The following is a 241,984-nucleotide window of genomic DNA, read 5'->3' as shown; positions in this document are numbered from 1 at the left end:
TTGGTCGTTTAAAGACAAAAAAAATTGGATGGTTCCACCAACCCAATTGGACTCCCGGAGGATATTAGGGACCATGGTAAACATTTCGGCAATTTTTATTAAAAAGTCAAAAAATTCCAAAATTGAAGACATTATATCCACGCTTTTTGAGAAATTTTGGAGGTTTCGGGGCCTAGTGTCAAAAAGTCTTAAAATTCTAGGGGATACATCTCGGGGTCATATAATGCCGTTTAGAACATATATGACGATCATTATTTGTTGTCATAAATGTTCGTGGTAGGTTGGAGTTAATGAAATCGGTGCAAGTTGTAAACCGGTAAATTGGTCGTTTAAAGGCAAATTGGATGGTTCCACCCACCCAATGGGACTCCCGGTCGGTATTAGGGATCATGGTAAACATTTCAGCAATTTTTATTCCCGGGCGAAAAAAAGTCAAAAATTACAAAATTGAAGGCTAATATATCCACGCTTTTTGAGAAATTTTGGAGGATTCGAAGCTTGATGTCGAAAAGTCTTGAAATTCTAGGGGATACATCTCGGGGTCATATAATGTCGTTTGGAGTCATTTATGATCATTATGTATTGTTATAAATGTTCGTGGTATTGCTTGATTTGATGAAATCGGTACAAGTTGTAAACCGGTAAATTGGTCGTTTAAAGGCAAATTGGATACTTCAACCCACCCAATTGGACTCCCGGAGGATATTAGGGACAATGGAAAAAATTTCGGCAATTTTTATTTTTGAGCGAAAAAAAGTCAAAAAATTCCAAAATTGAAGGTTTATATCCACGTTTTTTGAGAAATTTTGGAGGTTTCGGGACACGGTTGTTTGGGGGTAAAAATACCCCCTATATATGTGGACCAATGCCGCCTCGACACGTGTCCGCAAGATCAGCGCTCAATGAGCCAATTAGAGCATGACACGTGTCACTCAATGATAAAAGGGTGAAAATGGGCTCTAAGTCCACAACCCTAGAAACCGTAAAACGGTGGGAAGCCAATCTACTTAGGTTAAATAACCTAAGAGGCACATATCCCAATGCTCTATAAATACTGATCATTACATCAGTTTTAGGGGATCCAATTCTCTCTCCAAGGGCAATGCCCCCACATTTACTATCCCTTCTCTCTACTTTCTCTCTCTAAAATACATTATTTCGGTCACTGACTTGATCGTTGGAGGCGGACCTCCGCCCCCCCCCCCCCGGGGTCCGTTGTTTTGCAGGTGATCGAGCCGTTCGAGTGTTGCATTGCGGATCTGTCTCCCGAGGGACGTACACACCCTCCATTCGGGTATGTACAAAAAACCCCAAAATATTTGGCGCCGTCTGTGGGGAGACACATCTGTAATGGCACAACGGTTGTGGATCACCGACTCAAGAGAGGAGCCTCCTTTGGGAGGCAGCAGGCGTCATGAGGCCGGATGTTAAGTCTAGCAGGCGTCATGAGGCTGAATGTCGATAGTCAGGCGGCCAAAAAGGTCTGTCAGACTAAGTCATGCATATTTGAAGGTTAAAGGGCAATGCCGTTTAATCTTAATTTTATTAGGGGAGAGACGGCTAAATTGGCCAACTCCAATATTTTAATCCGACTCATTTAATGAGCCGGCCGCATGCTCAGGCCACCCAGCCGGATCATACAGCCGGCCCTCATGCTATTTATGATTAATAGTTTGATACTATCAACATCATGGCCGCATGCTATTCATGATTGATAGTTTGATACTATCAACATCATATATATATATATATATATATATATATATATATATATATATATATATATATATATATATATATATATATATATATACATGAATATTAACAATTGTTTTATTATATACATAATATTATACAATTGATTTCAATAGTAAACTATTTTAATTAGTGGGATACATGCATGCGGCAAGTATATTCATGCATTTCCACACTCCCAAGTTTTTGACAGCTAGCAAGTTTGATTTATTAGATTTCATAAGCTACACTTGAGTCATTATGCATTAAAATAGCATAGGCGGCAACGTTCTATTATACACTTTCATGAGCAGCTTGTATATTCATCACATTGAAAGTAAGCTCCATGGTCATACATCATTCAAAGCCGCCTATGAATGTCATGCGGCAAGTTGGCAACTGGGAGACAAACGGCCTCTAGGACCAGCTGTTGAGCTACCTAGACGGCCTAGTTTATTTCTTGTGTTAGCATACACAAGCGGTTCTATAGTCGACTCAAACGGTATTGACTACCGACACCTAGACCGATCGATCAAGCGACACCATTGAGCTACTCCGCTGTTATTATAATGAGGTTGTCTTTAGTTATTCTCATGAGTAACAATAATATACATACGGGAGGTGTTTTACACAAGTACTACAACCGGCCTGGCGGCCTATGTAATCAACAAGCTGGCATTGAGCTACAAGTGCGTACAGCCGGTCATGCAAGCTTGCAACCCCGCATCTACAAGCGGCCGAGCAATTTTCTTATGTTAACATACTCAAGCGGCTGCCTTGCTTGTATTAGGACAGCCGGCACTATATATTAAGCTACTCCATTATTTCATTAAAAGGCTTCTCCCTACTAACATAAGCGGCATTTCTCCATTTGAGGGAATTTGTGAGCTCAATGTTAGCAATGACTCAGTGACACGATTGTCAAACGGCTGCTTTGTTCTGCATTAAAACCGGTTATGACATTGGCTTATTAAGCCCGGGTGATGATCTGCTTCTTGCCTCAACCAAGCCCGACTGAGGGGCATCTTTGTTCCTCAATCAAAGCCGGCTGTATGGACAGCTTTCCTCGTCAATAAAGCCGGATGTAGGGGCTGTCTATGTTCATACTTTTACTCAAAAATTTGAGGGTGAGCAAAGGTAGTGAGTCGGCTCTCAATACCGGTTGTATCATCATTGAAGAACCTCAATTGCTTGAAGTTTCCTTGAGACGGCAAAGCTGCATTTGAGGGCGCAAAACGGCAATAATGACGTCTATATTTTGTGCAATATAGTGAGTGAGGTGGCAACCATATATAAGGATAAGAAGTGGCAAGCACCAGCTCTACATTCTAGCGGCTCTAACTTGGTCAAATTACCATGGAACCTCAGCCTTCTTACCTTGTGTAAGATGAGCTAGCGGCTGCTGGGCATTATCATGCCGTCTATGTACCTCGAAACCAACTTGATTATTAGAGCTTAGTTGCTTGGCCTTCCATGGCCGTCTGTCAATATGAAGTTTCAAAAATGTGGGCTTACATACACCCAAACGGTTGAATATCAAGCTCCCCTCACTCGGGAAATGATGATGTTGAAAGCAACAATGAAGACGGATCTTGTTCCGGCTACCATCATTTTGTAAAATGCACAGCCATAGTCAGCTCCACACAGTTGCAATGCAGGCGGCATGGAGCATCATTGCTCGGAAAATAAGCCGGCTGCGGGGCTGCTTGGTTCATACTTAAGCCCGCCTGCAGAGGTGCCTTGTGCCTCAATTAAACCCGGCTGTGGGGGTTGCTTTGAACAACCTCAAATCCGGCTGTGTGTGAGCAGCTTGTCCCACCAATTTACCCTGGCTGTAGTGACAGCTTTGCTCGTCACAAAAGCCGACTGTAGGTGCAGCTCTCCTCGCCAATTTATCCCACTTGCCAAGGCTCAATTGGTCGTCAAATATGCCCGGCTGTGGGATGCTTGGTTCATTTCAAATGCTCGTCACAAAAGCCGGCTGAAAGGGCATCCTTGCTCGTCAATTAAGTGCGGCTGTATCACCCCTTAGCTAGATTTTGTGCGTGAAGCAAGTTGGACTACCATGCAAATTGCAAATCATTATTATGATTTAAAAAAAAAAAAAAAAAAAAAAAAGCATGCAGCACTAACATTTTGTATGTACATACATTTTGGTGGAAAAAGAAAGCATGCGGCACTACTACTTAAGTATATATTATACATGTGAGTAGAATATTACTTTAGTATATATATACAAGGGTCAGAAGGTATTGAAGCCCAGCTCTATACAAGCGACTCTAATGTCGAGTCGAATAAGTTAGCATATGGCATGCAGAAAGTACTCAATGTTGTCAAAGCTAACAAGAGAGATCGATTTTGAGCTTGGTCAAGCGGCAACCAAGCCAGCAGTGGGGCTGCTGCCTGCCGCAATTAAGTGCGGTTCCTCAATTAAGCGGCAACTAAGCCAAACAAAGTCAGACATCATCGAAGCCGACTGTCGTTAAATGGCATTAATGTCCGGCTGCAGTGGCATTATTGCTCATCAATTAAGCTGTTCTGCTTTGTTCATTAACCAAGGCCGGATGTATTGGCTGCTAGGGGCTGTTAAAGTCTGCCCGACTGTACTGGCTGCTTGGATCAAGCGGCTGACACTACCTATTACGCGAGGTATATAAGCGGCTGTGCCATTAGATTGTAATCAACCTAGCCCGGCTATGGCATTGGCTCGTTAAGCCTGACCAATCAATTATGTCCGGCTGCGTGGCAGCTTTGTTCATCATAAAAAGAGAAAGAGTCGGCTGACATTACATATTACTCTTATTTATACGGCTGTGGTTATTAATGTGCAAGCTTGGTCAAGTGACTGTTGCTATACATATGACGACATGCCGTCTAAGTAGTGAGCAAGCAATCTCTAATTGTTCTAGCAGCGAACTTCAACTCCATATCTCATTGGTTGAGCTCACTCAGTCGGTAATCATGGAGCCGCTCGACCTCCAATTTGATGCAAAGAAGCTCACCTTGAGAGAGCAGCCGCACCTACCGAATGTAGAGGCTGCTTTGCTCATCTATCCATCTCGGCTGTGGGCTGCTTCTTGTCCCAATTAAGCCCGGCTGCACTCAAACGGCTCTAAAGCCAATTTGGATGCGTTCTCTTATGTGAGCAGGGGCTGTTTTGTTCATCATTATTATGCAAAATAACCGCCTGTGTAATCAGTGATCAAAATCATTCTTCAAGCTCAGTTGCTTGACATCTCAAAGCCGACCAACCTTCGAGAACTTGTGTTCAAACATGTATAAGCTAGCACAGGCGGCAAATTAAGTTCAAGGCAAGCGGCATGAAATGACAAATGCCGCATGGTACTACATCAAGGAGCTTGTGATATCTCCGGCTCCGATTCTTAAAGCTTTTAAAGCAAATCAAAGCCGCGCCAAGCATTGAATGTTTGAGGTAACAGTATAATAAATTACTGATTTATTCTTTTATAATAATAATAATTATAATGAGTTTTCATTATTATTATTATTATTATTATTATTATTATTATTATTGTTATTATTATTGTTATTATTATTATTATTATTATTATTATTATTATTATTATTATTATTATTATTATTATTATTATTATTATTATTGTTGTTGTTATTGAATATTGATTTATTAATTCAATAAACTAAGTTTGAAACTTAGTAGCAAATTCAACGTCCAAGTGACGTGAGGCCAATGGCCGGATAATAAACTAAGTTTGAAACTTAGTAGCAAATTCAACGTCCAAGTGACGTGAGGCCAATGGCCGGATAATAAACTAAGTTTGAAACTTAGTAGCTAAACTAACGTCCAAGTGACGTGAGGCCAATGGCCGGATAATAAACTAAGTTTGAAACTTAGTAGCGAATTCAACGTCCGAGTGACATGCGGCCAATGGCCAGATAACTAAACTAGGCACAAAACCGCTTAGTGGCTATACAGCCGGTCTCAACCTAGACCAGAGGCCAATGGCCGGATGGTTGCTTTTTTCATAAAATCGTCTGTCCCAACATGTACAATGGCGTCCGGCGACACCCCTCCGGGTGCAATCGTCGTAGAAAGCACTCTATCGTTTGCTTTACGTACGCATGCAGGCGGCAAATATTGAACGACCTCATTGGTCAACTCATAGCCTCCTGACCTGGGTAATCTAAAGAACGACCAAGTCTTCGGGAACCGGATGTCCAAAAGACATCAGCGACCAAGTTCTAACCTAGATTACCTTCCGAAATTATACAAGTCCTCCCAATGGGGTAGAAGGACATTGAGAGTATAATTGGATTACAAACACCCCAGGCGGCATTTGCTTCCTTCCCTATGAAGAGTCAGGCGGCCATTTGCCTCCTGCCCCCAGGCGGCCATTTGCCTCTTGCCCCCAGGCAGCCATTCGCCTCCTGCCTTATGGGATGTCAAACGTCTCAAAAATATTCTAAGTCTTCCAAAGGTCATATGACCACCATAGTGGGGCTAAAAGAAATAAAAGTCGTCATCTGTCTAGTTCAGGCGGCAATCATTATTATGATTGATTAACTTAGAAAATATCATACCATTTAAGGTATCAGATTTTCCAAGTTAATCAAATCCCTCTTTTATTGAACTAGACATATGCCGCCCATAGAGCTTTTGAACAAGCGGAAAATAAAGCCTTGATTTCGAAAGGAGTAATTCCTCTTGAAAGAGAAATTACCCCTTCCGAGGGGCTAATGTTTGGGGGTAAAAATACCCCCTATATATGTGGACCAATGCCGCCTCGACACGTGTCCGCAAGATCAGCGCTCAATGAGCCAATTAGAGCATGACACGTGTCACTCAATGATAGAAGGGTGAAAATGGGCTCTAAGTCCACAATCCTAGAAACCGTAAAACGGTGGGAAGCCAATCTACTTAGGTTAAATAACCTAAGAGGCACATATCCCAATGCTCTATAAATACTGATCATTACATCAGTTTTAGGGGATCCAATTCTCTCTCCAAGGGCAATGCCCCCACATTTACTCTCCCTTCTCTCTACTTTCTCTCTCTAAAATACATTATTTCGGTCATTGACTTGATCGTTGGAGGCGGACCTCCGGCCCCCCCGGGGTCCGTTGTTTTGCAGGTGATCGGGCCGTTCGAGTGTTGCATTGCGGATCTGTCTCCCGAGGGACGTACACACCCTCCATTCGGGTATGTACAAAAAACCCCAAAACAAAAACAATTAGTAAAATATAATAAATTGATTGATTTGGGCATAGTTTTCTTAAACAAAAGTAAAAACCTTCAATTGTAGGAATAAGTTCTTTTTTAGAAAGTAAATCTTTCTAAAATGTTGTTACTAGTAGTAGATTTAGAAGATGTATGTGAAAACCTAATTTTAAAAGTAGGTAGATTTATTTTTTTATTTCAAATGAGGAGCAAGTCCAAGTACAAAGAAAATAAATATAAAATGCTAAAATAAAAGACTACAATGAAGCGTGGGAATGCCACACCCCTAGCATCCTCTTCTAAATACGACTAATTAAGCTCTATCGGAATAATATTAATGATATTTAGTTGAGAGTCTTAAATGACACTGCGCGGTTGGCTAATCAATCCGCTGCTAGATTCCCTTCTCTAAATACATGCACTATCTTCGTAGACCATCTTGAGTCTTCTAATAATTGCTTGCAATATCGAATGTCAATAACAATTGCTTGCAATATCGGATGTAATTTTTTTTTTTTAATTGCAGTTGTTTAGGAAAAAAATGATAGTAGGTGTTATATTTGGCAATTTATTCATAGAAGAGGTGGATACAAAATCCTTTCGTATGTGTGTTATTCTTGTTATTTTTGTTGTGCCATTCCTAATAGTTGTTATCCTTGTCAAGGGGGTGTTTAGTTCGCATAATTCAGGTACAAGGTATGGGTTTAGAATGGTTTAAACTCATACCTGCTTATGTTTGTTTAATAATTTTAAATGTTTCAAACTCATACCTCAAATCTCCAAGGTATGGGGTTTAAAAATTTAGGGGCCGAGGGAGGTGGGTTTAATTTGACTCATTCCCATACTTTTAGTTTAGGTATCAAATAAAAGAAAAAAAATGCATTTCATACTCATTCCAAACATATGGTATTGATAATCAAGTTCCAATCCGAGTGCATAATTAGATAATAATTAATTAATTTTTAATTGAATTGTGACTTTAACGTGAAATAGAAGTAAGGCTTCATGTTTGGTTTGATGGAAGATATTTATTTCCAAAGAAAATCAATCTTATTTTCAAGCAATGTAAGAAAATACTCATGTAAAACCACAAGGTAAGGTAAGGGTATCTCATGCATGAATAAATAGAATGAACAATATTTGCAAAAAAGGAATCATAGTTGCAAAGCCATTATTATTATGCATGGTGGTATGTAAACATGTATATAGTACAAGATATTCCCAACTCGCTAGCATCAGATGCGGTAGAAGGGATGAAACAACCAAGCACGAAACACTCGACATCACACTCAATCAGGTAACAAACAACCCAATCGACAACAAACAAGTCCAATTCAAACATTGTAACAACATTAACAATCATAGTTGATCGTCAGAATTGATCAACATATGTATATATACGAAAAGAAAATAATTAAAATGTAGGTTGGATCGATGGTGCTATCACCGTGCATCGCGAAGCCAGAAGATGCACAACGATAGTTTAAAGTAAACGTACACTTCTATGCGCAATGAAAGCCACCAGTGTTAGTAGTAACACACTGATACGGTGTGTTAGAACAACATTCACGAACTCCGGGCGTACACGGATGGAATTGGTGCGACTCACAATCGACGCACACGCCTTCAACGCATCCATGTTCTTCACAGCATGGATTTGTATCACTGCATGCTGCGCCATGGCATGCGTCCACATAAACCATTTGCAACATCACTTTGAAAAAAAAAAAAAAAAAGGTTAGATACAAATTAATTATTACCTCCCGTTAAATGTCATGTGCAACTTTGGGGGATTATTTGTGAGATATAAAATATTTCAAAGTTGCATATAACATTTAACGGAGGTAGAAACTAGTTGCAACATCACTTTGAAAAAAAAAAGGTTAGATACAAATTAATTATTAGCATATACTTAATTTGAACAAACTATATTTATAACATACATGTAACATGATTAAATTAGACATACAAGTATTAATTAATAATACCTGTTGCTAGGAAGAAAATAGCTGCTAATTTGATCTGCTTGTTGTTGGCCTTCTCCATTTTTTTTTTTGGTTAGAAATTTAAAATGAACAAATTTTGTTTGTGTTTAAGTTTGTTATAGGAAAATATGTGTTTATTGGTGTATTGTTACATTATTTTTGGTTCTATTTATACTGGACTTTTCATCAATCGATAACTATTGTTTTTAGTTATTTTATTAGTACAAGTCACTCTTATTACACATACGAAGTAATATGTTACATCTACGAAGTAATATATTTACATCGACTTCTCTATCTGATTGCCGTCGATTGCTGCTAGATAAACTATTTTGTATGTGTATATGTTTTGCTAATATGTTGTCATATGTTCATTTTAATAAATTATTAAAGAGATACATAACTTATTTAAAAATCCAAAATAGTGTTATTTTATGCCGTCCAAATAGGTTACACTTATCATTACTGTAAGGTGTTGTTATGAGTTTATTTAATTAAATCCATCCAAATATGCTTTTGACATTTTATAAGCATAGGTCATATTGAGAAGTACAATTATTATAGATCGGGTACAATCGTATCAAGGGCCACTTATAATCGCAATTTTTAATTTAGGGCTCGTTTGGCATTGTTGTGGTTTTCTGTTTTTTTGGTTTTTTGTTTTTCAAAATCATATGATACATGTCATAAAATGAATCAAAAATTATTCAAACTTATTAAAAACATGATAATTTTGAAAACTGACAACAGAAAAGTGAAAACACCTTTTTCTTGTTTCTTGTTTTTGGCTTTTTGTTTTAAAAAAACAGTAAACTGAAAACCAAAAACAATGTCAAACAAGCCCTTAATTACTCACTTTTTCATCAAATAAAGTTCTCATTTATCTTCAATTTAACACAAGTTTTAAGATTAGTGAATAGGAAAATAAGATATAGGTTACATTTGGTTGATTATAAAAATCAAGAGACAACAATGGTTAGGCAGCTTGATTTTATTAATAATTAATCTCTTACCCCTAAAAAATGATTTTTTGTTGATGTTGTTGTTGTTGTTGTGATTATATATTTATTGCAGTTATATACTTGTAGTTAATCAAGATTTTCAAAGGTGGTTTCAATCATTAACTAGGCATCCCAAGGTTCTATTAAGGCATTTCCAATCAATAACTAGGCATCCACCAAGCTATGTTAGTCACTGGTGCATGGGTTGGTTATATCGATTAAATAAACCCATCATTAGCATTGTACTAGGTTAGTTCCCGTGCCATGCACGGTAATATTAATATCCATTATTAAAGTATCATTATAATTACTTTATTATAAACAAAAAAATATCTAAAAACATTGTTGACAAAATTTGATCAAAATAAAGGATTTCGAAAGATTTGTTAGACATAAAATGATGTATATAATGATCAATAATGTGTTATAAAAATCAAAATTTGTGAAATAATATTTAAATATTGAAATATATGAGAAGCAAATTTTGTTGGTTTGTGTAGGACAAATTTTTATTATTAGTTAATAGGAAGATTTGTAAAATAAATTATTTTTGAGAATTTATAATTTTTATTATTAGTTAATAGGAAGATTTGTAAAATAAATTATTTTGGAGAATTTATATTTTCTATAAGAAGCCTTGGAAGAAGGAAAAAGATTGAGAATGAGGAAGAAAATATTAATAATAACAATTTACTATAGTTAAATTTTACAAAATAGTGGTTTGTTACTTAAATAGTTTCGCATATGTTTAATTTGGAGCTATTTTCATATTAACATATTAATATATTAGTATTTTAATAGATTTGAATATTAAAATTTAAATGTAGTAGAAATAAAAAATAAAATAAAATTATGGTGTCTAATCAATGACTATAGAGACAAATATTTTTAGGAAAAAAAAATACGAGTATTTTCCTTTTTTTTTTTAGAATGTATTGCAAATTATGTTATGAATATTTATTTATAGCTATAAATATTTGTCCTAAAGATATGTCAATTTTTTTTTTTTTTAAGTTATTATATTGTACTCTCTCCGTTTTTAAATACTTGCTCCATTTCTATTTTTTACACTATTCATTTGCCCTACTTTGACTAATGTTTGTGATTTATACATAAGAAAAAATATAGTCTTGTGGGTACTTGTTGGAATCATCTCAATGAATAGATTATTAATTTTCAATTGTTAGAATTTATAATTATTGGTAATTAAAGATATAAGTGATCAAATATTAACATCGGCATGCGTGTCCAAGAGAAATGAAGCAAGTATTTAAAAATAGAGGGAGTATAAGATAAGGGAATTATTTTTGTATAAGATTTTGTTTTTTTAATAGAATTTTATAAAAAAAAAACTCACTAAGGACACACCAGGAGATAACATGTGTCATTGTTGGTGTGTCTTTTAGTATATAAGTTATTGATTGATTGATGATTGATGATGATTGATTTTGGTTAGTTGTTTACAAGTTACAACTTCATAGTAAAGCTTTAATTTGTGAAAGTATCCAGAATGAATGAGGCCTTATATTAATTAAGGAATCTTATGAATGGTTCATGGTTGGCGAGTATATGATCCAAACTCGATTTATTTTGCTTTTTCTATACACCAATAATCAACTATATTTCACTATTGTCAAAAAAAAAAAAAAAAAAAAAAAAAACTATATTTCACTACCTTTTTAATACGGAGTATACTTTAGTTACCTTCCTATTGTGCAAAGGTAAATGACATTTTTATTTGGAGTAATTTATTTCAATGCATGACAAATTACATACAAAAATATAACGTAAAATAAAAACCATTATTATTTATAAATATATACGAAGTAACGACCAGTGATGATACAATAGCAGTCTTTTAGAATATATCTAGAAGACCATTATCATTAAGATTTAAAAACAACCCTTAAACAAAAGTGCTGAAATTACAAAGTTGTAAAATTACAATGCAAATAGAACTATCTCTTCCTTATACATCATTAGCTAGTAACAACTAACCAAGGAAGAAGATACTTTATTTTAAACCATGAAGAACGTAATCAAGTACATACTTAATAAACCAATACCAAGTTTAATCTACCAAAAAAACTATGGCATAGGTTTATTTTTTGATGCAATTTGGCTTAATTAAAGCCCACCCCTTAAAAAACCCGGGTTAAAAACAAGACAAGGTACATCATTGACGATCTTGCGAGCACCAAGGGCAACGTTACTGACGAGTCTGCCGGTATTAACATTAGCCCAACGGAGCAACCGCGAATGGGAAGGCTAGCAACGGCCCTAATTTTAGAGATATCATTTACGCTGTTTATGATACTACCTACGGCAATATTGACCTTAGAGCATTCTCACTAGTGAGCAAAAAAAATTCTCCTCATTCTCTCTCTACCCACTTTCTCTCTCTTCCCAACTAAATTTGCTCATGAGCATTTTTAGTGAGCAAAATCTATCCCACTAGTGAGCAAAAAAAAATGCTCATCAATCTCTCTCCTAGTTTTTCACATACCCCACCAATATCTCTCTCTCTCTTACACATCACCCTATTAATATTTATTATGTTTTGGTTAAATTAATATTTATGGGTACTAATTACAATTATACTTTTATTTAATTTAATACAATTATTAAATTTTCATTCAAAATATTGAAATTTAATCGCTAATTAATTATAAATGTAATACAACATAAAATTTAATTAGCATACGAATACATTTAATACTACAAACCAATAACGAACCTAGATTTTAAACGTACGATTAATACTCTATTAAATTGTAATCTTACGACAAATTTATTTTTTTTACTCATTAATAGAGCCATATTTTTGCCAAATGTGTTCCACTAAATCCGCTTTTAATTGAACATGAGTGTCTCTGTCACGTAGTGACATTCTTCTGTGGACGTACGTGTCGAAATCAACATTTGGCGGTCGGCCAACATTGAATTCAAAAGGCTCGTTATTGTTAACTGTAGCACTTGTAGTGGGTCTTGTAATTTGCGGGCGATCTTGTTCATAGTACCTTCTTAAAACTTCGGCCCGAGCATAGTTGTGTCGTTCATCTTCGACAATCATGTTGTGCATAATGATACAAGCTTTCATTATGTCACACAATATGTCTTCGTTAAACGCAAGGGAGGGTTGTCGTAGAACGGCAAACCGAGCCTGTAAAACCCCAAAAGCCCGTTCAACGTCCTTCCGAGCTGCAGCTTGTTTATCAGCAAATAATTTTTCCTTTTGAAGTTGTGGAAGTGTTATACCTTGAATAAAAGTAGCCCATTTTGGGTAAATGCCATCTGCTAAGTAATAGCCCAAGTTGTACTCATGGTCGTTCACGGTGAAATGAATTGGAGGTGCCCGACCATGAAGAACATCATCAAAGACCGGAGATCGGTAAAGGACATTAAGATCATTACAAGATCCCGGGATCCCAAAGAATGCGTGCCAAATCCATAAATCTTGATCTGCAACGACCTCTAGAATGAGGGTTGCATTTTTATTATGGCCTGCGTATTGCGCTTTCCAAGCCATAGGACAATTCTTCCACTCCCAATGCATGCAGTCAATGCTACCTATCATACCGGGAAAACCTCGCATTTCATTTTGATGCAAGATTCTCCTTAAATCTTCGTCGGTGGGACTTCTGAGATATTCAGCTTCAAAATGTGTAATAACCCCTTGACAAAAATGTTGCAAAGCCAATCTGGAGGTAGTTTCGCCAATGCGCAGATACTCATCCACCGCATCTGGACAGGTACCATACGCCAACATTCTAATCGCAGCGGTGCATTTCTGCAACGGTGATAACCCAAGCCTTCCAGCTGCATTCCTACGTTGCTGGAAGAATTGATCCCCCTCGACCACCTTGTTCATAATCCTACAAAACAAAGGTCGTTGCATTCGAAATCTACGCCGGAATTGTTTGTCGCAATAAACTGGATTACTTGCAAAGTAATCATTAAATAATTGAACATGCCCCTTTTCCCTATCTCTTCTATCTGTATCCCCTCTACGCTCTGGAACACATTCAACATTGGATACGGGTTGGGGTTGTGTTTGGTTGTTATACAACAAAGTTGGTAGATGGGTTGTGACAAACTCGTCAACTAAATGATCAAATTCAACGTATTGATCAGAATCAGACGAGCTGGAGGTTGAGCTAATGGAAAACATTGTGTTTGCTGGTTCCTTGGGTGTTTGGATATTTTTGAGGAGTTGGATTATATTTGCGTAAGATGGTATCACTATCATTTATAAGCATGAAAACTCAATGACAAGTCCAAAAGATTCATGACAATTCCATGACTGATGAAACATGATTGACAATTCAATGAGTGATGAAACATGATTGACAATTCAATGACACTTAAGATAGTAAGACAGAAAAGAATCTTGACTATTCAAAATACATTTATACAACTGACATGAAATACATATGACTACTCAATGTCTAATAAGACAAGGGACATGAATACAACTCATAAAAATTGAACAAAATAAAGATATACTAATTAAAGATAAAATAATTAAACAAATCTAAATTCGGAATACAACTACTTAAAAATAAACTAATTGAAATTGAACAACATAAAGATAAGCTAATAAAAGATAAACTAATTAAACAAATCTAACCAAATAATACAACTAATTAAAAATAAACTACTTAAGGAAATACAGTCAATTTCTATCGTAGACTAGTTGAAGTAACTCGTCCTTGTGGGCCTCTTCAGCTGGAGTGAGCGGTGTTGTCCTTGCTAAAAGTGATTGAAGCATATCAAAATTCATCTTCTTCTCTGCTAAATCAACTTGTTTTTGCTTCCTCTTTTCCTTTTCTCTATCAAGTTCCAACCGTTGTTGTTGTAAATTCGCCTCCCTTTCTCTAACCTCAGTACACGCTTTTATCTGCTCACTAATGCTCAATATTGCACTTTCGGAAGCAACTGCTTTGCCCTTACGCTTAGCCTTCGTTTTTTTTACACCGTCTGGTCGTGGTAATCCTCCGGACATAAATCCATCAGTACGGATTTCATTCTCACTCTCCGCCCTAGACCTTTTCCCACTTCCACTGCTATCTTCCTCATCATCGGCACCGCAACCCTTTCTTTCCTCCTTTGACAGACCCCATCTTAGTTTAGTCCTCCACTTCGGATCTTTATTAACCATTTCCACTCCATGTGGAAATGCAAAATTATGTTGTGGATTAGAGGAGATATAAAACAACTTGGAAGCGTGTTTAATTCGATCGGCTTCGTTGTAACCACTTCCGCTTTCAGGGAGTTTGCCCGCCTCCTCATAGCAATTAGTCCACTGTAGCAAATCAGCTGCCATTCTTCTCCAATGTGTCTCCAAACTCTTCAAAGGTCTTGGCGGGAGAATATGCGGTTTCTCAGCTTGTAGTTTACAGTAAGCTGCATGAACTTTTCGCCATAGTTCGGATGCCTTTTGGCTCGTACCACGAAGCGCATCATCACTTAGTTCTAGGTAGAACCCAATTAGAGCTTCATCCTCAGCAACCGACCAAATGCGACTCGCTTTGGCAAGTGGTTGATTGGTCGGAATCCTTGGAGGTGGTGGAGGGTACTGTGGTGTCTCCGGAACAGCTTCTTCTTGGCTGAGATCGTACTCAGAGTTGCTCCCTTCGGTAACGGGAGGAGTTTGTTGCTCAAAAAAAGTGTTTTCATTGTTGGGAATCTGAGGAGGTGTTGGTTGATGAACGGAATTTTGAGAAGAAGGGTTGCCTAATCTTCCTAGGAATAATTGAAAATTTGGACTACTAATGAAATCATCACCTAAATCAGAAAAATGTTGAGCAAGTTGATTGTAATTAGGGTTGTTTGGATCCATTATATTGTATAATAAACAACAATATATACTTAAGAGGCACACCTAAATTAAAATGGAATAACGTTAATAACGTTTTAAATAATTTCTAGTGCTACAAAAAGTAATTAAATAAATTTTTTTTTTTGTTGAGAAAAAAAGTAGTTATACTAAAAAATAAACAGTAATATTAGAAAATGAAAATTGAATCTAACTAAACTTGGGAGTGAAAATAATAAAGAGTTTTTTGGATTTTTTAAACAAAAAAAAATATTGCTACTTAAAATATCATTAATAACGTTTTGAAAAAAATTAAAGTACTAAAAACTGTAATTAAAAATAATAAACCAAAAAAAAAAAATAACCTTTCTCAACTTTATATTAGAAATTATAACATAAATATCACTAGAAATGTGATTAAGTGCAATATTGGGTGTTTTTGTGATTTTTGAAATTATACCAAAATATGTCAAAATGGATCTCTATTTGTAGAGAAAAAAAAAATATAACCGTTGGTGAATTTTTTTTTTTTTTAATAATTATAAAACGGCCAAATTACCGTTTTGATTTAATTACCGTTGCTAAACGGTTGAATTTTTTGATTGGAGGAACAGGCTGACAGGGACGCGTGTCAGCTTCCTATTGGCTGGACTGACGCGCCCTGTCAGCCGATAAATGTTATTTTTTTTTTGCTTTGCTGCCTTCAAAACGACGCGTTTTGGGGGATAGTTGTTCAGACCAAACCCCAAAACTCGTCGTTTTGAGGGTGTGAAAAGTAAAAAAAAAAGGACGTTTAATGCTTGCTGTGGGCCCCACGCTATCACTGTTCACTATCAGTTTTGCTCATAGGATGAGCAAATTTCAATATGCTCATGAGCATATTTTGATTTGCTCATTGGTGGGGAAGCAAATAATGCAATTTTGCTCATGAATTTTGCTCATGAGCAAAATTCTCCTCACTAATGGGAATGCTCTTACAAAAGCCGTTACGGTCGGTTTTGGTAGTAGCAATTGTTTTGTCGTTGATGGTGATGTCAATATTGAGATTGGCCAAGGGCGCGCAGTTGTTGCAGGGATCGAGTAAAGTGCGCGAACAATGAAGAGTTCCATTTAGTGCTAGCGCCTTCACGTGTATTCCGTTGATGATTAGGGTGGCATTGGCTTTTGGTAAGGTAGTTGTGCCTATGAATACTAGGGCTAATGCAAGGAAAAGAAAGGCTTGTGTTTTTGTGTTTGCCATTGTAAGAATTTTGAAATTTTGAGTTTTTTTTTGTAAAAAAAAAAATTATTTTAGGAAATATAGTTTAAGTAATTTGTATTTTGTTGAAGTGTGGAGAAATTGAGGGGTGAAGGGAGGTTTTTATAGGGTGTGAATTATGCAAATGTGAAAGGGTTAGTTGAAGAGTGTAATAATAATAAGGATACTCGTAATAATTGCAAATGTGTGCAATTTTTTTTTAGGTGTTTAATTTGTGCAAGTTTGGTACTTGTTAGATTTGTTTGCCTTAGCTTCCACATACATCACTCGTTTTGAATTATGATAATGCACTATAATATAAGTTATAAGGAAGTGATGCACTTATTCAAAGTGATGCACTTATTTAGAAACGAATAGAATAAAAATTATAGTTGTGGCTTCAATTTTTGACTTTGATTGAGTTGTATTCGGCTCATTTAGGTTTCTACTATACTCTATGTGGACCTCCCAATTCAACTTGTTCTTACAAAATGTTCCAATAGTTTTGATTGAAAATGTAGCAGCAGTAATAGTAGTGAGCTAGTGATGTAGTCTTTGTTTTTAAGCTATTGACAACTATATATCTACTCTAGTTATTTCTGATTAATTAATTGGTAGGCTTTTAGTAATAATATTCGCAACATGTAGCTCAATCTATTGATATTTAACAAATCAAAAGGCGAGAGTGAGGAATAGTCCAAGTGGTTAGATCCAGGAGATAAAGGAATCGATTGATATTCGATTCTCACCACCGTCCTTGTGGTTCATTAAACAGCCAAAAAAAAAAAAAAAAAAAAAAAACTATTTGCAATTTTTCTATGCATGGGTACAAATTACAGGCACACCACTTAAACGAGGTAATTGTATGTGACATGTGTATACGCTTTAATACTTGACAAGTATATGTGGATAGGGGTTTTACAGCATTCCGCATAGACACGTCAATGGCATATCCATTATGAGTTCAGTAGATTTAGCTAATCCTGTACTAAGCTAGATCCGAAAAATATAGAGTATGTAGGTCATTTTTGGAAAAAAATATAGAAAGATAAGGGTCGGGATAAATTCTAGTCGTCGACGTATCAACCTTGCGTCGCCTTATTAATTAAGGCAATTTTTGGCATAAACAATAATCTAGATTAACTTGGCACATTTTTCTTGTTTGGGATTAAATTTGTTCATTAGATCAAATCAATGCAAATTGGATTAATAGGAGGAACTAAGACTTCCAACTTGCTATAGTAGATTAGTAGTAGCTTGTTATTTTTGTTGTATTTCTTCCAAGATCCAAATAGAGCTAGCGAATATGTGATAAAGTTTATTATTTGAGAGTTTATAACATACAATGAAATACTTGGAACGAACATCAATCATTATTTTATTGATCTGAGCATCATATAAATGTCAAATACTTCATTCTCTACAATTCAGATTACGTTTCTCCTAATGAGTATCATCACAATTTTGGCTTAATTGTAGTCGATTAATTAGTGTCATACGTAATCTGTTGTGTATAATTAGGGCATTTATTTGTTTATGAAAATGATCAAATAGTAGTACGGCAATCTTTTTTAATGTTCTGATTGTATATTAAATTAGTGTACGTACATTTGTCCTTTAAATCATCAAAGCCGATTTTCGTGTACGCAATATGTATGAAGTACATGCATGCTTAAGAAAACATGGTTCATGCTTGGATATTAGAAGCACTGATACATTAAATAAATTTTACTTCATCAAGAAAATATAAGGATGACCCTAAATTGGGTAATACTAAAGGGAGAACAATTGTTGGAAAAAAAATGCATGTTGATTCCGAATATATTAATAAAGAATTGAAGATGAAAGGGAGAATTAGACCCTGTTCTATTCACCTTAAAAAAATAATATTAAGTAAAAATAATTTCAGTTCAGTAAAAATAAGTTCAGTTCAGTAAAAATAAGTTCAGTTCAGCAAAATTAATTTCAGTTCAGTAAAAATAATTTCAGTTCAGTAACAATAAGTTCAGTTCAGTAAAATTCAGTTTTCTTAAAGAAGAATTATAATAGAAAATCAGTAAAAATAATTTCAGTTCAGCAAAAATAATTTAAGTTCAGTAAAAATAATTTAAGTTCAGCAAAAATAATTTCAGTTCAGTAAAAATAATTTCAGTTCAACAAAATTAAGGTGAAGAGAACAGGGTCTTACTTAATTGAAGATCTCAATAATACAAATGTGGCGCAGCACGCAGAACAAAATCTATTGCACGCCACCACCAGTACAAGTTTCCTGGTGATACACGCCCCCCAATGTTAACACAACTCAGCCTTGTTCTCATGTGTCCTCACCAAGAGAACAATAGCTCTCTAGGTATGTAGCTCGGTAATAACTTCTTTCTAATTAATTGCATTACAATTGTCATAACTCAAACAACAATTAGTTGCACTAGCTTTTAAATAAAAAGGTGGTACAATTGTTAGAGGACCATCTCTAATAAAAGCTTAAACTAAGGGTTCGAGGAAGCCCAAGATAGCCGGTAGAAGTGTGATGCATCATGAGCCCCACCATGACCATATACAACGCTTAATATTCCACATTAAAAAGAGGGGTGGATGATGACATTTGAACTTGTGACAACCTTAATGTTTCATTGGCTTTTAATACCATGTTAAACTGACCAACACTTGTATATAAAATAGGTCTCTTAGGTTCCAACTTTTTCTAATTAAAGTTGCTTTTCATATTGAAACAAGAGAGACTTGCTTAGGTTCTAACTTTTTTATTGAGCTCGCTTTCCATGTTAAAAGAAAATAGACCTGTTATATATAAAACAGATCTCTTAGCTTCTAATTTTAAATTATTTTTTTATTGAAACAAATTAGTTTTACTTTTTTTTTTTTTTTTTTTTTTTTGAAAAGCAACAAATTAGTTTTACTTATATTTGTACATAATTTATTTGTTTTTGAAGGACTCTCATTTAAGTTATAAAAAAATTATGAAGTAGTAGAATTTATATACCATAATGAATTTCTTAAATTTAAAGGCTAATTAATAACACAAATTTTTATATACAGCCTATTGTACCGTGCCGCAGGGATTACTTGAGTTTCTCGGTCAGGGTTATTACCCGAGTTTCCCGGTCAGGGTTACTTGAATTTTCCGGAGTTACTTGAGTTTCTCGGTCAGGGTTACTTGAGTTTTCGGGATTACTTGAATTTCTCGGTCATGGTTTACTCGAGTTTTTTGGCCAAGGGTTACTCAAGTTGGCGGGGTTACTCGAGTTTCTCGATGAGGGAATACTCGAGTCACAATTATTTGTGTGCGGCCTCATCGAGAAACTCGAGTAACCTCTGAGTGAGTAACCCTTAACCGAGTGAAACCCTGTCTGAATCCCTTAAGTAACCCCTGACCGTGTAATTCAAGTAACCCCTGACTGAAAAAGTCAAGTAACCCCTAACCAAAAAATTGAAATTTCTGGGGTTATTCGTTCCCAAACTCGAGTCACCTAAGGAAGTCAAAACTCAATCTTGGTACTTTATGGACATCTTTATCTGTGTCTTATGGTTTCAAAGCTCTTTATAACCTCAAGAGTTCTCCAACACATTCAGTTCATTTTTTAAAAAAATGTCAAAAATTGATCCGAAATAATGTATTATAGCCTTCAATTTTGGACAATTTTCCACTTATTTTGACCCGGAAACAAAAATTGTCAAGATGCTTACCATGGACCCCCTAATACACCCCGTGAGTCTATTTGGGTGGGTGAAACTATCCAATATGCCTTTAAATGGTCAATTTACTCGTTCGCAACTTGCACAATTTCGTAAACACAAGCCTACCACAGACATGTATTACAACATATAATGGTCATATATAGTTTCAAACGCCACTATATGACCCCAAGACGTATCCCCTAGGGCCTCAAGACTTTTCTCCAACGAATCCGTAACCTCCGAAATTCCTAAAAAAGGGTGGTGCCTAACAATTTTGAAATTTTTTGACCTTTTTCGCCCGGAAAGGAAAATTGCCGAAACGTTTACCATGGTCCCTAACACCCTCCGGAAGTCTAGTTGGGTGGGTGGAACCATCCAATTTGTCTTAAAACAGTTAATTTACCCGTTCACAACTTTCACCGATTTCGTGAGCTCAAGCCTACCACAGACATTTATGACATTATATAATGGTCATATATGGTTCCAAACGTCATTATATGACCCTAAGATAGATATATCCCCTAGGGCCTCAAGACTTTTCGCCAGCGGGCCTCGTAACCTCCGAAATTCCTAAAAAACGTGGATAATAGCCTTCAATTTTGGAATTTTTTGACCTTTTTTCGCCCGGAAAGAAAAATTGCCGAGATGTTTACTATGGTCCCTAACCCTCTTCGGAAGTCCAGTTGGGTGGGTGGAACCATCCAATTTTTCTTAAAACGGTCAATTTACCCGTTCACAACTTTCACCGATTTCGTGAGCTCAAGCATACCACGGAATTTATGACATTTTATAATGGTCATATAAGGTTCCAAATGGCATTATATGACCCTAAGATATATCCCATAGGGCCTCAAAACTTTTCTCCACCGGCCTTGAAACCTCCGAAATTCCTAAAAAAGCGTGGATAATAGCCTTCAATTTTGAAATTTTTTGACCTTTTTTCGCCTGGAAAGAAAAATTGTCAAGATGTTTACCATGGTCCCTAACACCCTCCGGGAGTCCAGTTGGATGGGTGGAACCATCCAATTTGCCTTTAAATGGTCAAATTACCCGCTCACAACTTTCACCGATTTCGTAAACTCAAGCCTACCACGGACATTTATGATATTATATAATGGTCATATATGGTTCCAAACTGCATTATATATCACCTAAAATGTATCCTCTATGGTCTCAAAACTTTTTGCCATCGTGCCTCGTAACCTCAAAAATGGAAGATGTAAAGAAACTTAAGAAAAGAACAATTGAAGACGTGAAAGCCGTTTTCTTTTTTTTTGGTGTTTAGAGAGCCACAAGAGCGGGGGTGAGAATCAATCTCTTGAAATAGGGAGAGAAGCTTTAACCACTCGAGCTAATGAGCTATCCCTCAGGGGTTATTGCAATTGGAGATGTGTTCTTTGCGGATGTGGAAAAGGCAGCCAGGAGGTCCGATTGCCCAGCTCTTTGTCCAATCCTTTTAAGGGAAGGACTTTGTTGCCCTTCATTTCCGGAGGCATGGCTGTTTAAAGTTTTGGTATGTTTTTATTGAGATATTATGGGATATTATTTTGATATGGTAGAATATTATCTTGTATATTTTAGTTAACTTCCTATTTTCTTAGGATTACCAATTATTTTAAGGTTAGAAGTTGTAACTCTATATATTTTTAATGAGGATCAATGAGAAAGCAAGCCACACAATTATATATATATATATATATATATATATATATATATATATATATATATATATATATATATATATATATATATATATATATATATATATATATATATTTTTCCTCTGATTTAGCAGTTCTGTACCTTTTACTTATTAACTTTATTTTAATCATATTCAGAAGGCAGAGGTTATTATACATAAATTTATAATCAGAGTATGCTTAGATGATAAGTGGTTACGTATTGTACTGTGTTAATACTAAATCTTGTTGGATATGTATTAGTGTATCTGTTACCTCCTCCTTTCATTGCCAATCGTCCCTAAAAAAAGTAAAACACTTAAATCTTATCAACTTGAAGTTTTGAAATTTAAGTAGCAAACACTTTTCTGGTCCCAGAATAAAATTAATACCACAAAAATTAAATAAAATCATATTATGAAATTCGAATAAAAAAAAAAAAAAAGTTAAAAAGGATATATTATTGTATAATATTCCATATTAGTTAAGCATTACTCTGTAATAAAAAAAAACTTTGAAAAGAATGCAATTACTATGTGATGCAGACATATTCAAAAACTGTAAATCAAAATTCTTCAACTTGTGTTTGTCTTCGGGTCGTGTAAAATGGTGGATGAGTTTGTCTCCGGCTCGTTTGTAAAGTAGGTCAATAGTAGCGTTAGGAGCCAAATCAATTCTCATTGCAGGCCCATCCTTTTCAAAGGTTAAACCACGACTTTTTCACACGTGCAATCCTTTAAGTATTCTCTTGTCTTGTTGATTTTCTCAATTACTTCCTGTATCATCTGTAGTAACAACAACAATAGTATCAATATAAAGCCTTAATCCCAATAACCAAGCCGCAAATTACTAATATCTATATATTCTACTCGTAGTAAACAAATTTGTTATCTGATTTTTATAATAACTGAGGAAAATTGGCGTAGAATCAGGGTTCAATGACAATGATTCGAATTTGTAGTTAATTGTATGCGCGACACCGTTAGAGGATAAAGCTACCATCTCCTGATGACCATCCATGCCTAAGGATTGCTTTGAATAATACCGAGGACGAAATTAAATAATAAAAACTGTAACTTCAACTGACATGTAAATTATTTGTATATATATTTTTTGAATAGCTATAAATTATTTATATCCATATTCTTGGTGAAAATAAATATATATAGACTACAAATGATTAATATATGTAAACTTTCCTTATCCTACACAATGTCAAATAATTCCATTAATTAATCTTATGCCAACTCATCATGAAATCTTATCAAACCTTCCTATAAACTTATCATATCTCAACAAATAAATTACTACCTTTGTTAACTATTTTTTTTTCAATTAATGTTTTTGTGAGTTAAGTATAAGAATGGGGACTAAGTTTTTAGTTTTTTCACCTTTTGGGACCTTAGTTTTTTTATTTCACCTTTTGGGACCTCTAGTTAATAATCCGGCAAACTAACCTAAGTTTAACTCGCCGGAGCAAAAACTTAATCCCTTCATTGAATTTCTGTACCTTTTATTAAATTTCTTGTAAAAAAACTTAGTCCCTTCACTTAATACTTAGTTTTTTCTCGGTGCTCGGATTTTATTTTTTCACTATAAGGTTTTGTTTCAAGGTTTAAAGTGATTTATGTTCTTGATAACTTCATGTTTTTTTTTTTCTTTTGATTTGATTGGTTTTATTTTCTGGATGTGTTGATTATTTATGCAATTTTTTTTTTGTATGTTTTTATGCTCTTCAATTTATTATATGATACAAAGATTTGATTTGTATGTGTTCAACTTAGAAAATTGAATTTTTTTTACGGTGTATTTTATTTGCGTATATAAAAAGAGTTTATTAGAGCTTGCTTTGTGTAGTTTAAGTTTCCTTAAAATTAATAAAAAATAAAAAGTTTATTTTTTGTTCCAGATTTAAAATTAACAAATTGGCATAGGTATGATTAACTTTATAATCAGTGTTATTTCATATTCTTATGAACATTATTAAATATTGAAATTGAATAATGACAATAATGAAAGTGGAAGCATTAATAAAAATATAAACTTAGTCCCTCACGTTTTATGAATTAAGGAAGTAAAAGTAGTAATAATTAAATTACAATGCTAGGATTACACTTTCTCGTATTTTCCACCTGTATGTGGGTTTGGGGTGTGGAAATGCTAATTTACCCTTTGTGATTTTATCGGATATGAAATCAGTTCATCATATAAGAGATTTCCCATATGGATGTGGCTCAAATGTCCCTAAAATAATCACTAAAATTGCTGGAGAATTAATTGAGTAATTGGAGGAGTGTTGTTAGGTGTGAAAATACAAATTTACCTTTTACTTTTTAGGGGACTAAGTTTTTTAATAGGGGACTATGTTTTTTAACTAAGGGACTATGTTTTTTTAACTCACCTTAGTTACTTTTTGGCCGGAAAGTGGACTCTAGGTCCCAAACGGTGAAAAAAAAAAACTTAGGTCCAAAAGGTGAAAAAATTAAAAACTTAGACCCCAATGTTATACTTAACTCATGTTTTTGTTTATTTATGTTAATCTTATGAAGAAGACAATTGCTCTAAGGAAACCTGATCAACGGGCCCGGCCATTATTATTAACATGAAAACTAAAATTGTATAAAATTTTGAAACATATACATTTGAAGCAGAAATCATGGATTTAAAGTTTTGAAACATAAAAACATCATAATAGTAACATAAATCACTATTTCGAAATGAAAACAGTACTGTAGAACATGACCACTTAAACCTTCAAATTTAAACAATAATCTTTAATTTGAAATTCAAGCACTAAATCAATAGATTAAAGCACTCAAACTTTAGAAAACATTATATAATTTAAAATCCAAGCACAAAACAAACGAATTTAAACATTAGAATTCCATTAACACTTCAATGTAAGCTCAAAATTGAAAAAAGATATCATTTTCAGCAAAAAAAATCGTCGAATTGAAATTTAATACACGAAAATATCATTTCAGACCAAAATCCAAATCCGAAATCATATAATTCCAAAATCTCCCAAAAATGCAATTATAAATCGAAAATAAACAATAAAACCATAAATCAAAACTAAAATTGTATAAAATGTAAAATAAAGCGAGAAAAACATACCTTGGTAGTTGAGGTGATAGGAAGGAATCCACAATTGAGAGCGGCGAGCAAGAAGAAGGGTGATAAATTGAAGATTTAGAATTTGGAAAAATTTTTAGGGTTCATAATTTGGGGGAAATAGGGAATTTTTATTTTTCAAGGTTCATAAGATTGTAAAATAATTTGACGTTAGGAAGTTTTAGAACAGAAAATTATGGATAAAAAAAGCTTCCTTAAAGTTACCCAATTTCAGCCTTTTTTAAATTAGACCCAACCTTTTAAAAACCCATTATTTAATAGTTCAAAACTCGCCCTATTTAAATCTTGGATGGGTAAAAACCCTTTATAAAAGGGCTGACCAAGGCTTTAAATGGGCCCCTAACCCATTAAACAGGTGGAGCCTCCTATTATTCAAAGTTTTAAACGAAAGAATAGAAGTTGTATTTTCTGAATTTGTGATGTAATTTTTTTTTTTTTTTTTTTTTTGAAGGTGATGTAATTAATTATTTTTATATTACATTGTCGATATCCTACATTTTTATTGGTAAACTTTTCTTAGATTATGGGTAACTTTTACAAGATTATAAGTAAACCTTTGCAATAGTATTGTCTTATAGGTAACTTATGTGATTTTAATTTTTAAGAGTAACTTTTATGACATTATATAATGGTCATATATAGTTCCAAACATACATATGATCGTTAGATAACCCCTCGAGCCTCAATACTTTTCGCCATCGGGCCCCGTAACCTCCGAAATTCCTAAAAAAGCGTGGATAATAGCCTTTAATTTTGGAATTTTTTTGACATTTTTTTCCTCCGGAAAGAAAAATTGCTGAGATGTTTACCATGGTCCCTAACACCCTCCGGGAGTCCAGTTGGGTGGGTGGAACCATCCAATTTGCCTTAAAACGGTCAATTTACCCGTTCACAACTTTCATCGATTTTGTGAGCTCAAATCACCACGGACATTTATGATATTATATAATGGTCATATATGGTTCCAAACGGCATTATATATCACCTAAGATGTATCCTCTATGGTCTCAAAACTTTTTGTCATCGTGCCTCGTAACCTCAAAAATGGAAGATGTAAAGAAACCTAAGAAAAGAACAGTTGAAGACGGGAAAGCCTTTTTTTTTTTTTTTTTTTTTTTTGGTGTTTAGAGAGCCACAAGAGCGGGGGTGAGAATCGATCTCTTGAAATAGGGAGAGAAGCTTTAACCACTCGAGCTAATGAGCTATCCCTCAGGGGTTATTGCAATTGGAGATGTGTTCTTTGCGGATGTGGAAAAGGCAGCCAGGAGGTCCGATTGCCCAGCTCTTTGTCCAATCCTTTTAAGGGAAGGACTTTGTTGCCCTTCATTTCCGGAGGCATGGCTGTTTAAAGTTTTGGTATGTTTTTATTGAGATATTATGGGATATTATTTTGATATGGTAGAATATTATCTTGTATATTTTAGTTAACTTCCTATTTTCTTAGGATTACCAATTATTTTAAGGTTAGAAGTTGTAACTCTATATATTTTTAATGAGGATCAATGAAAAAGCAAGCCACACAATTATAATTTTTTTTTTTTTTCCTCTGATTTAGCAGTTTTGTACCTTTTAATTATTAACTTTATTTTAATCATATTCAGAAGGCAGAGGTTATTATACATAAATTTATAATCAGAGTATGCTTAGATGATAAGCGGTTACGTATTGTACTGTGTTAATACTAAATCTTGTTGGATATGTATTAGTGAACCTGTTACCTCCTCCTTTCATTGCCAATCATCCCTAAAAAAAGTAAAACACTTAATCTTATCAACTTGAAGTTTTGAAATTTAAGTAGCAAACACTTTTCTGGTCCCAGAATAAAATTAATACCACAAAAATTAAATAAAATCATATTATGAAATTCGAATAAAAAAAAAAAAAAGTTAAAAAGGATATATTATTGTATAATATTCCATATTAGTTAAGCATTACTCTGTAATAAAAAAAACTTCGAAAAGAATGCAATTACTATGTGATGCAGACATATTCAAAAACTGTAAATCAAAATTCTTCAACTTGTGTTTGTCTTCGGGTCGTGTAAAATGGTGGATGAGTTTGTCTCCGGCTCGTTTGTAAAGTAGGTCAATAGTAGCGTTAGGAGCCAAATCAATTCTCATTGCAGGCCCATCCTTTTCAAAGGTTGTATAAACCACGACTTTTTCACACGTGCAATCCTTTAAGTATTCTCTTGTCTTGTTGATTTTCTCAATTACTTCCTGTGTCATCTGTAGTAACAACAACAATAGTATCAATATAAAGCCTTAATCCCAATAACCAAGCCGCAAATTACTAATATCTATATATTCTACTCGTAGTAAACAAATTTGTTACCTGATTTTTATAATAACTGAGGAAAATTGGCGTAGAATCGGGGTTCAATGACAATGATTCGAATTTGTAGTTAATTGTATGCGCGACACCGTTAGAGGATAAAGCTACCATCTCCTGATGACCATCCATGCCTAAGGATTGCTTTGAATAATACCGAAGACGAAATTAAATAATAAAAACTGTAACTTCAACTGGCGTGTAAATTATTTATATATATTTTTTTTTGAATAGCTGTAAATTATTTATATCCATATTCTTGGTGAAAATAAATATATATAGACTACAAATGATTAATATATGTAAACTTTCCTAATCCTACACAATGTCAAATAATTCCATTAATTAATCTTATGCCAACTCATCATGAAATCTTATCAAACCTTCCTATAAACTTATCATATCTCAACAAATTAATTACTACCTTCGTTAACTATTATTCTGTGCAACAAATCTAATATATATAAATAAAGTAGGCATTTTTGGAGAGCATTGAGAGCGTCACATAAGAAAAGGTATATTTTCGACCAATTAAAAATTAGATTTCTATTTTATTTTAGAATTAAAAAAATCACTCGCCACCTAAACAAAAGTAACGAATGAAATTTTAAATTTTTGTCACGTAAGTAAAAACAACGAATAGTAATTTATTAGGATTTTAATTATTTAAGAACACTAAATTTTATCATTTTTATTTGTTACAAAACTAAAAATTATCTTTAGATATTAGGATTTATATTATTTATAAAACTAAAAATTATTAGAAAAGGTATATTTTCGACCAATCAAAAATTAGATTTCTATTTTATTTTAGAATTAAAAAAATCAGTAGGTAAAAACGATGAATATAGTAGTAATTTATTAGGATTTTAATTATTTAATAACACCAAATTTTATCATTTTTATTTGTTACCAAACTAAAAATTATCTTTAAATATTAGAATTTATATTATTTATAAAACTAAAAATTATATTTTGATATTTAAAAAATATAAATTATCATTTGATGTTAATGATTTTATGTAAATATCTTATATAATATTTTCATACAAAATTTTAAAACTTATAATGCAAGAAAAAAAATTAACAGATCACCAAAAAAAATATTTATATACAAAATGTATATAAAAATTCGTGCTATCGCACGCCACATAAGCAAAAGTAATATTTCGACCAAGGAAAAATTAGATTTATATATTAATTTAGAATTTTAAATTTCAGTCGTCATTTAAGAAAAAATTAACAAATGAAATTTGAGAATTGAAAACAAAAAATAGTAATTTAAGATTTAAATTATGAAAAAAAACAAAAATTATCTTTTATATTATCTTTTATATTAGGATTTATATTATTTTAACAAATAATTAGAAATTAAAAAATTATTTTGATTTAAAACTATCCGATGAATGAGAAAATATTTATTTCAATTTATAAATTCAAGTTCTATGTACGTAAAATTTGAATAAGAATAATTTAAAACTTAAAAAAATATTTTACCTTAAATTAATGTTAAAATAATAGAATAGAAAATAAAAACAAAAAAATATTAAGAAATTACAAAAAAATATACAAAATGAAATATTTAAAAACCGTGCATCGCACAGGCTTACATCTAGTGGGTATTATTTAGTGGGTATTATTTGTGACATATAAAATATTCTTTTGTTTATAATTAATTAAGAAAGGTAGTATAAACTATAATGTCAAACTTTAAAAACCAAGCAAGTGTGGTCGTGTGGGTGTCTGAGTTTGGGTTGACACGTGTGAGTTATTTGTTTTTATTTTCTTTCTCTCTCAAAATTAAACTCATACTCGTACTCCGTACTTTTCTTTCCTTATTTTCCCACTATTAAAAACTCTTTCTCCTGATTTATTTTTCTCTCTCCTCTCCATTGCTGATATCACCTTGATTTCCAACTTTAAATTTGTTATTTCAATTTTTTGTGTATTTTCTAAAACCAAATTTGATATTTATTACGGAGTACTTTGTTCATCTATTTTTTTTTCAATTAATGTTTTTGTTTATTTATGTTAATCTTATGAAGAAGACAATTACTCTTAGGAAACCTGATCAACGGGCCGGGCCATTATTATTAACATGAAAACTAAAATTGTATAAAATTTTGAAACATATAAATTTGAAGCAGAAATCATGGATTTAAAGTTTTGAAACATAAAAACATCATAATAGTAACATAAATCACTATTTCGAAATGAAAACAGTACTGTAGAACATGACCACTTAAACCTTCAAATTTAAACAATAATCTTTAATTTGAAATCCAAGCACTAAATCAATATGATAGAGTATAAAACATATTCCTGGGCCTCAACCATCAGCTTAAGCTTTTGGTTGAGTTGGTCCACTAACATGGTATCAGAGCCAGCGTGACATAAAGGTCACAGGTTCGAATCTCATCCACCCCCCACTTTCAGGTGGAATATTAAGCGCTGGGTATGAGGAGGGCCCATGCTGCATCCACACTTCTAGCCCAAACGGGCTCTCGTGTGAGGGGGCGTGATAGAGTATAAAACATATTCCTGGGCCTCAACCATCAGCTTAAGCTTTTGGTTGAGTTGGTCCACTAACACAATAGATTAAAGCACTCAAACTTCAGAAAACATTATATAATTTAAAATCCAAGCACAAAACAAACGAATTTAAACATTAGAATTCCATTAACACTTCAATATAAGCTCAAAATTGAAAAAAGATATCATTTTCAGCAAAAAAATCGGTCACGGAAATTTTTTTAATGTTCTGATTGTATATTAAATTAGTGTACGTACATTCGTCCTTCAAATCATCAAAGCCGATTTTCGTGTACGCAATATATATGAAGTACATGCATGCTTAAGAAAACATGGTTCATGCTTGGATATTAGAAGCACTGATACATTAAATAAATTTTACTTTATCAAGAAAATATAAGGATGACCCTAAATTGGGTAATACTAAAGGGAGAACAATTGTTGGAAAAAAAATGCATGTTGATTCCGAATATATTAATAAAGAATTGAAGATGAAAGGGAAAATTATTTGATTGAAGATTTCAATAATACAGCTATGCCTCATAACATAATCTATTGCACGCCACCACCGGTACAAGTTTTCCGATAATACACGGCCCCCAATGTTAACACAACTCAGCTTTGTTCTCGTGAACGATAGCTCTCTAGGTAGTTCGGTAATAACTTCTTTCGATTTGCGTTACAATTGTTAGAGGACTGTCTCAAGTAAAAGCTTAAACTAAAGGTTGAAGGTAGCCCAAATTATATAGCCTTCAGAAGTGTGGATGCAATATGGGCCCCACCATGACCATATACTAACGCTTAATATTCCACATTAAAAGAAGGGGTAGATGATGAGATTTGAACTTATGACAACCTTTATGTCACATTGGCTTTTAATACCATGTTAAACTGACCAATAATAGCGGATCTACGAAAGCACAAAGGGTAGCACATGCTACTCCTAAAAAAATGAAGAAAAAAATAAAAAAGAAGAAGTTTAAAGAGACCTGTTATTTAAAAAAAAAAAAAAACAGGTCTCTTTGAGGCTGCTATAACAAGTGTCAACACACTCGGTGCTTTGAGTTTTTTTTTTTCTCCCTTTGAAGTTATGTACTCAATTCTAAACACTTTAAGGCAATGCAAGTTGATTTTCTTAAATGTCATCAAGGTTAAGAGAGCACCGCAAGTGCTTAAAAATGATTGCTGAAGGTCAACAGCTGTCTGAAATAAAGCTCATGGCCTCATGTGGGATTGAAGGGATCTTTATGTCTCAAATTTGATTTACTATATACAATTCACTCATTGGTTGTGCAATACATTCAATTGATCAAGAAAATCTACGACACTAGTTCAAATTGAAAATTGGCGTAGAGTCGGGGTTCAATGACAATGATTCGAATTTGTGGTTAATGGTATGCGCGGCACCAACCATGCCTAATGATTGCTTTACAAACAAATATAATACCGAGGACGAAATCAAATAATAAAAACAGAAACTTCAATTGGCGTGTAAATTATTTATATCCATATTCTTGGTGAAAATAAATATACATAGACTACTAACATAATGTAAACTTTCCTAATCCTACACAATGTTAAATAATTCCATAAATTTATCTTATGCCAATTCATCATGATATCTTATCAAATCTTCCCGTAAACTTATCATATCTCAACAAATTAATTAATACGAGGTACAAGTGTACAACCCTAAAGTCAAACTTTACAATAAACTCACTGAACTCAACCCATATTAAGCAAGTGTGGGTGTTCGAGTTTAGGCTGACACATGTCAGCTTATTTGTTTACTCGATGTTATGCATTTTCTCTCTCCTTTCTTTCTCTCTCATCCCCTCTCAAAATTAAATTCATACGAAATACTTCCTCTATTTTTATTTAGTTACAACACACCACTTTGGCACCCATGTTAAGGAAGATATTAGACTAGGTAAACGGATAGATTAATTTACAAAATTTTAACACCTATAAGAAGAAAGGGATAAGTTGCTACGGTTTAAATTTCATAGCTTAATTCATTCGTTTACCTAGTTTAATCACCTCATCGATAAACGTGATAAAAGTTGTATTGCATGTATAAAAAAAACAGAGGAAGTACTTTTCTTTCCTTATTTTCCCACTTTTGATTTTTTTTATCTATGTTGGAAAAAAGTACATGTTGATTCCATGAAAGTAAATAGACAAATCAAGAACTTCCCCAGAACAAATTCGATCGCCACACTCGAATCAAAAACCTGTTCTCCTTCTGTTGTGTCGTGGTTTGAAACCCACTGACTTAAAAGCGAAATACGACACCATTTGTACAAGTATTCTAGTGACGCACGCCCCCCCAAGTTTTACACAACGACCTCCCTAATTCGTGTACCCAAATTCGAAGGTTGGAATTGCTCAAGAACTGTTCAGATCTCAAAAGGGTAGGCTTGTGTTTATGTGTTTAGGGTTCAATAAATTTTTTTTCATAAATAAGAAGACAATACTCATATTTATATGTATCCTAAAAATAGGAGACAAATAAACAAACCCACTCAAGCAAATTAGGTGGGCCCGGTCGGGCAACGGCCCACCCGATCGTCCGCGAGTATTCCTCAGATAGTTTAATCCCCCACGAGTGCGGATCATCAGGCCTTGTAATTATCCGATTGCATTACCATTTCCAACAGTATAAGCTTAAAAATAGAATTTGAGTACGTTCCCTTATCATACCTTAATTTTATGATGTGTATTTTTAAAGCCGAGCTTATCAAAACTTAATTATTTTTATAAATGATTGAAAATAAGTGAACAAAACCTTAAAATACTAGTTTTAATTGCTCAACTACTATTATTTTATGTTAATATTTAGTTTATGATCTTTTAAATAATTTATTTTACCATAAGATCTAAACAAAGAAATAATCTATTTTCATCTTTATTTTTGGAGGTATTTTATTTGAAAAATATAAACCAAGCAAGCAATTTATTTACGTTGGTCAAAGGAAGAATATTAAATTAGAAGAAAAGAAAAAAAAAAGGTTCAAAATTGATATTGTTATGGTAGAAGATAGAATTAAGGGTCTGTTCATATTTACTGAACTGAGCTGAACTGAAATGAACTGAATTGATTGGAGCTGAACTGAACTGAACAGAACTGAGCTGAACTGAACTGAACTAATTGGAGCTGAGCTGAACTGGACTGAACTGAACTGAAAAATTAAAATGCATAAAACTGAATTGAACTGAACTGAACTGAACTGATTAGAGCTGAAATGAACTGAACTGAACTGAAAATAAGTAAATATAAATAGGCCCTAAGAAATGTCAATGAATAGAATCAATAAATGTCAATAAATAGTTGGATGTTGATACAATATCATTGATTAAGCCAATCCTAACAAAACTGTACTTACTATATACTTGTATATACTTGTATACATGTTCAATCATTCATCAATCATCACATATTCACTAGCTAATTCTTTAATTTTATAATGAATGTCTTGCAAGAAAATGGTATATTAAACCTTACTTACGAATCTTCATTGCTTTTGATGCATAGCTTCTATCTCTTGATGCATATATTCTTGATGATCATCATTAAGAAATAAAGAACTGATACCTGACAATTTCAACGACTACTACCTCCGTTACAGGTTATGTATGTGCAATGATTAGACATTTTCCCTCTTTGCTTTAGTATATACTAGCTTAAATCCCGTGCAATGCACAGTTGTTAAATACTTTTTAAAATAATATTATAAAAATTATATACATAGTATGACTCATGCATTAAATGGTGTATACCGACAAGAGAAAATATATAAATTACAAGTAACATTTATAAGGTATGGTTTAATATTTTAAGAAGGTACTTTTGGAGAGAAAATTTTTAATACAGTATTGACAAGTGGTTTTTTTTTTTTTTTTTCATTCGCTTTTAGTATTATGTGATTGATTTCATGTAATTTGTTAATTTATAAATAAATATGATATAATTTATAAATAACTAATTTCGTATTATATGAAACTTTAATGAATTATTTGTGAGATATAAAAAATTCGAAAGTTGCATATAATACGAACCGGAGGTAGTATATATGGAGTACTTTATAAAAATCAACTTCACGTATTTGAAATATAATTTGTTATTAGATTTTTTCATATTTTGTGGTGTAATAATTAAGGCCCAAGTCCATATATATATGAAGAAAATATATGGACTTGGGCCTTAATTATTACACCACAAAATTTGGGCCACAGCCCAACAATATATGTATTGTCAGCATTATATCTCTAACAAAGGTTCCTCCAATAACATGGAGATCCTTATATTTCAATACTAGCTTAGACGTAGCAGCATTATGAATTTATAATGTTGTATGTTGGAAATGGAAAACATTAAAAAAAGACCACTCAACCCAATTTTTTAGCAAACCAGAATGATCAATGACCAACAACCACCAATTTGACTAATAATACAGCTGTGCCTCAAACAGAATCCATTGCACGTGACCACCGGTACAAGTTTTCCGATGAAATCTATAAATATTACTAAAATAACAACCGCTGATATCATGTTCTTTTCAAATGTTACACATGTTGTGGTAGATTATTTTCCCACCTAAATCAATTGTTGACAACATATTCTTATCTTTACTTTTACCTTATTTATTTTTTAAGCACCCTAATTTTTACCTTAAATTATTACTTGTATATTATAATGTTTTTAAAGATAATTATTATATTATATTATACTTCTTCCCTTTTTTTTTTTTTTAATTGGTCTTGTATGAACCCGGTCTACAGTTGTAGACCCAAAATTTGACACTTTCAAATAATATAATCACATTATGGATGATATAATCACTTTTTTAGACGATATAATTATCTTTTTGTGAGCCACATTTTGAATTATATAATCTCATATTAAACCATTTAATGAGAATATATAATTATCTTTAGGATGATAAAATTTAAAAATTATCTTTTGAATGATGTAATTTACTATTTGATACTTTTTATAATGATAAAATCACTTTTTGAGTGGTACATTTACATAACAGTTTCAGATGATATAATCACTTTTGTAGTAATATAATCACATTTCGTATGATATAATCACATTCGTATGGTATACTAAAAGGTTGAGTCTACAATAAGTTATTGTAGACCGGGTCTATTCTAGTCTTTACCTTTTTCTAGTTGACACCGTTTGATTTTTACACTATTCACATACTTCACTTTGACTCGCTTTTGTGATTTATAGATACGATAAAATATAATCATGTTGGATCTTGTTTGAATCGTTATATGTATATTTTATTATTATCCACTTTTTATAATTGTACAATGTTGATAATTAAAGTTATTAAGCGTTAAAAAATGCATTGACAAGCGTGATAATAAAAATGTGTCAACTAAAAAAACAGAGAAAGTATTATATTATATACATTATTATGAATCTATGAGTAACTATTTGGTTTCCAAATATAATTACTCTCGGTTAAGGAGTACTCGTATTGTATAATTACTCCCAATTAAAGATCAATCTTCTTCAAAATTATTAAAATCTAAATAGCATTGCAATTATTAGTTATGTTCTTAATTATAATTCTCATATGACGTACATATATAAAATATACTCCGTATACACATGAAAACAATATTTGCTTGTTATTGGCATGGAACCAGCATTAGTTGGCAATTATTTAAGAAATATTCTTAATTACTCGTATTAAAATACGAAATACTAATGTATGAATCATAGTCAACGTAACTACACATACATGCGCTCAATCAATTTAATTATATTGATAACAATATATATTGATAATAAAAATCAATAACTATATACTAAAGGCGAATAAAAAATGACACATGGCAAAATCTGGTTAAATAATTTCCCTCCACTTTTTTTTTTTTCCTTTTTTTGTCAAATTATCTTAGGCAATTTTAATACACTATAATATTTTCTTTCCTACTTAAACGCAATCTTTCTGTCGAAAATTCAATAAAACATTTTTATAACAACTTATAGAAAATTTAAACAAAATAATATTATTTAAAAAGATATGCATAATTTTTAATATAATTAGTAGAATATCGAATTTTTTCATACTTATTATAAAAAAAATCATATAAAAGTTGTTGAAATAAAAATATTTATAAATTTTGGTAAATCCGTGCATTGCACGGGACCATAAGCTAGTATATATATAAGTGAAAATAGAAACTTCTATAAATAGAGACACACATATTGAGAAATCCATAAACAATTTTGTACAAAATACATTATTATTACAAAAATATTGTCGAACAATGGAGAGGAAGGCTAACAATAAACAATTCAAATTAGTAGCATATTTATTCCTTGCAACAGGTAAATAAGCCTCATTTTTTAGTTTTACGAGTAAGTAATTCTTTTCTGATAGAGTATAAAACATATTCCTGGGCTTCAACCATCAGCTTAAGCTTTTGGTTGATTTGGTGCTTTAACATTTTCAATCTTCGTATTGTTTTTAGATATGATTATTATTTATTTTACGCAAATTATACTAACACTTTAATTTTCAAGTGTTGTTGCACGTCTTTATTGTGAACGCATGTGTGAATGTGGAAGAAACATGCGATCCTAATGCTACTGAATCTGAATGTTGCACTGGACTTGAATGCCGAGAAGTTTCACCAAATACTTTCCAATGCGAATCCGAAGGAGGAGGTTGTGAGAGTAATACCGGAAGTACATGTGATCCTAATGTTGTTGATGATTGTTGTTCTCCAATGGAATGTAAAACTGTTGATCAAGATACTCACGAGTGTCATTTACCTTGATGCAATTGTCGCCACAGACATACATTCATCGTGCATCATCGATATTATGTCATGGCTGTACCTGGCTTGATGAGATCCTTGCATTGACTCAATTGAAGTTATTTTGTTTCATTCCTAAGTGCGGGATCGATGTTATTACTTTTATGTTTGATGAATTTGTTTTTCAATAATTTCGTGTTTATCTCTTTGATGGCTTTAAAACGTCAATGTAGGATACCCTGGATAGTATTTTCATCATATCATTAAAATTGGGGATTTTATGGTCAATTTACTTATGTGACATAGTTCATACGCCCACGTTGTTGATGACTCGGCTGAACACCAAACCTGAAGAATAAATCAAATTCAACTACATTTACATGCGCTCATGTAGTTATGTTAATTATGTTGGGACTCCCTCCTTAATTATGGGTTCCCAAAATTATTAATTAAATACCAAAAATAAAAGGAAGACATCACGTAACTCACGAGTGCTCCTAGTGTTCCTGATTATTGTTGTCCTCCACTCGAATTTATTACTCCTTCCGTCCTTTAATTAAATTCCTAATTCTAGTATTTAGCTCTCGCATGATAGAGAGAAGTAGGAATCTAATTAAGGGACGGAGGGAGTACTGTTAATCACGAGTGTTACACACCTTGATGTGTTGCTGCACAAGTCACGGCCCAGGGGCAACGTTACTGATGAGTTTGCCTGGTGTTAACGTTGGCCCGATCCGAGTTGACCCGACCCACTCTTACCGACCCAAACCCGACCCATTTACCTACCCGATCGAATTGACAGCTCTGCCCGATACCTCCAAAACTTCTCAAAAACGTGGATATTAGCCTTCAATTTTGGAATTTTTTGATTTTTTTTCACCCGGAAATAAAAATTGCTGAAATGTTTACCATGGTTCCTTATACCTTATGAAAGTCCAATTGGCTAGGTGGAACCATCCAATTTGCCTTTAAATGACCAATTTACCGGTTTACAACTTGCACCAATTTCATTAACTCAAATTTATCACAAACATTTATGACAACATATAATAATCATCTATGGATCCAAACGACATTATATGACCCCGAGATGTAACCCCTAAAATCTAAATACTTTTCGGCACCGGGCCCTAAAACTTTCGAAATTTCGCAAAAAAGCGTGGTTATTAGCCTTCAATTTTTGAATTTTTTTACTTTTTTTTCGTCCGGATATAAAAATTTCCGAAATGTTTACCATGGTCCCAAATACTCTCTAGGAGCCAAATTGGGTGGGTGGAACCATCCAATTTGACTTTAAACGGCTAATTTACCAATTTACAACTTGCACCGATTTCATTAATTCAAGCCTACCACGAATAATTATGACTACATATAATGATCATATATGGTTCCAAATAGTATTATATGACCTCCGAGATGTATCTCCTAAAATCTCAAGTCTTTTCGACACCTGACCCCGAAACCTACAAAATTTCTCAAAATCATGGATATTAGCCTTCAATTTTGGATTTTTTTTTACTTTTTTCGCACGGAAATAAAATTTGCCGAAATGTTTACAATGATCCCTAATACCCCCTGGAAGTCCAATTGGATGGGTGGAACTATCCAATTTGCCTTTAAACGACCAATTTACCGGTTTACAACTTGCACTGATTTCATTAACTCAAGCATACCACAAACATTTATGACAACAAATAATGATCATATATGGTTCTAAACGACATTATATGAACCCGAGATGTATTTCCTAGAATTTCAAGACTTTTAGACACCGGACCTCGAATACTCCAAATTTCTCAAAAAAAATGTGGATATACACCTTCAATTTTTGAATTTTTTTTATTTTTTTCGCCCGGAAATAAAAATTGTCGTAATGTTTACCATGGGCCATAATACCCTCCCAGAGTCCAATTGGGTAGATGGAAACATCCAATTTGCCTTTAAATGACCAATTTACTGATTTACAACTAGCATCGATTTCATTAATTTAAACCTACCACGAACATTTATAACAACATATAATCATCATATAAGGTTCCAAACGGCATTATATAACCCCGAGATGCATCCCCTAAAATCTAAAGGCTTTTCGACAACGGGCCCCGAAACCTCCAAAATTTCTCAAAAATAGTGGTTATTAGCCTTCAATTTTGGAAATTTTTACTTTTTTCGTCCGAAAATAAAAATTGAAAAAATATTTACCATAGTCCCTAATATACTCCGAGAGTCCCATTGGGTGGGTGAAACCATTCAATTTGTCTTTAGACGACAAATTTACTGATTTACAACTTACACCGATTTCATTAACTCAAGCCTACCACGAACATTTATGACAACATATAATGATCATATATGGTTCCAAACGACATTATATGGCCCCGAGATGTATCTCCTAAAATCTCAAGAATTTTCAATACCGGGACTCGAAACCTCCAAAATTTCTCAAAAACCGAGGATATTAGCCTTAAATTTTTGAATTTTTTGACTTTTTTTTGCCATTAAATAAAAATTGCCGAAATGTTTACCATAGTCCCTAATACCCTTTGGTAGTCCAATTGGGTGGGTGGAACCACCAATTTGCCTCTAAAAGGCCAATTTTACTGATTTACAACTTGTACTGGTTTCATTAACACAAGCCTACCACGAACATTTATGACAACAAATAACGATCATAAATGGTTCCAAACGACATTATATGACCCCGAGATGTATCCCCTAAAATCTCAAAGATTTTCGATACCGGGCCTCAAAACCTCCAAAATTTCTCAAAAATCGTGGATTTTAGCCTTTAATTTTGGAATTTTCAGACTTTTTTTCTCCCGGAAATAATAATTGCCGAAATGTTTACCATGGTCCCTAATACCCTTCTGGAGTCCAATTGGGTGGGTGGAACCATCCAATTTACCCTTAAACGGCCTATTTACCGGTTTATGACTTGCACCGTTATCATTAACTCAAGCCTACCACGAATATTTATGACAAAAAATAATGATCATATATGATTCCAAACAGCATTAAATGACCCCGAGATGTATCCCCTAAAATTTCACGACTTTTCGACATCAGGCCTCGAATCTCCCAAAATTTCTCAAAAGTGTGGATATTACCCTTCAATTTTGAAATTTTTTACTTTTTTTCGCCCGGAAATAAAAATTGCCGAAATGTTTACCATGGTCCCTAATACCGTCCGGGAGTCCCATTGGGTGGGTGGAAGTGGAACCATCCAATTTGCCTTTAAACGGTCAATTTACCGGTTTACAATATACACCTATTTCATTAGTTCAAGCCTACCACGTTCATTTATGAAAGAAAATAATGATCACATATGGTTCCAAACAGCATTATATGACCCCGAGATGTATCCCCTAAAATTTCAAGACTTTTCGACACTGGGCTCCGAAACCTCCAAAATTTCTTAAGTGGATATTTGTCTTTAATTTTGGAATTTTTTGACTTTTTTTTACCCGGTAATAAAATTGCTGAAATTTTTACCATGGTCCTTAATACCCCTGGGAGTCCAATTGGGTTGGTGGAACCATCCAATTTGTCTTTGAACGGTCAACTTAATTACCGGTTTACAACTTGCACGGAGTTCATTAACTCAAGCCTACTACGAACATGTATGACAACATATAATGATCATATACGGTTCCAAACGGCATTATATGACCCCAAGATGTATCCCTTAAAATATTAATACTTTTTTACACCAGGCCCCAAAACCTCCAAAATTTCTCAAAAAGCGTGGATATTAGTCTTCAATTTTGGAATTTTTTGACTTATTTTCGCCCGGAAATAAAAATTTCCGAAATGTTTACCATGGTCCCTAATATCCTTCGGGAGTCCAATTGGGTGTGTGGAACCATTCAATGTGCTTTTAAACGGCCAATTTACCGGTTTACAACTTGCACCGATTTACCGGTTTACAATGGCCAATTTAATTAACTTGCACCGAACCCGACTTGAACTGAAATTCACCCAAACTCGTTTTAACTCGTCAAAACCCGAATTTAACCCGACTTGTTACTAACCTGACCTGAATTCAACCCGACCCGTTCCTAACCCGACCCGAATTTAACCCAACCTGTTACAAACCCGACCCAAAATCAACTCGACATGTTATGGACCTGACCAATGTAACACACCAAATCTCCCTCTATGAAAATACTAGTATAATGCGTATAATTATACCATAGAGATAGACTTGGGCGTATTACCGCCGCGTGATTACGCAAGGCTACTCAAAATACTTAACTCAACAACAAAACTTGCAGCGGAAACTCAACTTTCTTTTATTAATACTTATAAAAATAGTAACATTGTTATGAGTGCTCAAAAATAAAGACAAGACCAACATTCCTAAACTAGGTGAAGCAAATCCTAGGACTCTCATATGTTCATTCATGACTCCACCTGAAAATAGTCAACACTGCTTACCATTACGGTAAATAGGGCGAACCAAAACAAATAAGAAATACGGATTAGCAAATTATGCTAAGTACGATAAGTGCAAGATAGCGTAAACTCAATTTATTTGCAAACATGCTTTTAAAACCAATTCCAATAATTAATCCAATAAATTCAAAACTCATTATTCCAAAACCGATTCCAATCATTCAATATTCAAAATAATAGTTAATAAAACCAATTCCTTTATTAAGAGCCAATTCCTTTTAATCCAATTCCTCACCCAAGTGTGCACACCCCCCAAGCTAGTCTCCTTATATAACAAGGCTATTGTTGAGGAAAGACCCGGTCATACAAAGTCCAAGGCCTTATCAATAAAACCAAATCCGCATAGTGGGATTACGAACATGCTTATAAAGCATTAATAATAATAATTCAATGGTTCAATAAATCCTTTTAATATCCAATAGTTCCCGATATTATTTAAACACGATAAGTAATCCAAACCATTTAAAACATGATTTAAAAATCAATCATTCAAATACTTTTATTAAAATAAATACCTTCAAACATAATTTATTTCAAAATCAATTTAATCAATCACCAATCAAATCATGTAAAACATGTTACTCAAACCAATTACTTTCAAAGGTATCTAACCACCTAAACGTACCTTGATCCTTGCTAGAAAAACCACACAAAAAGAACCTCAAGAACCTTGATTGAACAATCCCTACAAATAAATATAACCTTAATCAATATAAGAGGTTAACAAATAATCACAAATAATTAAATTAAAACTTCCCAACTATATGTACATGAACCTTTCAACATAAACATTATTAAAAATCTGATTTTATATAATTAAAACTACTCATAATAATTATTTATAAATCCCCCATAATAATAATAATTGAATAAGAGAAGAGAATAAGAAAAGATAAGAAATAAAGGAAAAGAGAAGAATTGGATTTGCGTTGGAAAGAATAGACAGAACTTGCAAAGGCCATAACTCCATCAATATAACTCCGAATTGGGTAATTCTTGAGCCTAACCTCAGGGATTTTTCGAGAGGAACAATTTTCTGTGAAACGCCAATACCCCAAAACTGATCAAAAGTGCCCGAAAATTGACTTCAAAGATGAACGAGATGATTTGTGTAAAAAGAGGAGAAGAAAAGTAGAGAATTGGTGTGAATAAGTGGGAAGAATTAAGGGTCTATTTATAGTGTTGAGGGTGTAGAAAGGATAGATATTAAGGTGTGATATGATTACTAGAAAATGTGATAAGTTTTTGGGGTTGTTAAGGTACTTGAATCAAATTAAGTCTAGATTAATAGTTGGGTTAAAAGATAAGAAAATTTAAATAGATATACATATGGTTGGGAGAAGAAAGGTAGGAACAAAATGAGATAATGAATAAGAGAATTAGAGGTTAATTTAAATATAATAATTAACAAACTAAAGTGATAACAATCACTCTTCAAAACATGATCAAATCACGTTTCACCATTTTTTTTAATATAAAAACGAAAATAATAATAAAATAATTGAATAAATAAATATTTTAGATAATATAAAATTAGTTAAATACATAATGTATATTAGATATTTCTCTTGAAATAATTAGTATAATAAAATATGGACCGACCTTAAAAAAGATACTTAAACTTATATTATTAATTTAGAAATCCGAAAATAATTAATTATTCAAAGATTAAATACTTATATTTGGTGCCAAAATTCAAATATTATTTTGGCTCCAAATAATGAATTTACTAAAATACCCTTTTTATAAAATAATTCTTAATTAATTAATTAGAAAATACGTATGAAAATACGGGGTATTACACCCAAATTCAACCCGACTTGTTATTGACCCGGCCCGAATTATACCATATCTATTACTTACCCAACCCAAAAATTCAACCCGATACTAACCTGACTCGAAATCAACATGACCTGTTATTAACCCGACCTAAATTCAACCTAAATTGTACCTGATCCGATTTCAAATCACCGTAAATGCAATTTAGACCACCTTATTATTGTTGATCAAAGCATTTTGTCTTGGGAGACCAAGTCTGTCCAGGCCAGCAAAAGAAAGGAGCATCATCCTCAAATTTAAGAGTTAAATATAATATATATTTGCTGTATGGTCAAAGGAAATAATTATTTTCCTAAATTATAGACTATAGTTCCCTAGTATATTGCCATATATATTATAGTCAAAGGAAATAATTAGCTTGATAAAAATGATAATTTTCTATTTATAGTTAGTTGAACCCGAATATGACCTGACTTGGAAATGACCCGGCCTAATTGTAATTAACCTGCAAATTATTGACTTGAACATAACCCGACTTGAATCTGAGTATGACCCGACTTGTAAATGACCCAACCTGATTATAACCCGCAAATTATTGACTTGAACCAAACCCGACATGAACCCGAGAATGACCCGACTTGAAAATGACGACCTGATTATAATCCTCAAATTATTGACTTGAACCGAGCCCGACTCAAACCCGAGAATGACCCGACCTTATTCTAACCTGCAAATTATTGACTTGAACCGAACCCGACTCGAACCCAAGAATTACCCTAACCCGTTTTAACGCGTGAAAACCCGAATTACACCCGACCTATTGTTCACACAATCACACCTGAATGTAACCAGACCTGTTATTAACCCGACTTAAACTCGACCCAACCCCAAAAGAAGTATGACCCCACATGACCCGACTCAAGCATGATCCAACCCAAACCCGACCCAAGTAGATTATGGAATTAATCTGAATTGACCCGACCCACTCTTACCCGACCTATTTACCCGAATTGACAGCTAGCTCTACTGTCAACTATATATCGATCTACTCCTTTTATCTCCAACTGATTAATTACCTTGTAGGCCTTTAGTAATAATATTCTCTACATGTAGCTCAATCATATTGATATTTAACAAATCAAAAGACCCTTATTTGCAAATTTTCTATTGGTACAAATTGCAGGCACACCACTTAACCGATGTGATTGTACGTGACACGTGTGACAGGTGTATGCTTGACACATATATGTGGATAGGGGTTGTATTTATAGATTCATTATGGGTTTAGTGGATTTAGCTGAATCCATACATACTAGATTCGAATTGAAAATTATTGTGTAGGTTTTTTTTAATTAAAAAATAGAAAAATAAGGGATAGATAGAATCTTGGTTGCATAGAAAACCTTAATTAATCTTAGGGATAAGAAAACATGTACAAAAATTAGAAAAGTATAATAGTATTACAAAGCAAACTCCCTCTTCCTTATACATTAATTAATTAGTAACTAATTAACTAGTTAATTTAGTTACTATCTTATTAAGAAATTGAAGAGATACATAATTTATTGAAAGCAAGAAGAAATTATATTCCAAGTACTTGAAACATGTACCAAGTTTAATCCACCAAAAATTTTACATTATTATTATTATTAATTTTGGTAGAAGCTTTAGGTACAATATAGATAATTTGATTAATATGTTATATCAAATTAGATTAATTAACAAGACTCAAAGCGGGCACAAGAAGGGTAGCAACTCCATTAAGGATGCTGCCAACCTGCAAGAGAGGGATGCCTTGGAGGTGGCCGGTAGACACGGCAGCCCAAATGGGACAACCGGCGATAGGAAGCTCAATGAAGACCCTAAGATTAGAGACATCAACTAGGTTATTTATGATGTTTCCCACATTAATAGTGATCTTAAAGGAGCCATCAGTGCTAGTATTGGCTGAACCAATTACATTGCCATTGAGTTTAACCGCGATCTTGATGTTGGACAAGGGCGCGCATATGGGGCAGGTTGAGGTCACGGTGGGTGAGCAACGGCAAGTTCCTACTATAGCAAGCACGTTCACGGTTAGGCCGTTGATTACTAGGGCGGCATTGGTTTCGGGTAAGGTGGTGGACATGATTAGTAGGGCTAGTGCAAGAGAAACAAAGGCTGATTTTGTTGTGTTTGCCATTGTAATGTTAGTTGTAGGAATTTAGAGTTTGTATTTGGAGTTAGTGTGAGAAGAATGATAGAAATGAAGGAAACTATTTATAGGATAAATATGTGATTGCAATATGCATGCATATGCATATACTTTGTACTCCGTATAAAGTTTGAATAGTACGAGTATGATAATAATAATATAATAATAGTTGAATGATAAATCCGGAAAATGAGGATTTAAGGGATGGGTGTTTTTGTGTTCTTCCCTTAAAATTGTGCAAGTGTACTATGTACGTGTTGTGCAACTTTTGAAATTGATTCGGTGATCTTCTACTACGTATACACCATACATGAGTTGCATGGGGTTTAATTTAATTTTCTTTAAACAAAATGATGAGCAATTAACTTAGTCTGGATCAAGAAATTGGGGAATAAAGCTAAGATATGGATATCTTCTACGTGTTCAGTTGTTCTGATCCGGTGTCTTCCATGCATACGCTCTATTATTGCACTAGCCCTACTAACAAAGTCTAACATAACAAATTCTCAAAGGTATAGGACTTTGGGAATACAAAATGTAATAATAATTATAAAAAAAAAAAAAATGTACGTGATCACAATTCACAACGTCACAATATAAACAATTATTTACGCACATTCATAACAAACTCTCGATATGGATTGCAAGATTTGCAACCTTATCAAATTGCACACTTACACTCTAATTAATAAAGGGAAGAACACAAAATATAGCCATCCCTCAATTCCCCTTTTCCCTCATTAATCATAATGTTTAATATTAAAACATTATTATTATTTGGTAAAGCTAACTAACGAAACATCCCGGAGGCATTGGATGAGATAATATAAAGTAAAAGTATTAACTTGAAATAAACATTAATTACACTGGTCGACGTGTGATTTTACCATGCATTCCCAAATTAATATCATTTTAAAAAACTATTTTAAAGGGTTATCTAACATCCCGTATACTCTTTAGCAAGATGATTATTATTTTCTATTTTTAATTTTCAAACATTATTATGCATAAAATTATTATACAAATTGCATATATATTCCTATAAATAGCTCTCTTAACTACTACCATTTTCCTCACACTTCAACTAAATACAAAAAACTCAACCATACAACAATAAATACATCCTTGCTACATACAATGACAAACACAACAAAATCAACCTTTGTTTCTCTTGCACTAACCCTACTACTCATGTCCACCACCTTACCCGAAACCAATGCCCTAATAATCAACGGCCTAACCGTGAACGTGCTAGCCATAGTCGGAACATGTCGGTGCTCACCCACCGTGACAACTGCTTGTAGAACCTGCGCACCCTTGTCCAACATTAGGGTAGGAGTTAGGCTCAATGGCAACATACTTGCTTCAGTCAAAACTGCCTCGGATGGCTCATTTAGGATCGAAATTCTTAACGTTGGTAACATCTTAAATAGTGTACTTGATATCTCTAGGTTGAGGGTCTTTGTTAACCTTCCCATCCTCGGTTGTCCCATTTATGCCGCGGTTAGTACAGGCAGCCTCGAGGGCATCCCTTTGCTTCAGTTGGGCAGCATCCTTAGCGGAGTTGGAACCCTTCTTGTGCCCGCATTGAGCCTTGTTAATTGATACAATTTGTTGTAACATAATCAATAATTTAACTATTATACCTTAGCTTCTACCAAAACTATACAAAGTTTAAGTATAATGATATTTTGGTAAATGAAACTTGGTAATAGTTTTATGTAATTGATTTTGTTTATGCTTTTGAAAATGTATGTATCTCCTCCCTTAATTGGTAACTAATTAAATTAGTTACTAGTGTTATATGAGGAAAAAGGAGTTTGTTTTGTATTATCTTTACTTTCCTTAATTTCTTTGTACGTGTTTTTAACTTGTAAGATCAATTATTGATTTTCCATGCAAAAAAGATTCTACTACGTATATAAAGAAGGATGTTTATCTGTTTTCAATTGAAGTCCCCTAAACTGTCCATTTGATAGCCGAGTTATGATCAAAATTATAAGCTACAAGCCTACAACCATTACTTTGTACAAAATAGGTGCTCTGCATTTCATAAAGATTTACGGAGTAAAACCCTATTCGTATTTTATTATGGCCTTATTTAATGTTTGGCTATTGGTTAGTTTGACAAGCTGCTTGTACTGGTTTTTTTAGTGAGTAGATGTTTGTTATGATTTGGCTATTGGAGGGCTTTAAAAACCATTTACCAAACAAAATGTTTGAATGTTAGATCAACCAAATGCAAAAGCCAAAAGCGGATAAAGAATTATTTACCAAATAAGGCATATATCAAATCAGATCATATCAAACGGGCAGAGTTATCCAAACCATGCTCACCCGTGATTCTATTTTTTAAATGTTTATCTATCGCTACAAATTTACCAAGGTATAGTTTTACTAGCACACTACATGTAATAATCATTGCATTCTCACCAAAATAAACAACATATTCAAAATCTAGAACGTGGATAACCTTTAGAGGAGACGAGTATAAGCAAAAAAGAAAAAAAGTCCATTCAGAAAAAAAAAAAAAAAAAAACAAACAAACAAACAAACTTTTGACAAAAGATTCTTATGTAAATTGCGTGGATTTCATTGATATTTGATAGAAAGAATGAAGATGGGAAAGGTAAACTTTATTACAAAATCATCAAATCAAAGTTTAAAAAAATAAGAAAAAAAAAAACATAAGATTTCAGTGATGAGTGATTTGCCCAAACAGGGAAAATTGATCCTCGGCCTGCTCACTTTTCAACCTCACAATATCAGTTCCCTAGTATTAAATCTACCTGTGCTTACGATGCCGCCTACCATCTTCCTCATCTACACTCATCCACTCCTCTCGGCGTGGGGGTGATGGCTCATACCTTGAAGGCTTCCTCTTAAAATGCCGCTCATCGTCGCTTGACTCATAATCCATAGCTGCTGCTGCCGCCACACTCTTCTTCCCTGCATCATGATGGTGCCCATTTGCTGTAGATGATGACGCCACTACCTTATGATGGTGGGCATCATGGTCCTTGCTAACGGGCTTAGACTTGGGCTCAGCAGAAACCTTTTGCTTCTTGGAAACCTCCTCATCCGGGAAGCTAATCCTCGAGAACACACTCGCCTTATGTTTCTTGTCTAATGACTGTTGAACCACATCTACAGAAGATGGTGGCTTAGAGGACGGCTTGGAATGACGTTCAGATTTATGGTCATGCTCACGGTGCTCACGGTGTCGTTCATGGTTGTAATCTCGCTCATGGTGTTCAGATTTTCTTTTCAGGGTCGGACGAGGGACTTCCACATCACGTTTAGTTCTGTCAGGTGAAGCCCGTTCAGACCTGTGACTGTGGGAAGTCCGTCGCTGGTGGCTTTCATGGTCACGATCCCGGTCTTGTTCCCGATCACGATCGACAGAAGCCCTTTCCCTTGCCCTCGCTCTCTCCCTCTCCCTCTCCCTCTCCCTCTCCCTCTCCCTCTCCCGGTCCCGGAGACTATCATAGCGGTCTTCACTTGGGGACCTGCTGGCTGGAGGAGGCCTCTGCATCTTTGACAATATAAAACATGTTAATAAGATGCATTTTATGTTTAACCAACACCCCAAATATATAACAACTAACATAGGTAAATAATTTTAATATCAGCTATTATACATTTCAACTTTTTATTTCAGATTTAGACAACACCCATCATCGTATATTTCATAATCAGTCAACCAAAACAAGTTTTTCTTAATAAAACAGCAAACACATTATAGACCTGGTAATTAGAAACAAATTAGGCAAATACAAATTTTTGTCCAACATTCAGAGTAGTCAGGCATATAAACTTTGTAATCCCCAGGAAAATAGTTTACTCGGGTTACTGATTCTTCAAAACAAGCTCACAAGAATTTCGTATTTTTAGAGTAACTAAAATTCCCTGGCATATTTTTAAATTTACTGAAAGACTAAATACAGTAAATAAAAATGTATTCAATCTGAAAAGAATATTATTCAGAAGCATTCCCAAAATTTAAAAAAAAAAAAAAAAAGTCAACCACTTAAAACTAATCATTCAAATTTTTTTCCTTGCAAGCAACAAGGGAGCAATAAAAACAAACAGAAAAAATGAACCAGAAGAGTGGGAATTTACTAAGGTGGGCCTGTGGCTACAGCCCATTTATACAACCACAAATTGAAAAATGTCATCCAGCTCATAAAAGATCGGGACAATCGAGAATAGCCCAACCAAGCTCCCCAACATAAAGACCAGAATAATCCAATATAGGAATAATAGACCACAGGGTTAGAAGAAACCTCAGTTGCCTATACTCGCATTTTTTTCAACTTCAATTTATCAAGCTATAGAAAAAGTTTGCTAGCCAAATTGCAGCCTCCTGATACACTAAAGGCCAAAACCAAAAAGAACAAAGATTGACAACAAAATAACATACAGGTTTTGACTTCATAGGTGGGGGGTTGGCGCTGCTGCTTACTTCTCTGCTATAATCACGATCTCTGGGAAGTTCCCTACTGCAATGAATATTCATATCAGACCAACACACTCAATCAACTCTTCATACATACAAGTACCAAGACTCCAAGAGTTCTCCACACGCAAAAATAGGCTACATAATACGAACTAATACTACACCCTGAAACACGCCTTAAATTTATAAATTGAAATAGCTAACTATTTCCTTATTTGGTTTAAAAACAATTAAATCAAAATAACTTAGACCCGTCCTCACCTCTCAACCCGTCTCTCCATTTCTCGCTTTCTTCTTACTTCAGCCTTCCGAGCCTCAAATTCTTCCCGACTCATCAAAGGTGGCCTGACATTCATGCCCATTCCAAATTCTGCTGCAAGATCCCTGTATATTGAAACACAGCTCAATTTTTTGGTCTTTCACATAATGAAGAGTAATAAAATTTTAAGTGCCAGCTCAACACAAGCAGTTTATTCATGTGCATAAAAGAGACAACACCGTAAGTATAAACTCTATTGCACAAGAACCAATAAAAATCAGCTTCCATATTAATATTACCCCATTTGTCTCTAAAGTGGCTCATGCCTACATCAGAGTAAGATAAATGGGTGTATGCAACCTCACGTCCTCACCCAACAAGGGGAGTTGTTACCATGTATACCCTGAATCTGTAACATGAAAAGTTGAAAACCATCTGCTTTGGAGTACTTTACAATAATAACCAAAAAAATATCCAGAGTTTACTGAGCCATATCAGCTGTTTTTAATAATTGATAGAAGGATGGAATAAAGTCCTCAAATAAAATTAAATAGGCATCATAAATAATGACACATTTTTTCATTCTTATATTCACTGTTCACTTGGCAGACTGCTTTCTTTCTCATTTCTCACTGATCATACATGACAAATTTTGTTTTAATTTTTGGGTTAACAAGTGACCTGTTTTTGTGGAAAAACATTGTTTTTAGTTATATGAAGTTTATTAAATTTTGTGTCAGGAAAATCTATGTTCAGAAATAGAACTTGAGATGAAAATCTAAGTCAGATGCAAAGCAGATGAACAGTGAATTTTGAAGCTCTATCGGAAGATGAGCATGAGAAGCAACAGAATGTACATACAGAGTATATACATACATAGTGAGCTCAAATGAAGAAAGTGTCAAAATTATAACACACACCCACCAAACAGCATCAATGCCATAGTATACATACATACATACACCCAACAAAAAACAAAAACAAAAAACACATTTGTTGGCATGAATACTGCTATTAGCAGAGTCCAATATCAGCAAACGGATAACAGAGCCAAAGACAAGGTAAGGAAATGGTGTGAGAACAAAATATCAACATTCTGCAATTTATACCTTTGAGGAGGAGGAAGCATCGGGGGCATTCCAGGCATCATGAACCCTTGTGCTCCAAAATGGTCTGGAGGCATCATGTTCCCAAAAGGATCTGGAGGGAAAACATTCCCAAAGGGCATATCCATAGGCCCTGGACCATAACCCATATTGTAAGGCATGTTACCACCATGTCCACCAAAGGGGCCCATGAATCCATCCATTGCAGGCTGCATGCCTGGCCAACAGGGATTGAAGCCATTAGGGCCCATGTATCCATCCATCCCAGGAGGCATGCCCATCCATTGCATGTCTGGAGCTGCAAATTATCAAGTTCAAGCCCAGTATCAGAAATCATTACCACAAATACATACATAAAGATAAACAATGACTCAAGAGAAACATCCAGAGTTGTAGCATTAAGAAAGACATGAAAACTAAAATGAAAAGGGTGTACCATTTCCAGGCATAGGCATCTTCTTCTTCTTCTTCTTTTTCTTTACTGGAAGACATGGAAAAGGCAACTGATTAGGATAACAGCCAGCTGCATTTATATACAAAATGTGTGTTATCTACATTTTAATGTGAAAAAATTCTGGAGAAGTGCAACAGGAGCATTTTCACCATAATCACTAGGGCAAAATAAATATAAGCCTCTGTAACACACTGCAAGCCCCCGCCCCTAGCTCCTCACAAATTAAAGAAAAATAAACGACAGCTTCGGACAGAAAAAAAAAAAAGTTGCACAAACCTAGAACATATTACAGAGAGCTAAAAAGCTTTTGTAAAACAAAATATAGTAACAGAGAACAATTTAGACAAAACCAACCAGCTGTGCAATTTACCTGCTTCACCAACAGCCACCTTTTGTTGAACTTCTTCCTCAACAGGTAAAGCACTACCCTGTGACGCAGGTTCCTTCACACTAGCCGACTCATGAGTAGCTTCAGACACGTCTGGAACTTTTGTAATCTTGTCTCTTTCAGAGATATGCTGCTGTGGTTGCGACTGTGAAGTATGGCTAGGCTTAATACCTTCTAAACTCTCTTTCATATTTGAAGTTCCTTCAGTACGTGGAGGAAGCATTTGCTCCCCTTTTGAGGCAGCAGATTGAGTAGGTGATGGAATCCTAGGCTGCGGGCAGCGAGCAGACTCCATATCTGAGGAAATAAGGTAATGAGATCTTTGAAAAAAGACAGGAAAGAATTTGTTCAGCTGAGAAAAACTCAATTTAACTACCTTGAACATGGAGAGCACTCCCTCCATTGTCTGCACTACTATTACCAGACTCTAGTATACGGTTAATGGTATCCCGGAGTGTCTTATTTGGCAGAAGATCATCTGCAAGTATATCTCTTGCCCCACAGACACATATAGACTTTGAGATAATAAAGTCCCTTATACCTGGCCATGATTCAAGGAAAATAAATAAATAAACAATTTTAGAACCTAGAAAAACCAGTATACATCAACTGATCACAAATGGCACCAACACTCAAATCTTTAAGGCTAATTTTATTTGAAAATGTGTCAATGAAAAAACTGCAATATAAGTTAATGCTGTTTATAAAAAGGGTCCACAATTTGCATAGTAAATATTTGCACAGTAAATGTAAATGTTGAGAGCAAATAAACAGGCCATTACATAATACACCATGCTCCAGCACAATGAGACCCAAAGATTATATAAATTACTAGGAGATGCAAAACCAATAACCATCAACTTATTTTCATGTTCCAAAAATATACCATACAGGAGATGCAAAACCAATAACCATCAACTTTTTTCATGTTCCAAAAATATACCATACAATAAACCAAGCACATAAGTACATCAAATTCTATATGACCCCCACTCAAAGATCATTATGCTACTTATATCCTATAATTAAAGAATAAGATTATATCAATAAACAAATTAAAAATAAATAAAAACAAAAACTTGCAATCTGAAGCCAAGGGAGAGCTATTCTTTGAAAATATTTACATTCATCAAACCAACACAAAACTCTAACAATCGTCAAAAACGGCACGCGTCATTATTATGATAATATGAAGGCACTTTACAGTATACAATCACCCTACATTTATCACAGAAACTATTGAAACAACATTTGCTGGTTAACACGGCATCCTTCATCACTTCCTTGCACAACGGGCAATGGAGCTCTGGTGGAAGATCTCCAACAGAACGAGTAGAAGGTAGACCTTCAATTTCTCTCTCGAATGCAGCCCTGTTAAGAGTAAAAGTGCTGTCAGCTCAAGAATTCTGCACAAGATAAGAGCTGCAAAGACAAAATGATAATAAGGACTTGTTTGGTTGACAAACAAATTCATGGGAATTTAGAATTCCTAGGAAATGAATATATGCTCACTTGTTTGGTTGCCAATAATGTAGGAATTGGAACTTCGTAGGAAGTTCTACTTCCCACAAAATGGAGGAATTCACTTACCTAGTCCCCCCTAGGTAAGTGGAACTTCCCATGGGAAGTAGAAATTCCTACATCCAACCAAACAAGTTTTGGGAATTCCTAGGAATTACAATTTCATAGGAATTGAGATTTCATGGGAAATTCTACTTCCTACATCAAACCAAACAAGCCCTAATAGTAATTTAAGTGAGCTTACTCATTTGGTTTCAAGACAGCAGATGTGCCACTTGGCAATGCATAGGAGCCATCCGGTGTAGCTACAAGCATTGACTTGGGAATGCCAGTAGGAGGTTTCACTTTCCTGATGTCAAAATTAGGGTCACCATTTGTAGGGCAGTGCTGAATAAAGTGACCTGATATACAGATTTATTTACAAACAATCAGCATCCACGACAATGTTTAAAATTGAACCACCAACATTAAAGAAAGAGTAAACAACAACTTACCAGGAACCTTACACCTGTGACAGATATAGCCTTGTGGAGGTGTTTTCCTCTCCATACCACCTCGGCCTAATCAAGAGCATGTAATATTAGAACTAAATCATTTACATCACTAAGACTCATCGCCAATAGCAAACAAATTTGTCAAGGCATCAACAATATACTATATACACTAAGCAGGTAAGGATTTATTGCTTTAGACATACCAAAACCTCGACCACCCCCCCTCCCACCTCTTCCAAATCCTCTCCCAGAGCCAAAACCATCACCAGGTTGACTGCATATTCACACATTACTTCACATCAGTACTGGGAAAAAAAGATATCCGGTCACAACTAAAACCCTTTCTTAAATTTTGTAAAAAAAATAAATAAATAAAGAAAAGTCTCACCGCTGCCAGTCAAAACTAGAATTTTCAATTAAAGCCTTAAGCTTGCTGTCCTCGTCAGCTTTACTAGCAGGAACTGAATCCTGCATCGGATTGCCTGATTGTCCTGGTGTCATCTCAGGGATTGTTGCATATAGATCATTTCCAAACTCATCATCCAGTTCTGAAGCTTCAAACTGAAACATATGATCTAACATGTTCGTCATGTATGAATTTTGTAACAACTATAAATATAAACTAAGAAATGCTGGATATATACATCTCCAAACCCTGAAGAATCAGCAGCAAAGTAGTTATTTTTTGCATGTTGCTCATCCTCAACCTTATCCTCCACCTTCGGCCTACAGAACAAAAGCAGATTTCCATCTCAACAGGCGAACAATTGGCCACCTTAAACTCAATTTCTTTTCAATGAAAATTTCAGCACATATATATAACAAAATATAACAGGTAAATATGATGAGCCCTATGGCACTGATACAATATTCATCAGGAAAAGTAGTTATCAACAAAAAATGATTCAAGGTTAAAAAAATAGGAGATTGGATCAATACTCGTCCGGTTGTGTAACAATGGGCATGCGAGGACGTCCTGGTACTCGGCGTATTAGAACAGAAGTGTTTTTTGGAATCAACATCGCTTCATCTAGATACTCTGAAATCGCAGAACAGAGAGACAATCCATGAAAAGCTGCAAAAAGACATAAAACAATACAGCCAAGAACCATTGCCCAACTTTGACCTGACAAAACTTGGCAGCTGTTATTAGTGGGAAGTCAAAAGGCCATCTCAGTTATGTAGCAACGAAACCAAATCCCCAAAATCAAACAGCCTAGACAAAAGTGTGAAATTGCATGGCAAATTGAGCTTGAACCAGAATGTGGTTATAACCTAAACTCAACTATACAAAGAAAACCTAACTATCAGCTATTTGCTTCTTGTTAACAAAGTTAGACATGTCAAGAAATGAACACTTCTTAAGCTTGTAAACAAAAGAAGCAACTAATTAAGCAATTGGGGTACTACAGTCTGATGTGGTTTGGGTATTAAAGACCACCATCCTGCATCAGGAATTGGATCATATGTCCCATTCAACGTCAGCATCTTAGGTATATCGTTATCACCCCTTCACATTTCACCACCTCATCATCCTAATCCTAATTTAACTTGCGGAAATATAGTTCATGCAAGTTGGACTTGAAAAGTACTCGACTACTTGTGACATCATATGAGACTAGCAAAATGAGATAGAAGATCTCATTACGGACTCTAAGTCCAACAAGGACCGGTGTAATTGCGTAAAATCAGAGGCTCACATCAAGACTTCAATTTTAGCACTTAAAAAAATTGCACAAACCTCTGATTTCACACAATCCAGATAAACCTAAAAGCCGGTTTCGAATCCCCAAGAAATAACAGCTTACACAACTACAGGTTCAAAATTGAGCAAGAATGCAATTCAAAAACTTCAAACTAAAATCGTCGAAAGCAATTCAATTCAACTTATAAGCTACACCAGAAAATCAACCAACCTTCATTGGTTTGAGCGTTGGTAACGACGAGGTCAAAATCAGTACCCCTTCCCAAATGCTTTGATTCAAAAATTCTTTCTTTTAAATTGGCAACCGATATGAAATGACCGTCGATTGAAATTGAGTCGTAATCTTTAGCACTTTTAAACTTATAATAAACTGCCATAATTAATTTTTTTTTTCACTTTTCTTTCCTTCAAAAAGAAATCAATCAATCGAACAAAAATTATATCGCACAAAAATGCAATCAAAAACCCTAACTACGGATATTATGAGGCCTTCAAATTCAAAAATAAAGGCCTCTAATTGAACTTCAAACTCAAAATTAACAAAGTACAAAGTAAAAATTTTATCTCTTTGCCGCCTTCAATTCCTCTCCTAGTATACTTCTTCGCTGCGAAGTCCTTTGAAAGCCGCTGCCGCCACTACAATAGCTCAATTCTTGAATTCTGAATTAATAGAAGCAAAATCCAGCTTCAAAGAAGATCAATTAGATGATATTGAATCCAATCAATCATAGATTGAACCGATACGATACGATCTCACAGATCGAAGCCAGAAATCCAGAATTCCTTCATGAAAAAGGAGAAATCATCAACACCGAAGACACCGACTCTTCACAAACCCCGAAAACCGTAACATCTCCGCCGCAAGAACCTCCGATAACAGATTAAACAGCAGGAAAACACGATAAATTGCTGCAAAGAGCCCAGAAATCGAAGAACTTTCTATTAAGCAACGAACTAGAGAAATCTTCAGCGAAAATCCACGAAATACTGCGATTTGGAGAGCAACACAGGAGAATCGGATTGAAGAACAAGTTGATTGGAGGAGTATCAGTGATAAAATTGGATGAAGAAGATTGAAATTTGAGAGAAGGATAGGAATTAGGGTTAGGGTTTGGGTTTACAGAATTGGGGAAAACGAGAGAGAAGTTTGGGGTAAATGAGGAAGAAAATAAAGTGTACGTTTACGAGTTTACGCCCAAACTTGGGATAATGTGGTTATGTGTCGCCATTTATAGTATCAAGTGATGTGAAAGTGAAGTGCATCTTCTTTCTTTCTTTCCCACTTGTTTATCAACTTACCATGTCCAAACCTAATTGAATAAAGGTATGTTCTATTCAATTTAATTTTAGTTCAGTTCAGCTCCTATCAGTTCAATTCAGTTCAGTATAGTTCCTAAATTCTTTCTCTTATTAAATATTCAGTTCAGTTCAGTAAAATAGAACAGGACATAACTCTTTCCTCCATTCTAAATGTCTTCTCAGTTTGAGTATTTGCTAATTCGGGTCGAATTGACTTATGAGAAGTTTTAGATTGGTAGGATAGTTCTTAATTTACTCTAAACAAAATGTTCAAGCCTAATTCATTTTACAAAGTAGAAGTTTTTGTAACCCTGTTATTCAATTTTGAATTTGCTTATCTTTGAACGTCTTTTTGACATTTTGCAATTTATTTTTTCTCGTGATTTTGAACGCTAAAATTGGTTGTTATATTACTATATAGTTGCTCTTAATTGTCGACTAGTATTTGTTGAAGTTGTTATCTAGTTTAGATATTCGACACAAACTAAAATCTTGAGATTTTGGATAGTCAATTATATATAGGAAAGAGAAGGTGTTATGAAACTAAAGACCTGTTCACATTTACTGAACCGAGCTGAACTGAACTGAACTGATTAGAACTGAACTAGATAGAGCTTAAATGAATATTTTATGAGATAAGGAAATTAGGAGCTGAACTGAACAAAACTAAACCAATTGGAGCTGAGATGAATTGAACTGAAAATAAGCTGAAGTGAATAGGCCTTAAATCTTGTCGCTTTTGTCAAAAAATTAAAAAAATTGATGTTGGTTTTACAAGTTTTGTCAAATGTATTTTAGAAGTTACAATACATTATTCACCACAAATATTCGGAAATTAGTGGAGACAATACGCTAAAAGCTACTTTAAAAGTTATTGCTAAAAATGCTCTTAAATTAAGTGTACAAACCTTGACTTTAGTATTACAAAAATCATATTATCCACAATTATCAATTTTATTTCTAAAAATAGTTAATTACTATGTTTTTTTTTTGGGAGTGTGATGAAAACACAACTCTCTTGGTGGGATTATAATTATGAAGTAATCCAACGGTGATATTCTAAGAAGATAATTACTCCATGTTAAGCATTTGTATAATATTTGATGCACTTAGTTAATACTGATGAATAGTGTAACAATGTTTGTTATCTCACAACCAAGAAGAGAATGTGGGTTTCAAACCCCACTTAAGGCACTTTGGAGTGAGAATTCCTTTACCTTATCCCCCCACTTTCAAAGGACCTAACTCGCTAACTCAGATGGGATTGACATATAAGAGGTTCCGACCTGTAAGTTCCTTCTCCTTATCTTATAAAGAAGTGTAATAACAATCTGAGCTTGAGTTAAGGTTAGCTCAGTTTGTTTTGCACTGGCTTAAACTCACATTCAAGCTTATTGGGCTTTATATTTTCAAGCTTATCCTAGCTGGTTATCCACAAACTTGAGGTTAGCCCAATTTAAGAAAATATGATAGATATCTAATAGAGGTATGATATGAGCAACCAATTTCGTAAAATATTACTACTTTGCTACTACATTCTTCATTTTCCTAAAAGTTCACCATCACACAATGCCATTCACAGATAATCATAACTAAAATATGAATTATGAGTACTTCTAATTTCTCTATCAATTATGTGTGCAACTATTCTTATCTATTAAGCATAATAACAAGTGGGTGTTCTCACAATATTCAAATGTTACATTTAGCTCAACTAAAGCCGTTATATCTTCAACTAATACCACTCCCAGTCCATGCAAATGATGTAATAATCATCCAAAATTATTTTGTCCACATAACAAAAATATGATTTTTGAGATGTTATTTCATTCACTATAATTTTGATTGAAATAATTGATAGCAACCTTATCTAATACAGTACAAAGGGGACATGGGCACATGGTATTAATTTTTTCATACTCTCTCTCTCCGTCCTTTATTGCTATTTTAATTCTCAAAATGATAGTCACATTTGTTTTTTTTTTTTTTAAGTACCATTAAATTAATTTTTTTATCAAAATTTCTCCAATTTGCAATAATATTTGTGCAAATTTAACTTTCTTATGTAAATTTTGTTTTTTCATGTACTTTGATTACTTTATCTCTCTACTTTTTTACATACCTAATGTAAATTTATCTGTTCAATGTACTTTTACTACTCCCTCCGTTTTTAAATACTTGCTCCACTTTTTTTTTTTCTGACCGTTTTTAAATACTTGCTCCATTTCTTTATTTGAAAATCTTTTACAATATTTTATTAATTTCTCTCACCGAGTGGACCCAACCATATTAATTCCATATTCTGTCTCCTTCAATTCTCTTAACTACTTTTGATTTTTTATAATTTTTTATTCTTCCACCAACCCCACTACCTCCATATTTTATTACTTTATCCAATTTCTCTTAAAACTCCGCGCATGGAAAAATGGAGCAAGTATTTAAAAACGGAGGGAGTACTTCTTATTTATGTATATTAATTCCCGTGAACATTGCCCATAAGAGACTATCAATAAGGGACAGAGGTATAATTTATCTTTTCAATGTAATTTTATGTCATGAATTCCTACTCAGGTATAATTTTTTACCAATTTTTTTTTAGCTAATTTGATTGAATTAGTTATTGGGTATTGAGTTTTTTTAATTTTTGGTTTATTTGGTTGTATAATTTGTGATGAGTTTGTTTTATATTGTTGCTAGAATTGATAAAGTTTGCATCCAAAAACAACCTATAAAGCGTTGCAAAAACACGGAAATTCTAGTAGTGAATGTAGAAGCTTTTGCTATTTAGAATTTTTAAATTCTTTCATCTACCCCACTACTTCTATATTTTATTACATTCTTTAATTTCTTCTAAAACTCTGCGTTCGTATAGAGAAATAAAGCAAGTATTTAAAAACTGGAGGGAGTATCTTTTATGTTTTTTTACATCATCCTACTTTATTTTACATCCAACTCATTATTTAATAAATTACATATGCACATTATACATTTATACAGTATGAGTAAAGGAGAATTCTTTGTTGGTGATAAAACTATAGTAATTAGCTGGGTAAGCATTATTGAAAAATAGAAAAGATTCCATTTTAATTTTATTCCTTTCCCTAGTGTAACATTAATGTCAATGTCAGCCCAATGCTCACTTTCCAACTTGGCTACTTGCAAATTTGCTACATAAGCCGCCAAATAACGACCAATAAATTAAGCTCATACAGTCCTACCATATGTATTTATACACTTATACAAAATACAATTATACTATGTACGGAGTACTTCTTATTTTAAATTTACGGACATATTTCAAAATCAATCTAGTGGTTAGAGTTCCTCCTTCCATCCCTGTAAAAGGGTTCCATTCTCATTTCAAGTAAGTGAAATTCCTAATTTTTCCCTTATTGACAATGCAACAATTTGACATAAGGGTAATAATAATATGTGTAGGCTTGTAGCCCTTACTTAGGGCTAAAAATAAATATTTAATACATTTCTTAATTTGATTTCTTTATATATTTTATAAGAGTATTAATTTAGAAATGCATAAAAAAATTAAAAATTGAACTGAACTTATTACTGAAAATAATCTGAAGAGTACAGACTTATGTATAGTATTTTTCTTGACGTAAAATGAGAGTAAAAAATATCACGACCATTGTAAGTAATTTGAAAATTTGTAATTATCGTATTTTCAAAATATAACTAATTTGAAATGGAAAAAATAAAGTATTTTTGTATTTTTTTTAAAAATTTAACCAGGCATACCATAACCACTCCCTCCCAAACAAAATATAATTTGAAGATATGCCAAAATACAGAACATTTTCTGTTCTGAAAGTCCAAAGATAGAGAGAGATACACTACCATAAAAGCCTATTGATCAAATACTTTTTTTTACATAAAAATGGGAGAAACTAGAAATGGGTCGTTGTTAATCTCGGATTTCGTGCTGTCATTTATGTGGGTATGTTCTGGTGTTCTTGTGAAAATCTTTGTCTTCCATTTTCTGGGATTTCAACATAATTTTATTGGAGAAATTGTGAAGCTGTGTTTCTCTGTCCTCAATTTGTTCTTCTTCGCTTATTTGGCTAAATTTGCGAGAGGTGCTTCTTATAATCCTCTTAATATTCTGGCTGGCGCTATTTCTGGGGGTTTTAGTCGATTTTTATTCATCATTGGTGCAAGAATTCCTGCTCAGGTATAATTTTTTTTTTTAAACCAAATTTTCAGCTAATTTAATTAAATTAGTTAATGAGTATTGAGATTTTTTAATTTTTGGTTTATTTGGTTGTGTAATTTGTGATGGGTTTGTTTTATATTGTTGGTAGAATTGTAAAGTTTTGTGCTTTAATTTGATCTTACTTTGACTTTGATTGAGTTTAATTTGAGGTCTTTTTTTATTAAATCAGTGATTATGTGACATTAAGATTGTAGTTTATCTTCATTTGTTGTGCAGTATATTGATTTGATGTTTTTGTCAATGGTTGATGAATATGTCCTAGATTGAGATTTGTGAGATGAGAAAGATTTGATTTTATTAGAATTAGGACCTTAAAAACACTTAGTTGAGTACTTAATTGATGTTGTTATTTGTGTGCACGTTCTTTTCGGTATGATGTCGTTCTGCATTTGCGCTTGTATTCGAAGCAAGATCATTGTGCTTGTATATGAAGCATTGTTGTTATATGAAGGGATCTTTATTTGTCGGGACTAAATAGGAAAGTGCTTGATTGCATGAAGCGCGAAATTAGCATAGTAATAAGGACACTCCGAAAACCTTTGGCTTTGAAAATTGTCCTTTTGCCTTCATAACTCATCCTCAAATTGACTAATAATTAAGTGAATACTTATTATGGAAAAGTATTTTACTTTTTCTTGTAGAGTTTAATGTTGAGAGGGTTTGCTTTCACTTCATATTTAATTTCGCTTTATATCATGATTGTGCATCACAGATTCACAGTTTATGTACTTTTTATTGATTGTGAAAGTAGGGAAAATTGGATGCACTTTTATGTTAAGGTTCTAATGGCATTACAAAGGGATTAGACCGTGTTTTGTGAACAAGTGGGAAATTGGATGCATTTTCATGTTAAGGTTCTAACGGAGTTTATGAAGGGGTTAGACCATGTATATCTGACCCCCTGCCCCCCAAATTTCCTGGATTTAGGTGCGAGCCTTTTTAGGATCATTGGGAATTTGGGACAATGTTGATGCAGATGATGTTTTGATCTTATAACTGTGTTGTTTCATCATACAAGTAAGACATTTAGCAAACCTTGTTTAGAACCTGGATTGATTTTATAGTCCTTCAAATTTCAATGTTTAGAGAACTTGATTTTCGAATTTAATGAGGTACATGTACTGTTTAATTGCTGGTCGTTATAATGGTTGTTATGTGGTTTGGAAATGCTCCATTGTTACTACTCGAGTTGAAATCAAAATTTACTGTTATTTGAAGTTTTGAACTGTATGCCTTATAAGTTACTCCGGTAGATAAGGTGTATGGCAATTTCCTTTTCTCAAATTGTGTTTTTTTTTTTTTTTTTTTTTTCCTTCGTGATTGCCTTACTTGGGTAGGATAGTTGGTCTTTTTCATATTTTATAGTTTATCATATTAATCTACTCCTCTCCGTTTCAGGTGCTTGGAGCCATTTATGGGGTTAAGCTCTTAACTCATATGTTTCCTGAAATTGGCAACGGACCAAAACTGAATGTCAACATCCATCAAGGCGCATTGACTGAGGGAGTCCTAACCTTTATGATTGTTTTCATCTCTTTATCATTAGCAAGAAGCATTCCTGGGAGTTTTGTGAGGAAAACCTGGATTTCTAGCCTTTCGAAACTTACACTCCACGTTCTTGGTTCAGACTTAACTGGTGGATGCATGAACCCGGCATCTGTATGTATCTTTACCATATATATGGTCTCTGTCTTGTATGCTATATAAACTCAGTTTCTGAACTCTTTTTTAACTGTCAATTTTGCTGCTTGCCTATGTAGGTGATGGGATGGGCTTATGCTCGTGGTGACTACATAACTAAGGAGCACATTTTTGTTTATTGGCTTGCTCCAATTGAGGCAACCTTACTGGCAGTATGGATCTTCAAGGTGTTGTTTCCAAAAGCAATTGAAGAGTCCGACACAAAGCCAAAATCAGATTGAATTTTGAACAATCTCGACATTTTTTTTTGGCTGTATGGATCTTCAAGGTGTTGTTTCCGAAAACAATAGAAGAGCCGGACACAAAGCCTAAATCAGAATGATTTTTGAATCTCGACATGTTTTTTTCCTTCATTCCCTTGTGTGTGTATTTTATTCCTTGCACTGGTACATAATTAGATATGAAGATAGAAAATTATGGAAATTGTTAAATACATACAGAGTAGCATGAATGGGAACATTTCCCTTTTGTATCACTTCCACTAAAACTAGCTGTAAATTTATCTGAGTTTATTAATGCAAGAAAGTACCTTGCAATTGCATCCTCATCAATTTCCATCTACAGATTCTGGTGTGTATTTCAAACTCAATGACGGTACAAATTAACCCTCTCAAATCCAACTAAGGAGCTTTCGCTGCTTATCAGAAGCCTGTCATCCTCTGCTGATATATTGCTCATATATTGTATTGATTTATTTTTAGTAGCAGGAATGCCTCAATTTCTCTAATGTGGAACACCTGAGAATCTGTTAGCCATAGTTTATGGCTCAATATCTCAACCATTTAGTCGTTGGCTGGCTTTTGGTTGCAAGACTAGCAAATTTGCTATGCAAGAGGTCATACTTGTATATTTTGATACAGTCTGTTGATCTAGTGACTGCTGATCAGTCATATTGTTGAAAGGTGACTTTTATCCGATACTTAGGCACGTTTAAGTAGAAGGGTGAGTTAGAGTAGATGCACCCAAAACGTAATTAAATTCATGTGACTTTGCAGATCACTCTATCTTATTTTGTACCATGTTATTATTCAAAAATTCAAATTATGGTAAAATTCTTCATATATGAAAGCCCGCAACTGCCTAGTTTTTTTTATGACTTCAGAAATTATCAAACATGGAATCAGGGATATTGCTGAAATGTCAAAATCTGCAATTTATAAGTTTACATACTGTTACAGATTCTCTGTTCTCTGGCAATAGCAATTTAATTCATCCTTGAGTATTAATTACTAGAAGGAACACAATACAGTAGTACATAGGAAGACTAATATACAAGCTGTGGCTCAAATTCTGCAAAATCAACCGAACCAGATTCAATAGGTGGCATCAGATATGCAGCCAAGATTTCTGAAACCAGTGCTGCAACTAATGGGATCCTCTTCAAATTCTTCACAAAGCCGATGTCATCAGTCTCCCCAATAGCGATGATCTTCTGATTAATCTCCACCATTCGATCAAGCTTCCTCTTGAACTCTGGGTTCTCCACATCCAGCACGGCTGGGAATATTCTGGCAGTTGTGCGGTTGGTCTGCAAAAAACCAAAGCATCAGAAATTCAATCTCTAATTTTCACAAGCATGATAGAATCACTTAATATGGATATATCCTCTGGTCTACAGGGTATAAGAAGTTCGCAGGTATACGCCTAAGTGGCTTAGATGATTGAATTATAGAAGAAAAGTGTGAAAGGAAGTAGTTAAGCAAGAAGGTAACAAAGTAACAAGCTTCATTTTTGTACTTTAAATAAGCAAACTACATTGAAGTTTGCTTTTCAATTAAACACTACATTGAAGTTTGCTTTAACTTTTAACATTTTCTTTGGACCAAAAAAAAAAGGTGGAACATTTTTTGTAAATCATCAATTTTGACACTTGAAGACATACCAAACACCAAGATTCAAATGTGAGGAAGATAGAATGTACATGAGAACAAAAGCAATCTACAATTTCATCGTCTCACCTCAATAATGACATGCATGTCGAATTCTTTGGTGTTGAGCCCAATGCCTTCATAGAATGCTGTCCTTTGGCAATCGTTGAGGTACATGGTCACATAAACCTGTGACAAACATAGATATAGAAGTTTAAAATAAATGGTATCATTACACACTTTCAGTACTTGTAGTTCAATCTCCCCTATAATTGAGTGCTTGCTTTCAGATCCCACAGCATAAAAGTAGATATAGCAAAGGGATAACTTGTGAATGTGATGATTACCGAAAGGCAGAAGAAACGGGACCAGAGTTTGGCCTTCCAGTCATTGAGGAACTGGGGCTGCGCCTTCATGAGAGCAGAGAAGAAATCTCCGTGCCTGTTCTCATCTTGGCACCAGTTCTCAAAGTACTTGAAGATGGGGTAACACTGGTACTCAGGATTTTCCTTAAGGTGCCTGTAAATGGTAATGTACCTCCAGTAACCAATCTTCTCTGATAGGTATGTCGCGTAAAAGATGAACTTTGGCTTGAAGAATGTGTACTTCCTAGCTTTGGTCAGGAAACCCAAGTCCAAGGCCAGATTGAAATCTGACAAACCCTTGTTCAAAAACCTGCACAAGTTAATAAACAGTTCAGGTGAAAAACTTTTGGTACCTAATTAACATTCAGAGGCTGAAATCACATTGCAATAACATCCACAAGGACCATCCGCAATGCATTGGAACCTCGTGAATATGATCAAAGTTTTGTACAAATAGAACGCATTGGAGAAGTTTTAAGGTAAAAAGTCGCGAAAACATACCCAGCATGCCTGGCTTCATCTCTAGACATAAGAGAGAAAATCTCTGCCACCACTGGATTTGTTTTCTGCAAAATTTAAAGACATCAAATATCAATATGTCACATTGTTACAACAATATCTTACAATAGAATAACTAATTTATATTAGTGCAATAATTCAATTTATATACACGGATTAGCAAAAAGTAAACACTGAGGGTCCATAGCTCAGTGGTAGAGCATTTGACTGCAGATCAAGAGGTCACCGGTTCGAACCCGGTTGGGCCCTTTCTTAATTTTTTGTTTACTTATTGATTTTCCTCTGAAAAAGTTTCCTATTTGCACTTTTTGGAGCTAAATACAAATCACAAGTCCCAAAATTACCAGACTTGAGCTTCAAAAAACCACCAAACAAACACCTAACTTCAATTTCCTAAAAATAATTATAAACTGAATACAATTAGTTTACAACTATAAATTTCTAATTTTTATGTTTTTGTTTTTGGTGACATTGAGCCACAATGGCTGTTACTCCTGTTAGTAATATAGATGACCACAAACAAAATTCTCTACAATTATAAATAAAGAATCATCATACTAGTAAGTGATATAGACAAAATTCGATCTAACATCATATACTATCCCACGACACGACTTTAAATTGCTTACAACTTTACAAGTAAACTTTAGTAAACACACTTAATTGGTCACTATAGTCAACATGCAAAGTGATGTAGACTAAATATAACACAACTTAAAATTGCTCACAAGTAAACTAATAACCCACATAATCAGTCACTACAATTAGCATTTGAAGTGATATAGACGGAATTTGACTCAGGTTATATAACACGACTTTTAAATAATTCACAAGTAAGCTAATAACCCAAATAGTGTTAGTCACTATAGTTAGCATATGAAGTGATATAGACGAAATTTGATTCAACGTCACGGATACCAACCCACCACAACAAAACATAAAATTGCTTACAATTAAACAAACAACCAACTTAATCCATCAAAAAAACATAAAAATAAGTACTACCTCCGTGGAAAAAGTCTAATAGTTGCAAATAATATGTAACGGAAGGTATTAAGTTTAAAAAAAAAAATACCTTGAGCCTCCTACCAAGCTCCTTGTAAAGAAGAAACCCAGAAAATTCAGCAGTACAAGACCTTTCCAGAAACTCGACAAAAATCTGTCTCAAAGGCCCATCAAGCTTATCAGCAGCTTCCTTAAACTCACTGTTTCTAACAAAGTGAGTTTGATTATAATCAGTCTTAAATTCCTGCAAAAGTGCTTCAAACTCAGATTCATTCAGGTTCTTGTTAATCTGGGTGTTAAAAAGCTGCTCCATTTCATCAAAATCAGTGGTGTAAAATCTGGGTGTTAAAAGGGTTTCTTGAATTTCCTTCTTATTCCCCTTTTTTGATGTTTTTGGGGGCATTGATGTTGTGGACATTGATACTCTGAAGCTTTTTGCTCCGGGTCGGGTTATCGGGCTTGGGCTTAGTTTCGGGCTGAACTTTGAAATGGGTTTTAGGAGTGCCATTTCTGCTGCCATTGTTGAGGATTGTGCTAGAGAAGGAGGATAAAATATTGGTGGGAGTTTTGGGATTGTTATAAAAGTGTTTTATTTATTTTTATAATTTTTATTTTTTCATTTTTTTTTTGGGGAAATTTTGAGGGTAATGAATCTGATCCAATGAAATCTAGAGGTTGAAGTGGGTGTTTGCCACGTGTCATGTGGTGATGGGTTGGCTTGATTTCTTTGATGGGTTAAGGACTTAGGGGTTGTGGGTGTTCCAACTTGGCTTTGATATATATGTGGCTCTTCTTGCTCTATTTGATTTGTGTAATTGTGTGAGATTTTTGGAGGTTTTATGGTTTGTAATGTATTGTCCTCTATAATTGAATTTGGTTGATAATTTCATACATGGATAACAAAAATGTGACTCTTTGATTGATTCTCTCCCTCAAAAAAAAAAATGTGACACTTTGATTTACGATCACTATTTATATTTTTCTATAAATCTCTACTTTTAATTATATATGCTCTTATTGCATGGAGCCACGGTGAATAAAGGTAAATACTAAATAGGGTATGTACATATTATATACTGGGTGTACATGTACCTGAGTATGAGATACAAGTGTTACCATGTACTTCTCATTAATCTTCATTATCGCCTTCTCAATACTCTTCATGTATTAGTTTTGTTGTACGCTATACACACATTAAAAGTTAAGCATGGTGCAATCATTTTTTTGGCTCAATGCTCGCAAAGGTACAAGAAGATGAACAAAGATAAAAACCAGAATTTATAACACAACCGGTTGTACATAGAAAATTGTCACTTACCCAATAACCTTTTAAAAACAAATTATAATGTGCTGATAAATATACAGACAATGAATTGAAGGACTATTAGCTATTTAAAAGATTAAACAACCCAACTCAAGTAATACTGTATAAGGGTCAAAACTATTTGTCAATAATTTACAGTTGTGCGAAGACAGCAGTGTAATAGAATGGTACATTTTTTAAGCAACTCTATGAAAATAATGCATTACTGTCAATTGTCAGCTCTTCAAACCCTACAAAACTATAAACCCCAACGAAAAAAAGAGAGAAAAAAAAGCTAAGAAGAAGTTACAATATGTAATCTCAAGTACATAGAATGTTTGGAAATTCTTGTAGGCAAAATAAGGGGGAAATTCTGTGTCATTTCCTTGGAGCTCGACTTTTGCTCCACCACAGCACCACCGAGTCTCAATGTTTTTATGTGCAATATTATTCTGAACTTCACAAGAATCAGACCTTTCATGGCCGAAACATCAACACTTTAGCTGACATCAGTCTTCCGCTATACAGATGGGCGATGATCACGTCTGTTATACAGAGTTGCAAACATAAAACATTGGTTAGACAAGCAAGATATTATGTAAAGTGAAGCAACTAGCTCAGCAAGGGTCAGATATTTTAAAAAGAGTTGTGAATGGAATACATCAAACAGTATCCGATCCAATTAAGTGAAGTCTACTTGCCTAATTAGTTAGCAAATTAAAAAGAGTTGAAATGTCTAATAATTTGAATGACCAAACAATAGTTAGACTCAACAAGTAAAGACACTACCGATATTCACTCTTTGTTCGCTGTCAAATTATTAGATAATTAGCCAGAATTGGGAAATCTAGAGGCCCGAAATAACAAAAAAAGCAGAACAATGTACAGTATGAAATTATGAACAACATAGTAAAGTAAGGTAATCACAAAGCACCTGGGTTCTTGTGTGCTAGGCTGTGCAGCACCATAAGAGCTACTTCTTTGGTAGATCCTTTCACCAAACTCATCTTCAGCGAGGGAGTTATGCAAAAATTTTCTCGGTTCATCATCAACCAAAAAAGGGTCTGCAATCATACCTTCTCCACTATTCTTGCTTTTAACATTGTCTTCCATATAATCATAACTTAAATTGCGCAAAATTTTAGGAAGTGAATAATCTTCTTCATCATGATGCTTATCACCTGCTTCAATGTCTATTTTCTCCTTTGAGCTGAAATCCGTTTTAAAAGATGGGTGAACATGAATCCGTTTGTCCGGTACCTGGTCTTCTTCAGACACAGTTGCCCGGAAATCATTCAATGAAGGGGCTAGTCGAGTGAAGAAGATTTCTCTAAAGTTCTGGAGAATCCCCTTATTATAAGGATTCTCCTTTTTATCATACCGGTAGCGAAAATTTTCATAAGTTGTCTGCACGTGTACAAAGAGGTATATAATAAGACTTGATCCAATAATGAATCAGCCAACATTTCAGTTAAAGATTCATGACAAAAATCAATAATGGCACTAATCCTGTCAATATGAACATGTTTCAAGCATACAGGCTATTCCCAGCATAATGAGGTACATTATACAACTAAATTCTTCATTTCACATACAGATTCTACTTGATACGACTCTTGAGTAAGACTATTATAAACCTCAGTTTACCTTTCTTATCTCTTCTCCCATTTTATTTTATCCATTTCTATATTTTGTTTGGGATTAAGGCTTTGATTGATTGATTGATTGATTGATTTATATTTTCTCTTTATTGTACATTGGAATCTAAAGTGTTAAATTGAGCATCTTACTTTCACAATCATTGAGGTTTTGGAAGCTATAAGAATAAATCAGGTTACAAACACTTAAACTGGAAATTACCTGGTTGGTGCTCATAAGGTAGAAATGGAACACAGTTAAGCCTCCAACAAACCAGATAGCTATGAAGCAGTATACAATCAAGACAACTGAGAGGATATCGTGTGCCATAGCCTTCAAAAGACCCTTTGGTTCGTTCACTAGGCTAACCCAAGAAAATATGTGAACATATAAGCACAGGATTGTTGCCGTAAGTATGAACATGTAGAAGAAACGATAGTTCCGCTGCAAAACCAAGAAAGATGTTATAGCTACATACACATGTGTAAAAACGATAATGAACAGATGCACATTTGTTAGCCATTTTAATTGTGTCAGGCACATCTTTTAATATCACTCTAGCTCCATCTCTTTGCTACAACAATTTGCTAAAAGAAGCCTTTTTGTAAAGCTATGAAACTCATGCTTTAGATTCTGAGGTGCATTAGCTAGGGCAAAATATTACAAACAGTTTACCTGTATGAATCATGAACTTTCAAATACGTTTGCATGGGCAACAACTCTAAGGGCCACGAGTAAAAGACCAACGCCCCATAATTTCCCTTATCATAAAGTCAGTTTATTTCCATAGCCATTAAACCAGGCCAGTGTCTTATCCCCATAAAAAATTAGAAGGCACTTCATTCAGGCTAATGCCATCAAGGCATCAACCTTCCTGGGTCAGACTGCTATGACATTGCAGTTAAAAAAAAGTCAAATATAACCTTAAAGATGGGGGTTTGCAGAAGCATGGGGTTAGAAAACCCTTATAATTCACATAATTATAAATAGATGGATGTTTTACAAATCAGATGCCCAGGGAAAAAACTAATCACTAAAAAACATGCATGGCTACATGCATATGGATCAAAAGCATATCTAGCTAATTATCATATGGATGGTTTTCAAAGGCGAAATGGAAGATGCTCATTGATTCATAATCACACAAATCACAACCCTCCGTTATCCAACTCAAGAATCAATTTGCATTAAAAATATTCCATGCCTAGTGACTAACCCTATTTATTGTTTCTCTTTTCTGAGAAGGTTAGATTAAGGGAAGCATAACATCAAATCAAAATATTAAAACCAATAAACACATCACACAAAATATAATATAAGCTTAAAAATTCTCAATCTTGTGACAACAGGTTACTTACAAGTCCGATGCACTGACCAACCCAGGGGCAGTGATGGTCAAACCGCTGTACACAGTTGTTGCAAATGGAGCAATGGGAAGCACGCGGAGGGCGATAAAGCAAGCATGTTTCACAAAACTTCACCTTAACAGTGTAGCCATTCACTAATACATTTTTCACTCTAGGTATTCTTAAATGAGGGTGCCTTCCATTGACCCACTCCATTGAAGGGTTTGTTATATCAGATTCTTCAGGTTCAGGGGGCCTCGAATTTCTTGGGACTATTCCAGGATCTCTCCCAGATGTCATGTATAGAAACATTAAGTCCTGCAAGAGAGTGCATTGACGATCAGATTATACAATTATAATCAACAAGACAGCATGAGTAAAAACTAAGTGGTGTTCTTAGATTATCTGAGTGTTTTGCTTGCATAAATCATTTCTACTTTTAGCAATACTGTATGAGTTTTAAAAACTTTTGGGTTGGGCCGGTTGGCAAGGAGAATTTGTTTCCCTTAACTATTTCTCTTGATCTTGAGAGATAGGTGTTCGTTCAGTGGGACTCAAGGAGTCAGGAAGCCTAGAGGAATGATATATCATCCTCCTGTTCTTCATCAGTTCACAACTGCACCTTCGTCCTTAACAACCTTATCCTAGGAGGCTAGGAGAACTTGTGTGCTTATATTCTTTACATAAAATTTGAAGCTTTTCACCAGAAAAACATATACATAGAAGCAGTGTGAATTGTGGTGTGGATAAGCACTAAACAAAACTTACCAAAAAGGTTAGGAATAGTCCAACTGCTGCTACAGGATACCATTTACTGTTGTCTTTCGCCTTCACAAACACCTTTATACAAAAAGTCAACGCTGGCCCGGCAATTAAGAGGTTCGACAAAAACATTGATCCCACATCAGGTCCAAATATCAATCTTCCTCCACAGAGAAATTTCTATGAACACAAAAAAAGAATATCAATCAGCAGGTATGCTTCCAATTCTACTCATAAGAGGCTTTGAGACAAATAAGTTCATACTTCAGCTTTTGCACTAGATAGCATTTGGAATAGCATTGGATCTTTCAAAAATAAGAATGGGAATTTTATCAAGAATTACTTAATCTTTCAGAAAGTAAAACCAAAGTTATCTTTTAAAGATCAATTCAAAATCGATCATGACTTAATCTAATTTCTAAGGGGTACTAATAGCCTTATACACAACACCCCCCACCAAGTGAATCCATTCTTAAGCAGGGTTTGGGAGGTCTATATGTATGCGCTTCTACCCCTTGAACTGGTACAATGCCAGTTTATATAGGACTTGATAGGGATATGATTTTGGCACACCCTTAATTGATTTTAGCACACCCTTAATTGATTTTGGCACACCCCTATGTGAGAGCACAATTTTCTATGCTCTTCTCACAGAGGGGTATGCCAAATCAATTAAGGGTGTGCCAAAATCAATTTCCGACTTGATAGTAGCAAACCTTATATGAAATCTTAGCTAAACCCAAACCTGAGAGCATATAGGTCAACTGCTGTTCTCTCCCCCCATCTGATCTTCTCTTCCTATAAACATTCACAAGTCTGATCTTATCTGAATTTAAGCTTCCACTTTGACCTTGATTCGACCTCCGATACCTATCAAAGGGCCCCTAATATCTAGCAGTTAACTACCAAAGAAAGACTGCTTCATTCAATCCAAGACAACTTTTTGCACAAAGCTGAGATTTTTAAATCCCATTTGGGTGCACTGCTGGTTACTCTTTGCATCAATAACCATAAACCCTACTCGGAAAAACCCTGATAAATTCATTATTGAAACACAAGACTAAACCCTGATCATACAATATGAATAAAAAGCTGAGCCTGATCATAATTCCCTCAAAAAAAATTCACAGGTAAATATCTAGTAATATGACAATTCAACCATGATTTCATTTAATTAAACATATGAAACCCAGTATTAATATCATAAAATCATTCAGCTTATGATAATCAATTGAACATAAATAAACCAAGCAAAAACAGATAAAATCATCATATCATCATATTGATACAAATTCAATATTAGATCAAATAAACAATTCAATCATTAAAACCCAGAACTTTTAAGTTAAAATGAGAAGTAACCAATTCAATATTAGATCAAATAAACAAAGTACAACAATACAAATTTAATAGAGAAGAAACGAAATTTACATTATTGCCCCTCCAAACTTCAAATAGCCTCTTGGGTTTGTTGGTGGCCATCATCAATTGAAAGCTTCAAAAGACCCCCAAAAAACCCAGAAATCCCAAGAAATTCTCAAAAAAATTCTACCTTTTCTTACATCTGCAACAATCTTTAATCACCCTCATAATTATATCAAATAAAATCCACCAAAAAGGAAACAAAAATTACTCAATTCTCTTGAAAAATCACTATTCAATGAAATTTCAAAAAATAGAAAGAAATTAATACAAATCAATAAATTCCCTCAAAATTTCCCAGCAAAATTATCCCAACAAAAAGATTAGATCTTTCGAATTTCTGAGCTTCTGAGTCTTCTCTCTCTTTCTTTTACTTGTGAAACAGCAAAATAGTTTCTCTTTTCAGAATGTTGAAAAAAATGAAAAATTCCCAAATTCTCTGACTTTATTTATTTTATTTCTTTATTTTATTATTTCCTTGTTTATATTCTCTCTCTATAATGGTATCTGGCACGTAGCCGTAGTCCACGCTGGAAAATGGCGGAACTTTCAATTTTCTCGCGGTTTTTCGGGTAGATTATGGATTTTTTTATCAATATAAAATTAATTGATTATGATATTTAAGACTATAATATCAACATTGCTTGTCAAAAAAAAAAACAATAATATCAACGTTAAATACATTTTTATGCAATTATAAATTATAAAATTATATATAATTAAATTTTGAGAATTCATGTTAGTTGGTTTTTGGTTGGTCCGACCAATATACGTGCTGCCGTATACCAATATTAGAATTTGTCTTCACGCGGTTTGGTTGCCTTTCAATTCATCGTTGATTTTGCTACCATCACCAATTCACCATGCATCCACTACAACGCTAAATAAATAAATTTACAAATATGATAAACTCGATAAGAATTATTCGTGTTTGAGCTAAATAAATAAAATCTAGTTAAAGTTTCACTCGGTAAGAATTTGACTTGTTTAAATTTAAAAGTAAATATGTTATTTTGTAGATTTGCCAAAGAACCAAGTTTATAGGTTTTATAATACTTCATCAGTAAATAATATCCCTTTATTACAATTACTGATATTTAACAAAGGAAGTAGATTATTATCTGATAATGATTTTTTAAAGGATATTATACATTTGATTTTCATTTATCTAAACTTTATCGAGTTTATAATTTTTTAAAAATATACTCCTCAACGTTTTCGTCTCAATTAATAATTACATTATTTGACTTTTGCACAAGTTTTTGGAAAGATGTAATGACTTAGTATGACTTGCTTAATTAAAATGAATATAAAACACAAGGTAGTGGAGTTTGGTTGATTGAAGTAAGGAAAAAATACAAGACAATGAGATTTTGTTGATTAATAGTGCATAAAGAAAATACAAGTGAAATAATACAAAGTAAGATTTTGGTTTAGGACAAGTTTTTTTTGGTTAAATTTGACTATATTTGGAGACGAAATCATAGACCTTTTTTCCTTAGTGAATTGAAGAGCTTTCAGTGAAAGACTTTCACATTAATTTCAATTAGTAGGGCGAATGACATTGCTAGGAACTGCCGCATGAACATGTTTAATTATTTGTAATTTAAGTTGTATGTCCTTTTGCTATTGTCAAAAAAAAAAAATAAAAAAAATAAAAAAAATAAAAAAAAAAATTCAATGTGTGGGAAAATACTAAACTCATCATAACTTATTTTTCCCGAACTTATTTATCTTTATCTAAATTTAGCCTATATAAAATATTTGCACACATACCATATTAGTATGATCATATTACAAAAATTGAACTCATCAACTACAATAGTTACATACTTACATTCAAAACTTTGGTTATATCTTATATTCTTATACTCGTATGAGATGATAATTATAATATCATTACTTTAGTTTCATCTTCTAGTATGCACATACTGACATACACTTATAATAATAGAAAGTTATTACACCTCCATGACCCCATAATGATAAACACATTTTTTTTTTCATGGCAAAAAAGCTTAACTAAAATTTCTAAGTTTATGAAAATATACAAATTGGGTAAAATTATCTCGGAGGGAAGGAAAAAAGAGGGAAATTTGAAAATAAACCGAAAAGAAAAAAGAAAGAAACTCGTAAATGTAAAACTGCTGAAATTTTACAAAATGATACACCTCATTTCACTGTAAATTTTTACATAAATACACATTTGGTGCCACAGAATTTTACACTCTTTCTCCTTATAGGTACATGATAGATACTTCAGTCTTTTCCTTCGTTGTCTAAATCACGAAAAATCCCCTCATGATCGATTATGTACATCAATATACAACGATTCATGAGCCTGATTCCATTAGAGGTCCATGTATGAGAATAAATCTCACTTGATTTAACCATGAGGTTGTGATTACCTGCTTCAACCTGTAACTAACAAGCGGATACATATCAACTAATTAGCTAATACAGCAGAACACTCAAATTAAAACCATATATAAATCAGTAAAAATATAAAGCAGCAAGTCAGCAACATACATTCCACCAACTCGCCTCCACCAAGTCACCAACTCGCCTAAATTGCACAACGTATACTAAGAGCATGATTGTACAATTATCAGTAATTAGAATAATACTGGTATGATGGAAGATCTTGTAATGATCAATGCATCAAATCTATGGAAGTTGTAGGTAAGAAGTTTCTGCATCTATATATTGTCTCAGAAATGGCTCAAAATTTTGCATATCCGAGTAATACTTCATGGGGCAGTTGTTTAAGAAGTGTTCTGCAAATCTCTGAGAAATGCAACCAAAAAAAAAAAAATATCGACTGGAGAAGATAGGTGTGATGAAAATCTCTTATGGTGGTATCTTAAGGTACAAGGTGGTATTTTGGACGGCTGTGATGGTTGGGAGGTGCAAATTTAGTACCTAATGAGAGTCATCTATCAATTTTCTCGGTCTTTGATGCATTATACAGTTATGCTGCAGACATATAGTAAAATCAGAACCCAGATGCATTAATACTTAATAGTTGATATCAATTAGTTATGTTCTCCATCCTAAGATTCCTAACTGAGAAGCAAGCTAGTTGAGCCTTAATTTTACATTAGAATATTATGGCTATAAATAAAAACCCCTATGCCACATAATGGCTGTAAACCTAAAAAAAAAAAAAAAAAAAAAAGAGCGTGAAAATTTAAGAATTTGAGAGATTTCAAGAACTAGCATTGACACATCAGTAAATTTTTGGAAAAACTCGTTCAGTAATCAGGAAGATAAGTCCCAACTTTCCATTGGAAGAGAAAAATACAGCTACAATAGATATAAACTGTCAATGGTGTTTACCTTGCTAATATTCCTCTTGCATACTATAAGTTTGTATAAAGTTAGAGTTGAGATTACCTTCACAATCAGGGTATGCACATGGCAGCCTTAACTAACATCAACATTCTCAGATTTCTTTGCCATGTCAGCAGCATCTCGAGATGTGGCTTGATATCCTTGAGGTGCAGAAGCTTGTCCTGGGGCCAATAGAAACTGATCAGTTGAAGTGTCTTGGTTACCTACTTTCTTTTTCAACTTTTCATCACTATCTTCATGATTAAAGTTCTGAAAATTACTTTGAAGCACCCAACGTCCACTTTGCGTTAGCCTTTGTGTCATATCCTGATCTGAAATTTTCCCGAATCCAGTATAGCTTTCATTGTCACTTGGAGTCATAGGTAAAACTACGTCTTCTACGATCACCAACTCTCTGAAATTGATAGCTGAAGGTGGCGTTTTGGTGAATAGGACTTGTTTAATATTCTTGACCACACCAAAATTATGGGGGTTTTTTCCCTTGTCATACCGATACCGGAAGTTCTCATAAGTTGTCTGCCTTGGAAAACAAAATATATCAGATTGTAGTGAAAATGTTATGAGACATTGAGACCTAAAATGTTGAGACCCAGGCACATGCTTAAGTTCTGGTACATGTCTATGCAAATTGAAACCAACAAACTCAACTACAACAATTGGACACGAGTATGTCTTCAAGAGCTCCAAGCATCAACCATTTTATGAAATCTTTGAATGTTTTTGTACTACTATGTCTTTTAATTGTCACACATTTAACACAGAGATTTGAGATGAAATGAAAGAGTCTAAAATTCTAAATAACAGTCTTCAGCCAATGAGTATGAAATAAAGGGGTGTGCGCAAGTAGTTATACCCCCATGTGCTAAAGCCTCAAGGCTTTGTAGCATGAACATTGTACAATTCATACTTTCTCATAGCAGAAAATGTAAACTTATTATAATTTTGGTGTAAAGATCATCACCTGGTTAGTTGACATCAAGTAGAAGTGAAAGAGGGTAAGTCCACCAACAAACCAGACAGCTACAAAACAATAAACGACTAGAATGACTGAAACAACATCACGAGACATTGAATGCACGAGGCTTTTCCTTCTTCGAAGAAGATTGATCAATGAAAATGTAAAGACGTATATACATAAGAATGTTGATGAAGATATGAAGAAGATGAAGAAACGGTAATTACGCTGCAGAAAAATTGAGATTTCCAGTTAGTAACACTTGTAGCAGGATAAGAGTTTGAAAATAAAAAAGAGGAGAAAATTATAATACTGATGGTAGAGCAAGAAACGACATAGGAAAACCTTACAAAGGCAGATCAGGCATATACATGCATCAATTTTTAACAAAGAAAAAAAAGAAAAAAAGAAATTCAGATTTCCATATTCAAGTGATTAATCATTCGAAACCTGAATCTGAAACTGAAAGAAACAAATCATATCATCAACATTCTTTGACATAGTACAAGTTTGGCACTGGTTGTACCTAGAGGCTACTGCAGCAGATTTTTTTATTCAGTTCATTAGTAAGATTATGTAACCCACTGGGGCAAAAAAGTGGTGGTTGGTCTATGTCTGTATGTTACATACTGCTATTAATATAATTTCTTTAACAGATTGTTGAAGACTGTTTCCGTCATATATATAGGCTAAAACAGGGGCTCTACTTGGTCCTGGAAAAACAAGACAATGCAAAAGAGCTCATGCAGTCTTATATTGTAAATGATCGAAGTTATTTACAGGCAACACTTAGTTAAGAATAAATTCATTTTAAGTCCGTGAAAGATACTTATCAAGTCTTAGTAGTGAGATGTCCTATCATTCAGGGAAGGATTTTGATGACAGTGTTTCCAATGGTTACAGGAAGTTCAATCGTAAAAAACTTCATAAAGACAACTGCAAATGCAATAGAGCATTCAAATGAACAAATTTACCATTCTGATTGCAGTAAGATCTGGCTTCATACGAATAAGTAGTATCATTTCTCAAAATTTATATGCTGAAAATTGAAATAACATATTCTTGATAAAACCTTTTTTTGATGCAGAGACTTCAGAAAATACCATATCAAAGCGTCACAAATATTTGTATGATCAAGAATAATAGAAATTAACTTACTAGTCCAATACACTGACCCACCCATGGACAATGATGATCAAATCTCTGCACACAATTGTTGCATATTGAGCAATGAGAAGCACGGGGTGGGCGGTAAAGCCTACAAGTATCACAAAACTTGACTTTAACTGTGTAGCCATTAATCGTCACATCCTTAGTGCGAGGAATCCTAAGAATACCAGACTTGCCAGTTGCTACCAATTCCCTTGATGAAGAACCTGAACCTTCATCTTCAATTGGTCTATGGTTTCTTGGTATTATTCCTGGATCTCGAACAGATGTCATGTAGAGGAACAACAAATCCTACAAAGTTCATAAACTGCATAAGACTAACAAATATATCAATACTGCTCAAAATAACATAAATCAATCAAAGAAAAACGTACCATAAAAGTGAGAATGACACCTGTGGTGAGCACCCCATATCCATATAGTGGATCATGTTCTTTGATCCTAACGAGCATCCTTATACAGAAAGTAATAGCTGGAAATCCTATCAAAAATGATGATAAATACAAGGATCCCGCATCAGGACCTAGTACCAATCTCCCACCACAAAGAAATTTCTGCCATGCAACAAGTGGAAGTAAATCAATTTTATTCCTTACATAGCTTAGGCATTTCATTCAACTAGAGCTACATGACATCATGTATAAACATTGATCCACTTTGCATTGTCTAGCAACGATCGAAAAGGATTCAAACCCCAGTAAATTATTGGTCAAATAAAATGACTTTAGATCAAAATATTCTTTATTTGATCTTCCAATTATTGCACATACAGCAACACTGTGCCTATAGTAGCAGATTGTCAATATAAATCAGGAAATATAATATAAATCAGAAAAAATATTATCAATCGAACAAAAAGACCATGGAAGCATGCTCAAGTTAAGTTGCTTTGATTCTTTACTATGTCTTATGTAATTTTGTTGTACATTTAACAATCCAACGTATTAATAATTCCTTAACCTTTCAAGTTTCACCTCAATCCCTCAGATTACTCATAACAGGCATATTGTTAATGAGTAAAAAATATACAAAGTACATAAGAAAGTGTTGAAAACATTATGCTATATAACACTCACAAACGTATATAATAGCCTGTAATTTCTGGCATGCAACAAGGAAACATTTTGAGGCTGCCTAATCAGCAGGAACTTTCACTACAACAGGGGGGTGTTCATCAAAGCTACTCCTCGCATAGTTTTGGCAATCTTAATGTAAAAAAGTAAATACAACCAAAATTCTCAACTTTATCTAAAAAGGCTTGGAGGATAAACAGAGTTTTCATTCAAGTTAAAGATACACAACATCACATGTAAACATTGATTCACTTTGGCCAGCATGATTGTAAAGGAATCAAACTATTATCCCCGATCAGTAAACTTTTATCAAATAAAATGAAATTAGATAAAAAATCCTTGATTTGATCTTCCAAATCTTGTATTCACATGAAACAGCTCCACACCCATAGTAGCATATTGCCAATAAAAATCAGGAAAAATGACATCAATTGAGCAAACAGACCGTGGACACATGCTTAGCCTAAGTTACTTCGATTCTTTATTCTAATTTCATGTAATGTTGTCTTAAACTTAACAATCCAACATATTAATTAATTCCTTGCTCATCACTAAAGAAATATTGGTGGAGAAAAGAAACGTAAGAAAACTGAGATTTAAAACACTATGCTATACAATCCTCACAAATGAACCTAATATAAGAGTTTCAACAAGAACTAGCTAACAAGTCCACCTAAAATGTTTTCATATGCATTTGTTATGTGAAAGGTACACGGAGATTTCAGTGAAGTTGTAAACACATAATCTCCATGTCTAGAATTTCGAGTCCTAGCATGTCATACACTTATACCCATGTCAAGCTAATATAGTGCTCAACTAATTACCATCAATCAGCAATTTAGCATCAATGCAAATTCAAAATCAGGAAACTTTTCATGTTTTGTCAACTATCAAAATAGGCAATGATCACAATTCATATCAAATGGCTAACACCAAAATGTACTAAATAATAACATGAAAACCCCACATTTCCAAATTCAAAAATACAATGAATAACAACATTTAAAACATAAAAGATCATAGCAAAACAGAGTAACACATACATTGTTCCCAGGCCAAACTTTATAGAGCCTCTCAGGTTTCGACGAGCGCGTCGAATGCATAGATTGAGACCCATAATTCCAAGAAGAACCCCCATCAGGAGTCATGCTATTACGCCTACTAAGGATCTGTATTTGGTCATCCATGGCTATAATCTAACACCCATCATCAAAATCATACTTATTTGATAGAATTTTTTTCACAGGGGAATTTTATCAAACAGTTGGTGGGCAATGCAGAAGAAGGGAAGATTAAGATGTATGATCTTATTATTACCAGCTTCCCCTGCTAATCATACAATACAATCAATTAATCTTGCCCCAGATTTTACACAATCCTATGAATTTTTTTCCCCTTATTTCTTCATCTCTATCTTTCAGACAGCAAATCTTCCAAAATCCAAGGAATTGTGGGGGGTGATGTAATGGTTTGTTTAGCCTCAAATTTAGGAGGTTGGCATAGTATTAGTATGTCAACATGACCAATAATTCTCATGCGGCAATTTATTTCATTTTTCTCGTGCTATAGGATTTTCATGTTATTTAATTAAAATCTAGGTCCGGTTTTCTTCACCTTAAAATAATTCGGAGTAATATAGTACTTCGTAGAAAAATAATTTCAATCTAGTAAAAGAAATACTATCTCCGCTTTATATTATTTGCAACGATTAGATATTTTACGCTCGCACTTTAGGTCAAATTGTGGCAAATAATATGAAACGGATGTAGTATTAGTTTATTAAAAGGGAAATTGTTCCGTGTATCCCTAAGGTTTTGAAAAATGCATTGTGTACTCTTGAAAACTTTCAAATACATGTACCCTTGAGGTTTGTATAAAATTGCACCACATATCGTCTTACAAATGCACATATCATTGACTTATCAAATTAAAATTATGCCCACACACACTGACTCATTTTTAGTACTTTATATGTAGTATATGGAGTAAAAGTGTAAAACCGCCTAAAAACATAAATTACATCAAAATTTGAACTCCATCAATCATTCTAAATCCTAAACTTTAGGGTGTTAGAATTTGATTTATCAATTAAGTTTGCTTGATAATTAAATACTTTAGCATTACACTGTAACAATTTAATAGAATTTGATGCTTATAGCCTATATGGGTCTCAATTTCACAAAATTATCATTTGTTATATGAGTCTAGGGGTATTGGTGCAAGTTCTTACAAAACTCTGGGTTACACGGTGCATTTGAAAGTTTTCAGGGGTACACGGTGCATTTTGTAAAATCTTAAGGGTACACGGAACAATTTCCCTTATTAAACTAGTTGGGTCGCTGCGTGCTACGCACGCATCAACCAACTGTAATAATTATTATAAAATTTTCAACCTATAAATTAAATATTTAAATTGTATAAATTAAAAAATGTAATGTAAAAATCTAATATGCATTAAAAATTAATTATTAATAATATTATGGATCATTTTTACCAAAACTAATACTCCATAGAAATATAATCATATTATTCAACAACCAAGCTGTAAAAAAAGAAGAAAAAAAAAATTACCGTTGACATAAACAACCCTACAAATAATTAAGTTAGATTGCATTAAAAAAAAAACAAAAAAAACATGTTAAATTGAAAGTGTATGTGATGTATTGTGAATAATAACGTTAATAATTAATTAGTAAAAATCATTGCTTGGATGCAAAGGCTTACAATAATATTTGGTACAAAGAGTGAGCCTACGTACGTAATATAAATATCATATTTATTTCTCATAATCATCCTCAAAAAATAATAAATATACTTTAATTATATTTTGGGTCACCTATGTTCATTCAAATACTTAAGCTGACTACAATCTATATCCCTGCATTTTTAAAAGTTTAAGAAAATTTAGATTGTACTCTCTAAAATATTTATCTTATTCTCTATCCTCATTAATGATAAATGCCTTTTTTTTAAAACTCTTTATAATAGTGTGCGGATATTGATACCTCTAAAAATATTTGTTTATAGTTTGTCCCTCGTTATTAATGATGCAATAACTTTAGTTTAGACAAAAGCCAAACCAAAAGTGCTTTTTGAATATGGCTAATTGTATATGGCATGTGTTAGCTGCCCTAACTTAGTATAATATAAAATTATTTTAAAAGTTACGACGACATATATCTTCTTCTATTCTTTATCATACACATTCATTTGACCTTTTAGTGATAAATGCATTTGAATATTGGAAAAATAGTCATGAGTAATCTTATTTGATTCACTCCTAAATTGACATTTTTTTTTAAAATTATTTTTACTAATATGTAATTAGGAAATTTTGACAATTACCACCTTCTGTTTAGTCCATTTTAGCAATTATCACCTTGTAAAAGAAAAAAAAAAAAGGGAAACCGTACAAATTCAAAAAAAAAAAAGAAAAAAAAGGGAAATAAAAAATAAATAAATAAATAAAAAGGGATAAAAACAAACTTTGCCAACACCACAACCCATGAGAACGATTGAACTGTAGAAAATTCTGTACAAATTTTTTTTAAAAAAAAAAGAAAAAAAAAAGGGAAATAAAAATAAATAAATAAATAAAAAGGGATAAAAACAAACTTTGCCAACACCACAACCCATGAAAACGGTTGAACTGTAGAAAATTCTGTACAAATTTTAAAAAAAAAGAAAAAAAAAAGGGAAATAAAAAAAAATAAATAAATAAAAGGGACATGGATGGAATTTATAGGAAACAATATATTGTGCAACTGCCCTTTTGATGCAAACCATGTTTTCTCTTTTTAGAAGGTTATAGAAATATGTTCATTAACATTAGTCATTGTAAGGAGCGAATATACTAGATTATCAATAAAAAAAAGTTTTAATCCGTAAAAATAATTTTAGTTTTGTAAAAATAATTTCAATTCAATAAATTAAAAATAATTTATATTATGCAAAAATAAGATAAAGTGAACATGACTTAATAATAAATTATTGTATAAATGTCGATATAGATAAGGGGTGGTAGGTTGGGGAAGTAGCCACGACTCACGAGCCCTCTTGCTATATGTTCATTATATTTCTATAATTTGTTCATTCGGTTGTACAAACCAGATATCAACCCTTAATTACATTCATTTAACCCCATATATCCCTAATTACACCCATACATATAACCCCAATTATATTTCTCATACATTAGGGTCTTCACAAGGGGGGTTAAATTAACGACTTATAGTATTAAGGTGTGCAATATAGAATTTATTGGGCTAAATGGGCGCAATTACGGATAATTAGGTCAACATACAGCATTAAGTGTATATGGAATTTAATTAGGTATTTCAGGTGTAATAAGCCAATTAGGGCTTATTCTGATTTACAAACTGAGAGCTAAACTGAACTGAATAGAGTTCAATTGAACTGAACTAAAATTAAGCTGAAGAGAACAGGTCCTAAGTTCAGATAAGTTCGGTTCATGTTTAATAAGTTCTGATAAGGGTTACCCAAATACAAATTACAGCTAAAGTAAGTTTTAATAAGGTTTAGATAAGTTCAATGGGTAATGTTATACATAGCCCATTAGCCCTTAGGCTATGTATAAGCATTAAAAATACTCTTGGAAAATGTATAAAATTAGGAATTCAGACAAAAACACGCATAAATTAGTGTAATTAGTGTGAATTTGTCATGATTTTCCAAATATAAACATTTTTAGAGTATTTTTAATGCTTATATGTAGTCCTAAGGGCTATATATATCATTTTCCAAGTTCAATTAGTTAAAATAAGTGAAAATCAAATTAATAGAACACACTCAAACCAAAGCGCCAAACATTAATTATTCAAGATTACATCACAAATTGTTGCATCTTCAATATAAATACACCCTAAGCAAGCAATCAAATGACGTTTTTTCTACTAGTGAATTGAATTGTACTACGATGTATCATCAATGTTGGATATGTCGCAACAACATGAAAAGTAATTGATGCAACCTCCATTATCAAATCTACTGCCTTCAGCTAAGCAAGAAGCTTTACAAATATTAATATTGCATGGTGTAACAATAATTGGATACTCAGAACATACTGGTCGACCACCACCACTACCACACATAGTACCTGATATCAATAATATTCACCAATGAAAATGAAAAATTAAATTAGTGATATGCTTGTAATTAAGCAAGAATTTTACAAAAATTACATAAAATTTGCTCTAATATTAAGAATACACTTCAATTAATCGTCGATATATAACTTACCATATGGTAGCAAGAACACTAATAATATGATGAACAAAGTATGAAATTTCTTAGCCATAGATTATAATGAAAAAGAAAACAAACAATTTTGTGTGCAATTTAGATTTACATGTATTCTATTTATATACATTGGCAAATGCACAAAAACCCTGCTACTTTCCAATTATAATAGGAAAAATTGCTCCCATAAATCCCAACTTTGCCTCGTCCGCCCAAATTAATCCTTACTTTTGATTATTATCTATTGCACCCAACTTTAGGGGGTATTAATTTCTATTGCACCCAATTTACCTGAAACCGGTTAATCAGGTTAACATTTGTGAATTAATTTTTTTTGCACACGTGTCAATATGTAATTGGTTGGAAAAAAAAATTAAAAAAAAATTAAAAAAAAATGAAAACAGTAAAAAAATTAATTTCCTAAAACTAATACAGCACTTGCCCCACCTCCACCACCGCACCACCACCACCAGCCGCCAATTTCAACCACCAGCCGCCGCAAACAGCAGCGCCACCACCATCCCAACTCCATCTCGCATCTCCCCTGCTTCCATTCCCACATCCAGACCCACGCAACTCCCTTACCACCTCCCATCAACCACCACGCAGCCCCCTGCTCCAGTCCAACAAAATCAACCACCAGCTCCACCTACAACCTTCACCCCGCAACACCAACAACACCATCAGCCACGCACCAGTCACACACTCCCACCACCAAACCACTCGCAACCACTGCCACCATCTACTCCACAAAAACCGACCCGAAACCACCATCAATCTCCACCACAGCCACGCCATTAACCCCTGCTCTCTTCCACCACCGCAACAACAACAAAACGACCACACCCACCACAACCGAAAACCACCACAGCCCCCTCACCAAATCGACCACCACAATGGCGAAAATGGCCAACCACCACCGCACACCGCACGACTGTTTCCCCACCATAAAACAACCCCCTTCCCCAAAATCTACCACCTAAATTGGCCACAAATGGCTGAAATCAGTCGATAATGGGCCTGAATGGTTGATTTCAACCCTTTATCGGCCGATTTCGGCCGTTGGTGGCTGATTTTGTTGCCGTTTTTGTAGTATTTCGAATGTTAGGGTTAAGGGTTAGGATTTGGGGGATTTTGAGTGGTTTGCAAGGTGATCGAAGAGGAAAGGGGAGGTGGTTTGCAAGGTTGTTGCTGGTGGTCGTGGTTGCAACGGGAAGTTGGTGGAGTTGCAGGGAAAGGGAAGCAGGGAGGTTGGTGGAGTACGTGTGTGAAGTGCGTAAGGGGAAGGGGAAGCGGGGAGGTGGGCTGGGAGGCGGCGATACGGAGGTGGGAAGGGAAGGTAGTGCTGCCGCCGGCTGATTGCGGGTGGCCGTGGGGGAAGGGATGTGGGGAGGAAGCAGAGAGGGAAGGGGGAGAAGGGAGGAGAGAGAAGGTGTTTTTTTTTTTTTTTTTAATTTTAATTTTAATTTTTTTTAAGCGAATCATATGCTGACACGTGAATAGGTAACTGCTACATCAGGTTGGGTGACCTGTTGGGTGCAATAGAAATTAATACCCCCTAAAGTTGGGTGTAATAGATAATAATCAAAAGTAGGGATTAATTTGGGCGGACGCGGCAAAGTTGGGATTTATGGGAGCAATTTTTCCATTATAATATGATACTACATAATTACTAATTAGGACAAGGCTACTACATTTTTTTTTTGAAGATTGAAATCATATGCAATTCCCTTCTTTGATCCTTATATATATATATAATCATGATTATGATCTTCCGAATCAATAATTATTTCACATTGCAAATTCACAATCATTATGTACTGTTAATCTAGAGATATGAGATATGAGAATGAGGGATAACTCAAATGGTTAAAGCTTCTCTCTCGGTTCTAGGAGATACTGGGATCGATTTTCACCCGTACCTTTATGACTTCTTATAGTACAGTCTATAAATAGTTAATTTTTTTTATAAATAGTCTATAATTTAATTTTTTTTGTTCAATTACATTGATTACATTGCATAACGTTGTTATATTATAACGAGGTCACAACAACATGAATCACTACCTGACATAGAACATCTGAAATAAAAATCTAAATTAGTGATGCTCTTGTTTATGAGCAAGGATTTTAAATTTTTACATATATCTAATAATAAAAATCGTCCATTTTTCCAAAAAAAAAAAAAATAATAATAAAAATCATCCGATAACTTACCATATGGGAGCAAGAATAATGATATTATGAAGAACAAAGCAAAAAATCCCTTAGCCATTGATGATTCTGATGATGAAAACAAGTAATTACAGATGAATTTCTTGAATGTAAAGAATTTTGTGCGCAATTTTGATAATTTGTATTCTAGTTTATATATATATATATAGGTAAACTCACAATTTCACAAAGACTTGATTCCAAATCAGTTAGTACTAGTTGTATTTGGCTACAATTCATGATTTGCTGCATAATGCTTAGAAATCTTACATGATTCCCTATCTTGTTCCTTCTATTCATGATTTCTAAGCATCATGCATTGATGCTTAGAAATCATACATGATTCCCTATCTTGTTCCTTCAATTTCCTTATATACGGAGTACCTTTTTAAAAGTATGACCAAACTTAATTTTATGAATAGTACGTATTGAGACAAATATGACCTTTAAAATTTTTGTTTACACATTTAGCTTCAGTTATATTTGTTATACTTTTATAAATAGTGATGAGATTACGCCCCTTAAAATTAGACCTGTAGATGATAGAAAGCATCTAGTTTGATTGCGACTTGATTGACATTTATGACATAATCATGTTTGATTTCATTTTTTTTTTTAAGAAAAGGTTTGATTTCATATTATATCATATAGTGGTTTATGAGATATTCAATTGATAGGATGAGTAAGGGTATTGATGCAATAATATCACATAGATACCACATCCTCCCTTGGCTTATATAATAGAGATATATAAACTAGAATATAAATTCTGAAAATTGCACACAAAATTCTTTACATTCAAGAAATTTTGTAATTATTTATTTTTATCATCAAAATCATCCATGGCTAAGGGATTTTTTACTTTGTTCTTCATAATGTCATTGCTCTTGCTCCCATATGGTAATTATTATTATTATTATTATTATTATTATTATTATTATTATTATTATTATTATTATTATTATTATTATTATTATTATTATTATTATTATTATTATTATTATTATTATTATTACTATTATTATTATTATTATTATTATTATTATTCATTAGAGATATGTAAATTTTTAAAATCCTTGCTCATATACAAGTGCATCACTGATTTAGATGTTCATTTGAAATGTTAAAAATCAGGTAGCGTTCATGCAGGTGATCCAAAAGTATGTGCCGAGTATCCATTTCCTCTAACATCTTGCTCGTATGAATCATGTTTGGATGCTTGCTTAGTTAAGTCCGGTTACTCCGGTAGATATGGAGACAATTGTGATTGCATCAATAGTGATTCATGTTGTTGTGACCTCCTTAGAATATAAAATGTAATGCAAATGTAATTGATGTACTTCTTAAATAATTAATAAGTTTTGTTTCTATATTGTAATTCTTGGTTTTCTTAGGGGCATTGGAATTGAAGCTTATATTATCATTACAAAACAATTAAGGAAAATTTAACAACAACAAACCAACATTTGCTCCATTCTCCCAAAATGGACCAACCTTTAAATCTTCCCAAAATAGACACAAGTTTGCATTTTTTCTCCCATATTAGACCAAGTTGACTTATGACCTAAATAACCGGTCACTTCTTTTTTTTCATTTATTTATCTTTTTAATTTAAAATATTAACAAAACAAAATAAATAAATAAATAAATTAATTAAAAAAAAAAAACAAACCAAAAACTCCGACCACCGCCAGCCCTCCACCCCCACCACTGCTAGCCCTCCTCCCCCCACCCACTGCGAGCTGAGCATGACGTCTTTCGTGGAACTTTCTTTTTCTAGCCACCCATGACTCATCCTTGTCATCAAGATCAGAATTATAAAACTCAGGTTTGATGGAGTAATCTATTTCATCGTCATCGGAAACTTAGATTCCGGCAACAATTAATCATAGTTAAATAATTTCCACACCCATTTTATCATCAACATCAATTGCTAAATATCCCTACCACAATCAATTAAGCATAGTTGTGATTCTTGTGAAAGTTCCACACGATATCACCCTCATAAATTTCTCATAAATAAATTGAGCAAAAAAAATTCAATTTTTAAAGTATAGTTTGAGTTTGTCGATGGGTATTATGGGTCGATTGTTCCACATGATAATTGATAAGAAGAAGAAGAAGGCGAGGCGGTGATGCGGTGGCGTGCCATTGATGATTTTCTGGGTAGAATGAGATCCGATTAGAGGAGATCGGATCAGAGAAATTAAAGGGGATCGATTTTTATCTTGGTGTCGGATTTGATCTTGGTTGATTGGTTTTTGTGTGTTGAGGTGCTGCTTGCAGTTAAGCGTCGGCCGCCGGTTGGCCGGGGAGAGGTGGCTAGTGGGGAGTAGGGCTGGCAGTGGTGGGGAAAGGGACTAAGGGAGGATGTTTTTATTTTTTAATTATTTGATTTTAAAAATTAAAATAATTATTTTTTATCAATTATCAAAATATTTTTAAAGAAAAATTAACCAATAAGGACTTGACACATGGATTGCAACCTGGTATAACAAGTCAAGTGACCTGCTTGGTCTAATTTGGGAGAAAAAATACAAACTTGTGTCTATTTTTGGAAGATTTAAAGGTTGGTCCATTTTGGGAGAATGGAGCAAAAGTTGGTTTATTGTTGTTAAATTTTCCAACAATTAAAGAATTGAGGGTGTGGAGTATCCTTATGTTACTTGCTTGTGGATCGTACCCCATAATCAGAACAGTTTAATACTTCCTTTGTCTCAAATAATTATTGACACGCTTTGAATTTTTTTGCACTATTTATATATGAAGTATTAATTTTGCTTTGATTATAATTATTTTTAGGAAATTTTGTCTAGAACTACCCTAAAGATAGGGTCATTTGTGAACAACTACCCGTTTTTTTTTTTTTTATTTGTTAAGAGCTACCCAAAAGTTAAGAAAAGTTTGGGTAACACTACTCATTAACGTTTTCCGTCCAAAAAAACATTAATGGGGTCCACTTTATCACTTTTCCCACTTAATTAACTCCCCTAATTACTTTTTCTCTCTTCCCTAATTAACTTCCCCTAAACCCTAGAAATTAAAACCCCCAAATTTAGACATCCTATCAATTACAATGGTCAAGTAGACATCCTAGCAGTTGCAATGACCAATTAGTAATTAAAATGCAATTGAATTCAATCTCAAAGTCAAAATAACCGAAACCTAGAACTCAATTGAACCCCTAAACCCTAGAAATCAAAAACCCCCCAAATTTATTTGAACCCATAAACCCTAATCCGAATCCCTAATTTACACCCTAATTATGTTAATTGCGTTCAATTAAAACTTGTATACAAATACAATAAACAATGAATTAAAAGGAAAGTGTGAAACATTACTTGAATAATTGAGAATTTGTATTCAATTGATTGAGTATAATCTTTTGGATTTTTGAGTGAGAATGGAGGGGAAGTTAATTAGGGAGGAGAGAGAAGGTAATTAGGGGAGTTAATTAAGTGGGAAAAGTGAAAAAAGTGGGCTCAATAACGTCTTAATTGGACGGAAAACGTTAGCGGGTAGTGCTACTCAAACGTTTTGTAACTTGTGGGTAGTTCCAAAAAAAAAAACAAAAAAAAAAATAGTTGTTCACAAATGATCCTATATTTAGGGTAATTCTAGACAAAATTTCCTTATTTTTAAAATAACTTATTTAAAGCAAATTTTATCTAAAACATGTTAAATACTTCATCCGTTCTAGTATTATTGCAACAACTGGACTTTTACATTATTTCATCACGCTTATACATAAAGTAAAATATAGTCATGTAGGGTCTTATCAACTTTTTATAATTTTGAAATTATAGAAAAGCTCTAATAACCACTTGAGTTATCCCTCACTCTCATCTCCCTTATATATTTAAATATAATTCATTTCTTTTTAATTTTATAAATATTTTTCCCTTTTATAATCGGATAACATTACTCCGTATATTTGTATATTTTTAAACTAGACATAATGAATAGATGTTTTTTTGAAGTCATAGGTCAACATCACATGAAAACTTCTAAGGTTTCACATATGAACCATTCCGTGCATGTGCCTATACTACTATCTCCGTCCCTAAATTACATTTCTACTTCTCTATTATGGCCTTGTTTGGCAATTGGTTGCTGGTTGTCGGCTGGTTTGACTGGCTGGTTGTATTGGCTTTTTTGTTGGCTGTTTGACTTTTTATTAGTCTAAAAACATATTTGGTAAAATTGGTTGTTGGATGTTATTAGTAACTTAGGTAGCCAAAAGCCAAAAACTTCTCCAAGTAGCTTGTTCATTTTGGCATAAAAGCCAGCTGAAAAGCTGGCTGAAAAAGCCATTTACCAAACACAAATTTTGGATGTTTGACCAAATGAAAAATCCAAAAGTCAAAAGCCAATGAAAAACCATTTACCAAACCAACCCTATGTGAGGAATAAATACTAGCTACTCCCTCCGTCCCCAAAACTTCAACCCTTTAGGGTTGATTTCGCGGTTATTAAGAAACTTAAATAAAAAGAAATAAAAACATATTAGAAAGATAAATTTACACGGGATTTGTAAAAAAGTAGAGAGATAAAGTATTAAAAATACATGAAAAAACAAAATTTTATATGGGGGAAACTAATTTTGCACAAATAGTTTGTGGGTATTTTAATGCAATTGGATCAATTATTTTCGGACTTAAATTAGACCAAAATGGTCGAAGTATTCGGAACGGAGGGAGTAGTAATAGGAATGTAATTTAAGGATTGAGGGAGCTTAGTACAAAACATGTAAATAAACATTTTAAAGGCCATATAATTGCTGCAATCTTAATTATTATTATAATTTTCAATCAAGTAGCAATCTAATTAGATGCTTTCAATCATCTATAATTGCTGCAATCTTAATTAATAGTATGCTAAATCTGAGGATAAAATTAAACATTAATTAACTCATAATTTACAACATTCACCTTCACCGTTTCACTAATTTTCTTGTGTGGCTTGCTACATCGTGTGATCGGGTTACTTAATCAGGGTAAACTTATTCAATGATTACTCATTTACTTGGTCGGCTAGGGCCGGGGCTACTTAATCATGAATTACTCGGTCGATCGGGGATATTTTGGTCAGGGGTTACTTGATCAATCAGAGGTTACTCTCACATAGAAAACGTGCTAACCAGCGGAGTATCCCTAGGATAAGTAGCCCTTGACAGATTGAGTAAACCCAGAATAAGTAACTATTGACCGACTTAGTAACCTCTAAATAAGTAACTCCGGCCATACGGTGTGGTCAACCACACATAAAAAACACCATCACCGTTTTGCTTCATATATATTTTAAAATTTTCATTTGCTATTTAAATCGATCAACCTTTTGTACAATAAATGCTCTTTGAAGCTGTGATTATTAGCTCAGTAGTTAACATGATATCTCATGTCCAAACCCACAAAAAAAAAATAATAGGTTTGTCAGGCTTTTTTCGAATTAGATTTGAATTTTTAACTAAAAAAACGATTTTAGACTTGCCCCAACCCGCCTATTTTCACAGCGGGTCGATGTTGATCACCTCTTGTTTCATCCCATGTGATATTATTTTATCCCCGCCATCTTTACAAAAGCTTATCCAAAAGCCACGCTCCCACTCTACTGCGCTAAGCAGAGAGATGGCTCTCCTTTCACCTCTCCTTTCTCTCTCCTCTGCTCCTCCTTTCACCTCCATTGCTATTTCTTCTTCCTTCCGTGAGTATTTTCTTCATTACTTTATTCATTTTCAATTTCTGGGTTTGAATTTAATGCATATATTATACAACTCATTCATCATCATGTTTGCTGAATTCTGAGTTTTGTTTATCTGTTTGTGTTTTACTTGGTTTAATTGTTTTACTGCTTTAACACCCATTTTCTGTATTCTGCTTTGCCCTGTTAGTTGGGGTTATCTTGCTTTTGTATTTTATTGGGGAATTTCGTCGAGCAGTTGGAGTGCTTCTTTAATTGATGTAATTTTGGGTCAAATTTTAAGCTAAGCTTATGCTTTAAATAATCTGTTTAATCATTTATTCAATTCAATCTTGTTAATGTTGCATCGATGAGATTTGCACCAATTTGACTTTGTACTCTTGTTCTGGGTTCAATTGGGTTTCCCAAATTTACTGTCTTTTTCCCCAGTATAATCTAATAGATTGAATTTTAATTTATGTAACCTTAAAGTTTTATGGGATTAGGATGAAAATTTTCGTTTGTGGGACCTTTTATAATCCTGAATTTGCTTACAATTTGCTATTATTCATAAGAATTAGGACATACTACACCCCACTTGGTTCCCTAGTACTCTTGTAAGGCTGTTTGCAGCAATGTTCTTGAGTAAGCTCGAAACGAGTTATGTACAGGTTGTCTTTCTGCATCTTTCTTTTTGGTGTTTGGTAATGTTCCTTGTAGATGCCAATTATGCCATATTGGTAATCGCCTCGATAAGATATCAGAGTAGTGGTTCTTAGCAAGGTTTTGAGGTGTCTTGTATAGATAATCAAATGCAGATTGTTGAAGAAAATGAATCTTAGAAAATCATTGTATGGAGTATTAATGTACATGTACTGTTGGAATGATATTCGAATTAGAAATCGAACATGAATGTTGTTGCCTGGCCTGTTTACTTTGCTATACGTCCTAATGGATGACTGACTTTTTTTGGTGGACTTTCAGCAATCAGGCTGCAAAATGTGTGTGTTGCATTGCATCCAACCTTTGGACACAGCTTACAGGCTCATGGACCCGTAATTGCTCAAAAGAGAGGCATTGTCGTTGCAATGGTCTCAGCTGCAGAGGAGCCTGTTGGAGAAGGTGGAGATCAGTCACCAGATGAGGAAGATAAGAAATCAGTTGAGAATCTTCCACTGGAGTCAAAGTTGCAAATGAAGCTTGAACAGAAGTTAAAGATGAAATTGGCAAAGAAGATTAGACTCCGGAGGAATCGTCTAATGCGAAAAAGAAAGATGAGGAAGAAGGGCCGATGGCCACCTTCAAAGATGAAGAAGCTCAAGAATGTGTAAGAGAAGCAGCAGCCAGGTTACTAACTGTTTGGCTTAAGAAAAAAAAAATGTTTAATACTCCTTTTGTAGCATGTTTTGTATTTTGTTCTAGCAGAGAAATCTTGTCCTGTAGATGCCGAAGTTGATGAGAAACATAGATATGCACAACTTTTTCCAATTCAGCAGAATGTATATGTTTGAACAATTTGTACTTGTTTTTCTGTTTGCAACAATCTATCAAGGGCAATGTAGATCATTTTTCCTAGAATTGGCTTTAATTTTACCCCTTAATTCTCCCAATGTTGGCCCTTTCACGCGCATGAATTGGTTTAGGGGTGTAATACCCTGTTAGTTAGGATTTGGTTTTCAATTTAGTTTAGTTCAGTCAATTTGCTTTCTATGTTTTTATTTCATTTTAGCTCAATTCAAATTCATTCATTCCAAGTAAAAAAGAACCAAAATATTTCTTAAAAAATGATAATAATAAAGGCTCATAGAACTATAAGAGGGCCTTTCTTAATTTCCAATATATATTGGGGTGGGTTAGATGAAGTTCAGTTAATTTAAAGTTTAGTGTGTATTTTTTTTTCAAATTCAGGTTTAAAGCCTGGGGTGGAAGGGAGAGCCGGAGAGCATAGTCCCAGTAGTTAGTCAAAATTATCTAGAGGTGGAAAGGGTATAGTTAGGCAAAGCTAGCATGCTTTCAATGTTACAAAGACGTGCGACTCGTGCCTTCTTCTTTACAGGCAAAACTCGTAGCAACTCTGTGATACGGAGTCATACTACATTATTTTCAGCATTGTATCAATTATTGCTTCAAGATTTGAAAACCAAAGAAAATTGATGCTATGGTGAGTTAGAAAGAGACCTAAAATTAAAAATTGATTATTTACACTAATTTAACAGTTAAGATTACAGAAGCCGGGGGAAACAGTTTTCTCTACATATTGCCTTTCTACATGATCTATTAGTAGCTACCAAGTGCCAACAGATCGGTGAGAAATCAGCAGTGCTTCATCACTATCGATCTTCATTTTGAGGGGAGAACAGTTAACTGACTGAGCTAATAATCACAGCTTCAGAGAGCATATTCTTATTAGACCAATGCATCACCTTTAGCCTTGATATTAAATTTACAAAGCGGACAGGTAGCATTTATCCGCAGCCATCTGCTGATGCATCCATAATGGAAATTGTGGTTGCATGGAAGGGTGCATAATTCTGCTCCTTCCACGTACCGTGATAAGCATATACAGCATTCCTGCAAAAGACACAAACAAGTCAGATCACAGGGACACATTGTATAGTATTTACAGTACTGTGAACTTGATTTCAATTTATATATTTCCATCATTATCCCAAAAAAACTAATGGACTGCAGGCCTTTGCCAAACACTAAAGATATCCTTCATGCATATCAGCATGCTTAAACTTACCGGCTAGAATTTTTTTCAATGAGAAAAAAGAGGGAAATGTTTTCCAAGCATAAAAAATACAGTATGGTCTTATAAAATATAAAAGGCGGTGCCACTCACAGAATTTTCAAATTGCAAGGCTAGTTCGTCAGCAGCATTCATATTTCCCAAATCCACAGAGGCAGACATCTTTAATGCATAAGACTGATGGAACCTATACTTTGGAAGTAGTCTGATCTCATCTTCAGATGCTCCTTCTCTAATCGTCATGGCATAAGCAATTGCCACAATTGGGATACAACAAAAAAGAGCAAGGCAAATTATACAGGCCATTCCTATGCAAAATATCATAAAGAACACATCGAGTGCCAGGAATACTACAGCTAACCTGCAATTCAACAAAAAAAAATTCAACATCATGTTCCTTGAGCATAAGAATACAACCCTGAGTAGCATATATATATACTGACAATATGTAGAAACTAAGAGGATGACATCTGAAAACTATAGCACCAGTACCACAACGTAAATACTCCATGTCATTATTGCAAAACTTGAAAATAAGAAAACCCAAATGTATTTAATAAAACCAAAAACTTAATGATATCAAATGCAGAGGCAAAAGAAAGATCAAAAGAAAACAATCTAAACTAATGGAATATGAGAATGGTCACAAATTGTCCAAGAATGGTAACAGAACCTATCTTAACCAGACTCTTCATTTTACCCCAAGTACATCCTTGATACTCCAACATTGGTACAGAAACTTCGGCATTCATGACGACAAACAGATGAGCCAAACACTTGGACACATTTGTGTCAGTTATAGATTTATGGGTATCCGAGTCTGAATAAAAGTTTAGAACTTTTGCCTCCTACTGAGTATTAAGATAAGCATCATAATTCATAACTGATTATTTCATTAGCACCAAAAGAAGAAGAAAAAAAAATATCCAAAGACTTGCACATAGTTCTTTCTAGGTGGGGGTGGGTGGGGACAGGGTTGGAATCTTGTTCAGTAATCATATGTAAAGAGCAGGAAATAGCATGGTGAATACACAAATGAACCAAGGGACAAATCTATATACGAGGAAGGATGAGGATAAATCAACAACGGTGTACGTGTGTAACACTGTGACGAGAAAAGAACTAACAAAGTAACAAGTCTTGAGTCCCACCGTGTTTGGTTTGGCATGGTAAGGTTACAACCAATCCTCATTCCTCTTGTTTCAGGTTACTAAGGTAGAAATCCAACCTATGCTACATTCTACTTATTCATAACTCCAAATCTACCACGTGTTTGCCAATGCAAAAGCTACAGATTGTCCTCCTTTTCTTGCCCAAAATTACTACTACATCCTCCGCACTCACCACCAGCACAACTTAAGATCCTCCTTAACCCTGTCCCAAACAAGTAGGCGCACTCGTCCTCGTACAAAGTGAAACCTGTCTGAAATGGCTTCTATTCAGAAAGCACCATGATAATTTGCAAGCTGACATGGGTTCAGAAAGTGAAATTAGTGGTTCATTCAGCAACGCCCAAAAAATCAGCCCACTTCAATTCAGAGGATTTAACTCAGAGCAGGCCTTCATCTTTTTTACCTTAAAGGTACCTTAGGGGCAAATCATTTAACTTATCAAAACTACAACAGTCTAGCTTCATAACAAGAGTTAAAGATTGAGCCAGTCAAATGATTAAGCTAGCCTGAACTGACTTGGCTAGGTCCTCCAATTCTAAGATCCAACCAAAGCCATGGAGGGATCTATTTGTCCACTTGCCTCCACTCCGTAACCACAATTTCAATATACATTAGCCAAAATTACAACTATCTTCGCTATCAAGGGTGACTAACCCACAACACCAACATAAACATCCTCCAGAGCATGCGATATAATCACCGTAACCACGAAGCCACAACCATAATCATCTCTCCTCGTGCCCACAACTATCATGGCTGTCAAGGGAGGCTGACCCACAGCACCAATATACACAACTCTGTTTAGGGCTTCAGGTACCAAGAAAAAATATCATTGTTTTGATCCCCCCCCCCCCCCACCCCACCCCCCAAAAAAAAAAAAAAAAAAAAAAAAACCAAGTGTATATATATACCCTTTATAACCACCTAGTAACATACAGATCCTCTAAAGCATACAATAACCATAGCTTCATCATCCTCTCCACCTCAGCACCAAAAGAGAACAATAATCATTTTCAGAAAGTCATTAGTTTCATGCTTTCATCTGCATATCTCCATAAAAGAAATCTTAACATGCCAGTAACATTGGTAGAGAGATTTCCATGAGGCATTGGAAAATGGAAAGGATATCAAGCAGACAATCATATATTCCCCCCCCCCCCCCCTCCCCCCCGAAATGAAAAAAAGAAACTTTAAAATCATGAATACAACGAATTGAGGAGCTCTGACATGATGACATTTGATGGTCAAATCAAACCACTCAATCTCTAAGCCAACTCCTCATAGAGAAGATAATTTTTATGAGCTATCCACACCATCAATTCATTTAAAATAAATATAGTAACAAGAATCACGTAGGAACAACTAAAAAGAAAGCCAGCAATACTTCCACCCAGACTCCTTGTGCACCTACATTATTTGGAAGAGAAAAAAAGGGGGGGGGGGGGGGGGGGGGGGGGGAGAGAAGAATACTTAATGGTAGGTCTTGAATTAAAAGGCAGAATAAGATGTACTAAGCCTGGAACCTGCAAATAAGATCTACCGCTGAAGATCTACTCATATATGATTTCTCTCATACTATTAACAGATTGATTCAACTTGGCAGCAACCCCTCCCCCTTCCCCTAATAATCTTCTGCATAAAAAAAAAGGAGGAAATGTCCATACCCCAACAGCCCAAACAGCCCCAAAGATAAAACAAAGCAACAACCTTCATCATCTATCCATAAGTTTCATTGAAAGAATTGCATACAACAGTTTCACAAAGCCATAAGACAGATTAAGATTCAGCGCTCTTCTCAATTTTTTGAAAATATAATGGATTCATATTACCACCACACAGCTACACAGATGAGCTACAGCTATTCTCCCCAGGATCATGAAAAAGGAAAAAGATGTAGCAAATTAGCAATCAACCGATAAAAAGGATTCAAAGTCTTTTCATAAATCTACTCATCGTGACTTATATTGAATTGAGACCGACCACCAATGAGCTAGGAAGGAAGGAGACCAGTAGAACTGGGTTAGGAAAGGGCCCAACAAACTTATCAATTGCTCTCTAAAGCACTTAATAAAGAATTAACTACACGGTATTAGCAGTAGATCAAAGTCACCTTCCCCTGTTCCCAATTGAAATCTGGGTCAACATGAAAGGAGCTGGAGGACAAATTTCACACATTAACCAATGACCATCATTGATACTTAAAACCTCCTCCACAACCCCCCTGAACAGTATTGCTGATACACGTACAAACACCCAATTATTTTGGCCCATTTGCATCAGCATGACTCTAAAATGTTAATCACCAACGGCTCCCAAGGCTTCCTTCTTCTACTCACCAGAAAACAGAACACCGCTGTCCAATATGGATCCAATCTTAGACATGGTTTTAAGGCTGTACAAGATGTACATAGAGCCATACCACAAAGTTGAACAAATTGTCCCTAAAAATCTAAAATGAAGATGAATCTTTTTTCTTACTGTGCTAATCTACAGGAAATAGGAACCTCCCTCTGGCACCAACCTAGATTCTGACTTGTAAGGGACATAACCCTAACAATCCACTCAAATGCAGCAAGACCAGAACAACATAACAACCAAAATCTAATAGACCTTCATCGAACGAAACTAATAACATGTGAACTGTTGTAAATTTGCTAAACAACATACAACTACAGCAGTGTAGGTTTTAAAAGATGAGACCACAAGAAGATACAAATGAAGAACTTTTTTAAAAGCCCCCAAAGCATAGCCTACTACTCGCTAGAAGCAAGGTTAGAATCACTTGGGAGAAGAATATCTAATCTTGAGCTTAGTAATTGGCTATAGTCTATCAACCCAGTTTTTAGTCTGTTCATACTTGTCACTTTGTCAGCTCTCTTAACTAGAATTCATGATCAAATTTCTTCCCATTACTTCATCCAGTAATTTTTTTATCCTAAATAGTTAACACAGGACTGTTTCATACTTTCCTATGAAACAATAGCATTTTTAAAAATGGAACAAGAAAACCTAGAACGAAGAGATAAATAGAAACAAAAAGAGAGATGTACTTACCAATAAAGACGGGGAGAATCCTGCAAAAGGGATTGGCCTCCGGACACGATCCAGTAAAATCCAAAAACCCACCAAAAGGATGATGCTACTGTGTTCAGTGATTCCAATCTCTTCATAATACTGAAAATCAGATCAATTGAGATTTAGCAGTGATACCCTCAATGAACCAGATAATAAGGACCACAAAGATTGCAGTGCCCTTCCACAACCATTAACTCAAACCTAACCTTTGCATGTTGCCATAAAAAAATTCCTACTTATATACATATAGATTATAGATAATCCCAAACCATAAATTATGACAGAAGACAACTTTAAAGTATAGTGAATAGTCTACCTGAGTATTGATTATGATTTACTGATTTTGGGCTATATTGGCAAACTACAACCATATACCATCAACCAAAGACATCAGTTTCAATCATTATCACAATACCCCCAAATTGCAATGTAAAACATGTCAAAAAAAATTTGTTTCCTATATTCTGGCTATCCATTAATCAAAGATATCAGTCATATCACTATCATCATATTCATCAAGTCAGTAAACTAACAAAATTAAATGACAATTCCAAAATGTCAATTTCTTTTTTTTTGTTTCAATTTTTTTTTCTCCAGTGTTTAAATCCAACCGATCACAGGCTCAACCCACTATCCAAAACCAATCACAAAAATGCTAATCTTTTTCTTTCACCTACAGCAAATATCAAACATTTCAGGATTTCACCCAATTACAAGCAAAACCCACCAATCAAAATCACCTCTAACATGAAAATTACAACAAAAAAAATATAATTATACCCAATTCTTTCAATTGAACCCAAAAGAAATCATATTTACGACTAATAACAAGAAATGCAAAGTTGATGTACCAAAGCATAGAAGTATACCTATTGTGAGACTGCAAATGGCCTTCCGGCGCCGAAACACCGCCAAAACCACCATGATTACGGCGGCGAAACTCGTAATAAACAAACCCCACATGCAATAAACATTGTAGAGCATAGCCACCAATCCAAACCCTTAAAGGGCTAGAAGGTTTCTCTGCAATTGTGCAAAGTAACACAAAAGCAGACACCAAAACAAACCCCAAATTCCAAATTACATCAAGAACAACAAAGGGTTTACAGTAAGGTTGATCAGATGATGACCCATCATCGGAATCATCATCAATTCGAAGCTCAGAGTAGCCGCCATTGATGCAAGGATGGTTTAATGGAAGAAAATGAGAGAAAGTGGAAGTGAGATAATTTCTTAAATAATTTGTGGGTGTGTGATTTAGGAGGGTTGATGATTGTTCCTCCATTTTTTGAGAAAAGGGTTTTGAAATTTTTGAGAAAATTAACTAAAAAAGTGAAAATGTTTGGTGAATTTGAGCTTTATTTATTGGTTTATGGTATTGAAGCTTTGTTTTTTTGGGTAGAAAGGAAGAAGTTGAAGGTCGCAATTAGTGGGAGATTTTCTAATATGGTGTTCTTCCTTTTCTGTGGTATGGTGAGTTGGTTTTTCCACATTCATGTAATAACAATTTAAAGTATAGATGGTCATAATCGGACACAATGATGTAAACGAGATTCTATCGAGATATTATAACATCCAATTTGATTATCTCCTAGAATTAAGACTTGTGTAAATGAGATTTTATGTACGATTATCTTAACACAATTATTCATAATTAGAGATAATATGTAAACAAAATTTTGTAATGATATACCAAAAAGTTTTCTATACAAAAGTCTTAACTTAAAATACTACGTATACAGTATAATCCTAATACTACTTGTTTTGGTGGGTTGGATTATGGACATTTATATATTGATTAATTAAAGTCAAAGTTTATTATATAATCCAAAAGGATTATCCTATATAGTGGGTGACTTAATGTGGTTTGTGAGTATGTGACTATGACCAACTAATCGTGGTTTAAGTTGTTTGGGAGGGTGTCCGTTGATTTGGGAGGAGTAATAAAATTTGATGTTAACACTTTAATTACGGTTTGAAATGAGAGTGAGTAAAAGACGAAAACTCCCAATAAGACCAAGTAATAACAAGAGAGTGTTATATACACCGGGTGCACAGTGCACCTAAAGGTATTTGTTTGCTCCTGGGATGATAAAATGAGCAATAATCATCGAAATGAGCAAATAATGCCCTTGGGTGCACCCGGGTGTATATAACAATTCTTGTGTAACTTGTGACCTAATCAAGTTCAAGTTGATTAAGATTCGCTTCCAAAAAGCATGATATGAGACAATGAGACATTAACGATAAATGTAGAATGCACGAGTAGAGAACTTAAAATTCTTGAATTATGTAAGAATAGTTTTATTCATATTTTTAGAACCCTTAGTTTTTTTCTTTCAATTTTTATTTTTAAGTTTTAAATTTTGTTATTAATAGTAACCCGTTTATGTAGCTCTAATTGTTTTTTATGTGTGATTAGTTCTATACTAGGGATAGAGGATCTATGAATATTTGTATCACGACTCATTTCACTAACATAAATAATACTTCTATATTATGAGAAAAGTACGACCGGTTAATTTTCCTCGAAAAAAAAAAGAAAAAGTACAACCTTTTAATTATAATATTTGATAAGACATTAGACTGATCAAGTAACATTTACCTTTTTTATACACCATCTTTCTTATCTTACCAACAATAGTACCACATCAAGGAGACAACGAACATCCAATTCAATTTACCGTATTGTAAGACACCCAATTAAGAGTAAAAACTTGACTCTCTCAGTCTCTCGTGGTCGATGCTCCTATTTGTGCAACAATATATTGTGGCCTCTTTTTCATTATCTTTCTTTTACTTAAAAAAGATAGATAATGAAAAAGAGGCCATAATCTATTTATGCATTATATATCAACCTCCTCAACAAAGAACATAGGTACATACTTCTGCAAATTAAAACAACATAGAAAATCTATTAATTAAGAATAGAAAACTCAAGGACAAATATATGCATTAGTGAACATTCGAATAAAACTTGGAAGTATTTAATATTCACTAAAGAAAATGCTAAGCAATTATACTTTAATTTAATTTACTATGTACGTAATGGACATAGTTAAAGCAACACAAGTAAAAACAAAGTGCAACGCATTCATGAGAAAATAAAGATTTGAATGTTACGTTACTAGTTCCAAGTTACACAATACATGACATGTAATATAAAATGGAAGAAGCTAAGTAATCGAGAGTGTTAGTTTTGATGAAAAAATTACCTGATGCTCTCTTCATTCTGCTTCTTTTTTTTTTTTTTTTTTTGAACACTATTGTAATTTGTGAAGATTAGTAGAGATTCATTGACTGGAGCTAATTAAAATCTAACTTATTCAGAAAAGAAGAGGTTATAAAGAGGGTTTAATTTTCACTATATTAGTATATGTTACCTACTTATCATGTGATTGACCACCATACTATCCAGTCAAAGGGCCATTTTTCAGAAGAAGGGTAGATCAAGTGAGAGTTAAGAGGAATGGTTGATAAAATTTTTAACACAAATTAATATTTAGGTATGCAATCCATATATATACCACCACTTTTCATTTTTTTTACTCACTTTATTTTATAATGTTTGTTAGACAAATTTCAAGAATTAAAATGATTTTTATTTATTAAAAACTTAATTTATATATTCACTGTCTCTCGGTATTAATGTTTTCATTTGTTGAAACTTAATTTTGCTGATTAATAATTTTTTTTTTACTGGACATAATTTTTATAATTGATAAAGAAAGGATACCTCATAAAGGGAAATGAAAGCAATCACTTTTTATTGATTAAAATGACATCTATATGATATACATCAGGCTCATAAGCCAACCTTGAATCTATACAACCAATGAACTATAAAGATAAATTTGCATGAAACAAGCTGGTCTTAATCGTGTGGGCTTCGTTAAGAGTTGAATCAAACTCCTGTACACGGCCCAAGACACACGCTTGTTACAGAATACAAAGAGTACAAAAGCCCATAATCTGTATTTGGATGTGTCTGGTGTCTATGTAAACTGTATACTGTATAAGCTCTTCATATAGAAGATTTTAGGCCAGAATCTGCTTCCTTCATTAACAGATGACTTGGTTGTTCTTGTATCACATCAAATGAAGTGAAAGAAATCGGCTGGAGCATGATATTTGTGTCTTTGCCAGTTAATGTGAAGTGAGAAGAAGATGGAATCACCTGTTAATAACAAAAAATCTTTCAGTCCCAGATAATCTGACAAACGCTTTCTATGATGGTGTACATTTTTAAAAAAAGTTGTCACATTTCCTATAACAGTAATGATTTATGATCAATATTCTAATGTCCTTAATTAGATTTATTATGGGAGTTCAGAAGTCAAGGAAACGTGAGTACGTGACAGTTAATTCTCTAAGGAGGGAGTAAAAACAGAAATTTGTTACTTAGCATATGCATATTACAATATACACGATCATGCAGGATTTCTAAAGGGATGTACAGATATATGTTGGTGGTATAAAAGAGTAAAACCACACAAAACTGACTACATTGGTAGAGGTAAGAGCAGTCTGAAGTCAACAAGAAATCGTCAGGAATGAGTTGCAGAATGAAGTCATGTGTTTCGAATATTACCTTATTAGGACTTTGAAATGAATTCTCATCCATTACATTGGTAGAGGTAAGAACAGTCTTCTTTGACCCGACTAGCTGTACAGAGTTTTCAGCCCCAATTGAGAGCTTGAGGTTCACATAATTATTTCCGAAATTCACAATCTGCACCAATAATCAAACCCCTTTTTAAAAAGACTGAAAACTAATTATGTATACCAAAATGCATTTTCCAACCACAAGTCATACGCGAACCATGCGAAAGGTATTTGAATAATCTGATAGAAAATGTTGAGGTATCGTTCTTTTCACCGTTGGAAATAAGTACAGACAAGAGACAATGAGTTTTGATAAGTTCAGATTGAGGATAATATACTCAGATAAGGACTACCTAAGTTCAATCTACCACTAAAATAAGATTAGGACCAATAAGTTCGGATTAGTCAAAAGATAAGGACTATATAAGTTTAGTTCAGGGTTTTCAGATAAAAAGAAGCCGAAGCCTGAGCAGGTAAAGCATTTCTTACAGCAACCTCAATGAAATAAAAGGACTAATTGGTCACATATCTCTATTCATCCCACCAGACAATTGTTATTTTACGAAGTTGCCACAAACTCAATACTTTACTCCACACAAATCTAACTTTTTGAGAAAATTGCACTAATGCTGGATGTATCAAACTCATTAAAAAAGGTATCAAGTAGATAACTGAACCAACAGAGACATTTACAGGACATTATAGGTTTGCATTAGCAGAATTTGAACTTCAGAAAATAAAGCAGTGGTGCTAACATGTTATTAAGCTCATGTGAGATCAAATATGCCAAGAGGAGCATGCTAGGGAAGTGTTCCTCAGTCATTATCACGGAATCTCTACTTATAGTTTAAGGTGCCATACCTTAATAGTTATATATAAAGGTGCCATACCTTAATAGTTATATAGTTCTTGTTGTCTGTTGTGTTCTTCCAACTGATTGCGGAGGCAACAACTGCAGCTTTGGAACTGGCTTGAAGTGCTGAATTGAGAAGAGTTGCCCCGCTGGATTTTGTGAAATATTGTTGCATCCAGTAGCTAGGTGTACCATAGACGCGTGAAGAATCATAAACAATAGCATCTGGATTCCATCGTCTATCATGGGTATTTACAAAAAGTGGAGCATAACTTGCCATTTCAACAGCATCACTGCGCTCAAAAATACAATGCAATTTTTCAACAACATAAGATTGTGTGGATATCGACACAAAGAAGTAAAACAAACTCGACCCAGAGCTTTTAAAGCAACCTCTGTATATGTTCAAAATTTCTGCAGATATCTTTGTCAGAATTTCAGCAATTTATATGGCTAAAAGAAAAAACATAGTTCACATAGAGGCTAAATGTATTGCTGACCTATTTTTCTCTATTCCAATAAGGAATGCGGCTTCACCCAAGGCAGCAAGAAGGCTTCCAGTGCCAGCATCTTTTCCAGTCACAGCATATTCACTCACAAATGCCTGTCAAACAGAGGGTATATACTATACAGTGAGTACAATATATGTTACAGATGAAATTACAAAATAATCCTCTTCATGTACCTTTGGCCCATTACGCCGTGTCTTGTCAAACTTATTACTCTTAGAAAACATATCAGCTGCAGAAGTGTATATCTGGAATATTTTTTTAAAAAAAGAAAAACACAAGGCTTTCTTCAGTCGGTTGCTATAAATTTCAAAACTGTACATCAACACCAGAGACGTATACAAAAGAGAATGTTGAGAAGTTTTTACATGAAAATCATATAGATCAGCTGGATGACTCAATGGAGTTGATGACGCATCACAATTAGAGATAACTTGAATATCTGGATAGGCTTTTCTTAGGGCGTCATAAAACTTGAGGTAATTTCCTGGTCAGAAATGATAGAGAGATGAGTCTCTAGGCAAAGCCATTGGTATAATGTAAGAATAATAGTCATTGACCCTTTTTGGCATAGCATTGATCTTAGAAGAAAAACTTTATATTCGACTGATGAACACTTGCTACATAGTAGAATGTAAATTTTGCCCTTTAATTCTCATCTATTGTGAATTTCAATAAGAAAAACAGATATGTCAAAGGCAGGAAGCATATAATCACAAACTTGCCAACAAAAACGGGTGTACAATTTATAAAGCAGTGGATTTGAGCATAAATAGCAGTTATTGTAGAGCACAATAATTTATGGAAAAAAAATGTACCTTGATAATATGGTTTCCCACAATCTTCATTACCAATAGCAATATATTTCAGTTCAAAAGGTTCTGGGTGCCCCATCGCAGCTCTAAGGGAACCCCATTGAGAAGAATTATCACCTCTGGCAAACTCTATACTGTCAAGCATTTCCTAGATTCATAGAAAAGTGTCGAATAAGATCAACTGTTTACTACATTAAATCAGGCTCTGGAAGGAGAAGGAATTTGACTGGATTATCAGAAATTATGTATGAATGAAACTTGTATCTCAATTCGATTAAGTAGCAATGCATAGCAAAAAGTGTTTATTTCAAGTGGAAGAAAGCAGAGGAAGTAACATACTTGCACAAAAGGAGTTACCATTGATGTTTCAACTGACTCTTGGTGACTGATTCCTATGATAGTCAAATAGCAAGTACAAATCCATCAAATAGGGAGCTTTAGACAGTAAAAAAGAGAATCAGTCAAACAAAACAAACGTTCATACTTCATACCATTATTAATTACCCACACTGGAGATGCCCCGAGATCTTCGGACAACTGTCAAAACTCCAAACACAATATTTAACTACAGTTCCCTGCATTCTTGACGATAGTTAATTAAAGAAAAAGAAGAGAAAAAAGTTTATGATTCCTACTTGGAGGAATTCATAGTAGCCAAGCCCATCATCAGTCCAATACATCCAAACATCTCCAAAATGTCCCGGTCTGTCCTCCCATGGACCAACAGTTTCTTTCCAGCGAAAAGCATTTCTTAGCCATTCACCTTCAACAAAACAACCACCTGGTAGAACATAACACAAGAATGAATAAACAAATATGTGACAAGCTCATGAAGATTGAAGAAGTATCTTTTTGGAAAATAAAGGATATGCCAACATCATATACATCTATGAAGCAACAACAGGACTGTACTAAACTTTACCTGGGAATCTAAAAAATTTTGGTTCCAAATCAACAAGCTTTTCAAAGAGGTCCTTGCGGAATCCATGTCCCTATGTAAATAGATTAGATTTCATAAGGTACAACAGAAAAATTTCAAGAATTGATGGTAATTTGTTTGTAAGCACATTATTATCCAAAATATTTCCTCCTTCAATGAATGAATTACAAATATTTACAAGTGAAATAATTCGGTTGTCATGGAAGATCAGATGAATACTTGGCTATAATTTTAATTGGAGGTATTTCCTGAACTTATATATGATATCTATTTTAGAGACATTAGAATATATTAGAGACATAGGGAAACATACATATTGTCATATATGTTATGTAGATATATTATTGCGTTTACAAATATTATTCGATTGAACATCTATTGTATTCTAAAATTCTACCTTATAGGTATCTGTTGGCATTGCTGACACTTGATCAATCCACAATACACCCTTTTTGGTGGTTGTTAATTGAAGCCTTGAATTTGGATCAGAACTTTTCGCTTCCAGCATAACCTCCATCCTTGTCCAATTAGCAACTTTAGCTGCATCAGCACTGCCATAGAAAGAAACTAGAGTCAGAATGCATGTAGAAGCAGCCTTTTACTTGTAGTTTACATACGATCCTGCATACTAACACAGAGTAAGTACAACTCTTACATCACATTGCTGGTAGCCAACACTAGGCCTCCATTTGAGCTAGTCAATGAGACATCTATATTAATTGAGTCTGTTGATCGAACATAGAAGACTACTTTGTAACTCTTCCCTTGTTCAATGTTCTGCCAAATCAATCATGGAAAAATGATTAAATAGATTAAAGCACGGGTGAAGCAGCACTTAAGGATGAATTAATTCCAACTTCTTACCATCCCCCAAAATCCAGGGTTATAGACTCCTACACCGCCACTAGGACAAGATTTAGCACCATCATTGCCACATAAAACATCCATCCGGAGAGCAACTTTGTTACGCTCAAAGCATGATGAAAGGTCTGTAGATAAGACGATGTTTGATTCATCTCCAACAATTGACCAAGGCTTGATGTTTGAAGGGGTGTGATGACCTCCGGCTTCAAAACCTAGAAACACACAATTACCAGATTATATCCATAAGCATGAACTTATTTTCATTAATTAATAATTGGGAGAAATCAATGTATGCTAGAGCGCAACAAACGAAAGTGATAGTGTCTAATATGATGTATAATTCATCAATCCTGCCAAGTCTCCAGTTTTTAACCCACATTGCAATCATATAAATATGCAAACTGATAAAAGCAAAATGGCATGCCAACAACAATGGCTAATAAAGAAAATAACTCGCTCAAGCTTCTCAATCCAAGAGGAAAAATGACCCAATTTTGAGTTAATGAGGACAAAGGACATACCTCTGTTGTCTACTAGTTCTGCCCAAAGTCCACCAGATCCAGCATGATTGATTTCCTGTATAAAACAGCATTTTGCAAATTCTTTATCCATAGAGAAGCAAATCACATTTTACATTAAACATAAACATGAACTACATTATATTAACACGCGAAATTAGACAAACTGCAAGACAATCAACTGCAAATAAAGCCCAATTTTGCACTCTTAAACTAAGTAAACTCCATTTTATGTAAAGAAGCTCAGGATGAAAATCAGAAGTTCTAAGAAAATGACCTCAAAGAAAATCCCAAACAACTTATCCGGAATCGCTCGACCAGCAGCATTAGCATCTACTGTAAGTGTTGCTGTTTCAGTCTGTTTGATCTTTCCAACACCATATGAACTATACAAAGTACATGCCCCTATTAGCAATATCAACAGACAATATCCACCCATTTTGATGCCTCAACACATTAATCTTCTGCCAATTTTCCAAAATCTGTCACCAAATTAAGTTAGACAAATCTATAATTAAATCACCCCTCAAAATTGGCCAAAATAGCATTAAATGCAAAATGAGTAATTAGTTATCAAAATGTACAAAAGACCTTTTTTTTAGGTGGATATAAATTACGTTGCATATACTCAAAGATAAACTCCAAAAGCATGAAACTAATTGTGATCATTCACTCTATTAATCTCAGTTATTCCAAATAAAACCTTTAATTTTTAAATTTAAAATAAAAAAAAATAAAACCCCATGTAAAAAATAGCTCATAAACACAATTACGCACCTTAATTTCCTTAATTAGCAACAAAAAAAATTAGCAACAAATTAACAAACCCAGAAATTATATGGTGAAAGAACAAAAAGTCAAAAGATACAACTAATGCATGCAATACAACTAATATGCAACTAACCCTCCAAATAATGCAAATTAAATCAGACAAAAGAATCTTATAATTTAAACTAATCTAAAAACCATGAACTACATTAAACAAACAAATCACATGCTCCGCCATTAAATTACTTTATCATAAAAATTCAATCTTTCCTCAATAATCTCATTAATTCCCAATAAAGCTACAATCTTTGAAAACATTAAAAACAAATCATATGCAAATTAATCAATAATAACTATAACATACATTGTTCACCAGGAAAATGGACAGACTTCAAAGTAAAGTTCTTAATAATTAGAAAGAAAAAAGATGGTTATAATTATGACAAAAATAGGAAGATTAGCTTATGATTTATATAGAAAGAGGAGAGAGAAAAAGAGGGAAAAATTGCAAGTGACCCCAAAACAAAGATAGGGGCCACTTGAAAGAGTGTTGAGTTACGCCGGAAAATTATGAACAGAGACGGGTTGAAGATAAGTTTATCTTTACTTTTAAGGATGAATCCGACATTATAGTCATCATATGTGACATTATTATCCAAATAATATAATGTTTTGGATAAGGCAGTTAATTTGTTTATTGAAATGGTAGAAAAGTAGTAATTATACGGATTTCCTAGAATAATTATGGAGAATTGGAGAAATTTTTGTTTTTGTAGGACCATTATTTACTTGTTTTAGAGCTATGTACATGATTCGATGACTGATGTTATACGAAGTATATAATTAGTAAGAGTATTAGTCGTTTCGTTCCACTAAGATACTTCATACGGCGTACTAAATAGTCAATCTGTTGATTAAAAACACATGTACAAATGAGATGTTATACTCTGGCTAAACGAATCGAGATTCACGATAAGCGTAGGATTTCAAGGATTTGTGCTTACTCAACTCAATTTTACTTATTCTTATTTTAAGTTTGATAAGTTACGAAATAAGATTTAATAAATTTAAATAGTAGGATAATATGAGCGCAATTAAGTACTCTATAACATGGAATAATGGTTTATAAATTTAGACAATACAATATGTTTGAATAAATTTGAATACTATGTAAGATAAGTTCTAGGCTAATATTCAAATAAGTGAAATTCCAAAGAAGAGAACACTACTTAAAAGCTGATTAATTTGGATATATTTACCTTTAAAAAGTACTCTTATAATTATCACTTTATATAATTTTGACAAGCTCCTATAATTATATTATTAACGGAATTTTAATGAAATTTTGTACTTCGAACTTCAATGATTTGCACTTGTTTATCCCACCAATCCTTTTTATACAATTTATTGTGCTCACGTCTCTCAACCACAAATTGACTCTGACAAAAACTTCAAAACAGAAAATAAAAAAAGTGAAGTAATTCAATAATAATAGAGTAACAACAACAACAATAAATAATAGAGTAACAACAATAACAATAATAACAACAATAACCATTATTAAAAATTATTTGCCCGTATTTTTGCCTAGATCAAAATGCTGATAAGGCGTTGCAACTACCCCAGACTTCCAAATAACCACCCCTTTTAAGCATGCTACAAAGTCCAGACAACATTTATATATTTATCACAAAAATAAATAACATAGTTTTTTTTTTTTTTTTTTTTTTTTGATAGAACATAAAATTATTCAATAAATGGCAAAAGAATAAAAAAGACAAAAAGTAGCTGGACAATTTAGTCTTCCCATTATGGAATTATGAGCAATATTCAGTGGACCTGTTTTCCTGAACATATGTATAGTTTTCCTGAAGATTACTACAAGTAGAAATAAAGACAAGAGTAATTGCTTAACTTTCCAGCAAAATCCAACTACAAATAAAATACCATACAAGTTGAATGACTACTCTAGATATTCGTGCGTAATTGGTTAATTACATTCTTTTGATTTTGTTTTCTTACTCCGTACTTTGTAACTTGTAAGGGTAGATTCACCATTTATGCTTGCGTTCACTCAAGAACATACAAAAGTTCCGAAACCAGATATAGATTTAAACACAGTTAAGCTCTGCTATAGATAGCTTGGCTTCTGTACATGATTTAACATCACTATTTGCATATAAAATTTGACTGCAAAATAACAATCGAATAGACAGTATCTGAAGTGCAAAACAATACCGTAGACACAAGAGAGGATTTTTTATAGCATTGAAAGAATGTCTGAATTTAATATACAGTTAAATCATAGCATCAAAATTGCCTTGGGGCTCTGTTGTCTTTTAAAGACCTGTTTACCACTGTTATAAAACAGAAATGCCGGAGACTGAGTCTACGAATCAGACAACAGGGAAATTTTGTTTGCCAGAAGTTGCAGCCGCTTGCAGAACTGAAGCAATGCCTCCCCCTTCCAAAAACAGCCTACTGCAAAGAGTTATAAATTAACAGCATTTTAACTCCATACGATAAAACTAATGAGAAAAGAAAAGATTTTTTTTTTTTTTTTTTTTTTTTAAGGTAGAGTGACATTTACTCTATAATGTACCAATAGGCTGAAATAAGGCGCAAAATTTCAACATTGGAGTTTGTTTCTTTACAGCACCTTCCAAAGACAACGTACCTTACAAACGGTCTTGGCACATTACTCCAAACAGGTAGACAACTACTCTCCACAAGCCAAAGTCACGGACAACATACAACCTTCCAAATATATCATATATCAGACAATAATTTCAAAAGAAAATTAAGCGATGTCACCTTTCCCTAATCCCACAATTATTCAAAAGACCATAAGCATTGTTTAACTGTAAAGGCATACCTCAACTAAGGAAGAATATGAGAACGGAATAAAAGAGGATAGGTGCAGCAGAAACCACTGCTCCAGCACTGAAAAGTAAAGATGGACTAAAATAAGCTACATTTCAAGACTAGTTGAATAAGAGGGCTGAAGAAGAAAAATATTTACCACAGATAGCAACGGTCCCTGTTTGAACTTGTCATGGAAAGAAAACGCTATAGCCTTGGGATTGTCCCCAGGTCCTCTGATGAATCCACTGGATGCACCAGAAAAAAGGATAGAAATCATTTTAGCTAGTATGTTTTCCATCATTAACATTAATTTATTTTGGATATGAAAGATTAAAAGACCAACACACAGAGCACAGACTGAAAATAAGAGTATCGGATATTAATAATAATCAAAGTAACTCACACTAGAGATGCCGCGATCAGAGGAGTCCTCCTAATATCATATATGGCAATAAGACCACGGTACAACTCATCTCCTTCTTTGAAAGATATGGCTAATCGTTCTCCTGAAGCATCCCAAGCTATTTTCTCGATCTGCTGACTGCAATAAATGATAAGAAAAAACCAGAAAGGTGATTTAAGAAGCTTCTTGTTCACTGTCAATACACTTACAGACAAATTGAGGTATAATTAGCATTAAGCTTTCCAATTTATGAAAACAATGCCTACAAATTTGGAATTTTATAAAGGTGTAAGGTGTATCAGGAAATACCAAGTCATAGCATTTGAAACCTCTTTCAATCATGTTTACAGAATTACAGGTTCATATTTCCAGCCTATCCCCACCCAATCCAACCACCAGACTGAACACTTACAGAGACAAGTTTGTAACTTCGTAATTTATACAACTAAATCATTAAGTAGCACCGAAGAGAATATCAATTTGAGTAACATTCACTTTTAAATCGTGTAGTCTATAAAAGAGATCTTGGGTTGCAATTGAAAGCAAGATAAGACAGCAAACATAGATAGTACCTGTTCGTTAGAGTAGATATCTCTGGGAGATCAACTGGGAGTAGGTGTGCAACTGTAGAAATGATTTAAGAATAAAATTAAAGGTACAAAATAGGTCACACTGATAGAAATTGTATACATTAGAAGCTTAGGAAGGGCATGGGGCATAGGCAGCTTTAAGTACCAAGAGACGGAGGTTTTGATGCAAAGTGAACAGATCCCAAAGTAGAAGAATTTGAAAAGGAAAGCAAAATCATACGCCCGTCAGGATCCCATGTTGCCCCCTACAAAAGAAACACGAACGAGGTAGCATCAATTTCAAGAAAATTCTTCGCTATTTCATAAAAACTTAAATAAAACAAGTGCAAAACTCAACAATAACCTGTATTTCACAATTATAACAGTGGCTTTCATAGCTGAACACGGGAAGTGATACTAAAAAGAGAAAAATGTAACTGCATTCAACAAGTCTAGACATTGACGCTAATGTATCTAGAGAAAAATATTGACAAATGCCAGATGTAAAGATGACAAGCAATTCTAAATTCCAAAGTACAAATAAGAGTAGAAAGATACAATTCCAAAGCACAAATAAGGCGAGCAATTAAATTCACTTCAGCCACTAGACCACAAGGGTGATTTTAGGGACAAGTAATGAATCTAAAATCATTTAGCATTTAACAAAAATGAGGCCACCATTCATCTTTCACAAGCATTATTAGATTACATCTGTTCAACATGTTAACAACAAAATTGAATTTTTCACATTATTACTTGCAACTTGCACCTCAGTGAATATTTTAAATATAGTAAATTCAAATCAGCAAGCTAAGGAGTTATAAAATCGATTTAACACAACCAAAGAAGCTTATAACAGTAGACTGTAAGTTCAAATCAAAGAAATCAGTTATGAGCAAGTGACCAAGGTATTCCCTCACCGTAACAAAACCACGACTTGAAGACCATGGTTGTGATGTCCAAGTCCCAGTCTCCCATAGATAAAATGTTCCATCACTGCAAATGAATAAATTTTCAATACATAATCTGATGGGATATCATAAATAATGAACTTAAGATGGTTTAAGTCCAAGAACTTACAACATAGCTGCAAAAAAGTAATCTCCAGTAGGCGACCATCTCAAGATTGATATGCCTCCCCATCCTCGTCGAAAAGGAGTCCCATCACCTAAATTAGCAGGAGCAATGGCCACTATAACATCAAAATGGACTTCGAAAAGAAAACATAATGGTATTATCACATGCCTTAAGTTGTTATGAATATGTTAACCTCTTCTTAATGGAAGTCATACTATGGAAGTCATACTATAGCATTTCAGCAGGCTGTTGCCAGCATAATTGGTAATATAGGTTAGCTTCACAAAAGAGTTGATTTAGAGATTAAAGTTTGAGTTACCTACCAAGGAGAAGGCAAAGAACCTTTGTTTGGTCATTGGTTTAAAAAATTAAAAGTTCACTTTCACAACTTCAGATATCAATGATGGACCCTGAATTCCTGATTATTTTTATTACGACTTCTGCTTTAGATCCACTATTCTGGCTTCAGCCTACAACCCTTAAAAAAGTAAGCAACTTACAATTCTTCATTTCCTCCCTATCAAAGTACTTCTAAGAACCACAATAACCTTTTTTCATATCTTTCTCAATCCATTAAAACCTTTTATCCTTCATTAAAAAAATAACGGACATAAAAGTTCAACCAAGATTTCAAAGCCAGCACCTTCAAATATGTCTACGTGAATCAACCATGGAGTATGATCATAACACCGAGAAGAAAAACTTGAGTAAAACAATTAAAAGGCCACATCTAGCTCAATTATATAGTAAGTAATTCATCACAAGCCTTGTTATTATCAACAATACATATAGTAGAACTACATAACAAATTTTAAAATGAAGTAAAGCAGCTCATCTGTTTTCCAGGTAATTAATTTTCAAATTGTTTCTAAGATCAACCAAATTTATAGCCACCAAAGTGAAGATTAAAAATTAATGATGCCATAATTATTCCCATACCTTGAGAAACATCCCAAATTGTAAAGGCTGAGCTCTCAAAAGATCCTGTTGCTAAGTATGTGTAAATTAGTCAAGAAAAGCTCATACACCATGCCAAAAGAAGATCAATAAAACACAATCAGTCAATTATAGGACGTCAACCAATATATAGGGTACCCCAATTAAAAAAATGCTGTTAAATCACTAATCATATCAGTCAATCAATATCCTGAAGAAAACAGTAACTTTGTACAAAAGACAAGTACAATACACCTGCTACTCCCAAATGAATTTTTATTTAGATAGTTGAAAACCCTAGCCATAACCTACCAATGCAAAGAAACAAATGCATAGGTATTTTACCTTATCCTTCCAAACCCCAAACAACACAGCTACAGATAACATTATAATTTAGGCTAACTCAAGGCTGGAGTAAGAACTGCCAGGATTTTGATGTCTAGAAGTGACAATAATATACATGCAAAGAAAGATTGAGAGAATGAATTCAAAAATCAATCTAAGTGTTTCAAAGTCAAGTAAATGATGATTCACTAGAGACTAAGAATCTATAGCTTTCTGGCCTGAAAAAGGGAAATATTATACAACTTTTGTCAAACTTGACTTTAACAAAGCATTGTCACCATCAGAGTATAGATCATTTCAATATGCAAAGTACCTGATATAGCGAGAAAGGCATTTCTCATCCAGGTGTATATAGCGAGAGATTGTGAATGTTATCAGTGCTTATGCTCCCCAAGTGGGTTTAGATGCAGAAGAGAAACGACAATTTTGGGAGGACCTAGACGAGGTGGTGCAGGGTGTCCACCACTCAGAGAAGTTATATATTGGAGGGGATCTAAATGGGCACGTTGGGGCGAGCCGAGATGGCTATGAGAGTGTCCATGGAGGCTTTGGGTATGGGCAGAGGGACGCCGGTGGTGAAGCTATTATGGATTTTGCCCAATCATATGATTTAATTTTGGCTAATACTTGGTTTAAGAAGAGGGATTCACACTTGATAACTTTTCGGAATGGAGCAAATGCAACTCAAATAGACTTCCTGCTCACAAGGAGCATAGATAGACAAAGTTGCATAAACTGTAAGGTTATCCCAGGGGAGAGTGTGGTCACCCAACACCGGCTATTGGTAATGACTATTCGTCTGAAAGAGAAGACGAAGAAAAAAGTTAGACAAGAAGAACCAAGGATAAGATGGTGGACCCTAAGGGATGCAAAAGCTAAGGTTTTTACAGAAAAGGTAATTGAAGAAGCGGATTGGGATGGAGAGGTGGATCCGGACATGACCTGGTTACGAATGAAGAACTGTTTCCTAAGAGTGGCCAAAGAGGTCTTAGGGGAAGTAAGGGGAAGAACTTCGGTACAGAGAGATACTTCGTGGTGGAATGAAGAGGTGAAAGCAGTAATTAAGCAAAAAAGGGAATGCTATCAAGCCTTAGGAAAATGTAGGAGTGATGAAACCTTTGCAGCGTATAAGGAGGCTAAGAGTAAGGCAAAGGCAGCTGTTCGCCAAGCAAAAGAAAAGGCATATCAGGAGGTTTATGAAAAGCTTGATTCCAAGGAGGGAGAAAGGATCATTTATAAGATGGCAAAGAGAAGACAAGAGGCAAGGAAGGATATTGGCATGGTGAAGTGTGTCAAAGATAAGAACCAAATGGTCCTAGTGCAAGAGGAGGGCATCAAGGACAGGTGGAAGGGGTACTTCGATGAATTATTTAATGGAAGTAATGGAGTTGTGATAGGAGATACCTCTATGAGTGATGAAGAAATCAACATGGAGTATGTGCGAAGGATTAGGAGAGTAGAGGTGGAGATTGCACTGAGGAAGATGAAACCTAAGAAGGCGGTTGGCCCTGATGGGGTACCGATAGAGGTGTGGAGGTGTTTGGGTAAGATTGGTATTGATTGGTTAACAAACCTTTTCAACAAGATATGGACGGCTACAAGGATCCCACAAGATTGGAGGAAGAGCACCTTGGTCCCGGTTTATAAAAACAAAGGAGACGCTCAAGATTGTTCTAACTATCGAGGAATTAAGCTTATGAGCCATACTATGAAGTTGTGGGAAAGGGTGATTGAACAAAGGTTGAGGGCATGCACAAGCATTTCAGATAACCAATTTGGTTTTATGCCTGGGAGATCTACTATGGAGGCAATCCATTTGATAAGACAAATGATGGAGTTTTATAGGGTAAAGAAGAAAGATCTTCATATGGTCTTTATTGATTTAGAGAAGGCATATGACAAGGTGCCAAGAGAGATACTTTGGTGGGCAATGTTGAAGAAAGGTATCCCACGAAGGTATGTAGACCTAGTTAAGGATATGTATCGGGATGTGTCAACAAATGTGAGGACATGCGGAGGGTTGACAAAAGATTTCCCTATTACAATCGGATTGCATCAAGGGTCTGCATTAAGCCCTTTTCTTTTTGCAACGGTTCTAGACGAATTAACTAGACCAATTCAAGATGAGGTTCCATGGTGTATGCTGTTCGCAGATGATATCGTTTTGGTGGATGAGACTAAGGATGGGGTTAATGTCAAGTTGGAGCAATGGAGGCAAAGGTTGGAATCTAGAGGGTTTAAGCTAAGTCGGAGTAAGACTGAATATTTGGTATGTCGTTTTGGCACTCAGAGGGGGACAAGCAATGAAGTGGTGAGTTTGGATGGAAAGGATTTGACCATGAGTGAATGTTTTAAGTACCTAGGGTCGATCATCCAGAAGAATGGTGACATTGATCAAGACGTGACCCACAGGATTAAGTCAGGGTGGCTTAAATGGAGAGCGGCCACGGGAGTGCTATGCGACCGCAGCATTCCCTTAAAGTTGAAGGGAAAATTCTACAGGACTGCCATAAGACCAGTGTTGCTCTATGGTACAGAATGTTGGGCTTCTAAGAAAGAGCATATTAAAAAGATGGAGGTTACGGAAATGCGCATGTTAAGGTGGATGTGTGGAAACACTTTAAGAGATAGAATCAGAAATGAGGTTATTCGCAAGAAAGTAGGTGTGGCGGGCATTGTAGATAAATTAAGGGAAAATCGTCTGCGTTGGTTTGGACATGTAAGACGGAGACCCGAGGGTGCACCGGTGCGAAGAGTGGAAGAGTGGGACCATGGAGGGATTAAACGAGGAAGAGGGAGACCAAAGATGACTTGGTTGGAAGGAGTGAGGAAGGATATGAAGTGCATGGATTTACGTGAGGATGAAGTTTTGGATCGTAAGGGATGGAGGAGAAAGATTTATGTTGATGACTACACGGAATAATCAAATTTGGTTCATGTTAGCCGACCCCACTTTTGGGATTAAGGCTTTGATTGATTGATTGATTGATTGATTGTGTATATAGCGAGAGCTACCAATGAAATAGACTCTGTTATTAACAGTGAGAAAAGACAATGAAGTGGTTAAACATTGCACCGAAGATTTATCCTAGAAGACTAACACAACGTTGTCTGGCACGGTTCACATTTTGCAGCTAATCCAAACTAAACAGCCATGAAAATATACTTTTTAATGTGATCCATCATTGGTAAGGCACACGACAGGTGAATAATAGTAGAATTTCCATCTTTCAACAAACCAGTTTTTATTATCAGCAATGAATCATTGAATACACACACGCCATTTTAAGAAGTGTAAAATAGAATTAAACGGCATAAATAAGGATATCTTCCATCGGGACTCCAAGACAGTGCACTTATGTGCTCATCACTCTTAAGAAAATCCACCAACGTCCATCTTGTGCCAGAGCCCTTGGAAATGGAACCAACAAAAGGGGTAGCCCCAGATCGTACAGATGCTGGATTGCCAGGATATGAAGCAGCCCATAAGCAAATTCCACCCCTGTTATAATATCAAAAGTTCAAACCAATGGCTGGTCTTAGGAAAATTTAATTATGTACAAAATAGCATAAAATAGAAGGGTATATTGTGGTGCTCACTTGCATGCTACAGAAAGTGTCCTCCCACTGTTTGGCCTCCATTCAACAAGTTTGACTTCTCTCTGAAAATCGCCGTGCAAAATGCTCGGATCCTTTCCCTCTGCTCAGATTAGTAGTCATTTCATTAAAAACAAGTTTCAATTAAAATAATCAAGAGAAACAACACACAATTTGGGCATATTTACAGACAGGCTCCTTTCAATTTAACTATAAATACTTTATTTTTATACAACCACTCTCCTCGATACCTACATACAAGACATTCGAATTGCTGTATGCATCACTGTCCACAGTTTGCTCATTAAATGATTAAGTCATGGAAAATAGAGTATTACCACTTCCTTACTCAAGCTTACCTAATGCACAATATCAACAAAGAGAGATAATTGGGAATAAGGAGAGCTAAAAAAACAAGAGATATACCAGTATCTTCATAATCACGAATTGTGACCTGATTCGACCCTGATATAAATGCCAATAAATGCTTGTGTTGGTGCCATGATACTCCTTGTAAATTTACTTCTGGCAACAAATGCACCTGCAAAACATAGAAAGTAAGAAGCACTTAAAGTGCAGGCATAAATATTCTACTCATCTTAATTACAATTTTACTAGTCTTCATTCAATTTCATAGCTGAAAAGACTTATGCCAGGCTCAGTTTATATTGAATAACTCTTTGTTCCCCACATCAGAACAAAAGCAAGGAGTACAGCTGTTTATCCTCCAATAAGTTTTGTAGATGTCAAACTCCTTGCTGAGATTGATGACAATGTACTAGAGTATCATCACAATTCACAAAAAATATGTTTGTTATCCAGAATGCCCGTTACAATACACCTTTGGAGATTTAAAATCAATAGGTAAAAGCAGAAGGTAAAAACTGGTATAGTCTTTAACATTGCTTTGCTATAAGTACACAAGAATAACACCTCAACTCTCTAATAATATTTGCTATTTTAAAAGGGGGAAAAAGAACAGTGAAGAACTGAAGAAGATTGATCAGTGCAATCATAGGAGCAAAACACAAGAGTAGCATTTAATAATATCACAGCATCATATTTCACATATTGCATGGTGTTTCTGTGAAGCCACTAGTCTAATCTATTAAATTGATTTAGGCAAGCCATTGAAACCACCACAGACAGTTGTTTCAAAGCACAAAAAGAAGGCTAGTGTTTGTCCCCATTATATCCCTCCCACATAATCCTTAAAGACCACTAAATTTTAATTGAACTAAATAGCAACTTTTCAAACATTAAAGAGATAGCCAATGTACAAACATCTAATCATTTAATTTAGGATACATCGTGAATGGGTTAACCATAAAAATTTTGAAACGGACCCTTTTTTAACTGACTAATTTGCATAATACTCCATATAATCTAAGTCTTCAAAGGAAGGCGCTAGTTCACCAAACAAGCACCAAAATCAATTGGCACCACCGTCAACCAGTGCTAATGTAAGGGTTTGCAAACTGGATAATTACAACTAATTCCTAAAATCCAAATCAACACAATAAACCTATGCCGATCTCATTCTTCACCCTAATACAATAATATGAACACCAAATGTAAGCAAACCCACCCCCCTCATAGAAATACTCCGTATAAGGCTTGCACGGTTGCACCCCATCAATCAATTCATATGTAAAGGCTTGCATACTTGTTATGAGGCAAACACACTTAATTCCTAAATTCCAAATTTCTATTATATAACAATAAACCAATGTCATTCCCATTCTTCCCACTAATAAACATTCAATGTAAAATTATCGACAACCAGCAATCCAATAAACTCCATTAAAAGCATCAAACTTACATCATTAGGGTGAAAAATCCGCTTTACAGCACTAATCAAAGCTGGCAAACCCTTCTCCGGAATTCCCCCTTGTTGATCACCACCATCATCACGAGTCGGCAAAATTAGATTTTCCGGTTGAAATTGCACAGGACTAAATACAAAACCCTACAATCCAAATTCAAAACAAAAAAAAAAAAATCAAATTTTTAATCAAATCAATAGAAAAGAAACCCTATAATAACAATCAACTAGAAACTTATAATAAAATTAGGAATTCAGAGAAAATGCAACAAACAATTAACATACAAGAGCTTTTCCATAGCATTCCTTAGCTCGATCATCGGATAAATTATCAGCAGTAACTGGAAAATTAACATAGTTTAGTTGAGATTAAATTCAGCAGAAATTGAAAATGGTGAAGGAAATTGAGGAGAGAGAAATACTGAGGTCTCGGTTGATTTCGCAGACGGTGACGGTGCCTGGTTGCGGAAACGACGGCATCTTCGGCGTTTTCCGGCGAGTGTGTGGTTTGCTGCGACAGAAATTAAAAGACTCACTTCACTGAGCTATGTGGCCTAGTGTAGGGTTTTAGGACACTAATGAATTAACGAATGAATGGGTTGCTGGTTGCTGCCTTTCCCGCCAGGGTTCTCGGCTTCTCACCTTTTTTTTAATTACAAAGTACTCGGTAATTTTAAATTAATGTCATCCTGACTCCTGAGGGCGTTTATATCGGAGTGGAACGAGTAAATACATATCGTTTTGCAATGTGTTTGAATGAGAAAAAAAATCTTAACTTAATATTTGTACTTAATCTCCTTTATGATGCATCTAACATTTTGAATGAGAAAATTGCAAGTTTTTTTTTTTTTACTAATTTAGCCGAAATTGCTCAATTTGAGTAAAGACGTGTTCACCAAAATTAATTTTTATGTGTCCCATGTAATAAAATTCGTTTTTTTTTCCCCCAAAGAATACACTTGCATAAATTGATCGACATATTTTTAAAAACTACTACTACTTATGTTTTAATATAAGCATTCAATCAGGCTTTTGAATTATTCACATATATCATTTTGACCCAACATATGATGAAACTAGTCTATGGGCACTTGTTAGTTGTTACAATTGCCTCAATGTATATTTTTCAACTTTATATAACTTATAGGTGGTTATACATTAAAATTTTGCGTTGACATAAATATCAGTAAAAAAACAAGGCACTAAAATTAAAAGAGAGGAAGTATAGAATATTCGTTTAATATATTGATTAAAAACTAAAAGCTATTCTAAAAACAGCTTTCAAACACGCCCTAAAATTTACCCAAATAGACGGCCAAGAGATTTTAACATATGACTTATCGAGTTATCGTATACATGTCTACAAGGACTACAACCTTATGAGAGTATATTCATAGGGGCTAATTTGCCGTGTTGTCGATACACAATTACACACGAACTCCTAGCCCATATTGCAATAAGCCCAACAAATTGCCCAGGAGCAATACACTAGCCTAGTACAGAACTACAGACCACTGAGTATAAATACCAAATCCATCCCCAAATCATTCATTGTTTTTTGCCGAAATTCAAAACCCTAGAAACCGCAGCTTCACTGCTCAGTAAGAGAGAGAAAGTGGCAGCCATGGGAGAAGAGCTTGAAGAGAGAGAAATAGGTCCAATTTTCAGAGATATTCGTCGATATTACTGTGAATTTTGTGGTATTTGCAGATCTAAAAAGTCGCTCATCAATTCTCACATTCTCTCTCATCATCAGGTAATTGAATTTCCACACCCAAACGAATTCAATTTTTTCGTTAAATTTTTCCGATTTTTCCTGATTTTTGACGCAGTATTTGTGTTAATTACAGGAGGAATTGGAGAAAAAGAGAGAAGTTGAAGGTGAAGATAAGAACGAGGGGCAAAATTGTAATAACACATGTGAAGAATGTGGTGCTAGTTTCAAGAAACCTGCTCACTTGAAGCAACACATGCTTAGTCATTCACTTGAGGTACAATCTTTTTCTGAATTTTATTGATATGAATTAGATTTGAATTGTAATTTGTGTAATTAACAGTAGATTTTAAATGTAAATTAGTGTTGGTTGCTGATTTCAATAGAAATATGTTGGTTTACAGAATTATTGTTATGATTAGGGTTGTATAATTGATTTATGATGGAATTTGTAATGTTTTGAGCCAGAGTTGGATCAATTGTAAGGGTTATCTTGTTCGATTTGATAATTTATCGAGATAACACGAGCAAGGTTATGTTTTTGGATGATTTGTGTGGAATTCATAGCTGGTTGATGTTAATATTGCAGATAATGAATTTATGTGGAAGTGTGTGAAGCATTGGATCCCAAAGAATGAACTCCAAAATGCAAAGAGGCTTTGTAATCTTGTAAATCTTGACTGGACTAGTATCAGGACGGGGGACCGCCTGAGAAGCTCCGTCAAGTCTAGCCTCTGGACACGCACTATTATAAGGTTTGACGATTGGGCTGATTTTTAGTAGTATGAATTAGAATATGCTGGTTGTGCGTTAGCTTTTTTTCCTGAACGCGGTGCTTGGTATATTTGCAGAGGAGCTTTGTTTGTCCGATAAATGACTGTAATGCTAGTTATAGAAGGAAAGATCACTTAAATCGTCACATTCTTCAGCATCAAGGGAAGCTGTTTAAATGCCCTGTAGAAAATTGTTGTAAGGAGTTTTCTGTTCAAGGGAATGTTAGTAGGCATTTGAAGGAATTTCATGAAGATAAGCCTGAACCTGACACCGGGAAGGGAGAAATTAAACATGTTTGTGAGGAAAATGGGTGTGGGAAGGAGTTCAAATATGCGTCTCAGTTGCGGAAACATGCTGAATCCCATGGCAAGTTTCTGCTTTGCCTCTGTTATTTTGAAATGTTTGTTGTATTAGTTGTGAAACTGACTGAGGATATTACTTGTTCAGTTTTGGAATCTTCAGAAACTTTTTGTGCTGATCCGAGCTGTATGAAACCCTTTGCCAACGTCGATTGCCTCAAAGCTCATATCAGATCGTGTCACCAGTATGTTAACTGTGAGGTTTGTGGTTCCAAGCACCTAAGGAAAAATTATAAACGGCACCTATCAACTCATGGAGAGCATTTGCCCACCATACTCAAGTGCACCTTTGAGGGGTGTGATCACTCATTTACCACAGTATGATTTAGTAACTTATTACTCTTTCGTATATTGCTCTTTGAACAGTGTAGGTATTAGGGAATGAAATTAATAATAATGGTTTTTGACTTCAACAGAAATCAAATATGCAGCAGCATGTAAAGGCAGTACATTTGAAACTCAGACCCTTCATTTGTAGCTTCACTGGTTGCGGCATGAGATTTGCCTTCAAGCACGTGAGAGATAACCATGAGAAATCTACTCGCCATGTTTATGTGCATGTATACATCTTCTCTCTTAGGTTTCTACTTATGCTAACAGTCATTTACACTTGTATTAACCGCTAAACTGTTGTTTTTTCTAGGGAGATCTTGAGGAGTTCGATGAACAATTTAGATCCAGGCCTCGTGGTGGACGGAAAAGAAAGCTTCCTAATATTGAGATGCTCATGCGTAAGAGAATTAGTGCGCCTAATCAATGTGACGGTGTTCTAGATGATAGCTCGGAGTTCCTGTCATGGTTGCTTTCTGATGATGATAGTTCAGAGAGTTAATTATTACAGGGCAGAATCAGTAGCTTAAGTTTTTTGTAAATTATGGGAGACTAGACTATATGTGGTGGATTAAAGTAAAAGGGGAGTATATATAATAGTTAGGGAGATTCTGGAAGTTGTATAATGGGCTGCTTATCTAGTTTTTGAATATTTGATACTTGGTTTAATTCGCTAATTATACTACAGAGTATTTTGTGTTTAGTATATACTTTGTATTAGCTACTTGTTTGAATTATCACTCTTGGTGAATGTTTCACGAACTTCATCAGTTCATCAATCTTGGTGAATGTTTTGCATCAAACTTCATTATGGTTCATAAAAATTACTTGTAAAAAGTTTCTCATCCTTCCCTCTCCTATAATCTCTTGCACAACATTATAGTTGTTCAAATTTTCAATAAGCATCTATTTAAAGATTTATATACTTTTTTTTTTAAAATTAATTCATTTCCAAGAATTACTTTTTAAAATAGAACTAGTGAGTAGCCCCGGGCAATCGATAAATTTTTTTAAAGGTTGAAGCTGCAGCCACTATCATGATATTGTTAAATCTATGCTTGACTCGAGTAAGAAACAGTGTGCCTAATCCTACTCGTGGACTTGTCTTGGGCTGGGTGTGGCAAAAATTAATTGTGATGAATACATAGGAAATAAGACAGGTCTTGGTGTGGTGATCAAAAACCATGATGGTGTTCTTATAGCTGTTGCTGTGAGAAGAGAGCCTGCGGGTTGGTCTGTCAAGGCTGAGGCTGCAGCTTGCAGATTCGGTATTCGATTAGCGCAGAGATTGGGTTTCACTATGGTGCACGTTGAGACTGGTGCAAGGAATGTGGTTGCAGGGGTGACAAAGAAGAATGATGATTTCTCTCCTACTTGTTTAATCTATGACGATATTGTTGCTCTCTCTAAGAATTTTATGTCGTTTATTATTTCTCATGTAAAACAGGCAGGTAATACCTTAGGCTCACTTAGTGGCAAGGTGGGACTCTAGGGGTTGTGATGAATTTATTCGTCTGGATTTGTTATTTAATAATATTCCGGCCGGTTTTTTCAAATTTTTTTTTTTATGGAAGAATATATCATTAAACCACAAGTTCATGTTTAAGATCATTGGGAGTAGAATTGATGGCTGATGACTTGACATATATTTCATCCAAATTTTTTAAGAACTAGATTTGGAATGAGGAGTTATACTATGATTAATTCTCGTTGGTTTTTTCTCAATTTATAATATTTATAACTTTTTAATTATTGATAAAATATACTCGTACGAACTACGAGGTAAAATGACGAAGCATTATACAAAATATCAGATGCAAATAATTCATATACTTGTATTTGCTACTCCGTATGATAGAGCACTCTTACATGAAGTCAATTACGTAGTATTATTATTATTATTATTATTATTATTATTATTATTAATTTTTTTTTTTTTTTTTTTTTTTTTTTTTTTTGAAACCAAGTCAAATTTAAATTTTTGTTTGAAAACAATTTAACCAAACAAAAGTTGCGAGATAAAATTTCAGATGAAGTCAAATTTATTTTTTTATACAAAAACTTTTGTATACACCCGGTTTACACTAATTTTACTGTACATCGAGCAGTATAAGAGTAACTTTTACCTAATTTTAGGGTAATTTTTTGCCTTTTTTTGGGTAACTTTTAACATAATACAATTTTTATATAAATAGACAATAAGAAAAGTTTTATAATGGTAATTTAATTACATTTAATCACAAATAATTGATTTTTAGTCATTTAAAATGTGATTCTTTACTAATAATTTTTAGGGAAATTCTCAATGGTAGCCTCATGTTTTTGCTTTTTCTCAATGGTAGCCAACTTTTTTTTTGGTTCTCAATGGTAGCCCTCAACTTTTTAAAAGTTGCAACCGTAACCTTATTAACTTAAAAAGGTTAAGTAACTGTTAAATGTAACTAGAGTTAGAGCATTTAACCATGTTTTCTTAAAATAAAAAACAAAAATTAAAAAAAAAATCATTTAACTATGTTCAATTTTTTTCTCTCTCCTTCACTTCATGGCTGTCACGATCTTTCCCCCAAATACCCACCATCCCAGCCACTCTCTCCCCCTCCTTCTCACTGTATCTCCTTTGAGGAGATGGTCATGGCAGCCACATGCCACACCCACACAATTCTCTTCCTCCAAACCCCTTTCTACCATTGGAAACTCACCAACAGACCCATTTCCATCCCTTCAACTTCGAGATCTGCAACCCCATTTCTAAGGTTAGCTATACACCGCCGCTACCTCGCCACAAAATCTCCGGCAACTTCAAGATCAATAAACCCGTTTCTCGCTCTCTCCTTCCCTTCATGGCTGCCAGCCTGCCACCCTTCATTTCCCCAAACTATGAGCCTCGACGGCCCGACCCCCTTCCCCCTTCACCCACCACAAGTCGCGCACTCATTAATTTGGAAATCTTAATACTAATTTCGAAATTGAAAAAGGATTGTAAATTCAAATTAAGACGTTCAATTTCTCGAATCTGAGGCTCTCTCCCTAGTTTTTGATCAAGTTTGGGAGAAATGGGAGAGACAGTTCAGGTTTTGGGGAAAGGGGTGGAACCGTGGAAGGGATGGGTGGGGTCTCGGGGTGGTGGTTGTTGTGGTGTTGGGACAGAATTTTCGGTGAGGGTTGGACGGCCGCTAGCGGGCTAGGTTTGGCCAGGCACCAGCATACGGTAAGGGAGGGGGAGATGGTGGTGTGAGGAGGCCGGGGTGGTTTTTTTATTATATATTTTTTTTAAAAAGTTAACCTTCGTTTTTTTTTATATAATAAAAATAAAGTTAACCTTGGTTTATATTTATAATAAAAATAAATATAAAAAAAATATTTATAATAAAGTTAGTTTTAACAGAAATTTAACGGAAAACCATGATTAAGGTTACGGTTGCAGCTTTTAAATAGTTGGAGGCTACCATTGAGAATCCAAAAAAATGTTGGCTACCATTGAGAAAAAGCAAAAACATGAGGCTACCATTGAGAATTTCCCTAATTTTTATTTGTATTGGATTACTTTTATGCATATTAGGGTAACTTTTATTTATTTTAGGGGTAACTTTTAATCAATCTAGTCTATCTTTATAGTGGATGTACAATAATTATTGTACACCTGATTTTTTTTTAAAGTTTGTGTTTTCTATAAACTTGTACTTCTGTGCCCTCGATAAAAAAGTACTACTTGAACCTTTTTTTTTTTTTTTTTTTTTTTTTTAACAAAAGTACTACTTGAACATAAGAAGTGTATTTGTGTATGAATAATATCAAAACAAATCATATAATTAAACCAAATGCAAAAATAGTAAACCGTGTCTTTTTTTTTATTGCTCTTAAATCTTAGTTTCAATATATCATTATCCTATTATCCTATTCTATTTTATAATAATAATAACAAAAAAAATCATAATGCATGGATTATCTTTTTTTTAAAAAAATTATGGAAAGTTTGGTTACAAAATCTACTGTAGCTAGAACTAGGAGTTAATTTCCTCAATTACCTTTATAAAATCAAATGTAAAAATCAAATGTAACTCTTATTTCCTCATATTATTCATTAGCTCTAAGCTCTCTTTTTCTTCCTCTAAAGTGTGAGCATTTTATTTTATTTCTTTTCCACGCATAATCTTTACTGTCAAATTCATAATGACTTGCGAAGATAAGAGAATGAAGTGGTTAAATACCAACAGACGCCATTGTAGGGTAGGACAAGCCGTTTTCGAGCTCGATGCAAAATATGTACCATTACAACCTCTTGGAAAGGGGAGTTACGGTTTGGTATGCTCTGCGATTAATCTGAATACCGTTGAAAAAGTTGCAATAAAGAAGATAAGTGATGTATTTGCTGATCAAGTTGTGGCGCTTAGAACATTGAGAGAACTCGTAATATTGCGCAATGTCCGTCATGACTACGTGATCGGATTGCGGGATGTTATGATCACTTCCCCTAAGAACACATTTAAAGATATTTACTTGGTTTACGAAATTATGGATAGTGATCTTGATCGAATACTCAGAACTCCTCAACCGCTTTCTTCTGATCACATCAAGTTTATCATGTTTCAGGTATGTTTTATGTTTCAAGATTTAATTAATTTTAACATTTAAAATTAGGTTATTTTGATTTTTACCACTTGGTACTACCTTCATAAAAAAAAGTTTTATTTTACCACAACATAAAAATAAAAAATAAAATTTGGCTTTTACCACCAATCACCTCCAACTAACGGATTACGTTCATAAATCCGTTAGTGGGGCCTACTAAAGAAGGGCATCGTATCGTGCCGAGCCGCGTGCCGTGCCAAGTTTTGGAATACCCTGGCCCACGACACGGCACGACCTACATGTCTGGCGGTCTGTGCCGTGCCGGGCTGCGTGCCAACCCTTTTTATTTTATTTTTTTTAAAAAAAATGTATGTATATTAAAAAAAAAAAATCGATATATATATATATATATTTTTTTTTTGAACCACTTAAGTTTATTTTTTGAAGGTGGTAAAAATAAAAAATTCCTTAAAATTATTCATAGAACTAAATTTATTTACGTATATACTAATTTGTGTTTTTGTGTATGTAGTTGCTGGAAGGGCTAAGGTATCTCCATTCTACGAACATAGTTCATCGCGATTTAAAGCCAGCAAACATTTTAATAAATGCAAATTCCGATCTGAAAATATGTGACTTTGGGCTATCAAGAACGTGCAAAGGTGAAGGTGAATCGTCCATGACAGATTATGTAGTAACACGGTGGTATAGAGCACCCGAGTTACTAGTATGCAACGACAACTATGACGCGGCAATTGACATGTGGTCTGTAGGATGCATCTTTGCGGAGATACTAGGGCGCAAACCTCTCTTCCCGGGTAAAAATCCCCTCGACCAAATTAAACTTATCATCAATTTTCTTGGAAGTCCTAGTGAATCTGATCTCGCCTTCATAAAAAGTCCAAATGCTGTTAAATACATCAAAGGATTGCCTTATTCATATGGGCTTCGCTTGGAGCTCATGTATCCTAGGGCTGATCCTTTGGCCTTAGACTTGCTGCGAAGGATGCTTGTTTTGAATCCAACAAAGAGGATTACAGTCACGGAAGCGCTTCGACACCCTTACATGGCAGGCATGCATGATCCAACTCAATATCCTACTGCTATGAGGCCTCTTGACATTGATATTAAGGCGAATGTAGGGGAGTCATGTCTAAGAGAGTTGATGTGGAGAGAAATGATGTTTTATCATAATGTTTGATGTCTAGAAACTTTAAGTTGTACTGAAAACAATTGATGGTGAAATAACTTGGGCATACTTTGCTTATTGTTAATGAATTCAAATGTGTCAAATATTTTAAAAAATTAATGACAAATCGTCCCAAATTCATTCTTAAATTTATTTGAATTTATTGTATTTATACAATGTCATCTTTCATATAAATTGCATATACACATAGTATACTTGATGGCATAAATGACTAGAAAATAATGAAGTGTAAGATGACGAGCAAAATCATGGTATTGTGTAGTTTTGCTAAGCATATTTCAGATTGTGCTGATTTTTAATAAAGAATCATCCAATACTTGTTGATACTAGGAACAATGTACGAGTATATCGCAAAATGGATGATTCTTGTACGGAAGGAAGATAGTATAGGAAGTTGAACAATATGACTCCAGAAGTCGAGATCCATGTTAAAATAATGGCAGCAATACATTCCCCTTTGTCATAGTGTAAAATCTGAAAAGAAAGACAGCAAATTATGGCTTGTAATACTGATCTTCCCATCTATATCAAAATTTTCAAGGGGAAGGATTTCCCTCCTGTAAGAATTGCTCTTCAGAGTTCATGTTTGAACTTGTAGCTGTGTAACATATCTCAAATATAGATGCCATTAACAGGCATTTACAGAAAGGAATTGTAGAAAAACAAGAATATACAGTTTTATAGGCTAGCACAACTATCTACATGTCACTACGAGTTCATCCCTTAACTGCTTTGGACATATTTGAGAGATTGAAGTCATTTTTCACGAAATTCTTTCCGGGACATGCCAAGATTTCGAGTAAACCTCTCCCTGTTAACCGATTCTAAATCTCGAGTAACACCTTCCATAAGAATATCAAAGCAGCGAAAAAGGCGTTGCTGTTGATCCACAGGCTGTTTACAGGACATCAAGAATAAGTGATCTTCTATGCCACAGAATGAAGGGTCACCAGAGGGGAGGGGGGGGGGGTCAATTCTAAGAAAGCAAGATTTAATTTACCTGTGATGCCACTATTTCAGTTTTGAATTTTGTGTACATCTGCAAAAAACACAAACGCATAATCATATAAGCATTGACAATAGACAGATCTGACACATAATATCTAAAATATGAATAGAAAAGAAATGAGATGAATTCATTACTTCTTCACTTATGAGAATCAAACTCAGCATTGCTCTGCTAATACCCCATTGGGAGGTATTGTCTTCGAATAAAACTATCTCAAACATAGTCTTGAGTATCTGATCAATGAAAACACGTTACTTGTGAAATTCATAAAATTTCTTAAGTAGTTCGTTACATGTTGATAAGAAAAACAAAGGGCACCGGAACTTGGCTCAAGAAAGATTAAATAAGGCAAATGAGATGTAGAACTAAAATGGAATACTTTATAAGAAATACGTAAACAAAAAATTAAACTTACATCTAGAAAGATATCAGCACAATCTGAAATATGCTTAGCAAAATTAAGTAGAGCTGGTGAAGCAGACGATTCTCCCATCATAATATGATCAAAATAGAAGGTTGCCAAACTATTAATTGCAGAAGCACACTGCAATTCAAATGTTAATTACAACTGAATCAGCCATTTGTCAACAAATTGCAAGCTCATGTTAATTTCGTGCCAATGTGCCACACTATCTAAGTATCTTAATTTCGTGCCAATGTGCCACGCTATATAAACAAAAAACACTAGGTGAAAAAAGGAATTCGGGAGCATGACAACCAACACAAACCTGCGAAACAATGTTTGATTCTATATTCTTTATGCCAGAATGGAGGGATGTGACAATGTTCTTGAAAGTAGTTCCATCAAGGTTACAAGAAAATTTTATAAGCTTGCTGAAAAAAATATCTATAAAACTGAAGTAAGCCCTGGAGACCTGCCAATAACATTAATATGGAAATTAATAAGAAAATTATCAGAAGCAAAATGAACCATCAAATTAAATGGAGAAGCATAGTGACCAATAGCATGACTGTTAAGTAAAACAAGGACAACAAATTAAAAACATATTGATAAGCATGAATGATAAAAAAAAACAAGGACAACAAACTAAAAACATATTGATAAGCAGGGTCACCAGATATCTAATACAGTACTAAATTTCCTTAGCCTATTCAAAATTATACAGAGGGAAAGAGGGGACGACAAAACAAACTGAGAGACTGCGGCTTTGGTACAGGACAGCAAAACATCTACACAAACCTTTCTGTATGCTAATAAATCAACAACAGGGATTGAGAGTATCATCTTGAAAGCGATATCAAGAGCATCATCAAGGGCCTTGTCACCATATAGCTCAAACACACCAAAATTGACATAGTTGCCGTCAATTGCTGTCATTAAAAGACATCAGCGCAAAATATGTTAAGACAAGCTAAGAATAATTGCAAGCCAGGATTGGAAAGGCAAATGGAGAGCTTGTCAAAAAATAAAAATTAAAAATTTAAAAAAAAAAAAAAAAAAAATTCCTCCGCATACATGTAAAAAAAAATTGTGTCAAACAAAAGCAGACTTTTTCATAAGCAGAAATCACATTTCCATTGAAGTTAGATAGAAAACATTCCAAAATTATACACAATTTAGAACCATAGCTAGCAGATCTAAGATTGCTCTAGTTGCTAAATGGCAACAAATTCAGAGTGCATTTGCTATTACAACCACTCAAACAGCAATGCAGTATCCAAGATTAAAATTGAATCTTTGGAAGGCACGGAAAGACGAATTTTGACAGGGAAAATACTAAACTACCCAAGCATTATTGAGCGGACAAGGCAACAAGCAATGAGACCAAAGGAAGTACCACATTCAGGGTTCAGGCATGGGAAGAAGATGACAAAACAGAATTTGCATAGAAATCAGGCTTAGATGTCAAAAAATCCAGTAACCATTTTAACAGAAATAGCTTGCACCATATTACAACGATTCATTTTCTGTTATACTTTATATATTTAGGAGACGAATAATATTCCCTCTGTCCCAAGATATAGTTTTCGTTTTCCTTTTCAGGCAAACCAAAATGTTCTTCCCATTTCTGTTCTTTCCTTTTTAAGATTTTACTTAAAATGACTTTAAATTCCCATTCAAACTACCCTTACTTTTCCCTAATTTTTTTCCCCCTATTAAATGCTTTTGGATTTTTCTACTATATTCATTATTGCTATTGTACTTTTCTTGAATTTTGTCTTTGATGTACTTTTACAAGCTTCTCCTACTATTCCTTAATTCCCGTGAAATATGGGAAACGGGAACTATATTATGGAATAGAGGGAGTAGTACTTTTCAGGATTGGGTATCATCTCAAGAATGAGATTGATTTCTTATTCGGTCAGGTGATGTATTTAGCTTTTCTTTGGGGACCCCACATTAAGCCTTGCCTAAGCATGTCTCTATCTGATGTAATGTAATTCTAGATTGCAGGGTTTTTTTAAGCTTTTCTTGATTTGAGTAGAATTTTGACCACCTTTTGTCTCCTCATTTTATAAGTTACTAGAAACTATCTTTAAAAAAACAAAAAACAGATACACCACTGTCGGGGAGGGGGGGGGGGGTAAACTGGTAATTGTAACCTTTCTATTTTTACGCATGCTAATGTATAAACTATAAAGTAAACATATTACTGTTGATATTTTGGAAGTATGTGTTTAGCCGCATTTAATAAGCTTCCACATGACCAAAATTGTTCTCTAGTAAAAAATCACCAAAAGTAGTTAAACAAGACTCTGGGTATAGAGTAACATCAAAAATGTGCAACCAAAAAAACAAAGGAAGTAGAAGGATGGGACTGGGATGATGGGATAAGACTATGGGAAAGCTCAATTTTGAAAGTACATACCACTTGTTAATATGGAAAGAGAAACCCAAATTCCTTTGTATTTGGTCCTATAGACATCTTTTGGACCAGAAAGAGCAAGAATTCTAGACCCATAAGCAACAAGCAACTTGCTAACTTCCCAGAAAAGCAGTATGCCATTAGGAGAGGATTGGGCAAACGTTAAGCGCTGGGATTTATTTAGAACTAGCTCTGCATAGAATTTCAGCAATGGAGTTGTCACCTGCAACAGACTTTGTGATTAATCATCATAATCTCCATTACTCATTAAGGATGATCCCTCAAAAAGAAATAATTAAAATCAATGCAGATACAAGATACTTTGATTTTCTTTAATAACGCCGAAATTGCCTGGATATCTTGACTTTCATTAATAAGCTACTCCCACTAGATTAAGTAATCCTATGATCAATACTTTTTATTAGAATGATGGCTCAGATTTGATCCACTCTTAAAACATGCCGACTGGAAAGGCAATCATATGATTCCTAAAAAAAAAAAAATCGCTTGTACAATACATATCACAATCAAACTCAAACATGCAGATAATCAGGTAAAACCTACAGCATGTCATGTTATTGTCAAGACACTATTATGTAAAACCATCTCAAGGGAAAAGGCAGCTTACCTCTGGACAATCGATCCAAGTAGCAATAGCTTTCAAAAGAAGAGGCATATGTGCTGGATATAACCAATCAAAAAGAAACCCATATGCCTTGCGACTGAAGTAATTAATGAAATATAAGAGGTTAAAAATTTTTCTCCATAGTATTAAAGATTTTATAGATAGAGCAAAGAGATGTGGCTTAGTTCCCGCACATCACCTGTGTATGGCCATTGCAATTCCTCTTATATCCCGCATCAGCCCAGCTATAGCACATTTTACAGTCTCATCCCGAAATAACGGATCAGGAATGGACTCAAGGTTGACAAAAACCTATCACCACCAACAACGATAAAACATATAAAAAAGAAAGAGGTCTAATGGTTGCAACTTCCATTATAACACCAATAAAAGTACACTACTAACAGAGAGAGGTCCTTTCAATGCAGCAACGATTGAATTTTAAAACTCACTGTCATCTTAATATAGTAACAGTTAACACACATACCTGTTGTAAAGGATCAATTGCTTGCTTAAACTTGACAATGTTATCTTCCATGAACATCAATGAACCAACAGTGAAATAAAAAGTGGTTCTTCTACGAGCACTGTAATCTTTTAAGAAAAGAAAATGCTCTCTCTGATATCAGCAACACAACATGAGCCAAGCAGACACTTTAATTAGTACCAGCTCTAAATATGGGAGGAGGACAGAGGGGGGGAGGGGGAGGGTTCAGATAATATATAAGGAAGAGGACTTAAGAAGACCACTTACATTGTGATTTTCTGTTATATAATGAATAGACTCCAGCTTTAAAAGAAGTTTTCCCGTCATTAACCTGAATAGATTTGATATTTTATTATACATAAGAAAGAATTTTGTTTTTAAAAAAAAAAAAGATTTTTAAGTCTAAAAGAATTCCAGTAGCAATAGAACAAACCCAGATGTCATCTCCGAGAACAGAGCTAATGTTTGATCCAAAACCTCCTCACTCTGCAAAGAGAAGAAAGGTCCCCAAAAGAACTTAATTCTGACATAAATTTTAACAATTGGGTAATAAGCATTCCCCTTTATTCTCTTTCCCCATTTCTTATATGATTATCTTAGCCACGAACCTTTAAGGTGTTCCCCTAAGTTTTTATTTAGAATATACTTCATCTAATTGTTACCTCTGAACAAAACTTCAGATTATTGGCGATTTTCCGGACCATGACATCCAAAATCAACACATGATCATGTAGTCTAAGAAGTTCAGACAACCGAACATACAGCTGCTGCAAGAAAAAAAGAAAAAGAAGTCAAGAACACTGAAATTAACCTTAGTATCATTATATGATGATAAGATTATGAATTTAATCAACAGCATGCACTTGCCTTCGCAGCATGCAATGATTGGCCTCCTACGTAACTCTTCCTAAAGTTTTCAAAGAAACTAAGGACTGCAAGTTCAAGCCTCTGCCTGCTGAGTTCACCATATCTCTAACACATACAAGCAAAACAAGAAAAGCATTAAAGCAAAAATAGAAGAGGACAAAAGGCATCATACAATCAATCTGCAGATCAATTCTACCACATAAAGACAAAATACTCGCACGTATATTGAAGCGAGGAAATTCATATTTCTAAATGTCTGCTATTGCGTATAAAATTCCAGGCCAAAAGTAGATATAAAACTGGCAATTGACAAGAAGCAACTTCAAATGGTGAAGGCCGAAGGGCCAGAAGGATAGCCTACGAAGAAATGACACACCATAATATTGTACCAGCATTCTTAGATTTTTGTCAAGGTTTGGTACTGCAATAAAGAAAATTCCTCTATTTTTACAAAGAGACATCAAAACACCCCATAAAGAGTTAAGGCGCGGTACCTGGACATATGATCCAGTGTCCATGAAATTTATCAACTGCAAAACACGTGCTGAAAGGTCTGCATCAATCACTTCATTTGAAGTACAACTGCAAGAGAGATTGCTTACTAAATTAGAGGCTTTTGCATGCAATATATAATTAAAAAATAATAATAATAATAATAATAAAAATAAAAAAAAATAAAAAAAAAAAAAAAAAAAGAGGTAAGAATTAAAAAATCTATACCCGGTATATTGCTTTACACTCAGTATGGCACCCACTATATGCACCATCCATGCAAGCTTGGTCTCCGTTAATACAACAGTGCTACTAGTCACATACTCCTGTAGTTTCGTGCCATCCTGAGTCATGCAACCAAATCATACATTAAGATTTATGCGTAAGTTTAATAATTAAACGTTGACAACAAGAAGGATATAATATACCATATATTCTTGTAAGAGAGGGTCCATAGCATTTATCAAATAGGTAATGCAGCTCTCACACTACAATAAATAAGAAAAAAGACAAAAATTGAGAATCAGAATCAGCTCAGCAACTACTCCACACCCCCAACAAACCAAAAAATAATTAAAAAAATAAATAAATAAAAGAAAGAAAAAGAAAAAAAAAAAAAAAAAAAAAAAAAGAGGAATAGAAGAGTAGGAAGCACACAGCAGTAATCTCTGCATAATTGTCAAAGGTCAAGTTTCCATAACAAGACAATTTTTCTAGCAATACAATGCAAAACAATCTTCAGGACCAACAGGTCAAACCTGAAATCTGAAAAGATATGGAAAGAATTTGAGCTGATCCTGCATTAGCTCAACCTTATCAAGAGGATCTTCTAAAAGATCGTCTGAGAACCCAGCCTGTCCTAACAATCAGTCAGATAACTAAGTTAAGAAAGAGGCAAAGACAAATATATGTAGCTAAAAGAAAAGCTGGGCAAGCAATTATATCTTAACCTGTACTGAATCAAAACGTGAAGATACAAATCCTTCCAAAATCTTGGGCACAAACTCATCTAAGCGGTAGTTTGTAGACTTGTCCTTCAAATATGGTAAAGATGTCACCATTTTGGACCACAGCTCTAGAAGATAATAAATACTGCTGCTTGTCCACTGAAATGGAGAAACTCAACATTTTCATACAAATTGAAACATTTACTGCTATACAAAATTTTTAAAATTTTAGCTTTATCAGGTAAACTTCCAGAGGTTGCTAAGACTGCAATAACCTTCCAAGACTGCAGAGACTTCAATGTGAAATCTGATATTAGGCCTATCCATGAGTTGTAGAACTCCACGCTCACGACCTCTGATAACTGTCACAAAATTTTAGGCAGCATCACTTTTAGCATTTAACCTATCCGTGTAGTACTAAGCCATGAATTGAGCATACCATTTGACATTTAAATGTTAAACCTCTCTGTGTACCTGAAAATTCACTTTAAAACGCCCAAGGAAACGGCAAAGCTCATGGTAATTATCATGATGATTAAGACCTGTTCCCAAAGTAGAGTTAGAAATAGATAACTACTGCTGTAAATTGATATCCTGCTTTTCTTCACACACACACACACACACACAAAAAAAAAAAAAAAAAAAAAAAAAATTGATACCCTGCTTTATTACAAAGATATCCGTAATAGGATTATTTCTAAGTATAAACAATTCTAAAGCATATGAAACAAATTTTTGCTTAACAAGAAATAATTTTGTTTAATAAATTCTGTAATGACTTTTTTAAAAGCCTAGATTCCTGAAATTTCTAGATTCCTAATATAGGTACTGTAAGTTAATTTCATCATATTTCGACTTCAAGACTAAATATAGCAGTCCCGAGAAATTGAGGTATCATGAACTAATGGATACAGGATTTCATATCAGTAACATAATTAACATTGTATCACATGACCTTGTATCTCCCAATGTCCCAAAATGGGAAGATTACAGTGCCAACTTGCCTTTATACATTATTTCTACAGCTATATATCACTTACTACGATTTAATAATAACCCTGTTTCAAAGAAAGGCAACAATAGACTTCACCATTGAGTTATTCGAATGGTAGATAAAATATTTTTTCATAATATAAGGATAATCTTGTCAGCTTATTGTAACTAAAGACTTACACAAAATAAGTGATTAGAAAATCTTTCTGACTATCAAATTAGCGCTCAGCTTAATAATTTACAAAAACAACAAAGTTAAATGTGCAAATTGAAATTACGATAAATGAAGGTTAAAACAAGATACGTTCAAATCAAAATAAGCCTACATCTACAGGCAAGGAGATCACGAGTCTATTCATTACACTTTCCTAGAGAGATTACGAAGAAGAACATGAATTAATTCTAACAGACTTATTTTTCCTATTTCACTTTACATAAACACCTTTTAAACATTGCTATTTACTGGAACTAAACCCATTTACAAGCATGCAAGTTAATGCTCATTATTATATTTAACCTCTTTATCAAGCATACAAGTTAATGCTCAAGCGAAAGACTTGGAGCAATTGATCAACAAACTAACCTTTCCCTGTTTCAATAATATCCTTTGAGCCCATCATCAATGAAGTCAAAAACTGCTTACGTGTGGTACCGCTCGTAAACAAGGATCTTTTAACTAAAGTCAATCGCCCCAGACACTCCAAAGCCTTAACAGAAAACATTGAGCAATCAGTGTTGAGGACAAAAGAATTTTACACACACATTGAAGCGCAAAATAAATTCTTACTTTCAAAAAGCTCATCAAACATACTGCAATCAAACATTGACAACCATTACATCTATGTATTGTAAGGACAAAAATAGTAAAAATTATACATCAGATAGTGATAACATCTTTCAAGAATTATGTTCCATTTCAAGGGTGAAAGTTAAAGGCGTTGTACATATAAGTTCGGAGGCAATTAATTTATATTTCTGGTAAGAATAGGTTAAAGAATGAATCAACGACCCATTATAGTAAGATAAGTTTCTTTGTTTTTTTACTACTAACCAACTTTCTATCTTCTCTGCCCATTCCCCACCAGCCAGGTGAATTTCAACAAGGGGCGACAACATTGATATAGGGTAACCTCCAGTACGAACTGTCCACAAACATCAATTCAATCTGAACTTTTGTATCATTTCAATGTCATGTCCACCAAAAATAGCATAAATCTAACAAGTTTCCCCCTCTTTGCACCTTCAACTATCCTTTTGAGCCAATCCTTAAACTGCCTTCAAGACTCTGACTGTGACATGACACCAAAGACTAAATCAACAAGCAAAAATTTTCAACCCTCGTCAGGAAAATTCACATTTACACCCTTTAACTTCCTCTCCACTAATTTTTCATATATGAGAAAATTTTGTGTGCTTTATGATGGAGAAGGTGACAAAGGTAAAAAGAACATTGTTATACTGATATGCAAATAAGAATAAGGACAGGGCAATTTGTGGTTCATAAGATATGCTAAATCCTAATGGGAAACAAAGTTCAAATCAAAGTGCACGATAATGCCTATACCATCAACACTATTTCAGCAAATCCCATGCAAACTACTTTCTTTGGGCTACTCTTTAAAGTATAGGAGTGGAACTGAAATGAGGTTTACAATAACGAACCTCTTAGCTTCTACAAGTGAGAAATAGTACGGGAATGGAAGGAACACATCTCTCTTGGAACATGGCTTGGGGTGGGTCAATTGAGATAGTTATTTTGAGGTCCCTTAGGGTGAAAGGTAAGAATCAAATCGTAAAATGCATTTCCAATCACGATTTGTCCCTTAAAAATCCCTTGACCTACCCCCAACTATAAGCCTTTGATCATCTGCATTCCTCTTCTTGATGCCTAGCATTTATTTTGCCCTTTGCCGATGGAAAATAAAATTCCTATAGCTTGTGACTACCCTAACACGAATCTAGTTTGGCAGCTGCTAAAACCCCCTTCCCAGCCTTATACCTAAGAACATCAGAGAGTGGATCATAACTAATCTAAAGTTCTAAACTACTATTCAAAGATTGGCAGCTTTCCATTAAATACTTTCTTTCCCTTTGTCGTCCTAGATATTTGAAAGCTGAATAAGCAACCATGATCTTCTGCATATTGCCATCCAAACAGCCTATATATTTATAGTTCCCCCATCCCCACACACACTTGATGGGCCATCCCATATTGAGGACTAGTACCACAGGCATTGCATGTACATGTCTTTTGTCAACTGGTCATTGGTTGAAGGGCTTCCCAAAAAAGAATTAAACCCCTTACCGAACCTTTGCAGATCTTATGGGAATCAAGAAAGGACTTTAAATTGCGAGTGATAAAGGCTGTGAAAACGTTTATCATCATATCTGCTAGCAAAGTCACCATAGACATGCTCAACCAGAATAATCTTGAACATAACTTTTACTTACATTTGAATGAATGCAAGGAGAGAAATCATATTTCCAAAGAGCAAAATCCTTTCACTACAGCGAGATAGAAGAACCACCTAGCTCTAGTTATTTGGATCGTATATTAATTAATGCCATCTTATCTACTTTTTTCACCAAAAGAAAAGAGTGATGGTAGTTAAAGACACCATGAAGGTCAAAAGCAGAGAGATGAAAGAGGCTAGTCTACAATGATAAGATATAATAATTCCCATTAAATAAATTAACCAGGCATTTTTTAGACAGGAGATAAATAATATGTATGTATACAAGTATTATATATTTCACTACCTTTATACTACGTATTTACTTTTAAGCCCCTAAATAGTATCAATAAGTAGTTATACTTGCATCTTGTCAAAAAAAAAAAAAGTAGTAATACTTGCATTCTTATTGTTTTGCTAGATATTAGAATGTTAGGTTCTATATGTTTTATTTGGTTAGCATTTCACTTCTGAAATTGTTATGATACTCCTAGATTTACTATTAGACTTTTAATGATTTTACAGCACATCATATGAGATTACAACGAAAGATATTTAAGAGCCCCAAAGAGCAACATTTGACGGAGGGAGAACAGAGTAACAACTGACAAAGAACCACAATTGACTAACCAACTGAGCAGTTCTACCTCATGTTCTCATTTTACAGTAATAATTTTTAAGTCTGAGTTGGTGATTATTTTGATTACTTAATTTGAATACTTAGCTCTTGTAGTTTAAGGTGTGATGTTATGCAATGGTGTTTTAGAGTTTGATAAAATCGCCATCGCAGTCCCTTTGTAGAGGATAAAGGGTAACAGGAATCCACAAACATTTCACTTAGCATTTCACTTAATTATCTACTGTCAGATCCTGTATTCAGGCTTTTTGACCAAATCATTTCCACATAGTCAATCTACACATTGTCTACCAATTATACATATTCCAACTCAGGCTAGCCCATTTTTTATCCCTTCAGAACAAACTCAGAGAAGAAAATGACACAAGTTAGAGAACTCACTAATTTTGAAAGAGGAGGACTGGTGACTGCATAATAGTCAAAATATATTTGTACTGTTGAGGGTTCCTCAAGGACTGATCTCCAGGAAACCGGAGCCTGTCACCCCATTAAAAAATAGTTACTGAGGAGAAAAGACTTGTAATAGAAAATTTCAGTCAGATTAAAATATAAAAACCATTTTCCACAATATACCTCAATTATAGAACTTTCATCTGAGCTTTCATCAATTGATGATCCCATAAAATCAAAAGATAGACATTGTAGAGAAAGTGAAAGAGCCAGCTCCTGCAATTTCTGTTGAGCTACATACCCAAAAACTCTTAAGACGGAAGAAAAATAGCTACTCTATAAAAGAAAATGGCTACAGAATGCCTAAATAATTACCATCACTTTTAAGTCCATGCAATGATGTAAGGGAGATTCCGTAAATTTGCCGAAGCGCCTTATCTTTGAACTTGCTTACCACCCTCCGATGTAGCAGCAAAGGTAACCCTGGAGTTGGCTGTAGTTAAAATGAGTTTGACACACCAATTAGTAGATAGAAATTGATGCAGCTTCAGTAGAAATCAATAATAATCAATCCAAATGATAACATCAAAAAAAACAAAACCTATGAAGGAAAACATTCAAGATTTAACTCTCCCTAAATTTATTCCAGCAATAAATAACAAGCCAATTTGATATCGTATCTGATAAAACTTACCCGATTCATCTCACTCACAAGCTGATTCAATACCTTCAAACCCATAGCATAATGAGCGGCTTCTTGCTGCAAAATTAAGCACAGGCTCAAATAAAAATATCAAGACCAAAAACAGCAATTGCAGCAGAAAAGGGCACCAATGATTGACAGTTCAAAATAATCAGATACCTTAAAAGAAACATATACTTACATTGATTCACATAAACATTAATTTCCAACGTTTACAATTTCCTAGAAAATATGCAAAGGGATATATTCACTAACCTGATTCAAAAAGTTCAGAGAATCACTAATGAGCTCCTGGAATTTATCATCAACAAACCAACCAAGTTTTGAAACTCGACAAACAAGTTGAATCAACGAAGTCGCTACAAAATGCTCCAAGTTGGCACTTCTAGAAGCCAGATAGTTTACAACATGGTTGCCTTCAGATTAAAGTCACACAGGACAAATTAGAAAAAACAAGAGGGCAAAGTTCCAAGTATACACATTGTCAAAATACAATAGTCTGGATCATCACAGAGGATTCAGATACCTAATTTTACTTTTCACTATTTACAATTTTACTAAAGGATTCAAATACCAAATTTTACTTTTTAGTTTTCACTATTTACAATAGTATAAATCATCATAAAGGATTCAGATACTTTATACATAGATATGAAGCAGGAGCAAAGGCAATTAAACTTGTGGACACGAAGTACATCAAAAATCACTTAAAAGGTACAGAATTTGAGGGGGGAATTACGAATTTGAAGCTGTAGCTGCAAAGGAAGCATATTTTGAGTGACGTGCTTCAGCAAGCTTGAGCTAGCAAATAAAACTGCATATGGATTTCTTGCATTCTCAAGTATGTATTCCAACTGTGGGATGCAACTGGTATCCTGGGAGAAGCATTTCAAGGTGTTCTCAGCATACGCTCGCTCAGCAGAGTCTAGTGAGTTGTAAAGCATCTCGCACAAGGCTTCCAATTGTTCCAAGTTATCCATGTAGATGATGTAGCAAAATTCCCCCAAATGAAAATATGCAAGCAAAGAGCAAGTGTATTTTCAAATGCTTTCTCTTCTTTGCTGAATATGGCCAAATGGCATCTGCAAAGTTTTCACGAAATCCAAAAGAAGAGTCTAGATGTACATTATAAAATGAAGTCTTAATTATGATAATGCTACGATGCACATCAATAATATCAAAAGATGAGCTTGAATGTTAAAAGTAAAATCATAAAGCTTGATCATTTACAAAAAATGCATACATAAGGAATTGCTTCTGCTTGTTTTACAGATATAGATACATGGAAATGGCAGAGTATTAGTCAATGACAAATTTTGAAGTTACAGGATGTGTTGAAAATTAATTACAACTCAAAGTTAAAATGCCATTCTACTGCTCTGAAAACGAAATCACAACCAATTTATGGTCGATAGAAGGGCAGCAGGCCAGCAGCAGACCTGAAAGCAAATATTTAATAAAATTCAATTAAACATCATTCCAATTTTAATGTTCAAGGACTTTAAAGATGTACAAGAAGAAAAAAGAAAAAGAATAATAAAATTATTCCAAAAAAGAGAACAACCAACAATAGCCAGTAGCAACATAACTGTATTATACAAATAAATAAAAAAATATTAAACCCGACATCAATACAAATATAGTATGAGATACAACAACATAACTGTGGCAATTAAAATTGAAAACTAAAAAAGCGCTTGAAACAGATCCCTCAATGTATGCCAAAAGAATCAAGTATTTGGCCACTAGAAGGAAATAGGGTACTGAGAAATCCCTCTGAACTAATTACACAGAAAGAAAAAACAAGGAAAAAAAAAAAAAAACTAAGCATAGTTGTATCATAGATAGAATAAATTTCAATTTCACTGCATATCATCCACTAAATATCAGCAGTAGAATTGGGGAGCAAATCAAATCTTTATCATGGGCTGTGTCGACTAAAAGCCACATTATTCAAAGAATACGAGTCCCTTACTCCTGTGTAGAAATGTAGATACTTTAAACATGACTCGTTTTAAATATATAAAAACATGATCACCCACATGAATGCTAACAGCTTAAATATGCCCAACAATATGAGCAATATGAGGGCAATCCAAATTACACACACCGACCTCAAGCAGGCCACTAATCAATCAATCAAAGCCTTAATCCCATAAGTTCCACTAATCAATCAAGCAGGCCACTAATATTAAATAAAAATTGGTGAGTTCCAAAAAAATTCAAGGAACTACCGAATGTAATTAATCAATTACATTTTACAGGCTCGTCAATTTAAATCTTTTATTTCATTGACAGTAACCAATAGCCGAATAATCTATCACTGCCAAGGGATAGAAATATATCACAAGGTTGACGACTTAATCGATTTCAAGAAGTGAAATTAGATAGATGAGCAAAAATACTAGTCTCTCACTCATCAGTCGATTGAAGCAAGATCAACTAAGGCTCTAAATCAAACTGCCATATCTCTAAAATTCTGACAAATCAAGCCAACATTTCAATTTTAACAAATTAATCAAAATTATCTTTTGTCAATCTTTGCCATTAAAATCTCGATTACAGTCCTCAAAATAGTTCCATCTAATGACATCAAAAAGAACAACGAATTTAATTAATATTAGCATTGATTTCAATGAAACCGAATTCATGTCAAAATCCATATACTCAAACCATTCAAAGCTTTATAAACAATCCAGTATCATGTGAAAATAAAAAAACAAACGTAGACAAATTCAACAACAACAACAAATTACTAGCAAAATTCAAATAAAAAAATTCAAGATTCAAAGAAATTGAAACAAATTGAGCAACCATAATCGTGTTGGATTCCAGAAACCCCAGTAACAAAGAAAAGGGTTTAATCAAATGAGAAATTTTCAATCAATCATCATTCATTTCATACTTCATTGTTTTCACTTCAAGTTAATTCACATTGTAATTAAAAAAAAATTAAAAATACATGCATAAATCCATTTTCCAGATTGTTTAATCATCGGATTTTTATCATTTTTGATAAAGAATTAAAGGAAGAAATCATCTTACAAATGAAGGGAACCAATCAAATTGAATGAGCAACGCTTGAGATTATTCAGAATTACAGAGTTAAGGAGAAAGAAAGGAAGAAGAAAATGAAGAAACCTAGAAGAGTAGAGTAATTGTTGGAGTTTATATAGAGAAGATTGGGTGACAAAATCGACAGCGACACAATCGGCGATGTTGTAAATCTCATAGAGAAGTTGAAAGAACATGTGACCCCACCAATAACGCTAAAGATTGCATTGGATCGTGTCGGATTCGTATTTTTTTATTTTATTTTTTTTTTTTGGGAAAGTTAGCAGGAATTTCATTTCAAATTAACCTACGTCAAGTCTAATAGACCTTGCGGGAAAAAGTTAAGACATAAGTTCCGCACAATTACACGTGTCCCATCTCGCCACAAGATGGGCAAGCGTATAGCGTATTTCCTACTCTACACGTGAGAAATCTTAAAAGCATGAAATTTTTTTGCAAGATTACAAACATCATCAAATCAAGGCTGATCTTGGTTACTGTCGAATTTGTACTTACTTATTAAAAACACGAAATACTATGTATGTACTATAAAGTTGGATAATTATGTCATATGTGATACAACTTACAAGTATATTGCAGAATTCTAAAAGCACATAAAATTCAATAAGAAATAAACGCTAATCAGGAAAACACTACGAGTATTAAAGTTCGATAAAGTTGGTATAATCAAAATTATATGATGATTTTTTAAATTTAATTCAAGTGGTCGAGCTTTTTTTTTTTTTTTTTTTTTTGAATAGTAGTTGAGCTATATTTAAGTAAAGTAATTATAAACCATTTCGAATTAGTTTTCCTTACAATCCCTTACACGTGTCTCTTTGTTTATTGAGGGTGAATTTTTCCTAATAAGTTTCTTTAAAATTAATTAAGATAAAAAAAAAATTTAGATAGATTTGTAGTATTACTCCGTATTAAATATATTTTATAGAAAAAAAAATTATTTGGATAATTTTGTAGTAGTATGTATAATACATTAGCATAAAAATGTACAGTAGTTTTATAATGCTAATGTACGGAGTATTTTACATTTTTATCACCATATTTTGTGACAAAGTAACAATTAAAATTCATTTTCTTAAGATAGATATGATTAGGTACAAATTTACAAAATAATTAATTATTTGTTTAATAGTTAACATGGAAGAATTGGACTTCTTTTCATTTTGCTGATTAATGGTTGAAGTAATGAGAGTGGATAACATTTTTTTAAAAAGAAAAGTACGCTAAATTTGACCGCCTTTTATACCAAGGGAATGGAATAAAAAATCCAAAATGTATCATTCCCATCCTTGGGTAGGTTTTCCATCATTAGTGGAACGATTCAAAGCCAAAATATTGTTTGAACGATGTACAGGAAAGATATAACCCCCACCTCCCCTTGTAAAATTTCAATTTAGGGTTTGGTGTACACTATTTTTGTGTTCTCACTGTCCCTTATGCATCTCTTGCGTTTTGACATCATATGGGTGAGGAATGACAATGCCTACATTATACACATTGTAAGGCGATAAAAGATAAACATATTTACTTTAAACGATAGATGAGTTAATACACCATTTCAGAATTCCTGAAACAGCACAATTTCCGGGCAGAAGAAGCCAATAATAATAGTGATGGTCATCACATACAACTTCAGCAGATGCTGAAATTTAACTTGACAAAAGATTGCGGCCACTAAGAAAAATAATACAGAAGGTTGGAATTTGCTGACTGTGAAGGATGCATACTTTACACACTATTCATGGAGACTGTCCAATCAGCGATCAATCCACAATCATTGCAAAAATAGGTCAGATAGGTGCTTTGAGCAATAATTTCATTCGCAGATCCCAAGATCTACGCTTCCAATGAAGTTTCATGATCAATATGCTACCCAGGACCTACAATAGAAAGATACGAGATTAAAAATGAAACTACGTTACTGTAAAAGAGCAATCTCTACCAGAGAAAACCAAAAACAAGGCGCAGTAGAAGCCCAAAACAAAGAAAGAGAAACTTCACTATTCGGTGTACTTCATATTAGAGTCTCTAAAATGAGTAAGATTAATTGAGCTTACCGAACATGATTCTATAGATATTTGATCAGTGCCAATACAACAAGGATGAGAGCCACGATCAAGACAACCAATAGACACAAGCAGGCGCAACCTCCCTTGGTGCGTTTATTAAATATGGCCAATCTCCTTTGAATGCGCTGCTCCAAATGTCACGAAATACAAATTAAAACCCAAAAGATAAAAATCACCATCCACTAATCAATATGCAAAAGAATGATCTTGAAGTGGAGAGATTTAGAAAGCCCCAAAGACAAAGAAGGTCTCACATTTTCTTGCTGAGCACCAACAGGTCAAAAAAAATTCATTAAGAAGAAAACCAATTATAAAGAATGTCCCAAGGGTCACAAATAGAGGATCTAGAATACTGGGGGGCACATAAAAAGGTTAAGAATTTGAAACTGATGTTCATCCAACAAAACTTTTACTTGTGCATGCAGTTGGTAACTAGTCACTGGACATCATAATATATAACATGGTTGCCATCAGTTAACATCTTGCTCTGTTCTCAGATCATCAACAAATAGCAGCCCAGTAATATCACAAGCTACCTTAGGACATAATTTTATAAGCAATGATTGAATTGATTTGGCACCCAATACATCACTCCAATAAAGGAGGAATAAAAATTGTTTAGCAGTACAAAAAATCAGCTTCAATTAAGATGTTAGACCCTCTTTCAAAAAAAAAAAGATGTTAGACCCGTAACATAAAAGATTTTCAGTCTAAATGGCTAGTTAATATCAAAAAGATATGCCTGCAAAAGGAACAATACAAGTATGATATTTGTGGTTGCCATAACAATCATATCAGTACACTCACTCACACATGAGTTGCCACTCTTAAGGTAGGACTTGGGAGATTTTATCAATATTTGTAACATGTTACATAGGAGTAAAAAAAAGCTATGAAAAAGTTTGTTTAAAACTACAAGGGACAAAGGCCCAGACATCTAGATTTGCAGGCAGGTTAATACATTTAAGGATATAATTTGACAGTAGCTCCAAAACAAAATAATTTGAACTTCTCTTAAGTATGTCATTTACGCGACACTGCTGTTCTCATTTTGAATATAATACATTTAATATCCAAAAGTTCTTTTAGATCTAACTTAACTTCTTTTTTTTTTTTTTTTTTTTTGACAAGTAGATCTAACTTAACTTGGAAGCAAAACAGAGTCCACAATAACACTTAAAAAAAAGCTTTTAACAGGCAAATGTTGTGAATACAGATCATAGCAAACATTATATCATCATAAGTGAAACAAACTCACTTATTTTTTAAAATCTACATTGCAATTACTGTTTTAAGATGTTCAGACAAATCACTTCTTAATTATAAGCAACAAAAAGGTAAGAAAATTATAAGCAGCTTACTTTACCGAAAGCAAACATAAATAAACAAGTATGCAAGTACAAAGACAAAATTACCTGCAAGCGAGAATTTGTAGACTCCACATGATCATCCAAAGTATCCTACAAATAAAAAATTTAGGTTCAGAAGTTTGAATAATAGTTATTACCCCAATGATTCGGTAAAGGTAAAGTATTGTTATTATTATATGTAGCAGATTATGCCTACAGAGAAAGTACAATGGAGAACTTATGCCACAAAAACTGAACCATACTAAAACATTACCAGGAGTCTAGTGTGAAGGGTAAGCTCTTCATTGACTGCTAGTGCTATATGTTTTGTGCTTACTACAGTCTCCTCCAATTTTTCAAGGCCTTCATCTTGCTCTGCTTAGGGATCAAGAGGGAATGAGGTGTTGTTGCATAAACAATCTAGCTAAGATAAGGAGTGTACAACAAATATATATATATATATATAAAAATGCAAACTTCTTTTTCCATACCTCGCATAATCTGACGTTGGAAGCCTACAATTCCATGGTTGTCCATGTTAGATGCTCTCTTCATTACATCATCTGACTTCACATCCGGACCTAGTAAACGGTCCCTGTAAGCAGCACTGTATGAATTGAGAGTATTTGCCATCTGACTGACTTTAGATTTCAAATTAGACAACAAGTCATTGCGCTTATTCATCTCTTTTGCTGTTCTGCATAAATGTGAGAGCATAAGCAAGATATTATCAGTGTACTTTTTTTTATAATCAACATGACACAGTAGGGGGGAGGAGATCAAGGAGGGTAAAAGGTAAAACAGAGCAGAAATTATCATATAGAGGTTCTGACTTTGTCATTAACAACAGAAAGATGAAAAACTACCAACATACAAATATATCATTCCTATTCTTTTTAAGTTTAAACGAGAGTTCTAGGCACAATAATACTACATGGTATATATCAGACAAGTAAAAAGATCAACAAAAAAAAAGTACTATGCAATACACTACCAAAAAATAGGATAATAAGTAAGGACACTGACAAACAGGAATTGTAAATACATTTAAACCCATAAGTGATTAAGTGATAATGATTTAACAAAGATAGTGCTTAAATGTAATGATAAATAGATAGTGCTTAATATATTAACATATTGATAAAATCAAGTCAACATCAGCTTCCATGATTTTTCAGCTGTCATGCCTATGATTTTGACAATCATCATTAGTTTCTTTTCGTTTCATATAACCAGGTATTCAGGTGCAACTAAATTCAACAATCCAGGAAACCTGTGAATTCTTTAGGGAACCATATGTACCAAAAAAAAGTATACCAAGAGCTTTCCAATGTGTCCCGTGCACAACACTCTGCATGAAAAATCTTATTTCATTTGTAAACACACCTAAGAAAATTTTCAAGCCTATGCACAAATTTAACTGTCCACTATTATTCCACAACGAAACAAATGAAAAATATCCTTACAGTAGGACAAATATAACATAAGCCAGACTAGAACACACTATACATACTTATACAAAAGCATAACAATGGATCTACATCAAGTCACAAAAGCTTCACATATTCACGTCCAAGACATGCGAAGTAACTTTACACTTCAGAATAAATAAACTTCACCAGCTGCTTTGATACGGAGAACATACAAAATCCAGGCTATAACTAAATTCTACAAGTGTCACTAATATATTATGCTTATGATTAAAAAAGGTAAAAGATAATCATGACACCAAAGAACAGGTCAAAAGGGATATTGATATGAAATGGATGGAAAAGCAATTCATCTTCAAGACAACACATTGAGCCTAATCATATTATAGGAAATCAATGACAATGAGCCGCTGAAAGAATTTAATTTAAAAACAATTACGGTAAACATGGAGACAAAGTGTGGCAACTTTATAAATTCTGGTCGGGGAAGCATGTTGCAGCTTAGCAGTGTACGACATATCCAACAATAATCATTAAAGCAGTTGTCAACTTTATATACTTACATAGGCTGCATGCTTGGGAGCTTTGCTAAAAGTGACTCCAGATTCTCTAGTTTAGTGTTCAATATGGTAATCTTACGGCGAGTACCAGAAAAATGACGCTGTGTCTGTGTTCCAGTTGGCGGTAGAGTGCTTGCCTCAGAGACCATACTGTTTATTTCATCCGCAAGCTTTGATGCTTCGTTATATTCTCGCATCCATGACTCGGAAAGTGATGCCATTTCAGCTAACAGCAATAAACTAACTCCTAAGAAAGATGAACAAAACCAAACCCTGAACAAACAAAAGGACATATGAACAAAAATCAAATTTCAAAATGATCACAACAAGACAGTAACAACTAAAACATCGGTATTCAAGATTCGAGCTTCGAACTTTCAAACTGCAATTATTACAGCTCAATCATCAAATTAAAAAATCAAAACCCAGAAGACCAAAAATACAATTGATCAAGGAGAAATTTCAAAAATTTCAAATAACTAAACCCTGCCTGCTACAAGAAATCAGCAACAATTGATCAACCAATTCTTCTTAAACCCTAAATTTTGACCACCCCCAATCTCTAAACAAAAAAGGGGTTTCTCATAACATTCCAAATAAAGGAAAAATAGCAACAATTTCATCAATTTGTTCAACAATTGGTACAAAATTCACATAAAATCTCACAAATTTCAGCAGTGAAAGTCAAAAAATTAGCAACCCTAGAATATTATTAAAAATCAAACGCAATACGAATAATCTTACACGAATTTTCCCAATCAAAATAAAATTACGCAAGAGAAATCATGAAACTGAAGCAAAAACCCAATTACATTACCTGAAATTAAAGATTGAATAAGTGCTGGAAAAGATTGGGATCAAAAGAACAGAAAGTAGGAGAGAGAAAACGAGGGCGTGTGAGAAAAGGTATAGTGGTGGAATTTACGAAATTTCGTAAGGAGGAGAAGCAGTTTGTTGTTGGTTCTAAATTGTCCTCATCTCAATTTAATGCATCATTTTTATTCCTAACACAGTTATGTTCTTGTATAATTAATTCAGGGTCGTACATAGGGATGGCAATATTAAGTGGATATCCACTAACCCGCTCCACCCGCAATAAATAAATGGACGAAAACCCGAACTAAATGGATGAGAAGCGGGTGATGGATGAAGCGGATGATGGATCGGATCGGATGTGGATGATACTTTTTTCACCCGTTAACAATCCACCCACCCGTTTAACATAATTACATTTTTAATCTAGGATTTTTAATTATAAAATATGAAATGTGATGAAAATTACTTATTTTTTTTGTTGCAAATTAATTTTTCAAACAATATATGATTATTGTTTCATTTTTTATTAATAAAAATAAAAAAAAATTTATTGTACAAATAATCAAAAATTAGAGTTTATGTGAGTTTTTTCCCACTTTAATACTCATCCATTAGTTATCCGCTCCACCCGTTTCATCCACAGATGATGGACGGACGGATATGGATGATGGGTGAAGCGGATGACGGATGGATATGGATGGAGCGATTAGAGTAATGGATGGATGCGGATGAAGCTCCACCCGATCCAAATCCGATCCATTGCCATCTCTAGTCGTACATGGATTTTGAATTTAAATTTGATTAGGTTTTGGATTAGGACTACATAGTTAAAGTTTAAGATTAATTAATTAATTTTGAATATTTAAAAATAGCTTTTTTTTATTTTAAATTTTTTAAAAAAGTTAGGTAAATTATTGTGTAGATTGGGCTCACGGTGAGTCTGTCCCCAAAAATTGAAAAAACAACCTTAGTACATCCACGGTGTCTGTTAATCCTAAACCTGACACCTCGACATCGACATTAATAAAACCACTGACAATCCATCAAAACTTTTAGTTATCGACACAACAGCGATGAAGGGCATAGCAACGCCTTCGAGCAATGCTAAAATTCAATTATCAGATATAGGCGATTGCAGGCTATACAATTGGTGGTGTGTGAAATGGTTGCGGCTTCGCCTGCTTAGCAGTTAGATGGTTGTCATGTGGTGCGAGTTGCAGTGTAGAGGAAACCACTAATTCTGCATAAAATTGATTTTGACCTTTTTTAACTCGATTATGAAAAATGACCGCCATTATGACATACTTTCAAGATTTAACATGTGTTAACTCAATTATGCATGGACGAATAAATTATTTTTATTCTAATTTATTTAAATCAAATTACTCTTTCAAATTAAGCTATTTTAAAATTGGATTAATTGATTGAGCTTATAATATTCAAACTCAGTTATTCACAAAATTATCATGTTGAGAGTGTCTATCATATACTCGAGTGTGTCACTATATCACATACATGATGTTACTAACTTAATCATTTACCCTTTTGATTCTTTTTTAGAAAAAAAAAATATTTTCTAACAAACACAAGTACACATATGAATATATGATACAGTCAAGTGTATAATGAAACTTACAAGTAAATAATGTAGAATCAAAATTGTCTATAACTTAGTGAGTAAGGACTAAAGAGGTATGTAACATGTGAAAATTCTAAGGTGACCTTTGATCACCTTAAGCTATCCTAGGTGGCACAATATACACCACAATAAATAAAATGTGGGTCATCTATTTCCTTTTACCAAATTCATTTAAATAATTTTAGAAAATATTTTTAAATCTTTTTAAAAATAAATATTAATTATTTTTTAATATCATAAAATTAAAAAAAATAGAAATAATTTTCTAGAAAAAAAATCAATGAAATCCTATCCCACTACCGATGCCGACAACCACCAACTAGCTTTCTCCACCCACCGCCGGCGACCTATTCTCTTCCCCAAGTGCCAAGTCGGGCCACACCTTCCCCTGCTGGTGTCGACCCATTCCATTACTCCCCTCCTTTTCGCTTCCCGCCATCTCCGGCGATCCATTATCAACAATCTCTGCCATCTTTAAAAGCATAACCCGCTCCACCTTCTCCCAGCGTCGACAAAGATCGTCTTTCCCCTTACCCTGACATCATCAGCAACCCATCCTAAACCCTAAAGACCCACCTGTCCCAGTAGAGGGGACCATATATTTTTTTGTGGTCATGAAACTGCCACCTCAATAGACCCACCTTTTAACCAAGGTAACCAAAGTTTATTCGATCACCACCCTAGAACTCCCCATGTAACATGCCAATGTCTATTTGACCTTGTGACATCCCAAAGGAATACAACTTAAGGCCAATTTCATGCCAATTAAGTTGCTTGAATTTATAGAATTGTACATAGTTTGGCTCCCTCCATAACCCCAACAAAAACCCTTTTAAAGTTGTAGACATTGTAGCAGCAGTTACCAATTCTTTTCCCTCAAAAACCACCATATTATCACCTTAAACAAACGCCAGAAAATGATTCTCACCTCCACAGCAATTCTCCAGAAAACCCCTTTATTCTTCCCTCATTCTTCAATTCTCTCTCCTCCCCCTAAATTCAACCCAATTTCACCAAACCCACTTCAAAAATTCAACTCAAATTTCAGTAATAAGGAGTTGGGTTTTACTGGGTTGGGTTTTAAATTTATGGGGCAACGTTATTCCCGAATTTCCGCGGTTTCCGGTGGGGGGTCCGGCGGCTCTACTGGTGGCAATGGCGGAGGAGGGTTTGGTGGGTCCGGTGATGATGGCGTTGGTGGTGATGGTGGGGATCAGTCTAAATGGAGTTTGCTTTCTTGGTAAAGTTTCAAGCTTTATCTTTAATTTCTTTTTTGAATGTTTTTAAAGTATTGGATTTTAAGTGGATAATTGTGCTTAATTGTGTTATTATGGTTAGACACTGATGATATAATTGGTTTAATTGTGAAATATTGTGTATGAAGAGAGGTGAGTGTAAGTCGAAATCGAAGTGAATGAAGAAAGTAGCATGTTTATGTACAGGGAATAAGGGATGTGATTGGAAAATTATTTGAGCTTAGTAGAATATGACAATGAAAAATGTTGCATTGTGACAATTCAGAGTAATGAAGTGAAAAAGAAAGTTATTGCATTGTGATGGTTCTGATATGTAGGAGATGGGTATGAGCTCGATTGAAGTGTTAGAAAGATATTGTTATGTTTGTGGTTGAGGAGTATTAAGACAATAGAACTCCTTCTCTTAGAGAATTATGTCTGCTTTATAGATCATTGACAATGATTAATGGCTGCTATATGAATTTATGATTATCCAAAAAGAACAAGGAAGAAGGAAATGATGTTTTATGATGATAATAATATGAGGGAGGTGGGTAAGATTGTGATTGGTGATTGAACTGGATGAAAGACTTAATATGAGTTACATCAAGACTTAATTATTTTAGAGTTTATCATCTCAGGGAAATGAGCTGGTAATTCTTCTTAGCTGACTGTATAGCCTTTTCGTTTAGTTGTGTTGTGGCTACTGCCTATAAGATTCATTGGTTTTGAGAATCTTGACTTTGTCGATTTGGAAGTGAGGACTAAAGAAGGGAATTGGAAGGTTCAAAACTTAATGCTGTTGGGCTGCGTAAATATAATGCAGTACTCTGTATGAGCCATCTACTTTTATTAGCAGGTGTTGCATCCCCTGATTTCCTCTCGGGTAACTTGTCTATATGAGGTATTTGGTTTGTGGTGCTATCTTTACACAGCAGACTTACTCTTAGTTGCATCAGCGAGTTCTACACGAATTTTTTTGTCTTGTTGGCAGCAATGGAAATATAAGGTGCTTGGTCAATAAAGTTTGATGACGTTGTTACAATTATATGGCTTTGTATATGATGTACCAAATAAGATTGTTTCATTAGATTTTTACTTGATATGTTAAGTCTATCTGTGTTAAATCTTTTAAAGAAGAAATTATTCATAAAAACGCTGGTATGCCATTTAATGGTTATGAACTTGGTAGTCCAAGACTCACGTACCCTTTGTTTGTTAAATTGATGCTGAGTGTTTTCATTGTTAAATTGTAGTCAAGTATAAACCTAGAAGCTTCAACCACGAGAAATTTGCATCAGTCTTTACTTGAGGTTTTTGTAAAGGCTGTACACAGGCTTTTGCATAATTATGTATGCCTTTAGCAGCTAAAGTTTGTGTTAACTAGGAAATTGCTGAATTAGTGTTTGACAATTTGTTTTTGAACAATATTCACATATGCTAATTCATTGAGTTACACTGTTACAGGTACATGGATCTTCTAGTGAAGTCTCCTGTCTTGACGAAAGCTGTTACTTCTGCATTGTTAAACTTTGTTGGAGACTTGATTTGTCAGGTATGACTTATCGCTTCTCTGTTACCATTTTCACAGGGAAGGTTGAACCATTTTGTTCTTTTCATCCAGTTCACTGTGTATTTTTTCACAATCGTTGCCTATTTTTGATTTGGAGTTGTTGGTTTGGTGGACTAGTCTCATAAAAGACTCGTGTTAAATTGCTTCTCTTCTCTAAACAAGATTATTAATTATCTTGGTAAACCTACTATGAGAATTTTTAGTATGACTTAGAGATTCTTTAAGTGCATCTTCCATATGCCTCAATTTGTGGTTCTGCAGCCCTAATTGTTGGTAAGCTGTCAAATTGTGCTACACTTAAAAAATGGTGTTCGGTTTTAATGGCTTGCTTTAGTATGTGAGACGTAATTGTTTCAGTTAAACTGACAGAGGCATCTTGCGCATACAGCTTGCTATAGATAAAGTCCCGACGCCGGATTACAAAAGGACCTCCATGTTCACCTTTTTAGGGCTGGTTTTGGTGGGTCCAACACTGCATTATTGGTATTGGCTTCTGCATTTAAACATCCTGTATATATGATTTTACAGTTCTTTTGTGGCTTGCACTTATTAGTGCAGCATACACTTAATGTTTTCAGTCAATTCAGTGCAAATCCATTTACTTTACTTTTGACAATGTTGATTTTTTCATATGCTGTTTATGGTGTATATGACCTTCTAAATGTTGCAATTTCATGTAATTAGGTACTTATACCTTAGTAAGTTGGTCACTTTACCTGGAGCTTCTGGTGCTTTCCTGCGTCTTATACTCGATCAGGTTATTTCTATACTTTGTCTTTTGTATTTTAACTTTTCTCTATTTGTTTTGGTCTATCCTGTCGGAAAATTGTCATGGCCTTTTAATGTTCCTTTTCTACTTTGCAAATGTTACTCAAGGATGAATAATATGTTTTGCAGTTCATCTTTGCACCTATCTTTATCGGAACTTTTCTCTCTACATTGATCACGTTGGAAGGAAGGCCTTCAGAAGTTGTTCCTAAGCTTAAGCAGGTTTGTGTAGTTATTTTTTATTCGTTTTTCTTTGTCCTCTGTCCTTCCATTGCTTGAATAATCATTGATAGGGCCTGGGGTTATTATTACTTTGCAACCTTCAGAAATACAGTCATATTAATAGAAGTTAAATTCTTTCAGGAATGGGTTTCATCCGTGATTGCTAATTGGAAATTGTGGATACCATTCCAGTTTCTGAACTTCCGTTTTGTTCCCCAACAATTTCAGGTATGTAAATATGATATTGTGGAAGTTCATTTATCTTATTTGTGCATAGTTTGCCTTGATCTTTTTTCACCTTTGAGGATGCTAAGAAGTTACCATCCTATCCTACCCAATGCTCAGTTTGCCTGAGGGTCTTGCTGGGCATCGAACGTAGATTTGACCAAGTGAATCTTATCCTCTTTGGGAGTTGATGCTATTTATTAATGAAAAAAAGAAACGAGGGAATTGAATTAATTTTGATGTGTTATCTAAGAGCTTATTTTTGCAGTTTACATATCTTTTTGGTTTGCCTGGAATTAGCAGGAAGTTCCTCTTGTTTGTTTAAATGTGCAGATGAATGAATGACCAATCATTTATCTACATATGCTCTTATTCAACAAAATAAATAAGTTTTAAGCCAATTGTCTCTGTTTTACACTGGTGGCATTTTGTATAGGAAAATTTGTTAGAAAGGACCCATATAAGTAGACCTTTTGTGAGAAAGGACCTTTTTGTTTAAAATAAAAAAGGGCAAATTGGGACCTTAAATGTTGTCTTTCTTTTTGTTCCTCACCTCCCCAACCACCATGTCCATCGTCATGGCATCATCCCACCATTAGTCCGACACCGTCCGACCTCCACCACCACACAAAAACCCAAACCCACCATATCCCTTACCTATTCCTTTTATCTTGCTTTTACTCCCTCTTCCTCCCTGAACCCATCACCAGCCACCTGGTCACACTACCGAATACAAATTGTCACTTCCGTAACATAACACATGACCCTCGCACATCTTCAAGCACCACCCACAAACACCCCTCCCATTTTCCCCTCTCTCTTTATTAACTCTTTCTTTTCTCATTTGTGGCCACGTTATGCAAACCTACCACCTATTGGCGACCCACCACTACCAAGCCGCCACTCACACAACTCTCTCATTTCATACCCTCCTTATTATCCCCATTTGGATGTAATTTTACGCTTTCTTCATAGTATACTTGTAATCGGTTTTATTTGGCTAGTGGTGAGTTTAATGGCAGAGGGTAAGAAGTTGATTGGAAGAGATGATGATGAAGAGAGGGGAAAGATTTGGAGGGATGGTGGCGGGGTGGTAGTAGGATGGTGGGCATAATGATTGAAGAGGAGAGACGCAAAGAATGGAGGTAAAATATCACACGATGGTCAATGCCGGAAATAAAAGTCAAAAGTTGGAATCCGGCAAAAGGTCATTTTTTCACAAGATCTCTATTTAAGGTCCTGATTGGCCACTTGTTTTTATAAAAGGACCTTTCGCACAAAAGGTCTCATTAGAAAGGTCTTTTTTAACAAATTTTCCTTTTGTATACTAGCAATTTTACCCTCAATTAGTGTGTGATGTTTGATCCTCCAGAGTCACCTGATACTCCATATCTGGGGAAGTGCTAAGCACTAGTATCTTCAGTCCATATTGGACACAAACAACAAATAAAGGAATAGATACTTGTAAATACAGAGAGGTAATGAGAAGAGACAGAGAGCAAGAGAAGGTGGGATCGTGTGTGGAGAATAAGCTGTAATGTTCACAGGGGTTGGGACTTCCGGAATCTGGATAGAGGGTGGGGACAGCAAGGAGAGAGAAAAAAGGGAGGTAATTATAGTACCACTTGAACAATATCTAGTACCATTTGAACTTTTTAATACTATATGAGTATCATTTGAAAGGGAAATGGTAGTATGGTACCAATTGAAGTTACAATGGCACTTTTAGTGCGTACTCTATTAACGGTAAAAAGTACAATTTTGCCCCAACTGGATGGAATAAGCTATGACCCCTCAGTGTGTCACTGGCAAATTGTAGTTGGTTTAGGGAGAAACTGGCTATGGACATGACTACATGAGCATCACTGTGTTCTAGTGCTTTTAGCTCTTCTTGAAGACCTTAAAATCATTCAAGTAATACGTGCAATGGGCATACTTTGTCAAGTATCAGCAGAAAGTGGGGTGGGTGGAGAGATGAGAGGATATAGAACTTATTAGGTATTAGCAAACCATTCAATATACTTTGTATTTTAAACTTCCCATCAAAATCAGGCATCAAATAAGGTCCCATATGGAGTAATGTTGTGCTCAACTGATTCTTTAATACACATGGTTGATTGGGGAGGTGACTATTACCCCGACGTTGGTCGTGGAGAGGGAATTAACTGTCATATTTTATTTTTATTAAGTCCTTTAAACTCATGATAGTCACTAACTAATTTTGAGTTATCGGGCATAAACTTATTTAGACATCGCGCCAGGTTCAAGCTATGCTCTGTTGTCCTTGTCTCATCATGAGCTTGATATGCTTTGTTGTCCTTGTCTCATCATGATCTTAATTTCTTTAATTTGTGGGTCTGATTTTCAGGTTCTCGCTTCCAATTTTGTTGCTGTAATATGGAACGTGATCCTATCATATAAAGCTCACAAAGAGGTGGTCACAAAATAAGTACGCATCTGAATCTTTCTAATCTTTGATTATTGTAGCATCATACTTTCTACTGTGATTTTTTTTTTTCTTTCATTAACTAAGTACAGCATGCATTCAGTTTCAGAAAATCTGCTCTCGGGTTAGGTGATAATGCACTCTAAATTATGAATATGAAACTTCACTTGCCTGGGGCACTGGAATCTACACGGTGCTATTACAAAGCTGGTCTAGATCACTGACAAAAAATCTCAAAAATGTGGTGCTTTATGATCCTTTAATCTAAACTGGACAATAGAACATGCATCACATGAGTGGGCATCGTGCTGTTAAGGAAGCTGTTTTCAATTTGCCCTTGTAGTTCCCCTCGTCTCTCTGAGCTGTTGTGGAACACAGAAAGTCCGAGTGTCTTGCCATGCATACTATTCTCATGGTGCCGAAATTTTCTTCATGGATCTTGATTAAACAGAAGCGTGTTGTATCTTTCAACTTTGTTGGTTCGCCCTTCATTGTATATCTAATTAGTTGGTTTAAATAGCCTATGAGGATTCTCTTAATCTCATTTCCTAGTATTCACATGCCTTCTATAACACGCAAATATTGTTACATGGTGATACACCATTACACCTGGGGGTCCTAGGTGTTCCGAAAAGAAGGTACACAGGGCTTTTTTCGACTGTGTGTGCACGTCATGCACCCCCCAACGCAGGCACACACTAGATGATGTCTAATAGATGCTCTGCTTCATTGGTGGAACTATTCTTGGGTCCTTGTAGAGTTGTAGGTAAGCACAACGGTAACCCAATAGATTTAATTGCTTGAGCATAAAAAACTTCTCGTTAAGCTCATGTAGGCAGTCAAAGTGAAGGCGTCGTTTTTACCCAAACGCTATTAGCAAGCTAATCTACTGCCAATTATCTTTAAAGATAAAGTAATTAGTAGGCATATGATGAATTTATGTAGAATACAGACATCATATTTGACTTAAATACTCTCTAAAATACAATTGCTCTAAATTTCTTTAATTGTTATGGGGACTATGAAATCGGGCAAGGATTTGATTGCGAAACGAAGTACATGCCCAAAGAATAGCTTGTAGGAGAGACTTTAGACGTGATTTGTACTTGAAATTGAAATGAAATCATCAAATTATGTCACATCTATAGCTAAAAAGGATTGAAATGAAATAGACATTAACGATGTGATTATATCACGCTAATTAAGCGTTGTAGACTATGAAGAAATGTTTAACCAAATTTAAATAGGAGTCTATGTAATCAAATTATTGTGATGTGAATTTATTATGGATTCTAATAATAGAGAGATAATATGATAGTGTAGACAAAATTCGATCACATGTCTCAGATACAATTCGTAGGACCTCAACAAAGTTGATTAACATTAAACTTATTGCGAATTTGCGATCATCAATCAATATTATGTATTCAAATATTATTGTTACATGTCTTTTCACATTGATCTAGTTTATCTAGATGTCCATTGATAGCTTAACTTTGTTTTATTTATCGGCTTATCTTTTCCACGTCTAAAATATGAATTTAGTTAGGCTAATATTTGTGTAATTAATGATGTCAACGATGATAAGTCAGCAAGATGTAGACCATTGGGCCTTTGTGGGCCTAAAAGACACGTGTAACGAATTAAGCATAGTTAACTTGGCCCTTCTTATAAATAAGTGGGCCCAAAGTCTACATTTCTAACTTTCTACATGGCCCATTAATTTACTAGTCAATTTTAGGGAGTCCCCTAGAAAAGAATTAAATTAAAATTGAATTTCCTGTTTGCTTAAAGTTGAACAAGTTTTTTATAAAATTGAAAACAAAAATTAAAAAAAATGCAAATATTAAATTGAGTTTTCACTTCACTATCATACGTAGACTTGTTGAAATTGTTCAACGAAATTTTTAGTCTCAATAATTATGATAAAAAGCGACATTCTTTGTACATTTATAAAATTTTACTGAAGGGGTCAAGACCTAAATTGTTGGACTACTAATTGTCTATTTGTCTTATTTAATGATATATATGATGAATACAACATCATTTTTTTTTCTAGAGATTAGGCAAAATAATATAAGTTTTCTACATGATTAATCTTTTATTTCGATAATGAGATTTGCATTGTCTATAGATCACTTTTCAAAGTGCTTAGCCTTGCCAACGACGGAGCGGGTGGTCAATGTAATTAAGCCGATTTTCTAATTATTATCTCTGATCTAGACATTTAACAAGTACACAACGTCATATTTTGCTTGAAAGAATTTGATTTTTAGTGGTTCGGCTTTTCAAACACTAATCTAACTATAAAACTCGTTATATTTATAAATATATACAAAATTTAAATATTATACTCTCAAATTTGAACTAGTTAAACAAAATTTATCTTCTTGGAATGAATGGTATATAATTATCAAAATTTGAATAGTTAATAAGCCTTTGATGGATTAAATGATACAAGAGTTATTGTAATTTAATTTGGATAAAAGTAATTTAAGTTCATAATTTAGTGTTGCAATAAATCTAAACAGTAAATTGCTAGCACTACTTTTTGGTTAGTAGTTTAGTACCACAGTATCTTAATTAGTTCTAAAAAAAGAATGACTTTCTACCCACTAAAGTAGATTAATTCATTAATTTTAAGTCACCTCATCTATAGTTTGTGTACAATAATCCTTGTTTGACGGGGAATTAAATATAAATCATAGAAAAGTAAAGATATGGATCCAACCAAATGTCGGCCTGTTTGTCATACTGTATTAGCTTCAAGATTTTTAATTACCAATAATAATGTAATCTTCTATCAAGCTAAGGTATGTGTATACTAATATGTTTATGCAAAATAATTCATACAAATTTTAATGAGTAACAATTAGTTTGCACAAGTTCAAACATCCTAATATATTGTGACAAAATGAACTCAGATAGTTCAAATCTAACACATTCCTGACAGATTTTATTGATTGATACAATCTAATACGTTCAGAGTATAACTGTTAAAGATTAAGGTATTAAATATAGTCATGTAGATTCTTGTTAAAATCGTTGTGATGTATGGTTTCTAAAAATCCATTACACTCTCCCCTTTTTTTTACAAAAAATAAAAATAAAAAATAGAGTATACAATGGTGTGACTTTTGTATGGTTTACTACAAAGTTTGACTGGTTTATTTTCACTAATTTTACATTAAAAAAATGACAACATGTAATATATTATTGGATTAATCAAGAGATATAATTAATAATATAGAGTATCAATTTTATTTTTTTTATTTATTTAAAATTATTATTAAACAGTCAAAATTTTGCAATGACAAATGTGCTAACACTTGCATTTGAAAAAGAAAAACAAAGAGATTAATTATACATTTATACATATAGATAATCAGAGATATTACAGTATTTGTCAAAGTTTTGCGTTGATAAATATATTGGTCAAATTAAGCCATTTATTTCGAACTGAAAGAGTAAAATCACATAAGTAAAATTAATCACAGTACGGAGTAATAAATGATTTATGAAATTAAGAATACGAAATTAATTAATATCCTTTCTCAAAATCATCACTTTACACACTCATCAACTTCCTCTTCGGGGAAGGGACCGAATTTTCCTTTTAATTTTTTTTAAAAAAAAAAAAAAAAAACAACTAGAAGAAGTGATGCAATGAAAGCGTAAGCATGACGTAATCAAAATGTGGGACCCAAAGAAAGACAAATCCACCGCAAAATAGTCAGAATTTTTTTTATTTAAAAAAAAAAAAGACAAAAAGGGAATGCACACAACACAAAAAAAAAAAAAAAGAGAAGATGTCAACATCTGATTGTTTAAGAGCAGCCCCGTCTTCCAAGTCCAAGTCCCCCTCCTACTTGATTACGACTACTGTAAGTCAGACTGGCCCCACTTTTATCTTATCTTTGACCCCACTTTTTTTTAAAAAAAAAAAAAAATCGAAAAAAATAAAAATTTAACAACCATTTTTGCATGGATCTAAGAGGCATATTCAAGGGAGTATAGGACTATATTTGCTATTGCATAACATGGACCATTTATACTAATAATAGTTGGCTGAAGTGTTAAGCAGCTTGATGCTATTTAGGGCCTGTTCCGATTGACTGAACTGAACTGAACTGAACTGAACTGAACTGAGCTGAGTTGAACTGAACTGAACTGAACTTATTAATTAGTGATTTCTAACTACGGATTAGTGATCTTTGATTATTTATTGATTATTTATTACTATACATATGTGTATATACAAATGTACATATTATTATTAATAATAATAATATTATTATTATTATTATTATTATTATTATTATTATTATTAATTTTGATTATTATTATTATTAATATTGATTATTATTATTATTATTTATTGATTATTATTATTAGTATTATTATTTCAATTATTATTGTTTTTATTATTATTATTATTATTTATTGATGATTATTATTATTATTATTTATTACTTATTGATGATGATGATTATTATTATTATTATTATTATTATTATTATTATTATTATTATTATTATTATTATTATTATTATTATTATTATTATTATTGTTGTTGTTGTTGTTATTGTTATTATTATTATTATTATTATTATTATTATTATTATTATTATTATTATTATTATTGTTGTTGTTGTTGTCGTCGTCGTCGTCGTCGTAATAAGAGCTTAAAAGAATGAAATTTGGCTTTATATCATTAGCAATATCATTAGACGTAAATTAAGAGCTGAACTGAACTGAACTGAATTTCAACGGAAGAGAACAGGCCCTTAAGGAGTTTTCGAGTTCGAGCCTCACCAAATGCAGAAAAACTCTTGTTGAGAGATTCATCTATCATAAGCCAGGTATGCAATCCGAGTCGGATCCGAATGTAGTCGGAGCTAAGCTCTGGTAAATCGGATGGGGTAAACTCAAAAAAATAAAACAAGGAACATCTATGTTATTACACGTATACCGTATACATGAATAAGTAAAATTTTACTCCGTAAAATAGTGTTATTGAATGATCAAAAGGTTCAAGAACTAGATTAAGATTGCTCCAAAGGAGCAAAAATAGAGTTATTACAAACAGTTGGAGTTAATGACACATCCCAGTGGTGCTGAAAATACAAGGCAAGTTCTTAAGAACACCCACGTTTATTCACTATCACTACTGTTGTTATAATGTAATTCGTCATTTCCTTTGTTTTTTAGTTGTAAGCTTGTACAGTGAATGATATATAATTTCTATGCTATGAAGTTGGAGACGTATGAACAAGATCACAACTCACTCCACAATACTAACTCACAAATTAAATCTCATCACACTATACAAAAGATGAATTAATAATTAATGGATCAAAAAAGGTACCCTTCATAATTAAACCAAATTCTTTATAAAAAAAAGTAAAATAATCCAAAAATAGAGTTGGGCTTTATCTGACCCGATCGATCAGCTGATGACATCTTCGTCCTCAAAAGCAACGACAAATACATACATTTTCTCTGACAACAAAAATAAAAATAAAAATTTCTCTCTCAAAACTAAAAGTAGAGTATTTTGGTCAACAACTTCTCCCACTACATCTCTTTCTGATGACTGATAAGAGAATCTATTTTGAACTTCTTTACGCGCAAACAATAATAAATCAAGGCTTATCTATCCCCACTTTGCTTTTTTCATTTATTATTATTATGGCCCCCTCTTTATTTTTATTTTTTTAATTTACCTTATCAATTCTTCATGTTATAACAAAATTGTGGCAGTAGTACTTCTCTTTCACATTTATTATTACTTGTATTATTTTTGATATTTTTTTGCTAGACTAGATAGAATTATTACTATGAAAATGATGGGGTTTATTAATAAATGTGTACTATCGTTGTTTTTATTAATTTTGACTTATAATTTAGATTCCTTTTGTATCGAAACACAAAGCATAAGTTTTTATGATGGGTGTTGAGAAGTCACTTGAATTATGCTTTAACTAAGTGTACTGTTAATTAGGTAATTACATTGTATAAGCAGCTTTTACGAAACTCTCTCTAGATTTAGTAAAATTTACCAAGGACACTCATGGCTATAGTCTTGGTAAAATTAAACGCTACGAGAGGCTAGGATATCATGCGAGTGTCAAAATGATGAAGATGAAATTGATAATTGTTAACTTAATTATTATTAGCGCTCATATTCAAAAAAAGGACATAATAATACTATAATATCATTACTTAAATAAAAAGTTACTAATGAAAACTCAAACAACTACAGTGTGCATGCACATACTCGCTACATACAATCTCTAACGATAAATATACATTTATGTCAATCTAAAAATCTCAAAACAATCAAAATTATTAGATTAAAACTAGACATTATATCGATCGATTTAAAATCTTAAATAGGTAAATCTTATCCGAAGTAGTGGACAAGTCCGCCAATATAATTGTTGGCGCACATCACGGTATAGTATAGATTGTTCCTTATCAAATAAATTCACTTTATGCACACTACAATTGCTTAATAGGCCACCACCACGGACTCATGGAACAGCCTTTAGCTAGCTTAGCTAGCTAGTACGAGTACATATTATTAGCAATTACTCAGTTAGCCAATTAGCATGATATTGCTATTATTCGTGTATACTGTGTTTATATATCGACGTACAATTGAATTGATTTCAACTTTTTGGTTCAATCATCTGGCACTACTACTGTCAGATTAATAATTTGATGAACTTTTTTCATATGCTCCGTATTTAATATGGCATGCAATCGTGTTTCACTGTTACAATACCAACACCTTTTTTTAATTAGACTTTGCCGGCCTTTGTATGTATAATTTCATGCAACGCTACTTCGAATTAAATGATTTCGGATGCATATATACAGGATTGGATACTCCATAGTCCACACTACACACCTCTAGTAGGTGTGAACTAATGAAGAATATTTACACACAAATCTATTACGTAGTGTATATGTTATCTTTGTTTCATACTATTTGCAAATAATATTTTTCAGTTATATTTTATGTCAAGTGATTGTAAATAATATAAAATAGAGGTAATTGCTGTTACTTACAATACATGAATTATGTTGTATCATGATTTATAGTCATGATTTTTACCTAAATATAAAATCATATGAACATCTTAATAGTAAATACATGAAATGATACATTGAAGATAATAATGCTCATTTGTACAAGGTGCCTATGGTTGGTTTACATAAATATTGGTACATGTATGCATTATTAGGCCACGTTTAACCTTTTTGTTACTCGTATACAAGGTTTTACAAAATTTTACAACTACTAGAAAAAAATATGGAAACTTGACAAATTCACAAGAAATTTGTGTATGTATAAATCTCAAAGTAATTTGATTTCTAGTAACTCAGAAATTTGTGTATGTATAAATCTCAAAGCAATGAACTCTCACTCACACTCTAATTGTACGTGAACAAAGAATGTTACGCACCAAAAAAAAATTAATTTGATTTCGGATCTCACTCAGGCTCTTGATACCATGACAAATTATGATCGTATTATACAGATCTGTGTAATTCTCATTAATCACAATGGCCACATACAATATTTATATATTAGGTATACTTGGAGGACAAGACCAAATAACCTAAAATAGCTCACAATATTCTCTAGGATATATCTTCACAATATTCACAATTATCTTGTTTCTTAAAATATAGGAAAATTTGTCAATTACTACCGCAAGTTAATACTACTTTGTAAATTACTACCGCAAATTAAAAAAGTTGTGAATTACTACCGCAAAAAATTTTAAGATCAGATGTTGCGATTACTACCAAACCCCCATTAATGGGTTAAAGGGATATAATGACGTCATAGTTGGGTTTGGTAGTAATCGCAACATCTTAAAATTTTTTGCGGTAGTAATTTACAAAGTGATATTAACTTGCGGTAGTAATTGGCAAATTATCCTAAAATATATCCCAATAAAACTACATATAGAAAACAACTTTTGTTCGGTTGTGCAAGTGTCAAATGTGAGTATTGTAAGTCCCACGTTGCATTGAAAAAAGAACCAAGAATTTTCACTATATCAATCAAACGAGCTACTCTTTCTATTGACAATTTGATTTTACGATGAAAGCTCGCTTTGAACTCTGATGATAGTGATGACACCTGATCCCATATGATTAACTTTGCAAAATTTTAAAATTATACACTCCTAAATTATCCTACTAAAGACACTGTAATTTGTACTCGTAAACTGTAATTAAAATCGTTACTCTTACTCTAAAAATGTGTTGAACTTGGTTGTTAAGGTAGCATCAACGGTACTATGACATGACTTGGTCCACGAATACAGTTGCAAAAAAGATAGTATGATTAGACACGTGTCAAGTGTTCACTGTTCAGGAGAATCAACAAACAGAACAGCGCGTATGTACAGGAGTGGACCCCATCTTATGATCTCAAGGCAAGCACATTGGTACGCAACTGTCACATATACAACATCTCAACGTGGCATTCGCACACTTTTGTTGACTTCTTAAACAACTTCATTCTATACTCGACTCTTTTGCTTCAATCTCCAACTAGATACTTGCATTTTCCTTAATTATTGTACTAATAATTTCTAAAAGAATATTGAAATTAGAATTTAGTAAATAAGGTAATCATATACTTCCTAGGTACTACTTCATATTTAGGCCCGAATCTAATTTACTGAATTAAGCTAAATTGAAACTAATTGGAGTTGAATTTGATTGAATTGAACTGAGCTGAGTTGAACTGAATTGTTTATCAGTAGAAAATTAGAAACTAAACTGAACTGATTGGAATTGAACCGAACTAAACTGAACTGGAATTAAGCTGAAAACAACTGACTCTTAATCAAATAAAACTTTGATTGTTCCTTGTATTACTTGTATATCTAATTTGATAATTACTCATATCCTATCTCATTGCTCTCTTACGCATGAACGGTAGATTTTATTAATGTATAGTACTCATAGTTTTCAAGATCATTTTAGTTTAATTCTAATTGATTTAGATATATATATTTGGCACATATCCTAAAGTTGTATAAATCTCTTTTAACGAATTAACATACTGAATTACTAATGTTTGTTTTGAATTACCACTAAGGCTTATTTGATGTTAACTTTTGCAATTAAAATATCAAAAAATGTAATTTTTTTTAAAAAAAAAATTATTTAATCAAGAGGATATTGAATTATCAATCAAAGATATACTAATTATTAATTTCATGTGATCAAACAATATATATATATAAATATATATATATATATATATATATATATATATATATATATATATATATATATATATATATATATATATATATATATATATATATATATATATATATATATACACACACTTATATTATAATTTAATAATTGAACATTATTAATAATGAATCCACCTCAAAACTTCTCTCTAGTATAATTGTCTAATTGAGTTTATTCCTTTAATTTTTTTGGCTTAATATTCAACAATAATGATACTAAAGTAGGACTACTTAACCAAATTTCAAAGTGGGTAGACTTATCGGTTTCAAATTTTTGCAAATTGCAAGGCTAATTACTCATAAAGTACGACAATTAGAAGCTATATTTTGACCTTAATTAAAAATTATTTTCAATTATATATATTGCTTTAATATTTGTGGTTTAAGTATCTTATCACAAATAGTTGATGATCGATGTTCTAGACTAACTACGACTATGATTAGCGAAGCACTCTCGTCAGCAATAAAGTAGGAAAATTATTACAAAGTTAAATTTTAAAATAATGTAACAATAAAATAAATTTGGAAAAATAAACTAAAATTTGGCATTATTGTTTGCCTCCAAAAAACTGACACTTTGAAAATAAGCTAAAGGCTCGACGATCCACCCCTATTAATAAGACAGCAATGGGGTTGATAATTGGGGTTTGACTTAGTGAAGTGCTTGTCAACCTTATTTTTATGAAAGTTTGGTATCAATCAAACCATTGATCATTCTAAGGATGTAGGCCTTTATTATTTCTTACTCTAAATTTTAGTGTATTTTTATTCTACTCCGTAATTTTAAATTGAGAAATTCTAAAATAATAAGATCTTACATAATTATATTGACTCTTACAGAATAAATTAATCGATCTTGCTAACGAGCGCCCCGGGGCGTTAGATAAGGAATAATTATATTAGTTGAAATGGTATTAAGTTAGGAATGCATGACAAAATCACGCGTCGTTCGGTGTAATTAATGTTAATTTTACTTTAATATTCCCACTTTTAATTCCCTTATCTAACGCCCCGGGGGCACTCATTAGCTTTTCCCTAAATTAATAGCCGAATTTTGTCAAATTAGCCTAAATACTGACTATGGGGGCATGGGGCAAAAATAATATTCCATCCGTTCCTTAATACAATGCCTCTTTTGAACATTTATTCCTCACATAATAAAGAGAAAGAGACATTATATTAAGTGACGGAGGGAGTACTCTGTAAGGACGTAAGGTACTTTGTTTTTTAAGGAAAATGCTAGTATATATATTCCTTAGAGCTACATATAATCATTAAATTTACACTTGAAAATCATAAAAAATTAAGAAATCATAAAAATATAATCACTAATTACACTGATTAACGCGTGTTTTTAATCATGATTTCTAATTTTATACAATTTTCAAGAATGTATTTGATGCTTATATATATCCTTTTAGGGCTACATATAGCATTACCCGTCTTTTACTTATTCTTTTTTAAATCAAGAAATGGAGTCTAGTTTTATGTCCGGTTTAATTCATTTGACTTTCTTTGAATTTAATTAAATTATTTTGAATAATGAGAATATTCAACATTGATAAAATACAATTTTTACTGCCTAAAGCTTTTTGTTTATGGTGATTGAAATCGGTTTAATTAAGGTGTTTTTTTTTTTTATTTATTTATTATTATTATTATTATTATTATTATTATTATTGTTACATATCAGATTATATTTTTTCAGTGAATAATAAATTCACAAGACTAAAATATTACTCGTACTCCATTTTTTTTTAGAAATTAAAGCTGAATATTAATTTTATGTTCCTATTGAATATTAAGGAGTATTAAAACAAAACTGAAAATAATAATTAAGCCTAAGGTTGATAGAATCAAGCCTTTAATATTGAATTTGGGTCAAGTCAGTCTCAACTCATCTCATCAATACAAACTATTCTTATCACAACATTATAATAAATTAAAGCATTAAACACTTTCCTTCTGCTCAAGGCAGGCAGGCAATGGAGTTGGTGATGTTAAAAAAGTCTAGTATGGGAATTTCTAATTAAAATCACCTTTCTTGAACTAACCAAATTAAATCAGTAGCTAGGCATTGGAAGTTCGAATTTTCTCACAAGACTTTCATCTTTGAATTGTTATATCACCTCCGTTATATATTTTTTACAACTTTAAAATATTTTATACGTAGTATCTCAGGAGTCACGAATAATACCCAAAGTTGCAAAAAAATATGAAACCAAGGTAGTATTTCAATATAAAACAATAATATAATTCTCAAGCAAAATTGTTGCCATACATATAAGCCACAAGGGTATAACATGCAGAAGAGAGGTATGATTCATAAATGATCCAACCTTTTTCTTCTAACACGCCATTCTATGTTTGAATTGGTACAATTATTTTGTACCATTATTGTACCATCCCCTTAAAAAAAAAAAAAAAAAAAAAAAAAAACCAAACACTACTAATTAAGCTAGCTACTTGATGTATGAAATTAAAGCAAATAAAGTCAAGATCAATGAACAACGACAGTCTAATTCTTGCAAAATTATTCTTTATCAGATAATTATAACTGACCATCCATTTTTATTGACTTGCACTAAAATACTACAAGTAGTATATGGAAATTTGGAAATAGGAATAATCAATTGGATGTAGTAGCCTAATCTTAGTAATCTATATCTTGTAAAATAGCTAAGCAATATTGGAATTGTGTACGTTAAGCTATTCAAGTATTCAACTAGTCAATAAACAATTCCCTTCAAAAAAAAAAAAAAAAGAAAAGAAAAAGACTAGTCAATAAACAAAATATGTCAAATTAATCAAAGCAAATTTTGCTTATCTCATATTCTCTTAATTTCATCTCATTATCTACATAAATATCGCATGTGCTTTATACGTGTCAACTTATAAATGACTCTGCACATAAATGAAGTACACAATAATGTATATGTGCTTGTCAACAAGCTTGCAAAAGCTCCATTTACATGTGTGAAGTAATTCTAAATATTGAGTACCTTTTTTTTTTTTTTGAAGAATTAAAATATTAATGTTTTAATTTGTTTAGTTTGTTTTATACGCAATATATATTATTTCTTTATACTCAAAATAAATTAAAAATATATGGATTAGTCGAATACTCGAGCTAGTGTAAATTCTTAAATATGTACTCCGTATATTATTGTATAAATTAAAAATATATGAATTAGCCGAATATTCAAGCTAGTTTAAATTCTTAAACATGTATATTATTGTTAGCTCATGAAATACTTACCATGTTTCGATATGTGCAATTCGATCTCATGCGTATTCTTGATAAATGGAATAGAGTTTTAATTTAATTTAGTTAAGAAAAAAAAAAAATCCTAGGGTTAATCATAATAAAATACTTATTGCATACTTACTTTGTATATAATAGAACATGTCAAAGGTTAAGGAAATCTAGATCGAGACTCAAGTCAACTGACCCTGTCAATACCTAACATTATCAGATTATATTCATATTTATTATGGAGTATTTATCAATTTATATTAAATTCTCTTTTTTGACTTGAATTAAGACTTTGAAGCATTTTTTTTTTCTTTTCAATAAATATTTTGTATACTTGGTGTGAGAGGAGAATATCTTGTAGTTGATCACGAGCTACCCACCAGGCCACCACGGTGCTGACCAAGCCACGTCATCCTATGCTTTCATGTTATGAGTTAATTACAATCAACTAATTAATTTATAATAGTCAAGTCAACTCTTTGTAGGATTAATACTAATTTTGGTATACGGTTCACATAAATTGAATTTTTAATATGGGTATGCCTCATTACAATAGAATAAAACTATTACTATGATTTACGAATAATATGTAATTAAAAATTTGGATTATGGTGTTACAAATATGGTATCACAAACTTAGGGTCTGTTATGATACAATTATTTTTAATTCAGTTCTGTTATGTGCAGCTCTATTAAGCTCAGCTCAGCTCAACTTTAATAAGTTCAGTTCAGTTCAGTAAATTAGAACAAATCTTTACAATAAAAATAACAACGTTATTTTCAGTTTTAACATATTAAAGTTTTTGTTCTATTGTTTGGTAACGTTTTGTGTGACTTTGTGAATCTTATGATTGCATGATTACATGCTTGAATGATAAAGTCATGATTTACATGATGGTAATAGGGAAATCTAAAAAAATAAATAAAAATCTTAGGATGATTAATGTTGTGCAAGGACAATCTAGCTGTCTTTAAATGGGAAGCTTCACCTAGCTAATAATGAACAACATCAAAGATTTTCCAATTAAAGTTTCGCTAAATTAACCAATACGATTTTTGCCTTTTAGAATCTTTCTTCTTAACAATTATGTCTTTTGAAAATAAGAATACAATAAACCTCGATTGTCTTATGTTATTTCACACCCAAATACCAAGTACTCCTAATTGATTATTAATTCTTTAAGGACAAAAACAGGAGAAAATTGACATGCATTATAAATAAATAAAAAAAAAAAAAAATAAGGTTAAAAAAATCCAAGATGTTGGATTATTAGGAGTGTAGAAAGATAAAGAGTGAAAAGGAATAAATAAAGAAGATGCCAAATGAAAAGAAGTTCATGAATGTCATTTTTTTTCTGATTTTTGGCGCCAAAAAATACAGTACCATTTACCTATTAAATCACTACATATGGCATTATTGGCATATATTATCCATTGATTTAACCCTAGGCAATCTTAGCTTAAAACTTTAATTTGACAAAAAAAAAATATATTTATTTTGCACTATCTTATCATAAAAAAAGTATCATAATTAGCTTATTTAGCTCGAATGCACACCTTGATTGGTGTTACGTGTGTGCCAATCATTATGCAAGGGGAAAAAGAAACATAGAGTAACAATTTTGGAAAATAAAATGGGTCTGTTCTCATTGACTGAACTCAGCTGAACTGAACTGAATTTCAATGTAAGAGAACAGACCCTGAATTTTGATTAACTCTTTTTGCTACCTTAGATGATTTCATCTAATTTTTTTTATAACTACCATAGAAAATAAATATTCAATGAGAAAATTAACATGTATATTTATTATTTACTTAATACAATATATTATGTTAGCTGCCGGATCTTAATTGATAATCTGTCCTACCTTAAAAAACCTTGTATAACTTTCGATAAAATATATTCAATTCGAAAGCATGGTAAATTTAATTAGACTGATAATAACTACTTAAGACTATGACTTACATGAGTAATGACGTAATTGATGCCTTGATCGATACCCTATCATTATTACCACAACAGTAGAATTAGCGGGTCTGATAGGTTAAAATAATAATTCGCCTTTTTAGTTACCATAAATAGGTAAAAGAAACGCATCTCAAGTTAAGATTTGTTTTCCCCTTCAGTAATGAACATTCAAATGTGATACTGTAAAGTTTAATCGTACATTCAATACACATTTCGTTTTCATTAGATAGATTGATACATCCCATCCTACTCGCTTGATTTTAGTGGTCAATTTGAGTAGCAATCAAATTGTTGGACTTGTCCGTTAAACTCGCATTATACCAACTATTAAGGCTTAGTTCAATTTCAAATCATATTGATTGGTCAGTTCAATATTTGTCCGTAACTCGTTAAAATATCTCATTAAAACCATTTGAATTTCAAATATAATATTATAGAATTATTATTGGTATAAATAACTAGCTCTAAACCTCTATATGAATCAACTATGCCATATGTATACTGAATATAGGCATGCAGATACCTTAAAATTTATAAAAAAAAAAAAAATAACAGTAGCAAGTATCAATATAATAAGTTAATAACTACTTGAATTAAAAGATTTGAGAAGATCCATAGATTAAAACTACATTACACTTTAGCTTCATAAACTAAAAAAACACCATTAACTCCAAAAATATTAACAAAACCCCACCATTCTTCTCTAAAATACCCCTCTAAAAAACTCCCATTAAAAGGGTGCATTTTTAAAAAAAGAGATCCCAAAAAAAAAAAAAAAAAAAAAAAAAAAAACTTCATAAAACTGAAATACCTAACTACATCATTTTTTTTTTTTTCTCTTTTCTTTTCATCAATTAATCAATCAATCCATGCTTGAGATTCCAAAGTTGGGAACCCAGAAAACCCATCAAAATCAAACCCAGGCCCACCAGCTTGGCCCACCACAGCAGGCGGCCCAAACTCCATACTTGTTGGGCCTCCAACCTGTTGCTGATGATCCAACAAAAACGCTGACGTATCAAGCGTAGGCAAAAGACAACCGGTTTGTAACCGGTTAACCACCCCAACCGGTCTCTGAGGTTCCGGTTTAAGCACAGCTGAACCGGTAGAAAACCGGACACCTGTCACTTGCTGAACCATTTGTCGGAAATTCTCCGGATCAGCTGTAATAAACGTCGTCGGAGAACGTTTCGATGCACGCGACTTCCGTTTCGTAATCTTCCCAGTCGGAGCCGCAGCGTTTCGAAACGTGCTCCGTTTCGAAACGGTTTCAGGCTCGGACCCTCCTCCCGAGCTCGAAGCGCTTTGTGTTTGTGTTTGTGTCTGTGTTTGTTGATGAGAAGACGGCGTTTCGGACTTGAGAAGGTCCGCGAACGAAACGTCATCAGCACCACCATTGTCGAAGTAAGTGTTGTTATTAATATTATTATTATTACAGATAGATTTGTGGAATGCTTTGGTGAGAACCTCAGCGTCCCTCGCAAACGCCTCGGAGATCCAAGCGCTGTCGAAAGACGTTCGAAACGCCCACGACTCGTCCCTTGAGGCCGCGATCATACTATCCGAAGCAGCCATAATCCGCGAATAATGGATGGATGGATATGGATGAAGACTTAAGTTGGCTTATTTTAGAGAGATTAAAAAAAGAGTCAAATAGTGAAGTGAGAGAAAGAAGAGAGAGAAAGTGAGATAGTTTTTGTTTGAAAGAAGAAATGAAGAGGGGAGAGAGAAGTTACGGAAGAGGGGAATAAATAGGACGGTGATTGAGGGTGTGGGGCTCATGTAACCGCGTTCCTCGGGACACGTAGTCTGCTTTCGTGGTCCGTACAACTAATTAGATCGATCTTTATAATTTTAATTTAACCTTTGGTTATTTTTTATTTTTAATTTTTTGCTTTGGAAGTGGTAATTAAGTGTAGTAATTAATTAGGGTGGTGTATGTTTATTGCTAATTTAGGGTAACTTGATGTATTGTATGACGAGGGGTGTACGTATGCATGTGTATATTCATGCATCATCAATTTTTTTTTTAAGGAGATGGATTTACAATAACTTATGTTGCGAGTGAGACATTATAACAGTGTTTAATGTTTCGTATTATATTTTATTAGTGTTATGTTAATCAAGGTACAACGAATGATATGGAGTAATGTTGTATCCGACTTTATAAATGAAGAATTGTGTAATCTATTGGAGTATTTTAAATGGAATTCTCAATTCTACACTACGGTGTAATGATTTGCAAAGATTGTAATCCGTATTTAAAAATGACGATTTTTTTTCTTTGATGTTAATTTAATGAGGAATTAAATCCGAAAAACAAAATTAAATAAACGCACACAATGCTTTTTTAAAGTTTATATTGCAAATTATAGTGATGTACGTAATATATAAATTATGATGTATATATATTTGTAAATTTGTTAGTCGTTCAATTTAAAACAAAGATTTTTCAAATGGGTTGCTAATAATATATATATAACTTTTCTCGTATAATATAAATGGTCTAAAATACTCGTAACATTATTACTATTATTATTGATGAACTTTTACCTTTAAAATATTGAAATGATGTTTATTTGATCAAGTACCATTTTGATAGTTGTATATATGAACGCATTGGATAATATTCTATTGTTTTTGAGGCGATCAATTGACTATTATTATTATTATTATTATTATTATTATTATTATTATTACTAGTACTTCAATGTTGATCATTAATAGTAATGATAATTCAAATAGCAAAAAGATAATACTCAAAATAGCTAGCTACCAATCCTACCATCACCCAAAATAGAAAGAAATTAAGCAAGGTTTGAGGGCAACAGATTAAAAGATACAGCAATTTGACGGTCACGCCGCGTCGTTGCTCGTGTAACGCGTTAATTCTGACTCAACGAGTCTTACTTAGTTTGCTAAATTGCTATGTTATTGATTTATTTATAATATATGGTTAGATTTGGCTAATACTCGTATTTATATGACATACTATATAGTTTTGTTGTATAAAACCCTTACTATTTAAGTAAACACCAAAGTCAGCACCTACCATGCCATTAAACCAGCAACAAAATTAAAGCTCACCCATTTATTGTTTATGCATCTCTTACGTACATTTGTTCATTTATTCATATTCCGATCCTAATGATGAGATCTTGCAAGTATATTCCTTCTATTTTGCAATTATGATTTCATATTCTTGTAAGTTTAAAATAGTCGTTTTACTTGATTAGAATCAACTTCGTAGATGTATACATAAGTGATAGATGTAGAGATTAGGCGTGTGTCACTACTATATAATTAAGAATGATTAATGAATGAGTGTACACATAATAATCTAAATTTAATACTTTGTGTTATAATCAGTTGAATGTCCTTTTATTATTTACCATGTGATTAAAGTATATACAACAACACATATAACTTTTTGTCACCGTTTTAATAGAGTATACTTGTATGATCGAGCTAGCTGAGTAGTTGTCAAGAATCAAGATTGACACGTCAATGAGAATTGTTTTCTTTTTTTTTTTTTTTTTTTTTTTTTTGACAATGGAATGAGAATTGTTTTCAATACTAGCTTTATCGATGTATTACTATGTATTACATATGTTGATATGTGTGTGGGGTTATATTTATATTGACAATATATTTTCTAGCTCATTTGTAGATGGATTCCTTCATTCATTAAGTTATATTGTAAGTGTTTTTTTTTTTTTTTTTTTTTTTTTTTTTTTTTTTTTTTTTTTTCTAAATTTTATATATCGGGATCTTATCACCAAGTCTTTTGGATGGGAGCTAAACTCATATATACGATTGTGAAGCATAATTTGTAAAGAGATGTTGTCCAATAATTTCAAATTTAGACATCACTCAAGCAAATATCAATTGGTGATGAAGTTTCATTTGAGAAGTGTACTTGTCAAATTAGTGGAATCCATCCAATAAAAAGGTTGAACGAGTGATTTATATGGCTTTATGGGTTGTTTTCAATGAAATATTGTTTTTTTCATCAAATTGTTTCTAAGATGCCTTTGTTAAGTCGACATCAATATAAAGAGCTAATTTGTTTATTTTATCCCATTTTTTTTCTTCCTTCCCATAGTTGGTTGGTTGGTGCTCTTTTGCTTCCCTTTAGTAGGTCATAATTTTTACTATTGAGATGTTTATATATAGATTATTATTAATTTCACCAAAAAAAAAAGATTATTATTAATTAGTCAAATATAATTAAGGATGTTTCAAATTTCAAATTAACTTATTGATGTTGATTACTTTTGTTCTTTATTGCGATATAACATAAATTAATTGTCTTTCTATGATATAAAAAAATACCCCGAATGAAGTATTGCCATGCTTTATTTTTTATTAAATGTAAAACTAAATCTTTCTCTTTTTGCTTATTTGTTTGTTTCTTGTTGTGTCAATGAGTCACAAGAATTACAAATTATAATTAAGAGAGTGAGAATATGAACATTTAACCTATATTACACGTTCTTAATTTTTATTACTAAGTCGAGACCTAATTGTAGTTTTAGTAATCTCTCTAACACTACTCATGTTATGTGTTGAGAGTAATATGTTGTACCTCATTGTCATTTAATGCTTTAATCCAAGTAAAGGATAATTAAAGAAACCAAAAAAAATGTATAAAAAGTAACAAATTGATTCTCAGTTTTTTTTTTTTTTTTTTTTTTTTTTTTTTTTTTTTTTTTTTGACAAAGGAGCCAACAACAAAAGACAAAAAAAAAATAAAAAATAAAAAAAACCTAAAAGGAAAAACAAAGTAAATCTCTGCAACGAGTTGCAGTCGCTAGAGAATGAGCCTCCGTAACCGAAGACCTGCAAACCTTACGAATAAGACAAGTAGCAAACGATGGTAAAATATCACGAATTTCCTGCAGAATCCAAACAACCGATATGTCCTCTTTCCTCCGGTGCATAATTAACTCTGGAATCACTAGATAATCAGTAAGAACCAAAATCTGCGAAAACCCCCGCAATCGAGCCTGCTAGAGACCAAACAGACATGCTTGCAATTCAGCATGGAGAGCAGAAGTAGCCATACAAGCTCTAGTCCCTCCCCCGACACATTGAGGGGAAGTCTTGGAATGAAAACACCAACCTGTACCAGCATAATGATTCTCCTTCTCCCAAGCACCATCAAAAATCATATAAATGTCACAATCGACATTCAAATCACCACAAAGAGCATAGACAGAGACAGTAGAAGGGCTCGGGAAACCAGGAGGCTTATCGATCTCGAATGTAGAAACCTGACGAGCATCTCTACTTCGCGTACACCAAACAGAAGCCAATTCCAAAGTATGACTCGGGGAATAAACCGCAGAACGGAATCTCATATTATTCCTGGTTAGCCAAATAGCCCAATAGACCCCCATAAAATAATCCAGACCAGACCAATTCTTGGACAAACTATAGCCAGAGATAACACCTTGAAACCAATTATCAAAAGGTAAAGGAGTAGAAAAGGAGAGGGAAAAGTACCCCAAGAGATCCTGTTCCACAATTGACGAGCAAACGAACAATCACGAAACAAATGCTCCACTGATTCAACATAATCATGACAATAAACACAAACAGAATCAACCGGAACACCCTTAAGAGCAAGAACAAACACAGTAGGAAGGGCATTATGCTGGATTTTCCAAACAAACATCTTCCATTTTGGAAGAATAGGTAAGCCCCACAAGGATTTCCACCAGCTGTGAGGGATTGAACCAGTATCAGAAGCAAAGTGTTGCGATAGAATGTAAGAGTAAGCCGACTTGGTAGAAAAGGAGCCATCCCGAGTATATTTCCAGTAAATAAAATCATCAATCCTCGTTGTTGGCCTTTCTAACCCAAAAATAGAATCAGCAACAGCCGAAGGAAATAGATATCTAACCAAGGAAGGGTTCCACAGAGACGAATTGGGAAGAAAAAGCTCTGAAACGTAAACAGGACGAGTCTCTTCTGGAATCGACTCCTTAAATTTCACATTAACACTAGGAAGCCAACAGTCATTTAAAATATTAATACAATTCCCTGAACCAACTTTCCAGGCAGCACCCTTGGATAACAATAAACTACCTTCTAACAAAACACGACTACCCCAAGAAGGCCGAGGAACAGAAATGACAGGACTGTGAGTAAAAAGGCCTGGATACTTAGCCGAAAGAACTCGAGAAGCTAGGAGTTGGGGACTTTGCCTCAGAAGCCAAGATTGCCTAGCAAGCAAAGCCACGTTGAAGGATCTAAGGTGACGGACACCCAAACCCCCCAGCCCCTTAGGTAGATGAACATTCGCCGCAGAAGCCATGGCCATTCCTTTGGAATTCTCTCCCGACTTCCACCAGAAGCGCAAAAGAAGAGAATCCACTCTGTCACATATAGTAGAAGGCACCTTAAACACCGAAAGCACATGATTAAAGGAGGCTATCAGAACAGAATTTATGATAACCAACTTTCTCAGTTGATCACTACATCCTTGGACTCTCACCTTCTCTAATGATAATTGAATAAAGTGTATCATTCGATTTATCTACAATTGATCAAAAAGTGTATTTTAGAGTGCTTAGTAAGATTAACTTGTATTTGAAGCTATAAAAAGAAAGGAGATAATTAATGTTATCTCAACCAAAAAATATCCATGCAACTAAATTGTTTTATACGTTTTCTGGATCATGGGATGGGCCATGGCCTAGGCTAGCCACCCTCATGATCCGTCTTTGCATCTCAACCAAAAGCTTAAGTTGATGGTTAAGGTTAAGGATTATGTTTTATACTCTATCAACCAGTAATTATTCCTTTATTAATGTTGTATAACTAACATTTCATCACTTGTTTTGCGATGAAAACTTGAAATACTCTTTAGCTAATTATATGTTTCACTATCAAGCTGATTATATGTGATGTTTTTGTGCTGTGAATTGACTTGGTAATCATCTGGATTAGTCTTAACTATTAAACCTTTTTATTCTTTCTTGTGACTTCATAATTCTGCATATTATGTGTTATGTCCTGTGTTAAAATGTTCATTTATTAATTACAAGTCATTTAACTTAATTAAATTACGAGTCATGGGGTGGGTTGATCCATTTTGATTAACTAATTAGTCTTATATTCCGTAATTCATTTTCGCGTGTATGAGATGACTTCAGAATATTATTTTGCAATAATTGAGCTATGGCTTTAGCCTTTAGGCTTGTTTCCATTTTTGCATTTGACAGAAGTCCTACTAGGCTACTACCTCTCCCATTGCATGTCTCTTTAGCTCATGCTATATAACATGCTATGTAATCATAGTGTTAACAACTTGTGCTTTTGTTATGCCTGAGAATGACTACATGATGTTTTAATGATGCTTTTTAAATTGCATAAAAATTTAGAAAATTCTGATTATTAACATCAAACTTTTTAAAAAGTTTAATACAAATGAAATCATGGTGATTATTAACATCATTGGTAACCTTGTTGTATTAGTTACCAGTACCAAATGTAATAATTATTTTTAAATGAAAACATTAACCATAATTAGTTTTTAATTTTTAAATAATTATTTAAAAAAAAAAAAAAATCAACCCGCCCACCAGTCCACTACCCCATTGGTCCACCATCATCTCCTCCACCAGCGCAATCCTCGTCCCCGTGACGGCTCCACCCCTCCTTCCCCGGAAAATCCCAATTAAATCACTTATCGATTTCAAATCGTCTGTAATTCCTTAATCAAACCCTAATTCATCCTGGTATTCGTTGCCGCTGTCTTGCTGCCTACTGTGATGCTATCAGTGCAGTAAAATGGTAATGAAATTCTTCAAAAAGGTAATCATAGTGTTGCTTCTGCTTCTGATTGCCCTTTATAACTTGTGCTTCTGATTGCCCTTTATAACTATTTGATTAGCATTCGATGCTCTAACATTTCTGGGTTGTGTTATGATTTTAAGCCGTGATTTCATGTTTTCTAGTTTTATCTGAGAAGAGCTCTTCGTTGCCTTTTGACAATGAGCAATAGTAGTTGTTAAGAAAGAAAATATTGTGGATATGTTTGAAATCGACAATGAGCAATAGTCAAGTCGTTTAGTTTATGAAGAAGATCTTAATGTTATGTTCTTTTCTTAGTTGTGTGTTGTGAATTGAACAAGGATTTGTCTCCTCGATGGATATGGTGATAATTGTTGAAAGTAATATGCTCAAGGACCATGGGCCAGCAGATTGGGAAATTGTCAAGGCTATACCTAATGTGTTATTACAGTGTTCTTTCCTTTTGTTAATACAATGTTGAAGGAATGTGTATAGGATGGACTAGCAGCAATATCCTTTTCTGTATGTCATTCTAAGTCCTCCCCGTTCTGTTGAAAGAGTTTAGATATTTTCGTATTAAGATTTTGGTGAAGCTAAGAGTTTGAGGAGTCGCTTTGAATGCAACTTATTTGATGCTTCTCGACATAAAGCTTCAACTTCTAAGCAACCATATTGCTTTGGTTTGATTAATGTAACTCTTAAATATTAGATATTGCATTTTCTGGCTTATTTTGAACTTTTGTTTTAGAATCATTGAGCAGGTTTCCCTTATTGTCTTACAAACACTCGCAATCCAACCCAATAAACATCATATATATACAATGTGTTTCTTTTTTATATATATTTTCCTTATAAATTCATTGCCATCTCTTCTTTGTGGGACTTAAAATGTATCTGCTAATTGGATTACTTGCAAACTCTAGTGACTAATTTAGTCTCACTTGAATTGGGATGTGAAGCCGCATTCTCAGCTGCAGTTTTGGGTGACAAAGCTCTCAAGGAGGAGGCCCATGGCATGAAACAGGGATGCTTGTGGAGGCTGTACTTTATTCTCATGTAAGCTATTCAAGTTACATGAAGCCTCCCTTTTTTTTTCTTCATTTTATACTGGTATTACTGCCTTGTCTGACCAGTTCATATTTATCAGGCCCATGGACGACCAACTCTTAAAAACTTGGTTGAGTCTTGGAATAAAATGCTGCAGAAAGAGATTGAGCATACTCGAACAACCAAGACTGATGCAACTTCTTCTTTCCTGGCCTCTGTGGAGGACCCCAAGCTTCCTAGTTTAGGGGACACTAATAAAAAAACCTCCTATTAAAATTCTTCCTCCAGGGATGAGTTCTCTCTCGTTTTCAATTTCCGCCCCAAAGAAGTCATTGCCTGTCACAAAAGGTTCGCAATAGGAGCATGGTAAACAGTTGTTATAAGGAGCACCTCCCACCACAACTCCGATTAATATTGTTACACCACCACCAAAAGATTCTGGATAATCGAGTGTAACACCTCTAGGAGAGTCCAGTCAACCCAGAGCTCCGTCCACAACAGAACCCAGCCAACCTGGACCTACACCTCCAGCAGAGTCCAGCCAACCTTGAGCTGCTCCATTAGACTCTACCCAAGGTGGAGAGGAATCCGGCAAAGTTGGAGCTTCTTCAGAAGAAGTTTCTCATCAACCAAAACCTGAAGGAGCACCTGCTTCAGAAGATTTGAGTGAACTAGGATCTTCAAATCAAGCTGATTCTAGCCACTTGGCAGTTTCTATTGAATTCAGTGGAATTTAGTCAGTCAGGAGCTCTACCACCAGTTGACTCAAATCAACCTGAAGCTTCACCACCTACAGTTGACTCAACTCAATCCGCCTTGGACCTCAAGGCTTCCGAGCAACAACTACTTGACAGTATAGGTCCAGAGGTCACCAAACCAAGAAACTCAAGGTCTGCATTCGCAGATCTGGAACAATTGTTGTTTATGTAACCTGTAAGTGAAGAGATGTGTATAATTTTTTTCTCTCCAGTTTTTGACCTTTTTTCCTCCCATTTAAAATTTAACATTTTGGTATATACTGTATGATATCAGCTTGCCTCAAATATATTTCTTGCCCTTTTCGAGTCCCTTATATATATAAAAAAAAAAGGTAAGATACATGGGAGGTCCCCCATCCTAATCACAGTAATGGGGGGATGAAGAATTGAACCCCCAATCACTTAGGGCCTAAGATGGAGGGACTTACCATCCTTCCATCTCCTAGATCCTCCCTCTTATAGTCTTATTGGGATAGTATGTTGCGCCTTTTTTTTTTTTTTTCCAATTTCACAATTGATTTCTAGTACAAAGTATTAATATTCTTCGTATCATCATATTCAGTAGGTATAGGTTCAGGGGGCTATTGGAAGGAAGCCGAATACTTCATTTGTAGATTTTTTTAATCAGACTTGCCCTAGTGAAATGTTATGTGTGTTTTTCATTTTTTGGTTTTGTTTTGGCTTCTTATAGAATTTCTTACTATGCAGTTTGTATCGTAGATTAACCAGTCGAATGTTACCTTCATAATATAAACCTTAGGCGAGTTTGGACTATTCTTTCCACAAGTATACATCTATGGTATAATTTTTAGTGGTGTTGGCTGCTTGATCTGATTTTATTTGTCATATACTTAGCAGAATCACAGCTAAAAAAATGACTCAACAAGACTTACCCGGTCACTGCTGTTTTTCAAAAAAATGTTGTTAATTCTTAAGCACTTCCATATGACTGGATTTTGAGTACAATTAGAGCATTACAATTTTCTTTCTAGTTGCCCTCATGAATGAAAGCCTATAACTGGATATCTAAGCCAAAATTCAGGCTTGGAAGTACTTTCTATTGTTAGTGTCTTTTGATGATATGTGTTTTCCTGCGATTTTCTTCACAAAAAGAGTGTATCATCAAGCATCTCACAACTATATAACTCAAAATTTAGTCCCGGAAAGAAGCTCATTGGTTCTGTTATGATGCAGGTTCCTCGACCCTTGTTGATCTCTAGAGCCCTCCATTCAAATACATTGAGCACATCATAAGTAAAGTTGGAGAAATAATTCCACTACTGCAACTTCTTCACAAAACATTCTGTCCCAATCTCATCAAAAATCGTCTAGAAGATCCTCTAACAATTCAGCTTGATCATTATATTCCAGGTTCTTATCTTGTTTCTTATAATTGCAACGGATGAGAACGAGTGAAGTAATCAGTTTCCTAACAAAAGTTGGAATAAGTTTCTTGGTAGGTCTTTTAGTTCTTTAAAAAAAAAAAACAAAGAAAAAAAAGAGATAAGGTCAAGAACCCCTTGACAAAATCTTGAAGTAACATAAAGATAACTGACTCAACTTTTCTGTTGCTGAGTGAAAATTGGGCCCCACGTGACATACTTTGACTTCTTGAGATTGACTAGACATATTATAAATATCCAAATGTCTTACTCTTGATAGACTATAAATATCCAAATGTCTTACTCCAAATTTTCTTAATCTTTACTGTTTTCATTTTCGTTCTCCCATATTTTTAAACTTTTCGTGCTGAAACTTCTGAGTTCTTACCTTCTCCCACTTGCTCTACATTCCCTCTCTGTCATTTTCAATCAATTTACATGGCATTAGAATTTATCTCTGGTTTTATGGTGTATGGAATATTTCAAGCGTTAATCCCTAGCTCGAACCCCACTGTGATCATACACTAAAGAACGGTGGCGTCCAAAGAGAAAGAAGATAGAGCAAAAGTGTCGCCAACAAGTTTTTAGGAACTTGTAAACCGTTCACGAGGTGAAGGTTACACCCCTTACCGATCCAAGAAATCGTCAACTCCAATAGGTCTTGAACCAAATAGGGTTCGGGGATGAAGGTACAAATCCAACCTAAAAGAGATTGAACCTGCCCTTATAATAGGCCTCTACATTATTATGATGGTATTCATGTGCACTTTCTGACTAACATGCAATCAATAGATTAACCCTAAATCTGTTTATCTATGTTAGTTGAATATTAAATGCACAAATAAATCTATTATTGGCGATCTCTTGAATTATAATCATATTAACCCTAAACAAGATTATTAATTATCTTATTAAGCGTGATTACAAGTACCAAATTCCCTTTAAACATGCATAAAAGGTGTGATCAAGCAATAACAATAAATATCAAGCAACATAATAATAATTAAATTACATATAAGTTATTCGTCAATTAACAAATAACATGAAATAATTCGTAAATTAACAAATTACGTAAAACAATTCGTAAATTAACAAATCACGTTAAATTATATAATTCGACACAACAATAATCATAATCATAATCATAATTATCATAATCATGTTTATGTTAAAGCATAATAATAGCAAGATCCTAGGCATGATACTAACAAGATTAATAACAAACCCTAGCATGTCACTAAGCAATAAAGATCAAATATATAGCCCTAACATGATACTAACATGAATATTAGGAAAGAAAATAGGAAGCATCATAACAATCATAATTGATTTAGGGAACTTATTCTTTATTCTAAACATGATACTAGGAATCATTCTTTTAATCGTAATTGATATTAGAAATTACCCTAAACATGATACTAGGAATCAAAATAATAACTTAAACATGATTTCTATATCAAAATATCAATTAAACAATTAAAGAACTTACTTGAATGTCTCGTACCTCTTTCTAATAACAAAATACACACGTTAGTAACTTAAAGAAAAATAATAAACAAAAATTAAATTAAATAATTGAAAGAGAGATTTGGGACCAAACCCTCAGAAATTAAACCTTTCACGTCTAGGGCGAAGGCAACTTTGAATATGGCTAGGTGTATCTAAGTCTTGCGAATGCGGAATTTTGTATTTGAGAAAAGGCTAGTTTAGAAAAGAGAGAGAGAGAGAGTAATCAAGAGAATCTTAATGAGAGTTGGTGAATCAAAACGAAGTTTTTAGGAACCTATTTATAGAGAAAATCAGCCAAAAAGATAAAAAAAATCCAAAACAGAGTTCTGACGCGAAAAACCAGGTTAGCGCCACACGCTAACGTTAGTTATTATTGCGTTTTCTTGTGATGCAGAACAAGAGCTCAAGAATCTTGAACTAAGTTACGTAAATGCCCATTCTTTGTTTAACAAAGTAGATGGATGGGACATTGTGTCCAGCGAGCGACACCGAGACTGGTTAGCAGAGATTAAGAGGGTATGTTACAAAATAGAGGATTTCATCGAATATCTCAAGATTGAGATCTTTGAGAAGAAGGGGGAAGCTGGATTAATCGGTTTTTACTGGAAAAAAAATGGAATACATCTTCTGAAATTCGTAGATTGAAAAAGATGTTGGATTCTGTGACAAGTGCCTCAAATCAGTTTACACGAGGAGTTAGTGATAATGGAAATGTTGTTGTGCAGAGAGAACCAATTATTCTACCTGGTAATGACTGCTTCAGTAGAGACAAAGAACCTATCATTTCACAACTTCTTCATCCTGGCAGAGGCACTGCGATTGTCATATGTGGTATTTTTGGGGTTGGAAAAACCACTCTGGCTAGTGTCATTAAGAATGATGCGAGGGTCCAAAATTAGACTACAAACTCTGTGTCTCTGTATCGGGAGATTTTCATTTGTGGAAGGCTTTGGGTTCATCTATCGTAGACCTGCAGTTTGAGAAATCCCATGAAGGCAACTCAAGGCTTTCCCCATACACTGACCAGCAATATGTGAGATTATTTCGAGAACTGTGCAAAGATCGAAAGATTTTAATAGTACTGGATGACCTATGCCAGTTCAGGAATCAAGAATGGGACGAATTTTATACACAAGCAAATTGAAAGGAAAAGCAATAAAAATCTTACCAAGAATCGGACAAACGTTTTTTTGTTTGAGACGATGAAGCCAAGATTCGGAGGTTGAAGGAGACGCTAGAGACGAGGAGCAGAAGAATACAAGGTTATTTGTTTTATGTTTGGAGTCTGTTTTATAGTCTGCCAACTGCCAAGTTAAACTCAATATTAAGTTCCTTTTCTAAAGTATATCCTTTTCTCACAATTTTATCCTTTTCAAACATTTAACTTGTATTATCTTTCTTGTAAAAAAAAAAAAAAAAAAAAAAAAAAAAAAAAAAAAACTTGTATTATCTTTATTTTAAAAAAACAAAGAGTAATACAATTTGATTTAGGAAAAATTGAAACTAATAATCTCACTTTTAGGAAGTAGGAACAACTTGTTGATTTCCTTTCACAAAATTACTTAAATTAGCCTGATTTTTATTCTCTTGCCCTTTGGATTTATTCTGTCGTACCGTAGGAGTTTTATTCCGTGTCTTCTTGTAGGATCTTTGAACAAGCATCCAAGTACCAAAGGCATCTTGTGCCTAGGCCCTCTAGGATTAGAAGAATCTTCATCGTCCTCATATATATGGAGCATCAAACAAACATGAACCTTGGTTGTGCCTAGGCCCTCTAGGAACCTCCTCTGCACTTAGCATTTATTTCAGTGTCAGCAATTTCATGAACTCAAATTGTCTTTCGAATTTTTTATTTGACCTTTGGAGAAGGCCATAATCTTCATTAGAAAGCCCTAATTTTTCTCTTTCTAACATTTAGTATAATAAAAGTGAACATTTTCTAATTGAACATATTTTATAATAATTTTGTAATTTTTCAATAATCAAATGTTCATTATCATGTAGTATGATGTTAATTCTTATAAAATAAATGTTTATTTTCATGACGTATAATGATGTTCATTTTTATAAAAATAAATGTTCACTCATGATGGAGTACACGTGAAAGTTACTATAATTTCAACTTTACCATTGTTGTACACATAATTTCAACTTGATCATTTACTATAATTTCAACTTTACCATTGTACACATGAACACACGAGTAGGTGGTACAAAGTTTAATTCCAAATAATTGTACCAAGCTTAGGAGTTTCATCTTTCGCAATAATGAAAGCAAATAAACTACCTGAAATTTATTTCAAATACACAGAAATTCAATGTTAAATCAATTGCATACGGTAACATTTACCGTGTAACAATTTATATTAAAGTAATTAAAAAAATATATGCATATACCCTATAGCTTCCTGACAAAAAAAAAATATATATACTTTGTATATTGTAAAACCTATTTTAATAGAATTTTAGCACTAAGCATGCACTAACTTACTACAACATCAGTCTCAAATATCACTTGTGAAACTTACTGTATTAACCACATTCAAGTAATTATATGTTCATTTTTATAACAAAGGATGTTCAATGAACATTAGTATTAATAATATTAGGTATTAGCATTTTGTTCATTATTAAAAAAACATATTGTTGCTCTATTTAACCGGGATTAAATTATATAGCTCAATTGCATGATATCCATTCAAGAGAATTGAACAAATCAAGGTATGTGTTGATGAATAAGCAATAACATAAATGTTCATTTTTTTCTAGTAAATGTTCAATTTTTTTCTACTGTTCATTTGCTGGGGAGCGACCTCAACCAGGTCTGGTTGAGCGCGACCTCAGCCAACAATTTGCGTAGTTAATGCCATATTTGGTCCACTATAGTTATTGGACCTTGTCCAATTCTTTTGGTCATAAGAAGAAGCTTGTAAATAATAAAGTGAAGATAGAATAACTTGGGGACATCATCAAAACAATTATATATATATGACCTTTTCACGAGAAAACTCTTAATATATCAGGTACAATTTAAGATTATTTCATAGTTCAATACTCACCTACAACCTAAGTATATATAATATATTCAACACAACCCACCACTCGTCCACTACATTTACTTTATTTTTTTTTTAATTTTTTTTTGGTAAATACAAGGTAAAATAAATCAATAAGAGCCCCTTTTCTCATGGAGCTCTTAATGCGTTAGATACAATAATATAAGATAATTGAGAATTTAACGATGTACAACATCTAACATGTGAGGATAGTAAACTTCGTTCATTTGCTACCAAATCAACTGTTTGATTTGCTATTTGGTAGATTTACATGGTCAATAGAGTTAAGACCAAAACAAATGACTGTAACAATGTGGTCAATTTGCCATGATATATGCCAAGCTCCTTAATTGAACAAGTCTAAAGATTGTTATTTGTTACTTTAAATTCTTGTAAAATCCTTTTTTTGCTTGATTTTAGTACTACCCTTCTCTATTATTTTTTGTCTGTTTGTTGTTGTCGTCAGTGGCGTATCCAGGAATTCCGAACTGTGGGTTCGGAATCTTAAAAAACAAAAGATGCTAATATATTAATTAAATATTTTATATATGTTCAAATTTTTTATTACAAATGGATGGATTAAACAGTTACAAAATAATAAATAAAAAAAAACCCTACAAAAGCATTCTTCGAGTTTTATACTTTGAAAGCGTGCTAAAACATTACTACTTCTATAAATGATAAATCTATAATTATATTGCAAAAAATCAATATTACACGGAATAACAAAAATCCCAAGTCCCCAATAAACACAAATTTGACAATGTAAAATTTTTCTAATTATCAATTAAAAGACCAAGTAAAAATTTTAAATTCTAAGTTTCTAAATTCAATTTGTACGTCAACAATATATAAAAACTAATTAAACAAATCAATAATTAATCTAATTATCACTAATTTACAAACAAATAAAGATTTAAGAATTAAGAGGAGTAGAGGAATAAGAGGACTGTTGAAACTAATACGTACTAAAGGATAAAAACAATAATAATATTAGATAAGTATGAAGCAAGTAAAATAAAGAACTCAATAATATTTCTTCATGCTTAATTCACCAAATACAAGAGCCATATAGGTAGGCTAACAAACAACAAATAATAAGCTAAAAAACTGAAAGTATAATGCCATGATTAAACCCACTAAATAAACTCATTAACTTCTAAATTCATTTGACTCTCTAACTTAACAAAATGACCAACATACTACTCCTAAAATTATTGACCCAACTATGAACTAACTCATGAAGAACAACGGAAGAAATCGAAAGGGAAAAAAAAAATGAGGGTGGCTCTCGAACCCATGATCAAGAGGAGCCTCACTACTCTATTAGTCACTCCCTTACCAATGTGCCAGAGTTACATATTTGTTTATTTACTTCACAAAAATTTGTTTTAACCTTATTTTTTTTTCTTTTTTTTAAAAAAAAAAAAAAAACCAAAACTTATAATTTTTTTTCAAAAAATCTAGGGGTTCAATGAACCCCTTTGAACCCCCCTGGATCCGCCCATGGTTGTCGTTTTAATGATTCACAAGAGTATTACAAATTACATATAAGAGAGCGATAATTTGATCATGTGATCTACCGTATATGTCCTTAATTTCTGCTACTAAGTCAAGTCCTCTTGTAGTTTTAGTAATCTCTCTAACACAACTCATGTAGTCATGTTGTGTGTAGAATTTTGAAAATAATAGTGTATGTTGCCATCCCCTTATTTGATACTCCGTATTAGGGAACAGCTAAAACTTGATTTTTTTTTTTTGACGAAACTAAAACTTGAAATCAAATTGCATTCATGTAGTTTGTCACTTTGTCTATACTTTGTCTAATATAATCATTTTGTTTAAAGAAAGTAATGGAATTAGGGGTGTTCATAAATCGGTCCGGACCGAAAAAATGGACCGGACCACCCCGGACCGAACCCGGACCGGACCAAACCGAATTAATCGGTCCGGTCTTCGGGTCTTGAAATTCATTTTTCCGGTCTTCGGTCCGGTCCGGTCCAAAACCCTATAAAATCGGTTTTGGATCGGACCAATTTTTTTATAAAAAATATGTGTGAAACCTTAAATAACGTTTAAAATTATCCTTAATAAGCTTAGAATACTTTAATTTTATAAGTTTTTTTGCACTAAACATACAAAAAAAGACGCAAAAATGACGTTACAATATCGTTTTTCCAATATTTTTTTGTGTTTTCCTTGACTTTATTAAAAATTAATATTCTTTTTAAAAAAATTCTTAAATCGGTCCAAAATGGTCCGGTTCGGGTTTTGGACCGATTCTTTCGGTCCGGTCCGGGTTCGGTCCTAACTTAATCGGCCCGGTCTTCGGTTCTTAAAATTCTAATTTTCGGTCTTTGGTCTTATCCGGGTTGGTCAGGTCCGGTCCGGTCTTGGACCGATGAACAGCCCTATATGGAATTGTCTTATACACCCAAAAATTACGTTGGTACCTTCATCAAATTAATTGCTAAACAAGGTCATTACTCATTAGTAATCAGACTAATCACCACGAAAGAGAAACAAAGTAAAATAGGCAATGAAATGAAACATCAAAAATTCAAAAGGAGTGTCTGATTTCTTACACACACAAATCTAATATTCGATGATCATATAATTCACCTGCATCTTCAAACAACTCTCCCAAAAACTTCATCATCTTCAACCTTTTGCTGCAGATCCATCTTCATTCTCCAATTCTTCCTGATCTCCTTTCTACTGCAATCTCCACCATTTCTTCTCTTTCTCTCTCCTCAAGGTCAGTATTTTTTTTTTAATATTTTATTGAATTTTTTGCGACGTGTATTATATGGATCAATTGATAGATTTTATGAAGCAGTTTTATGCTATTATTCATAATTCATTTGTTCAACATGATGATTAGATGTTTGATGCATTAGTTTCGGATTTTTTTTTTGGTAATTTTGTGAGAAATGTAGGTTAATTTTGCCGAAATGGATTGAATTTGAGGGTTAGGGTTTTCAATTTTTGCATTGTTAGTGCGCATTGATAGAATCTTAAGTATTTACACCATTTGCAGCTGAATTTTGATGGTAATGTGCAGCATTAGCTAGATCTAACCTCTGATTTGAGGGGGAGAGAAAGAGGGAGCGGGAGAAATGCTGAGGTTACGGGCGTTTCGGCCGACGAATGAGAAGATTGTTAAAATACAAGTTCATCCCACTCATCCATGGCTTGTTACTTCTGATGCCTCAGATCATGTCTCAGTTTGGAATTGGGAACATCGTCAGGTCTATACTCGTTTTTACTTTATATGGCGTGAATCGAAATTATGAAATGAGCTATGATTATAAATTTGGTTGGGTTTGATTTTAGGTTATTTATGAGCTAAAAGCTGGTGGAGTTGATGAAAGGCGGCTTGTTGGTGCCAAATTGGAGAAGCTTGCTGAGGGCGAGTCAGGTAATGTCAAACTTTCTCATGTTTATAAGTTTGCCGTATATAATTGAGTTGGAGTGTTGGACCATTAATTTTTATAGTCTTTGTACTGAGTTAGCATGAAATGTTATCACGGTGAATAATCATGGGATGAACTTAGGGAACTTTTTTGTGAACTTGAAACTTGATGATTTTCATGTGTATTGAAATTACACCATAACACTCTCGATGTTTACTTCACTGATGTAATAAAATGTTGGACTATTATGCAATAGCGAGCATTGAATTACACCCAAACACTGTTGATGTTCCCTCCACTGTAGGATTGAAATGTTAGACTATTATGCAATTGCTAGCATTGAACCTTTGTAATGAAGCTTGTTAGTTTGTATAAGCTGTCCTCTCACTTAATGGGGCTCATACTTTTTTGTAATTGTAGTTTGAACGTGCAGTAAAGTATAAATTGCCTTTTTGCCATCAACCATATAATATGCAAACCTTTTTCTTATCTTATTCTCAATGCAATATTGATTTTAACATGCCAAAGCTGCCTCAACTTGCAAGGGATTATAATAGTTTGATATAGTTTGATGTTAAACTGGGGTATCCATTTTTTGGTGAAAATTGAATAATATCTTTCTAGGATTCATCCTTTCAACAAAATGTGAAGATGGTAATGACAACTTCTCCACCCATGCTATTAGATTGTACTCGCCTCCATGTTCAATGGATAGTTTTTTCAGTGAAACTAATTATTTTATAAAGCATTAGTGATAATTTTTCCTTCAGTTTTCTTCTATTTTATAAATACTACAACAAACATATCTGGTTGTTAGTTTTGGTTATCCATCTAGTTATTTTTGTAGTACGAAGAGAATAGGGCCCTAGTTTGGTATATTTTAATCCTCTTACACCGAATTTTCAAAAGAAATTTTCACATATTCCCTTCTTCCCTTCATTTACCAATTCTATCAGTTTATCGAGGTCTTTATATTGCAATTATTTAACAAATAGTACTAAGAAGATTTGAATTTGAACATGACATTTCCTCTCAAAATATTGCTCCAAGTCTTTTACTACCCATGGCAAGTATAACTTCTGATATTTATACCTTCTCACTACCCTCCGAAATTATACTATACCAGCTCTTATTGTGGGTGCGGTGCAGAATTCGCAAATATGAATCCACTTGCCTAGCTACACATACTAGATCAATATATTTGGGAAATCAAATCATATCTAAGAGCTTCCTTCTGAATACTTGATAACCACTAAGAAATGATAAGCTTTTGTCGGAGCATCAGAATTCCAAAGGGCAATGGGAAGGAACTTGTATGACTTGTATGAACTGGTTCTTTCATAATTTAATAGTGTAATAAGAGCCTTTTGTCATGCATTGTCAGTTCTTCACTTGTTCCAGTGTTAGAGGTATCAAATTCCATACCAGGCAACTCCCTCTGTACTAATATACATATATTGTTGCAGGTAATTTAATGTGTGTTGTATTCCTTGTGTTTAGCTCTGTTTTATGATTGTTGTGCTTTAAGGGCAGGTGATCTAGCCTTGGGGATTTAGGCACTGTATGGGGCTGTGGGAGATTTGGCCTCATCTGGAGATACTTTACTCTTATGCAACCGTAACGTGAGAATTGAGTAATTCAGCTAGCAGGAATTGAGTAATTTAGCTAGAATAATAATTGATAGCTTTTCTTGAGAATTTGCTTGACTTAGTAATCATGTTAGTTTACGATCAAGCTTGGGATTAGACACAAAAATACATGCTCATACTTAGGTTGATCCACTCTATTTACGGAGTGTTAGAATGAAATTGTTTGGAAGATAGTATCATAAGAAATGTTGTAGATTTAACTACTGAAGGAAGTATAAAATTTAAGTCCAGGACTTGTGCTCATCAGTCCTAGCTTTGTATATGTGTGTGTGTTAGCCAGGTCATATTGAAATTTGACTTTGTCAACCCTTAATGCTGGCCAAGGTGACTCAATTTAGTTGGAGCTTATATTTGATCTCCTACAGTCACATCTGTAGGAGGTATGGCTGCGTATGTCTGGTGTAGTTTGTGGTGGTAGTGGTAGTTCAACTTATGTCGTAATATACCGCGTGTCATTTTCTTGTCTTTTCCCCCTCACAAAGATTACAGAATCGTTATTTAGTTGTTTATAAATTATCAACAAGTTAGAAATTGAATTTTACCGTTTAATGTACAGCATATTTTAGTTATAAGCAATCTTGATTGTTCTTGCGCTTATCGTGCTCAGAACTTTTGAGTGGTGTTGCTGACTTTTTTTTACTGTTGTTGACAACTTCATGCTATTAGAGTCTAGAGGAAAGCCTACCGAAGCTATACGTGGAGGAAGGTGAGGAGCACTTGCTTTCCTTGTGATTGTTGAATTATATTTTTTGCCGTTCTGCTACTAAATTTGTTTTTTTTGTTATTTTTTTTGTTTTGTTTTGTGTGTGTGTGTGTTATTTCAGTGTTAAGCAAGTCAACTTTTATGATGATGATGTACGTTTTTGGCAACTTTGGCGCAATCGAGCAGCAGCTGCTGAGGCTCCATCGGCAGTCAGTAATGTCACCTCTACTTTAAGTCCTCTCCCTCCAGCAACTAAAGGAAGACATTTTCTGGTCATCTGCTGTGAGAATAAAGCTATATTTTTGGACTTGGTAACAATGCGTGGTCGTGATGTTCCCAAGCAAGAACTTGATAACAGATCCCTAATGTGGTAATGCTACTAAAATCTCTTAATTGTATACACGTTTTTGTATATACCCGTGTTTTGAAGCCTTGAAGGCATGAGGGGAAACTAGTAGTAAATCCTGGAGGTGTGCCTTTTGGTAAAATAAGGGTTATAACTGCATAAATAAAAGTATTTATATAAAAGAGTTTTTGATACTGGATTTGATATTATATATACAGAAGTCACTGTATTAATTAGTATTGATATCAATGCACCATGATGGTACCTGCTGTATGAAAAACAGTAGGGTTTATGTCTCTTTTTATCTGAAATATTTAGAGGCAGTGATTTAACTAATTACTCTGGTGCATCTCTTTTGCCTCTAGCACTGCAATGCATTAGGAAGCCTGGACTGTATCTTTGAGATGTCTTGTCCTTGAGCCCTAAATAAGTTGGAAAATTGGACTCTGCTCTTTGCATCTTGCTTAATTGCATTTGCGTAATTGTGCTTAATGTGTTGCTTGACAAGTTATACTACCTCCGTTTCTTTTTAGTTGACACGTATTCCTTTTTAGGAAGTTTTTTTTAGTTGACACATTTCCTTTTGGGGTAAATTTTTTACCTTGCATTTACAAGCTACCCCACTTGCTTTTTCATTCTCTTTCACTCTCTCTCCTCTCCTTAATATATGTGCCTAAATCAAACGCGTCAACTAAATAGAAACTGAGGGAGTATATGATTTGTATTGGTCATTGCTTTCCTTTCTTTACCTGCCAGGAGAATACAATAAAAAGAGTTTAAGGGTTTTGTCGTTTAATACTCCAATATGAGATTGCATACTCGTGTGGCTGTTGCATATGCAATTGCTTAATTGTGTTTATTTGGGATTGCAGTATGGAGTTCCTATATAGATCCACTGCAGGTGAAGGTCCACTAGTTGCTTTTGGTGGATCAGATGGTGTAATAAGAGTTCTTTCAATGATAACATGGAAGGTCAGACTGTCAGAAACTTTTTTGGTTCCTGTTGACTTGTGATATATTGTTTCTCAGAGTTGTTTCTGATGCTTCGTTACAGCTTGCTCGAAGGTACACTGGAGGCCACAAAGGAGCTATAAATTGTCTGATGACATTCATGGCATCTTCAGGCGAGGTAAACCTTTCATAATTAACACTGATGTCTGGTGAATTTGTCAAGCTATTTTTATTTATTTATTTTTAAGTGTTATCTGGTAATCTTTTCTGCTGTTTGATTGAATTAATCAGCATGAATCCGGTTGGTTTATATCATGGGAGGATCCAATATTCTTAATCAATTTCTTTTTAGCATTTGTTATTTTCCCTCTGGCTGGAGTTTTGCTTATATTGCTATATTGGTGGACTTTTGTACACTTTATTTTTGCCGTGGTCTGGAGCATCATTTTCTACAAATAATTTTTTTTGGATACTTGACACATCTTCCATGTGAAACATCTGCATACTCTAGCTATGGTTTCTCATTCAATCATGAGCTACAAAGTAGTCTGTAAAATCTTTAGTCCCTTTTCCCCATAACAATTCTACCCTCAAGTTTAGCACAATAGTTTTGAATTGTGGATGGAGAGAAATAGTGAGAGAAGATTTAGTTGAAAGACATGTGGAAACTTTTATGCTGATTATTTTAAATTGCCTTGCTGTTGGGGGGATAGGTAGGGACAAGTTGGCTATGACTCAGATGTTTTTGAACACAGTAGTTTACTAGTTTAGGACACTATGTTTGGAAAATGGGGAAACTTTTTGGACTCCTGTGACATGATATGGATAATCTCTTCATATAGGTGGACCTTGTGTGGCTGGGGGTTTCCTTGCCTATATAGTTGATTGATTGATTTCATTAATATTCTCTGTAATTGTAGGCATTGTTGGTCTCTGGTGGAAGTGACGGATTACTGATACTTTGGAGTGCTGATCACGGCCATGATTCACGAGAGCTCGTACCCAAACTTAGCCTAAAGGTAGTGATCCTGTTATTTTTCTTATGAGTTTATTCAATATGGTAATTTTACGATGATGTATGCATCTGATTGGCTACTTTCTTGTGGAGTTATTTTTGAAACCTTGCAAATGCCTATATTTTTTTAATCTTTTTGTGAACGTTCTAATTTTTTTGGGTTTCATATTACATCGAAGGCACATGATGGCGGGGTTGTGGCTGTAGAATTATCAAGAGTGTCTGGTGGCGCACCACAGCTTATTACGATTGGTGCTGATAAAACACTGACTATATGGGATACAATCTCATTTAAGGTAAGTTGTGAATGCTGCAGGCTTGTCTTCTTGGTAGCTTTATGCATTCTGCTGTATAAATGTCTGGTTTTGGGTGGTCTGTGAGCAGCAAAGCTCAGTTGCTTTTACCCAGTTTTCTTATTCAGTATAGGATCGGCAATTGTTGATTAGTGATCTCATGATAGTTGATCTGGTGTTATAGTTTACAATTTTAATGGACACATCCGCTTGCATAGACGGGAGAAAGCCTTTTATTAATGAATGATGTTCCTAGATTTTCATTCTTACATGATCATTTTTCTTTTTCAGGAGATGCGGCGGATAAAGCCAGTTCCTAGGATGTCTTGCCACAGTGTGGCATCTTGGTGCCATCCACGTGCTCCCAACCTTGATATATTGACCTGTGTGAAGGATTCACATATTTGGTATTACATTTGCACCACTATCAAGATTTTCACTGACATCCAGCACTATGTTATGTTTGAAAACGCTCTAGTTACTAGTTAGCGGCTTGCAATTTTTTTTTTCCATGATTAGAAGACTAGGACTCTATAATTACACGGGATTTTTTTGGCCTTTTGACAGGGCTATTGAGCATCCAACTTATTCAGTGCTGACAAGGCCATTATGTGAACTTTCCTCCCTTGTACCTCCACAAGCTCTTGCACCAAGCAAAAAGCTCCGGGTATGTATCTTGCAAATGTTTATGGTTTAGTAAAGTAAGCCTGATGTCAAAATTGTGGAAGGCTTTGATGATTCTGCTGAACCAGACCTTTTTATTGTATTTTGTTTGTTTGTTTGTTTGTTTGTGTGTGTGTGTGTGTTTTTCGGTAGGAAAAGGTGGTTTTGGGTGTGGGCGACTGGGCGGAGGTTCTCGCGGCGGCTAGGTGGAGGTTCTGTCGTGGTAGTGTTTCAGGTGGCTAGGAAGTGGTTTCAGTGGCTGGGTGGTGGTTTTGGGTGGCCAGTTGGTGTTTCTGAGGGTGGTCAAGGTAGTTGGATGAAGTAGAGTTTGAGGGACTGAGTGATTCCCTGTGGGGGGTATTTGGATGGGGAATGAGAGTAGAGGACTAGAGGTAAGTGGGGTAATGGAAGGGGTATATGGAATGATTGAATTTGTCTAACAATCATCATAAAAGGCATTGATGGTAGTTTGATTGCCTTTCCCTTTGTTGAATACCCCAACCAAACGCCCCTAAGATTTGTTAATTGTATTAGTTGTAGGAGATGTTTTGGGGTGTCTTTAGTGAGTTATGTCAAAGAAGTGGTAAGCTGTGAAGCCCTTAAAAATTATAGAGCCGGCTACTAATGGAAGCCAACTGTAGACTGGCATAAGAGACTGGTTGTGTTGCTAATCTAGTGGAAGTAATTCAGGTGCTAGTAATGGTTATTGGTTTTGATTAGTTAAGAGTTTAAAAGCAAAACCAAATTATGGAAATCGAAGTTCCAAGGGGAGTGGGGGAATCTTTGAAAGCCTGATAGAGCATTTTGGGATGCACTCAAATCATCGAAGAGGGAAAAAGATCAAATTAAAGCTAACCATATGCTAATTGGAGATAAAGAGAATTATTTTTTGCTCTTGTAAAACTCCGAACCAAATGGCTCATTGTGGGTTTTGTTTTCAGCCTGAAATGCTCAGGTCGTGGATTTTTTTGACAAGGTTCAAGGATGGAGATCGTATGGTTATATTGCTGTAGTGTGTCAGTGGTTAGTAGCAGGTGCTGTACTGTCTGTGTATTAGTGCAGTTCCTAAACGATTCCTAATTAAATCTTGGTATGCAGGGTATGGTATTGTTAGAAGTGATAACAACCCTCTTACATGATTTTCTACATGTTGCAGTTATGTATTTTACTTCAGAGACACTTTTAATCACACTGCTTCTGAGACAGATGAAGCTTCGTTATGTTGTATCTTCTCTGAACTTTAAGTGGCATCTGTTGTACTGGTCTATTGTTCATATGATTTGTTTGAAATATATTATATATTGTGTAAGGTGACTGAAAGATCCTAGATTAAATTTTTTAATAATTACTTGCTACTGCAGGTTTATTGTATGGTTGCACATCCATTACAGCCTCATCTGGTTGCTACTGGAACTAATATTGGTGTAATTATTAGCGAGTTTGATTTTCGAGCTCTTCCGCCTGTGGTTGCTCTACCCTCACCACCGGGAAGCCGAGAGCATTCTGCTGTATATATAGTTGAAAGGGAACTTAAACTATTGACCTTTCAGTTGTCTAACGCAGCAAACACATCTTTGGGTAGCAATGGTTCATTGACCGAATCAGCTAGGTCTAAGGTGGATCCAGAGGCATCGCAGGTCAAACAGATCAAAAAGCACATTAGTACTCCTGTTCCACACGATTCGTATTCTGTTCTTTCTCTTAGCAGTTCAGGAAAGTAAGTGTCCATGCACGCATCTCGTTTGCAGCTAGTTTATTTCCATGCATGTAGTATATATCGCTTATATTGTTCAACTCCAAAAACATACTTTGGTCGGGCTTTTGAACAATCTCATCGGACATTCGAAGTCAAAAGAAGCTGTCCATTGTTTTAGTTGACGTTTGTAAAGATGTTTGAAGTAAAATGTTTGGTTATCTACTTTCTATATATGTATTTCAAAATTAGAATTTGATGTTGGTTTACATGATAAAGTTTTGGAGGGTATTGATTTGGTAATAAGTTAGCTAGTCTATTAGGTCTTGATCTTTTGTATCATATTACTGACCCAGGTCATTTCTGATAAAATATATTGGTATTTATTTGGTATTTTACATGTACAGATCCTGTTTATTATATTTGCTAGCACGTGACTAAATATTCCTTTAAATTTTTGGTGACTCCTAAGCTATCAAATTGCTACAGAGGGATCTCTTTATCATCTTAAATGTTCCATCTTTATTTGTTGTCAACAAGATATTAATATTCTGTACCTTATCAAACTTATGGCTTTATGCAGGTATCTAGCTGTGGTGTGGCCTGATATCCCTTACTTTTCAATATACAAGGTCAGCGACTGGTCCATTGTTGATTCAGGGAGTGCTAGACTCTTGGCGTGGGATAATTGTCGTGATAGATTTGCGATATTAGAATCTGCTGTTGTTCCACGAGTTCCTGTAGTTCCAAAGGGGGGTTCTTCTAGAAAAGCCAAGGAAGCTGCTGCAGCGGCAGCAGCTGCAGCAGCTGCTGCTAGTGCAGCTTCTGCCTCTGTCCAAGTTCGTATTGTGCTGGATGATGGAACATCTAACATATTGATGAGATCAATTGGTGGAAGAAGTGAACCGGTATGTTTTGCGTAAGCAATCTTTTAATCAAAGCTCTTATGCTGTACCACTTAAATGCTAAAATGTATTTTTCCTAAGGAAGCTGTGGTATGATTGCCTATTAGAATTTTATCCCCTACCCTTGCCGTATTTATTCACCAAGGTTAAATAAAAAATGTTACATATATATGGAAGGGGCAGAGCTTGTAAACCTAATGGGATTTGAACTCTTGGTCTTGCTCTGGGATGCGTGTATGTGTTAGTGAATCAGATTAGAGTTTTCATTTGTAACTGTTGGATCACACACCCTGGTTTCAGCAGTGATATCAATGGTCCTTTTGAAAGTGGAAATTTGGTACTGGTTTTGCAAAAAATATGTAGCAAAAGGCACCGTGCTGAGCTTGGTGTTTATGGAGTTCTGTCACCTCTTTCATCATCTTCTCCTTTTTCTTTACTAAAAGCTTCTGATATTGAATATTTACCATGTTCAGACTTCAGAACTTTTTTTGTGATTCTAAGGTAACCTGCTCTCATCGATGCAGTTACTTGTTGAATTATAATATTGAATTGAAGTGGAGAAGTTGCCCACCTGTTTGGGATGTGAATATTTTCATGCACAGAAGCAGTTTATGAATGGGACAATCGATGTGTATGTTTTGAGTGGGGATCTTATTCTGCGTGGGTGTAATTGCTGGTGGGAGACTTATTCAATTGAGGTTTGTTCCTCCTTTGGAGAAGAGTAATATACTGATGTATAAATAGGGGATCATGTTATGTGGACTCTTCTTTGAGCCTTGGGAGAGTGACGTCCATGTGTTTCTTATTGGACTTCTTGAATCTTTGCTGGCTAATGTCCAAAGTTTAGATTATAAAGCATAGATCAGGGGATTTTGGGAGCAGTGGTGGGGTACTGAGTTTTGGAGGTGTGAATGTCAGGGAAGCTGTTGGATGCTCCTTGATTTATGAATCATACTTTTTTTTATTTTTTATTTTTTTTATTTTTGTAATTTGATTTCATGGTGGAATGAAGAGGTGAAAGCAGTAATTAAGCAAAAAAGGGAATGCTATCAAGCCTTAGGAAAATGTAGGAGTGATGAAACCTTTGCAGCGTATAAGGAGGCTAAGAGTAAGGCAAAGGCAGCTGTTCGCCAAGCAAAAGAAAAGGCATATCAGGAGGTTTATGAAAAGCTTGATTCCAAGGAGGGAGAAAGGATCATTTATAAGATGGCAAAGAGAAGACAAGAGGCAAGGAAGGATATTGGCATGGTGAAGTGTGTCAAAGATAAGAACCAAATGGTCCTAGTGCAAGAGGAGGGCATCAAGGACAGGTGGAAGGGGTACTTCGATGAATTATTTAATGGAAGTAATGGAGTTGTGATAGGAGATACCTCTATGAGTGATGAAGAAATCAACATGGAGTATGTGCGAAGGATTAGGAGAGTAGAGGTGGAGATTGCACTGAGGAAGATGAAACCTAAGAAGGCGGTTGGCCCTGATGGGGTACCGATAGAGGTGTGGAGGTGTTTGGGTAAGATTGGTATTGATTGGTTAACAAACCTTTTCAACAAGATATGGACGGCTACAAGGATCCCACAAGATTGGAGGAAGAGCACCTTGGTCCCGGTTTATAAAAACAAAGGAGACGCTCAAGATTGTTCTAACTATCGAGGAATTAAGCTTATGAGCCATACTATGAAGTTGTGGGAAAGGGTGATTGAACAAAGGTTGAGGGCATGCACAAGCATTTCAGATAACCAATTTGGTTTTATGCCTGGGAGATCTACTATGGAGGCAATCCATTTGATAAGACAAATGATGGAGTTTTATAGGGTAAAGAAGAAAGATCTTCATATGGTCTTTATTGATTTAGAGAAGGCATATGACAAGGTGCCAAGAGAGATACTTTGGTGGGCAATGTTGAAGAAAGGTATCCCACGAAGGTATGTAGACCTAGTTAAGGATATGTATCGGGATGTGTCAACAAATGTGAGGACATGCGGAGGGTTGACAAAAGATTTCCCTATTACAATCGGATTGCATCAAGGGTCTGCATTAAGCCCTTTTCTTTTTGCAACGGTTCTAGATGAATTAACTAGACCAATTCAAGATGAGGTTCCATGGTGTATGCTGTTCGCAGATGATATCGTTTTGGTGGATGAGACTAAGGATGGGGCTAATGTCAAGTTGGAGCAATGGAGGCAAAGGTTGGAATCTAGAGGGTTTAAGCTAAGTCGGAGTAAGACTGAATATTTGGTATGTCGTTTTGGCACTCAGAGGGGGACAAGCAATGAAGTGGTGAGTTTGGATGGAAAGGATTTGACCATGAGTGAATGTTTTAAGTACCTAGGGTCGATCATCCAGAAGAATGGTGACATTGATCAAGACGTGACCCACAGGATTAAGTCAGGGTGGCTTAAATGGAGAGCGGCCACGGGAGTGTTATGCGACCGCAGCATTCCCTTAAAGTTGAAGGGAAAATTCTACAGGACTGCCATAAGACCAGTGTTGCTCTATGGTACAGAATGTTGGGCTTCTAAGAAAGAGCATATTAAAAAGATGGAGGTTACGGAAATGCGCATGTTAAGGTGGATGTGTGGAAACACTTTAAGAGATAGAATCAGAAATGAGGTTATTCGCAAGAAAGTAGGTGTGGCGGGCATTGTAGATAAATTAAGGGAAAATCGTCTGCGTTGGTTTGGACATGTAAGACGGAGACCCGAGGGTGCACCGGTGCGAAGAGTGGAAGAGTGGGACCATGGAGGGATTAAACGAGGAAGAGGGAGACCAAAGATGACTTGGTTGGAAGGAGTGAGGAAGGATATGAAGTGCATGGATTTACGTGAGGATGAAGTTTTGGATCGTAAGGGATGGAGGAGAAAGATTTATGTTGATGACTACACGGAATAATCAAATTTGGTTCATGTTAGCCGACCCCACTTTTGGGATTAAGGCTTTGATTGATTGAATTTGATTTCATGGAACCTGTTGGATGCTCCTTGATTTATGGAGGAATAGAGGATTCATAAAACAAGCCTTTTCACATTTGCTTGTTATGACATGGTTATAACTAATATCTTCTATCTGATTGTGGTTGTGATTTACATTTTTTTTTCTTCCCGTTTATGGGCTTTGGTGATGCATTCTTCAACTCACTAGTTTGTATGTTTTGTAACTTGATATTAGATTTATTTAGCTTATTCCACTTAGCATGATGTAATTTCAGTTTCTTTTTCTACTAGGTAATAGGTTTGCATGGAGGTTCACTCCTTGGTATTGCATATCGAATTTCCCGCCGTGTTAGTGCTGTTGCCACTACTGCAATTTCAACAATACAGTCAATGCCTTTGTCGGGCTTTGGTTCTGGTGCTTCCTCATTTAACACATTTGATGAGGGTGTCGGTTCTGGTCCTTCATCTACTCAAAATTTTCAACTTTATAGGTGAGCCCCATTCTGGTTTTGTTTGGCTCAGTGAATCCAGTCTTGTTCAAATTCATGAACTATGTGCTAAATTTTGGAGTATGGATATTTATATCCTGTTTTATATTAAATGTTAATTGCTATACTTAAAATTCTATTGATTTTATCTTATTGCATAGCAAGAGTTGGTACTACAACGTATAATGTTTCTTGTTACAATCTCTAAAACCTAGTGTGTTTCTTGTTTAGCATTAGTCCTTGTAAACCAAAATAAATAGATAAAGTGGCCTATAGCTTCTTTTCTATTTCTCCCTATACTAGGCCTTGCATGCTTCTCTTGTTTATCATTGGATTTTTCTCTTCTATGTCCATAAAAGTTCATTTCGGAGGCATCTTCTTTGTTTGGGATCTGATCCTTGACATACGTCAAGAGAAGCTCTGGATTGAATACGCAGCCCCCCCCCCCCCCCCCCCCCCCCCCCTTTTTTTTTTTTTTGGTGTGTGTGTGTGTTAGGCCTGGCTATTGGCAGGGTAACCCAATGGGTATAGCGTATGGGTCAAGATTAGAGGACCCTTATTGTACAGGGTCAATATAGAGTAAAAATGCTTGCCCAATTTGATTGAAAAAGAAAACAGATAGCGTAAAAAAAATATTAATGTATTTTCGTATTCACATATACTTAATTTTTGGCTTTCTCCTCTACTCTTTTCCCTTGATTGTTAATTGGCCCATCTATTATCAACTTGTTATTGACCTGCGACCTGCATTGACCCAATAAAATGTCTCTTTTGACCCGACCCGTTATCAAATTTACGTGAAATTACCCAATAAAATGCTTTATCTCTTTTGACCCAATAAGATTTCACGACTCATAAGTTTTTACCCTTACCCGCACGTTCAGTGTCCTTTCCTCTATTATTTTTCCTTTTTGTTTCTTATTTCTTACAATGTTAGCTTGCATTATCTTTTCATTGTTTATCTAATCAAGTTCTGCTGCAGCTGGGAAACCTTTCAACCTGTAGGCAGTCTTCTCCCTCAGCCAGAGTGGACAGCTTGGGACCAAACTGTTGAATATTGTGCTTTTGCCTATCAGAAATATATTGTCATATCCTCCTTGCGTCCTCAGTATCGATATTTGGGAGATGTTGCAATTCCTTATGCAACTAGTGCTGTTTGGCATCGCAGACAGCTATTTGTTGCTACTCCAACTACCATCGAGTAAGTTACTTAAGCTCCAGCTCTGCTGTTCTACACCTTTCATTATGTTCAATGTCTTAAAATCATTTTTTCGTTATTATCTCTGGCTTGCATTTGAGAATATTTTTTTTATAAAAACATCATTGAAATACTTAGATGAGTGCCTTTTAAAGGTTAACTATTTTAACATGGCCACATTATATCGCTACATATTTTCGGATATTAGTGTTGTTGAATAATCAATTCCTCCTTTTTTTTCATTTTGCTGTTGTTTTGATAGAATAGCTAACCATGTCGTTGCATATTATGAACTATTTCACATTTTAAGCTTACCATTGACTTGGCCATTCACATTAAGACCTAATTTGGGTGAATTATCAAAGCTTGGTGCTTCTAACTGATGCTATTTTTATCCCACCCCATAATTAAGGCCTAGAATTTTATTTTTTTTCTTTTCCTCTAAAAAAACAGAAGTATTTGATTGCATGTTGAAAAAACTTATTAAAAGGACAGTCGTTGGAATCTGAATGTTCGGCACAATTGGGAGACAAGTTATTAGCTGTGCTATAATGCTTTGAAGTGATTTGTATTTAACTAATTACAAGAAAAAGTCCCCAATGAATTCTTGTCCACTCCATTGAATCATTTAGAGCCCCTAATTGAAAACCATATGTTCTAGTATAAGTGAACTCCTTTAACTCGCTATCATGAAGTGGCCTTTGTATCATCGCCTTAAAACCAGCAACGAGGGGGTTGTACCATTTTCCCACAAGTGCAATTTTTTTTTTACAGCACTTTCCCAAAGCCTAGACCTATTGCTTACGAGATGAGCTTTCCTCATATCAGCTGACCCTCACCACAAAATATTTATCATCATTCTCTCTGTTCTACTTGCTTTAGTATCCGGAACTATGAATAGGGAGGGATAGAGTAATACTAGACAAACATTTAGTTATCTTTCTTTCAAGAGATAAGTAGCCTTTTAAATTAGGAAGATAAAATGATCTTTTGTTTTATTTGTTATTAATTTTTAATTTTTTATATTTGGATTGTGGTGCAGATTTTAGGCTTGAATTCTTATGAATTTTGTTATATCTTTATTAATTATGTACATGGTGCAGGTTTTATGAATTTTGAATCTCTCTTACATTCGGTTTCATCTTTGATAACTTTTCTAGGGTGGTTTTTGTGGATGCTGGAATTGCTGCAATCGATCTAGAGACAAAGAGGATGAATGAAGAACTGAGACTGAAAGAGGTACAAGCTAGAGCTGTTGCTGAGCATGGTGAATTAGCTCTGATTTCAGTTGATGGTCCTAAAGCTGATACAAACGAAAGAATATCTTTGAGACCGCCAATGCTACAGGTATTGTTGACTTGTTTTTTGTTTTTGTTTTCGTGTTTTTTTTTTTTTTTTTTTTTTTTTTTTTTTGGTAACTATCAAACTATTTATGCTCTTTCCCTTATGGTAGAGGGAGTATAATCTTTTAGATTGAACTATAGCTCTTTGCAATGGAGTTGACTGATTGACTTGTTTAGCTTTCTTTCAGAATGGACTTGAATAATATTGGTTCATTAGATTCTCTTCTTTATTATTATGAACTAGCACATGGTTGTTGCATTTCTAATCAAAGGTCTAGTGTAAAACAGCCTTATCTTGTTTCTGGGTTGCAACATAAATAAAAATATTTAAATTGGTATTACAAATATTCACTTATTTATTATTGCTACAATATCTTGAATTCCTTAGTTCCTTTTGTTATAAATATATCTCATAAAAACTTTTTTTAATTTTTAAAAAATATATTATCGTCCTTTTTCTTGCTTACCTATCATTAGATTAGATTAATAAGTCTTATATGTTTTGACCAGGACAAATATCTGGTTATTCAATTATCTGTGCTATGTGAAGTAGAGCTTTTAAAGAGCTGTAATTTCATCACTAGCTTGTCACAAACTCAGTACTGGCTAGTCAAACAGCTTATTTCTATTTAGACTATCTAGTAGACCTCCAATTGCTCTGAAATCTTGTGTCAGAACTGATTAAGAGCTGGATGTGACGAAAATGGACCAGGTAATAAAATAAGCATATGTGTCATATAGTGTCATTGATTGAGCTATGCAATTTTTAACTACTGTTTTCAGTTCAACTGTTCTTCTAGTCAGATTATCTTGTAGGTTTGTTGTACATATTACAGAGTATTGGCAGCTATATTGTGGGTTTATGCTGCCCTTTTTGAAAGAGTATATGTTACAAGATCGTTTATCATTAATTGATTTCTTTTACAAAGATCTGAGCATGTTGTAGTGACTCTGCTGTCACTTGTATGATTATCAAATGAATGATGGATGGAGTTATTATTGGCAGGTTGTGAGATTAGCTTCATTTCAGCAAGCTCCTTCTGTGCCACCTTACTTAACATTGCCAAAACAGTCCAAAGTTGACGGGGATGATTCTGGTATGCCCGAAGATAGAAGAGCAAATGATATTGCTGTTGGTGGTGGTGGTGTTGCTGTTGCAGTAACCCGCTTCCCTGCGGAGCAAAAACGACCAATTGGCCCACTTGTGGTTGTGGGAGTTAGAGATGGAGTACTCTGGCTGATTGATAGGTAACCCATCTCTAGTTCTTAAATGTAGCAGAGCTGTGAAATTATGCTTGGTTTCAAGAAGCTAAACCAGTTACCAGTGGGTCCTTTCTACTTCTGTCCTATGGAAGTTTAAGGTTATATGAAGTTGATGCTTTGTCAGAAAAGGAAAACCCGAAATCAATCCTCACTTTTTTGAAACCATTTTCCATCTTTAGATGCTTTTGTACTTCTGTTTTGTGTTTCTCCTGTATATTTGAGTATTTAATATTCATGCACTGCTGAATTCACCTCCAGGTATATGCGGGCCCATGCTTTATCTCTTACCCATCCTGGTATTCGTTGCCGCTGTCTTGCTGCCTATGGGGATGCTGTCAGTGCAGTAAAATGGTAATTATCCTTCAAATTTCCCATGTTTGCTGGATGCATGTGCTTATTGAGGTGGTACATTAATTACTTTTGCATCTACAGGGCTACTAGACTTGGCAGAGAGCATCATGATGACTTAGCTGAATTTATGCTCGGAATGGGTTATGCTGCTGAAGCTCTTCATTTGCCTGGAATATCGAAGAGGTAAACTCATGTTACATGCTATGTACAAGTTGGTCATTCAACTCTATCATAGTGTTGCTTGTGCTTCTGATTGCTCTTTATAACTTGTGCTTTTGTAATACCTGACAATGACTATATGATGTTTAAATGATGCCTTTTTCAATGCATAAAAAATACGCGCTACAACTTGACTAGCAGTCGATGCTCCAACTTGATTGTGTAATGATCTCTATGATTTTAAGGTGTGATTTCATCTTTTCTTTCGCAGGTTGGAGTTTGATCTGGCCATGCAGGGAAATGATTTGAAAAGAGCTCTTCAGTGCCTTTTGACAATGAGCAATAGCAGGGATATAGGACAAGAAACTTCAGGGTTGGATTTGACAAACCTGTTAAATGTAGCTGCTAAGAAAGAAAATATTGTAGATGCAGTGCAAGGGATAGCAAAATTTGCAAAGCAGTTTTTGGATCTTATTGATGCAGCAGATGCAACAGCACAATCTGAAATTGCCCGTGAAGCTCTTAAGCGATTAGCTGCAGCTGGTTCTGTGAAGGGATCTTTGCAGAGTCATGAATTAAGGGGTCTGGCCTTGCGACTTGCAAACCATGGGGAGTTAACTCGCTTAAGTGTATGTTCTTTTTGTTCTCTTCCACTCTGGTGTACTAAGATACTGTTGTTGAAGATTGATAAGTTTATTTTTTATTTTCACTCATAAAAATTATTTAGACATCTGCATGATCAAACTTAATTTTCACCTCTTTATGATGATCTGGATGTAGTGGGATATCTTTTAGAAGTTTTCATTTATAAATATGATAATCACCTATCATTCCAATGTGACTAATCTTGTTAAATGTGCATGTGGTGCTGTCAAATCTATTAAAGCTGTAGATATAAATGGCTCTTACATAATCTGTTGCATCAAGCAACTTCTTGAGTATATTTACTCTTCATGACTAAACATTAACATAGATACGGTGTGTCCCTGAAAAATCCATTTTAAACTTGGTAATATTTTGCCATCCTGCTGTTAAGACCAGGACATTGGACTCTGGCTGCATACATCATTTGTAGATTTTCCAATGAGATTTATATCAACTGCAATCCCTTTCAGCATCAAATACTTCTTTTTGCTCTTCCTTGTGATTACATGGCTGCATTACCTATCTCTTATTTGTGCTACTCAAAATGTATTTGATGATTGAATGCAGACTCTGGTGAATAATTTAGTGTCACTTGGATTGGGACGTGAAGCCGCATTTGCGGCTGCAGTTTTGGGTGACAATGCTCTCATGGAGAAGGCGTGGCATGAAACAGGGATGCTTGCAGAGGCTGTACTTCATTCTCATGTATGCTATTTCAAGTTACATGAAGCCTCTTCTTATTTATTTATTTATTTATTTATTTATTTATATATGTTGGTATTACTGCCTTGTCTGACTAGTTCATATTTATCAGGCCCATGGACGACCAACTCTTAAGAACTTGGTTGAGTCATGGAATAAAATGTTGCAGAAGGAGATTGAGCATACTCGAACAACCAAGACTGATGCAACTTCTGCATTCCTGGCTTCTCTGGAGGACCCCAAGCTTCCTAGTTTAGGGGACACTAATAAAAAACCTCCTATTGAAATTCTTCCTCCAGGGATGAGCTCTCTCTCGCTTTCAATTTCCGCTCCAAAGAAATCATTGCCCGCCACAAAGGGTTCTCAACAGGAGCCTGGTAAACAGTTGTTATTAGGAGCACCTCCTACCGCAGCTCCGATTAATGGTGTTATACCACCACCAAAAGATTCTGGAGATTCGAGTGTGACACCTCCAGCAGAGTCCAGTCAACCCGGAGCTCCATCCACAGTAGAATCCAGCGAACCTGGAGCTACTCCTCCAGCAGAATCTAGCGAATCTGGAGCTACTCCTCCAGCAGAACCCAGCGAATCTGGAGCTACTCCTCCAGCAGAGTCCAGCCAACCTGGAGCTGCTCCACTAGAGTCTACCCAAGCTGGAGAGGAATCCGGCGAAGTTGGAGCTTCTTCGGCAGAAGTTTCTCATCAACCAAAACCTGAAGGAGCACCTTCTTCAGAAAATTTGAGTGAACTAGGATCTTCAAATCAAGCTGATTCTAGCCAGTTGGCAGTTTCTAATTCAGTGGAATTTAGTCAGCCAGGAGCTCTACCACCAGCTGACTCAAATCAGACTGAAGCTTCACCACCTACAGTTGACTCAACTCAATCTGCCTTGGACCTCAAGGCTTCTGAGCAACAACTACTTGACAGTATAGGTCCAGAGGTCGCCAAACCAAGCAACTCAAGGTCTGCATTTGCAGATCTAGAACAACTGCTTATGTAACCTGTAAGTGAAGAGAGATGTATAATTTTTTCTTTCCTTTTTATTCTTTGTAACTTTTTTCCTCCATTTTTCTGATTCTACATTTTGGTATATTATGTATGATATAGGCTTGCCTCGAATATTTTTCTTGCCATCTTATTGGGATTCCCAAGTTCCGTTACATTTTTTTTGGCAATTTCCCAACTGATTTCTAGTATTAATATTCTTTGTATCATCATATTCCGTAGATATAAGTTCAGCTAGGGTTTTTTTTTTGAAGCCATATACTTCATCTGTAGATTTTCCAATCAGAATTATTTGAGTGAAATTTAATGTGACGGGATTTGGCATTGTTCTATTTTGGCTTTGTATTTATCTTTCTAGTTTTTATTGGTTTAACTAGTCAAATGTTACCTTTCATAGAATAAATCTTTGGCGATTTTGGACTTCCCTCTCCACAAGCATAGATCCATGGTAGGTTTCAGTTGTGTTTTGGCTGCTTGATCTAGTTTTGTTTATCATATACCTCAGAATCATAGCTTAAAAAACAAATCCAACATCCATTGAATGTAAATTTCAATTAATCCATGAAAGGTAAAAATTCGATTAGTTATACAACGATACACTCTGCATTATAGTTGTACAGTGGATCACTCATTGATTAAAAACTCTGTATCTTTCTGATTAGCGAGAGGATATGTCTACGTAGTCTATCCATATGCTTCCAACATGCTCTATCTGGTGCCAATCTACACCATCAGGTTTTGAGCAGCTGTACTTGAGCAAGGGACAATCTTCAATCAACAACTCTTCCACTGAAGCAGGCAAGCGTCCCTCTGGCAGGGACCGGAGCAAGGGGCAATTACTTATCTCCAAATGTCGGAGCAAATGCATGTCTGAAAGGCTGCAAATTGTAACCAATTTCGGGCAATCCTTCAATTCCAGTTTAAGAAGGGATGGAAAATCGCTTTTATGTACATCTTTCCATTCTTTCAACGAAAGCAATGAGATTAATGCCAAGTTTTTCAATTTTGGGAATGCAACTTTATCATCAATTCCATCATTGTGCTCAATTACTCTGCAGAACTGATTATCAATGACTCTTGTTCCGGTTAATTCATCTATGGTGAGAAATTTTAGCGAGGGTAGGCGCCCTAGAGGAGGTAAAACCCGGCAATTTTCACACTTTAAGAGGGTAATGCTCATGATGTTGGAAAAAGAAGGATCACTAAACCAACTTGGGAATTTTGAACCTCCATAACAGAGTACCTTGAAGTATTTGAGGTCTGTGTGTGGCCGCAGGCACTCAATAACCTCGTCGTAAACTCTGCTGGCTTTCTGTCCAATTGAGCTCCATTGAAGCTCCAGGCTCCTCAGATGCACCTTGTTGATCAGGTCTGCTTCCCTGGCTTCCATCGAGCTTGCAACATTCTGAAGCTTTGTAAGGCGGAGCTCGTTTAAACCATCAAGGTTCTTGAGCTCAGCTATTCCGCAACCTAACTCACAGCCAATAACAAATGGCGACAATGTACAAAGGCGAGTAAGTGCACCAAGGCCAGGGGGCATACAGTGCAAGTAGGTATGGACACCAAGATCAAGATGTTGAAGATTTTCTAATCTAGTTGTATCTTTAGGCAATGTAATTAGGCCGCGACAATTTTTGATTTTTAGAGTTTGCAGTTCCTTAAGGTGGCCTACGGTTCCAGGCAAGTTTTTAACGAGGGTCTCAGAGAGATCAAGATAGCGCAAGCCCCTTACATGGCCTATCGAACTTGGCAGCTCTGTAATTTTAGTACAGCTCAAATTCAGAATCTGCAGGTGCTTCAATGAGGTGAAAAAATCATAAGGTACATGGTTTATGCGAGACCGATGACCCTTAAGGAACCAAAGTGTCCTCATATTTATAAATTTTTCCAACATTGGAATAACATTGGATGGAAAACGCCACATTGTTACATGCTCAAATGCTGAATTTTCGCAACTGAGTGAATCAAGGGGGTCATCAAGATCGATTTTGAGATGGGTCTTTTCCGAATTTGTGACATGTTTAGATATCAAATCAGTTACCTTGTACCACAGCTTTCCAGTTGTTTCATCATACCTTGAAGGATAGAGATATCCCTCGCTTTGGTATGCTTTGAATGAGGAAACAATGGAAGCGAGAGATGCATCTGCAAAAAGACCTGTTGCCTGACCAAGCTGGATTAATGTATCCCTCTCGATTTCATGATCCTCGGGGAAGAGGCTCAAATAATGCAAGAACGGAGAATCAAACAACGGAGGTAAAGTTGTTTGGTTTAATGATGAAATTTGGTCAAGTACAGAGGGCTCCTTAGGCAAGCAGTCTATAAAGAACAGATCTGTGGCGCGTTGGCGATAAAATGTCACTGAATCACCAACAGTTAGACCGTTTTCCTGTGCAAATTGGAGCCAACCTTTGCCAAATTTGTATGTGTAATCAGACTGATCTTCAGAGAACTCCAAATAAAATCCCCAATTTTTTTTACTTTGAATGTCATTGAACAACACATGGCCAGACTTATCTTGCTCGGCGAGGAAGATACTGCCATACTCTTCTGCTAATGAACAAACACCTATAGTATCCTGTTTCTGAAGCTCCTTACAGAACAAAAGTTCAAGTTGTGCAGGTTTCTTGATGCTTTCTTGTTGACTGCTACTCGCACTATCCCTGCTAGACAGGGCCGTTATTCGGGGTCTTCTATGTGCAGTGGAGTCCATCTGGATCGAAGTTGATATATCGATGATTGGACAGTTGTTCTGGTGCTTCTTTTGTGTAGAGTTGAAAAATGAAAGGCTAACTTGAGATGAGAAAAAAATTCTCCTGTTAGTCCTATGTATTCTGTCAAATATAATGGTAATTTGTTACATATTTTTTTTTCCTTTCAAATAATCCATATAGATTAGTCAGGTAATGTCTAATGTATTGAGGCCTTGAGGGTGATATTTAGTTGCATATACTTAGGAATTATGGCCTTGAACATAACTGCCTAGACTTGTCAACACTAAGGTTCTTAATCATACATAAATACAGAAAAAGGTACGTGATCAAGGAAGTATTCAATACATGACTTAAATACTTAATAATCAGATATCATTATCATCCCTAACTAAAAAATTTTCTAATGTCACTGAAAAAATATATACATAGTACATCTTGAAAGCGATGATAGCTATTAATAAGTAAGATTCCAGGAAGAACAAGCTAGGCAACTTCATATGTTCTGGTTCATCGTTGTAGTCAAACTATTCCTCAAGGTGGCAGCCATGAAGTCATTGAAAAAGCCAAGCTAAATATCATTGTGAATATAAATTCGAAAAGTTCTTTAGATGGACCTCTTTTTATTTTTAATTATGGGTAATGTTATACATTGCCCTTAGGCTATATATAAGCATTAATAACACTCTTGGAAATTGTATAAATTTAGGAATTCATGACAAAAACACACGTAAATTAGTGTAATTAGTGTGAATTTGTCATGATTTTTTAAATTTAAACCGTTTTCTAGAGTATTTTTAATGCATATAATTTATATGTAGCCCGAAGGGCTATGTATAACATTTTCCTTTAATTATTTATTTATTTATAGATAGAAATGACCGTTAAAATATATTGGGAAAAGGACCTTTAAGGCGACTTTGGATATGAAAAGTAGATTATGATTATTTATTTAGATTAGAGATTTATTCAAATCGATTCGATATGTATTTGTTAAAATTTGATTTATATATAATACAGTGATGTATATACAACTTCAAATAAAAATGGATTATCATTAGTTTAAAAAAAGAGTTACTTCATACTCCGTGCTAACTACTGACTTAGTTTTGATGATGTAAAGTTAACAATGGCCTTAAATTTTCATTTTTCTTCTTTTTTTTATTTGTCTCAATGTCCATTGAACTTCTGTAAACTAAATAATAAACCTTTTACAACCATAGCAAATGATTTCTAATTGATATCTGAAGCATTCACCTCCATTCTTTGTCTTATTAAGCTGCACATCACAGCTAGATAGCTAGCTAGATATCGGTATGGCCTTAGAGTTGGTTGGCGGCGTATTTGCAACTATCGTTGTCCAAGAGTTAATTGACACCATCAAGTCTTTTGCTCATGATCAATATCGCCATGTAATATCAGACCTGGAGATCAAGCTGAAAAATCTAGAGATGAGCTACACAAAAGTTCAGTTAGCGCGAGATCACATAGATGGGTGGGAGTTGGTGAACAGCCATAGTCACCAGGCTTGGATTGGTGATGCAATGACAAATTGTTATGACTTTGAAGACTTGACAGTAGATTTTGCGCTTAAGACTAGGGAGAGGGAAGGTTCCTTGTCGTTCTTGCAAAATTGGTGTATGTCTCGAGAGATGGTGAACCTGCAGTATAACCTGGATACATTGTCAATAGAAGCGGAAAACTTGGTTCGTGTCAAGACTAATAGGCCCTCTAAGACTCTAGCTAAGAAGCTGGAGCTTGCAGACAATGATGTGGACTTCAAAAGAATGCGCGACAAGGAAGAGATTGTTAAATTGTTGCTGGATGCAACTAATAATAGAAGCTTCAGCAGTAGCAACGATAGCAATCAACGCAACAACATCATTTTGTCGATAAAGGGCATATTTGGGATAGGAAAAACGTACCTTGCTCATGTTATCAAGAGCGATTTAAGCATTCAGCAAGGTTTTGACCACAGATTTTGGGTTTCTGTATCAGGGGTTTTTGATTTGGAAAAGGTCCTGAGTTCGGTGATAGTCCAAGCTTCCCCAGAAATCGAAAAGATCATTCAAAAGCAGGGGCAGTCGCAGCAGCAGAGAGTGTTCGGAGACATGTGTAAGCGAGCAAAGGTGTTAATCATTTTAGACGACTTGTACAATTTTCCAAATCCACAAGAATGGGAGTTCTTCGAATCTTTCCTCTTCAATTCCACCTTAATGTTCAGTGTCATCATCACTACTCGTAATCCTGAAGTAACGCGGTTAGTTACTTCTCTGAGTACTATTCCTGCGATTGCCTAAGATAAAATGACAAATTATTTATGAGAGAATGGCTTGAATTGTATTGATGATCTTGGCTATTATTTATAGCCTACAAAAGATAACCTACACAATATAAACTCTATCATATAAACTTCCATAAATCTATCTTAGAATATCACTAAGATATATTATTTTCCTAAATATAATATTATGAGATCTATATGGAAAATATATCAGAATAATATATTTTCCTATATTCCTAACACCCTCCCGCAATCGTAACGGCAGTAACACGAACGTTACGATTGGAAAGTCGCACTTTGTTGAAGTCGATTGAGTTGCACTACTATGTTGATGTCGCCTTCAATTTTTTTTATTTAAAAAAAAAACGAACTTTTGCTACCACGGCCCTTTGCTGGTGTCCATGGTCTTCATTCACGACCCTTTGCTGGTGTCCGTGGTCTTTTGTCACGACCCTTTGCTGGTGTCTGTGGTCTTCTTTGCCACGACCCTTTGCTGGTGTCCGTAATCTTCTTTGCCACGGCCCTTTGCTGGTGTCCGTGATCTTCTTTGCCAGGCCCTTCGCTGGTGTCCGTGATCTTCTTTGCCAGGCCCTTCGCTGGTGTCCGTGGTCTTTTGCATTTTTTTTTTAAATAATAAATAATACGCCAAACGTGGCTTTTCTTCATCTCCATGGAGATGCAATAATGGAGGAAGCACACTCAAACACTACAACCTAACCAAATCACATATGATCATTCATATTGATCATATACACCAATAATAACCCACGTATCACATGGTTATTCCAAAAAAAAAAAGATTAAATAAAAAAAAATAGAAATTTCAAAGAGCAATACTATTGCATAGCGGAAGCAAATTTATGAATCCCACCGGTGGGTTTAATATTCTAACCCACCGGCAGGGGGAGTATTTGTGTGAACGGTCCCAAGATTTAACCTGCTCTTGATATCATGACAAATTATTTATGAGAGAATGGCTTGAATTGTATTGATGATCTTGGCTATTATTTATAGCCTACAAAAGATAACCTACACAATATAAACTCTATCATATAAACTTCCATAAATCTATCTTAGAATATCACTAAGATATATTATTTTCCTAAATATAATATTATGAGATCTATATGGAAAATATATCAGAATAATATATTTTCCTATATTCCTAACATAAAAGTATTAGAGTAAATTAATAGAATAATAAGATATTGCTTGCTTATATTAATGAAGATAAAGAAGCCTTATATAAGGCCATTACAACTGACTAAAGCTAAAAGAAAGCAAAGAAAGTGGGAATGTTAAACTACCCACGTTACGATACTTACTCCTAAGTCTTAGGAAAATAAACTGGAAATCCTAAGCATATGACTACCCACTAACTTATTCATGCTTAAAAATAGAAAAGTCAAACAACAACTTTGAAGCATAATTTCCACTAATTTAGCCAACATACCCCCTTGATTCAAAGTTGCATACTCCCATCTGCAACCTGAAGTACTCTTGTTTCCTTGATGCAAGTGACTTAGTGAGGATGTCAGCCACTTGATGATTTGTAGGACAAAACCTTACTGCAATATCTCCCTTTGCTACTAAGTCACGAATGAAATGGTGCCGAATGTCGATGTGCTTTGTACGACTGTGAAAAACAGCATTTTTGGTCAGATTAATAGCTGACATGTTGTCACTGTATAATTCTGTAGGACCTTGTTGCTCTTGAAGGAAGTCAGCCAATAACCTCCTAAGCCAAATTGCTTGACAAGCTGCTGAAGTGATGGCTGCATACTCTGCCTCCGATGAAGATAAAGCCACTGTACTTTGTTTTTTTGATGACCAAGAGATAACACCGGACCCAAGAGTGAATACGTATTCGGAAGTGCTCTTTCTATCGTCAACCGAACCTGCCCAATCACTATCACAATATCCAACTAACTTCATATCATCAACTTTCTTGTACCAAATTCCATAGTCGGACGTACCTGCTATGTAATGTAGTATCCTCTTCACAGCTCCAAGGTGATGCTTTGATGGCTTATGCATAAATCTGGAAACTAGACCAACTGAATGTGCTATATCAGGCCTAGTGTGAGATAAGTAGTTCAGACCACCAACCATGCTTCTATACAGCTTTTCATTTGCTGTACTTGTATCATCATTTGCAGACAACTTCTCATTAATATTCATAGGAGTACAAGCTGAAGTGCATTCCGTCATCTGGAATTTTTTAAGAAGGTCTGCTGCAAACTTTTTTTGGGACAGAAAAATACCATCGACACCTTGTTTCACCTCTAACCCAAGGAAGTAATGCAATAACCCCATGTCTGACATTTCAAACTTCTTCATCATGCTACTCTTGAACTCAGCAACAATTGATTCACAAGACCCCATGTATATCATATCATCAACGTACAGACAAACAACCAGAAAATCAGCCTTGCCTTGCTTCTTCAAATAGAGTGTAGGCTCATTTTCACTTCTTTCAAAACCATTCTCTAAAAAATAAGAATTAATTTTCTTATATCACGCACGTGGGGCTTGTTTAAGACCATACAATGCCTTGCGTAACCTATAAACTTTGTTCTCCTCATTTTGAACAACAAAGCCTTCAGGTTGAGCAACAAAAACTTCCTCCTTCAACTCTCCATTTAGGAAAGCTGATTTTACATCAAATTGAAAAACAGGCCAACCAAGTTGAGCAGCTAAGGCAAGAAATGTTCGTACCGTTTCAAAACGAGCCACGGGAGAGAATGTCTCATCGTAGTCAACACCTTGTTCTTGTGCATACCCCTTAGCCACCAATCGTGCCTTGTGCTTTTGTACATTTCCATCAGCATCATACTTGGTACGGAACACCCACTTCAACCCGATTGCCTTTTTTCCTTCTGGAAGTTCAACTAACTCCCATGTTTTGTTCTTGTGAATGCACCTCATTTCTTCTGCCATTGCATCTGTCCATACTTGTTCCCGGGCTGCATCATCATAGTATATAGGATCCGATACGGAGAGAGCAAAGTCACAAGTTTCATAGATCTCTTTGAGTGCACGGAATCGCTGCCGAGATTCTGGTGTGCTTGCAGGTGATGAGGTAATGGAACCACCACAGTGTGGGCTGTCATGTGGAGTAGTGGAGTAGTGTGGTGAGCTGCTACCATGTTGTGGTGAGGGAGTTTCAGTATCAGGGACTGCAGTAGGGACGTCATTAGAGACACCACCGTCATCAATGAAAGGAACTATGTTTCCTGTGTGATCAGAATTCCAATACCAACTAGCAGACTCATTAAACAACACATCTCTACTTATGATAATCTTGCCACTTACTGGATTATACAACCTATAAGCTTTGGATTTCAAACTATAACCAAGAAAAATACATTTTGTGGATTTATCTTCAAGTTTATGACGAGAAGACTTTACCAAAGCAAAGGCTATACAACCAAAAACTCGTAAGTGGCTTACCTTAGGCTTCACACCATGCCATGCTTCATATGGAGTATTGTTCATTACAGCCTTTGTGGGAGAAATGTTGCGAAGATACACAGCGGTTGCGACTGCTTCTGCCCAGAACTGATTTGGAAGTCCTCGAGCCTTTAACATGCTTCTAGCCATTTCTACCACTGTTCGGTTCTTCCGCTCAGCTACTCCATTTTGCTCAGGAGTATACGGAGCTGTAAGCTGCTTGGAGATTCCGAGTTCCTCACAAAAGGAATCAAAGTCATTTGAACAAAATTCCCCTCCATTATCTGTACGCAACTTCTTTATAGAGCATCCTGATTGTTTCTCAGCAAAGGCTTTGAACTTTTTGAACATATCAAGAGCTTCAGACTTGAGAGTTAGAAAATAAATCCAACTCATTCTAGTATAATTATCAGTGAACAACAAGAAATAGCGACTTCCATTCAAAGACTCTGTTTTCATTGGTCCACACAAGTCAGCATGCACCAACTCAAGACATTCAGATGCTCTCCAAGACTTTCTAACAGGAAAAGGCTTCTTACTATGCTTGCCCAGAGCACAACCTTCACAAAACTCAAGTGTATCTATGTGTGGCAACCCTACTTAAATTCTTGATATCAACAGAGGACTATCAACAGAGGACTGCCAATCTATCATCCTACACAATTCTTCCAAACGCGAACATTATTCTTGGGACACAATATCACTTAAGGTAGCCGAGAATCTCTGCAAAGGCATACCGTTGGTTGCCAACACCATCAGACTTCATATCTCCTCTGTGTCCGAAGACAGATGGTCGTCTATTCAGCAAAGTGATTTATGGGATATCCCCAAACTTAGGGAACAAATCTTCCCATCAATTGAGCTGAATTATACAAATCTGTGTCGAAGTCTAAGGAATTGTTTCTGTTATCTCTCTCTGTTCCCTATAGATTTCCACTTTCAGAAGGAAGATTTGGTTCGATACTGGATGTTAGAAGGTTTCATTGAGCAAGAGATTCCTAGGAACTCTTATGATCATGCAAGATTAGAAGAGATTGGAAACGATTGGTTTCATGAGCTGCTATCACGGTCTACAATCATCTACGACCGTGAGCTAGAGGTTTACAAAATGCATGAATTTGTCCATCGATATGCTCAAGAAGTCAGTTCTTACATATACGTTCAGCTTAACAAAAAAGCTGATGCGTATTGGTCCTCTTTGAGCCAGAACAGGCACTCTTCGATGCTGTATGTTTGCTTTCGTAGAGCACGACATGTATCTTTTAATTTAAAAAAGATTGCACCTTCAATATTGAAGGAAATGGAAAAATCTTGCAAGGGTCTCCGAACACTAGCCTCATTATATGAGGGAACAAAACTCGCTAAACTAAGTTATGGTCTGTTCTGTAAATTACAAACTCTAAGAGTACTCAGTTTGAGTAACACTGACATCAAAGAGCTACCTGGATCGATTGGGAATTTGAAACTTCTACGCCTCCTGGATGTGTCGTCGACAGAAATTGATAAGCTTCCTGTGTCTATCACCAAGCTCAATAGACTAGAAGTCCTCAAATTGACTGGTTGTTACATACTCGAATTGCCTAAAGATACAACAAGGTTGGCCAACCTGTTGCATCTCGAGGCAGATATAAAAACTTTGTGGCGTATGCCTCCTAACATTGGAAGGCTATCTAATCTCCAAACGCTTCCTGCGTTTGTTGTGGGTGATGAAGATGGGTGTCGAATAACAGAATTAAAGGGTACGAGACAACTTCGAGGTTCACTTTGCCTTACAAATCTAGAAAGGGTTGAAGGTGAAGATGAAGCTAAGGAAGCTAAGATGAACGAAAAGAAATTCGTTAAAAGGTTGGAACTCGAATGGAATAACTATCGAAATGATCAACTCCAAGACAATGAAGTCCTAGCCGGACTTGAACCACATGAAGATTTGGAAGAATTGCAAATAATTGGATATGGAGGTCCTGTCTTTCCAAATTGGATCAGCTCGATAAGTAAGCTGACGGCCATCCACCTCCAACGGTGTTATGAATGTAACATATTACCTCCACTACACAATCTTCCGTGCCTTAAAACCCTTCATGTCCAGGAACTGCACCGCGTAACATACATGAGCTTTCATTCTTCTAACAAGGCAGTACAGGAAGAAGTGTGTTTCCCATCATTAGAATCGCTAATAGTTGAAGACATGGCAAGGCTTGAACAATGGGATCCTGCAATGAAAATGCCTCGCCTTTGCAATCTCAAGATCGTGGATTGTCGCAAGTTGAGAGAACTACCTCCACTAGATGAGTTTACTTCCTTAACTAATCTGGTGATAACGAATGACACTGCTTTGCAGTCATTGCCTGACGAGAAAATGCCCTCGTCTCTGAAACAGTTGATCATCGAAGGAAATGCAGAGCTAGCAAGTAGATGTTATCGAATCGTTGGTGGTGACTGGAAGAAGATCCAATATGTTCCCAAGGTATTCATTGATGGAAGAATGTATGACACCGAAAATATTTAATTTAATGGAGATTTACTCCATATATTGAATATCAATGAACCACAATTATTCTAATCATCTTTATGGCAGTTCATATTTAAAGTATCTTGTGTGTCATGAGAAATTTGTACTTCCTCCAACTAGAATTGGATGATAAAATTTTGATATGCACCTTTCAGAAGAATCCAATGTACTGTAATTATTAAATACTTGTACATAGTATATACATATATATATACACAACATAATTCAATACTTATTTCTTAATTATACCTTAAAGAAATAATGTAATTGGATCCAAAAAAAAAAAAGTATCAAATTTAACATTTCTTTATTCTCTTATATATATCACAAGCAAATAGATTAATAAAACCCAAACTTGATATATTAAGATCTAAGTTTGTCTAGATCCTTTCAGTTTAGAGCTGAATAATACGAGCCTGGCTCGCTAGCTTGATCCCGGCAGATGTTTTTAGGTGCAGCCCGAACCATGATTACGTTGATTTTGGGGTAGATCCAATTTTGAATTTTGCATCCCAAAAGCAATCACTATGCAAGCACCATTCTCGGCTTCTTATTCTTTTCATGGAGTGCATTGCTTGTATTCTTATATTGTTTGTTTTTAAAAAGGAATATGACTGAATTGTTGCAAGCACAAATGACGTTTTCTTTCTGTCATTGATCAAGAACTTGGAGTAAGACACCTTATAATTTTATATATATATTTTTTTTGAATAGTAAAATAATTCATTAATATAAAGTCATACGATATCTACAAAAGAGATTCGTCTTTAATAAATGCATTAAGATATTGAAATTTCTATATGACATTATTGACATATGATCATTGAATAGGTCATGCTTTCATTGCATTATTATAAATTTATAGATGACATATTGAAATGTTTACAAAGCCTAAACATTTTTTATACTTGCACGTCTATTATTAGTACTTAAATATTCTTCCATTTATTTTTTAATTTATAGATCACATTTGACTTTTGTGTAAAATTAAAAAAAGCATGCGGATGTAGTTTATGCATAGAAGGCAGGCACGCACCTGACAGGGACCTGGTCATTTCTGTGTGGTCAACTGGCACAAGTCCAATAGGCTCCTTGCACGCCAATATATCATAGATCACATATATAAATAAGGGGATGCCCAGTTTCTCAGAGAAATTAAACAAAATTTATTTCTCACATGTCATTTACGTAATTAAACCAACAACTTTATTCAATTGTGGAACCCATAATAATGAAAAAGTTGTTGATTTATTCACGAAAATGCCCTCATGAGAAACAATTTTGTTTCTCAATATGAGAAACAGGGAATTTCCCTATAAATACGGTCGCTTTACCATCATAAGACCACTATGATGTAGGAAATTTAACTTTAGTGTTGGTTCTTCTTGTAGAAAGTTTAACTCTAATCTCATAATAAAGCACTTTGATACCATTGGTATGATATACTTTACTTTGTTGATTGAGTGATCGGCTTGGATGCGAAGCTTTCTTAGTTATGCATCGCAGAATGGATTGATACCAAGTGCCGAGCTTCAAAGCTGTTTGTTGAATACAGAAAGGAAAATAATTATGAGGATGAACAACAACAACATCATGGAGAAAAATATAATAGGGTTTTAAAATACTTGCAACAGTTTGACTTTGCACTTTTCATTTTTAAATTACTCTTGTTGAATTATATATCAAAAGCAAATGTTGTATTGTATATGTTGGAAAAGTTTCAATGTACAAAAATAATATTTTATTTTAAAATATGTTTAATAAAAAAAAATTCAAATTATTTACTTTTTTTTATGCATATAATTTTAGAAAACACACACATATATATATATACTAGGTTAAAATTCCTTGTAATGTACGATTGTTAAATATTTTTGACAATAATAATACAAAATATTAATTATATAAAAAAATATAGAAATATATCATTTGCGTATATATGGAATATGATTTTCAAATTGGAAAGAAATACATAAGGTATAAATAGTTAGTAAAAGATTTTGTAAAAAAAAGCGAAAAAAGTGAGAAAATTTTTCACAAGGTAATGACAAGTGTTATGGAAGGATTTGCTTTTAAGTGTATTGCTTTTAGTATAGGTTAATAGATTAGCGAGTGAATCAATCAAATTGTTGTAAATATTTTAACACAAATAAAATTTACTAGCATGTTTAGTTTCTAAAGTTACCTTTGGCAGCTGAGGATACATTAGCTAGGCTCCATTTGGTGATTTGGATGAAGATAAGAATATTTCCACTTTAAATTAGTTTTCTTATAAATAAATTTTTTTCTTGGGAAAGAAATAAACAAGGCTTTCACTGCTGTTTCTCTTTTTAGCAACTAATACAGAGTTGAAACACAATGCAAGCTAATCATTGAATGGTTGTAAGAGTATACTTCCATTCTCAGATCCCCAGTAATAAACAGTGAAATAAAATTCAATTTTTTTTAGTAGATTTGTATTTAAAGATTGAAAGTTATTTACAATTTTTAAGTTCAACAAATTTCATGTATTTTTCAGATGGCAAGATAGAGAGATAATTTTACTTTGTTTGTTCCATGACAATAAGCAACATATAAATGTTTAAAATCAAGTTAATTAAGAAGCAAAATTATGCATTTATTATCTAAATCAATTTGAAATTGAAGTTCTTTTAGAATCTACCATTTATATAATTAATGAATAATTATTTTGAGAGTATCATTGAGGAAATATAGAAAAGTATAAAATTTAATTTACTTAATTTTGAAAGTGACATAGTTGAAGTTTTGAAGTTTGAAAACGAAGTTTTTTTTAATGGTTCAATTCAATAATTTTGAAATGACAAAGACTAAATGAATTTACAGAAATGGTTGTCTTACGATATAATTATGAGTTTAAAAAAAATCGCAAGTAGATTAGAAATTACTAAAATTATCTTGTAAAAAAGATCGTCTACACCTGAAAAAAAAAAAAAGAAAAAAGAAAAAGTGGAAGATATTCTTACATCCTCTTCCTCTACCAAATGGAGCCATTGTTGTCACATAGCTTGAATTGCAACATTACCGGCTTTTGTGATCTCTTCATGATCAATCCACACATTATTCACTTGCATAAGCTTCGTGCGATCCTTATTATTGGGTTTACCATACCTCTTTTTGAAGGAAGGACAATTTTCTACAACCAACATGTTCAATGAGGATGGAAACTCTACTTGTGACCAAGAAGAGAGCTTAGTACATTGACTTATTTCCAATTGCTTCAGTGAATGAAAAGATTCGAGTGATGGAAGCGCGGTCAGTTTAGGACAATTCTCTATTATAAGCTGGTTAAGGAGCGGAAAATCTCCTTCCTTAACTCCACTCCATGTTTCGAAGTATGACAAGCCAACAATAGTGAGCTTCCTTAATTCAGGGAATGCAATTGCAAGGTTTCCTCGGAATTCAGAACCCATCTTTTTAATCCTCTTGATGTCGATTAAATGAATAGTTTGGAGCAAAGGTAGCTCACCAAGTGATGGAAGAAGCTTAGGGTGCTCGCATTTGATGAGGGTTATGCTAATAATCATATGGAGGACTTTGGAATCGCCGATCCAATTAGGAAATGTCAAGCCACCATAGCCTGATATTTCTAGATCCTCGATGCTTGAGGGTGGGCAAAGGTTATCAAGAACTTCATATTCTAGCTCTTGGTTTTTTTTCCTGCTCAATCTAGGCGCGCTCCATCTTAGCTTCAACCTCTTAAGGTGCTTCTTGTGACTTAAAGCGGCTTCCTTGGCCTCACTACTATTTGAAACCCTCTCCAGTTGTGAGATGCATAAGCTACCCTCGAGGTTATTCATATAACCTAGCTCATTGATTCTACGGCCATATTCCTTGTCAACGAGGAATGCTGATAAAGTTTCAAGGGCGGTAAGCTTTCCTATCCCTTTCGGCAATAATGATAGCTGGCTTAGAATGTTGAGATCCAAATGAAGAAGGGAGGTCAACTTTATGATCCCTTCTGGTAGCCTAACCAAGCGAACACAACCCCGGAGTTTCAAGGTTTCCAAGTTCGAAAGAAGGCAAATTGTCTCAGGTAATAGTTCAATCAGTGTATATGAAAGATCAAGGTACCGCAATTCCTTTGCTTCTCCTATGGAACTTGGCAGGTCTATTATAGGAAATCCACTCAAGTTCAAGACTTGCAAATGCTTCAATTTCGAGAATATACCTGGTGGAATTTTGTAGATCATGCTAGTGGATTTATAGGTTTGTTGGAACTCCTGAATTGCTGGCTGAAGTAGCAAAAGTGCTCTCAAATTCTCAAGTTTTTCTATCTGGTTGAACATGGATTGATTAGGTTCATTACACCATAAAGATAGATTCTCGACTTTTTTAGGGACGTCGTTTTTCTGAAGTTCTGATGTACTCAATCTAAGATACAGCGGCGTGTCAATTGTTGTCGAACTCTTCATATGTACAACATTAACTTTGTATTTGCTTTCCCCTGTTGACGAAAAGCATGTTCGCGAGCATTCAATGCATCCCTCTTCCACCAAAGCATCAAAATAGGCATCTCCTATTTGCTTCTTGTAATCATCATTATTATTGTTTAGGAAACCTCTTGCCATCCATAATTGAACAAGTGTTTCCTTATCGAACTCGTATGTTTCAGGGAATAGAGTGCAAACTAACCACATGCCTTCTTCTCTTTTCATTTGATTACTCTTTGCCTCTTCTGTGAAACCCAACTTCTTTATTAATATGGCTTCGAGCTTTTCCCTCACGTTTTTTCGTGCTTTAGGCTTAGGATCAAGTATTTCTTTCTCAATGGGGCTTTTATACTCTATCACTGTAACAAAGATGTTAATGTTGTGTACTTTTTAGAAAATTGTCAAATTTATTTGAAGATAGAAGGTACATTTTCTCATCGATCGTTTGTTTAGAGAATTTTTATGCAATTATGTCAATGTTGTGCATCTTAATAAAATAGTAAAAATGACATATATAAAAAACGTAACTATTAAGACATATTACCTTCTACATCTGAACGTTTAGACTTTTTCAGCATCTGCAATTAAAGATACAATATATGTTAAATGTAATATGTAATACGTTTTATTCATTGTTTAATTTTGTTTGTTACACATTGATTAATTTTCTTTTACATAAAGATTTCAAATGTAACAAACAATAAGAACCGAGGGAGTACATGAAATAAAGGAATTAAAATTAAAGTAATAGTTAAAAACATGCCTCGAGATGGTGATTAACGTCTAGTAACAATTTTGAGTCTTCTTTACCCGATTGGCTTGTTAAATATTCACAATTCCCTGTATTTCACAATTCAAAATATCATTAGTTTCAATACAAATAACATAGGAAGTGTTTGGAATGATTATAAGGAAACAATGTTAAGTAACACACTTTGAAAACCTCCAAGCTCGTTAAGTGCCACATGAATTGCCCATTCGATATCTTCTTGTAAGCCGTATGGTTGATGAACACTGGGAGTTGTACTTACGGAATGTCCTGCTGCCGAGGGAGGCCATTGTTGGCCTTTCGAAAATGATCGAGGGCTAACATGTTTTACATAGCTTGAAGATGGATCCTTTTTTTGGGGCATAAGCTGCATGCAATTAATTATTTAACAGTTATTGTAGCAAACTAGCTAGTTTATCATGTGTGATTTTAATTTTAATCAACTTATTGTCAAATTATCAACACAACTAATAATGACATCATCCTCCTTTGTTACCAAATTTTTCCTAGCTCCCCCTCTTCAATCTTTGCATTACAACCACCATTATTTATTAATACTTTTTGTGTTTATATACATTTTTATTTATTTATTTATTTATTTTTAATCTTCTTATCTTTATTTTATACCATTATGGTAAAAAAAATTCTCACTTTGATCTCTTTAGTCCCACCACTACGTGGTCTACTTTATACAAGGGTTTAGAAAAAAAAAAGAACAAAAAAAAAAAAAAAAAAAAAAAACCTATCTGCCTCTTTGATCTCCAATCACTTTTTTCCTCTCTCTAGGATTCTTCAAAAGTGTTTTTTAGGCTAGTAATTGACAAGTTGCTTCGGAAATTTGGCTATTTAAAACCTATTCTCTTTATTTTCTTCATGCTGTTTGCTATTAATTTCAATAAAAGTACATTCTTTGAGTATATTAGTGCCTTCTCCATAGTAGGCTTTATTCAGATTCAGTTTTATGAGTTTATTAGTATATGAACATAAATTTATACGAGATCGAAAAATAAGTTATTAATCCTTTCATTTCAATAAGATCATCTAGACAAATATCGCTTCACAGTAGTACAACTACAACAATTTAATAGACCCATCGCCGAGGAAGACTATAAATAGGGTTTGAAGGATGTATAATTAGCAACTAACAAACATAGCTTTGCTAAACGACCGTTATATATTATTCAATTGTCGTGTATTTGTTAGATTTATAATTTTTTATTTAATGAATCATTTTTTTTTATATAATTTTAAAAAACAACCATATATTTTAATTTTAAAAAACAACCATATATTTTGTTTAAGTGAAACTAGTTTAAATTAGTACATTATTAGCATCATACATAAGTACTTGTCCCAACCAATACAACTGCCAGTCACCAACAATGGCTCGGCCCAATGGTCCCATCAGGCTGGTCCGAAAAAAGTGCGGATTTTGGGCAACCCTAAAATTATATCTTCGGTTTAAAACCTAAATCCGACCCATAAAACCCACTTTGACTCGGTTAAATTTTGTAGATTTAGGCACAAGATTTTTTACTAAAGCCCAGTCTAGTCTAGCCAGACCCGGAGTTTGGTCATCTCCAATATAACAAAGATTTGTCACCCACAGTACTAAGGAGGCACAAAATTAAAGGCGGTGTCAAAACCATCAATAGTGTGGCTAATGACATGGTGTGGTCACTTTATGTATAAGGTAGTTAAATGAGTAATAGGAGTTCCTATGATGAACAAATAATGATAATAAGAAAATAGGGTTACTTTATCTATACATAAGATGAGTTATTTACTTTATCTATACATAAGATGAGTTATACTTTTTATTAATTGAAAGACGTAAAACAAAAATATAAGAATTAGTACGCACACCTTAAGGGAGATATTAGACTAGACAAACAAACAAATTAATTGAATATTTTTTAACACAAGTAAGAAGAAAGTGATGAATAAAAACGCTTTAAATTTTATAGTTTTCTTCGTCTGATTACTTAGTTTAATCACTTTCTCAAATTAGCAACTTTTTGGTGCAACGGGCCACACCGTGTGGCAGGGGTTATCCGAATTATTTTGTTAGGGCTTACCCGAGTTATTCAGTTAGGGGTTACTCGAGGTACTCGTTCTGGGGTTACTTGTGGGGTTCAGACAGGGTTACTCGAGGGGTTCACTCGGTCAAGGGTTACTTGAGGGGTTACTCGAGTTACTTGGTCAAGGGTTACTCGAGTTTCTCGGTTAGGGGTTACCCGGTCATGGGTAACTCGAGTTAGTAGGTCAGGTGTCGAGTTACTCGGTTAGGGTTACTCGAGTTACTCATCGGTCAGGGGTTATTTAAGGAGTTCGGTTAAGGGTTACTCGGTTAAGGGTTACTTGAGGGTTCAGTTAGGGGTTACTTGAGGGGTTACTTGAGAGGTTCAGTCATGGATTACTCGAGTGCATGGTTACTCGGTCAGGGGTTACTTTAGGAGTTACTTGGTCAAGAGTAACTCAAGTAACCCCTGACCGAATAATTTGAGTAACCTCGGCAACTCGAGTAACCCCTGACCGAGAAACTCGAGTAATCCCGGCAACTCGAGTAACCCCGGCAACTCGAGTAACCCCTGACCGAGTAACTCGAGTAATCCTTGCCGCATGATACAGCAGGCCGCATACAAAAAATTGTGTTCTTAAATAGCGTGCCTAAAAGGTATGTTGCAACTTGCAAGTATAAAAATAGAGGAATTGAAGTATGTATTTAATAAATTAATACTCTTTCCATTCTTGAATAATTGAACAGTTAAACTTGACACTCATGTCAATGCACTAGTTTGAGCTTAGATATATGATTTAATATTAATAAAAAAAAAAGAGTTGATATTATGAAACTGTTTATTTATTTAACAATATATTTCATGGTAAAATTTGTAAAAATTAGAATAACAGGGGCAGTAAAAAAAAAAAAAAAAAAAAAAAAAAAAAAAAAAAAAAAACAAAAAAAACATGTATAAGTAAGTGTTCATAATTAGTTAATTAGACATTCTGTCAAAAAAAAAAAAAAAAGTTAATTAGACATGAATTTTTTAATTGAATATGAATTCTATGTGGATTATCTCAAATCAACTAAAGAGATTATTGAATTATACTTGATTAAAAGGAGGTAACAATGAAAATAAACCAAAGTAACCATATCCTGTTATTGTTCATTATGTTTGATAGCTTTGTTGTTACCTTGGGGATAGGTTCGATGCATTGAAAAACTGGATCTCTCTCTGCAAGATAATTCCTTGTCGATGATGGAAGGCACCCTAAAATTGAGAAAAACTTCATGTTTCGATCGAACGAATAAGAAATTTAAGTCTTTGCTGTTTTATTGTATAGATTTAGCTGAGTTATTGGATAGAAGATAGCCGTTGATTGAATGAACAAAGATGTATTCGTTGAAGTTCAGACTTTATATGTTTAATTCAAAAATGGTTCAGATTTTATATTATATACCATGTACATATAATATAGCAATCTAATAATAAAAATGCTGGCGACACGGACAAGGAGCTAGTGTAATAATTTACTCAGAACTTCACCCTTGACCCGTAAGAAAGGGGAAGGATCATGGAAATAGTTATGTTGATGATTTTAAATTAAAAGTCACGTCCCCTAAAAAAAAAAAAAAAAAAAAATTAAAAGTCACGTATCTTGAACAAGTCAAGAACATATCGATATTACCACTTATTCAAACATTCCAATTCAATGACAAATATAATTTTTGATTTGATTCGACTAAAGAACGAACTTAGAAATTGGAAGTAGAACACCGGTTTAAGACCCAAAACTAAGGGTGTCGACAAAAGATGAACTCAGAAATTCGAAGTAGAACACCGGTTTAAGACCCAAAACTAGGGGTGTCGACTAAAGAACTCAGAAACTAGGGGTGATCTGAATAATCGGTTTTCGCCTTGGATTTAGGCCTAATCAAATTTGACCCAAAATAAAATATGTCTTTCAATTTTTCAATTCAATTTGATCCAAATTTCTCACAAAATCCCATTCAAATTATTCAATTAATTGGTACAGTCTAAAATTTAAATTGATATACATTACAAATTTTTAGGGCCTAATAATATTAAAAATAAAAATGTAAGAGTCTACATTTATTGAACTGAACTGATTGAAGCTAAAATGAACTGCACTGAACTGAATAGAGCTGAAATGAATATTTTATGAGAGAAGGAAATTAGGAGCTAAACCGAACTGAATGGAGCTGAACTGAAATTAAGTTGAAGTGAACATGCATTGTAATAATCATGTCAGCTTCACTTATGACAACTTAATATTCTAACTACTCTGTAGTAGCTAGAACTGAACTAAACTTATTTTTTCTAAACTGAACTTATCTGAATTTATTATACTTGAAATAAGTGAAAATAAGGAAATAAAACAGGCCCTAACTCCCTATGCCACCACCATTGCATTAGCATGCCGTTCAATCACCTTCCTATCACCATCTCACTTAACAAGTTAACATCATACTGAAAATTTTAAATGAATGAAGTGATAGATGAAAGGAATGGATCGGAGTATCATACATGACGATTTTATCTTCTGTTTTTAAGTAGATGCGTCATATTCATAACTACAAGACATTTGCCATTGCACTATTTAACCATTAATATCGGTAATTATGATATCACAAAGTGGGTACTTATAATTTTGTTTTTGCAACAATAACTTAAAAAACATACTGCAATTTTAATTTTGTTGATCATTTGTTGCAAAATAATTGGTTAAAAAACCCCTTACAAAAATCATGAGTACTTTCGGGTACCTTATGACCCGACCTGGGAAAAGTAGGTACTCAATGTTATTGGGTCAGAATGTCATATCATTGGCTGACTGATTCACAAGTCCCAACCCAAAACTTCGGGTACCCATTTTTCTAGGATTCTGAGAAACCGGGTACCCGGTTTTTATATTATGAACACCCCTTTCAGCCATTATTGATTTATTGCTCTAAGCTAGTTGTCAATCATCTAAGCACGTTTGTGCTAGGGTGTACTCCGTATTAATTAGTGCCTCAATCATTCGTATTGTAATAATTAAGATTCTTAATTGTGTTATTGTTAAAGTAGAGTTATCGATCATTAGTTGTTAACAATGAACTAAATATACGGGATTACGGGGTATCTTCATATGATTAACGAAGAAGTGGTGTAGCATTCTAGCTGCTAGTTAGAATATTAAGTTGACATGAATTAAATTTACGTGCTTCATTCTCCAGATACGCAACAGCCATTAGCCATAGGCCTATAGGTAACAATAGTTGCAACCCTCTTCTCAGGCATTACATGATATTTATTCCGATCAACAAATTAAATTCATACAACCACATTTTAGTAGACTTTGACGTGTTCTGTGACAAATTAAATATTTAAAATAATGTTTCACCTTCAATCTAATGTAGACTTTGAATGGTAAACTTAATTATTAACTTTAATTTTATATTGTAAGTATTATAAAACCCCCAGTTGATCGATACATTAATAAGTGACCGCTTGATCAACATGTAATTTATTTTTTATTTATTTTTTATTTTTTTATTTTTTTTTTTGGTAAGAATTGAAGAAGGGGGACCCATTTGAAATTTGATTCCAAGGTGAGGAATAGTTGATAATAATAAAAAAAAAAATAAAAATGAAAAATGAAAAAAAGAAAAAAAAAAAAACCTTGATGGGATTGTGAGACTTTGTGACATCCTATTCCTGTAAGTACATCGATTCTTTGTGGTCGATCTATTTTAGTTAAGGCGCCAAACGCCAAGGATTACCCAACATGGTAATTAATATTTGTAAATTTTAATTGAAAAAAAAAACTCAATAATAACGTCGGTAAATTAGATTATCTTTCATATAGTCCCTTGTTGAACTAGATCCTTTCCAAATAGCATATGTGTAAGTATCCCACATTAATAAAAGTTGAGAGAGCTAAACACCTTATAAAGTTAAGAGTCTACTCCTCTTATTGCTACTTTTATGATTCGCATCCTACTGTTGAAGGGATAAAGGGGTCAGTTTATAAGTTTGGCTAATTGACACAGGTTACATATATACATTAAAGAAAAAACCTTTTATTTTGTTTTTTGCACTATTCACTTTTTGGTATTAATTAACACAATCTCAATTTATATAGTTTCCAAATATCAACTTGTTACAATTCATTTTTGTTGATGAGTAAAATATTATTAGTCATAATTTTGTGTCTACAAATATATCAGTTAAATTGGGACAGGACACTTAAAAAGGAACAACGAGAATATAAAGTACTCGGTAATATAGGCGTTTTGATAAGGTATGTAACTTATTAAAAATGTTGTACGAAGTATCTTTTAGGCTATATAAACACAAAATACCAAAGGCTAGATACCAATCATACAATTATTCCCTCTATCATCCATATTCCTCGCCTCATAACATTCTTTTTAGTAACGCATCTTTACTTGGCTAATACCTTTTCTACTCTTTCATTCCTCAAAATTGATCATAATTTTCCTTTTCTTGCTCATTATATTCAAGAACATTCATCTTTGCTGGCCATAAAAAAACGAAATCTTGTAGTGCAACTCAGTTTTGACTGCATTATTAATCACTCTTTGTGCATCATCCTGTTTACCACTAAAATCTTTCGACATGGTTATCCCTGTAGATCCATTCATTGCTTCATCAACCGCAGTTTTACTAACGAGATTACTATCTTTTGTCATCAGCGAGATAGCCGAATTCGTAAACGTAAATCACAACCTCCAATTGTTAGAAATCCGGGCGCAGAGAATCCAAGAAAAGCTCAATCGACTTGAGCCTTCAGTGATTGAAAGATGGAAGCCACTAGTCAGAGAGCTGACGACAATGTATTACGATGTGGATGACATAATCGATAGTGTAAAGGTAGCAGAAATAAGTCGTCGTCGTCGCAGCTTCATAAGGCGGATTTTTCATCCTCGAGGCCGCATTTTAAGGCAGCCAAATGATGAAGTCTCGACAGATAATATAACAAGAAAAGCGCGATTGCATATGTTGTCGAAATTGAGGAGGTGGGGATTGCCTCATAACATAAGCAATATGTTACAGAAATTCAGAGACTTCGAGGAGGAAATTAATCAGACACTGGAATTTTCAAACAATCATCATCAGCACCAACACAATAATAACCAAGTTTTGCCCCCGGAAAATGCAGTGCCACTTACAACAGGAAGGCAAATAGACAGAACAAACATTGTAGATAAGCTCTTGCAAGGGGGTGTTGGAGTCTCGATAGTCGGGATGGTGGGACTTGGTAAAACAGCCCTAGCCCGGTCCATAGTGGATGATCAAAGTGTTAAGAACCACTTCGAAATCATTTGTTGGGGTTCGGCGGTTGTTGGTCTAGAAAATATCACATTCTTCTCCTTGCAGAATCGAGAACTCAATGTCAAGGGCGGTATCCCTATAAGTAGAGCCTTATTGGTATTGGATGAGGTAGTTGGGGAAGTTTCGCCTACCAACCTGATGGGTTTTGAGGGTTATGTGTCAAAAATCTTTAAACGCAAAGTCTCCAATGTCAAAATTCTCATTACAACTCGTGATCCAAGGGTCGCATATAGTACTCTAACCACACCACATTATCTAAAGAGAATGTCAGATGACGATTGTAAGGAGTTGATTCGAATGAGAGTGTACAGATCCAATAATGTACTACAGTCTCCTGGTGACCGCGACTTCTTTAACCAGAATGTGGCCAACATTGCTAGAAAAAGCATGGGTTTGCCATTATTAGCAAACGTCATTGCAATTACATTACTCGCTCAATGTTGTAGGCCAGAAAATAATCCCAGATATGTCATCTCCTTGTTTGCAACACATGACCTTCGAGATCGAGAGTCAACCACATACACACAAAAAATACTGAGTGCACTGAAATTAGGAGATCCCAGCCGTCCATCTTATTTGAATAAGTTGCTTGCATATTTCACTTTGTTTCCTTGCGACCACAGGTTTAGCAAGAGTACTTTACTCCAGCTATGGATGGCAGAAGGATTCATTCAGCCGGAGAGATGGACTGACTGGGAACAAGCCCAGCGGTGTTTCGATGAGATGTTACCATCATCAATGTTTGAACCAGTTGCAAGTCCCGGCGAATGTCAGAATGGTCCGAAAACCTACCAAATGCTCGAAATCCATGGTATGTTTGCGCAGTCTATTGCATCTAATATGTGTCATCAGATAAATACAAGTGATTGTCATTCCTTTCGCCCCACCATTGATACTCGCCACTTGTCACTGTACTGCCAAAATGATGACCAAAATATAAGCCATGAATCTTTTGATGAAATTACTAAGTGTCTTCGCTTAAGGACATTTCTTTTGCTAGCTGGTAACACTAGGATTAGTTATGTTCCTAGCAGTGTATTTAAAACGCTTTTACTGCTACGAGTATTGGACTTGAGCCATTCTTATATAACAATAGTTCCGCATTCTATAGAAAACCTTAAACACCTTCGATACCTTGATTTTTCTTATACCCCTATCATAATGTTGCCAGAATCAACCTGTAAACTTATTGGAATAAGAGTGATCAAGCTTATAAATTGTCCTCATCTGACACACCTGCCGAAAAAGATTGGGAACCTAATCAACCTCATTATCCTTGATTTAGCCGAGACAAGCTTGTCTTTTGCTGTGGCGAACATAGGGAAGCTAACAAAACTTCAGATCTTGCATAAGTTTACTGTGATGAAAGAAAAGGGGTATCAGATCTCGGAGCTCAAACATCTAAATGCACTTCGATCACTCAAAATTACGGACCTTGAAAAAGTGATGAATGCTGAAGAGGCCGCGAGTGCCTCATTGTCTGAAAAGTCCAGCCTTACAAGTTTAGAACTACAGTGGACAGAGAGCTCCATGCCAGGATCATCAATTTCCGAGGCAATCTTAAACGAGCTTCGTCCTACAATAAAGTTGGAGGAATTACGAGTGACAAATTACAGCGGTGAAAACTATCCGGGGTGGTTACATTGTTCAGCAGCTTATCACATTAATCTTCAATATATTCACTTGAATCATTGGCCACTTTGCACAGAACTCCCACCATTCTGGAGGCTTCCGGTTCTAAGGACCCTCCGCCTTGACTCAATACATAAATTAAAATTTGTAGACCGTCAATTTTTTGGGGATGATCAGAATGAGCAGAGGTTTGCTAAACTGGAATTTTTAGAATTTCGTAACATGACAGAACTTGCCTCGTGGAACGGATTGATAGAAGGAGATATGCCGAATCTTCTAGACTTGAAGTTCATCAACTGCCCAAGATTGGCTGTCATGCCTACCTTACAACCTCTAACTTCGCTAAAGTTTTTAGACATTTCATATTGTGACCGGCTACTAGATGATCCTGAACTTCCGTTGTCTGTTGAATCATTTCACTTCCCAAGAGTGGCACCTTACCCTCTTAATTATGACCGTTAGTGAAATAGTCTCTTTTGTATTTATAGAGATTTAACCCAAACATTTTTTTTATCTATAGTGGAATTTTATGTAAAATTATCAGCTGGAATCTTCTGGAAAAGATAATGTTATGATATATACTCTCTCCGTTTTTAAATACTTGCTCCATTTCTCTATGCGCGGAATTTTTAAGAGAAATTGGATAAAGTATTAAAATATGGAGATAGTAGGGTTGGTGGAAGGTATATTGGAGGAGAGAGAATGTAAAAGTAATAAAATTGGGTCTACTAGTTGAGAGAAATAAATTAAATATTATAAAAGTTTTCCAAATAAGAAAATGGAGCAAGTATTTAAAAACTGAGGGAGTATATAGCACACATATAGATTTGTTTATTTACTTGAGACACAAGAGTATTTCGACAAGATTTGTAAATTAAACTGCCCAAGTTATGTTACACTTACACACAAGAGCATTTTAAATTTGCATAAAAAAAGAGCATTTCAAATTTGGTGGAATATGATGGAACGTGGAGCATTTCAACTTATGTTTCACTAGACCTCATTTGATTCAAATCGGCCAAAGCCCGAGTAAAACCAAATCGACTCTATAATACAAGAGACCCATATGATATTTGTACATTCTTATTCATTTGTACACATGAGACCTTTTACAAGCACACATAGAAGGTATACATTATTTACATATATTACATATATACATATCAACATATAATGATTAAATTTCTTTGCTTATATATGTATAATACAGCTAATCTATATATTTACATATAGGTATATAAAGAATGATATAAACCTTTAGCAAAATTAGACTCTGCTGATCAATTCATGATCAATCCATATATTTTGCACATGTTCAATCTTGTGAAGTTTCGCGCCCTTGCGTCTTCTAAACCACTCTGTGATTTTAGTGCAATCCTCGATAATCAATGTCTCCAGTGATTTCGACAAATTTTTCTCAAGGAATAAACTGCTGAGATTTTCACAGTTGATTATTTCCAAATGCTTGAGAGTGGCGAGTTTAAGAGGTGAAGATGGAACACCAACCAACTTAGGACATCGCTCTATGGTGAGCTTGCAAAGACGCGGGTAGTCTCCATTCTCTGCTTTTCCCCAGCTTTCTAGCTTAGAGAAGCCAACAATTGCAAGTCTCTCTAGTTTTGGAAATGCAATGGAAGTATCGAATCCTCTAAACTTAGTCCCAATCTCTTTTACGCTATTCATTTCCACCAGGCTTAAAAACTTCAAAGATGGAAGTTTTCCCAGTGAAGGAAGTATCTCGGAATCATCACATTTGTAGAGTGTAACAGTAGTGAGCACCATGAATGAAGGATCACCGATCCAACTAGGAAAGCTCGTGCCTCCATAGCACGATATTTGTAGCTTTTCCAAGTTAGAGTGAGGTCGAAGTCCTTGAAGAATTTCATCTTGATCTAGTGACTTAGTCCGATGTTTATGCAAGTCACTCCACCTTAACTCTAACTCCTTTACATACTTCTTTTTAGACAATGCGGCTTTCACAACATCAAATGTATCCAAAACATTCTCCAATCTTGCAATGCAAAAACTTTCCTTAAGGTTGTTCATATTCTTTAACTCTTTAATGCTTCGACCATCATCCTTATGAACAAGAAATGCTGATAAGGTCTCAAGCTCGGTAAGTGCTCCCATTCCTCTCGGCATAAGGTCTAATTGCCCGAGAACATCAAGCTCGAGATGTTTGAGAGAGGTTAGCTTTCTCATCCCTTCAGGTAACCTATACAAGTGTGTACAATCTTTGAGTTTCAAGGTTTGCAATTTAGAAAGACAATCAATGGTTTCGGGCAATAACTCAATTAGAGTTCGCGAAAGGTCTAGATACTTTAGTTCAACCAAATCTCCCACCGAATTTGGTAACTCGACAAGGTTAGATTTACTCAAATCCAACACCTCCAAATGCTTGAGAGCTGAAAATACATTACTCGGTATCTTGCTAATACTCGAAGCATCCTCACTAAGCAGCATTAGCGCCTTTAACTCCTTGAAATCTGTCAATCTTCTAAGACTTTCTTCATCGATTTCTTCCCCCACCAAAGACACATATTGTACATGTTTAGATGCTTTATGATAATACAAGCTCTTCAATTTATGAAAGAGCTCCTTATCATGTGACATTGTGTTCGCGTTATCATTCATCATTTTATCTATATTTACGACATATCTTTCCTTCTCGATAGGAGACCGTGTGCTTGTACTCGCAATATAGTCATAGGACAAAAGAGTACTGAAATAGAAGTCACCAAGATGATCCTTTTGCTTACCCTTTAGAAAGCCTCCTGCTATCCACAATTGAATAAGCGTATCCTTTTCGAATTCACAGCGTTCCGGAAAAAGTGTGCAAAATTGCCACATTCTTTCCTCACCTTCTAAAAGAGACTTGATTTCATCACTTGTAAATCCCATTTCTTTCACTTTAGCCCTAAATTTTTTGCTAACTGTAGCTTTGTTTCTAGTTGTCTCGCTTGATTCTTTTTTAGTCATTACACTTGACGACATCTTTCTTTCAGGTTTTTTTACAGATGTATTCTTCGTACGCGTCCATATATCATTCCCTATGTTCATAACCAAAAAAAAAAAAAAAGCTTTGTTAAATATGAGTGATGGGGGTTGGCATGAGCAATCGAATCCCCGAAATCGGACTGTACAAGAACTTAGACAAAGAAGAGTTTGTAAATTTGAATAAAAGTGTAACAAGTGAAAATGTGTAGATGTTGTTAGATTAAAAAATGGTAAGGTAGTAAAAGAAATTTAACAAAAATGAAATAAAGTAAATTATAAAATGGTCAAAAAAAAAAAAAAAAAAAAAGTTGAAATATGTTAAGAACATTACTCGTATTATAGAAGTTATTTTAGTGAGGGTCTTTTTTTACTGAATCTGTCTCATAATGTTATTACTCCGTAATATTAACCTTTAGCCTAGAATTAAGCGGGAAAAGTGAAAGAAAGTGTATATTACAATGGTTATGATGGACGCTTTATTATGGACCAAAACCAAATTAATGTGTTATTAGTGGGAGGATTAAGATAAAATAGAAATTGATGCTAATACAAAGATTAAAGATACCTTCTGAATTTGTAGGCCGCTCGAGCAACTGTAAAAGAAGTGAAGAACCATTAAGAATAAGAAGGAAAAAAAAAAACTGTCTTAATATTCAAATTGTTTGGAAAGATCAAATAATTAATTAATTTAATAATATTATTGCCAACTTTTTTTTCTTCTAGTGATGAGATTTTTTTATTTATTTATATAAAATACAAGTAATAAACAATTATCTAAAGTCTTTAATCTTTGTAACAAAAATATTGTCATGATCTCACTAAAATACATAGGTAAATTTTGGACTACTTTGTATATTTATTATATTTGATGATTAATCAATTACTTCCTCTGTTCTATTAATATTGCAACAAGGAGAAAATTACGCATCCCAAAGCACATTTTATATGCTAAATATCTATAATTCTGTAAAAGTAAAAATTATAAAAAAAAAAAAAAAAAAAAAAAAAAAAAAGTTGATATTGTGAAAGTATTTTATGAGACGAATCTAACAAGATCCCACTTGATTATATTTTGTTTAACGTAGAAATCATATTATATGGTCAAACAAGAGTGATAAATAGTGCAAAAAGTCCATTGTTGCAATATTAATAGAACGGAGGAAGTATTATAAATAAAAAAAAAAATTGTACAATATACTAAAATAGGTAGTTGTATAAATAAATTAAAGATAAAACTAGAATCAATAAACGTAAAAGATACATACCTGCATGTGCTTGTACACATCCAAGAGGTTTAAATTTTCATAGTCCATCAGCTCATCAACCATAGCTTCTGGGGTAGCGTCTGCAAGTAAACTCGAAAGCAAATCAATTCAATATAAACACTAAAAACAATTAAGTTTATCATATACTGATATATCTGCATATAATTATGGCCTATGCTCCCTTCATTTCATAATACTACGTATATGATTCTGTTTCTATTGAATTATTTTAATTTTTTTTTTTTATTATTTTACAGTTTTTGATACATGCATGTCTTTGATAACAAAATCATTATTTACATACAAGTAAAAAAAACATTAATTAATAATAAAATACTGACAGTATGAAACTATAGAGACGAATT

At 34.2% G+C, this 241,984-nt stretch overlaps 17 protein-coding genes, 1 long non-coding RNA gene, 1 other non-coding gene and 1 pseudogene across 30 annotated transcripts; 9 read left to right on the top strand and 11 right to left on the bottom strand.

Annotated features, from left to right (window-relative positions):
• Positions 1–27,347: 27,347 nt before the first annotated feature.
• LOC145631160 (uncharacterized) lies at positions 27,348–28,232 on the bottom strand. Its single transcript, XR_014112357.1, has 2 exons — positions 27,814–28,232; positions 27,348–27,707 (listed from the first exon to the last, which is right to left on the bottom strand). It is a non-coding gene; the product is annotated as an uncharacterized LOC145631160 (long non-coding RNA).
• A 19,893-nt stretch (positions 28,233–48,125) lies between these two features.
• On the bottom strand, positions 48,126–57,149 carry LOC145632373 (E3 ubiquitin ligase PARAQUAT TOLERANCE 3-like). Of its 6 annotated transcripts, none has more exons than XM_081684734.1 (15): positions 56,154–57,149; positions 55,177–55,276; positions 54,882–54,963; positions 54,626–54,798; positions 54,441–54,511; positions 54,238–54,303; positions 53,988–54,144; positions 53,445–53,593; positions 52,599–52,763; positions 52,205–52,519; positions 51,817–51,903; positions 51,384–51,678; positions 50,277–50,399; positions 49,980–50,058; positions 48,126–49,091 (listed from the first exon to the last, which is right to left on the bottom strand). In XM_081684734.1, the coding sequence occupies exons 1-15, from the start codon at positions 56,317–56,319 to the stop codon at positions 48,342–48,344; spliced, it is 2,778 nt and encodes a 925-aa protein (XP_081540860.1). In that variant the 5' UTR covers positions 56,320–57,149; the 3' UTR covers positions 48,126–48,341. The 6 variants fall into 6 exon arrangements, with proteins under 6 accessions (XP_081540860.1, XP_081540862.1, XP_081540861.1 ...); XM_081684736.1 differs by having other exon boundaries at positions 48,126–49,085; XM_081684735.1 differs by having other exon boundaries at positions 49,980–50,055.
• A 3,871-nt stretch (positions 57,150–61,020) lies between these two features.
• Positions 61,021–63,714, top strand: LOC145632372 (putative aquaporin SIP2-1). The gene is made up of 3 exons (XM_081684733.1): positions 61,021–61,430; positions 62,871–63,131; positions 63,233–63,714. The coding sequence occupies exons 1-3, from the start codon at positions 61,137–61,139 to the stop codon at positions 63,392–63,394; spliced, it is 717 nt and encodes a 238-aa protein (XP_081540859.1). The 5' UTR covers positions 61,021–61,136; the 3' UTR covers positions 63,395–63,714.
• Positions 63,715–64,302: 588 nt separating this feature from the next.
• On the bottom strand, positions 64,303–67,520 carry LOC145632371 (magnesium-protoporphyrin IX monomethyl ester [oxidative] cyclase, chloroplastic). The gene is made up of 5 exons (XM_081684732.1): positions 67,001–67,520; positions 65,908–65,972; positions 65,389–65,716; positions 65,132–65,230; positions 64,303–64,701 (listed from the first exon to the last, which is right to left on the bottom strand). Exons 1-5 carry the CDS (start codon positions 67,448–67,450, stop codon positions 64,438–64,440), a joined length of 1,206 nt encoding a protein of 401 aa, XP_081540858.1. The 5' UTR covers positions 67,451–67,520; the 3' UTR covers positions 64,303–64,437.
• TRNAC-GCA (transfer RNA cysteine (anticodon GCA)) lies at positions 66,103–66,174 on the top strand. The gene has a single exon. It is a non-coding gene; the product is annotated as a tRNA-Cys (tRNA).
• An 839-nt stretch (positions 67,521–68,359) lies between the features above and the next one.
• On the bottom strand, positions 68,360–73,869 carry LOC145632369 (putative protein S-acyltransferase 4). Its single transcript, XM_081684731.1, has 6 exons — positions 73,411–73,869; positions 71,986–72,159; positions 71,230–71,535; positions 70,094–70,315; positions 69,168–69,640; positions 68,360–68,778 (listed from the first exon to the last, which is right to left on the bottom strand). Exons 1-6 carry the CDS (start codon positions 73,462–73,464, stop codon positions 68,754–68,756), a joined length of 1,254 nt encoding a protein of 417 aa, XP_081540857.1. The 5' UTR covers positions 73,465–73,869; the 3' UTR covers positions 68,360–68,753.
• Positions 73,870–75,620: 1,751 nt separating this feature from the next.
• LOC145632368 (putative protein S-acyltransferase 1) lies at positions 75,621–81,533 on the bottom strand. 2 transcript variants are annotated; one of them, XM_081684728.1, is made up of 6 exons: positions 80,997–81,533; positions 79,255–79,434; positions 78,869–79,171; positions 77,717–77,938; positions 76,798–77,271; positions 75,621–75,825 (listed from the first exon to the last, which is right to left on the bottom strand). In XM_081684728.1, exons 1-5 carry the CDS (start codon positions 81,138–81,140, stop codon positions 76,828–76,830), a joined length of 1,293 nt encoding a protein of 430 aa, XP_081540854.1. In that variant the 5' UTR covers positions 81,141–81,533; the 3' UTR covers positions 75,621–75,825; positions 76,798–76,827. The 2 variants fall into 2 exon arrangements, with proteins under 2 accessions (XP_081540854.1, XP_081540855.1); XM_081684729.1 differs by having other exon boundaries at positions 78,890–79,171.
• An 11,436-nt stretch (positions 81,534–92,969) lies between these two features.
• Positions 92,970–94,683, top strand: LOC145632367 (large ribosomal subunit protein cL37 alpha-like). The gene is made up of 2 exons (XM_081684727.1): positions 92,970–93,129; positions 94,090–94,683. The coding sequence occupies exons 1-2, from the start codon at positions 93,054–93,056 to the stop codon at positions 94,434–94,436; spliced, it is 423 nt and encodes a 140-aa protein (XP_081540853.1). The 5' UTR covers positions 92,970–93,053; the 3' UTR covers positions 94,437–94,683.
• Positions 94,684–95,286: 603 nt separating this feature from the next.
• Positions 95,287–101,539, bottom strand: LOC145631159 (E3 ubiquitin-protein ligase At1g63170-like). The gene is made up of 4 exons (XM_081683253.1): positions 100,974–101,539; positions 100,084–100,203; positions 95,951–96,218; positions 95,287–95,676 (listed from the first exon to the last, which is right to left on the bottom strand). Exons 1-4 carry the CDS (start codon positions 101,387–101,389, stop codon positions 95,512–95,514), a joined length of 969 nt encoding a protein of 322 aa, XP_081539379.1. The 5' UTR covers positions 101,390–101,539; the 3' UTR covers positions 95,287–95,511.
• A 2,305-nt stretch (positions 101,540–103,844) lies between these two features.
• Positions 103,845–110,598, bottom strand: LOC145632365 (alpha-L-arabinofuranosidase 1-like). Its single transcript, XM_081684726.1, has 17 exons — positions 110,341–110,598; positions 109,486–109,690; positions 109,212–109,266; positions 108,691–108,902; positions 108,482–108,603; positions 108,224–108,377; positions 107,809–107,878; positions 107,522–107,667; positions 107,378–107,423; positions 107,226–107,278; positions 106,890–107,034; positions 106,440–106,558; positions 106,248–106,319; positions 106,063–106,166; positions 105,600–105,855; positions 104,696–104,836; positions 103,845–104,281 (listed from the first exon to the last, which is right to left on the bottom strand). The coding sequence occupies exons 2-17, from the start codon at positions 109,645–109,647 to the stop codon at positions 104,129–104,131; spliced, it is 2,010 nt and encodes a 669-aa protein (XP_081540852.1). The 5' UTR covers positions 109,648–109,690; positions 110,341–110,598; the 3' UTR covers positions 103,845–104,128.
• Positions 110,599–112,059: 1,461 nt separating this feature from the next.
• Positions 112,060–122,223, bottom strand: LOC145632364 (aladin-like). 2 transcript variants are annotated; one of them, XM_081684724.1, is made up of 16 exons: positions 122,016–122,223; positions 121,879–121,934; positions 121,591–121,737; positions 120,195–120,309; positions 119,772–119,871; positions 119,500–119,673; positions 115,830–115,888; positions 114,894–114,981; positions 114,734–114,809; positions 113,980–114,079; positions 113,817–113,868; positions 113,245–113,382; positions 112,999–113,086; positions 112,852–112,919; positions 112,654–112,733; positions 112,060–112,457 (listed from the first exon to the last, which is right to left on the bottom strand). In XM_081684724.1, the coding sequence occupies exons 1-14, from the start codon at positions 122,071–122,073 to the stop codon at positions 112,857–112,859; spliced, it is 1,314 nt and encodes a 437-aa protein (XP_081540850.1). In that variant the 5' UTR covers positions 122,074–122,223; the 3' UTR covers positions 112,060–112,457; positions 112,654–112,733; positions 112,852–112,856. The 2 variants fall into 2 exon arrangements, with proteins under 2 accessions (XP_081540850.1, XP_081540851.1); XM_081684725.1 differs by having other exon boundaries at positions 112,060–112,454.
• Positions 122,224–123,140: 917 nt separating this feature from the next.
• On the top strand, positions 123,141–125,510 carry LOC145632363 (transcription factor IIIA-like). 2 transcript variants are annotated; one of them, XM_081684723.1, is made up of 6 exons: positions 123,141–123,349; positions 123,444–123,584; positions 124,159–124,447; positions 124,529–124,758; positions 124,857–125,000; positions 125,084–125,510. In XM_081684723.1, exons 1-6 carry the CDS (start codon positions 123,218–123,220, stop codon positions 125,270–125,272), a joined length of 1,125 nt encoding a protein of 374 aa, XP_081540849.1. In that variant the 5' UTR covers positions 123,141–123,217; the 3' UTR covers positions 125,273–125,510. The 2 variants fall into 2 exon arrangements, with proteins under 2 accessions (XP_081540849.1, XP_081540848.1); XM_081684722.1 differs by having other exon boundaries at positions 124,159–124,758.
• Positions 125,511–128,940: 3,430 nt separating this feature from the next.
• LOC145633216 (mitogen-activated protein kinase 7 pseudogene) lies at positions 128,941–130,540 on the top strand (annotated as a pseudogene).
• A 503-nt stretch (positions 130,541–131,043) lies between these two features.
• LOC145632362 (uncharacterized) lies at positions 131,044–146,112 on the bottom strand. 4 transcript variants are annotated; one of them, XM_081684720.1, is made up of 30 exons: positions 146,026–146,112; positions 144,224–144,419; positions 143,720–144,062; positions 143,236–143,396; positions 142,972–143,037; positions 142,653–142,770; positions 142,461–142,570; positions 142,269–142,364; positions 139,381–139,504; positions 138,279–138,346; positions 138,080–138,166; positions 137,808–137,963; positions 137,616–137,711; positions 137,286–137,345; positions 137,086–137,201; positions 136,860–136,947; positions 136,366–136,470; positions 136,161–136,265; positions 135,932–135,984; positions 135,766–135,829; positions 135,499–135,630; positions 135,211–135,323; positions 135,015–135,108; positions 134,390–134,609; positions 132,760–132,890; positions 132,287–132,433; positions 131,974–132,102; positions 131,693–131,791; positions 131,550–131,588; positions 131,044–131,443 (listed from the first exon to the last, which is right to left on the bottom strand). In XM_081684720.1, the coding sequence occupies exons 3-30, from the start codon at positions 143,958–143,960 to the stop codon at positions 131,306–131,308; spliced, it is 3,156 nt and encodes a 1,051-aa protein (XP_081540846.1). In that variant the 5' UTR covers positions 143,961–144,062; positions 144,224–144,419; positions 146,026–146,112; the 3' UTR covers positions 131,044–131,305. The 4 variants fall into 4 exon arrangements, with proteins under 4 accessions (XP_081540846.1, XP_081540844.1, XP_081540847.1 ...); XM_081684718.1 differs by having other exon boundaries at positions 143,720–144,419; XM_081684721.1 differs by having other exon boundaries at positions 136,161–136,262; positions 143,720–144,419.
• A 1,446-nt stretch (positions 146,113–147,558) lies between these two features.
• LOC145632361 (syntaxin-51-like) lies at positions 147,559–152,428 on the bottom strand. Its single transcript, XM_081684716.1, has 7 exons — positions 152,281–152,428; positions 151,467–151,736; positions 149,965–150,170; positions 149,748–149,848; positions 149,540–149,584; positions 148,113–148,249; positions 147,559–147,935 (listed from the first exon to the last, which is right to left on the bottom strand). Exons 2-6 carry the CDS (start codon positions 151,682–151,684, stop codon positions 148,124–148,126), a joined length of 696 nt encoding a protein of 231 aa, XP_081540842.1. The 5' UTR covers positions 151,685–151,736; positions 152,281–152,428; the 3' UTR covers positions 147,559–147,935; positions 148,113–148,123.
• Positions 152,429–154,611: 2,183 nt separating this feature from the next.
• Positions 154,612–160,931, top strand: LOC145631158 (protein sym-1-like). Its single transcript, XM_081683252.1, has 8 exons — positions 154,612–155,158; positions 156,621–156,708; positions 157,115–157,209; positions 157,411–157,483; positions 157,624–157,716; positions 157,858–157,944; positions 160,310–160,390; positions 160,491–160,931. Exons 1-7 carry the CDS (start codon positions 154,836–154,838, stop codon positions 160,388–160,390), a joined length of 840 nt encoding a protein of 279 aa, XP_081539378.1. The 5' UTR covers positions 154,612–154,835; the 3' UTR covers positions 160,491–160,931.
• Positions 160,932–175,470: 14,539 nt separating this feature from the next.
• On the bottom strand, positions 175,471–176,615 carry LOC145631156 (calmodulin-binding protein 25-like). The gene has a single exon (XM_081683251.1). The coding sequence runs from the start codon at positions 176,481–176,483 to the stop codon at positions 175,767–175,769; it is 717 nt and encodes a 238-aa protein (XP_081539377.1). The 5' UTR covers positions 176,484–176,615; the 3' UTR covers positions 175,471–175,766.
• Positions 176,616–193,034: 16,419 nt separating this feature from the next.
• On the top strand, positions 193,035–212,513 carry LOC145632360 (uncharacterized). The gene is made up of 22 exons (XM_081684715.1): positions 193,035–193,221; positions 193,528–193,714; positions 193,800–193,884; positions 196,195–196,234; positions 196,353–196,601; positions 197,450–197,549; positions 197,632–197,706; positions 198,449–198,547; positions 198,723–198,839; positions 199,128–199,243; positions 199,404–199,503; positions 200,861–201,216; positions 201,776–202,100; positions 205,319–205,518; positions 206,498–206,716; positions 207,874–208,060; positions 209,063–209,304; positions 209,578–209,670; positions 209,752–209,853; positions 210,101–210,458; positions 211,042–211,179; positions 211,289–212,513. The coding sequence occupies exons 2-22, from the start codon at positions 193,583–193,585 to the stop codon at positions 212,174–212,176; spliced, it is 4,221 nt and encodes a 1,406-aa protein (XP_081540841.1). The 5' UTR covers positions 193,035–193,221; positions 193,528–193,582; the 3' UTR covers positions 212,177–212,513.
• An 8,593-nt stretch (positions 212,514–221,106) lies between these two features.
• On the top strand, positions 221,107–223,135 carry LOC145633215 (putative disease resistance protein RGA3). The gene is made up of 2 exons (XM_081685487.1): positions 221,107–221,204; positions 221,251–223,135. The coding sequence occupies exons 1-2, from the start codon at positions 221,107–221,109 to the stop codon at positions 223,133–223,135; spliced, it is 1,983 nt and encodes a 660-aa protein (XP_081541613.1).
• An 11,873-nt stretch (positions 223,136–235,008) lies between these two features.
• LOC145633214 (putative disease resistance protein At3g14460) lies at positions 235,009–237,819 on the top strand. Its single transcript, XM_081685486.1, has one exon. It carries the CDS (start codon positions 235,009–235,011, stop codon positions 237,817–237,819), a length of 2,811 nt encoding a protein of 936 aa, XP_081541612.1.
• The last annotated feature ends 4,165 nt before the right edge of the window (positions 237,820–241,984 follow it).

This window comes from Chenopodium album, chromosome 5 (assembly GCF_948465745.1).
Source record: "Chenopodium album chromosome 5, dcCheAlbu1.1, whole genome shotgun sequence".
Taxonomy (NCBI): domain Eukaryota; kingdom Viridiplantae; phylum Streptophyta; class Magnoliopsida; order Caryophyllales; family Amaranthaceae; genus Chenopodium; species Chenopodium album.
Note: the sequence above shows the minus strand (reverse complement) of the source record. Positions and strands in the feature narration are given on the sequence as shown.

Bases quoted from the DNA above. Each gene is read 5' to 3' on its own strand.
- LOC145631158 (XM_081683252.1), top strand. From the start codon at position 154,836: ATGATTCTCACCTCCACAGCAATTCTCCAGAAAACCCCTTTATTCTTC. The intron at 156,709-157,114 runs GTATGACTTATC...TTGCGCATACAG, and splicing joins TTGGAGACTTGATTTGTCAG to CTTGCTATAGATAAAGTCCC. The intron at 157,945-160,309 runs GTATGTAAATAT...TCTGATTTTCAG, and splicing joins TTGTTCCCCAACAATTTCAG to GTTCTCGCTTCCAATTTTGT.
- LOC145632372 (XM_081684733.1), top strand. From the start codon at position 61,137: ATGGGAGAAACTAGAAATGGGTCGTTGTTAATCTCGGATTTCGTGCTG. The intron at 61,431-62,870 runs GTATAATTTTTT...TCTCCGTTTCAG, and splicing joins GTGCAAGAATTCCTGCTCAG to GTGCTTGGAGCCATTTATGG. The intron at 63,132-63,232 runs GTATGTATCTTT...TTGCCTATGTAG, and splicing joins GATGCATGAACCCGGCATCT to GTGATGGGATGGGCTTATGC.
- LOC145632363 (XM_081684722.1), top strand. From the start codon at position 123,218: ATGGGAGAAGAGCTTGAAGAGAGAGAAATAGGTCCAATTTTCAGAGAT. The intron at 124,759-124,856 runs GTATGATTTAGT...TGACTTCAACAG, and splicing joins GTGATCACTCATTTACCACA to AAATCAAATATGCAGCAGCA. The intron at 125,001-125,083 runs GTATACATCTTC...TGTTTTTTCTAG, and splicing joins CTCGCCATGTTTATGTGCAT to GGAGATCTTGAGGAGTTCGA.
- LOC145632361 (XM_081684716.1), bottom strand. From the start codon at position 151,684: ATGGCATCACTTTCCGAGTCATGGATGCGAGAATATAACGAAGCATCA. The intron at 150,171-151,466 runs GTAAGTATATAA...ACATTTATGCAG, and splicing joins CTCCCAAGCATGCAGCCTAT to AACAGCAAAAGAGATGAATA. The intron at 149,849-149,964 runs GTATGGAAAAAG...ATCCCTAAGCAG, and splicing joins CCAACGTCAGATTATGCGAG to AGCAAGATGAAGGCCTTGAA.
- LOC145632367 (XM_081684727.1), top strand. From the start codon at position 93,054: ATGGCTCTCCTTTCACCTCTCCTTTCTCTCTCCTCTGCTCCTCCTTTC. The intron at 93,130-94,089 runs GTGAGTATTTTC...GTGGACTTTCAG, and splicing joins TGCTATTTCTTCTTCCTTCC to CAATCAGGCTGCAAAATGTG.
- LOC145632373 (XM_081684734.1), bottom strand. From the start codon at position 56,319: ATGGCAGTTTATTATAAGTTTAAAAGTGCTAAAGATTACGACTCAATT. The intron at 55,277-56,153 runs GTTGGTTGATTT...CTGCGATTTCAG, and splicing joins CAACGCTCAAACCAATGAAG to AGTATCTAGATGAAGCGATG. The intron at 52,520-52,598 runs GTAGTTAAATTG...TTATTTCCTCAG, and splicing joins GAGTGCTCTCCATGTTCAAG to ATATGGAGTCTGCTCGCTGC.
- LOC145632368 (XM_081684728.1), bottom strand. From the start codon at position 81,140: ATGGATGACCAAATACAGATCCTTAGTAGGCGTAATAGCATGACTCCT. The intron at 79,172-79,254 runs GTACGTTTTTCT...TGAACTTTGTAG, and splicing joins GTGTCATTCTCACTTTTATG to GATTTGTTGTTCCTCTACAT. The intron at 77,939-78,868 runs GTAAGTTAATTT...ATTTTTCTGCAG, and splicing joins TGGGTCAGTGTATTGGACTA to CGTAATTACCGTTTCTTCAT.
- LOC145633214 (XM_081685486.1), top strand. From the start codon at position 235,009: ATGGTTATCCCTGTAGATCCATTCATTGCTTCATCAACCGCAGTTTTA.
- LOC145633215 (XM_081685487.1), top strand. From the start codon at position 221,107: ATGCACCAACTCAAGACATTCAGATGCTCTCCAAGACTTTCTAACAGG. The intron at 221,205-221,250 runs GTGTATCTATGT...TGATATCAACAG, and splicing joins ACAACCTTCACAAAACTCAA to AGGACTATCAACAGAGGACT.
- LOC145632360 (XM_081684715.1), top strand. From the start codon at position 193,583: ATGCTGAGGTTACGGGCGTTTCGGCCGACGAATGAGAAGATTGTTAAA. The intron at 209,854-210,100 runs GTAAACTCATGT...TTTCTTTCGCAG, and splicing joins TTGCCTGGAATATCGAAGAG to GTTGGAGTTTGATCTGGCCA. The intron at 211,180-211,288 runs GTATGCTATTTC...CATATTTATCAG, and splicing joins AGGCTGTACTTCATTCTCAT to GCCCATGGACGACCAACTCT.
- LOC145631159 (XM_081683253.1), bottom strand. From the start codon at position 101,389: ATGGAGGAACAATCATCAACCCTCCTAAATCACACACCCACAAATTAT. The intron at 100,204-100,973 runs GTATACTTCTAT...TCTGATTTTCAG, and splicing joins CATTTGCAGTCTCACAATAG to TATTATGAAGAGATTGGAAT. The intron at 96,219-100,083 runs GTAAGTACATCT...GTTGAATTGCAG, and splicing joins GATTCTCCCCGTCTTTATTG to GTTAGCTGTAGTATTCCTGG.
- LOC145632371 (XM_081684732.1), bottom strand. From the start codon at position 67,450: ATGGCAGCAGAAATGGCACTCCTAAAACCCATTTCAAAGTTCAGCCCG. The intron at 65,231-65,388 runs GTAATCATCACA...TGTTTGTCACAG, and splicing joins CCCGTTTCTTCTGCCTTTCG to GTTTATGTGACCATGTACCT. The intron at 64,702-65,131 runs GTGAGACGATGA...GGTTTTTTGCAG, and splicing joins ACATGCATGTCATTATTGAG to ACCAACCGCACAACTGCCAG.
- LOC145631156 (XM_081683251.1), bottom strand. From the start codon at position 176,483: ATGGCTGCTTCGGATAGTATGATCGCGGCCTCAAGGGACGAGTCGTGG.
- LOC145632365 (XM_081684726.1), bottom strand. From the start codon at position 109,647: ATGGGTGGATATTGTCTGTTGATATTGCTAATAGGGGCATGTACTTTG. The intron at 107,879-108,223 runs GTAGAATTTTAG...CTATTTACATAG, and splicing joins TGCCAACAGATACCTATAAG to GGACATGGATTCCGCAAGGA. The intron at 105,856-106,062 runs GTCAGCAATACA...TTTTGAGCGCAG, and splicing joins ATTGGAATAGAGAAAAATAG to TGATGCTGTTGAAATGGCAA.
- LOC145632364 (XM_081684724.1), bottom strand. From the start codon at position 122,073: ATGCCGTCGTTTCCGCAACCAGGCACCGTCACCGTCTGCGAAATCAAC. The intron at 113,383-113,816 runs GTACTATCTATG...CATTTATTGCAG, and splicing joins ATATCTACTCTAACGAACAG to TCAGCAGATCGAGAAAATAG. The intron at 113,087-113,244 runs GTGAGTTACTTT...TGGTGCATCCAG, and splicing joins CTGATCGCGGCATCTCTAGT to TGGATTCATCAGAGGACCTG.
- LOC145632369 (XM_081684731.1), bottom strand. From the start codon at position 73,464: ATGATGGCCACCAACAAACCCAAGAGGCTATTTGAAGTTTGGAGGGGC. The intron at 72,160-73,410 runs GTAAATTTCGTT...TTGTGTTCATAG, and splicing joins AAGTTTGGAGGGGCAATAAT to AAATTTCTCTGTGGAGGAAG. The intron at 71,536-71,985 runs GTAAGTTTTGTT...ACTCTCTTGCAG, and splicing joins GACTATTCCTAACCTTTTTG to GACTTAATGTTTCTATACAT.
- LOC145632362 (XM_081684718.1), bottom strand. From the start codon at position 143,960: ATGGATAACTTGGAACAATTGGAAGCCTTGTGCGAGATGCTTTACAAC. The intron at 134,610-135,014 runs GTAAGCTGCCTT...AGTCTGTTGCAG, and splicing joins CTTGGATCGATTGTCCAGAG to GTGACAACTCCATTGCTGAA. The intron at 132,103-132,286 runs GTTTGTGTTGGT...TTTGAATTGCAG, and splicing joins AATCAAACATTGTTTCGCAG to TGTGCTTCTGCAATTAATAG.